Source organism: Tubulanus polymorphus, chromosome 11 (genome assembly GCF_964204645.1).
Source record: "Tubulanus polymorphus chromosome 11, tnTubPoly1.2, whole genome shotgun sequence".
In the NCBI taxonomy this organism is placed as follows: domain Eukaryota; kingdom Metazoa; phylum Nemertea; class Palaeonemertea; order Tubulaniformes; family Tubulanidae; genus Tubulanus; species Tubulanus polymorphus.
In genome coordinates this window covers 6,747,287-7,035,644 of record NC_134035.1, presented here as the reverse complement: position 1 = coordinate 7,035,644, position 288,358 = coordinate 6,747,287, and the positions used below count along the sequence as shown (strand labels likewise).

The window sequence follows — 288,358 nt, the reverse complement described above, 5'->3', positions numbered from 1 at the left end:
GCCGGTGAACGTGTATATTTCGAACACCGCGAGAAGCGTCCTTGGATAACCGCACCTATCGTATTCGTGGAGATAACGGGGGCACATACCGTCGAAACCGCATTCATCTGAGACCGACGCAGATCGAAACCCAGATGGGTGATCAACCCGAAAGTGTGCCTCATGTACCTGATTCGCAGGTGGTTACTGAAGCGTCCGTTTCCGTTCAACCTCAATCGTTTGCAGAAAATCCAATTGCAAATGCGGATGAATCGCCGATTCGTGTAGAACGTCCTCGGAGAACAACGAGACCACCAACCTATTTAAAGGACTATGTACGAAATTAGTGACTTTAATATGCATGCTATAATTACAATAACTTGCTACTACTAGTTGAGTAAGGAAAAGTTTAGTTCAAACCTGTAATTTCATAATAGCATCTTACGTTAATTTTTGATGGTAAAATCAATGCACTTATAGTGACTCAATAGCTTGATTTAGAATTAGAGTTTTAGTGTAGGATTCATACAATTTTTGTTTTTTTTTTTTTTTTTTTTTTTACCAAAAAGGAAGGATGTTGATGTGTTAGTATTATCGGTTTATATCAGTAAATAGTGCAAATAATATAGAGGGCGCTGTGTGTGGCGAGTAATAAAATGGCTGATCCTGAAATTCTGTGTGTGTTTGGTCTATCTTGATTTTCTATCAACTCGGAACGTTATCAACATACCGAATGTGTGTTAAACCATGTTTCAAACTGTTTAACCAACAGCCTAATATCCAACAAACTAAAAACAGTTTAGCTTATTGCAGCACATGGGGTGGACGTTTTTCAACCCTGCAAATGAATGCATTATATACAGGGTACTTCTAAAGTACGAAACTACGAAATTAAGAAATATGCAACGAAATTACGAAATATGAAACGAAATTACGAAATGCAAAACGAAATTAAGAAATGCTTAAGTACGAAACGAAATACTATACGAAATGCTTAACTACGAAACGAAATGGTCATTTTTTCGCGGGTCCTGCTAAAGTATAAAATGTAATACGAAACGAAAATTTTGTAATTTTTTGCGCTATAGCACCGGATTCGTGGAGCTGGCTTAAACATGCGCACCCGGTCTAGTGTGGCAGGGTTCCGTGCCGCAACTGAGTTTAGCGATGCCATCAGGGAGAATGATCTGCGCATGCTCATATACAACTGGAAGGTAGCGATTAATAAATTACGGGTTAGAGAACGAAGTGTGCCTTAAAATATATCCTGCAGTATTTAGGCTAAAAAATTGATACCTCGTTTCTCCTCTGCTGAGGAGCTTAAAAGTTGACCCGACCGGCCGCTAATCTACCCTGTACATTAATTTTTTCTGTGCTAAATGATCGATACTAGACAGGTTCAGATATGTCGGCCCGTGTCCAAGAACGGGATAATCCTATCGCGGTTACGAGCTCGGTGTCGCGTGAAGCGCTTGCCTTTCCTTTCTGCTACAGTCAACCCCGCATAAGTCGTCATCGAATTAGTCGTATCATCACATCTCTCGTATAATTATTTTGGTCCCAATTTTTTTCTTCTTTAAACCTTATAAAATAATGCTTATAACTCGTACTTTATAAGTCGTATTTTCACGTAAGTCGTATCAATTATAAATTCCAAATCTTCTGATTTCATTCAAAATACCTCGCGTAAGTCGTATTGTAAAATACGCTACAATATTGACCATAGTATGGACGTGTGTTTGAAATGTGACCATTTCGTTTCGTATTTCGGTTCGTATTTTAGCACAACTGGCAAAAATATTTCCATTTCGTAGTTTCGTAATTTCGTATCGTATTTCGTAATTTCTTAATTTGAACATTAGACACCTAATTAAAATGTACCGAAAGTGTCTTAAACCATGTTTCAAAGACTGTTTTATCCAACAGTCAGTCTAAAATCTAACAAACTAAAACAGTTTAGCTTATTGCAGCCATTACGTTAATCAGACACCTAATTAAAATGTACCGTAAGTGTCTTAAACCATGTTTCAAAGACTGTTTTATCCAACAGTCAGTCTAAAATCTAACAAACTAAATACAGTTTAGCTTATTGCAGCACATGAGGTTGACTTTTTCAACCCTGCTTGAAATGAATGCATTATATACATCATAAACATTAGACACCTAATCAAATTGTTTATGTAATAAACCATGTTTTCACTGATTTAATATTGTTTAATTCAGCAGCCCAAAATCGAAATAAACTTAAGTAGTTATTACAACATATGAGGTTATTGAAAATAAATGCATTACTTTACCATTTAATAATTTTTTGACACCTATACAAACTGTAAGCATGATGAACCAGGTTTTAAACACTAAACTAAAAGCCTAATATCAAAGTGAACACAAATACCATATGCATATTATAGCATATGCATGCAGTTGTTATTATTTCGAACACCGATAATAAATGCTTTTAAAATTACACCAATGAATACAAATTATATCTGACAAAACAGATTTAAAGACTACATAAGCCATCCAACAGCCTGATATCAAAGTTAACTCAAATAGTTCAACCTGTTATAGCATATTCATGCAGTTGTTGATTATTATCAATACAGGTAATAAATGCATTTAATATTATTATGCCCACGAAAACAAATTGTATCTGTGACAAAGCAGATTTAAAGACTGCCTAAACGACCAGCCTGATCCCAAAGCTAACTCAAACAATTAATACAGCATACAAGGGTTTGCTTATTTTATCAACACAGAAAAGAAATGCATGATAACTAATAACTGATTAAGACAAATGCGGCACTGTTTATGACAAATATGCGTTTACTTCTTATGATGAGTCCTGGATGACTTTGACGACGAAGCTCTTTCCCCTCATTTTTTGAGTTATCTTGCTCAGCAGTTGGCAAGTGACATTCTGTAAGGGCAGAAGTGCTAGGGACTTGTAGAGAAGTATTAGGTTCTACCATACTTTCATCATTTAACACATTTTCACGTTGCATATCTATCACTTGTCCACCCTGTGTCGTAAGAATAAGTGATGAGGGTACAAATGGTAGAAGCGTATCGAATGATACTGTTTTCAATTGGTAATAATTACAAAGCATAGGTACTGTGGGCGTTTTCCTTTGAAACATAAGCCTAATTGTAAAAGATAAGCATTAATCTAAGTTAATGCTGCATCTTTATGTGATAGCGATACTTTATTAATTTGGCTTAAGTATAGCTTATGCGGATTCGGTTCATCGGGGATAAAGGGATCCTCACGCACGACGGAACTTAAGACGGAAATCGCGACCCGGAGTCCTCTCTGACGTCCTTTTCTCAGAGTTGCAGCGTTGATAGCAGCGACCAGTACAGTCGATTCACCGTCCAGGATAAAGTAAATTCTGAATAAATAAAATATGCGGATTATAAATAATAATACTGTTTATTTATTCAATGACGAATTACACACATCCGTAGTACACGGAAGTGTAAAGTGAATTGACTAAAGGCCAATAAATACACACATAAAGTAAATCCTACCCCATGACAGAACACTTTCATTTATACGCTTATATTTCACAGAACACAGACTAACCAATATTCGCGCCCAAACCCACAACTTCCGGTTAAGCACAATCAAACCTCAGATCAGCTGAGATCGCAATTAATACATCTAAATGACCCTACAAAAGCAGTGCAAAGGCCGAACAATATTACAACGAATAAAGAGAAAGATCGCCACTCACCTGAATAAATAAAATATGCGGATTAGAAATAATAATACTGTTTATTTATTCAATGACTAATTACACACATCTGTAGTACACGGAAGTGTAAAGTGAATTGACCAAAGGCCAATTTAGTTAATCTAAAAGAGTAAGCCACGAGTGGCGCTACTAGCTGGCAACACGAGAACGCGAACTAAGCCCGAAACAACGATTAACTGCCTGCCACATTTATCATGAAACCTAAGAAAGATTATTCTATTATTTAATCCTATTCAAATTTTCTGTCCACTACCAAGTGGAAAAAAGACCCAGTCAAAATTGTGCATCACACTTTGACGAAGAAATTGGTTCTAGGCTATAAATTTTACGACTCAAACGAATCTTTTCCTCAACAAAGCCGCTTTTAGTTTGATGCAAAATGTCATTTGCTTTTAAAATGTGTAACTAGGCCTAATCAAAAGGATATTTCAAAAGCAAACTTTGCCGGGCCAAGAGCCATATTGAATTCAATTTTTTCCGAACCATTATGCCTCTTTCATCATAACATTATTTATCCTATTTCAAGAACTTAGGCCTACAAGTAGAGAGAGGGTTTACGTTGGGTTCAAATCGGAATTTTAAGATTTATTTCATTTAATTCCAGGTTTTCACTGTAGATTATCAAAGACATGTGGCGTTGTGGGAGTTCATAGTTGTTTGATAAACCATCATTTGTAGGTGTAAGGCTATTTGAGGGATTCGAAACCGAAATTTTGTAAATTTTGTAGCTTTATTACGTTTAATTCCAGATGTTTATCATGACACGTTTCATTTTGGGGGTTTGTCAGCGAGTTGGTATGCTGTCGGCAGAAGTAGTTTGATAATTCGTTTCATGTAAGTAAACAGCTATTTGAAGGATTCGAAACCGAAATCTGTATTGTGAATTTTTTAGTTGTATTTTGTTTGACTCTAGGTGAATAGGACATGATTCATTTTGGGAGTTTGTCCGCGAGTTTGTATACTGTCAAATGAAGTTTCTTCGTCAATTTGTCGTATGTAAGTATCAATCTATAGGTTATATATTAGGGGTTCGATACAGAAATTTGGTGAATTCCTCAGATTTATTTTAATATATTCCAGGTTGTTATCAGAAAAATATGTACTTTATTTCATAGGTTGCTCTTTGATTGAAAACTAAAAATGGATCATAGTTCTAAATTTGATGTTGATTCACATGACCAATCTAGTAAGTATGGCTCACTCGTCTTTTAGAATAAGAGACCTATTGCATTAATCCTTCAATTCAAGTTGGTATACAACCTTTTATACATATATTTACCCGGTTCCTGAACTTCGCTGAAAAAGCTGAATCACTGAAACGCTGAAACGCTGAAATAAAAACGCTGAAATTTCAGGGAATTTCCGAAAAACGCCGAAATTTCAGGGAATTCCCGAAAAACGCTGAAATCGTGCTAGGTACCAACAATACACGTTTTGAAATATTTTCCGGGCCTGTGTCCGCTGCCGAGTCCTGAACCGTGTTTTAGTCTCTACCTTCGGTTACAGAGACACGCATGGACAGTATGTGTGGAGTATACTTTTAGAGGGCCACTTGTTGGACAAATTAATTCGCTTGAAATCCGGATTTTTAATGCATACAGGCAGCATAATGAGGAAAACCCATTCACAATCCGTGCAAGCCAACTTAAACACTATGCTCAATATTCCCTGCAAGACGCAAAATATCTTATTTGAACGTTCATGTATAAAACATGGAGCAACTTTTCTTTTGTCAACACGTTGATGGGCGACGGACTATGTCACTATGGTATTCTCTGAAGGAGGTAAATTAAATTTGACAGCTAGTTATATAAATGATGCAGCTTTTGGACAAAAGGGATCTAACTAAATTTCTTTTTAATTCACTGTGGAATGGAATGGAATGGATTGACGCCAATGGCATGCAGTAGGCCCCTACGTATGGGTCATACTGATTAGCGTCAACCAATTAATCTAAATCGGGCTAACCATTCAACAACTGTGAATAATTTATTTGCTGTGGCGTGATAATAATTAGTTTTTTTGAAGAAATGACATACCAACTGTTAGAAAAATGTACCGATTCTTATTTTTAGACTACTACTGAATCTATAAAAGGAGGAGTCATAGACAAAGTTGATTTGCTTAGCTGGTGACACTTCTTGTCAAGTACATCATCTCAAGTACTGGGTGTTTTGTAAGTTTAATTTCAGTATTTATTTACTAAGTGCTGTTCTCTCGGACCTCAGTGCTTTCAAACTAGGCCCACCCCACAGGCTATATAGTCCAGGGTGTATTAGCCACTATTCTTTTATATCCGACTAAAATGCACCTTTTTCTATTTTTAGATTCAGGCTTAGAATGTGCAAATTTTTTGAGATACTGAGAAATCAGATGGCACCAGTAAACTTCAACTGCGAAATTTGCAGCAGGATAGCTGAATGACACAATTTTTAAAAATAAAATGGCTATTCGAATGCTATTTCAATTATAACTTGATTCAACCAGAGAGACATAAGTCAATTGCGGATGAACAGTACACCCACTTTTCTTCCCCGTTTCCTGGTACCAAATTTTTAGTCTTAAGCTAAGCGATATTCTAAGGTATACTAGTGGATTTCATTAGAATATGAAGCAATGGAACCAGAATTCTAGTTAAGCGAACTATTGATTCTGATATAATGTAAGAACTGATTTCCTTTGTATACTCTTGCAGAATGTGTTATGTATTATTTCAAGCTGTTAAATAATATAGTTAGACAAATGTCCAATTATTGGATCTTTCTTGTTGACTCGTTTAATTTTGTGAGTTAAGAGTTCCAGTCAATCCACAATGTGCAGTGCCTAGCCTTCATCTACACTAAAGCCATGCCTGTGTATGGGAAAAAAATATCGTTCGACTCCTATAGGCCAGACACATCAAAGCATGCAATACATTGCAGATAGTAGTCTCCGGCAAGTCGAAAGAGAAAGTAAACCAGGTTTTACCCCGTACCCTACCCGGGAACAAAGACACTTAAAGATTCCTTCCTCCTTGTAGAAATTGTAGAAATATGGCACCCAATTGTAGCAATGCTAAGTACAGTATACTATGACGGTTGAACCTTTATTAACGAATTTCAATGACACCGAAAATAGAATCAAAATAATCATTAGTTCCATGCTAGCACTTAATTTGGGTTATCAGGTTCAGCCTGATAACCCAACTGTACTTTCAACTGTACTTTCATTCAGCTACTACTTGTATGAGACTTGGCAATGATAAGTTGCAAGAAATCACCAAACATAAGAAAAAATATTGTGAATTAATATTACTGTGATTAAGAATTTATTCAAATGAAGTGATAACTTCATTGTTAGATCGTACCGGTATATGCACATAAAACTATGGCAAAAAACACATCTAACAATCCACGCAATCCGCAATCGATCAAGTCGATCATGACGACGACCTTCGGGCATGTCTCTGTAACCGAAGGTAGAGCATAAAACACGGTTCAGGACTCGTCAGCGGACACCGGCCCGGAAAACATTTCAAAACGTGTATTGTCGGTACCTAGCACGATTTCAGCGTTTTTCGGGAATTCCCTGAAATTTCGGCGGTTTTCGGAAATTCCCTGAAATTTCAGCGTTTTTATTTCAGCGTTTCAGCTTTTCAGTGTTTCAGCTTTTTCAGCGAAGTTCAGGAACCGTATATTTACCTTATCAATATAAACATGTATTTGCCATTAGCCATACAATTCAGTAAAACTTTTCCCGTCCAGATTTTGAAACATCATTTGACTCAATTTTTCCTCCTAGCAAATTGCTTTAGCTCATTCCAATGTTCGCAGTAAAAGTGAATTGTAGCATGTATGATTCCCATCCATCAATTTTGTCTTGTTTCGTATTTTTAGCGAAAATCTCGAAAAAGTCTGACGTCGAGGCAGGTGGTGGCCAGAAAAAGATATATTCTTGGGAAATATTGAAAGACGCATGGCAAACACACTTATTGTTCACTTTTTTCCTATCCTTATTTTGAAATTGAAGTATTGTAATAAACTATTGATTTATTTTTGTTGATCAACGCAACTAGTTTTGTTGTTTTCTTTCTTAATTTACATTTGAATTGGATGGTCATCTTGCGTAGGAGTCAGTTTTTCATCGAAGCAATACAGTCTAACTTGTTGACGTCTCAGATGCAGCGGGGCAGGGCGGTCATTATATTGTGGACTTATCCAAATTACACTTACACAGCCCAACGTGTTTCAGTGGGTAAACTCCGTCGTACTCGGCATTATAAGACAGTGAGGAATTGAGTTTTAGTCACCTGAGCCCTCGGCTTGATTCGACCAAAAAGACCTTAACTGACTCCACAGAATTTGATTATGAGTCAAGGATTTTCTAAATTTCTGAATGCTTTCTCTGGTTTTAAGATCAATTCAAATTCAATCTTCAAAATATTTTATTGAAAGAAATTCTACTGAAGACATATTTTGAAATGAAGAATATATCCAGGCAAATAATTACAGCAAAATCAACTGATGATCATCAAGGTGAAGTTTTCATTCATCTTCGGCTAATTTGTCTACCCCTGATGATTGAAGCATTTTGGTTACTTGCGCCAATTAGTCAGCCACAGTCGATTTTCATGCCATCTGACCTCTTTCCATCTGTAATTAAGCAATCAAATGTAAGAATTACTTAGGTAAGGAGCGAAATAATACATAGATATCTTAGGAGACTATTTGAAATCATGAGTTTGTTGTGAAAATCTATTACAACAGTCTCGTAGAGCATAGACACCAAGCCACGTGGCATTGGTATTTTAAGGGCTATTCAGTTTACTCCAAAACAATTCAATGATTAACATTAAAAAGCTTCATATCAAGGGTATGTCGCAGGACTCGTGACGCCCATGAATTATCATCCCATAATTACAATGAATCCAATTCTGCATGTACGTTAGCACGAGTGATTACTAATCCAAATATTGCATTACAAAAAAAATTACGCAAAACGTCAAGTACTTACAGCATCTGAGATAGTTGCGCTTCAGTTAGCGTGTTAAGTTACGTCTTTGGCTGTCAATGTCGAAAAAGCCTAATTTACATTTGCGCACTGTGGTTTAATATTCCTGCAAGAATCCGCAAAGGAATTGAAGGCCGTAGTGACCAGTTCATTCCACGAATAATAGCTGTTAAGAAAGTAATCAAAATAAATTGTCATGCACATTCAGTGTAAACCAGGCCATAACTAGCTGCTATTAAGGCATTCCACTGACTGGCTCTACCCATTATATTTAGGGCCTAAATCTATTCTAGGCTCATCCCCAAAAAAAGCTAGGCATTAAGTAAGTAGCCAACAATGATCATTGCTTCACCGAGTTGGCCTACTCATTTGCTACCATACTTATATTATTAAAGAAATCATTTAATACATTCCCTGGTTAACGGATTCTCACCTTAAAATACATTAACTCCGCTATCGTTGTCATCGATCCGAGTCGTCAACTGAACGCGGAAGTAAAATTCCGTGTGAAAATTCCTACAATTTCTATCCATATCACGTTGATTTGACCCCGAAATCTTCAGGAAATGTAGCCAACGTAAATTGATTTACGAATAAAATTAATCAATTGACTCATTTTAGAAATCATGGTTTCGTGAAATTCGTGAAAGTCCTAGAACTCGCGATAAATTTAAGCCGAAAATTATTTCAACCATCTACCTAGTTAGTTACCTAATCGTTGGTGGTAAGCTTTTTATAATCGGATGAGCTTATACCTTTTTCCTAAGTTTTCCTCGACTTAGTGCAACATAGTATATATAGGTATCTACACTTCCAGATAAGTTAATGACAACTTCATCTACAGTACAACCTTGAGCTCGGTGAACAGTTTTAGCTGCTGCTGGTCGAAGTGGAAACTGAATTCTCTCAACTCTAGCACTTTTGCTTCTTCCAACTTGAAACTGTCTTTTAACTGGTGCAATTGGTGTCCAGTCTTTAGATATCCTTGCGGTATATAGATGTCTAATAGAATTTCGCAATTCTTGGCCGATTCCAGGGGGAAGATGTAACCAGACAATCCCTACAGCCATATTTTGGTTTGAATTAGTTGATAAATTAATCAATTTCAAAACACCCCCATTACCATTGGTAATCGTACCATTGGTTAGACCATCATCAGTGTCCAAATTAGCTGTAATTTCATAATACAGGCCTATGGCTAATTTCAAATTATTTTCCAACTGCATTGTTCTTTTTACATCGTCTGGGATTTGGTGAAGAATATTTGATGCCGAATCGTTGGAGACATTTGCAATCACATGATCACGAGCAGTTATTGTAAACTTAGGCGACATACAATTTTCATGAACTAACATGTCGTGCTGGTCTACGTTAGCATTGGTGATGAACATGAGCAGAAGATGATTCACTAATGTTCTGTTTTTAATAGTGCTAAGTCATCATCAGTGTGGCTACTTGTGCGTAATCTATTCAAAAGCTGTACAAACACTGCATTTTCCTTTTGTCGTACTATTTCAGTCAGTTCAAAGAGGTGGAAATTATCTTTCCACAGATTAGTAGCTAGTGGCCCGTATGCATTTGGGATATCTTCAAACATGAAGCAATCCATCACAGGTTTTAACTGAAATAGATCTCCTACACATAATATAGATATACCACCGAATGGCTGTGAAAGACCAGTTATAGTGTAGACGTTTGTGTACCAATAGAAGCAGTCTATGGCCTACCATACTAATTTCATCAATTATTATCAACTTAAGATTCGCATATTTGCAACGCAACGAGTTCAGAGTTTCGGCGTTGAGAGCATGCCATTGTAGATGCCATGCCATTAGGTTCGAATCCCTGCTGAGGGGGGATGTCTTAACAAGCGAGATAAGCAGTGTATATACTGCTGTATAGTGTAGGCCTACTTCACTGCTATGCTGTTTCGTGTGCACTGTGCTGTCACTCTTAGGCTATGACTGTATTGTTAAGCCGAGGAGGATCGAGCACATACTACGTAGGCCTCATTTCAACCCAATCGATCGAATTGTAATTCACAAGAGACAATACCGACTTGCATATCAAAGAAATTAAGGAACGTATTCTACAACGACCGGCTTCGCAACCGCTTAACTTTACCTATATAAGTAATATGGATCCTCCGGGCTAAATTCCCGACGAATTAAGTGCTGCTTCTCATCTTAATTTATGATCTCATAAGTTTTCCCGATAAAGCTGTAACGAGGTCCTATTCTGCCTGTTCCACAGTAGAAGTTTCCTCCAAATATCGACTCTGAGAGCCCAAAAACCAGTAAAAAGGCGGACAAAAGATATTAACACAATCACCTATTGTTCTGTATTTTCGAGAGAGAGAGGGCAGCACCCTCCAGTTACAACATAGAAAACGACTGATGGACATATTCCATCACACCACCCCCCTTCAACTTGTTCAAACTCCTATTTGAACAGGAATATATAGTCAAAATATCTACACAAATTAAATTATAGTCCTTATTATAGTATATTAAGCTCCAAACTTCTCGGCTCTGGATACAGTAGACATCTAACATGGCGTAGTCGTTGTTTCGCATTAGGGTTGCATCTCAGTGATGATAATACATGCAGCTTTCGATCTCCACTAATGGTTTGTGGTTTGTTTTCGGGGCGCACCTAAGCGTAGTGTCTAACCAAAAATATCTATACCATCAAAAGGTAGATACGGCCAATGGACACTGCACTTGGCTTGCCCCTCTGCCACTGTTCCTCGTCCTGGGAAGCTGAAAAATACAATCAAAAGAAAACGGAAAGAAACTGTTCGCAATGGGGTGTACTACATCTGGGGGGTCACGTGTGGTAGTATTTGGACTGAATGGCTTTTTGTCACTAACATTACAAAGAATAAGCGACTCCAGGTGAACCATCGTTAGGTACCGAAGGAAACACATTCAGGCGCGATCTACCACACGGATTATTTCCCGACAGACATAGTGCATGGCCGACTTTTTGTAGTGGATCCCCACAAAATCAGAATCCGGGATATCTGGATGGTCGGCCTGTTGGAACCCGGCACGGAGGGCGAAGACGTTAACCCGGTTGATGTTGTTTACCCGATTGTGGTCACCACGCCAGCAAGGAGGGACAGGGGTCTGTAGGTGGAAAAGGGGAACAGAAGGGTGCTTGCCCTTGAGTAGCGCCAAAACTTCCGCCAACTCCTCTGTCGTCCTGCCATAATCGCCGGCATGGTTCATACCATGCGTGACCACAATCGCTCTTGCCCTAAAGGATACATGTGGGAGGTACTCCAACAAATCACCGAGTCGTTTACCAGGGTGGCAAATTGTAATCAAACCGCCGCTGGCCTTTAGCCCCGTAAACATCGAGTCTCCCAGCAACACGATTGGTAAGTCCTCAACTGCCCTTTGTTTCAAGTCTCCAAGTTTCGACCAGATGTACGAGGAGTCACCACCACATTCGGCCAGGGCGTTCACTAGTTCCTGGCTGATGTACTCAAATGCAGCTGTGGGCTCATCTTCGGCCGAAAACGTCGGGTCTTTGTCGTCTTGAGACCGGTTACTACCGCACCGGTTACTATGCGACCAGGATCCTCCACAAACGACTGTTCTACGGCAGAGTTATAAAGTCTGCCCATCTTGGCTCTCAATTCGCTGAGGGTCTTGTCCTGTCTGTGAAGGGTGGAACAGACTTCTTTCGAGACCTGCCGTTTAAGGGTCTGTGTCGCCTCGTGGAGGCTAGATAACTGGTCTAACTCGATACAGTCCATGCAAGAAACGATAAATAGTTCAAAACATGAGTTGGCTGCAACGACAAGACTAAATGGCGGAGATTCCGTTCATTCAGATACCACCCGAATCATGCAATGTGGGTGGTCCCAAGCATACCGTCAGGAGGTGCAAGGGGTCTGAAATCCTAGTCACCACCAGTTACAAATGATAATAAACTGTCTACTAAAACTAAGTAAATATATATACAGGGTTATATACAAGGGTACTAAATATATATATAGGATTTAACCCTTTGATTTAAGGTACCGGCCCATTTCTAACCAGTAGCCTTTCCTCATGTTAATCCGGGACCGAACTTCGCGACATTTCTGGCAATTTTGGATCAGTTCTATATCAAAAATGTTGTTCTGCTCAATCTTGTCCGAGGCGACTGGAGGTCCTATAAGTGTGTTTGGATCCACCAAAGGGTCTGAGGCCCTATTTTGGTTGGCTAGCGAATCATCGTTATTGACTGTACATGAGTTTACGAACCGACTAGGGCGCCTGATCCCTACTCTGGGCCTGAGTCTTCTGTGCCCCTCAGTGTTTGTAATGTTCAAAGGCCCAGGCTTGGAGCGGTTTTGAGTAGGAGGCTCGCGATGGTTTTGGGTAGGGTTTGTTACAAGAGGTTCTTGAATAACTGCCGTTGTCTCGGGGTGTGACCGTGTCCAGACACAGTCTTCATCTTCCTCCCCCTCGTCGTCATTGAGGGTTGGTTGCTCCTCGGGATCGGTCGTTTTAACCGGTTCCTGTCTAGGTTTTTTATTACCTATGGTCACGGTCTCACTAGACAGGAAGCACGGTTTCATATCATTGAAGTGCACAACCCGCTTTCTCTTCACCGCCCTCGGATCGGCGCCTGGTTCCAGGACAACCCTGTAATTCACCTCCGATAGTCTCTCGGTCACGACGTAAGGCCCTTTCCATTTCCGGTGGAACTTAGATGCCTCGTCCTTCTTCAAGAAATGGCCATCAGCCACACGCGATCCCCGACCTTGTAACCCCCGCGTTTTGCGAAACGGTCATAGTCCATTTTCTGACGCCTTTGTGCCATCACTAGTCGATCACGAACAATGTTGTGTGACTTAGTGAGGCGGTCAGAGAGGTCCATGCCATACTTAGTCCTTGGTTGGTGGTCCTCGGGCAAGCCTACGCTGATGTCGATTGGTAGTGACATTTCCTCGGCGTACATCAAGTAGAACGGCGTTTCAAGAGTGGAGTGCTGGACGCTTGAACGAAATGCCATCAAACACGCTGGTAGTTCCTCGTCCCAGTTTGTTCCACACTCATTGACGGCTGTAGTCAGCATGGCCTTCAGGGACTTATTGAAATTTTCCACCTGCCCATTGCCCATAGGATGGTAGGCAGTGGTTCTGGTCTTTTCAATAGCCAAGATCCTACACATCTCCATGAAAACTTTCGACTCGAAGTTCGTGCCTTTGACCGAATGGATGGATTCAGGGCAGCCGTAACGGGTGACCCACTCGTTCACAAGGGCACGTGCCACCACGGAGGCCTTTTCCGTGCGAATTGGCCATGCTTCGGGCCACTTAGTGAATGCATCTTGAGCCACAAGAATGTAGACATTGCCGCGGCGGGTTCTCGGTAATGGGCCCACGATGTCTATATGTACACGCTGGAAGCGTCGCCCTACCGGTGTAGACATCATTGGGGCTTTTGGTAGTTTGGACGGGGACTTGCACTCTTGGCAAGTTTTGCAGCCCCGAACAAAATCCCTGACCCTAGCTGAGAGGCCTAATACCCAGAATCTTTCCTTAAATTTTGCACTCTGTCTTTTTGGTACTGAGATGTTTCCCGGGAAATCCCTGATGTATGACTCCTATGACAAGAGAAATCCCACAATAAGTTCAGCCAAAACGAGAAACTTGAATAGAAGAGTTATATATATTTGCGCAACGTTTCGGCTAAAGACTATTAGCCATCATCAGGCGTACTGAGTACAGGAGAATATTACAAGATATTTATACAAGACCAAAACAATAGAAGCAGAGTGAGTGATTAAAATATTGAAAGGGGAATAGATTAAAGTAATGACATAACAACTAGAAAACAATGCTAAAGTAAGCAAGGCAAACTAGGGGCAATGTAGATTAAAGTAATTAATAAACAAAGACACAAGCTAAAGTGATTAAAACGGGAGGACAAGCTAAGGGGTAATCAAATAAAACAAAGAGAAGGAACATGAAAGGCGATAATCAGTGAGTGAGTGGAAACAAGCAAACTACGTATGATAAAGGCAAAACAATGGAGGGAATTAGTATAACGGGGGTACAAGAGAAGCGAGAAATTTGGAGATCAAAATGTTGTGGGGGGAAAAACCGTTATTCAAATTAACACAATTTTTCAAGTTTTCAATAATCAGGGCCGATTCCATAATGTGTCGTTTAATCTTTTCTGAACAGGGGAAAATTATGGAGGCATTTTCAAAATCAAAATTGTGGCTGGTTTCGTATACGTGATTAGCAACACCGCTTTCAGGCTTAAAATTCTTTACATCATTCTTATGTTCACGAATGCGCTTGTGTAAATCGCGTCCGGTTTCGCCGATATATATTTTGTTACAAACTTTACAAGGAATTTTATATACACCAATGTTCAGGGGTTCAATTTTGGGGGAGTTATGAGTAAGATTACGACTAAGTTTGTTGTTATAAGTAAAAATGAGTTGTTTGTTTAAGAGATGGAGGGGAGTTTTAGATTTTTCCAGAAAAGGTACAAAAGGTACAATAATAGGCTGTTTACGCGCGCGGGTCCCTTGAGAGTGACTGAAATGTGAACGACGGGCTCTCAAGAGAGCTTTATTCAAAATGTCGTCGGGGTAAGCTAATTTATTAAGAGAGGTCTTGATCTGGGTTAGTTCATCATCCAAGAAAAGGGGGTCACAAATCCTTAATGCGCGAAGGAATAAGCTTTGGGCAACACTAAGTTTAATGTTATGAGCGGTGAAGGAGAAATAATGTAGGTATGTTCCAGAGTGGGTAGGTTTCCTATAAACCGAGAATTTTAGACAAGACAAACAATTGTGTATACAAACATCAAGGAAAGGGATTTTCCCATCAACTTCCAATTCAAATGTGAAGTTCAAGGAGGGATAAAAAGAGTTAATAAATGTGAGAAATTGATCAATATCAAAGTCAAAAGGTATAAGGGCAAGAATATCATCAACGTATCGTAACCAAAGTTTAGGGAGAGTATCTGTGTAAAGGGGTAGTAATTCGGTTTCAACGTGTTCCAGGAAAAGATTTGCTAGAATGGGACTAAGCGGGTTCCCCATAGCCATGCCAAAAACCTGTTCGAAATAAGAATTGTTGAAACTAAAAAAGGAGTTCTGGGTGCAAAGTTCAATTAATTCGATAATACAATCAGTAGGAATGTCAAAATTGAAATCCAACGAAGGAAGTTTCCGTTTAAGAAAATCAAGGGTAGGCCTAAGAGGAACATTGGTAAAAAGAGAACTAGCATCAAACGAAATGAATCTATCGTTACCAGGAATAATGTCTTTAGCCGAAACGTTGCGCAAATATATATAACTCTTCTATTCAAGTTTCTCGTTTTGGCTGAACTTATTGTGGGATTTCTCTTGTTATCTTCTTACACGGATATTGTGTATCTTCTCGTCTCATGACTCCTATGGTTCCATCAGTCAGTGAAATGGGTAGTACCACTCGGTGTCTCGTTGAGGTAGCCCCCGGAAGTGGTTTAAGCGCAAGAATGCCATCTAAAAGCTCTAGACGCTCAACCAGACTATAGAGGCTCCTCGCTGTTCTACCACACCGTTGTAGCCGTTTCTTGTCCTTGACCCCATCTCCGGCCAAGAACTCCCTAATTTCTGATATTTCGGGGTCATTTACTTGCGCCTCGATTATTTTGTTCCTGGACAAGCCAGTGGAGTGCGCTGTCAAATCGCCCTGATGTTTTGCAGTCACCTGGTATATAGATGGACCAGTGTCACCAAAAGTTGGGCAGTCCCCATGTTTCCTCTGTTTCTTAGGGATGCGAGACAGGGCGTCTGCGTTCAAATGTTTGCTTCCAGCTCGATGTTCGATCACGAAATCATATTCCGACAGGCGTTCAAGCCACTGAGCCACTTGGCCCTCAGGGTTTTTGAAGGTTTGTAGCCACTTGAGTGCTGCGTGGTCTGTGCGAACTTTGAATTTCCTGCCTAGTAAATGGTGGCGGAAGTGATCAATCATGTCAACCAAGGCCAACATTTCGCGCCTGGTGGCACAATAGTTCTCCTCTCCACCTTTCAGCGTGCGGCTACTGTACTCGATCACTCTCTCAGAACCATCGTGTTGTAGTTGTGACAGCACCCCTCCGATAGCCCAGTTAGAGGCGTCACAGTCCAAAATGAACTCTCCAGCACCCTCCGAGAAATCTGGGAATGCCAGGATAGGGGAGCTGGTCAGCTTTTCTTTCAGTTCGTCAAACGCTAGTTGTTGCTTGAATGTCCAGACGAATGGTTCATTCCTCGTAAGGCGGTGTAGCGGGGCTGTCAAGTCGGCGAAATCCTTGATGAATTGCGAGTAATATGTCACAAGACCAAGGAAACTACGCAGTTCGGTAACTGACGTTGGGGTCGGCCAATCCCTGACTCTATCGCATTTGGCACCGTCGGTTTCGACACCGGCCTCGCTTACTACATGCCCCAAAAACTTGAGGCGCCGCTGGAAAAGCGAGCACTTCCTCGGTTTTAGCTTGAGACCGGCTTTCTGAAAGCAACGAAATACCTCTTGTAATCGCGTCAGATGGGTTGGTAGATCATGACTAAACACCACTACATCATCCAGGTAGATAAGGCATGTTTTCCATGCAACATCATCCAGTACCATTGCCATCAGTCTGCTGAATGACGCCGGGGCATTACAGACTCCAAACGGCATGACATTCCACTCAAATAGATGGTTTTCAGTCGTGAATGCGGTCTTATGTTTGTCTGATTCCTTTATTGGGACCTGCCAGTATCCGCTAGTTAAATCGAGGGACGAGAACCAGGTTGCGCCCGATAAAGCCTCTAGGGTACTGTCTATTCGACCTAATGGGTGAGCGTCTTTGACTGTTGCGTCATTGAGTCGGCGGTAATCGCAGCATAGACGCAGGGAACCATCGGCCTTTTTCGCTAGAACTATTGGGCTTGACCACGGGCTGGTGGATGGCCGGATCAAGTCGTGTTCTAAAAGCTCCTTGGTCGTCCCCTCAACAAAAGCTCTCCTACCGGGGGGTAGCCGACGGGGATGTTGTTTTATCGGTGGGTGGTCACCGGTGTCAATCTCGAATTCAAGCGAATCTGTTCGACCAATGTCAAAGTCTCCCATCGAGAATACTGACTTTAGCTCCCGTATGATGTCAACAAGCTGTGTTTTCATGTCAGTGGGGATTTCAAGCTGGTCGATTTTCAATTCTCTCAAGAGGTCCTTGAATTCAGTATTGTCACCACCCTGCAGCTGGATTTTTGGAGTTGACGGGTTTTGAGCATGGTCGTCGACAGTCATGATGTCAACTGACTGTAGGGGGCAGAATAGACCAATAGTCTGGCCCCTGTCGACTCTACAAGCCTCATCCGAGAAGTTAGCCAGCCGAACCGGTATCTGGTTTGCCTCCGGTACCACCAGTGTTTTCCCAGTGCAAAAATTATTCCGTCCACAGCTGCTGATCATCCCTGAGGTCGAATTATTATGAGCATAACTCCGTTTCATGTATCCATTTACCACCACCTCGGATCCAGCTGGAATGATTTGGCTCTTACTGATGAACACCCTGCAAGCGCTCGCGCGTTTGGGGCTCTGGCGGACAGGCACCTCGCTGAGGCTTCCGAAGCGGAGCACTTTGTTACGGTAATCTATGTTGCAGCCATATTTCTCGAAGAAATCACTTCCAAGCAAGCAGTCTTGTGCCAAATCCTCACTGACGATCATGGGGACATGAAATTCTTCAGTTCCAACTCTCAGACATACATCAGCTAATCCACGTAACTCCATTGGCTGACCGGTAGCCGTTGTCACGATTCCTTCGATTGGCCTCAGTGCAGCGGCTTCACCAGTCGGGCTGCTAGAGTCCCATACCGAACCTCTAATGATTGTGCAGGAGGCACCAGTGTCCAGGAGTACCACCGCTTTCGAATGGTCATTTACTACGGCATCACAGAAAAGGCCCGAGGCGTGGAACCTCACTGTTCCGATGTTTGTAACTAAGCTCGTCTGGGCTGGTTCTGTCCCTGTTGTTTGAACCTTGGTGTCGCGCAACTTGTGACAAGTGTTTTCCGTAGCCGGACTGGGAGCCTCACTGTTCTCCGAAGGGTCACGTCGATTTTCTTCTATACTTTGGGTATGTTGTGGTGGTCTAACAGTGATGGTTCTAGTAGGATGCGGACCATCAGTAGGTGTATCTCCACTAGAATCACATGCCGGGCCAGCAACCACATATCCATCTTGAGGTGTCGTTTGAATATGGTTTGATGGTCTCGATATCATTTGAATATGGTTTGATGGTCTCACGGTGGTGGGGCTAGTATGATGGTAACCATCAATAGGTGCATCTCTACTTGCATCGCACGTTAGACCATTTGCCGTATTCATCCGATTTTTCCTACGTCTTGCGGGGGGTATATACAGCGGTACAGGGGGGACTATTTCCTGATGGGGTTTCCACTGCCCCCCTGAAAACCCCGCTTCTCGTTTCCCTGGTTTCCCTTAGGTAGGTGGCAGTTACTTGAATAGTGACCACTCCCCCCGCAATTATAGCATTTAACTTGTGGGCACAAGTTTTTGGGGTGGTCTGCATCCCTGCAACGCCAACATTTGTCATCGGCGGGTGGTCGACGATTGCCATTACCAGAGACAACTGCTTCCAAATGGCCTACTCGAGTCATCAGCGTTCCCATCATCGACTTCAATTCGTCGAGTTGTTTGGTTATGGCTGAGCTAGTCGAGTCGAGCTGGGTCTGGTTAACGGATACTTTTTGTTTATGAGTCGTGCCCTCAGTCAACCGTCTCGCTGTTTCCAGAGTCCGTGCTTGAGCGACTGCTGCAGCCAACGAACTTGGCTGGGCCGCATACATTGACTGCTTCGCTGAGACGGGTAGGCTATTACCTTTAAGGAATTGGTCTTTGGCCAATTCATCCTGCAGCTCGAAGGCAATGCCAGGGTATGCGTTCCTTGCCAGCTCTGCTAACTCGTCGGAATAGCGTTCCACAGATTCAGTTGTCTTTTGGTCCCTCCCTTTCAACAACATCTTAAAGTCATCCACAGTCTTTGTTTGTTGGAAACGGGATGATAGCCGCCGACAGAAATCATCATACGACAGGCTCGAGTCGAGACGTAGGTTCGAGACAGCCTGGTATGCCTCATGGTCAAGTTGCATCATCAGGTGTGATTTACGCTGTTCGCCCCCGTTGATGCGAGAACTAATCTGGGCCAGGTCAGCGAACGCGTCAAACCTTTCGAGCCAAACGCGGAAATTGTGTCCCATGGTATAGGGTTTGGGTGCCGGAATATTGTGCATTTTCGTGGTGGGTGCATCTCTCGTCACGACCCTCTCCATCACTTCAGTCAGTCGCTGGAGGATGGAATCCTCAGATGTTTTCAAATTTTCGGCTTTTGTCTTCGTTGGACGGCCACGTTTTGGTTTTAACGAGAGGTTACCCTCCCCACTAACCAGGAGGTCATGATGTGCAGCTCCGGCCGTTGGTGACATAGGCCTAGATAATGCCAAGGGCTCACACACATCATTCTCAACATCCGACATAATTACTATTCTTTTATATAAATGACACAGAAAATACAGGACCGCAAATAAATGTAGGGGAAACAGGCACTTAAAAATACTAAATATGTACTAGGAATTACGAAGTAGGTAAAAAAATACGTTAAGTACACACAAAAAGTAACAGTAATTTACACAGACTAAACGGAGAAAAACGTGTTCACCGCTTCAACTCAATTTCAACTGGTTTTTTCACAATCAAATCCCACTACGCTGCCACCAGATGTAACGAGGTCCTATTCTGCCTGTTCCACAGTAGAAGTTTCCTCCAAATATCGACTCGGAATATACCCAAAAACCAGTAAAAAGGCGGACAAAAGATATTAACACAATCACCTATTGTTCTGTATTTTCGAGAGAGAGAGGGCAGCACCCTCCAGTTACAACATAGAAAACGACTGATGGACATATTCCATCACAAAGCAGTGCAAGCGTGTGAGGTTTTGAGACATGTGAGATACACAATTCACAAAATAAATTGAACAATACTTACGGATTCTTGGAAAACGGCGCACGTGTACGTGTACTGCTCCGACTACTCCACTTCATGTCCAGCGAGAATAGTCCCGCAAATAAATTATTAAACACCACCAATTTGTGCCGATTGAAAACCTATATATTTTTTATTAATAAATATTTATATCTCCATCAAACATTATCTGTATAATTTGTTTTTATTGCGGTATCCCATAACAACAGCATAGCGTTAACTCTTCAACCACGACGTACAACCAAAACGGGCCAAAATCGCATGTTTTTTGGAAATTTCTCAGCAATTGCCGCATAGAATTCCACGAGAAACAAATCTCAATCCTTTAAAATTCATGACTAAAATAATGTGCAAGTTATATCACCAAGCTTTCAGTCACTTCCGAGAAATTATCTACGTCTTAACCAACTAACTTACACGATTCCAACAGGACGTCGTGTTACCACGACGTCCTAATGATGTTTTAATGTTTTTAAATCATCTGTTATATTACTAGTTTTTATCTTTAATATGTAAGAATCTGTATCAAAATATAAGATTTCTATATGCTTTTCTCCAAAATGGTTGTAATACGTTATAGTAAAATTCATACATCAGTAATTTTTATATTTCTAAAACTGATGCTCCAACATAAATAGGTTTATTAAACTTCATACTTGTTCTTTTCATTTTAACAACGGCTAAACTTTCATCAAATATTCTGTTACCAATAAATTTAGGATATGTTTGTAAATGTCTAATTCTTTTACCTTTACAAACTAACTCAATATCATTTCTATTTCGAATATTTTCACAAGTCTTACCATAGAATGCATTATTCATTAGTTTGGAAAAATCTTTCTCGAAATCAGTTTTAGCTTTAGTTCTCTGTTTGGTGTTAAAATCTATATATTTCTCGAACTATTTAGATTGACTGAATGAAATATATCTATGTACTTTTTTTAGAATAGTTCCTTGATTCGAATAGAATTTCAAAATTCTATAATGTACTACATAATTATATTTATTTCCTGAGTTACCATTAACTTTTCTGTATGAATATGATTATCGGGTTTAATTCTTTTTTGATAATTTGATAATTCTTCATGTGTTACAGTTTACTGTTCAGGACAGTATGCTAGATTTCTAGATTTAAATTTTTTATGTTCAGGATATTCCAAGTCTACAACAAAAAAGTAACCACTATCTGAATCATCTGCAATATCTAGAATTATTTTCTTCCAATCAAATTTATCAACATTTTCGTGCTGTAAAATTTCAGTTATTTGAAATACTCCATAAGGTTGTGGTTCGATCATTGCCCAACCATATAGATTATTTGCATCTATATTATAATAACTTATATCCAGGATAATCATTTACATTGAAATATCTATCACCTAATACACCTGAAACACCTCCTCTTATAGATTTTTCAAACATTAATAATTGATCTATATTTGTTAATAAATCCATTTTAATATCAGTAAATTTTAAACCACAGTCCCAAGTTAAACCTGGGCTAGAATAACAATCACATGGATCAATATTAAAATATTTTAGATTTACATCCCTAAACCTTTCAAATCAGGTAATAATAATACATCTGGCTTTAAATATAAATCTACTAATTGTCCATGATTTTTTATTTTGAAATGATTCCAAATATTCAATGATCTATTATAAACGCCATCTTTAACATATTCGATTCTTGATTCATCATAGAATTGTTATTTTAATAATTCAGTTATGTTAAAATCATTATGCGATTTATAAAATGAATATGGAATCGCGCCTTTATATCTCTTTAATTGAAAATCATCATTATTTGTTTTATTATTATTATTATTATTATTATTATTATTATTATTATTATTATTATTTATTTTTCCATTTTGAATTATAATAATCGTACAAAGTAATACAAATACAAAAATTCAAGATAGAGGGAAACATGAAGAAACCTGTTAAGGTTTATATGATATTCATGCCACCCTCGTACACCCAATCACACTCTCTTTCACACTACATTCACACTGAAAATATTTAAGTTTCAGATGGCAGAGACTGGCAAGGTTATCGAAACATTAATTGAGAAGATACTGTTTGAGAGCACGTTTAAAAACTGGAGGGGATACTGATCCAATGACCTTCAGTGAGTAAGGTAAGTTATTCCAAGTTAAAGGGGCTGATACTTTTAATGAAAATTTCTTTCGATTGGTTCTAAATTGTTCTACTTTGAATGCATGACGGTTTCGAGTATGATGATGGTGAAAGTCGGAATTTAATGAAAAATAATCTGAAAACGAGTTAGGCAGTAGTGAATTCTTATATTTAAATATGAAAAAGCACAATTGAAATTTCGTCATTGCTCGAAAAGTAAGGATACCTAAGTTTTTGAAGATGGGGGCTGTATGGTCAAAGAAGGTAACCTTCGATATTACCCTGATCGCACGCTTTTGAAGTAGGATTATTGGCCTGATTCTCGATTCGTAGTTATTGCCACAGATAAAATTGCAGTATTAGAGATACGGGTAAACAAAACTATAGTATAAGGTTTTCATCGCTAAAACTGGCAATCGTCTTTTAATTCTATTCAAAACACCAATACTACGAGAGATCTTTTTACAGACAAATGATATGTGGTCAGACCACGTCAGTTTACTATCAATATATAAACCAAGAAATTTTGTGGAATGAACTTGCGATATTGGGACATTTCCAATTTTTATGGCACAAGGGGTACCTTGAAATTTCCGAAAATCATAAAATAACATTTTTCAAGGTTAAGAGACAATTTATTAACTTGAAACCACATTCGAAGTTTGATGAGTTCATTGTTTATCAGTTGGAATATCTTCTTATGATCTTTTGAATAAGCGAAGCATGTTGTGTCATCTGCAAAAAGGGTGAAGTCAAGAATTTTTGAAGCATTGACACAATCATTTATGAATAATAGATATAAAAGAGGACCGAGAATAGAACCTTGGGGAACTCCTATAGTTATACCCCTTCTTGACGAGTTAATACCATTAAAACAAACAATTTGACCACGATCAGACAGGTAACTTTCGAACCATTTGAGAGGTAAACCCCGAATACCATAGTGATCTAATTTACCGAGCAGAATTGTGTGGTTGACCGTGTCGAATACCTTCTTTAGGTCTAAGAAAATGCCTATGGCTGAATATTTTTTATCAAGGTATGATGTTAGGGTGTCTGTTACTTTGGCAAGAGCAAGTGCTGTGGAATGATTTGATCGAAAACCGAATTGATTTGAAGAAATAACGTTATGTTTATTGAGAAAGGAGGATTAATCTGTTAAAGACCAGCTTTTCTAAATCTTTATAAATACCGGAAGAATAGAGATTGGACGATAATTATTGAAATTTTCAGAATCTCCTGATTTTAAATAACGGGTAAACTTTGGCTTGTTTCATGTCAAACGGAACAATACCATCATAGAAGCTACAATTAAATATATGCGATAAAGGAGCATTTATTAGATCTATTGTGTCTTTAAGTAAAGATGTACTAATACCATCCAACCCTGCACTTTTTTTCGGATAAAAATTTCTAACTATAGATTCAATTTCACAAGGATTAGTAGGAAACATAAAGAAATTTTCGTTAGTACGATTTTTCAGGTAATATGTGTAGTTGGGACCAGGGAAATCAGGTATAGTCTCAGAAATTTGTGAGCCTATTTTAGAAAAGAAATCGTTAAACCCACACGCTATGCGATAGTCGCCTTTGAATTCCTGGTTATTTTGTTTAAGAACACTAGGTAAAATAGGAGAAGGTGATTTACGAAGTATCTGGTTAATAAGTTTCCATTTAAGTTTCATATCAGTACCTATATCGGTAAACTTTTGAGAATAATAATCAGATTCAGCTTTTCTTAGGATTTTAGTAAGAATGTTTTTATAAGAATTGTAACTATTCTTGACATCCACGGATGTAGAACGAATTGATTTCTTATAAAGTCGGTTTTTGTGCTTAATGGAGTTAAATATCGCTGGAGTAATCCACGGCTTCTCAAGGCGTTGTCTATCATTTAGTTGGGTCGGGAGAAGGGGGGAAAGCTTCATTAAACGCAAGATTAATTTTGTTTGAAAAATTATGGTAGGACTGATCAACTTCTGAGCATGAATAAATATCATTCCAATCAGTGCTTAATAGGAGTCTACGATACTTGGATATATTTTTAGCACAGTAAGAACGATTCATATTTTGTCTGTTATTTGAACAATTTAAAATCTTCTTGCACATTGTAAAAACAGGATAATGATCCGATAAATCAGTACAAATAATCCCGGAGGTATGATTGACATTTAAATCATTAGTAAAGATATTATCAATAACATTGGATGTGTTCGTGGTTGCTCTGGTAGGCTTATCAATCAATGGAAAAAAAGATGATGAAACCAGAGTATCCACGAACACCTCAGTATTTCTGTGCTCATCAAATTTGGATGAATCTATATTATAGTCACCGATAAGGTAACACCGTTTGTTTTCGCGATTGATATTTACAAGTAGTTTTTCAAACTCTTCAACAAAGGGATCGAGCCTTCCTCCTGGGGGTCTATAAATTACTCCCATAATGATATTGGAGCGTTTGCCCATATCAATCTCGATAAAAAGAGATTCGAATGTAAGAGAACTTGGTGCGATATCGTTGCGGGTTTTATATTTCAATGAGTTCTTGATATAAAGAGCTACTCCACCACCCTGGGTTTCGATCCTGGAATTGAATTCGCTTGAATAACCAGGGATATTATACATTATACTATTATCATGGTCATCATTTGTCCATGTCTCTGTGAATCCTAGAACAGAAAATTTATCGGCCGAATAGTAGAGAAAATCCGTTATTTTATCAAAATTTGAATTGAAACTCCTGGCATTATGTGAAAAAAAAAGATAAATTATCTCCACTTGAGAGTAATTCATTTTCGTCGTAATAACGACAGGTATTATTGCCTGATATATCAACCATAGAATAAATGTTCTAGTCGAGTGAACACATTAATGTCAACATTGACCCGAGTCGGGACACTCTTTCAAGAGTCTTATTCATCATCGCCATCTGATTCCACATTTGGTTTTTTCGCTAATTTTTCCGCACTGGGTGGAGAGGTCACCGATCTATTCTTTCTTTTGTTATTTGATGGTGTAGACGTAATGTCAGGTTTAAGAACAGATTCAAAGTTACTGGAAAGTGCCGACTTTCCTAAATCATTAAGATGCACCCCGCGACTATCACTGACGTTGTAATACCTATCTCGAATGTTGCCTGTAGGTTTGATGATCACATCATTATTTATATAAATCATATTTTGCTTAACACAAAACGCCTCCATATATCTATTTACGAAACCAACCGCTGCATTATACTCTTTTACGGTAGGAGATGACCCCTTTTTAGGTATAATGCTTGATACGCAAATTTTCGATTTCGGGAAATGCTCCTGAACTTTCGCTAACCCAATGGTGAAGTTCATTTTAACACTGTCAACATCGGATCTATGACGATTAATGTCGTTAGTTCCGAGATGGACCACGACACTTTCAACAGAATCGGGATGGGCAATATTTGAGCTAACTTTCGAGAGTAGTTGGTCGATGTATTCAACAGTTGCTCCTGACTGATGAATTACTTTTCCATCGGGGTATTGAAAATCCCGCATGTTTGAGTCTCCAAGAATGACAACTTTCGTGCCGGATGGTTGATCAATTGGCTGGTCAATTGGGTGGTCGATTTTAATACTGTCACTCACTGCCCGATCTACTCCACCCGCAGGTGCAGAGAGCGGCTGTGACATTTTGCCACAATCTCGCGCTTTATGGTTTAAACTACCACACCGGTAACACTCGACTGGTTTTGATCTGAGCTGGCATTCATATGCGTTATGATCACCTAGGCAAAACTGACAGCAAAAGCCCGTACCGAAAATCCTGATATTGAAACCGTTGATTCTTGTGTATGTCGGAATAACCTCAATGACGTTTTTTAACTTAAGATACCTAGTCCCAGTATATATGCTAGTACCTTTAATTCGTCCCATTTTAAATGATCCTTCAGCATATTCTCCATATTTGGAAACAAAGTTGATAATCGTTTGATCTGACATTTCTATCGGCGCGTCAACTATTTTCAACGACATGTAGTTCTCACTTGCATCAACATGGATAATGTTGTTTTAATATTTTTAATTCATCATCAACTAATGATTTTGATAAATCATCTAATGAACTACTTAAAAAATCTATGATTTAATAATGCACTCTCATTACTGAATTTAGTTTCTGATTTAAAAAATAAATCAATTAGTTTAATCCATATATAATGATTCTCATAATATAATATATCTATAACACCATTTGAATCATAATCTTTTGATAGATATAAAGGTTCTAATGTATAATGTTTAATATTATTACCTTTTGTATTTGGTAATTTAAATAAATCGGATACATTTATTAGGGTTTTCTGTTACATCACGGAAAACCCTATCGAGATTCGCGTGTTTCTTATTAGGATTTTCTGTTACATCACAGAAAACCCTATTGAGATTCGCGTGTTTCTTATTATTATTAGGGTTTTCTGTTATTTCACAGAAAACCCTATTGATATCCGCGTGATTATTAGGGTTTTCTGTTACATCACAGAAAACCCCATTGAGATTCGCGTGTTTCTTATTAGGGTTTTCTGTTACATCACAGAAAACCCTATTGAGATTCGCGTGTTTTTTATTATTATTAGGGTTTTCTGTTACATCACAGAAAACCCTATTGAGATTCGCGTGTTTCTTATTATTAGGGTTTTCTGTTACATCACAGAAAACCCTATTGAGATTCGCGTGTTTCTTCTTCTTATTATTATTAGGGTTTTCTGTTACATCACAGAAAACCCTATTGAGATTCGCGTGTTTCTTATTATTATTATTATTATTTTTTTCCACACATTTTTTGTCAAAAGTACAAAGGCTTTTTTACATTACCGCTGTTGCCGATACAATCCGTCTGATATCATTCAGCTCAGTTCGATCTACAAATACTCCGTGCGAATTTTGAAGAATCAACGTTACAAAAGCACTGTCGGGCCGTAAACATCGAAAATTGAGCCCCATTCAAAGAGCCGACATGTTTTTCTAAGTCGTCTTTCCGAAATCTACCGCACGTTTCTTGTCACATCGATTATTAATTCAAGCATAAATTAACAAATTTATTACCGAAAGATTGCACATTCTGTCGCGGTTTTTAAAAACTAATTTTAACAGTAACCCATTTTCCTCATCAAATTATATTACGACGTTCTACTTTCTGCGACGCGACACGACTGTCACAACCGACCTACACGCTCTTGCGACTGGCAGAAACTAGTCGTACACAGTCGCTGACAATCGTATCGCAACCGACTTGCGCCGAAACTTACGATGCAACGCGAGGATCGCATCGCGTCGCAAGGCCGACCTATGTCCGGCTTAAGGTTACTGCGGAGCCCCAGAAATATCTTTTTTTTCGTTCATAGGACCTTTCGCTTAAAAATTCTTTCGTCGGAAAAAAATTTATTCCGTTCCAACAAATAATATTCTGTTCGATTGAACCAATTTGAAAAAATGGTTAGACCAAAGTTGAAGAAACTTTTTTTGTCCAAACGAAAGGTTTTTTGTTCGAACAATCGTTCGATCGAACAGAATCGTTTTAATTTGAACAGAATTTTCTTGTCAGAACATCAAGTATATTGTCAAAAGTTTTTTCTCCAAACCAAAAGTATTTCGTTCAATTGTACAGAATTGTTATCATTCAAACATTCATTCGAAAAAATTGTTTTCGATCAACCAAATTTTTTTAACCGGGACAAAGCATTTCAACAATAACATAGCTTTTTATTCGAACACATTTTTTTGTCAGAATGAAGAAAAGTTTTGGTTCAAACAAAAAGCGTATTGTTTGATCAAACAGAATTGTTTTCATTCGAACACGATTTTCTTGTCGGAACATTAAGTTTTTTGGTCGAACAGCGTGTGAAGGTCACGACAATTCAAGATTTTGGTTTTATCGCCCGCGACACTTCATTTTTTGGTTTTGTCGCCCGCGACAATTCAATATTTTGGTTTTATCGCCAGCGACAATTGATTATTTTGGTTTAAACGCCCGCTTCGACAATTCATTCTTTTGGTTTTGTCGCCCACTTTATTAGCTATATATCGCGATATATCGTGTCAAGTCGACATGAATATGTCGACATATCGTGACGTTTTCACGACAAATTTCGCTTTTTTACGGAAGCGATAAAGGGCCTCGAGATGTCGCGTTCCAACTCGACAAGTCGCCATATTTTTGTCGACATACCGCGATATATCGCGTCAAGTCGACATGAATATGTCGATATATCGTGACGTTTTGACGACAACTCGAGGCCCTTTATCGCTTCCGTACTTTTTCGCCCATTTTCCACGGGACAAGCCGTCATTTGAAGACACGTTTAAATGTAAGATGAGGACGCCAGTAATATGGCGACTGTACGGAAGCGATGAAGGGCCTCGAGTTGTCGTGTTCAAACTCGACAAGTCGCCATATTTATGTCGATATATCGCGATATATCGCGTCAAGTCGACATGAATATGTCGACATATCGTGACGTTTTCACGACAAATTTCGCTTTTTTGCCCATTTTCCATAGGACAAGCCGTCATTTGAAGACATGTCTAAATGTAAGATGAGGACGCCAGTGATATGACGACTGAGTATCAAGTCGTCATGAATATGTCGACTTGTCGCGAGGAAAATGGTCGTGAGAACGAAATATGTCGTCAAAACGTCACGATATGTTGACATATTGATGTCGACTTGACGCGATATATCGCGGTATGTCGACATAAATATGGCGACTTGTCGAGTTGGAACGCGACATCTCGAGGCCCTTAATCGCTTCCGTACGACTGAGTTTCAAGTCGTCATGAATATGTCGAATTGTTGCGAGGAAAATGGTTGAGAAAACGAAATATGTCGTCAAAACGTCACAATATGTCGACATATTCATGTCGACTTGAAGTGATATATCGCGATATGCCGACATAAATATGGCGACTTTGTCGAGTTGGAACGCGACAACTCGAGGCCCCTTATCGCTTCCGTACTTCCGTATATATGGGACCCGTACAAAACCGTCGCGACCTTTTATCACGACGAAATTATGTCGAACAAATATGATACATCGCGATTTATCGACATAATTAAGTCGATATATCGTGTTAATATCACGATAAATCGTTATACGGATCACGCCTTTCACCAATCTCGACGTCTGTATCTCAACATAACCGCGTACCGTCGACATAATTATCACCCCTTTAGCTAAAATGTCGTGATACGTATGGCAATTTATTGAGACAATATCGCAAAAAGTCGACATAAAAATCACGACATTTTAAATAAGGTCTTCCTAGTTACATCGATATATTGAGATAGTTAACCTAATTTCAATAAGGGGACGCATACTTAATGATGTTTAATGTTTGATTAATATGAAAGAAGAAATGAAGTTGGCAGAAAAATTAAAATGACTTCATCATCACCAGAATCTGGTGGACATATTGAATGTTGGGGTTCAGGTAGAATACCCCAAATGCTGGGGCACAATAATAGTGTTCGGTACATGGTCAATGAACTAAATAGGTCATTCGCATCAATACTTTGTCACAATTGATTTGCGGTATATTTTGGATTACTGTGTATGTCATTTGTCAGGACATGAAACAGTAGACGACTTAGGATACTACCTAGCGTGACTCCACTACTTAGAACTTATTCCAAGATGAGGCGTTCCGTTGATTTTGGCTATTTTGGTTTTCGTTCAGAGATAACTGCTGAGCCATTTGGGCGACCTATCATTGATACTGTTTCCCAATAGCCTGTATAGTTAGTAATGGCTGATGTTGTGCCTTATCAAATGCTTTGTCGAAATCCACCGATGAACAGGATTCTAAGACAGCAGAAAACCCGTTATCGCTCAATCAAATCCTATGCAGGAGATGAAACGTCGACTACGTCTCGCGGGTTTTTCTTCCGAAGTTGAAATATTCGATTGGATATTTATTTGTCATAGATGATTTACAACGTACTATATATACATAATAAGACCTACATATTACATCGCATATATGAACATGATTTGATTCAGAAGATTACTTTTAATCAATAACTTATAACGAGTAATGTTTGAATCAAACTTTATTTGATATGAATTTCTTATTTTGTAAGAATCTGATGGAACAGGAAAATACCAGGGGGTAAGGTAAAACTTAACATATCTATTTACGGAATGTATTGATAGATTGAAAACATTTTACACTTAAAACACAATTAAAAACTTATCTTATCCTACTTCACTGGCATACATATTTACAAAATGAGTTTTACAGAATAGAAATTGATCGTTGTTTGTTAATCTAATGCAGTGTACACACTTTATTTTGAAACACAATTTAAACAATCACATATTTCGCCAGCATATGAAAAATACAAAAACATTACATATCTACTGAATGAGTTTTACAGAATAAAAATTTTAATGAACTATCTTACATTTCAATGAATCATTCATCTATTTTACATGATTTGTTGATCAATTAGTCTTAGAAGAACATAGATAATGTTAGAAAAACATATATGGTGAGCCAGGCTCCAATCTAGTGTGATCTGCAGTCAATATGGCTCCTAAAATCACTAAGCCTTCTACATGGCGTGTCAGGCCCCAAATGGTCTGCAGAAAAGCTTCAATTGAAACATGGCGTGAGAGGACCCGATCGGTTTTCCTACAAACAAATGAATAATTGTCACTAATTTTCTTAAATTTTCAAAGATTAAATCGTACTATATGGTTTGTCAATCATTTAGTCTTAGAAAAAAGCAAATACTGTTACAAAAATCACGTTGTCTTCTACATGGCGTGTCAGGCCCCAAATGTTCTGCAGCCAATATGGCGTGAGAGGACCCGATCGGTTTTCTATGGAAGCAATTAATTGTCACTAATTATATCTTTAGTTTCAATTTGTTATATATTGTTCATGATTTGACAATCACAAAGTGTTAGAAAACAAAACAAATACTGCTAGAAAAACCGCGATTTGTCTTCTATGGCGTGTCAAGCCCCGAATGTTCTGCAGCCAATATGGCGTGTCAGGCCCCAAATGGTCTGCAGAATAGCTTCAATTGAGACATGGCGTGAGAGGACCCGAACGGTTTTCCGTACAAACAAATGAATAATTGTCATAAATTGTGTTAAATGTTCAAAGATTTATCATTCTACATGGTTTGTCAATCATTTAGACTTAGAAAAAAGACAAATATTGTTTCAAAAAGCTCCTAAAATCACGCTGTCTTCTACATGGCGTGTCAGGCCCCAAATGTTCTGCAGCCAATATGGCGTGTCAGGCCCCGAACGGTCTGCAGAATAGCTTCAATTGATGAATAATTGTCACTAATTATCATAAATATTCAAAGATTTATCATTCTACATGGTTTGTCAATCATTTAGACTTAGAAAAAAGACAAATATTGTTTCAAAAAGCTCCTAAAATCACGCTGTCTCCTACATGGCGTGTCAGGCCCCAGATGTTCTGCAGCCAATATGGCGTGTCAGGCCCCGAACGGTCTGCAGAATAGCTTCAATTGATGAATAATTTTCATAAATATTCAAAGATTGATCATTATACATGGTTTGTCAATCATTTAGACTTAGAAAAAAGGCAAATATTGTTTCAAAATGCTCCTAAAATCACGCTGTCTTCTACATGGCGTGTCAGGCCCCAAAGTGTTCTGCCGCCAATATGGCGTGAGAGGACCCGATCAGTTTTCTATGGAAGCAACTAATTGCCGCTAATTATATCTTTAGTTTCAATTATTTATATATATTGTTTATAATCATTAAGTCTTATAAAACAAAACAAATACTGCTAGAAAAATCGCGATTTGTCTTCTATGCGTGTCAGGCCCCAAATGTTCAGCAGCCAATATGGCGTATCGAGCCCTAAATGGTCTGCAGAATAGCTTCAATTTTCATGGCGTGAGAGGACCCGATCGGATTTCCGTAGAAATAAATGAATAATTGTGACTGATTATCTTAAATTTCAATCAGTAGTACAACAATCATTAAGTCTTAGAAAGTTTATAAATCGTTGTTTTTATTTTGTTCATATGTAAAAATATACAAAAATCGCTTTGGTAAATGTAGCTGATGATCTTCTGATCGTCTCGCACCATAACGGAAACCTGCAAAAAACATATTCGAAGAATTTTACATAAAAATCTTAAGTAAAAAAGGGATATAATTTTCTTTCAAAGTGGTTGCACTGAACGGAATACTTCATAACGTATAAGTACCGGTACTGTGTATACGTTTAGATAATAAGTTTAGAAAAAGAAGAAATTCATTACACATTGACATACCGGTACTTGAAATTATATCATTCAGGTTTTACACGTAGTATCGGACTTAAAAACGTGGTCTGTTCGACGCGAACATATATCTTCGTTCCGCGTGAATTATATATAGTCTGCATTTTACTCGGGGCTTGTGACGCCATGTCAGATATGGCGTGACATGCCCCGGGGCTTGTGACACCATGTTCTGCTAATTCTTAAGATTGACTTCACTCCAGAAAACCCTATTGAAATTCGCGTGATTATTATTATTTTTTTCCCTTTTCCACACAGTTTTTGTTAAAAGTGTAAAGGCTTCCTTACCTTACCGCTGTCGCCGATACAATCCGTATGATATTTTAGCAAGGAGTATTTTTAACTGGAACTGCGGATTGTGTTTTTATGTTTAAATATTGTAATCAATATTTTGCCAGGTCATTTGTAGCTAAGAAAACATATTTGTAGATTTTTCCTATGTCCATTAATGGATCTAACCCTCAGTCTTTGTCACTTTTACCCGGATACCGTTTTGGCAGCTCAAGTAGGCTGTCTTGTTTATTGAGTATTTTGTCTACCTAGCGAACTGGCACTATTTTTGAATAAGTGATGTAATAGCAATACAAACAACTCTCAACTCACCTGCCCTCGCAACTAGTTTAGCTCTCATCAGGTAATTAGTGTCTTAATATGTCATTAAGATTTGGATGAACCAATCGCTAGAAGTTTTGGTCACTAATTTCTTGATGGGAGTGTCTTAATCAACTTGGTTTTTGGCAGCACAGATTTGATCACTCTATGCCTGCTATCCAACTGATTAAGACGTAAAATAAACTGGTATTAACACATAAATTCAATCGTTTGAATTTTCAGTTTTTGTAAAATTGGCAACGCGCAAAAAGTCCGTTGCTAAAATGGTGGAGAACCCGTTGCTAAAATGGTGAGAACCCTTTAACGATTTCCGAAACCTCTCGCAAATGAATCCTCGCTCGGTAGCACAAAACAACGGCAGGATAACAAGATCGACGACTTCGAGGAACGATCCTCTCTGGAATTTGGCTGTACTGAGCTCTCCGGTACGTCTGCAGCCCGTCGATATACGTGTGCACAGCACGGACAATCAGGAAGCGCACGCGTTAGTACGGGACGAACAAAGCAATATGCCGAAAGTTAGTTTAGATTATTTTGGCGTCGGGTATGGTACCAATGTACCAGCCTGGTTGGATCGTTTCGACCAATATCTCAGGCTGAACAACGTACCAGCGGAGAAACACGTCGATGTGTTTTATATCATTTAGGGCACCATGCGGCCAATATCAAGAACAGCCTCCCGGTTGCCGACCAACTAGATATCAATAAGTTAAAAGCGGCACTGAAAGAGCGCTTTCAGCCGTTGGAGGACCAGTTGCTTACGACCAATATTATACAAGCGCAAAACGAGTCGGTGAACGATTATCTTAACCGTATCGACATTCTCGCGTCACAATCGTCACTGACCCCGCAACAAATCGTTTCGCGGGCAATACAAGGGTTACAGCCACGAATTGCGGCGACTGTAGCTGGCCATTTGCCCGATGATAGCATGCCGAAACTGCGAAAAATCGCCCTGACCGTCGAAAACTCAAGCAATTTCGTGCCGTTATCTACACCTGTTGTAGCCGCTGCTGCAACTTCGACGGATGCTGCTTTGGAGAAATCGCAGGCTCTTACGACCGTCATCGCCGAGCAATTTCAACAGAATTTGAAAGACACCTCTGCTATGTAAAATGGTCCGATAAATCTCCAAGTTCGTGGCAACCTTCTGATAATCTTACCCAGTCGGCCAAGGACGAGTTCTTCCGTACCCACACGAGACAGGGTAAAACGCGAAAACGAAGGTTCTGTTTCAAGAGATCATAACTCGATTTTGCTGTTTCAACTGTGATTGGAATGTGTTTTTTTTAGGAGTTTGGCACGGGTAGAGACAACTTATATGTGCTATGAGTTGTGCGCACAACTCTCCTTTCGCGTCTCTTGCTTGAAATAGCAGGTGTCATACTCCTAGGTTGAATTTCTTTTTATTAGGTGGAACGATTTTTCGAATACTGGAATTTGTTGAAGGATTTTTCGTGATTAGTCTCTTCCCTTGGTGAGCTATGACTTATCTCGTGCGGGATGTTTCTCTCGTGTCCGCCTGGATCTGGTACAACTTACGGTGTCCGTTAGTTGCCACCCCACACCGGTCAACTTGAATCGTCGTGACAGGTTATCTTGAATTTTGTGCAATGCGTCTTCAAAGAGAATGAATCTGTGGTAGTCTAAATTTTGTTGGGTTATTGATTAATTACATTCCGTCGAGGATTACCGTCAGTTAAAATACTACATGTCAAGTTTTCGAGTATAATATGGATCTGGCGTACTATTTACCAATGTCATGAAATTTGTATTACTTTCATAGTACAGATCATGGTACATAATTATATTATAAACCATTAAAAAAAAAAAAAAAAAAAAAAAATGTATATCCGTTCTATAGTATTTTTCAATGCGCCGATGTTGCAGCTAAATGGTGGCGGTGATTTTTCTGTATCTGTGAATTTTTTTTACTATATCTATGATTTGATGAGTATTTCATATTTTTATATGATAAGGATTATTAATGTTACTACACCTGGATTTGGGTTATTTTTTCTAATATAACAATATCGATGAGTCACTGTCTATTGTTAGGTGATTATGTTGATTGTTGCTGATGTTTTGCCATGTATTTACCCTTTTAGTATTATAAGAATTATGCAATGGAATAGGAATGTAAGTTTTTAGAGATATATTGCAGGACTTATGTTGAATGAGATGACTTTATATTTTTACCTCCCTAGACTTGTGTGTTAATTTTCTGCTTTTGTGGACAAAAGCTTGAATATAGTGTGGGAGAGTTTAGCAAGGAGTATTTTTAACTGGAACTGCGGATTGTGTTTTTATGTTTAAATATTGTAATCAATATTTTGCCAGGTCATTTGTAGCTAAGAAAACATATTTGTAGATTTTTCCTATGTCCATTAATGGATCTAACCCTTAGTCTTTGTCACTTTTACCCGGATACCGTTTTGGCAGCTCAAGTAGGCTGTCTTGTTTATTGAGTATTTTGTCTACCTAGCGAACTGGAACTATTTTTGAATAAGTGATGTAATAGCAATATAAACAACTCTCAACTCACCTGCCCTCGCAACTAGTTTAGCTCTCATCAGGTAATTAGTGTCTTAATATGTCATTAAGATTTGGATGAACCAATCGCTAGAAGTTTTGGTCACTAATTTCTTGATGGGAGTGTCTTAATCAACTTGGTTTTTGGCAGCACAGATTTGATCACTCTATGCCTGCTATCCAACTGATTAAGACGTAAAATAAACTGGTATTAACACATAAATTCAATCGTTTGAATTTTCAGGTGAGTTACATCCATTTTTCATAGTTAAATCTTATATATGTTTTGGCATAAATGTGTACCTAGGCTTAGCTGAGAAATCAGACCTTTATGTAACACGTACATTTGGTACTGAGAGTCAATTTTTATAGATTAGGTATTTAATCTAAAATGACGGCTAATGATTATTTGTTTGTAGAAATAGGCCTTTGTATTAAGTATGTAGTTAAAGAAAAGTCATTGTAGGACAATCTCAGTTACGATCTGATGAAGTATGAGTAATCAAGTAGTATAATATTCGATTCTATTCTGTGTATACTGTAACTAATTATCATAACACTCTGTGCCTGCTATCCAACTGATTAAGACGTAAAATAAACTGGTATTAACACATAAATTCAATCGTTTGAATTTTCTGTTTTGTAAAATTGGCAACGCGCAAAAAGTCCGTTGCTAAAATATCCTTCAGCTCACTTCAATCTCCAGATACTGCATGGGAATTTTGATAAATCCACGTTATAAAGGCACTGTCGAGCCGTAAACATCGGAAATTTGGCTCTGTTCAATTAGTAGCCATGTTGTGTTTTCTTTCTGACATTTCTCTCTTCTTTTCGAGGAAGAGCTATCGAATAATACCTCTCTTCGCCACAAGCAATTTCAAAGTCAATTTCATGAATTTATTGCTCAGCGGGTCCGAGTCCAAGAGTTTACGAGTCCGGCGTTCGCGTGTCTGACAGGTTTACGGGCATTTGTTTGTTACCTCTTTAATATTTCTTGTTATTCCGGTTATTTCATTTAAGTATATTGCTGATCAGTTCATGTAACCAAAAGCGTCAATAAACAGATTTTGAATTTATCACGTTTAGATCAAGGTCGTTAAGTCGCGTAGGGCTACTAGAATTACGTTCGTCTCAGAGAGAAAACAAACGACAGAAAAGTATCAGGTGATTATCGATAGCCTACTACGGTACACACAGTTGACAAACAGCGTTAGGCCTGTGCCGGTTGGTTAGTTAGTTACCTAATCGTTGGTGGTAAGCTTTTTATAATCGGATGGGCTTATACCAACGTTAGGGATGACAAGGACCAAAACACGGTTGAAAAAAGTAACACTTCAAAAATATACTTTCTATCCACTTCAGTCCACAATTAATGGCTTAATTCACAAACTAACACGGGTACCTTTCGAAATAATCCAATTCTATGTATGTTTCGAGTGATTAATCAACATTATTTTGAGAAATTAATTAATTTCCTTACAAATTTCGCCATTGGCCGCCATTTCTCTGTATTGCACATGTGGCATGATAAGACAAGGGGACCTACAAGGATTTAGATAAAACTTTCAAGACGAAACGACAATTTTTATTTTTGATGGTTTTCCAACCTATATTTCAAATCTTCGTGTTTTCCATTATAAATAATGAAATAATAAATTCTGGTAAAAGAAAAATGTGAATAAGTGTTGATTTCTTAATATTTTTCAATTTCGTCGTTTCGCTTCGTTAGTTTGTGCTGTTGTCCTGGCCTCAGTCCACAGGTGCCAGTGAAGCGGAATACCGGGATTCGGGGTAGCGTGCTTTGGCAAGTGACTACAAAAATCTACTTCCGTTTCCGTTAAAATTCATAATGTCAAGTCTAAGGTCTCAACTCTCGGAATTTCCTCGACCAAGAGGGAATACAGGTAACTCTCTCTCTCTCTCTTTCTATAATCCTATACATTTAAGAAAAAAAGTTGCATATAGGCGTCGCTTCTAGGGTTCGCTCACGTCACTAGCATCTGGGAGGTAGAGAAGCTAGAAGGGGAAAATTCTCTTGTTTTCCTCCATGAGATTTAACGCGCAAAAATAAGGTCAAGTCTTCCTCTGGTGAGTGAGAATACTTAATGGAGTCCTAATTCTCAGTGATAAGTCATAATGGTAACACGGGTGACTGAATGTCCTCACAAATCACCCATGAAAAAGGCGTGTGCATGTATGAAAAACTGTGACCAAAAGAATTAATAGAAGAATCATGAATGAGTCAAATAAAATAAAAATCCCCTAGCTTTCTCTCCGACTGAGGAGGAAATACAGGACTGCGTCCAGCGCTACAAGTATTTCCAGCCTCCACAGCCGACCTGATCAGGCGTTTAGCTTCAAAAAGAATAATAGATACCAACTAAATAAAACGAAGAGCATTCACCAATATTTGGCCTCTCCCACTAGAGGGTGCCCTCAATGCTTCCCCTTTTTGAAGACTTACATGATGCCCTAAACTCTCCAACCCACAAGATTCTTCAAGAATATTTTATGGTGTCACAGAATCCCAAAAATGCACAAGAAAATCCTTTCCTCAATTGATAGTAAATCCGACACCACAAAAATAGTTTAGGGAAAAAGGCAAAGATTTAGAATTTTATGTATATGATAATATTCTCTTGAATACTATTTATTATTTCTTGGAAATATTCGAACAATGAACAATATATACACAACCTCGAGGTTATCTCTTATTTACAACATTTAAGGTAGATAAGATGGCCAACCGGCCACCAAAGGAGGAGATTAACAAGGGCATATTGCCCTTATTACAAGTGCACGACTCGCACCAGAATTCAATAGTATTAGGAATAAAGATTTCAGATATTCTAACATTACGACTCAACAATAGTTACTTAAACCCTGCGCTCGTTTTACGCTAAAGAAGATGTAACTCTAAGTGCTCTTAATAAAGATAAGAATTTTCGCTATATTTAATCATAGTTCCAGTTAAGTATTTATTTAATCATTCTTCCTATTATGTTTATGTAAGAGATGGTCACTACTCCGAAAACTCAAAAGTTGAGGGAAAAACCAAGAGAGGAAATCGGAAAGAAGAATACTTTCGGGGAATAATTCGAAGGAGAAAACCTCCTTGAACCCTGAAAGATTGTTTTCCGAAAACATCTTGGAAGAAAAACAACTTTGAGAATAAGGATCAAGAAATACTTAAAGAGAATCAGTGCTAAGTATGACTTACTAAGAAAATTAGATTAATCCCTCCCCCCATAGTTCAAAATCTTAGTAATACACACCTAAGAATGTGCACCGAGACTAATTAATAAAGCACATGTTTGCCTTTTATAGAGCCCAGATTATGACGTAACCCCATCTAATTGGTTAAAACAAAGCACCCCGAGCACACAATACAATTAAGAACCGTATAGTGGCGCCATCTCGGGCACAGAGCACAGCATAAAAATATCGATTTAAGCACGGGAACATCGACTTAGGCACATTAACTCGAAAAATACAAACCGGGAGTGACCCGAACACATAGAAAAGGTCTTTAGGTACAGTTTTTGAATTCAGATTAAATCATACAATATTTCATTAAGATAGAAATAAAAATAGTTTCTAATCCACCAGACCGAAGTCCAAAGCATTAAACATTCTTGTCTCAAGAGTTACAAATACATTATAAGGTTTTATTTTACATCATACAAACTTTTAATAGGAATTTAATATGAATTTTAGACTGAGCTGGGGAGGACTCTGCAGCTGGAAAATAAAAAGAACAGAACGAAGTGAAACGAATTTCCGCTACACCAGCACCTCCAGTAATTTTTAAAATGGCAGCTGTTGACTCTACGGAAATTTACTCCACTTTACGGCCGATTTGCACATGGATTAAGATCGTCAGGTGAGGTGTTATAGGTATCAGACAAACTACGAATCTGTTGTGTGTCGATTACAACAAAAATTTGACGGATATCTTAAGAGACAATGAAATGCCAGGCAAATTACTCGTCAGTCAAATTGGTTGACGAAGATTTCATACAAAAATGACCTTCCCATTCCTGACTGTGGTTTGTGAAAATATCCGATCGTGAAACTAAACCACAGACAGGTTACTGACTACCGGTTGGTGTGCACTGGGACTAAATATACTGGTTGGTCAGTTGGTTCGGTTGTGAAGTGTGGAAGCTAAGAAAGCCTACCAGTATTTATTTGTCTATAGGCCTATTATAGTAGCCAATACCATTTTGAATACGAAGTTGTAACCCGTATGTGACTGTATAGTGATCTCCACAGCTTAATTGACGTGAGTTCCCTACTAACGCTGTACGTGAGTTCCTAGTAGCCAATACCATTTGAATTACGAAGTTGTTACCCGTACGTGACTGTACGGTGATATCCACAGGTTAACCGTTCGTGAGTTCCCTAAAAACGCTGTACTTGAGTTTCTATAATCTGCAAACGTGCATGCGTGAAAGAATAGAGTTTGGGTTAGGTGAGGCTAGGCTATTTCTAAATCAAATTTCATCCACCCTGCAGTTGCGTTCCGTGGCACAGTGGGTAAATCACTGGACTACTACTGGATTTTTTTTTCGTTTGGTTTCGAACCCCTATATTGCAAGTCTGAGCGTCAACTTACTCACATACGGCTAACCTGTAGAAATCGCCGTACAGTCACGTACAGGTAACAACAGCGTTTTAAGTATTAAGTGAGTACGACAAGCCTACCATGCCTATGTACTACAAACACAACTTTTTCCCTCTCTTCGGCCCTCCAGTGATGTTACTATAACTGGTTCCATTATAACATGGATAGGATTAGGTCAGGACTAGCCTAAAGTCTAATTCAGTCTATGTACTAATTCACTCGATAGGCCTATTTTTAAAACAATACAGTGAAGTATTCACACGCAGAAAGGCTAATTGATTTGAGCCATGTGATTAAATTTGGCCAGGCCTTCTCTGACCTACTGACATTAATAGTTAAACCAAAACGTTCATGTGGTCACGGCTTGTATACAAAAAAATCATTGTAGGCCTGTACATTTTGCTGTTCGTAGGTTTGGTATACCGATTTCTCCATTCTTGATAAGTGTACGGTACAGCTGTACGCATTATACAATTGTTCCAATGGAAAAAGGGCCTATTGATTGGGCTTATTATTTCCTGCTTTAGAATACTGAAATAAGCCTAACGTTCATTCAAATATCCAACATCGGTGAAAGTTTGATTACAGTATACATGTACTGTCGGTTTTCATGTTGTATGAATATTTTGCAGTTCAAATGGGAATGATGCTGATTCCAATGTCAAACGCAAGAAGTTAGATGGTCAAGGACAGTCAACACCAATGAAGATATCTCTCTTCGACCGATGTTGCACCATAGAAGATCTGATTCTTTCAACTCAAGGAAAGTGATTCAACACGATCGACATAACACTGGAATAGGTTTGCAGTAACTAACGGTTCATTTCTTTTAGTCCTATGTACCTCTTAGCCAATTTGGATTTGATTGTTATTGAAACTCTGGAACTGTTAACAAAAGACAAGTAAGACAAGTTGAAAAAACACAAGTTATGCTTGATTCTCATGTTCAAATTTAATTCAAATTCATATTTATTTTATTACATCATATTTACAAAGCATATCATTGGTTCATACAGTAATAAAAATTAGGACAGAACAAATATTATTACAGAATTTCCAAAAAGGCAATGAATTTCTATAACTAAATGAACGTTATTTTTCTAATAACTCAGATCAAGAGTGACTCTCCCGTTTATTAGGAAACACACACAACTAGTGGAATAGGTTTGATTTACGCACATGTTGCAGGTATCAATTGTTTATCACTATAGAATTTGTAATCCATAAAAGTCAAAATCAACATCAGCCCGAAACTCAGACCAAATCAATTCATAATTTATTGATTGAATCTACACTACAATATGTATTTATTCAAATATTTCAATAAAAACATTAACTTCTTAAATCTATTCTAAATCATAATACGTTCTTATCTGTAAATTCACTCAATCTATCGACTCAGCAGGTGCTTAAGATGAGTTCTTAATAGGACAGATCCATTTTTAAGCATGGTGATAATACAGTATCATGATGTTTGAATGCCAAAATAAACGCCTGGTCAAATAAATTAATATTAGTTGATTGTACGTCCGCGTATTTTCGGTTTCAAAGCTGTATCATATTTGACGTTTACACAGTGGTTGCATATTAGGTCCGAATCTGTCAATGCATTTTATACTATGTATCGATATTTCAATTTACTACAATTCCCATCATTCTGAATGCCTTTGCAGAAAACCCGTCATCGCTGCTTGGCAGCTATATTTATTATCATTTTTTTCCACACTTTTTTGTCAAAAGTACATAGGCTTTTTTACATTACCGCTGTTGCCGATACAATCCGATATCATTCAGCTCACTTCGATCTACAAATACTCCGTGCGTATTTTGAAGAATCAACGTTACAAAAGCACTATCGGGCCGTAAACATCGAAAGTTTAGCCCCATTCAATGGGGCCGGTGTTGTCATATCGCGGAAAGACGGAATCGCGGAATTTTCCAAAAACGCGGAATTTCTTCATTTTTACTATAAATAGTAAACGGGTTTTCCCACGGGGATACCCACTGTCGGACTGGGCACCGGACCCAGGTTTTCAACACCGGGAATTAGTATTTGATAATTTATTATATCGCCAGTCAACAACTTAACGATACTGTTCCAAATAATGGAGAACCTAGGCAATACGTGCTTTGCGAATTCAGTGATACAGAGTATCGCTGCGTTAACTGAAGGAATACAAATCGATGGTACGTAAACGTAAGATTTGTGATGACACCATGGGTCATTCTCCAGGACTCACTTCCGAGTTAAGATTTGTCTCTGGTCTCTGGATTTAAAACATTGGAAATGAATTGATTCTAAGTAACTCATAGTTAACTCACAACTGTGGAACTGGATCGATGTCAGACGAAAATAAATAGACATTATGTATATTTCATTCTGGCTTAGGATTGTTCATGCGTGTTGTGTGTCTACATTGTTGTTATAAGCGAAATAATGTGGTTTATCTTTTAGAATTAAATGATGAAGATTATAAAATGGTTTCGTTTTTTTTAATGTTTACTTTGTGACTGCTATAACATATATGTTCCTATGCTGATTATTTGGATCAAAAGAATCTTATTGGTACCGGTACTGGACGGCCGTAAAATTATAATAATTTCAAAGGAATTTGAACCGGTACTTGTTTGGTCGTAGGATTTCATGTTTGCAACCATCAACAACTACGGTCCGACACCGCGAACGTGCTCAATATTTATCTGATAATATTCGTTTCTGAAGTTCTCAAAAAGTCGATGAACTTCGATGACCGAAGTTTGCCTAATAGAAATAGACATTAGGTGCCTGGTCTCTTTCACCTCACTTGATTCTGACTTCTTCTACAGGTGGCAGCCAGTCAACGGTATCGTAATATAATAATTCCATAATTGGCTGCAAATAATGGGATTCGAACCTAAGTCGTTGCATCGATCGGTCCGGTGCCCTGTCCGACAGTGGGTATCCCCGTGGGAAAACCCGTTTACTATTTAAAGTAAAAATGAAGAAATTCCGCGTTTTTTGAAAATTCCGCGATTACGTCTTTCCGCGATATGACAACACCGCAATGGGGCGACATGTTTTTCGAGTCGTCATCCCGAAATCAACCCGCAGGCCGATTGCGACTTCGATTGACAATTCAAGAATAAATGAACGAATTTTTTGCCGCAGACTTCACATTCAGCCGCGGTCTTCAAACAGTAATTTTAACAATAGCCCATTTTCCTCATCAAATCATATTACCGATAGACAGGAAATTTACTATTTTAGATTTTAAAAGCACTGACGAGCCGTAAAAATCGACGAATCGACGTGTGTCACTACATCGTCGTTCCGGGGATCAGCTGCGAGTTTCTCCTCATCATGAGAATCAAATCGAGTACAAATTAATTTATTACTACCAGTGATTTGGCCGCGGGCGTCAAGCAGTTAGTTTAGCAATACCTATTTTTCTTTATCAAATTAAACGTGTATTTACTAAGATAAATCATAAGTGTACCGGGGAGTCGTCGGCCTAAACGAAACACGCCGAAGAGATATAGCGGAGAAAAGCTGTTATGTCGACGAGGTATCAAAATAAAAGAATATATTACTTTATTCGGCCGCGGGCTTCAACCTCTATATAAATACCATCAATACTCTATATTTCCTACAGTAAATACCGATCATTGTCAAATGCACAAGGTATTTACTAAATACTAGTATATAACACACCTTCAGCAAGGAACATTTAACATCATGTATAAATTGTGCATCAAATTTTTCTTTAAAATACAACTTTTCAATCGTTGATTCTGGAAAAAATGACTTTGAAATCACCATCAAAGAGGCATTATATATAAAATCATAATAACCAAGTATTAACAAACAACTTTCCACACATGGTGTCTCATTTTTACTGAACGTATTTTGATATGTTTATACTTAACATTCGGAGTAAGCGTTCGCTGTGGGGGAAAGGAGATCGTTCGCTGTGTCGCTTGAAGTGTTTATCGAGTTTTACGCAGCTTTAGGCCTACCGGTACTGAGCTTTACTGTCTCAAACAAACACAGTTTAATTGTTGTGTTTATTAACAGACTCACTGGATTGAACTTCAAAACAAAATTTACGATATTAAGAGGGTTGTTATTCAATAGGCCTACGACCAATCTGTCCGGATGTTAGGCCTACGCATATACATAGGCCTACATAGGCTAGTAGCCTCTACTAGGTTAAAGCTAAGTTCACTGTAAAGGAGGTATCAGATTTATTAAAATGCACGTCATTAACAGGTTCTGACTTGCAACGATCAATCACAGTTATCAATTTTACTAGCAAAAATGAAGATTTTTAGATTCAGCGCAGCTGAATCTATTAGTTTACTAAATGGTGCCGACTGATTAAGCGGAGAAGTTGTGCAACACTAATCTGTAGCACCTGACGCTATGAATGTTATGTCAACAGGATTGTTACAGTTGTAGGGTCATAAATTCTGGTGGTATGGATATCTGGACCCAGTTCCACAGTTGTGAGTTAGAGTTAACTCTGAGTTAAAGTTAGTTCATTTTCAATGTTTTAACTCAGAGTCAAATCTTAACTCAAAACTGTGGAACTGGACCCTGGTGTATCTAATTTGGGCCCTGGGGGCTAATTTCCATACGATTTTGGGCATTTCTGAAGTGACATGTGACGTCATTTTCGCGTGGAGGCGAACCGCAGCACGCCCATCTGAATGACATTTATACATGTAGATATACGCGCTGTAAAAAGATCATCGTACCAGTAGGCCAACATCTTATCGCATGAGTCCGAAACTGCAAATATTTTCTAAGTAGATGCAATCGATCGTCCCTTAAAACTTTCATAATATTTTACGGGAAAATATAGTTTCCATGCGCTAGTAGATAAATACTGAATATTGCGAATGGATACGTTACTACGGCGCGCCGCCATTGACTTACTGTGACGCGAGTCTAGAGGTTGGTACCGGCATTTTACATTCTTTTTGTGAAAATGACAGGATTTGATGTGTAAATTATGTTTAGACTAGATGTCAATAAAGCGTTGAATCGTTTTTTTCTGTCGAGAATAAGAGTTGTCAATGCGTATTTAACTGGCAATTTCACTAATGATGTGTCTTGTCAGTTCCCGTCCGGCGGCACTAAGGCCTAAACGTACGTCAATTTTTTTGCTAGCTCGGCCGGTACTTGTAGGTGATGTTAGGATTTTACTTGCCCATATATCCAGACAGTGGTCTTGAATCCACGATTATGTATTTTTATCGTATTATTCGGTCCATGAATTACACAAGCGCTTTCCGGCCCTAGTTCAGTGAAGCTTCACCTTTCTTTGAATGCATTCGGTCGAAGCGACCACATATACGTGCTGTGCTGAGTACAGTAGTACAGCACTATAGTCATTGATGTTTATACAGGCATTGATACATACGTAGTTGTACAACCGCAGAGACGCAATTCAGATCATTAAAAAAACAATACCTTACTGCTGGAGTTACCGTTTTGGCGCTTGGGCTTAATAAATATTCCAATAAGGCCATCCCAAAACAATGGTCTGTTTGCCGTAACACGACCGACCCGACTTCAAAGCTACCGGGTGAAAACTTTTTTCTGGGATTCATTGAAATAAATTTTATTTTTTATAAAAACGGCCGACCGATCCACTGCCGAGCTACGTATGTTTGAAGTGGGCATGGTGTGAAAACATGCCTTGACATGTGGCCTAGTTTAAGTTTTCCAGAAAACTGGCAGTGTTCCAATAAGCTGCCATTCATTCTAATAGTGACTATATTAAAGCTGGTAACATAAAAGCGCGCATATATTCAAGTACTGTTCCATTTTTAACAGAGATTACGCTCTGGACGAGGTTATAATTTTAGAATAATTCTTGAAATCTACGCAACGCTATTAGACAAATTTTCTGTGCACAACGTAGATTTGTGATACTTTTTCCATGCAACAAAGGTGATAAATTTGTTTTTTTTGCCCAAAGATTTTGCAAAAAAATTTCTACCTACCTACCTGAAAAGTTGAGTCGGTGTTACGGCAAATAGACAATTATTTTTGGATAGCCTAAAATATAAGGCTACTTTATTTTCATCCTTGAGTTCATTTATTTTTCAACAAGAAATACATACCGATATAGGCTTAGGCCATACATAGATCAATTTTTTTAAACCCGGGGATATAAAAGGCCTAACTATTGAAACCCCATTATGATGCCTGCTTAAAATGCCACATCCCTGCAATATTAATAACCCTGTTATGCACCGTTAATAATTTAATAGTTAAGAATTTTTACATTCCATTTTGACCAGGTGTGCGCTTCACTACTAGGCCTACCATACACTAATATTAACCCTTCACCACTTACCATGCACTGATATTAACCCTTCGCCACTTACTATACGCCGATATTAACCCTTCCCCACTTACCACGCACTGATATTAACCCTTCACCACTTACTATACGCCGATATTAACCCCTCACCACTTACCATGCACCGATATTAACCCTTCACCACTTACCATACACCGATATTAACCCTTCACCACTTACCATACGCCGATATTAACCCTTCACCACTTACCACGCACCGATATTAACCCTTCACCACTTACCATGCACTGATATTAACCCTTCACCACTTACTATACGCCGATATTAACCCTTCCCCACTTACCATACACCGATATTAACCCTTCCCCACTTACCATACGCCGATATTAACCCCTTCACCACTTATTATACACTGAGTTTAACCCTTCACCTCTAACCATACACTAATATTAACCCTTCAACACTTACCATACACTGATATTAACCCTTCACCACTTTCCATACACTGATATTAACCCTTTATCACTAACCATACACTGATATTAACTCTTCACTACTTACCATACACGAATTCCTGTGTTGCAACTGAAGTGGTAAACACATTTGGTCCTACCTTAATGCAGTTGCTTGCATACCATAAACCAAATAATGTATGTGCTACTAATTGAAATTAATGGCTCCATTCAAATTCTACGTAACTTAGTATATTGAGTTTAAACCTTTAAAGCAATAGCAAGGTATACCACCAATGATAACCAGAAAAGTTGTTACTATTCACATGAGTTAACTTTTTTTGCCATTATTTTTTTCAGATGATGAATACACGGAAACTACAGACGAAAAAGAATCCCACGACTGTAGCACATTTACCTCCGAGGGTTGCAATAAAGAAAAATATACTACTGCTGTTGCTGCTGCTTGGTCCCCAGTTTCATGCGTTGTAACTGACAGCTTTGCAAAGGCCAAAATGATAGTATGAAACCAGAATCATAATTCGTGCAAACACTAGAAATTGAGTGTTCATTCATACATCATAGCAGGCACTGGTCCAAATAAGTTCCCTCAATCAATTTTTGGTTACTTGGTCCAGTGGAGGGTCAACCACTCTTCTTTTTATGAGAAACATGTCATAATCCCATGACAATTTGTCAGGCACATGACTATTTACTTTCAAAGCTGAATCTCACTGTGCCCACGGGCACCTTGTTTGAAAATTTCGTCTGAGCATACAGCAAGCCAGACTTTTCATTTGAGTTTTTTCATCATAAATGAAACTGGTATTTCATTAATTCCTAATGACTTTAGCCGGGCATAGGTCGGCCTTGCGACGGCTTGTGACTCACTGCGACGCCATTCACTGCGACCGCCAGCGACGATTGTGTCGCAACGACTCATCGACCTACGCTCCCTTTCGACTACTTTTTGCGATGCGACGCGACACGACTGTCACAACCGACCTACGCGCTCTTGCGACTGGCAGAAACAACTTGCGATGCAACGCGAGGATCGCATCGCATCGCAATCTTTTTTCGTTCAAAAGACCATTTCCTTGAAAATTCTTTCGTTGGAACAAAATCTATTTCGTTCGAACCAATAATATTCTGTTCGATTGAACCAATTTGAAAAAATCGTTAGAACCACGCATATTGAACAAACTTTTTTGTCCAAACGAAAAGTTTTTCGTTCGAACAATCGTTTGATCGAACAGAATCGTTTTAGTTTGAACTGAATTTTCTTGTGAGATCATTAAGTTTGTCGATCGAACAAGCATATTGTAAAAAGTTTTTTCTCTGAACCAAAAGTATTAGGTATTTCATTCAATCGAACCGAATTGTTTTCATTCAAACATTCGTTCGAAAAAAATTGTTTTCGCTCAACCAAATTTTTTTGCCGGGACAAAAAGTTTTTCATTTCAACAATAACATAGCTTTTTATTCGAACACATTTTTTGACAGAATGAAGAAAAGTTTTGGTTCAAACAAAAAGCGTATTGTTCGATCAAACAGAATTGTTTTTTTTCGAACAAGATTTTCTTGTCGGAACATTAAGTTTTTTGGTCGAACAGCGTGTTAAGGTCGTTTTGGAAATTTACTCGGTCTGGTATATTTTGGATTACTGTGTATGTCATTTGTCAGGACATTAAACAGAAGATGACTTAGGATACTACCCTGCGTGACTCCACTAGTTAGACCGACTTATTCCAAGATGAGGCGTTCCGTTGACTTCGGCCGCAAGTTTTCGTTCAGAGATAACTGCTGAGCCATTTAGGGCGACCTATCATTCATACTGTATCCTAATAGCCTGTTTAGTAATGGCTAATGTTGTGCCTTATCAAATGCTTTGTCGAAATCCACCGTTGAACAGGATTCTAAGACTGTGCAGTTATCGCTGCTTTGCAGCTATATTTTCAAAATTATTATCTCCTATTTTTGGTATTTGTTTAATTTTAACAGGATAATTGTCTATCTTATAATTATTTTTAAATTGTTTATAATTTGATACTATACAAATATTATCAGTTGCAGGATGTAAACAACTAATAATAGACCATAGAAAACATTTATCATCAAAATTATGTACATTTATAACAGCATTAGTTTTAAATGGTAATACATGTATTATCATCTTTAAAATATGATAAATTATTTTCATCTATTGGTTTTGATTTAGGTAATTTATTATATTCTTGTATTGTACATATGTAAAGTCATAAATATTATTTCATCAAACATTAAACCAGATCCTTCAAAATATTTCTCTTCTATTTTACTTTTTATATATTTTACATATACCTCTGCTCGAGGGTCGTAGTGAGTGACGGGGGTAAGGGCAGCAGGGGGGTGGAACCAACTATAAATATTGGCAAAATAAATATTGGCAAGGTCGGCTTCGCCTCCGGGGAACATTGGCAAGGTCGGCTTCGCCTCCAGGGACCGATTGCATCTTAGTATTTATTCATAATTCATTTATTTATTCATCATTTGGCCTGACCGACCCAATTATCCGAGTCCCGGGTAAAAATGAGGGTTGATGGTTTTTTATCGGCGTGGAAGGCCGCGCTACACATTTTGGTATTAGACACGGAGAGTTCCGCGGATATAGGTAAATGCCCGCGTTGAAACGTAAAAGACACGGATACACGTTACCCGGGTTACCTCATTGCGGACCGTTCAACGATATCTCTAATAAGCGAGGAGAAGGAATAGACGAAGTTTGCAGGCAACACGATAAGGAATACGGGGAACTTCAAGAAAAGTACGGTTCATGGGCGCCGTACCTGCGATACAACTCGGCGGATCAGAAATTCTTGGAAAGTGCGAACGGTGTAACGGGTTTCGGTGCGCGATTAACATCAGCTGTATTCAAAACCAAGAGAGCGCTATTCCCGGCGATGGCGGACGAAACCACGGACGGACAAACCCCGATGAAACGGGCAAGAAGAAGCGCGGGCGGTGGAGAAGACTACGGAAACGCGCAAGACATGGCGGCGCACACGACGTTAAAACCGGAAAACTATCACCAGACGTCGCTGATTAAGCGAGGGTATCTAACGTTCACGGGCTGGTCCAGCGATCCGAGTTCGGGAGGTTACGGAGATAAGGCGGAGGTTAGGGTGTCGCAAATGACTAGCTTCTGCTTCGATCTAACCGAAACTCCGGGATGGAAAGTATTCCCCAATAACCATCCGGCGTTCTTTAACTTGTACGATCAATTCAAAGTATTGGACGCGAAAATAACCCTGTTCCCGTTGTCGACCGAAGGGGCTATATCGGACGGGGGGGGGCGAACAATAGCAACGCGCCGCAAAATCCCATAGCCTGGCTACGGACGGCGGTAGATTGGGACCTGAAACGAACGGTAGCAGGCAGCAATTATCACGACGCCAACCATTTGACGCAAAAGGGCAGTTACAGGAACCACGACATGGGACTGGGATGCGTAACCCTGAACATACCGGTAGGAGTACTGCGTAGCGAAATAACGAGTACTACAGATCCGACGAAGACTATAAGAACGGTCGACATAGGGTCGAAAGATAATTGGTACGACGAACACTTCTACAGCCTGTGGAACAGTTGCGCCCTGATAACTCAGCTGTGCATTTACAACCACTCCATTCGTAAAAACCTAGCCGTAGCGGCCACCGAAATACACATACCGGCCGAGGTCGAGTATAAGATATTACACAAGAACAGAATATAAATAGAGCTATGATCGTCGTTTTCCTATTCATCGTATCCGGTTATCTATTCGGACGCAAGTGGCGCGGTTATACCATGGGAAGGACGGCAGATTTCGTAGCGATAAGAGACGAGGTGACTAATACCTGGGTTATAAAACACGGCGCTCTAGAGAATCGGGTACTTCGCGAAAGGCGCATCACCGAAATAGCTAGAAGATTATTCGACTACAGAGAAAATCGAACATGTCGACAAGAGCCAGAAACTGGTCGTTCACGACGAGCAACCGTGAATCGGTACGACTCGAAGCGCGTATCGGACGAAGCGACGTACGCATACACATCGGCCCGCGAGAACCGGGAGACGGTTTCGCCCACGGAGTAATAATAACGCAAAAAGGAGACAACGGTGTGGCCAACAAACAATCGGAATCGGCCATACGACAACTACTGACGGAGAAGGGTATCGAGTTGGCGAACGAGTACGTGAAACCGACCGAGAAATTAGGCGCGTACATACAATATATGTATAAACACGCCGAAACCATACCGCTCGAATTGCGGCAACATCTGGAAACCCAAAACGCGAAAGTCAACGAAGATTTCTTCGCCAAGAGTAGAAGAACTGTACGCGGAATACGATCACCGACCCGGATCGTCGGAATGGGCGATGCGAATCGTAAAAGAATTCGGCTATAACGTCCAAGAATTGAAAATAAGACGCGCCTACAAAAACTGGCCGTTGAGCGTAATACCGCGCGTTCGTAAAGGCGCGCAACTGCTGAAGAAAAAACGGGAACGGGAAACGGTCAAATTGAGCCCGAAAGGAGGGGTGATATTGATAAAACAAATATTGGGACTGGTAACCGAAGCGACGTGGGACGGACGCCTACTCGGTCACCACGAATTATTACTAGTGCTAGTGAACGCGGTAATAGAAGCACGAATGAGCGTGATAACTAGAGCGCCGCATATAATTTTTTACGGAGACGCCGGAGCCGGCAAATCGTTACTGGCGAGAATATTATTTCCCGACCTGATAAGCTCGCAAATGCCTAACGATAGCGAAGGGGTAGGAGCGTGCGAGATGTCGAACGGTCACAGAGTATTCAAAGTAGACGACGCGTCCGACTCGTTCTGGCACAATTCGGCGCTACTATCGATGATACTCGCCATGTACCAATCGTCGTGGGAAGCTAAAGTGCATTCGACGAAACAGAGCAACCCGCCGTGTATGACTCTGATAACTACCAACGAAAGAGATCCCATGGAAAAATTCGCCGCCACCATAGCTCTAGAAGCCGCGGAAAGAAGATTTCTAGCGGTACGGTTTAAAGGACGTATCGACATGGGATCTACGAAGTACGACATTTCGCCGGCGGTCTGCGAGGAGATACTCGTAGAACTAGTCAAAGAAATCAACGACAACGGAGCGATGGACATCATGGAACTACTCGACGACGAAGCCCATAGAGAACGCTATTTCAAACAAGAACGCCAAACTGTCCCGAGATTTTTACGCCAGCATGTACGAAGAACAAACGAACGAGCTAGCGGATAACGAGCTAGTAGGCATGTACGAAGAACAAAACGCGCTAGCCGATAACGAACTAGTTGCCTCACATAACATGATTCATTAATAAAAAACCATCGACGCTCCTTTTTAGCCCGGATTCCGATAATACGGTCGGGTCGGTCGATCTCTGTTATAAATATTAGTGTTTGTCTTAGTAGTTTTTGATATCAGCGGGGCTCCGCGCTACGCGCCGCAGATGATAAGGGGAAAAAGAAATTAATACGACTACCTCCTCTGCTCGAGGGTCGTAGTGAGTGACGGGGGTAAGGGCAGCGGGGGGTGGAACCAACTATAAATATTGAATAGATGTTTAGGGGGTCTTAGGTTTAGTGACACCTATATATGATATACTAAACCTAAGAACCATAAACCTAAGACCCCCAAATATCTCGTCCAAAGTAAACAAATAACGAATTAGAGCCAGGTCTTATGTTTATGGGTCTTAGGTTTAGTGACACCTATATATAATATACTAAACCTAAGACCCATAAACCTAAGACCACCAAATATCTCGTCTCTGATAAATGAACCAAATTTAAATAGGCCATCGATGGATCATTTTAACTAATATCTATATATTAGAACCATTTTGAATAGTCTAAAGTACACAAATAATGATTTAGAGTCGGGTCTTAGGTTTATGGGTCTTAGGTTTAGTGACACGTAGCACGTGTGATTGTTGACCATTCCATAATAACCGTAGCTTCTAAAATGACACAGTTGATGTTGCATAATTACCTTTGACCTTAACGGTTCACTGCAATGACATATTGTGTGTTGTTGGTGTCATTGATTGTTATACTCCTAATGTCGGTACTGTAGTTGAAAAAGTTGATTACTAATACAAAGGTACAACTTATAAAAAAGTTATGGATGTTGTCATTTCCTTGAATGGTTAAAATTGTATCATATTTGGAGAAATCATCATGGCTTATATTACAAGATTCCTTATATTATTGCAAAAGAGAAGGACACTGAATATGATAGTTATTGCAGAGTGTACAGGCTTAAAAAAAGGACAAAATTGGGGCATTGCAATTGTTGGCTTGGTTGACTTTTACCCCCTTGTGTCAAATAAAATGTTTGGAAACAATGATGTTGTGATGTTAAAACATGCAATTGTCAGATTTTAGGTAACTTATTGTTTCCCGAGGTTTTGAATTGTTACCAGAGGCAGAAACTCAATTATTGCTTGTATGAAGTAGTTCTATGTATCAACGTTCTTTCAATGGTCGAAGACAATATAGGGGTCGTCGCTGGTAAAAATCTTGCCGTAGTATCTCTACTGCCACGGATATAGTCCCATAATGTTAAATCCTAATAGAACTGATAATCCGATAAATGTGTCTGTAACGCGTCATTTGCCCATAGCATGTCGTGCCAAGGTTCCAAAAATTTTGATGAATTATGGAAAGTTTTAAGGCACATGAACACCTACCTGTCAGTGAATTGTCTATATCGGTTTTACCCGGCAATGAAGTGTTATCCCCATCATTATCCTGACAGGTGCTCGCGCACTGATACATCCGCAAGTAGTTCATAGAAACTGCGGAGTTCCCGGTTTACACTAACTGAGAGAGGATCGGTAGATTATTGTCTCTGCTCGATTCGTCGCCAGCCCGGATTTTATTTCTTGACAACAATACGAGTGAGGAATTTTCTTGATGGAAATTACCAGAAATGCGAAGATGCTGTACTCTCGCGGAATACCCAATCAGATGATTTAATGTACTTCTTTAGCTATTTGTATTATGTATTCGACGCTCAGTAGTGTGATTGTATTGTGCTCGAAGCGTATTAAATCCTGCAATTGTTATTTGTTACGCGAACTTACAACATTTTTCACGATTATGACCAGCACTGTATTTAAACCGTGAATTCTTGGCTAGGCGTCAGTCTGGTTCTATATACCCCTTGTACGGCATAGTTAGTGTAAGTATTAATATCAATTTAGATTTGCTGAATTACAAACTAAAGTTTGGCCTTTTTAACGTTCTTGTCTAATTTTGTATTTTTGTACCTTTGAAGCCAACCACACTCACTCTCTCGATAAGTCGTTCAAGCAATACGGTATTCTGATTGTAAATAAATGAGCGTATTGGAACTGTGCATCGTTGTGGTCGTTTGTCGAATGAGGATTTAGAACCAGGCTGAACAATAACTTTTCTAAAGCCAATATAAATTCAGTTTTTGAATGAAAGGGAAAACTTCAGTTTTGATGTATAAATAATAATAAATTTATTTCCACAATAAAATTACAACATGTCATAAAGAGATATACAAAAATGAAATGTTTTAATATACTGTGGAGGAGATTAGATGAAGCCAATGAAGGCTTATAAAATCTCTAATCCCCTAGCATACACCGATTCACTCAACTCATACACACATGCAGTCATACACCTTCACCCAACATGCACCCAATCACACTATCTTTCATTCACTCTTACAATCTGGTAATAGATGACAGATACAGACAGATTAATTACAAATTCATTAGATACAATTTAATTTTTCTTTTGAAAGTATCTATACACGACAGTTGTTTTAAACTTTTTGGCAAATTATTCCAGACAACAGGACCAGAAATTTTTACTGTGAATTGTGTTTTGTTAGTCCGAAATCTGGCAACACGAAAAGAATTCATATTTCTGGTTGAATACGAGTGTATATCAACATTCTTTTTGAAATACCGATTAAAGGAATTTTTACTGTGAATTGTGTTTTGTTAGTCCGAAATCTGGCAACACGAAAAGAATTCATATTTCTGGTTGAATACGAGTGTATATCAACATTCTTTTTGAAATACCGATTAAAGGAATTTGGCAATTTTGAATTATTGAATTTGAACATAAATAGACTTAATTGAAATTTTGTAATATGTCTAAATTTTAGGATATTCAATTTCTTGAAGATAGGGTCAGTGTGTTCTAGGAAATGAGACTTATTAACTATTCTTACTGCTCTTTTTTGTAGTAAAATTAGTGGATTAAGCTTGTTTGCATAATTACTTCCCCAGATTAAATTACAATATTGTAAATGAGGATAAACAAAACTATAATAAAGGGTAATAAGGATATTTGATGGGAAATGCTTTTTTAATCTGGTTAAAATTCCAATGGAGCGTGACACTTTACTGCAGACATATTTGATATGGACATCCCAATTTAATTTGTCATCTATAAAAAGACCAAGAAAATTCGTACTATGTACACGTTTGATTAATTCTCCATTTAACCATATGGAAGAATTAAAGTGATATACACGACCAAAAATCATAAAGTGGCATTTCGCAATATTTATTGAAAGTTTGTTTACTTGATACCAGATGCCAAGTTTCGCCAGTTCAGAATTTACTATGGAAACCAATTCTTTGATATTAGAGTTACTATAAAAACAATTCGTGTCATCGGCAAAGAGGATAAAATGGAGTAATTTGGACGCATTAACGCAATCGTTAACGTATAATAAAAAGAGCAAAGGGCCTAGAATAGAACCCTGGGGTACACCAATTGATACATTTAATGGAGACGATAAGGTATTGTTGAAACTTAAAACTTGACTCCTGTCAGTCAGGTAGCTTTTAAACCAATCATGAGGAACACCTCGGATTCCGTAATAATCAAGCTTCATTAACAAAATGTCATGGTTAACGGTGTCGAATGCCTTAGACAGGTCCAAGAATAATCCAATAGTAATATTCTTATTTTCCAAGGCTTCAGAAAGATTATCAACAACCTTGGTTAATGCCAAATCTGTTGAATGTTTTGAACGAAAGCCAAACTGGTCGGGGATTACAATATCCTGTTTGTTACAAAAGGAAACCAATCTGTTGTAAACTAGTTTTTCCAGAATTTTTGAGAAGCTAGGAAGCAAAGATATGGGTCGATAATTATTTAAAGAATTAGGGGCTCCGGATTTAAACAAAGGACAAACTTTCGCAATTTTGAGTTCATTGGGAACTATTCCAGTCTGAAGACTACGGTTAAAGATATGGGATAAAGGGAACTTAATGATGTCAATAACCTGTTTTATAACAAAAATACTCAAACCATCGACAACGGCAATCTTCTTTAAGGGGAAACCCGAGACCACATCACTTATTTCATGAGGTGAAGTCGGAAACAGAAATAGACTTTCATTGACACGTTTATTCATATATTGATGAAAGGATTGCCCTGTATCAGGGATTTGAGAAGCAAGCCTTTCACCAATATTTGCAAAAAAATTGTTAAACTCGTTGGCGATGTTTATATTACCAGAAATAACACGTTGATCAGAAGTAAAAGAATTAGGCATTTTAGAATAAATGTTTCTACCTAAAACTGTGTTCAACAGTTTCCACTTTTCTTTCATATCATTTCCAGCAGCGAGAAATTTTTCAGAATAATAATTAGATTCGGCTTTTGTTAATAAGCTTTGAAATGAGATTTTTGTACGAGTTGTATTTTGATTTTATTTTTTCTGAACGTGTTCTAATAAATTTCCTATAAAGGTTGTTTTTTGTTTTAATTGCTGCGATAATACCAGGAGTTATCCATGGTTTATGGAATGAGGGATTAATATGATTAACTGGTACCAGAGGAAAAACTTGATTAAAAACTAAAGAAACTTTTTCAATGAAAGTAGTGTATGCAACTGAGGGATTATCAGATGAATACACTTCACTCCAGTTAATATTCATTAGTAATCTGTTGAAATTAGAAATATTGCGCTGCGAGAAAATTCTAGTTTTAAAAGGTTGTCTGTCAGACAGAGGCTGATCACCACTGCAGATAGTAAATATTGGGTAATGATCCGAAAGGTCGGTCATAAAAATCCCAGATTTGTGAACATGTCGCAAATCGTTACAAAAAATATTGTCAAGTCACAAGTTGGCTTGTCAATCAAAGGTGAAAAAGAATGAGAAAATAAAGATTCGAGAAATATTTCAGTATCTTTGTGCGTATCATATTTCATGAGATCTATATTAAAGTCCCCCACCAGGTAGCAAAGTTTGTTCTCGCGAGTAATTTCTGCCGTTAAAACTTCAAATTCATCTTGAAAAGTTGGTAATTTTCCTCCTGGAGGTCTATATATTACTCCAACAATAATATTGGATTTTTTATCTAAAACAATTTCGATGAATAAAGATTCGAAAGTATGATTCCTAGTTGATAAGTCTGTCCGTACTTTGAAATTGAAATTTTCCTTTAGGAAGAGAGCTACGCCGCCACCAAGTTGACCATTGGCGCGGGATCTAAAAATACTCGTGTAACCGTTAATTCTATACAAATTAGAGTTAGAATTATTTGAATTAGTCCAAGTCTCGGTCAAACCAATGACCGAAAATTGATCATTACAACAATTCAAAAAATCAGTTAAACTGTCAAAATTTTTGTTGACACTTCTGATGTTATGAGAAATGATGGATAGACTTCCCCGTTCAAGAGGAGAACCCTCGTCAACATTAAAGTACAAACAACTGTTGTTTGTACAAGGTATATCAGTTACTGAGCTTTTCATACAAATAACAAGTCATAGTGTTGGACTAATATTCAACGTATTGTTTTTTCCTGGTTTTTTCTATTGAAGGTGGTGTTCCGGATAGTGATCTCTCCTTTCGTTTTGCCGAGGTCGGTATGCAGAAAGCATCACTAGTGACGCCATCTATTGCCTCGCAAAAGTATTTAAGCAATGCAAGCTTGCCGGTTTCACTGAGGTGATACAATAAAAGTGGTCCAAAGCTTTACCAGACGGTTTAAGTTTCAATATAGTGTCATTATCAATAAACATGATATTCTGTTCCGCGCATAGTTTCCCGATATGGTTGTTAACTGCTATTGCAAGGCTGTTGTACTCTTTTACGTTGTTGGAGTTACCTTTTCTTGGAATGATACTAGAGAAGTGAATCTGGGCTTCATTGAAATGTTCCGTTGTTTTGGCCATGGCTAAGGACAGATTCACCACAACAGTGTCACTGTCATTTTTGTTGTTACTTATATCGTTTGTACGGTGGAGAATAACGTCAGTAATCGACGATCGATCTGATGAAATCTTTTCACCGCTAGCACCAGGCTGGCAAATAACCGTGCCATTCGGAAACTCGACGTCACGGAGGTTAGAATCACCGATTACCAATACATTATTTGTAATAGTATTGGACTGCGGTTCGCTTGACGTTTTCTCGCAATAGTCACGCGCTTCGTTGGATATCGTGTCGCTCAGAGTCACGGTACAATCACGAGCTTTATGCTCTGCGGCGCCACATTTGAAACACTTAAATCGTGACGGACAGTCAGCTGAGCGATGATCGCCAAGGCAATGTTGACACCCTATACCCTCATAGTACACTCTTACGCGGAATCCATCGATTGATGTGAAGTTTGGAATAACTTTATTAACTTGTTTCAATTTCAAATATCTGGTCCCAGTATATATTTGAGTGTCCCTTATCACGCCTTTTTTACCGATCCTTCAACATAATCACCATAATTTTTAATAAAGTTGACAATGGTCAGATCCGACATCTCATACGGAGCATCGACTATTTTCACAGACAAAAAGGTTAAATCTACATCATCCGGAGTGATTTTATTCCCTCGAAAGATTAATCCGGATTGTTTCAGAAGATCTTTAGGCTACTCGTTTCATCTACTGCAGTAATTATGCAAAATTTTGACGTTATTTGAATCGCTGCTATTTTACTCACGTCACCGTCGGCACTGTCCTTTATAGCGTTAATTACATCTTGATGAAGAATTTTTCCGTTTACCTCATTCAGAGGAAACTTGATAGAACACTTCCAATCCAATGAACCCATTACTCGTTATAAATCCACAGTGAAAAACACTTGATAAATAATTTTTGTCAGGACATATACGAATGCGTGATCGCACTAGTCCGCCATCTTGAATCTTTCTGTAAGAATGTAAGCTTCATTGAAATTATTCAACTTGTTTTTACTTTTACAACAGTGGACAATTTCTGACAATACGAGGGGTTGTTTTAAAAGTAATTCATTCGCATGTTTGACTCACAGTGAAAGTTAAGAAGGGATGCAATTTTTTGCTTGTAATTATTGTCTATCATCAGTTTCTGTAATTTTAACACACAGGAGCCAGTTGCCAAAAATTGGTCAGAGTGCTTAGTAGCCAAAATGACAATTGAAAGTTCGTTGTTACTATGGTTTTTATCCATTGTCATCTTTTACCAACTTATGAGTAACTGGCCCCTGAAGGTTTCGTATCGCATATAACGTGATGGGAATAGATACAAATCCTTATTCTTATAATTATGAAATATTATACTTGGGAGAACAACTTATCCCAAATGGAGTTCCAAGCATTATGATGAGTCTCGAAAATCAGATTCCGTCTTTAGCTAAATCCTGGTACGTTGGTGTCAATTGCAAAAATGTTTAAGCCTGAAAATCAACAGTATCTTCTCCAATTGTATAATTTTGGAGAAAAGCAGTCACCAATTGTGATGGAAAAAATTGTTGAATGCTTCTCCATAATGTACAGTGAAATAATAGTCCAGGAGCTGGCCCACATTTAATCAACAGTTTTAGTCAAGAAAGTTTGAGGTGTGGAATGTCAAGGTTGGCCCATATCTACTTAGGAAAGGAACGTCTTAAGTTTCAAAGCCATGCCTGCGGGGGGTATGTGGGCCCCTTAAATTCCCCAAAAATTGTTTTAATCAACAGTTTTTGTCCAGCATTAATCTCAACATAAATCAGTACGGCATGGGCCAACTAAAATAAAATCATAACTTAAGATGAAATTTTCTGTGCCTAGGGTCCCTTAAGACCCCCTTTTTCGGGGGCCTAGGCAACTTTTAATCAACAGTTTTTGTCCAGGGCCCGGTTCCATAGTCGAGACTTAAAATAAGTCTAGTCTTAAGTCATTTTTTGTCTTAAATCCTCTAAGACCGACTTTGCTAAGTTGGTCTTAATTTTGCGTTCCAAAGAGTGGTCTTAGTGTTGGTCTTAGTTAAGACAGTCTTAAGCCCTTTTTTAAGGACTTAAGACTGAATCCAAAATGGCGGAGATTTTAAATGACAGTATCGCGCGGAAGAGATCTTTCAATTATACGACGGATGAAACTAATCTTTTAGTTAAATTAGTTAATGACAATAACGCAATTTTATCGGGTGCATTTAGCAATACTATAACCGCTAAACGAAAACGCGAAATTTGGGAAGAAATCTGCTCGAAAGTGAACGCGATCGGCGTAGCGCGAAGAACGGTCGATGAAATCAAGAAAAAGTGGAAGAATATCAAAGGGGAGGCGAAAAAGAAATTCGTTAAACAAAACAATTTGATTTCCAAGACCGGTGGAGGACCTCCACCCTCTGAGTTGGACCACGCAACCAGAACGTGATCGAATTGTGGTGTGACAATCCAACGTGGTGCGGGATCGACGGCGTGGAAACGTTCATTCTACAAAGTAAGTTTATTGTTTCTATCTTTTTGGATTTAAATCATTCACGATTCACCATTTGTTTAAGAATGGTGAGGGTGTGGGGTGTTTGTTAGTTGTCTAGAGCTCATAGTTTGTTTGTTTAATCAGAATCAGTCTAGCCTGCCCTAACTCATTTTCGTCTGTGTGTAAACAAAGGTGACCCTGACCTAGTACGTCATCTGATCACGCACCTGCTAACTGGCGCGCACCTGCTAACTGGCAACATTTGAATCGAATCCCAAACTAATTGACTTTATAGGAAGATTCCTACCTTGACAGCTATTGGAAGACTTATCCACATATATATCTAACTATATTCCAATCTAGCATTGCATGACTGAACTGTATCCCCGGCTAAATCCATAGCAATCGAGTATTAAACATGATTTAATAAACTCATCGTCGTAAACCGTAGTGTCAGGCGACAGCTCTTTCCCATGAAGTATATTCCCATTCTAAGCTAAATTGACGCATAGTTCGAATCCCGTAAATTCATATTGTTTCTAATTTTAGACGATGGAGCGGAGCAAATCCGAAATATTGAAGCTCCCAATGCAATACCTCTGCCCACAATTACGACAAATAATCTAGGTAAAGCTTACATATAGTTCTTTTACAGTGCTTAAATGATTCCAGTGTATTTTTTGTTTGAAAAATAGACAAGTAGTACTAGTACGCTACATAAAACAAATTGTTTCGAGTTATTTTTAGCTCTATTGGTATTCTCGTATGAAATTATTCAATCTTTCATGAATAAATAGTATATTCTTACCGTTAAAGGAGATGACCAAGCAAATAAAAATGTAACGCTGATTGAAACAGCTATGGGAGATGGCCCGCATGTCATGATTGAAGGAGGTAAGTATTGGAAACGTTACATACCGGTATACTGTATTCCATCTGTAACCCGACTGGGTACCTTGATATTATATACGTGTTTTTCAGGAGTAGGCCTACAGGCAGCAGAAACAGAGCAAGCTAGTTCATCTAAGGCTGATGGTAGATATTTTTTAAATGAATGAAATTTTGAAGAACTAGAATAGAACGCTTAGTTTAATATTCTATTTGATTATAGGCAACAAGAAAAAGAGAACGGCGACACAGGCAGATCTCATCGAGCTTCAGATGGAGTATGTGAAAAGAAAGATGATGAAGACTGACCTCGAAATAGAAAAAATTAAAATTGAATTAAATCTACTGAAAAAACAAGAAATTTAAATTTAATCAAATGCCAATTAACATATTGTTATTGTTATGATTAATTTTATGTTTAACTCTTTGAATTTATATTACCATACGATACATGTTATAAATATTCTCAAAAAATATATATTTGAGGTTAAATATTTACAAAAAATATTCTTGAACAATGTGATTTCTTGTTTCTTGCCCGCGATTTCCAAGAACTTCACGAACAGCCTCTTGTTCTGGCAAATCGACTTCAAAGTTTTCATCAAAATCTAAAGGTTCATTCAAGTTGATCGCTATATTATGCAAAACCACGCACGCCGAAAATATCTTACAAACTTTTTCTGGCTCCATACGAATTTCGCCATGAAGACAGTGGAACACTCCAAATGTTCTTTCAATGAGGCTACGAGTCATCTTATGAGCCCTATTATAACTTTCTTCGGACCTGTCTCCGGGCTGATGAAATGGGGTCATCAAGTACGGTTTTAATGGATAGCCGCTATCTCCCAAAACCAGTCCATTTCTCAATCCTCCGATTGCAGGATTTCCCTCAAAATACCTATTATACGTAGGATATTTAGTCAAATCACCTCACAATTCTACATTACAATTCTTGAAAATGTGAAACTTACCTCCCGATTTGTGAAGTTCGCAGGATATGGCTATCGTGAGTGGCTCCTGGCCAGCGCGCTACTACATTAGTAAAACGACCTAGAAAATATCAATTTTCTATGAATCAATATTTCTTTGATCAACTTTGGATTGACGAAAATATGAATATGCCAATAATTTGGTGAGGGTTTACCTTTGTTGTCACAAACAGCTTGAATATTCAATGAATGATACCGCTTGCGGTTTACGTAGTCATTTTCGTGATGATGTGGTCTTTGTATTCGGATGTGTGTACAGTTGATGCACCCAATAACTGATGGAAAATGGGCTATGTCATAGAATCCTTGCATTATCTCGCGCTTTGTATTTTCGTCGGTTGGCCATCTTACAAATCTTGGTATTTGGTCAACGATTGCATTTGTTACTCGAGTTATTATGCGTGAAACGGAACTCTTCGCTATACCAAAAGTATCCCCAATTACTTGCAGAAAATGCCCTGTGGCATAAAACCGAAGCGCGATTAAAATCTGCCAAACTACTGAGATTGGTTTCCCTCTTTCGTTATCCTGCATAGGCGTCAACGCGTCTCCGAATGTTCTCACAAGAAAATCGATGCCCTCTGGCCTGAATCGAAACCGTTCTTTCAACTCATCAGCGGTAAAAACCTCTAATGGGTTACCTAACCGACGAAATTCTCTTTCTTTTCGAGCTGGCAAAATTATACCCAAAAGTAAATGCGCCATTTTGTATTTTTCCTTAGATGTTAAGACCGGTCTTAAATATTTAAGTCCACTAATGGACAGACTTAAAAATATCAGACTTAAGACTGTGGCTTAAGCTTAAGTCTTCTCTCTGGAACAGAAAACCTTCGGTCTTAAGAAAATAAGACCAGATTTAAGATTTAAGACCACTTTTTGGACTTAAGTCTCGACTATGGAACCGGCCCCAGGTCTGATTCTACCTCAGAATCATAGTATTTTATGTGCTGATTCAGAAAATGTAACTTAAGACGAGATTTTCCCTGCCTAGCCCCACTTAAGACACCTTTAAAACCCCCTAATGCCCCCTTTTGTCAAAAAACTGGCTTTAATCAACAGTTTTTGTCCAGCATTAATTTCAACACAAATGAGTAGGACATGGGCCAACTGAAATAAAATCATAACTTAAGACGAAATTTTCTGTGCCTAGGGTCTGTAACCGGCTGGTTGTTGTATCAGCAGGCTGGGGAACTAGCATTTACACCCGCGGTACAGGATTCCATCCATCAGGCATTTAAACCTTATATGTACAATCTTAATTGCATCCCGGAATGAGAATGATTATCATAACTTTACATAGTCTTTATATACAGAATCATGAGTATAATGTGAGAACTAGGTGTCAGATCAGGACTCACAAACTAACACCTAGTGACATATTTGAGAGACATTAATTAATTATTGATGAGCACTGACTAGAGCTAATTACTATGAAAACATATTGAGTAATGTCACATGTTGATTACGATTTAAGCACATTTTGATACTATATTCAGTTATTAAATTATTAGTATAATAATAATAATTATAATAATAATAATAATTTTAATTATAATCATTATTATTATTATTATTAAGCATTTCATGTAGTAAGAGATATGAAATATTATGAACCATTCGATATGAAATTGTTGATACATATGATTATAAACTATGTGACTTATATCAGGGTGACAATTGCGCACCAACTGATGCCCTCTCTAAAAATGGTTTGCCTCAGGAAACAAATTGGTATAACAGAAGCGAAAACTGTGACACCGAATTCATTCCAAAATGATATATGGTAACACATGATCAAAGAGAAAGGTGAGTGAAGAGACAGATTTAGACTAAGATCCAAGGTTTGGAATATCTGTTAGCAATATAGAGTTGCTGGCTTGATGCTGTTCGAATATCAACACCTGAAAAAGATCAATTCAATTTACATGTCGTTTAGTCTCCTCTTAGTCTCAATTCTTCTATGTGTCTCAATCTAATATCATTTTATTAGTGAAAGTTTCCTTATGAAAATATCTAGCTACATACCTCATTTTCACCCTTTTTCAATAATGGACCGGGTAAATATAAGGTCCTCTGTGGACCGATATCCCAGTAACGTCCCAAATTAAATCCATTTATGAACACAACACCTTTTTTCCATCCCTAGAATAAGCAAGAGAACCATTAGGTACTGGAACCACAATCAGTGCTTATAAGCTTTAAATATTAATATAATATTAAATGCATTATAATTCCAAGAAAAAATACAGTAAAACCTCCCTTAATGAACACCTCCCTTAGTGAACACTTCTTGCCCGGAACCAAATGTTCCCTACTCATTTTCAATTAAACAGAACCTCCATTTAGTGAACACCTCCCTATAACAAACAGTGAACGCTTTTTCTGGTACCAAATGAGCATTTTTCCTCTCTATTGTGAACAGTGGTCCCATCCCAGAATGTCTAGACAGTCAAAATTGCTAGTATACTCATTGTTATCAGCATCTAGTTGTTCGTCACATACCGTATGTACATAACTCATGGTCATTCAATGGCTAGTTGTGTTTAATAGTCCCCAGGCAGTACTGATTAGGTTAATTGGAGACTACAATTGTGAATGGACAGCTGTTATTGTTTTGGATTAATGCTTAATATTAGGGAGTAGTTATTCAAACTGCTGGTAGGTGGCGTGACACAACGAGACTACAGGTACTGAACTCTGCGGACGTACTTTCGGCGCGCTCCTTGAATTGTTTAAACGACCGTCAAGGTAAATTTTCACATTTCACTTAGAAACATTATCCAAGGAAACTATTTTTTCTACCTTAGATCTATTATATTCCGTTGCCGTTTTTGTGCGTTTAGCCCGTATTAGCTGAGAATTTAGTATTAATTATTCGGCCACGACAGACACTAAAAACTAGCTTATATCAAACGAATTAACATTGCATAGTCGACAAAGACTAATCGCACCGGTTGATGACAAACGAACTAACGTGCGTAGGGCCTAGATTAGTTTAATTCTTTGCGTCCAGTTAATCCCGTTTCTATATATTGAAACTTAACCGATTTGTTTTTCTTTTTCAACCACAAAATCTGTGTGATATTCGGTGAGATCTGGAGAAAATGGCGGGAAGACAAAGTGTTTCACCCCCTAACAAGAAGCAGAAGACTGCAGCATCAAATCGTCCGAATCGCCAGAATCATAAGTCGACTGAGGAAACGGCATCACGTGTGGAAGCAGACAATGGAATATCGTCAAAACTTGATGCGATTCTTTCCCAGCTTTCGAAATTAAAGCTTCTAGACGACTTGCAGAGGGACATGACCGAAGTTAAACAATCGCTTGAATTTTGCCACCAGGACGTATTACAACTAAAGAGTGAAAACGAACAACTTAGAAGCAAAGTTCGCGATTTAGAGAAAGTTGTCGCTGATCAGGATGCAATTATCAAATCGGACCATGAACTACTCCTAGATCAGCAATGGCGTAGCATGCGCGATAATTTGATCTTTTACGGCGTCGAGGAATCCGAAAATGAGAATACCGAGGACTTAATTAAAGGCCTTTACGAGAAAGACCTTAAGTTACCGAAGACGACCGTGGACTCATTCAAATTCGCGCGAACACATCGCCTTGGACGAAGGAAAAACGAACAGAAAAAACCACGCCCAATTGTTGCAAAATTCAAATTCTTCAAAGATCGTGAACTGGTACGTTCAGTTGCGAAAAATCTCGCGGGCTCGTCTTTAGGACTGAATGAACAGGTGCCTGAGGAATGGACGGCGAGACGACGCGAAAAGCTACCCGAGCTGAGAGCCGCGAAAGCGAACGGAAAACAAGCTTTCTTTGTACGGGACAAACTCGTTATCCGCGAAAACCGTGACCGCGTACCGATGGACAGCCACTAGGAACCAGCGGAGGGACTTTGCGTACAATTCGTAGACCGGACTGTCCTTGTATCTCGAAGTTGTTGTTATGTTATAGAATTTGTAAATAGTGTAAATTTATGTGACAGTTATCCAAATGTAAATAGAAATATCGTTGGCTGGCATGTAAATTCTCATACGGTAGATACATACCCTGATGTAAATAGTAACAATCATGTACCTGATGTAACTCCTAACAATTTCATTTCTGATGTAAATAAGCGAAATGTTAACACTTCTGATTTAAATAAGCAAAATGTAACTAGTACAGCAAACATAAGTGAAATTCCTTGTATCAAATCATCATTAAAGTTTTCTACGCTGAATGTATGTGGCCTTATAGCTAAACTCGATATCCCAGAATTCTGTGAATTGATTAGCAATAATGACATCACATGTCTAACTGAAACTCACTTAGATGATTTAGACGGTAATTTAGGTTGTAGCTTGCCCGCCTCCCATATGGCGCACTTTAAAAATAGGAAAAAGTTTTCAAAAAAAAGGATCAGGTGGCGTCGGTATCATATATAGGAAGTTCATGAAAAATAAAATAAAACCAATTTCGACTGACTCTGCGTTTGTATCTTGGTATTTATTAGATAAAGATTTATTTAATCGCGACAAACATGTACTTTTAGGTGTAATTTATATTCCTCCAGAAAATAGTCGTTATTATTCAGAAATAGCTATCAGAGAAATTGAAATAGAGTTATTGCAATTGAAAGTTGAGTATGATTTCAATGTGTTAATTTCTGGTGACTTTAATGCTTACACCGCTTGTATGCCAGACTTTTTGGAACCTGATAATCAGATAATTCAAGATGATAACTTAGACCCTATTGTTGACTCATTGATTAATTTAGGCGTTCCCACAACTAGAAATAATCAGGACAAAAGAAAGAATAATACAGGCTATCAACTAATAGATTTGTGTAAGAACCATTCACTAATTATCCTCAATGGCAGATGTGGCAATGATCAGACAGGTAATTATACTTTTAGGAACACTTGTGTCATCGATTATTTTGTGTGTGATTTAGAACTGTTTGGTTATGTTGAGGACTTTGAAATAATGCCTTTTGACCCATTATTATCTGATGGACATAATCCTATTAATCTGTGCGTGTATACGAATTCTAGGTACACCATTGCTAGCGATAATGAAAGGGGTAATGAACACGCGAACTTTAACACTTCAGTTAGGTGTGACAGTACTAGATCAAATCAATTTTTCCTGAATGTAGAATCAAGATTACGAGATAATGATTTAGATAAGTTACTGTTGGACGGGTTGCAAGATCTAGGAAATCAATCGCCAGATGACATTAATGGACTTACCGATAGATTTGTATCTTCTTTATTATCAAGTGCTGATGAGTGTAATTTGATGTACCATAGAAAAAGTAGGAAAAGTAATAACTGCAAAAAACCGGTCCGCAAAAGATGGTTTGGCAGGGACTGTAGAGATGCACAGAAGAAATATAATTATATGAAAAAAAGATATAGGGGTTGCCCTACCCATTCCAATTTTGAATCCCTTAAGAACTCGTCTAAAAACTATAAAAAGGTCATCCGAGGAAATAAGAAGACACAAAAGGATGAATTTATTAAGGAATTGAGAGAATGCGAAATTAATAACCCAAAAAAGTATTGGTCGATGCTAAACTCTGCGAGCGGAACAAAAAATAATGAGGCTAATATAGATATTGATATTTTTCTTGAACATTTTATGAGATTAAATGATTTGAATAATGTTAACAATGAAAACGATGATGATGATGAGCCCCCAGACGTGGGTGACCATCCTGTCTATGACAATTATATTTTGAACAGTGATATAACCAGTGATGAGGTAATTAAGGCTATGTCTTTACTCAAAAACAATAAGGCCCCAGGCATTGATGGAATCACGAATGAGCTGTTGGGAGTTAGTCAGTATCCGTTTTTAGTTGATATATTACAAAAATTATTCAATTTAGTTCTTAAAACAGGATATGTTCTAGAGATGTGGTCTATAGGCGTCATCAAACCCATTTTCAAAAAGAATGGCGATCCCTCTAATCCTGATAATTATAGAGGTATTACCTTAGTTAGCTGTCTTGGTAAATTATTTACAAGTACCCTAAATCAAAGATTGTCAACATTCCTAGATACGAATCACATTATAAGTGAAGCCCAGGCTGGCTTTAGATCGAAATATTCCACCATTGATCATATTTACACGCTTAAAACAATCGTAGAGCTGTATCTTTGTCAGGGAAGAAGACTTTTTTGCGCCTTTGTTGATTTTAAGAAAGCTTTCGACTCGATTTGTAGGGTAACGTTATGGCGAAAATTAATTGCTAACAGTGTTAATGGAAACTTTTTCAATGTGGTCAAAAATATGTATAATTCCATAAAATCATGTGTTAAATTAAATGGTTGCACGTCACAATACTTTGCAGCTGATAGAGGCTTAAGACAAGGCGAAAATCTCTCACCTATCCTCTTTTCGTTATTCTTAAACGACATTGAAGAATTTTTCATTGATCTTGGAAAACCGACTTTGTCATTTATAGAAAAACTAAATTTGAATCGTGATCAGGATATTGATACTTTACTGAATCTATTCATAATACTATACGCAGATGATACAGTTATTCTTGCTGAGGATGCGAAATCTCTTCAGCTACACTTAGATACCTTATTTGAATATTGCGCGGCTAATGGTCTCACTGTTAACTCAGAGAAAAATAAAGTACTAGTATTTGCGCGAAGTAAATCCCGGATAAAAACGATTTCGAAATTTATGTTTGGTGATCAAGAGTTAGAGGTAGTTGAAGATTATGTTTATCTCGGAGTAAAATTCAATTGGAATGGTAACTTTGCTAAGGCAAAAAAGTATCTTTACGATAAAGCTATGAGAGCTATGTTTTCGATCGTTCATAAAGGCAGACATTTGAAATTGCCCATAGATGTTATGTTTAAATTATTTGATACGTGTGTTGCTCCAATAGCCATGTATGGGTGTGAGATCTGGGGATACGAATCTTGATTTATTAGAAAATACTCATTGCTTCTTCTGTAAAATCTTAATGAAAGTGACGAAATATTCTCGCAACTTACAAGTTTTATCAGAGCTAGGACGTTACCCTTTGAATATAGATGTTAGACGCAGGATTATTTAACTTTTGGGTTAAAACAGTATCTGGAAAGCAAACCAAACTTAATTCAATACTCTATAAAATATCTTTCAATTTATTTTTAAGGGATAAATTTAAGAGCCCTTGGTTATCATATATAAAGAAAACGTTTGATGACTGTGGTTTGTCCTGCATTTGGACGCAGCAATTCATGACTAACAGTAAATCTTTTTCAAAACGAATAAAACAGATACTCCGTGACCAGCACCTTCAAGAAACTGTATCTGCCATAAATACTAATCCGATATACACTAACTTTAGGCAATATAAAAATGATATTAGGTTAGAGAAGTATATAATAGAACTTGGTGATGACTTAGGAACTAGTTTATTTGAATTTAGGGTGGGGTCCTATATTTTACCTGTGAACAAATTTTCAAGCCTTCATTTAGACAGAGCCGAGAGAATATGCCCCACTTGTAATACTTTAGGTGACGAATCCCATTTTCTGTTTGACTGTACCTTACTTAACGAACAACGCAAAAACTTTTTGAATTTGAATACCTTAAATACCCTTGATATTCTGAAAAACCCAACGGTCAACTTAGCTAAATTCATTTAGACCGGCTTAGATGTATATAGATCCCTCCAATAGTATATATAGTATTGTAAATAGTTGATGTATATAATAGTATATATAGTATTGTAAATAGTTGATGTATATATATATATATTTCGTTACGTTTTCATTCTCTAAATTTTAATCACTTCAGTGTTGTTTTGTAAATATTTGTATATACATGTGTAATAGTTTTCTTCCATATACCATGGAAATGGTTGGAGTGTAAATAACTCGTAATCGTAATCGTAATCGTAGTCCGAGACTTCCTCTATTTAGTGAACACCTCTCTATAGTGTACAATTTCTTCGGAACCCCGAGTGTTGACTATAGAGAGGTTATACAGTACCCTCAAGTCGATTAAAAGTTTATCAAATATATTTACTGACCCTTCAAGATATTTGTGAAGATTGACTGAGGAATAGTAACTTAGCTTCAAACATGCTTAAAAGTCCATGGTTCAAAAAATGCCTTAAACATCTGTGCTGCTGCATCATTATTGCAAAAGTATTATGGGAATGATAAGACGGGTTGCTGAAAACTACTCGAGCTGTAAACCGCAATAGCCATCATGATGAATGGTCAAATCATAGCATAAGCGACGACCAGTCTGCATTATCAAAACGGTACCCATCCAAAGACAAGATCACCAGATAATGAAATCTACTATTTCAGACAAGTAATGGTTCATTGTTCCTTATTTAGGTATGGATTTTGAATAGGTAACAACCCTCTGGGCAGGTCGTGAGAGGTTGCCTGTCGGTTTGTTTGGAGGTAATCGATACTGGAGGATGTGAATACTAAAACTATTATGCCGAATCGATTTATGGTGTTTAAGTGATAATAGACACGAAAACTAGGGGTCCAGGGACACCATGCCCACTTGGGAAGTGGTTTCAAATGCTCAAAAATCTAACAATTTTAATAAATAACGCCCCCTAGTGACCATATACAAAACAAATGACCTAGAAACCTACCACAATCATAGTACATGTCAGCAGCTATGATTTTGTAATTGATTGTGATAACAAAATATGCCTTGTTACCAATTTGATATGGAAATACTATGCTATTCTACTATTCAATGCCCCCTGGTGACCATATGGAAAACCCAATAAAAAAACCTTAAAACTCACCACAATCGTAGTAAATGTCATGAACTACAACTTTGCAATGGATCATGGTAACAAAATATGCCTAGGTACCAATCTAATAAGGAAATACTAAGTTATTCTACTATTCAACGCCCCCTGGTGACCATATACAATAACTTATGTCCTTAAAACCCAACAGAATCATGGAAGATGTCATAAGCTACAACTTTGCAATTTATTGTGGTAACAAAACATGCATAGGTACAAATATAATATAGAAATACTAAGTTATTGTATTATTCAACGCCCCCTGGTGGCCACATACAAAAACCAATGACCTTGAAACTCACCAAAATCATAGAACACGTTATGGGCTACAACTTATCAATTGAATATAGTAACACAATATGCTTAGGTATCAATTTAATGTGGAAAAACTTTTTCCCACCTACGAATGAGTACGTCATAATTGGCTGATCAAAAATACCTGTCTCAGGTATAAAACATCCCTTTCCAAAGAATACCCATCACAAATTGCAATGAGAAATGGCAAACCAGTAGGAAGCTACAGGACCTAGAATTCTGGCCAAAATTGACATTTTTGGGCACTAAAAACGTCATCTTGAGTCAGATCGACCCAATTTTTCTTATGCTGATGGGCCCTTGGAAGATTCAAACATAAACTAAAGATCAAGGTAATTGATCAAAGCGTCTTCAAAATTTCCCTCGAAAACGTCGAAAATGTGTAAAAAGTGCTGATTTTGGCGAACAACAATGGCTGCCAGTCGGCCATCTTGAATCTGACAGGGCCAGTTTTTGGGCTGAAGATGTGTCTAGGATACATGTATAAACCAAATATCAAGACATTACCATGAAGCGTCTTCAAAACTTCCCAAAATAACTGGATTCCGTCTATCGACGGACAACGGACGAAAAGTGAACGCAATAGCCCGCTGGGACTAAAGTCCCAAGTAGGCAAAAAAAACATCAAAAAAGTTGAACCAGTAACGAAAGTTGAACCGGTAGTGAGAAATTTGAATCGGGAACAGGTAACGGTTCCTTGTTCCTTATTGGGAGGTGAATTCTGAATAGGAAAAACCCTCTGGGGAGGTCGTGAGAGGTCGTCTGTTGGTGTTTTTGGAGTTAATCAATACCGGATTATGCGTCGATACTAAAACCATAACGCCAAATCGATTTATGGAGTTTTAGTGATAATAGAGGCGAAAAAATATTAAAAAGTTGAACCGGTAACGAGAGTTGAACCAGTAATGACAAAATCTGAATAAGGAACAAGTAATGGTTCCTTGTCCTTATTCGGAGATGAATTCTTAATAAGTAATGGAACAAGGAATAAGGAACAAGTAACAAACTTCAATGGGGTGTTTTTGAAAGGTACATTCCCTTGTAGTTGCCGTGCCAATCCGTAGTAACTTTGTTACGTAACCGTCTCCTCATCATACCGTAGTGCCAGTGTGAGGTAGAAGTCATCGTGACCGTTCCCGTACAGAGGCAGGATTATAGCGAACAATACCACACCGAACCATGAGTTCGATTTCACTATGTTGGTCCACCAGCATGGTGTTTTTTAATGCAAATTAGTCTTGTTTAAAATTTATCTGCATATGATACAAACGTTTTTTTCGTCAAGTTAACCCCGGGCGTATGCATAATTGATTTTTAAGTTCAAATATTTTCAAACAAAACTTTTTCTATCAACAGATTATCCTTTGTCTAAAGGCTCGCTTTTGTCGACAAGCAACGCAACGCCTACCGACGCAACTGGGTTTATCGCCGATTAGCGGCAACTAGCGGCCTACGAGAGGCCGTCAGTTGCTCCTCAATCGGTTCGACATAAGCCGGCTTGCGACGGCAACGCGACGCCTACTGACGCCTACCGACTCGTCGCAAGCCGTATCCGGCTAGTTGCCCATGTTCTACTGCGGCCTACGGTAGGCGGGCAGTTGCTTTCGATCGCAGCCGACATAAGCTCATCTGCGACGCGACGGAACTGAGCGCAGGGGTTCCAGCCAATGAGTGACCGTATATACATAGTACAAATTATCACCGCTAGTTAGCGTCCTTGGTAATTAGTCATTAACTTTAAAATTCAAGTAGTTCAAAACGTAAACCAAACCTTCAGCACGGCAGAAGGCTGGACCGAAAATCTAGAAACGAAATTGGTAGAATTATGGTGTGAGCGGCCATCTTTATACAATGTCGCTGTCACTAAGATTAACAGCTTCGTTGATTTTGGTGAGCTACATGTGTAAGTAGACGAGGGCGCTATCATCCCAGCTCCGCAGTGAATATTGCATTCTACGCCGGGCATCAACATGGAATTTTCAGCACAGTGTTCGATGCTTATTAATCATTCTCATTTTTCTCCGAATTTTAGTTAGAGTAAATCGGATGAAAACTATTTATTTTATTTAGTTCATAACTTTTGAACCGGGTATCAGAAAACTGTATAAGTCACGTGATACAAGCAGAAAACTGTATTAGTCACGTGATATAAGATGAACCGGTTTTTCGAAACACATCTTAGCTGCTTAAGCGCATGAGAGGAGCTGGTTATATGTCCTTACCCAGGCCTAATATCATAGTCAAATATACCTTGTCAATCTAAATTTCATCAAAAAATGTTCTATGAAATTGGCGAAAATTATGCAAAAAATGAGAAATAAATGGTTTTGAAAAATAGAAAATGTCCCCAGAATGAATATTTTTCCCTATATATAGATAGATATACCTAATGGCTATGAAAAAATATGGTCCATTAGGTCTTGGAAAAGATTTGATAGAAAGGGGGGGGGTCAAAAATCCAATATATCAAAATTCATGATTTTGACCTGGCCCCTTCCTCTACCGCGAACCCTGGCTCGATTCGCTAATCGTTTTCACTAGAATCATTGTCTCCAACCTACATATTGCCGTAAGATCTGTGATGGAATATGTCCATCAGTCGTTTTCTATGTTGTAACTGGAGGGTGCTGCCCTCTCTCAAAAAAAAATACAGAACAATAGGTGATTGTGTTAATATCTTTTGTCCGCCTTTTTACTGGTTTTTGGGCTCTCAGAGTCGATATTTGGAGGAAACTTCTACTGTGGAACAGGCAGAATAGGACCTCGTTACATCTGGTGGCAGCGTAGTGGGATTTGATTGTGAAAAAACCAGTTGAAATTGAGTTGAAGCGGTGAACACGTTTTTCTCCGTTTAGTCTGTGTAAATTACTGTTACTTTTTGTATGTACTTAACGTATTTTTTTACCTACTTCGTAATTCCTAGTACATATTTAGTATTTTTAAGTGCCTGTTTCCCCTACATTTATTTGCGGTCCTGTATTTTCTGTGTCATTTATATAAAAGAATAGTAATTATGTCGGATGTTGAGAAGGATGTGTGTGAGCCCTTGGCCTTATCTAGGCCGATGTCACCAACGGCCGGAGCTGCACATCATGACCTCCTGGTTAGTGGGGAGGGTAACCTCTCGTTAAAACCAAAACGTGGCCGTCCAACGAAGACAAAAGCCGAAAATTTGAAAACATCTGAGGATTCCATCCTCCAGCGACTGACTGAAGTGATGGAGAGGGTCGTGACGAGAGATGCACCCACCCCGAAAATGCACAATATTCCGGCACCCAAGCCCTATACCATGGGACACAATTTCCGCGTTTGGCTCGAAAGGTTTGACGCATTCGCTGACCTGGCCCAGATTAGTTCTCGCATCAACGGGGGCGAACAGCGTAAATCACACCTGATGATGCGACTTGACCATGAGGCATACCAGGCTGTCTCGAACCTACGTCTCGACTCGAGCCTGTCGTATGATGATTTCTGTCGGCGGCTATCATCCCGTTTCCAACAAACAAAGACTGTGGATGACTTTAAGATGTTGTTGAAAGGGAGGGACCAAAAGACAACTGAATCTGTGGAACGCTATGCCGACGAGTTAGCAGAGCTGGCAAGGAACGCATACCCTGGCATTGCCTTCGAGCTGCAGGATGAATTGGCCAAAGACCAATTCCTTAAAGGTAATAGCCTACCCGTCTCAGCGAAGCAGTCAATGTATGCGGCCCAGCCAAGTTCGTTGGCTGCAGCAGTCGCTCAAGCACGGACTCTGGAAACAGCGAGACGGTTGACTGAGGGCACGACTCATAAACAAAAAGTATCCGTTAACCAGACCCAGCTCAACTCGACTAGCTCAGCCATAACCAAACAACTCGATGAATTGAAGTCGATGATGGGAACGCTGATGACTCGAGTAAGTTTTGGAAGCAGTTGTCTCTGGTAATGGCAATCGTCGACCACCCGCCGATGACAAATGTTGGCGTTGCAGGGATGCAGACCACCCCAAAAACTTGTGCCCACAAGTTAAATGCTATAATTGCGGGGGGAGTGGTCACTATTCAAGTAACTGCCACCTACCTAAGGGAAACCAGGGAAACGAGAAGCGGGGTTTTCAGGGGGGCAGTGGAAACCCCATCAGGAAATAGTCCCCCCTGTACCGCTGTATATACCCCCCGCAAGACGTAGGAAAAATCGGATGAATACGGCAAATGGTCTAACGTGCGATGCAAGTAGAGATGCACCTATTGATGGTTACCATCATACTAGCCCCACCACCGTGAGACCATCAAACCATATTCAAATGATATCGAGACCATCAAACCATATTCAAACGACACCTCAAGATGGATATGTGGTTGCTGGCCCGGCATGTGATTCTAGTGGAGATACACCTACTGATGGTCCGCATCCTACTAGAACCATCACTGTTAGACCACCACAACATACCCAAAGTATAGAAGAAAATCGACGTGACCCTTCGGAGAACAGTGAGGCTCCCAGTCCGGCTACGGAAAACACTTGTCACAAGTTGCGCGACACCAAGGTTCAAACAACAGGGACAGAACCAGCCCAGACGAGTTTAGTTACAAACATCGGAACAGTGAGGCTCCACGCCTCGGGCCTTTTCTGTGATGCCGTAGTAAATGACCATTCGAAAGCGGTGGTACTCCTGGACACTGGTGCCTCCTGCACAATCATTAGAGGTTTGGTATGGGACTCTAGCAGCCCGACTGGTGAAGCCGCTGCACTGAGGCCAATCGAAGGAATCGTGACAACGGCTACCGGTCAGCCAATGGAGTTACGTGGATTAGCTGATGTATGTCTGAGAGTTGGAACTGAAGAATTTCATGTCCCCATGATCGTCAGTGAGGATTTGGCACAAGACTGCTTGCTTGGAAGTGATTTCTTCGAGAAATATGGCTGCAACATAGATTACCGTAACAAAGTGCTCCGCTTCGGAAGCCTCAGCGAGGTGCCTGTCCGCCAGAGCCCCAAACGCGCGAGCGCTTGCAGGGTGTTCATCAGTAAGAGCCAAATCATTCCAGCTGGATCCGAGGTGGTGGTAAATGGATACATGAAACGGAGTTATGCTCATAATAATTCGACCTCAGGGATGATCAGCAGCTGTGGACGGAATAATTTTTGCACTGGGAAAACACTGGTGGTACCGGAGGCAAACCAGATACCGGTTCGGCTGGCTAACTTCTCGGATGAGGCTTGTAGAGTCGACAGGGGCCAGACTATTGGTCTATTCTGCCCCCTACAGTCAGTTGACATCATGACTGTCGACGACCATGCTCAAAACCCGTCAACTCCAAAAATCCATCTGCAGGGTGGTGACAATACTGAATTCAAGGACCTCTTGAGAGAATTGAAAATCGACCAGCTTGAAATCCCCACTGACATGAAAACACAGCTTGTTGACATCATACGGGAGCTAAAGTCAGTATTCTCGATGGGAGACTTTGACATTGGTCGAACAGATTCGCTTGAATTCGAGATTGACACCGGTGACCACCCACCGATAAAACAACATCCCCGTCGGCTACCCCCCGGTAGGAGAGCTTTTGTTGAGGGTACGACCAAGGAGCTTTTAAAACACAACTTGATCCGGCCATCCACCAGCCCGTGGTCAAGCCCAATAGTTCTAGCGAAAAAGGCCGATGGTTCCCTGCGTCTATGCTGCGATTACCGCCGACTCAATGACGCAACAGTCAAAGACGCTCACCCATTAGGTCGAATAGACAGTACCCTAGAGGCTTTATCGGGCGCAACCTGGTTCTCGTCCCTCGATTTAACTAGCGGATACTGGCAGGTCCCAATAAAGGAATCAGACAAACATAAGACCGCATTCACGACTGAAAACCATCTATTTGAGTGGAATGTCATGCCGTTTGGAGTCTGTAATGCCCCGGCGTCATTCAGCAGACTGATGGCAATGGTAGTGGATGATGTTGCATGGAAAACATGCCTTATCTACCTGGATGATGTAGTGGTGTTTAGTCATGATCTACCAACCCATCTGACGCGATTACAAGAGGTATTTCGTTGCTTTCAGAAAGCCGGTCTCAAGCTAAAACCGAGGAAGTGCTCGCTTTTCCAGCGGTGCCTCAAGTTTTTGGGGCATGTAGTAAGCGAGGCCGGTGTCGAAACCGACGGTGCCAAATGCGATAGAGTCAGGGATTGGCCGACCCCAACGTCAGTTACCGAACTGCGTAGTTTCCTTGGTCTTGTGACATATTACTCGCAATTCATCAAGGATTTCGCCGACTTGACAGCCCCGCTACACCGCCTTACGAGGAAAAATGAACCATTTGTCTGGACATTCAAGCAACAACTAGCGTTTGACGGACTGAAAGAAAAGCTGACCAGCTCCCCTATCCTGGCATTCCCAGATTTCTCGGAGGGTGCTGGAGAGTTCATTTTGGACTGTGACGCCTCTAACTGGGCTATCGGAGGGGTGCTGTCACAACTACAACACGATGGTTCTGAGAGAGTGATCGAGTACAGTAGCCGCACGCTGAAAGGTGGAGAGGAGAACTATTGTGCCACCAGGCGCGAAATGTTGGCCTTGGTTGACATGATTGATCACTTCCGCCACCATTTACTAGGCAGGAAATTCAAAGTTCGCACAGACCACGCAGCACTCAACTGGCTACAAACCTTCAAAAACCCTGAGGGCCAAGTGGCTCGGTGGCTTGAACGCCTGTCGGAATATGATTTCGTGATCGAACATCGAGCTGGAAGCAAACATTTGAACGCAGACGCCCTGTCTCGCATCCCTAAGAGACAGAGGAAACATGGGGACTGCCCAACTTGTGGTGACACTGGTCCATCTATATACCAGGTGACTGCAAAACATCAGGGCGATTTGACAGCGCACTCCACTGGCTTGTCCAGGAACAAAATAATCGAGGCGCAAGTAAATGACCCCGAAATATCAGAAATTAGGGAGTTCTTGGCCGGAGATGGGGTCAAGGACAAGAAACGGCTACAACGGTGTGGTAGAACAGCGAGGAGCCTCTATAGTCTGGTTGAGCGTCTAGAGCTTTTAGATGGCATTCTTGCGCTTAAACCACTTCCGGGGGCTACCTCAACGAGACACTGAGTGGTACTACCCATTTCACTGACTGATGGAACCATAGGAGTCATACATCAGGGATTTGCCGGGAAACATCTCGGTACCAAAAAGACAGAGTGCAAAATTAGGGAAAGATTCTGGGTATTAGGCCTCTCAGCTAGGGTCAGGGATTTTGTTCGGGGCTGCAAAACTTGCCAAGAGTGCAAGTCCCCGTCCAAACTACCAAAAGCCCCAATGATGTCTACACCGGTAGGGCGACGCTTCCAGCGTGTACATATAGACATCGTGGGCCCATTACCGAGAACCCGCCGCGGCAATGTCTACATTCTAGTGGCTCAAGATGCATTCACTAAGTGGCCCGAAGCATGGCCAATTCGCACGGAAAAGGCCTCCGTGGTGGCACGTGCCCTTGTGAACGAGTGGGTCACCCGTTACGGCTGCCCTGAATCCATCCACTCGGACAAAGGCACGAACTTCGAGTCGAAAGTTTTCATGGAGATGTGTAGGATCTTGGCTATTGAAAAGACCAGAACCACTGCCTACCATCCTATGGGCAATGGGCAGGTGGAAAATTTCAATAAGTCCCTGAAGGCCATGCTGACTACAGCCGTCAATGAGTGTGGAACAAACTGGGACGAGGAACTACCAGCGTGTTTGATGGCATTTCGTTCAAGCGTCCAGCACTCCACTCTTGAAACGCCGTTCTACTTGATGTACGCCGAGGAAATGTCACTACCAATCGACATCAGCGTAGGCTTGCCCGAGGACCACCAACCAAGGACTAAGTATGGCATGGACCTCTCTGACCGCCTCACTACGTCACACAACATTGTTCGTGATCGACTAGCGATGGCACAAAGGCGTCAGAAAATGGACTATGCTATGTTATTCAAGAACCTCTTGTAACAAACCCTACCCAAAACCATCGCGAGCCTCCTACTCAAAACCGCTCCAAGCCTGGGCCTTTGAACATTACAAACACTGAGGGGCACAGAAGACTCAGGCCCAGAGTAGGGATCAGGCGCCCTAGTCGGTTCGTAAACTCATGTACAGTCAATAACGATGATTCGCTAGCCAACCAAAATAGGGCCTCAGACCCTTTGGTGGATCCAAACACACTTATAGGACCTCCAGTCGCCTCGGACAAGATTGAGCAGAACAACATTTTTGATATAGAACTGATCCAAAATTGCCAGAAATGTCGCGAAGTTCGGTCCCGGATTAACATGAGGAAAGGCTACTGGTTAGAAATGGGCCGGTACCTTAAATCAAAGGGTTAAATCCTATATATATATTTAGTACCCTTGTATATAACCCTGTATATATATTTACTTAGTTTTAGTAGACAGTTTATTATCATTTGTAACTGGTGGTGACTAGGATTTCAGACCCCTTGCACCTCCTGATGGTATGCTTGGGACCACCCACCTTGCATGATTCGGGTGGTATCTGAATGAACGGAATCTCCGCAATTTAGTCTTGTCGTTGCAGCCAACTCATGTTTTGAACTATTTATCGTTTCTAGCATGGACTGTATCGAGTTAGACCAGTTATCTAGCCTCCACGAGGCGACACAGACCCTTAAACGGCAGGTCTCGAAAGAAGTCTGTTCCACCCTTCACAGACAGGACAAGACCCTCAGCGAATTGAGAGCCAAGATGGGCAGACTTTATAACTCTGCCGTAGAACAGTCGTTTGTGGAGGATCCTGGTCGCATAGTAACCGGTGCGGTAGTAACCGGTCTCAAGACGACAAAGACCCGACGTTTTCGGCCGAAGATGAGCACAGCTGCATTTGAGTACATCAGCCAGGAACTAGTGAACGCCCTGGCCGAATGTGGTGGTGACTCCTCGTACATCTGGTCCAAACTTGGAGACTTGAAACAGAGGGCAGTTGAGGACTTACCAATCGTGTTGCTGGGAGACTCGATGTTTACGGGGCTAAAGGCCAGCGGCGGTTTGATTCCAATTTGCCACCCTGGTGAACGACTCGGTGATTTGTTGGAGTACCTCCCACATGTATCCTTTAGGGCAAGAGCGATTGTGGTCACGCATGGTATGAACCATGCCGGTGATTATGGCAGGACGACAGAGGAGTTGGCGGAAGTTTTGGCGCTACTCAAGGGCAAGCACCCTTCTGTTCCCCTTTTCCACCTACAGACCCCTGTCCCTCCTTGCTGGCGTGGTGACCACAATCGGGTAAACAACATCAACCGGGTTAACGTCTTCGCCCTCCGTGCCGGGTTCCAACAGGCCGACCATCCAGATATCCCTGATTCTGATTTTGTGGGGATCCACTACAAAAAGTCGGCCATGCACTATGTCTGTCGGGAAATAATCCGTGTGGTAGATCGCGTCTGAATGTGTTTCCTTCGGTACCTAACGATGGTTCACCTGGAGTCGCTTATTCTTTGTAATGTTAGTGACAAAAAGCCATTCAGTCCAAATACTACCACACGTGACCCCCCAGATGTAGCACACCCCATTGCGAACAGTTTCTTTCCGTTTTCTTTTGATTGTATTTTTCAGCTTCCCAGGACGAGGAACAGTGGCAGAGGGGCAAGCCAAGTGCAGTGTCCATTGGCCATATCTACCTTTTGATGGTATAGATATTTTTGGTTAGACACTACGCTTAGGTGCGCCCCGAAAACAAACCACAAACCATTAGTGGAGATCGAAAGCTGCATGTATTATCACTGAGATGCAACCCTAATGCGAAACAACGACTACGCCATGTTAGATGTCTACTGTATCCAGAGCCGAGAAGTTTGGAGCTTAATATACTATAATAAGGACTATAATTTAATTTGTGTAGATATTTTGACTATATATTCCTGTTCAAATAGGAGTTTGAACAAGTTGAAGGGGGGTGGTGTGATGGAATATGTCCATCAGTCGTTTTCTATGTTGTAACTGAAGGGTGCTGCCCTCTCTCTCAAAACAATACAGAACAATAGGTGATTGTGTTAATATCTTTTGTCCGCCTTTTTACTGGTTTTTGGGCTCTCAGAGTCGATATTTGGAGGAAACTTCTACTGTGGAACAGGCAGAATAGGACCTCGTTACAGATCCCTGGCTTCATCACCGGAGTACCATTGACGAGACCCCATTGTACAGTATTGCACTACTACAGCGAACGCTATGTACTATGTACTATTGTACTACTGTCTATAGAGCATGTATTGATATATTGAGAGGTCAAGCACAGTGCGACGTGAGTATTGTGAGTGTTATTGTAGGAGCGACTGTATGATTCATAACGCTAGTATACCGCGCTGTCAGACAAATCTAGTGAACATACGCTGATACGTTTGCCACATATTGAATTTTTAAACACAGTGGGGCAACTGGTGCGCCTGCGTTCCGTTAGGGAAAAACTCACGGCGCTACGGGTGCGCCCGAGACACTAATAGGGTTTTAACAAACTCAGGAAAGCGCAACCAATTTCAGATTGGCTGAGCAAGCGACAAAGTTATCTCATGTCAAATAACCGAGAAAAGTGGGAAATGAAGAGAAGTCGAACCACTAAAATTATCCAACCCGACCACACAGAGTCTGCAAGACACATTACTTAGCAACTGGACATGCAAGGACAACCGATCATTCGACTCATTTAAGCACATTTATAGCGTTACAGCTATGAGTGTGCTTAATAATGCAATATCAGTGGCGGATCTAGGGGCCATTTCAAACTACCTTCCAAATTCAAATGGGCAGTAATAGGCACTTATTATCAATAAACGTGAAAAGATATTCAACCCAAAAAATTTGAAAATTGAGGTCCTGAGATGTAATTTGAGATTTCAAGAAAAGATTTTGTAAAATTTTTGAAAAAATCTTCACAGTATCATATCATCATCTTGATTTTCTTTTACAATTTCTGTTACATATAATGTGAAATCATTGTTAATTGAAGTACACTAATAAACATCAATACATATATCAGTATTAGTAAATAAATAAGTAAGTAAATAAATAAATGATTTATTAATAAAGATAAAGGATTTATTTCACATAATATATAACAGAAATAAAGAGGAGGGAACAGTAAAAAGCTAAGGCCTGTAAGAAACTGGCCCCCTCAAGATTGGCCGATAAAAAGTGCTCTCTTCTTTGTTCTTTTTACTTTACATGCTGCCCCTTTACCCATCTTGGGCATCTAGGATTGACCGGTAAAAAGTGCCCATTTTCTTGAGATCTTCTGGAATTTGTGCCCTCTTAAAAAAGAATTTGTCACTGTATCAGCCATCATAAAGTGTCCCTTTATTTGTTCTTTTTACTTTATGTGCCTTTTTAATTGGATATGGTGCCCCTTTTTATCTCTCTTTACCAATCTTCTCAAAAGAAAGATTTTTTTTTTTTCACCAGAATCTACTTCTTTGATTTAAGAAGGAAATTTTAGAAATTCATATTGCCTTACAGAGGGCATGGAAGGTAAGCTACGGCTGAATATATATCAGATTATATCCATAATTATCCATTATTATTTATATACATATTTTGGTGATTTTGATTTGAAAGGAGAACCAGACCTGAGTATCAACGAATGTGTCTCGGGGATCATTAGTAACAGTAAACCATGCTCTAAAAATTGCTGGTGTCAATAGAGTTGAGCTTGATGGTTTCCACGCCTTCGATTTCGACAAACTAAAACAGTAAAAATTAATGATAAACAAGAGGCCCATGGGCATTGGTAGAATATATTGTGGTAAGGTATTAAGTGGTAATAATGCTTTACATCTGCAGGAAAATGTTCTATGACGATTTTGATTTGGAGGACCACACAACGATTTAGCCTAGGCTATTTGTACCGTTAAACCTCATTAATGCGATTCAGTTTAAGAGACGAAACTAAAGTCTATCCCAGTGGATATGATCGCGGCATTTCACTCTCAAAGAGCAAGTATCAACAACAAAATTGATATTGACAGCTGAACGTGGTCAAACTCACCATGAGCATCACAGGCTCGCTGACCCTAACTGCTTGTTACTATGGATACAAGCAAGAAAGAATAAAGAGCAAAACATTTCCAATTTTACCCCAAGAAAATGAAGAAATAAGTTTTAAGTAAATAAGTCTAATAAAATCAGTTTTGAAGTCGTTGCATTCAAGGGTGAATATTTTCAAAGGATACAGAAGTCAATATTGTATTACAGAGTGTCTGAACTAATTTCTAAGGTGAAACATGATATTTAGACGGATTTTTAAGCAAAATAATGGCACATGACTCATGAGACGATAAATCAATCCACATTTGAAAAATATTTCCACAGACTCTGAAGTGTTGTTAGGTCAGTGATAATTATCTTAGATATTGTAGATTTTAAATGTCACTGTACAAAAATGTTAATCTTATAGATAAAGAGATATTTATATGCAGATCAAATCTATGTTAAACACATGATTATCCTTAAGATGACACTAAAAATTCAAGAATGGATGTTAAGTTAAAATGAGATGATATTGGTTTGTTTTAATATGGACTCGTATGAAGGAGTATGGCTTTATCCCTTCATGAATGACCATGCAGTTGATGGGATATTATGCACTCTTGAATTCAGTAGTCGCCTGACCTCAGTTGTCAGCATCACGCATCACGCATCATAACTGCATCACGCCTTATTTTACTGAGCCACCGAGGCCGCTCGATTCAATTCGAAAACAAGAGATCCACGGATCTTAATACCTCGGGCGCAGAATGTTATCTTTGTAATGTATAGGCGCCATCTGATTGATGCATCTTCTTGCATAATAACACTTCATGGATGTGTAAAATCTGCTGATTTCGGTGAACAACATCATCGAAATCTAATCAGCAATCATCACGGCAATACGGTATATCGACAAATTCAAGTTCTTGAATTAATCGTTTGATGGCGCTAGTTAGAACCGGAAATTGGAACTTAAATCCGCCATGCTCCAGTTCATTTGCAATGAAAATCTCTTGCTTCAAGTTTTCAATCAGCGATATTAATTAGACTTACTATATATCGTCACGCGTAATCCTTTAAATAAGATAACCTACCGTTACGTTGGATATGATAAAACCTCACTGCAAAGGCTACAAATCACTATAAGTGTCCTAAAATTATCAAAAAACATTTTGCGACGGCTGAAGATGTAAAGGCTGGTTGCCAGGTATCACATGGTGGCAGCACTTGACGGCCCAATTTCGATTGCTGGTTCGAGTCCTGGTACTTTTCATATTTTTATTATGAATCTACGAGTGTAGTCCTTCCAAAATCAATTCTATTTCATAATATTATTTCATATTTATCAGTGTAGCCTGCAAAAAATTCACCTTAGAGTCTTGAACTCAACAACAAAGTGATGACACCCGGCACCAGTCATTACTTCCGTTAGCTGCTTCGAGCGTCATCGCTAAATTTGTGATTTTTGGTTGTTTTTTGACATTTCTAGTGATCTTTAGCGTTCAAAGTGAGGTTTTATCGAATTCAACACATGGTCAGGATATCATACTTAAAGGATTATACGTGCCGTTGTGTAGTAAGTAAAATATCGCTAACTAAAAACTTGAAGCGAGACGAGGTTTGGGCCTATTCGATTGTGCGCGCATAATCTTTCGTGAAGTAGCGTATCGATTGAATCTTCGGTTATATGCATAATGAAATAGATATGGGCAGACGGAATCGATACTACGGCTATCAAATTAAAAATAAACATATAAGACTCTCCCATGACTGGGAAATGAGAAACTAGAACCGAGCAGATTAATAGATGAGAAGATTAAAAGACCGGTTTGTCTGCGTCAATCGAATATGCCCTTACATTGATTGACAGCGGGAGCTCAGCCAACCGCAGGGAGCAGTTATTTTACATCAATGTAACGTTGTGCATCGGCCTTCTAGCCGTTTTACGAAACAAAATCCTCCTTGAAATTTCTTTAAAAATCGCCACAAATTCGTCGATTTCCCTTAAATGTACGCGATATTCAAAATTCCATTTCCAACAGATTTTAGCCGCATGATGAAGCTACATTTTGGACATAAACATAGTAGATTGCATGACTTCAAAGTTATAACCTCATTTGTCAGCAAAAATTCTATTTTTGGACCCATTACAACATCTCGCGCTTCGCCCGAGATAAAAATCTATGATAAAGTTTATTTTGTTCAAAATAATAATTGCCGATGGGCCAAGAGGTTGACCACAGCCTAATGAAATGCAGAGATGAGATGAATTGACGAAGTTCAAAAAATGTCAGTAAACGATATAGGGATGCAATTTGAAATAAACGTATAAATTCGATCCGGGTTAGAGGAATGAACCGGGCCGTAGCAACAACATCGGCTTATCACAGAACCAACGACAGAGCTTCTATACCGCACCAGCCTCTTTACTGATAAATTAGCAATAATCTAAGACTGATTCCATCGCGACGTCGCATTTAAAGACACCCGCAGCCACACCCGAATGAAATCAGAGCGTCATGGCGAAATGCAAGCAAAACACTCATTTTCCCCTCTCGATGCGGGATCGCTTCGGACAAGCCATATCGTTTCGAATGATGATGATTTTTATATCCTACACAATACAAGTTTGGCGAGGAAAATGTGTTACTAAGCAGTCTATCGACGGGACTCCGAAGCAGGTGCGCGTAGCTCCGATTGGTTGCTGCGATACAACCCTGTTAATGAGGAATCTCCGTCAAAATGTCATTAATGTAGGTACACTGATATGGGTAGACACCAACTGTTGCTACGCAATAAGTTATTAGCGCACATAACAAAGTGAATCGTGCTGCTGAGTGCGTAAGCGGCTGCTACCGCCTCATGAGTGCGCAGGAGTAAGAGGGAATATGGGGGTTCAGATCAAAGGTCGAAGGGTCTAGCTCATAAAAAATAAAAATAAATTCTCGCACGCTCAAATTTATTTTTTATTTTTTACTCACTCGCCCCTTCAACCTATAATCTGAACCCCCATATTCCCTATTACTCTAATAATTCCATAAATTAAAAGTCAGAGTAAAGTGTTAGCATAATAATCTAGATAAATAAGATCAAATATAGATTTCGAATAATAAAAAATCAATCTTTAAACATAATAAATTCCCCATGGGCAAAGTGTGGTTTACCTTGAAAGCTAGAGATTGTTTGGGGTAAGGCCATTGCTTGAAAAATCTTTTTAATTCGTGACTTCATAGTTCTACAAGTTTAAATATTCTATTCTATCTTTCTTAAAGGATTATTTTGTAGTCAAAGGACCAAAGATATTCATTTGTTTACGGTCCACATCAAAAATTTCGTAGGGTACAGGTAGGCGCGGCATGGAAACTATTTTATATTTCCAAAGAAATATTTTTCATAATATGAAAAAATATTCAAATGAAATTCATATGATGTCACATATCATAGGGTGGCTGAATCTATGGCCGCGGAAGCTAAAATACCGGTGCAGTAAAATCGGCGTATTAGATCGTTTTAAATCCTGGAATTTACCACTACAATATTCAGACCTCGACCTATACCTATAGTTTGCTGCTTAGTTTTTTCAGGTCACAAGAAATAACAATTTATTACAAATTCTATCAAACAGAAAACACAGCGCTAATCTTCTGCTGATTAAATGTCAAATGCGCCAGCAAGCAGCGTTACAGTATCACTATAGTAGTGTATACTGAACGCACGTGTTTGTGTGTGCAACAGTCTAATCTAATGATTTCCGCGTGCACGTGGAGGCCTTGTGTTAGTGAATGTTCGCTTACACTTCAATGTCAATCAAATCAATCACCGGGTATTAAAATGAAACAATACCTATGGCGGATAATAATTACATTATCAACAGCAATGAGTATTTGAAATTCGCACATATACGGCATCTAGTCCAATGAAACATTCGCCATTCTACTATGGCTTTCCCATAATTATTTTAGTAGCGTCGGAATTCCCCGTAAATCCCCAAAACAGCCAATCACATTCGCTCGTAGAGATAACGCCTCCAAATCGAGGTCATTGCAATTTTATACGCGAGAGCTAAGAATTTTCCCGCCAAAAGCAGTTTTTCGTAGAATTTTAACTCAGTTGACCATGTCATCGACGGAGGTTCGCCATGTCTTCAATCGCATCGATTATACGTCGTTTAAGCCGAGAACCAATGAAACAAATGTTCTCATAAAAAAACGTACCGCGATTTTACATGAATTGGCTCAATGCCAACTTCATATCGCTGCCAAAGGTAAACCAAAAAGTGTGAGTAAAGTGCGTGGTAACTAATTTATATTTAAAACATGAATATTTATATTTATATGCTTTTATATGATTCTTGATTTTTAAACATAAAAAGTGTGAGTAAAGTGTGATTGAAATAATTTATATTTTTAAGATTGAGTATATATATTTGAATGAGTTAGATTTATTTTAAAAAATGTTTATTTATAAAAATGAAGAAAGAAGAAGAACCCAAATTCAAAATCGAAATCAATGAAACCAATAACTAATTTTCACTGTTAAACATTAAAAATTATATTTCAGCAACAAATTAAGTGTATGCAAGACAATATAAAATCGATAATATTACTATAATTAATCAAATATTATCAAATGAAAAATATTTAATTACTGAACTAATTGATACTTTTGATAATGGAATCAAAAATCCTAAAATATTCAATACAGTTTTAAATTATAAAGGGACTTTAGATGAAAACATAATAAATATCCTTCAAACTCCTTTCAATGAAAGAGATAGTGATTTAATACTTTCTAAAGATTACAATGATTTGATTAACTTAAGAATTGAAAAAAGACAATTATATTATTTAAATTTTGATAATAAACAAATTATGTATAATGAAAATTCATCAAATATTGGAATTCAATGTAATTTAGATGATGAATTTAAAAAATTCAATCCTAATGAAAAAAGTGTATTGTTATTGCGGGGGTAAATATTTAAAATCACATAAATCAAAACATTATCAAACAATTAAACATATCAATTATCGAAAGAATAATAATTCTATATTGAAAAAAGATCAAGCTGTATGTTTCAAATATATAATAGTTATAACATTGAGAAATTAGTTAATGAATAACTGCTTAATTGTTATTTGATTTAATCATATAAAAGTTTAATATTTCAAAAATGGTTATAAAATATTAAATCAAAAACTAGTAAATATTTTTCAATTTTTTAATTTTTTTTCTTAAATAAATGGATGGTTTTATTCCAACTGGAAATAGTGGTTTGAAACATTATTTAGTTGCCAGAGGTTTAATATAAGCCGCGCTTTACTTTTACTATGAAAATATCAGTAAAGATTTGATGAATGAAAATATGAAATTAAGCAAGAAATTAAAGAAATTAAATGGAATAATAAAAATAGAAAGAATAAAAAAGTTGATTTAGTAAATTATTTAGAGGATTAAGACAGCATCTTTTAATTTAATTTATCTAATACACTTGAACTATAAAAATGAGTGAAAGTAAGGAATGAGAAATATTACATCTTATATACAAAAATCAAGAGCGCATTAAATTGATTATTATGGTTTCAGGTTTAGTTTCATTCTCAGTTAACTCATTAAAACAGTTATTAGAATTCTTTGATAACTGTAAAATTAGGTATACAGAATTAAAAGAAAACATAAATTATATTTCAGATAGAATTAATAATATTAAATGCTGTAAAATCTGTAATAAAAGGTATCAAAATGAAAAATCATTAAGGAATCACAGGTATATTCATGAACTTAATGATAAATTATATAATTCAAATTAGGTTTGAAAATAAAAAAGAATAATCTTTTTATAAAAATATTATATAATTTATAATGGGAAGAATGGTAAGAGTGGATGAATTGGAAGAATGGTACGAATGGTACGGGTGGATGAATTGGAAGAGTGGACGAATGGACGAGTGTAATAATATATATATTTTACATTTAAACATACGAATTGGAAGAATAGTACGAGTATAGATATAATATATATATATATTTTATTAAAACAATATCTAAATATAGTATAAAATCAAACTCTTACTGTTTTTTAGATAAAAAACATATATAATTTATATATGTTACCCTCCTACACACGTCCATTCTTCCAATTCGTCCACTCATAGACAATTCAAAATTCTATCATATTCCTATTTTTTAACAAATATTTTAAATTTTCAGCTAATATATTTTATATTTCCAACACTGGAAAAGTTTAAATCATATTCAATCATATATTAACTTTTATCATTATTAAAAGAGTATTACAATGAATCCGTTAGATTGTTAAAGTGTTTAAGTATTAAATTGAGTAGATTGTATATTCATAAACTAAATGATAAATTAAGAATAAGACTGTCAAATTGGCTGAAAATATAAAATATATTGGCTGAAATATAAGTTAATTAAAAAAGGGGTTGAGGTATTAATGGTATTAAATACGTATTAATGGCATTAAATACAAATTATGCTTTATTTCTGAAACTGAAGTCTCAGTATTAATTCAGAACTTTTTAAAATTTATTCATATATGATATTGTCATTCTTTACGCGGCACTAGAATAATACAAGAGTGATATTAGTTAGTTAGTTCATTCAATTAGAAAAACAATCAAATGATACAAGAGTGATACTAACAGTTAAAGTTATTTAACTTCTTTTTAAATGGATTTGATTTCTAGTCATTCTATTGTTTAAAAAGATTCAATAAGAAATCAATTAGAAAAATATTAAAATGAAATAGAAACTACAAGCAGTTAAAGTTATTTCATTTTAATATTTAGGGTTTTCTGTTACATCACAGAAAACCCTATTGATATCCGCGTGATTATTATTATTATTATTTTCTTCCACACTATTTTTACCAAAAGAACATAGGCTTTGTTACCTTACCGCTGTTTCATATACAATCCATATAATATCGTTCAGCTCACTGAGATCTACAAATAGCCCGCGTGTTTTTTCACGAATCATTGTTACAAAAGCGCTGTCGGTCTGTAAACATCGAAAATTTAGCCCCATTCAATGGGGCGACATGTTTTTCGAGTCGTCATCCCGAAATCAACCCGCAGGCCGACTGTCACTTCGATTATCAATTCAAGTATAAATGAACTATTTTATTGCCATTCAGTCGCGGTCTTCAAACAGTGATTTTAACAATAGCCCATTTTCCTCATCAAATCATATTACCGATACACTGGAAATTTACTACTTTAGATTTTAAAAGCACTGTCGAGCTGTAAACATCGACGAATCGACGTGTGTTACTACATCGACGTTCCGGGGATGAGCTGCGAGTTTCTCCTCATCATGAGAATCAAATCGAGTACAAATTAATTTATTACTACCAGTGATTTGGCTGCGGGTTTCAAGGAGTTAGTTTAACATTACCTATTTTTCTTTACCGAATTAACCGTGTATTTACTAAGATAAATCTTTAGTGTACCGGGGAATGGTAGGCCTAAATTAAACAGGCCGAAGAGAAATAAGATAAAATCCCACTATTTACAGATTAAAAGAATTTAAAAACAAGAATTTATTTATTAAATCTAAAATATTTAAAAGACACGACGTTTCGATTTCACCCTAGAGATCATCGTCAGGTGTGAGAAATAGACTTAAAACAGGGGTATATATACAGAGGAGGACAGGTTAATTGAGTAAATTGGTGAGTGAGTAAATAATTAGTGTTTGGCAAGGCATGAAGTAATATACTTAGAAAGAAGGGAATTATGCGGAGAAAAGCCATTATTTAAATTGGTACTAATATCTGAGTGACGAGTAATTAGGGCAGACTCAACTATGTGGCGTTTAGTGTAATTGCTGGAAGTATAAATAATTTCGGCTTTATCAAAATTAAAACGATGACCAGTGTTCCAAACGTGATTGGCTACGCCACTAGCCGGTTTTTGATTTATTATATCCTTTTTGTGTTCCGAAATTCGAGTTTTTAAATCACGACCAGTTTCTCCAAAGTAAACTTTATCACAGCCAAAACAAGGAATTTTGTAAACTTCGCAGTCCAAAGGTTTAGATTGATTGTTTTAACCAAAGTCTTACTAATTTTGTTTTCATACGTGAAAATGATTTGTTTATCCAATAAAGGGAGAGAGTGACGAAACCTTTCCAAAACAGGTACATACGGAACTACAATGAACTCTGAAATGTGTTTTTTATTTTCTGGAGGTTTAGAATTGAAGAAAGTACGTTTAGCCTTAGAAATAGCAATTTTCAAAATGTGATCAGGGAAAGCCAATTTTCTAAGAGAGTTGGATATATGGTCAAATTCAGCCGAAAGGAAGGTTTCATCGCAGATCTGCAGTGCACGGAGAAAGAGGCCTTGAGCGAGACCGATTTTGATTGATTTGGCAGTAAACGAAAAGAAGTGAAGGTATGCCTCGGCGTTGATAGGTTTACGGTAGACTGAGAAAATCAAATGAGAAAATTTATTGTGAATTAGAACATCTAAAAACGGAATTTGGTCATTTTGTTCCTATTCAAAAGTGAATTTCAAAGATGGATATTGGGAGTTGATGAAGTCGATGAAAGAGGTAAGATCAAAATTATCAGAAACTAAGCTCAGAATGTCATCAACATATCTAATCCAAAAGTTAGGTTTAGAGCCAGCGTACTTAGGGAGAATTTCGGATTCAAAGTGTTCAAGGAAAAGATTAGCCAAAATCGGGGATAATGGGTTACCCATAACGAAACCGAAAATTTGTTCATAGAATTTGTCTTGGAATTGGAAATATAAATTGGTAGTACAGAGTTCCAAAAGTTCAAGTAAACATTCTACAGGAATTGGGAGATGAAGATTGGAGTCCGGGAGTTTTCTTCTTAAGAAATTGAGAGTTGGTTCCAATGGTATATTAGTGAACAAGGAAACAGCGTCGAAAGATATAAATTTTTGTCCATTAGGTTTGAGATTTTTGAGTTTGTCTAAAAGATCCATATTGTGACGAATGTGAGAATCAGAAAAAGTACCCAAAGCCGGGGAGAGTACTTTAGCCAGATATTTGGAGAGCCGATATGATGGAGAATTGATATTAGAAATGATCGGTCTTAACGGTGAATTGGGTTTATGAATTTTTGGAAGACCATAAGCATAAGGAAGATTTGGAAGTCGAGAGTTAAATTTGGAGATGAAGTCCGAATGGTCAGGAAATTTCTTGGAGATGTTTTTTAAACCTAAATTAAAAGCTGATTGCATCTTTTTCAAAGGGTTGTTTTTGATGGATTTGTAGAAATTGGAATCACCGAGAATAGCAATCATTTTAGAATTGTAATTGATCAAATCTTGAATAACAATTTTGCCGCCTTTATCAGCCTTGGAGATGCGGATGGTTTTGATGGATTTCAGTTCCTGGAGAGCAATCGAAAATCTCCGAGGAAAGAACTGATTAGATTGACCTTGAAGGGTATTCCAAATGGTGTCCAAATTCATGAATATAAAATTGTATTGAAAACTAGCCGGAGGAGATCTTTCCATACGTTCAACGAAATCCAAAATGTGTTGTTTTCTATGCGGGAGAGAGAAATTTGATCCTAAACCGAGAACTTGAATTTGTGTTTTGGTTAATTTAGCCGAAGATAGATTGACAACATTATCAGTAGCGCAAAATTTGGTCCAAGGGCTGTTGTCGATTCATTTATATAGAATGGAAGAGAAATGCGAATTTTTCTTTAGACGATGTACCGCGCAAAGATTCTTGATGCCCGAATGAAGAGAGTGCCAAAGGAAACCATCAGGTATATGGTGTCTGAGAAAACGTTCTGCTTGACGCATTTTATAGAAATTGGAGTTGGTAGTGTCTTTTGCTTCCAAAATGCAATGTCTTAGATGAGATGCTGCTTCATTGGAAAATGGTTGATCTGATTTGAATTTATTCAACCAATTCAGAGATTTAGGAATAACCTGTTCTTGGAGATATTTTTGAAGAAATATGACGTTTTCTTTGGATTCGTGAGCTTTATAAGCAGCAGATTCGTATTTTCGAAAAGCAAAGGCCGAAGAGATATGGCGGAGAAAAGCTGTTATGTCGACGAGGTATCAAAATAAAAGAATATATTACTTTATTCGGCCGCGGGCTTCAACCATTTATCAATACTCTATATTTCCTACAGTACATACCGATCATTGTCAAATGCACAAGGTATTTACTAAATACAAGTATATAACACACTCCTATCCGTATGCTGGACTCACACTTGACATTCGGAGTAAGCGTTCGCTGTGGGGGAAAGGAGATCGTTCGCTGTGTCGCTTGAAGTGTTTATCGAGTTTTACGCGACCTTAAGGCTTTAGTATGGTGGCTGATAAGATAAAAAAACACGAATATGCAAATGAGGGCGACATTACGACAAAACAACAAAACTAAAATAAGGCGAGAAAACAATGATTTTGATTTTGTCGCCCGCGAAAATTCATTATTTTGGTTTTGTCACACGCGACAATTCAATATTTTGGTTTTATCGCCCGCGACAATTCATTATTTTGGTTTTATCGCTTGCGACAATTCATTATTTTGGTTTTGTCGCCCGCAAAAATTCAATATTTTGGTTTTATCGCCCACGACAATTCACTACTTTGGTTTTATCGCCAGCGACAATTCATTATTTTGGTTTTGTCGCCCGCGAAAATTCATTATTTTGGTTTTATATTTGGTTTTTGTCGCCCGTGACAATTTTTTTTTTGGTTTTGTCGCCCGCGACAATTCAATATTTTAGTTTTATCGCCTGCGACAATTCAATATTTTGGTTTTATCGCCCGCGATAATTCATTATTTTGGTTTTGTCGCCCGAGACAATTCATTATTTTGGTTTTATCGCCGGCGACAATTCATTATTACGGTTTTATCGCCCGCGACAATTCATTATTTTGGTTTTGTCGCCCGCGACAATTCATTATTTTGGTTTTATCGCCCGCGACAATTCATTATTTTGGTTTTGTCGCCCCGACAATTCTTTTTTTGGTTTGGTCGCCCGCGACAATTCATTAGTTTGGTTTTGTCGCCCGCGATAATTCATTATTTTGGTATCGCCCGCGACAATTCATTATTTTGGTTTTGTCGCGCGAGACAATTCATCATTTTGGTTTTATCGCCCGCAACTATTCATTATTTTGGTTTTTTCGCCCGCGACAATTCATTATTTTGGTTTTATCGCCAGCGACAATTAAATATTTTGGATTTATCGCCCGAGATAATTCATTATTTTGTTTTTATTGCCTGCGACAATTCATTATTTTGATTTTGTCGCACGAGACAAATCATTATTTTGGTTTTGTCGCCCGAAGAAAATTTTGAAGACGCTTTGATCAATTACCTTGATTTTTCGTTTATATTTGAATCTACCAAAGGCCCATCAGCAAAAGAAAATTGAGTCGATCTGACTCAAGATGGCCGTCCTATGACCTTTTTAGTGCCCAAAAATGTCAATTTTGGCCAGAATTCTAGGTCCTGTAGCTTCCTACTGGTTTGCCATTTCTCATTGCAATTGCTGATGGATATTCTTTAGAGAGGGATGTTTTATACCTGGGACAGGTATTTTTGATCAGCCAATTATGACGCAATTGGCGGCCATCTTGGTGTCATCAGTACTCATTCGTAGGTGGGAAAAAGTTTTTCCACAATTAATTGATACCTAAGCATATTGTGTTACTATATTCAATTGGAAAGTTGTAGCCCATAACGTGTTCCATGATTTTGGTGAGTTTAAAGGTCATTGGTTTTTGTATGTGGCCATCAGGGGGCGTTGACTAATACAATAACTTAGTATCGCTATATTATATTTGTACCAAGGCATATTTTGTTACCATGATCAATGGAAAAGTTGTAGTTCATGACATCGTCTATGATTGTGGTGAGTTTTAAGGACATTAGTTATTCCATATAGTCACCAGGGGGCGTTGAATAGTAGAAAAGCTTAGTTTTTCCTTATTAGATTGGTACCTAGGCATAGTTTGTTACCATGATCCATTGCTAAGTTGTAGTTCATGACATCGTCTATGATTGTGGTGAGTTTTTAAGGACATTAGTTATTCCATATAGTCACCAGGGGGCGCTGAATAGTAGAATGGCTTAGTATTTCCTTATTAGATTGGTACCTAGGCATATTTTGTTACTATGATCGATTGCAAAGTTGTATTTCATGACATGTACCACGATTGTGGTGAGTTTTAAGGTCATTGGGTTTTGCATATGGTCACCAGGGGGCGTTGAATAGTAGAATAACTTAGTATTTCCATATTAAATTGGTAACGAGGCATATTTTGTTATCACAATCAATTACAAAATCATAGCTGCTCACATGTTCTATGATTGTGGTGGGTTTCAAGGTCATTGGTTTTTATATATGGTCACTAGAGGGCGTTATGAATTGAAATTGTTAGATTGTTGAGCATTTGAAACCACTGCCCAAGTGAGCATGGTGTCCCTGGACCCCTAGTTTGGTTTTGTCGCCCGCGACAATTCATTATTTTGGTTTTGTCGCACGCAACAATTCAATAGTTTGTTTTTGTCGTCTGCGACAATTCATTATTTTGGTTTTATCGCCCGCAACAATTCAATATTTTGGTTTTATCACCCGCGACAATTCATAATTTTGGTTTTGTCGCCCGTGGTTTTGCCCGGAACATTAAGTTTTTGGTCGAACAGTGTGTTAAGGTTGTTTTGGAAATTTACTCGGTCTGGTATATTTTGGATTACTGTGTATGTCATTTGTCAGGACATTAAACAGAAGAAGACTTCGGTTACAAGTCGGTTTTTTTTTGGTTTTGTCGCCCGCGACAATTCATTATTTTGGTTTTATCGCCCGCGACAATTCATAAGTTTGGTTTTGTCGCCCGCGACAATTCAAGATTTTGGTTTTATCGCCCGTGACAATTCATTGTTTTGGTTTTGTCGCCTGCGACAATTCAATATTTTGGTTTTATCACCAGCGACAATTCATTATTTTGGTTTTATCGCCCGCGACAATTCATTAGTTTGGTTTTGTCGCCCGGGACAATTCAATACTTTGGTTTTATCGCCAGCGACAATTGATTATTTTGGTTTTATCGCCCGCGACAATTGATTATTTTGGTTTAATCGCCCGCGACAATTAATTTTTTTGGTTTTGTCGCCCACTTTATTAGCTTTTGAATAATTAGGCCAATTAATAACGTAATAAAGACTTATGCTTTCGCCTATTTTGAAGTCGATTAATCTAATATAGTACGGAAGCGATAAAGGGCCTCGAGTTGTCGCATTCCAACTCAACAAGTCGCTATATTGATGTCGACATATCGCGATAAATCGCATCAAGTCGACATGAATATGTCGACATATCGTGACGTTTTCATGACAAATTTCGCTTTTTCGCCCATTTTCCATGGGACAAGCCGTCATTTGAAGACACGTCGAAATGTAAGATGAGGACGCCAGTTATATGGCGACTGAGTTTCAAGTCGTCATGAATATGCCGAATTGTTGCGAGGAAAATGGTTGAGAAAACGAAATTTGTCGTCAAAACGTCACAATATGTCGACATATTCATGTCGACTTGAAGCGATATATTGCGATATGTCGACATAAATATGGCGACTTTGTTGAGTTGGAACGCGACAACTTGGACCCTTTATCGCTTCCGTACTTCCGTATATATGGGACCCGTACAAAACTGTCGCGACCTTTTATCGCGGCGAAATTATGTCGAACAAACGTGATATATCGCGATTTATCGACATAATTAAGTCGATATATCGTGTTAATATCACGATAAATCGTTATACGGATCACGCCTTTCACCAATGTCGACGTCTGTATCTCAACATAACCGCATACCGTCGACATAATTATCACTCCTTTAGCTAAAATGTCGTGATACGTATGGCAATTTATTGAGACAATATCGCAAAAAGTCGACATAAAAATCACATTTTAAATAAGGTCTTCCTAGTTACATCGATATATTGAGATAGTTTACCTAATTTCAATAAGGGGACGCATTCTTAATGATGTTTAATGTTAGATGAATATGAAAGAAGAAATGAAGTTGGCAGAAAAATTAAAATGACTTTATCACCACCAGAATCTGGTGGACATATTGAATGTTGGGGTTCAAGTAGAATGACCCCAAATGCTGGGGCACAATAATAGTGTTCGGTACATGGTCGCATCAATACTTTGTCACAATTGATTTGCGGTATATTCTGGATTACTGTCTACGTCATTTGTCAGGACATTAAACAGTAGACGACTTAGGATACTACCTAGCGTGACTCCACTAGTTAGACCGACTTATTCCAAGATGAGGCGTTCCGTTGATTTTGGCTATAAGTTTTCGTTCAGAGATAACTGCTGAGCCATTTGGGCGACCTATCATTGATACTGTTTCCAAATAGCCTGTTTAGTTAGTAATGGCTGATGTTGTGCCTTATCAAATGCTTTGTCAAAATCCACTGATGAACAGGATTCTAAGACAACAGAAAACCCGTTATCGCTGCTTTGCAGCTATATTTTTCTAATTGATTAATAATATATAAGAAAAAATAAAATATGAAAAAACGTTACCAGATAATAAAGAAACACTTGAAAAGTTAGAAAGACAATATAATGAATTAGTAAGAAAAACATATTATTGTATATATTGTACATTGATTATTACAACAAGTAATTCAAATCTCCATAATAGAACAATAAAACATAAAGAAAACATAAGAAAATACCAAGAACTTAATGAAGATCTATTGCCAAGATATGATAGAAAAAATTGCCCACAATGTATTTATAAATACTTAAGACAAGAAGATTCTGTGATTTTTTGTAATAAATGTGGATGGCAAAAAAATTTATGGGGTGATGAAAAAACTAGAGATATTCTTATAGAACCAAAATTAAAATATCTAGATGAAATTTTTAAGATATTTTCTATGGAAGATCATACACCAGAATATAAGCAATGGCTTGAAAAAAATGAAAATGATAGAAAATAAAAATGGTGAAATAACTAAGAAAGATATAATAAAAACAATTATTCCATCAACATGTTACACAAAAGAAAAGAAAATGTATTTATATTCATTATTTAACGATTATTATAAAAAACCTAAATTAACAAGGAAGATATGGAAAATATAAAAGATTCACAAACATATTAAAATATTATGTGGATAATTAAATAACATAATCAATTAATTATGAATTCTTTTTAAATAAGATTGTAAATTTTATGAATTAAAACAAAAAGAAACAAGGAGAGCGAGATGAAATGTGGAATAATATAGAATTTTATTTAAATGAGAAAAATGAAATGGAAGAACCTATAGAAATTATAGAAAAAGAATTTGATGAAAATAAAGAAACCAATAGTGATTTTGAGTATGATGATATTGATTTTCTGTTTTTAATAACCATTAGGTAATGTTTTTATTCCATCACCCAAAATATGTCTTTTATCGTCGAATGGATTTTCACGTCTCGTGATCTTCTGATCTTTAACAATTCATTTTATGTTTCATTACAATTGAGTTTTATAAATACTTTATATAATCTTGAAATTCTATGTGTTTATCAACGACATGCTTTGTTATTCCTTTTAATTTTTTAGCTTCATGGTCTTTTGTTCTATAACTATAAATTTTACTTCATATCCCAACTAATTCAATCATTTCATCACCCCCTAATTCATCTTTAAATTTACCAGGAATTTTCTGACTATCATTGCTAAATAATTCATGATCTTTTCGATAATTGTTAAAATCAAAATGATGTTTTAATGTTTTTAAGTCTTTAGTTATGTCATTTGTCTTGTTTTTTAGTATGTAACTGTCAGTATTGACGCAAAATAATGGAAATCCAGTGAAATGTTCCATCTTCAGTTGATAAATTATAAACATAATCTGATGGGTTATATATTATATATATGAATTACATAATAGATTCAATCCTGATATACCAACTTTTCCTTTCTGTGCAAATGTTATTATTGGAGAACTCGTAAATTTCTTGCGCCATCTGCAGCATAGAATCCAATGAAGAACCATTTTCTAAGAATATATTCTGCATTTAATACATGATCTGGAACTATCTTTTCTTTTGTTGAAGTATATGTCATCACTAAAATAGTATATAAGGTTTTGATTCTGACAATTAAAAGCAATGTTGGGATGTAATAGATTTATGGCAGAGAATAGAAACGAAGAAATATGAACATTGTCAACGTTTAGTTTCGTCTTCTTGGTTGTCGCTGGTTTACTCAGCAGTCCGAGAAAAATGCTGCGTGAAAATATACCAACAATATTTATTGCCTCTAACATAATTATACACACCTGCTGAACCATCTCCCATAAAAAATCCTTCAATCAAATATTCTTTTTCTTCTAATGTTTCTGGTTTTCTATTATAAATTTTATCAATTATTTTATCAAATGACATATGATTCATTCTTGGGTAAAATCCTTTATGTAATAATTCATCTCCAATTCTTATATCAGTTGGTTTTATTTCATCACCATGTTGTTTAATTAAACTGTGATCTTCTGCAACATCTACAAACTCTAATTTAGTTCTGACTATATAAATCTTCTTATAATTTGTTTTATGTCTAATAATATTCTTTAACTTTTTCCATCCATTTTTGTCAAAATATCCATTAATTTGTATTAATTCTTTTTCACCATATGAAATATAACGTTCATTTTGTTAGAAATTATTTCTGAAATTCTTCTAATTAATATTTGATTATTGTATTTTAATAATATTGGAGTATGATCTGTTACAGAATCAAAATATAATATTTCAATGTTTTTCCCCAAAAAGTGGTTGTAAAACATTATAATAAAAATCATACATTAATGATTTTGATATTTCTGAAACAGTTGATCCAATGAATATAGGTTTATTAAATTCAATTGACGTTCTTTTCATTGACTATTATTCGTTAATTCAAAAAAATGATTTTTCAAAATCTGTTTTAGATATTGTTCTCTGTTGAGTATTGAAATCTATATATTTTTCTTACCACTTCGATTGATTAAATTCAATATATCTATGTACTTTCTTTAATTTCAATCCTTGTTTTAGATAAAATTTTAACATTCTATAATGAACGATATAATTGAGTTTATTATTTTGTGTTAATATTAATTTTTCGAAAAACAATATCTTTCGGATTATTTTTTTTCTGGTATTCACTTAGATAACTATCATCTACAGCTAAATGTTCTGGGCAATAGGGTAAGTTTCTTGTTTCAAACTTTATATTTTCAGGATATTCTAAATCAACTACAAAGCAATAACCAATAGGTGCATCATCTTCTAAACTCATAATTGCGCTTTCCCAATTAGTTTTATCATCATTTTCAACTTCTGTTAATTGAAAATTTTTATATGGTTGAGGTTGTATCATTGCCCAACCATATAAATTATTGGCGTCAATATATAATAATTTATATTCATCATTTGCTTTAAAATACCTATCGCCCATAACACCACTAATTCCACCTCTAATTGATTTTTCAAATAATAATACCATGTCTGGTTCTTTTAATAAATCTAGTTCTACATTTGTATATTTCAAACCACATTGCCAAGTTAAACCAGGACTTGAATAACAATAACAAGGATCAACATTTAAATGATTTAAATTAACTTCTCTAAATTTTCAAATATAGCCAATATCATAACATCTGATTTTAAGTATAAATCTACTAATTCACCATGATTTTTTATCTTAAATATTCCAAATATTTAATGTTCTATTAAACACTTCATCTTTCACATACTCATTTTTTAATTGATCATAAAATTGTTCTTTTAATAATTCTGTTACATTAAAATCATCGAGTGTTTTGAATAAATTGCCCATGGGCAAAGTGTGGTTTACCTTGAAAGCTAGAGGTTGTTTGGAGTAAGGGCATTGCTTGAAAAATCATTTTAATTCGTGACTTCAAAGTTCCACAAGTTTACATTGTACTTTATCTTTCTTAAAGAATTATTTTGTAGTCAAATAAGACCAAAGATATACACTTGGTTACGGTCCACGTCCAAAAGTTTGTAGGGTACAGGTAGGCGTGGCAGGGAAATTATTTTATATTTTCCAAAAAATATGTTTCACAATATGAAAACAAGAGCCCCAAGGGGCACAATGGCCAGCCTGTCAGATTTGCTTTTTATAAATGATGTAATCTGTGGGTTATATTTATCAATATACACTCCCTGCTCAATATCATTTACATAGTAAAATCGTGTGTTAACACAGACAGCAGGAACGAATGTAATATAGAAATACTAAGTTATTGTATTGTTCAACGCCCCCTGGTGGCCATTAAAAAAAACAATGAGCTTGAAACTCACCTCGATCATAGAACATGTCATGAGCTACAACTTTCCAATTGATTATAGTAGCAAAATATGCTTAAGTATCAATTATGATGTGGAAAAACTTTTTTTCCACCTACGAATGAGTACTGATGACCCCAAGATGGCTGCCAAGTGCGTCATAATTGCCTGGTCAAAAATACCCTCTCGGATATAAAAGATCCCTTTCCAAAGAATACCCATTACAAATTGCAATGAAACATGGCACACCATTAGAAAGCTACAGTACTCAGAATTCAGGCCAAAATTGACATTTTTGGGAACAAAAAAGGTCACAGTACGGCCATCTTGAGTCCGATCGACTCAATTTTTCTCATGCTGATGGGCCCTTGGGGGATACAAATATATACGAATGATCAAGGTTATTGATAAAAGTGTCTTCAAAATTTCCCTCGAAAACTTCAAAAATGTGTAAAAAGTGCTGATTTTGGCGAACAACAATGGCTGCCAGTCGGCCATCTTGAATCTGACAGGGCCAGTTTTTGGCCTGAAGATGTGTCTAGTGTAGATACACGTATAAAACAAATATCAAGACATTACCTTGAAGCGTCTTCAAAACTTTGGAACTCTCACGAACTATCTAGATGGTTATCTCTCGACCTCAATAGCTTCAAGACCCATCTCAAAACAACTTTGTTCCATGCAGCATACCATTAACTCTCGGAAAGCGAATTGTATTTAACATTTTTTGGCAGAATAAAATTTGATTGAATTTGCAATTCGGGCACATGGCTAATTAGCATATCAAGGTCACACACCCGATTTGGTAAAACCTTTTTTCGCGAACCTTGCGCAATTGTCAAGGATGAATTTTCTGTAGAGCAAATAAAAATTCCTCCCAAACACCAAATCAACTAAAGATTTCATAGAAATCGATCTTGAAATACAATTTTAAATCTTAAAATAAAACCCGGAAGTAAAACAGTAGACGATACCGCGGATTCACGTGAACACCTGATTTCTGTAAACGAAATGTTGGTTGTGACAAAATTGTTCAGACGGTTTTAGGTGGTAATAAGTACGGAAACGTAACGACCATGGTCGACTTATTCGATGAAATCAGGCCTATGTGATATCCAAATTTTGACTTTTTTATTCTCCAGACCTCCCTGATATAGAAATAAAAAATTTTGGTGGTACGAAAGTGCAATCACAGCGCCGACGGGAACAGAGCCGTGTCAGAGATCGGCGGAGTGAAAATTGAGGTGGACGAACACGAAGAAGTAGGCTATTGCGCTACTTGAATCACGAAAACTCCTGGCGCGGCCCTGATGCTTTTCGTTGATTAAGTAATACAAATATCATGCAATGGGTTTTCACAATCTACCGCTGGTATTTACCGGATTTCAATATCACTCCAAAATTCAAAGAAACCTCGAAATATCGAACCGGAACACTTCCGGTAGATATCCGTGGCTGCCCAACCGGGAAACTTATTTTTTTCAATAGATATTGATAGGATCCATCATCTTCACCCGTCAAGGGATTCGAACCCACTAAGCTAAAGCCATGCCAGAATCGGGTCGGGCCAATCACAGCGCTTGTTACAAACCACATTAGGCTTCTGTGGAATTTCCCAGTAAATGGGCCAATCAGCGAACACGTAGCGAACGCGGAAGTATTGTCGCGTGTTGATACATGACGTCATGCGCAAAAGCGCCAGTAATGAAATCGCGATAATTCACGTGAACAGCTGCTGATATTTTCAGATAAACCAATCACAGGGAAGACACAACTTCCTGATTGGCTGATAAAAATTGAAATTTTCCCGATTTAACTTTCGTGAAAAATGCAGAAAACATTTTTATGAGACCCTATTTCAAAATTCTGCTCACTACGATTCCGAGAATGGATTACGCTTAAATACGTGATTTGTTCGAATATGCCCTCACTTGGCAAGCAAAAGAGCCTTTTGTGTGGAAACCATGTCATTTAAATTCGCTCCATTTGTATAGTAATTCGCTCCATTTGTATAGTAATAGGCTCAGCCTACGGCTGGCCTAAAAATATTCAAATAAGGCCATCCCAAAATAATTGTCTGTTTGCCGTAACACCGACTCAACTTTTCAGGATGGAAAACTGCCAGTTTCCTGGAAAAATTAAATTAGGCAACATTGACTAGGCAAGTTTTCACACAATGCACCCTTGAATTCAAACATATATAATACGTAGCTCATATGTAGGCAGTGGGTCGGTCGGCCGTTTTTATCTAAAATAAAATTTATTTCAATGAATCCCAGAAAAAAGTTTTCACTCGGTTACGACTTTTCGGTCGGGTTACGGCAAACAGACCATTATTTTGGGATGGCCTAAAATTCATATGATGTCACATATCAGAGGGTGGCTGAATATTGGGTCATGGAAACCTCTTCCAGTGTTGACCGCGGAAGCTAAAATACCGGTACAGAAGAAATCGGCTATTAGATCGTTATAAATCCTGGAATTTACCACTACAATATTCAGACCTCGACCTATACTTTTAGTTCGCTGCTTAATATTTTCAGTTACACATTTATTACAAATTCTATCAAACAGAAAACACAGCGCTCATCTTCTGCTACGATTATTCAGCCTATTTTCATGTCAAACGCGCACGCGTTACAGCATCACCTTGAGTAGTGTACTGTACGAGCTTGTGTGTGTGTGTGTGTCGTGTAGCACTCTGCGCGCACAGGTGGAGGCCTCATGTAAGTGATTGTTCGCTTACACTTCAATGTCAATCAAAACAATCACCGGGTATTAAGATGAAACAATACCTATGGCGGATGTGTGAAATAATTACATCCTCACCAGCAATGAGCATTTAAAATTCGCACGTATACGGCACCTAGACCCATGAAGCGTACACCATTCTATGGCTTTCCCATAATTATTTTAGTAGCGCCGGAATTCCCCGATAATCCCAAAAACAGCCAATCCCATTCGCTCGTAGAGACGACGCCCGCCAATCGAGCATTGCAATTTTATACGCGAGAGCTAAGAATTTTCCCACCAAGAACAGTTTTTCGTAGAATTTTAACTCAGTTGACCATGTACATCGACGGAGGTTCGCCATGTCTTCAATCGCATCGATTATACGTTGTTTAAGCCGAGAACCAATGAAACAAATGCTCACATAAAAAAACGTACCGCGATCTTACATGAATTGGCTCAATGCCAACCTCATATCGCTTACAAAGGTAAACCAATAATGAATAAGGAATTGCACCTTTATATCTCAATAATCTATTTATTTGGATAATAATGTCGAGTTATTACAAAATCATTATCAACTAAACTTTTTCCTAAATTATCTAATGAACTTGCTAAAAATTTCAAACAACCAAATTGAAATGAAATGTAATTTTCAGATGTCTTAGCTAATAGTTTAAAATCATATTTTCTTACATTTAAATCATTTTTAGCATTATATTCTTCTATTTCTTGATTATTTGCACCTAATTTTCCTGATAATTGTTTTATAAATAAGTGGGTACGAAATTTACTTTTTTAGCTCGTGAATTACAATCTTCATGAGCAGCTCCACGATATTTTGAATTTAAATGATCATGATCTTTAACTTTTTTATCAAATGAATAAAAACGTTTTTCACAATAACAACAATGAGTTGCATAATTAAAATCAATTTCATCTTCTTTTGTCATAACTATTCTCTTATTTTTGTTTAATAATTTTGCAAAATCACTTTCTAATTCAATTATTTTATTACAAAATTCATTTACTACATCTTCACCTCTAAACGAAATATATTGACTTTTATATAATTCAGGATAATTTGGTTTTATATAAATTCCATAAGCAGCAGCTCTTTGATGAACTTTTTTAATTGTGTTTATAATTGGTGGGCCTTGAATTATGTCTTCATTTAATTCATTTCCTTTGTCCATTGATTATAAAAATTGCTTTTCGTTATATATTTCTTTTCTATCTTCATCAGTTAATTCTTTATTCAACGATTCAAAATCCCCACTAATTACGAATGGCACTATGTTTTTAAATTCATGATTAGTAAATTTCAATTTATGATCTTTTTTTGTTGGCATTTTTAATTTACAAAAATCTTATTATCACATAATTCTTTATGTTTTAATAATGCATTCTCGGTCATAAATTTAGATAAAAATTTTCTACATAGATAAATTTTACGATGGTGATCACTTTCCGTTCTAAAGAATAAATCTATTTGTTTAAATTTGCTATTCTATAAACATGTTCTTCTGTTGGATGTAAGCAACTTATAATTGACCATAGAAAACATTTATTATCTTCATTTTGAACATTTATTACTGCTTATGTTGTAAATGGTAATTTAATATAAGATGATGCTTTAATATCCTTTTCTGTTGTAAAGTTTGAATCATTTGTAAACATTTTATTACTTTTTGATGCTTTATTCTTTTTTGTATTATAAATATTTAAATCTAAAAAATATAATTTCATTCAATGATAAGCCAGAACCCTCAAAATATCTTTCTTCAATATGCATTCAAATTCATTAAATACTTTTTCTAATTTCTCTTTTGTGTGTTTTTTAAATTATTTCTTCAGAATATGTTTGAATATTATAATCCATTTTTTCTTCTGACTTAATAAAACTTACTTTTCCAGAGATACTAATCTTTGGATATTCAACATGTGTTACAAGGTCCATTATTTTTTCCATTATTTCAATATATTTGCCATAATCTCTTCTATTGTTGCGCCTATAAAAAAATCCAAATATAATAGCTGCAGGACCAATTTTACTACGTCATGTTTCAAAAATTTCAATTTATATCTTCTATTTCTATTAAATCGATATAATTTCTAACATTTTCCATATAAGGTTTATTTGAAATAGATTTAGTTTTGAAGCTGATTTTTTTACTTGTTGAGGTTAATCATCAAAATATTCTGTTCCTAAAATATTTTTATTAAAATTTTGTTGGTGTTTTTGTCATTCGAGATGTTAAAATTCCTTTTTACTATAAATTCATTACAAACTTCACAATTCATTTCATCTATTTTCATATTTAATCGTTCTTTTCTTTCATTGGAATTTTCTGGAGTTTCAAAATCTATAACATTTTTTTTATGATTTGCAGATTTTTCATGATGAGATTTATTTGATTTATTCGACGTATTTTTTACAATATGGTCAATAATATTGATTTTTATTAACATCATTGTTTTCTGTCTGGTACTCACTATCTCCCATTTATTATGGGAAAAAATTACTTGTGGTGGTTAGTGAGGAAAAAAAATTACTTGTGGTGATGAGTAGTGTGTCTCGTACTCTGGCCTGAAACCCACATTTCCTAATTACTGCTGTTGAGTTTAAACTAGGGGTCCAGGGACACCATGCCCACTTGGGAAGTGGTTCCAAATGCTCAACAATCTAACAATTTCAATATTCAACGCCCCCTGGTGACCATATACAAAAACCAATGACCTTGAAACTCACCACAATCATAGAACATGTCAGCAGCTTCGATTTTGTAATTGATTGTGATAACAAAATATGCCTCGTTACCATTTTAATAACCATTCACGACGGCTAGCAAAGGACTGGGAATGAGCATGCAGGCATGCACGGCGCCATTTGCAATTATTTCGAGGATGTTTTTGCTGTTTTTGGTCAATTTTCATGGATAATTTCTTAGTTCGAACAGTCCGGGGTTTGAATTCACGCTCCAAGGAAAGTATTATTGTGTTTCATCAAATATTTATAGTCGACGATGATGATTGAATTTACTGTAATCGGTAAAATCAGTGGCGTGTGCTGCATTAGGCACTTGAACAAAAATTTTAAATCATTGCTAGATCTTTTAAAACATGATAGATGGATTGAACTAAGAAAAAAAATCACATGCTTTTTAAATTACCTTTCTATCTTATCTAGAAGTGGAGATATTTATATTTAAGTGTTGAAAGATTAGCCGATTTATGTATTTGAATTAACTAAGACAATAGTTCGAAAAACAGAGATTTTTTTAGATGTTTTCCTTGTTAAAACAGCCATATTTTCTCTCTTAGTCATGGTATCAGCCTGAAATTTTCACCATGGATGGATAATATGTCCTTATATGATAAATCAAAGTTTTCAGAATCGTGCGACCTTTATGAAGGTCATAGTGACCTTGAGCTTTGACAAATCGCACTGGTATCAGAACAGCACAGTATATTATTCTAATTTCTAGAATGGTTAAAGCATGTTATTGCTTACTGATGGTTAAGGAAATATCATTGTGTTATTGCTAACTACAGATATTGGGGTAAAATCGTAAAAGAAACAGTTTCAATTTTTTTTAGGCGGCCATATTGGATATCATTAAGTCGGCCATATTGGATTTCCGATTCAACTCCAGTTAACCAAACACAGCCATGTGAGGTATCAAACTTCATGTTTTTTGAAGGAGAATTTATTTTAAGGCATTTTAAACAGATAAACATATGTTATACCTTACTGAATTAACACCAAGTCACCAAAATACAAGTCCGTAAGGATCTCCGAAACCAAGAGTTTGTAGTCAACGGATGCCTCCTCCTCTTCATTATCTGACCAATAGGCAATAGTGTATTCGGGTACATCAATTTTGTTTTTTTTACGCGATTTCACATTTAAGATTTTCCCATGATAGACACACTCATGGTAATCATCCTCAGTCCATGAATGATCGATATATTTATCTTTCAGTATAGATGGATCATTGATAAATGAACGAATTTGTTCATCAGTACCATCGACAAGTTCCTTAGAAACTAGGACTGCCTCGAATTGTCTCGTAACACGGTTACGTTCACGTGTGTCTTTTTTCTGTTGCTTTGCCTTAATTCGCTTTTCTTTTTCGATAGTAATTTTATCCGATTGATGTTTCCGGAGATTTTATTACGTCCACGAGTGATGGCAAATCCGACTATTTGCTCCTGGATATTTGCCGGTTTAGTGTTAAGCCACTGAAGAGTATTGTTCTGTTTACTTTTTACAATCCCATCGACAAACCCACTCTGAGCATTGGGCGCATGGCGGCAGAGTGAGTCTACAGTCCCCATAATTCTTTCTGGGAACATATCATGCACTGGTGCAGAGCTTGTCTGCAATAACATACTTGCAGTAGGAGATGATAAATCCCCAACTAAGTATCTGCGCAACTGATTCTCCAAAACATATATATATCCGGATGTAAGCGACTTACAAACATCAAAGAATTCATCAGCCTGAGGCGGGATGACCTGAAGACATTGGAAAATTTCATCTACTGGTAATTCCTCACCAAAGATATCACTTTCGGCTGATAACAAATCTAAAGGTTGCTCATTTAATGATTTCAAATTTTCGACGCAGCGTTTCAGATACGGCACCATCTCCAGGTTACTGAGTTTGTTTCGATTAGCATACAATTTTCGCATCCACGGCCCAGTTACGACCTTTCCTAACAGTCCCAGCACCTGTAGATGAATAATTATGTGATCGTTCATTAAATCCTCAATCAGTGTAGTTTTCAATGTTGTATTGTTGTTACAGGCATACTTCAGGTAATGAAGTAATTTTTTGTGCAAGTAAAAGTAGACTCCACATAAGTGGAATAAGACGTGGAACCGGTTACCCACGTAGCGGACGATCATACCAAACGCAATATTTTCACGTTTCATAAAAAGTTTGAAATCAGCCGGGTCTCCTTTACCGTCTTTAAACCTCATTTTGTTTAATGCAATAATAACATTCACAACCTTGCAACTACTACCGAATAGTTTTCCAATGACGTTATAACTTGTGTCAACATTCTTGAGAACTGTGATAGTTTTATGCGATAAGCCATCCAAGGGATGAAGATTACAATTCAGTTCTAGCAATTTCATCTCTAATTTTTCTTCGAGCTGAGTCACAACACAGTGGTTCACATTAACCCTATCGGATATTGAGTTTTTAATATGACTTTTGAATGAGTCATAAACATCAACAAATTCACAGTCGTGAAATAATGCATATGTCTCCGCAACTTCCTGAAGAGACTGATATGACTGACATAATCCATTTGAGTGCCACCTGTTAATGAAGCAATCTGTAAAACATATCCAACCTGTCCATCATCTTCGCGTGAAACACAAATATGAACTTCATTAATACGGTCACCTTTCAGAGATGTGGCATCCCATGCCAAAGTTATGTTGTCATTATCTTTTAAAATTTCACCAACTTGTAGTTCAGATATGATGCCCAATTCATATGCAAATTGAGCAACAGTTGTTGGATGTGCCTTGTCGTTCAATTCAAGGCCAGTGAGTTCCTTGACGATTGGTTGCAATAGCCGACTAGTTGCCTCAACTGAAACTTGAGCCGCCTTCACACGACAACTAGTTAGACCGGCCTAAATGGGTCCGTACCTGGTCAAATTTTGGTGGGCGTTCACACGGCGTTTTGACACGCGGTGATAAAATCGCTTGTCATCGGGCCCACAAGATGTCGCCATCTGCTAAATAATTAATTGCGCCTGGATGAAGTCTTGCTTCCAGATTCCAAGTAGAGCAAGACATTCTTCATTTGACCAATTCGATCCTATGTCACGTTTATACATTTTTGCGAATTTGATTTTATTCTATCACGCTGAAACTCTAAGTGTCATTTAAACACGGTTCAAAGCAAGGTAGTAAAACGGATGATGATCGCGATATACGAATACGAATTACGCTCCAAACATTTCCATTGAAAAGGGAGGAAAAAGAGTACTTAAAAATAATTACATAAACGGTAATAAAAGCATTTAAAACTTAATAAATTGGACTCACACTCTGCCGCAGCGGTAACGACATCTACCGCAGAGATTCAGAATTACGATTTAGACCGGACCTGGTACCAGTTTCTGTCCACACACGCATATTTAGACCGGTCCAAAATTTGGTCCGGGCCTGGTTCGCTCTTTTTGACCGTGCCAAATGGCGTGGCAAACAATGATATCCCGCTTTGCGATATGATACACTATAAGTTTTTTTGTCCTTTTTCACATTAATTGAATAATTATTGGCACTCCTATCCATTTTGGCATCTTCAAATTGCATGGTTAAGTCACAAAACTCTGTTTGCAATGAAGCAAGCTGTGTCTTTAGCGCTGCATTATGCCGCTCTATTTCGACTATATTTTTTTCTAACTCAGAAATATGTTTTTTTGCTTCACACTTGTTTTTAGCAATTCGATTTTTTAATTTCTTTATCTCCGCATAAAGACTTTCACCTTCCAGTTTATTTCGCAAAGATTTAATCGTCATTTCCTGTATGCGCATCTTTGAATCTAATACACGAATTTTCGATCTCAATTTCTTCTCTATTTCAGTCTTACGATTCACAGCTTGAACTAATTGAGCTTTGGTGGCAGTAAATGATGTAATCGACTTTAATTCTGATAATGTTCTCCGGTAATTTCGGTTTGATTTACATATCTTTTTAACAGCTCCTCGGCGATGACAACAATGACAACAACTCGAACAATCAGCTCTTAACTTTTTCGGTGATGGTGAGTACACATCATGGTTTAACAATCGCTTAGATGGTGTCGACGTAGACAATGGCGTGGAAATAAGTCCTGATGATTGGAAAAAATCTGCGGCTAGGCCTTCTGATAACTGAGACCCAGAGAGATTTTCTTTCAATGATGACCGTTGAGATGTTTCAGATCTGGTTGCACTTAAATCCAAAGACTGGAATGGACACGGACAGTCTTCATCCAGAAACTTTGAAATAGAGTTCCAATTTCTGTCGATTTGTTTCTCTAAACTTTCAAGGTCCAGAACATTTCGCCGTATAAGTTTACACAGAGCATCAAAATTACAATGGCTGAAATCCTGTGACAAATTCCTAACTTTTTCACCAGTTGATTTGAATTGCGTTGCTGTCTTATTCAGGCTATGAAGATAGAACACTAGTCCAAGACGAACAGACGTGTGGCTGAGTCGACCAGTACCAGGATCATATTCATTCTTATACGACTCTATCAGATCACGTAGTCGCTGTGCCATGATAATGAATTCTATAAAGAAAAACAAAATTGTATAAGCAGATGATATAAATAAGAAAATTCAAATAAAAATGACATTCCTCATTCTTTGTATTTTTTCCAATATTCAGATTCATGATTCAATGGGGAGATACTTGTAAAAATGTCTCATGTAGTCAAAAGAGGCCAAAGAATGAGATATTAAAATGACAGTGGACATGCTTGTGTCACAACAAAATTAACACAATGTTAAATATAAGTTCAAATCCCTACTATTTAGACAGAAGAAAGCATGTAAACATTGACATGTGTTTAGCCACGTGCTTATGTTTTTGTAGAGAACCAATCAGGGCATCGCTTTGTGATCACGTGAACTAATTATGCGTGAGCAGCCGGTTAGTAAACAATATTTCAAGCGAAAAAATGTTTACTAACATGAAAATACACAAATGAGACATCAATTAGGCCAATAGATAACTACCCCTTAGTCATATACCAATAAAGAATAAGAATGAATGCTTAAATCATTTTTCTTATCGAGAAATTTGATCGTCAAAATTGACGAAATTTACGTGAAGAGCCGCCATATTGGCTTCCTCTCTTGAGACATCCATGATGGCGGCCTCCATAAAACCTGATTGAGTTCAAAGATGCACCCCAAAACGATGTTTTTTAACTAAAAACAAATCAAATTTTGCGTCTGGACTATTCTCAAAAGCGTCTTGGCACTCCTTTTATATGAAATAAAGACTTGACTCACCTTTTTACCGAAATTGTTGCCGATTTGTCAATTTTCGTCATATCCAAAAAATTCAAGAACCGTGTGCAAAGTTATAATTACGCGCATGCGCATACAAAATCTCGTGGTTTACGTTAAAAACTCGATTTCAGTGTGATTTGGAATTGTAAGTCTCCAGAGACTGTAAAAAAATCAGCGATATTGTTGGGAATGATTTTTATTACCGCAAGTCGCTCGATTGTTGCGACTTGTGCAAGTGCCTAGCTGAATCAATAAATCAAATTCATCCAAACTTTATTTGATGCATGGCAAAGAACAACATGTCCATGCCAGCTTTTTTAAGTAGGCCTAGATTACACCATGAACTTTTTTTAAATCACAATCTGTCCAGTCATGAAAAAGACGCTTGTTTGCATACTATACTAATGATTCCATAACATTGAACTGAATGATCAGCCGGTATTGAACAGTATTTGCCAATTCTTTCTACATATGAATTAATCACTTACAAATGAAAATGGAATTTTCCATTATTAATTTAGGGAGTGAGTACATACATTTCCTTGAGTAGTGATTTATGTATATGAAAAATGAAATGTAAGCTTTCCGCCGGAACAAATTACTGAAAAAGAGGTCAAGAGTCCTGTCATGGTAGGTGTGACCAGATGATTGATATTAGGGATATTGATTTATTGGTTTATTGATTGGAATTGTGTGCAATATTAAAATGTTTTATAGATTTGTCTCATTCCAAATCAATGTTTTGAAGTATACATCGGGGGTTACCGTGGTCGAAATTAGAAAGAAGATTGGACCAAACCTGAAACAGCATAAATCGACGAAGTAAATCTGTAAATATTTTAAAATAAAATTCCCATTAACATGTACACAAGTGAGTTATTACATTTGGTTGGTAATTTTGAAACTACATTTCGTTTTGCCATTATATGGATCTCCTTTCAGGCAATGGGTTTTTAGGAAATTGTGAAGTTTGTATAAAACATCATGTCCAGAGAAAGAAGTGGTCAAATTTTGACCATTATGAATGTGTATTTATACTTCTTGCAAACATATCACTTCGCGATTGTTTAACCCGCTATCATCTACCAGATAACTTACGAGAAAAATGCGATAGAATAACTTTTTGGACCATTAAATCAGTCATCTGGCGACGCTATGTTGTGGGGAATAATTGAAACATTATTTTGAGTCATTTTCAGCTGTTTCTAATGTTATGCGTGAATGAGGTGATAATTTGAAGTTACTATGAAAATGAGATGAGTTGGCACAGTTTTTCGTACTACTAATTTCGATTCACTTTGACACTAGCATTGGCATGACGTCATAGACGTCAACCAATGCTGAAAATAGAGAATTATTGTTATAGGTTTTATTCAAGTACTTGGGGAAGGCATTAACAATTCATTTCTCACCTCGAAATATAGTTAGACTTGAATTCTAATGGGAATATTTTCCAGTTCAAGATTTCTTTTCCATCGATAAGAACATCCTTCATTAGACCTGAAAATGTATATTCTATGTACCATACCAGTAAAATCGATCATACTCGGGTGTCCTAGAAACTATGATCAAGTTGAGAATCATGGTAATACAATCAGCCATATGAAAATCATCACTTTATATATGGTATTAACACTAGGTTGCACACTTTGAAAATCCTGTGTTTTCTGTAGTTTGGTAACTTTCATACAAATACAGTGTGAAGTAGGACAGGATGTTCTGATTCGTTTTGGTCCAGTTGCAATCACCGAAATCAAGGGTCTATTTCCTATTCTCAGTTTATGGTATGCCATTGAATTATCATTTTGGTATAAATGTTTTCATTATTTTATGATTAAAATGGAAATTTTGGTTCTAATTTAAATTATTAGTAAAATTTGTATTAATACTAAAGATACGTACCTGCTATTACATAATGCCAAACCTACCAAGGATTAAATATACCTAAAGCAATTTTTTTCAGACCTGCTTTTGCGTCTACCAGCACACCCACGTTCAGCTTGGCGCCACCCATCAATTCCTTGCTCTAAACCAAACACCAACCGAGAACCCAGAGGCTGTAAGGAGGGCCTGTTATGTCACACAGGTAAGTATCTTCGGTAATATAAACTTTTCTAATCATCATTATTTTCGAGGTTTATCCGCTTTTACTGATATCATGTGGCACAGAGTCTAGGGATCTTGAGTTTTTCAGATTATTGCCTAGTACTTTGAGCCTAGCTATACAGTTGTGAGAAATCAGTTGTTCAGAAATGGTGATGGTGTTAGTTTTTCTAGTTCTTGGAAGATAGATTTTATGTGAGAAGAGGTAGACCAACTTAGTTAATAGTTTATTATGGTTGCGCTGGTACTGTCCAGGGCCTGTTCCCATATGCAGTTTTCAAAGGAATTCACAATACATTCAACCTCATATAATTGCCGTCAGTTAATTTGTATATCTACGTAATTCGAACAAGAGCCCCAAGGTCACTAAGGCCAGCCCGTCAGCTTTTAATAAAATGGCAAATGATGCATACTGTGGGTTATACTTGTCAAAATAAGCTCCCAACTCGGAGTCAATACCTGTAATTTATACAGTACAATCGTGTTTTCATAAGTAGCTGACAGGAACAAATACCTCAAATCAATCTTTTCCCTTTGTCTTATTTATTTGAATGCAGAAAAGAATTGAATTGGGTTTTCTGAGATTTGCTCAATTTAACACAATTGAATTGGATTTGATGTTAAATTAGTTCAATTAAGTAAAAATGAATTGGATTTGATAATTGGAATAAAATTTGATTGAATCTATAGTTTGAGCACAATTAGCATATCAAGGTAATCCATGCAATTTGATAAAAAGCTATTTTTCCCGGACTTTGCATAATTGACAATGATATTTTCTGTAGTGCAAATATAAATATTCCCCCCAAAAACAAAATAAAATAAAAATTTCATAGATATTGATCTTGAAATACAATTTTAAATCTTAAAATAAAACCCGGAAGTAAAACAGAAGACGATACTGCGCGTATACATGGACACCTGCTGATTTCTGCAGCTAAGCCAATCATGGACGAGTCATTGCTTTCTGATTGGCTTTTTAAAACTTATATATTTTTGTGTTCAGATTTTCGCAAATAAGCTCATATAAATTTCAACGAGGCCTTTTTTCAAACATCAGCTCACTGCAATTAGGAGAATGGTTAATGCTTTAATGAATGATTTCTATGAATATATGCTAGGTTGCACAGTCAAAGGCCCTTAGCTCTGGAAACCATGTCATTTAAATTCATTCCATTTTTTTAAAAATAAAAATGAAAGGTCCCGATTTTTACTTCGACATTCCCTTTAATTTCAATGGTCCCATAGGTGGTTATCAAAGGAAATTGTGATGATGACTTGCACTGCCACAAGGGGTTACTTGGTACGAATCTTTTGTCATATTTTTCTCAGTACTCATTCAAGATTTCACGTTATTCTCTACACTTGTTCAGGGCATGGTTCCACAGGTTTCTATCTAAAGACTATTTGGTTTTATGTCTGTAGCTGCCATCAGGGGACACCCACCAGTAAAAGAAGCGGTCACATTGAACACTGTTAACATTCCAGTTGATTTCATGAAACTTTGCATACTTGTTTCATGGTCCCATAGGTTGCTTTTGAAGGAAATTGTGATACTAAGTTTTGTGCTGCCATAAGGCCTTCAACTTGTGTTGACAGTATTGCTGGATTTACCAAGTAATTCATGGAATCACTCTATCGGATGTACATTTGCTCATACTATGTGCATATATTCTATTTATGTTATTCCCTTAAACTAGGGGTCCAGGGACACCACGCCCACTTGGGAAGTGGTTTCAAATCCTCAACAATCTACCACTTTCGATATTCAACACCCCCTTGGTGACCATATACAAACACCAATGACCTTGAAACTCACCACAAATATAGAATATGTCAGCGGCTATGATTTTTTAATTGATTGTGATAGCAAAATATGCCTCGTTACCAATTGAATATGGAAATACTAAATTATTCTATTATGCAATGCCCCCTGGTGACCATATGCAAAACCCAATGACCTTGCAACTCACCAAAATCATAGACCACGTCATGAACTACAACTTTGCAATTGATGGTAACAAAAATATACCTAGGTACCAATCTAATAAGGAAATACTAAGTTACTGTACTGTAAAATACTAAGTTATTGTACTATTCAACGCCCCCTGGAGACCACATAGAATAACTAATGTCCTTAAAACTCACCACATTCATGAGCTACTGTGGTTAATTCTGAGGGTATTTCAGTGGGCCGTTATGTAAGATAGTTAATCCATGCCAGATGCTGGCCATAGTAACTGACCCCTGGGTGGCCAAGAACAGAGACTGTAATCTATTTTTAGTTTGTGTTAGTGTAGTACAGAAATAAATATCATCAGTTAGCATCAAGAAATCAATGTGTTCAGACTTGTTACTCTCTCAGGCTCTCGGTCTTGTCTCAGCCTTTAGCCGTCCCTGGTCAACAGTTATTGCGACCCACAACGCTGGTTATAAGTTACTACAATTAACTTCAGCTACAACTTAGCAATTGATTGTGGTAGCAAAATATGCATAGGTATGAACATAATATAGAAATACTAAGTTATTGTATTATTCATCGCCCCCTGATGGCCATGAACAAAAACCTATGACCATGAAATTCACCAAAATTATAGAACACGTTATGGGCTACAACTTTCTAATTGGTTGTGGTAACAAATTATGCTTAGGTATTTATATAATGTGGAAAAACTTTTTCCCACCTACGAATGAGTACTGATGACACCAACATGGCCTCCAATTGCGCCATAATTGTCTGATCAAAAATACCTGTCTTAGACATAAAACTTCCCTTTCCAAAGAATACCCATCAAAAATTACAATGAGAAATGGGAAACCAGTAGGAAGCTACAGGACTCAGAGTTCGGGCCAAAATTGACATTTTTGGGCACTAAGTAGGTCATACGACGACCATCTTGAGTCCGATCGACCCAATTTTTCTTATGCTGATGGGCCCTTGGGGGATCCAAATACATACGAAAGAACAAGGTAATTGACCGAAGCGTCTTCAAAATTTATCTAAAAAGTTCAAAAATGTGTAGAAAGTGCTGATTTTGGCGAACAACAATGGCTGCCAGTTGGCCATCTTGATTCTGACAGGGCCAGCTTTTGGGCTGAAGATGTGTCTAGGGTAGATACATGTGTAACCCAAATATCAAGATATTACATTGAAGCGTCTTCAAAACTTCCCAAAATAACTGGATTCCGTCTACGGACGGACAGACAGACGAATGAACGACTGACAAAAAGTGAACGCAATAGCCCGCTGGGACGAAAGTCCCAAGTGGGCTAAAAATTCTGTATCTAATTCGTACACCATACACCGTATTTTACACTTCTTATTCCGTAGACAAATGTGGTCCCGGTGCCCCATTTCTATGTACATTTAGTCTTTTGAGTGTAACCTGTATCACCTATCGGGAAACATTCATAGAGAAAATATACAGATGTAATGTTATGCAGTAAATGTGGTCAGTGGAAAATATGAGAAACTCTTGAAAACACTGTATTATAATACACGTCACAATTTGCTCCAATGGTTTCAATAGATGTATAAACAAAATTCAAGCCTTTTCTTAACTTTCAAAATAACTTGATTTTGTCTACAGACAAGACAAACAACAGACGTTAAGTGAACGCAATATCCCGTTGGACTTAATTTCCATGTGGGCTAAATCTACCTTGGCCAAAGATCACACACTGAGTACCTTCATATTTTATGTGATTTGATAATATAGGAATTCACTCATAGGCTTGGATTTTCAGTAAAATGTATTGGGGCATTAGATTTTAATAGTGTTTTCTCAAAAACTTATGTGTAAGTGTTCTGGATGAGTATCATGTACTTTTGTATCCTTGCTAACCAGGTTTAACAACACACTGAATAGTAAGGGTTTCCCCACTCGGCCATGATGGGAAAGCAACCCTCCCCCACAACAAACTTGACCTTTTGTTGACCTCTCAGCACAGGGATCACTAACATCCTTACGTCTGAAAGCTAAATATCAGCCTGTATGAAAACAAGAGGCCCACGGGCCTTATACCTTCAGGATGCAGAAGAAGAATGATCCAGTATTCAAAGTTTTACAGCAAGATTTACATTGTAACGATGTAACAAGCTTTAAAATAGTTAAGATGGTATAGGCTATGTGGCGATAATGTCATTTTCTGTTGATATATCCTTACATGAAAAGAAAAGCCCATTTTAGCTGCCCCAAAGATCACACTACATGAAAAAAAAGCATTAAGAATAGGTGTAAGCATCATGCTGAAAAGAAATCCAAGATGGATGGCAACCCTGGCGGCCATACTTGAACTTAATTTTCAATATGGGGTATACATTTCAGCTACCAAAATTCTTACACTTAGTACCATGAAAATGGGTCAATAATTGCAGGCTGTTTCGTGCCAGAAATTCAAGATGGCTGACCTGGCGGCCATATTTGAAAGCTGATGACCTCCTTATACAAAAGGCATGGACAGCTTACCTACCCTGATCCTCATACCAAATTTTGTAGTAAGTCTTCCAGAAATCCACACATCGGGCGATTCTGCCTGCTCGATAATTAAGTACCGCTGCCCATGAATGAGATAAGGAATTTTCCTTAAATTTTTGCCACTCATGGTCTCTTGGACTCAAATGGATTACTTCGTTTTGTACCTTTTCGCAGGATTCAGATATTAGATGGATAGTACAGCCTTAGACCTGGCACTTCAAGCAGAAGGTCTGTCTTTTCCTGCGTTGGTTTCAATCAACCGAAATTATAATTCCGACATGGACAACAAATGGCGGACCGATACACGGTGCCACAGAAAAAACACCGGTGCGCTTAAATATATGGACTCGGTTATAAACCACAAGTCCCTCAGAACGAACGAAAGTTCAACTATCACCTGCAATTGTGCAAAGGCGATAGGAATTTCCCAAATAGAGTAAATTTCAGTGAAAATTAGTTCACAGAAAAAGGCTTGCTGATACTTCATTGAGATCGATCAAGTGAATTGGCTTCTGGGATTGATGCATGCATATCTCATGTAATGTCGTAATGACGTCAGCAGTTAGGTAGAATTGCACTGATATAAATCCAATCTGAATATTCCTTCACGCACTATAATTTTGTGAATCCAAGAATACAGGCCATGTGCATATCAAACGGTAAATTGGTGGTGGCGACACTGTACGATGTGTTGGTGGCAGCGAACCAGGTCCACAACAATTAATGACCAGTATATTTAATCCTTGGCAGTTTTGGCATTATGGCATACAGGTAAACTATATATGATGGTAATACAAATTGAGGTATTGAGAAAATCGGAAGTTCCAGACAATGTGGGATATTGAAAAATTCTAGTTCTGAATTTTCTCATTTTTATTACATTTAATTATATTTAGCCATCGGAGTGAGGTTTTATCGTATCCAACGTATTGTAAGGATATATATCGTGTAAAATGTATAAATCAGGACCAATTTTCAAGTGGCTCGCCAAACAGCAAAAGTGCAAAGTTAGAATGTTACGCAAAAATGTTATCAGATATTTAGATGTAATCAAAATCAATGAATCAGGCGTGTGGCGAACAGGGAAGAAAATTTCCACATCTTGAACCTACATCTATGCCAGATATCTTTATGCAAAGTTACTTCATGCACAGAATTTCAAAATCATATACATTATCATATACGTAATTCAACACATTTTACAAAATAAATCGTTATTCGTATGCCTTGAGTATCAAATGCATTATTTTTACTGCCATGTTGCTATTAACCTGTCCGCCCAAGAAATTTTAGGCAATGCTATGGACCAATGAAGAGTTTGCGGCCAGGTATTGTGTTGGTGTGAGCTTCAGCAGGCAGCAATCAAATACTGATGAGCGAGAATGCAGGAAATGCAATAATCTATTTAACCAGGCTTTGAGTTATTTTAGACTTATTAGATTAAATTAGGCCCATCTTAATAAACTACAACTCCGATACGAGCCCTATTCAGTCCTATTCAGAGCTGGTAAAATTTGGCAGTTTTTATAACTCCAGAGGGTGAGAAGAGTCCTGAGAGTTAGAGTAGAGAGGGTTAGGTTTAGGGGTAGGTAATGCGTAAGCCTATAATAGGTAGAATCTCTCAGATATCTGATGGCTGTAGAGGTTAGTGTTCTACGCAGTTACTTGTGTTTTTGTATTTTAATCTTATGACTGCTCGTCTCAACTTATTCATTATTCTGTTGGAAAATATGCCTAAATTTAAAGGTCTGTTATTACTCAGTGTTGTAATGTAACTGATTTGCTCCTTGGACCCTGATCATTGGAGTCTGTTAGTACGTATGATAAAAAGTTTTATGCCTCGAAACAGTTAAGGAACAGGAGGCCCTTGGTATTGGTAGATTATACTGTGGTAAGGTATTAAGTGGTTAATGTATTACATCTGCAGGCAAATGTTATGTGATGATGTTGATTGTGAGGAGATTGCAAAATCCTGTGATGCATTCGTAGATTAACCAGCCGGCGTTGGTGTAACTGAGGCCAGCTGATGATTGTTTGGCTTTACATCGTTTGGTTTCCCAAGACTAACCATATTGAATTGTTCATTTAACCTCACGACGGGACAGCCTTTGAAGTGTTGCCCACACACTGTACGCAGCCAGCATTACTCAACCAACTTGTCACTCAGAACTGATAGTGTATTCAATGGCATCAGGTTTATCTAACTGACGCTGAGCTACTCAGGCCGCTCAGTTCAATTCCAAAAAGCTACAGGAGCGGCACATTACCGAGATTGCAATTTACGACAAACAACGTGTAAATTTAATCACTGTTGTGGTGTTCATCGCATGGTAAAGATAATATAAGTTATTTTTCCGTACAGGGCTGCTACTGCCTCGTAAGTGTGCATGAGGTGGCAGGGCATCTTAAAATGAAGATGTATCTTAGAATATGGCCGAACCGACGGAATTTTACAATTAACTGTCAATCAACTGATTGATGATACAACATGGCTCTAGGCGTACTTAACAATGATATTTTCCTCCAATAAACAACTCTGGTAAAATTGAATAAAGCTGTAGCCAGGCATGTATATAATAATACATTGGAATTGATTGATACTGAAAAAACAGATCTGAAAACTATTAAAGATCACTTAAGTAAGTACTGTGAGCCAAAGAAGAATGTCACTTATTTAAGACATGTGTTTTTCACCAGAAGTCAGGAGAGGGGTGAAAATATTGATACATATGTAACCGATCTAAGGAGTAAAGTAAAACACGGTGAGTTTGGAATGCTTACAGATAGTCTCATACGAGATCGTATAGTGTGTGGCATTCAAAGTGAAGCAATACGAGCTCAATTACGATGTTCGGTACAAACAGCAACAGAATAGGCAACAGAAATTTAAATCGTCAATCACAGTTCCATCTGCATCCTGCAGAGACTGTAACAGTAAACACGATTATGGTAAATGCCAGGCCTATGGAAAGACATGTTTTAACTTTAAAGGACGAAATCACTTTTCTAAGTGTTGTCGCTCAAAATCGAGAGGAAAAATGAAACCTAGTAAAACGGTTGACACTGTCGACATTGAGGATGATTAATTCATAGGCTGTCTGTCCATCGGTAGTCTAAGTCGGTCAGATGACTGGATTGAGAATGTGTGCATCAACAGTAAACCGGTAACTGTCAAATTAGATACAGGGGCGCAGGCCAATGTGCTTCCGCGAAAAACTTTTGATCAGATGAAATCAGCAACAACTGTCATCACAAATACAGCTACTAAACTAGTGACCTACAACAATTCGAAAATGTCACCACTTGGTGTTGCCAAGTTACCATCTCAGTATAAGAACTGTAAAAAGGAACTCGATTTCTACATAGTTAGTGACAATGTAAGCCCTGTTGGCAGTAAAGCCACACTTCTGCCATTGTAGACAGCAAACAGCGAATATTGACGAAGTAGAATGCAGCATCAGCCAGGAACAGACATCAACAAGAAACAACCAAACTTTTAATGTACATCTAGCACTATGTATTGCTACCTAAATAGTGAAGTGAGGTGACATAGTATACAGGGTTTATATAGCCAGGTTCAAGTTACACATACAAGTTTCTATTGTTAAAATAGTGCCGGATTACTGGACAGGCACTGAAAGCCTAAAGGGCAGCAGGTACAAACTTATTGTAAAATCAGATCACGGTGATCAGGACCGTGAATGACACTGACCATGGTCAACGAGGCAGGTGCCTTTAACATCCTCCCCAGCAGCGGAGCAGGGAAAATAACGTACATAGTCGGTAGACAAATTAAAATGTCATATGTTAAAAACGAAATATCACTATCATCATCGTGTTCCAGCAGAACACATATTTTAGTAGCAGGTCTTCGATATGTTCCCATCTTGGTTTTCACTTCCACGGATCTTATTCTGCCATCAGAAAAGTTTTCGGAAAAGTTTTGATTACACGAGCCAACGTCCACAAACTACGAGGAGTGTTGTCATCGACTACCAGTAAATCTCTTCCAGAAATGGACGGAAATCACTTGGGCCTGCCGCCATCTCGTTCGTCTTATCAGGTCATCGTCGGTGAAGACACCTGGAGGTAGATTAACGCTGCTTCTACCTAACAAGAAGTGGTTCGGAGTTAGCGCTTCAGGTTCGTTTACATCGGAGTTGACATAGGTAAGCCGTCGGCTGTTCAACAGAGACTCAATTTCGGTGAAAACAGTTCTAAGCACTTCATCTCCGACAAATTTGGTTACCAAGGACAGTCTTGAGTGCTCGTTTTACAGACTGCACCATTCTTTCCCATATGCCACCCATGTGGCTGGCGGCAGGTGGGTTGAAACGCCACTGGACATCACGTTGAGTTAACTCATCGGTGATCTGCTCTTGGTTCCATTCGGTTAAGGAATCTCAAAGCTCTCACTCACCTTCCCTGAAGTTCGTACCATTGTCCGAGTAGATGATAATCGGATTTCCTCTTCTTGCAATAAAACGTCTGAGCGCTAACAGGAAACTGTCAGTATCAAGGGTATCAGCAACTTCTAGGTGGACAGCCCTGGTGGTCAAACAAGTTATTAAGACACCGTAACGCTTCTCAATCTTACGGAACTTTCTGACACTGAAAGGTCCGAAGTAGTCGATACCAGTACAACAGAAGGGATGACTTCTTTCAAATCTTGTGGCCGGGAAGATCAGCCATCAACAGCAGATTTGGCTTTATTCGTCTTTTCTTGCACAGCTTGCAGTCATAAATCAGCTTCTGGATTCTTGATCTGGCCTTGGGTATCCAAAACAGCTGTCGTATCTCATTAAGCGTATGCTCAACACCGGTGTGAAATAGTTTGTAGTGCTGATTCAAAAGGACCAACCTAGTGACATCTTGTTGAGTCGGCAGAATTATCGGATGTTTAACATCAAAATTCACCGGAGCATTGGTTAAGCGCCCTCTTGCACGGAGTAGACCATCATCATCGAGCATCGGCGTTAAATGGAGGACACAGCCTTTTCTCAATGGCTTCTTTTCTTGCAGGGCTTCAACCTCTGACGGATAAACTCTGGCTTGGACATCTCGTAGAACTAATAATTCTGCTTTCTTTAACTCGGGCGTGGACCAAGTTCGGCGGGAATCTTCTTGACGATTCGGTTCAGACTCTGGATATAGCGGCTGGCCCAAGCAACAATACGCAGATAACGAATCCACGACGTGAATCTAGCTGCATCGGGTAAGACTTGGATCACCACAGCTTCGATATTATAAGCTACTCTTTTTACCTCTGGGTCGTCTTCTTGCAGACGCATCTCCGTCTTGGTGTGGCCAATCTTTTGGATCCAACAAAAGTTCTGGACCGCTCAGCCATCTTTTATCAGCAGCCAGTTCAGAGGCAGACGCACCTCGAGAGCAGACATCAGCAGGGTTCAGTACACCTGGAACATGGGACCATTGGTCAGGAGTTGATTCATCACAAATCTCAGCAACTCTATTAGCAAAGAACGAATGGAAACGTTGACTTTCGTTGGTAATGTAACCCAGAACGATCAGGCTGTTACACAAACCCTCTGGCGACATAGCCTTTGAAAGTGTTGTTGTATGCTTCAATTCTGTCAGGATGTCGACGCAGGTTTTGCTCTGTAGATACCAAGCACTTCATAGCCATCAATCTATTGTTTGGCAGTGACGTATCATCTTTCTTCCAGAGTAAAGCTGTCTCGTAGCGGTCTTGACCATCAATCTTTTTTGTCCTAGACTTCAGGATACTCAATGCACGGGTGTCTTCTTTGAATTCAGCTATCGGCTTGTCGTATTTCGTCCCAAAGGCTTCGGTAGACCACCATTCTTGGATTATCTCGTCAAATTCATCTTCGTCGGACATCGACTTCAGGGACATGGACTTCAGATACTGGACATTTCGATTAGCTTCTTGTAGGACCCGTTATAGCCCAACCAAAATCAGTCTTAATGGCAATAGGCTGACCAGGGCTACCAATTCGGACGTCATGTTGTATCACAGCTTCGGTCACATTGGCCCAAGTAAAACCTCTACTTGGCCATGATCGACATCAGGAATGGAAATATCATCTAGGTGGAGCCATCTTGGCTTGTTCTTGCCTCGAACCTGCGGCATGGAAATGTTCAGACGCGGGATCGACCATACTTTGTCTACTTGAATCTTCTTATCAGCTGCACCATCTGCCAGCGGAGTCAGGCAGAGCTTCAGCTTCAGCGTAGATTTCGGATTACCACTTGATTCAGCATTATAAAGACGTAGGAGTTTTCTTTCACCAGTAAATTTAAGCCTTTCTGTGAGGTTGTCAGTACATTACGACGTCTGCAAACTAGGGTCGAGGAGGGCGAATGTATCACAGGAAACATCATTACCATGAATTCTTATGGGAACGATCTGTAGCAAGGTTACATGAAAGCTGATCCGGAAAAGATTCGAGCAGTCGTAAAGATGCCGGCTCCAACCGATTCATCAGCATTTTTGCGGTTTCAGGGTATGGTACAATACCTGGGCAAATTCATCCAGAATCTGTCTGGAATCACTGAACCGTTACGTCGCGTAAAGAGGTACCATGACATTGGGACCCTTTGCAGCAAGCGAGCTTGCAGCACGTTAGGAAACTAGTCTCAGAGGCACTGGTTCTGAAACTGTTTGATAATTCGAAAGCAGTCACACTGTCGGTGGATGCAAGTTCAACGGGACTAGGAGCTGTTTTATTACAAGAAGGGAAACCTGTCGCATACGCGTCGCCCAGTTTAAATGATACACAACGTTGGTTATGCAAATAGAACGGGAACTCCTAGCGGTCGTCGTTGGAACACAGAAATTCCACGACTATATTTATGGTCGCAAGATTACAATCGAGACGGATCATAAGCCATTAGTGTCGATCTGCGCGAAGTCGTTAGATAAGGTTACACCGCGATTACAAGGAATGTGCATGGCATCGTGTAAATATCAATTCAACATTGTTTACAAACCAGGTAAACTAATGTATGTGGCAGATGCGCAGATGCGCTCAGTCGTTCATGTTTAGATGAAACGGCAGACTGTCAAGAACTGGAAGTCTGTAGGGTCGAGAAATATCTTCCAGTTATGCCAGAGCGATTGAATCAGTTTCGCGAGGAAACGAAATCGGATCCCGTATTGCAGCAACTTTGCACTGCGGTCATGATCGGTTGGCCGACAGATAAGCGAGATATCAATCCAGAACTTGGAAAATACATGATGTTTCGTGATGAAATTACTGTTATTGACGGCATTGCGTATTGTGGACAGCGTATCATAGTTCCTGCCAAAATGCGTCCGGATATGCTCGAAAACGTACACAAGTCGCATTTCGCTTCGTGAAATGTAAACGCAGAGCGAGAGATATATTATATTGACCGGAAATGAAACAAGACATCGAACACATGGTATCACGCTGCAAAATATGTCTTGAAACGAGAAACGCGAATCGCAAGGAACCATTAATTCTTCACGAAATGCCTGATCGTCCATGGGCTGAGGTGGCATGTGATTTATTTCACTTCAGACATCGGGATTATCTGATCTGCGTTGACTTCTACTCAAAGTATCCAGAAGTTGCGTTACTGCCAGATGAACAGAGTAAATCAACGAAACGCGTTGAAGTCAATCTACGCTCGTCATGGAATACCCGACATAACCTATAGTGATAATGGACATAGCAGTCCTAGCTATAATGATACTAACAGTCCAACATTCCACAATCAAATGGACAAGCTGAGCGTTTTGTACAAACAGTTAAAAACATGTTAACGAAAGCTGAGGAGTCTAGTGGAGACATCTACCTTGCTCTTATAGCATATAGAGATACACCTCTAGAGGGTGTGGGTAAAAGCCCATCAGAGTTATTGATAGGTAGACGTTTGAAAACCAGACTGCCAGTTGCCAAGGTCATATCAAAACCATCAAATTCAAATTCTAATAGGGATCACTTGCGTCTTCAGTCAAGGCAAGAGTTGTACAAGAAATATTATGACAGAGCTGCCAAATAACTGCCTACACTGAGGCCAGGTGAAATAGTGAGGTACAAAAAGTCTGCAAAAGACACTTGGCAACCGGCGCGTGTAACAGCAGTTGCTGATAATTATGAAAGATCATATTTTATTGATGTTAATCGTAAACAATTGCGTCGTAATCGTAGACACTTACTAAAAACTGGAGAGGAAACTCTGCCTATACCGCCGGTATTAGTTCAGGGACTACCAGAAATTGAACCTCCTCAATCTCCACCCTTCTACCCAGAATCTCCTGTAGTTAGTCTCCCTGACCCCCCTGAAACTTCTCAGGTTGTTAGTGATTCTAATGTTTCCACAAGGTCCAGTCGATTTGTAAAGAAACCAAGTTACTTGGGTGATTATGTTACTTAATAACTGACAGTTTATTTACATTGCAATAATATACATTGATGACTAACATTAACTACCATATCAATTTGCATTATTCGATGTTGATATACTCATTTGTGCCTGTTAGAAATTTGTGCATGTTAGATTAGAACAGAAATGGTTTTCTGTCCTTTTGGGTTATTGTTTTAAAATGTTTAACACAAAAAAACTCAAACTTGAGTTACTTGTTGTAGTAATTGGTCTTAGGTTAGATAAGAGGTATAACTTTTACTGGTTCATACAAGTTAGCATTCGGTATATTCTTAATACTTAAGAAGGAGGATGTAATGTATTTGTTTGTACTGGCAGGTGCTACCATCTAGAGTTAAAATAAACTACATATCATGGCCACGTATTGACTTGTTGTACTTTTACAACACTAACTTACACCATTTCAACAGGACGTCGTGTTACCACAACGTCCTAACCAGAAAGAAACTTTCCATGATGGGTTTCGGTATTGACTGAGAACTTGAAAAGTGAATGGAAGTAACTGCGTTGATGCGGTGCATCTTTAATCCATACTATCAAGGTAAAACGTCAGAAAATATACTTACCATGGCCACCGGATATAGTCTGCTCTTGGCACAATCGCCAAGAACCCATGGCATAGGCCAATGACCATGCAGTCCATTGGGTACATGCTTCACATCCATGATTCAACATGAGTGTCTTGAAGCTGTTCACAGACTGAACCTTCTTAAGGCCAACTGCTAGCTGTACCCTGAGGGCCTATAGCTAGTCTTACGATTGACCAAGTGGAACAGGAAAACAATATTCACCAGCGGAAGAATGACAGTTACGCAAGTTTAATTATGGACATTTTGGACTTGACAATTTTGATCTCGTGAGGCAATGACATAAAACAACTAAAACTTGAAAATTAAGTACTCGGGACAAACAAAATCAGAAGATGCTACATAAGTTTTTCAAATTTCAGGGCAGTACATATTAAACCAGGACGGCCGGTTACTGTTGAAATCAAGTTCAGCAACCGAGTGAATGTGGCTTTCAATAGATTCATTCATGTTAGTTTTTAATAGTAAAGCAATTTAGGCCCAAGCTTAAAGATTTTTAAAATGTGACACCATGTGTTCGCATGACCATTCGACAATTAAGATGTGGGTCTGTTGATGCACGTCTGTGTGCACGCGGTAAAACACTAATCTTCTCCGTGGGTAGCGTTATCTATTACTATACGAATCTATTACTACACGTAATTGATACATAGATGGTAAAGGGCTAACCCAGCTAGCACACAACGTTCATACAACATTCAGAAACGGTGTGATAACGTTTACCGAAGGTTTTCTAAACGTTGTCATCCAAGAGCCTGCAGCAAATTATTAGTTAAGTTAGATATCATCAATATAGCCTGTTTTAAGCAATCCCAACGTGGATTTTGACGTTTTAATACCATTGGAAAGCAAGATTCAAAATTTCGGGAGTAAAGCAAAATATAGGATTCGAAACCTATGGATATCGTGACATATCAAAACAGGAAGTGTTCGCCATTGTTCAGCAATGAGCTTGTGTTTGAGGGATTTAAAAATCGTTTATTTACTAAGGTACGTTATTCAATCCATAAATTTTGATACTATCAATACATGGAAAAATACCGATAGAATGTTTTTGAAACAATCTTTTATGTAGAAACCCATGTTAGAGACCTTTTCGTCGGATTTTATATCAATGAAATGACTTAACTGTTGTTCTCCAATAACAAGCATAACAATCACTGTATGTATGGACTTATGATCGAAATGAACTTCAAGGCTTACCGTAACACAACTATGAAATAAAAGTTTCTTTATTATTTCCTTTTTATTGTAGGAATCACAAAGGCTGCCAGCTACAATGTAACGACGACGACTGGTGGTGGTGCACTGGAGGACTAACTAACGAGTGAATAATTTCGATATTATATATGTATATACGTAGTTACAAAATAAAAGTTAGGTAAAGTTATTCAAATATTAACGTAAGTTGAAAGGGATTTATTCGAGCTCATGAAAGAGGACAACATGGTTATAATGTAACGTCAAACAAACGTTATTGGAACGTTTTTATCAAGCTCAATGGTTGCAGAGGTTGTTAAGTAACGTTCAGTTAATATTAACGTTAAATTGTTAGTGAAAAACTTTTAGAAAACGTTCTTTGAACGTTATTTTGTTAGCTGGGAAGGCCTTATTGCTGACAATGCAATCGACTCGCGTTGTGCACTAAGTATCAAAATTATCGAAATCATCAGTGTGGCAATCTAAATACAAGATAGCTGGGCTCCAACGATTGGTAATGTAAGGGCATAAAAAAGACGGGTTCAATTGCTGACACTTAATGCCATCTTTAATTACTTAGATTAGTTCTAAGCGTTGATCAAAACACGGATCTTGGGCGTGTGGTGTTATCAATACAGAAAATAGTAGATGCCCACTACCTGCCGTGGTGCGCAGATTATATTTCGGTGTTTACATGATGTTTTTTTCAAACAAAATAAACTCTATTCATCAAAATGCCTCGTTTGTTTTGTGGAATATGTAGTTAAACTTTGACTTTGTCAACAATATTTCATGCGACTGTGATTGAAGCTCCCGTACTCAGTAAATTCGAGTGATATAATCAGGGCGGGAATCTCAGCTGGCCAATAAATTTATGCTGGTTTTTACGTAAAGAGTAGTGACCGTCTGAAACTGCAAAGAATGATCCGGCCTTATCCGAATTCCAAGTCTTCACTTCGTAGTTTCCGGAGCACTCCCGAGTCTCTTGGCATTAGCGCTGAATATCGCGCGCGCTCTATGATCAATATCTCCATGTACAAGCGTGTTCCGTGTTACACACACACCGACTGCATTGAGCGTCGCCGTAGTTACCTGCTACAGCGGCTTGAACTAAGGAGTGACGTTGATTATTTCATAACCAAATTTGAGCACTTATAAACATCAGAATCAAATAATAACCCGGACAACCGAACTTAAATTCCAGCGGCAGGCGTTTTTAGGAGCGGCTTTTTTTAGGAGCGGAGAAATTTCAGCTTGTGAAAACAGCCTTATAGCGAGCAAAAAATAATGCTTATTAAAAGCTTGAAGCCATATATTTTCATTGTAAATGAAACAAAATGCAATGTTAGAATTCAAAACATACATACCTTTTCTCGGGTGACAAGTCTCTCCAGAATTTTGAGAATTTGAAAAATAATTAAATCTTCCAAGATTTTCAACCAGCACCAACAGCTCATTTTCACTTTTCAACTAACAATACAAAGAACATACGGATCATTGGAACACACAATAAAAACTATAGCTGCAAAGCAGTGAAAAGGATGAACATAGCTGCAAAGCAGCGATAACGGGTTATCTGCACAGCCTTGTTCGTATTCTTGTTTGTGTCTGGACACTGTCAACTATGATTGCATGTATGTTGACTCAGCCGCACCATGCTATTGAAAATGAATGAAATTTAGAATCCTGTTCAAAGGTCAAAACCGTTTGATAAAAGGAAGGTCTACAAACAGTCATATAGGCCTACTTTAAACCATGGATGACTGGATTAGATAGTTATTTGACTCTGGAAAATGGACTGTTAGGCCTGGGGCTTTATAGATTTCGAAAAAGCATTTGATATGGTACTGCAGTGATCAGTGATTACTAAACAAGGTATTAGGATACAGTATCAATGATGGGGTGCTTAGATGGCTCGGCAATTTTCTGCGAACGAAAATGTAAAGAATCGGGGTCCTAACGCTAGCTGAGTAGGTCAGACCCTTCAGAAAACTACCAGTGGCCTATAATACATCTAAATAACTCCGTAACTGAAAAATAATGATACACACCATTTATTCTGTAAAAAGCAAAAAAGGAGAACAAAGGACATTGTGACACGTAAAGTGCGGATTGGGACAAAACACTATATCACCGATTTGGACAATGCAGTCAAATTGGTCTCTGGACTTTATGCCCGATCGTTACAAAAACAGGTCGCCCAAATCAAGGGAACTGTCTCATTTTGGAAATAAAAAGGTCTAACTAGTGGAGTCATGCAAGGTAGTATCCTAAGTCGTCTTCCCTTCACTGTCCAGATAAATGATATACAGAATAATTCAAAATGTACCTGAATGAATGAATCATGCATCCTTTTACATACCTCGATTGTGTTAAATGTCACAACAGAGTTTTTGAGTTTATTATCAATGATAGCCACAGAGATTCCGTTTACCATAACCTGAAAACGAAAGATTTCAAAAGATTTCTAAACCATCAATCGCGATATTTCTTGTTCTACTGGTAACCAATAAGTGTCAGTTTAAGTTTAAACATTTGAATCTTTACATACCAAAACTTAACTAGAGGACCAAAGGTCCTGTGCTCTCGGGGTACAACTTTTTATAATATCAATGAAAATATTACATTGTTCATTCTACTACTTTTTAATTATGCAAATCTGTTCGCTTAAACAACTCCCTATGCACTAATGTGAGACTTAATGCCTCAGACAGTGGGAGGAAGGAACAAATATGTCAGATCGATTCGTTTTACCTTAAACATTAGTGAAATATGGCCGGTTATAGATCAGAAAGTTCAACAGACCAATGTGTATCACTTTCAAAGACTTTTTAATAATAAATGGACCTCTAACAACTTAATAAAAATCTATTATAAAGTTTATTTTGTTCAAAATAATAATTGCCGATGGGCCAAGAGGTTGACACAGCCTTATGAAATGCAGAGATGAGATGAATTGACGAAGTTCAAAAAATGTCAGTAAACGATATAGGGATGCAATTTGAAATAAACGTTTAAATTCGATCCGGGTTAGAGGAATGATCTGGGCCTTAACAACAACATCGGCTTATCACAGAACCAACGACAGAGCTGCTATACCGCACCAGCCTCTTTACTGATAAATTAGCAATAATCTAAGACTGATTCCATCGCGACATCGCATTTAAAGACACCCGCAGCCACACCCGAATGAAATCAGAGCGTCACGATGAAATGCAAGCAAAACACTCATTTTCCCCTCACGATGCGGGATCGCTTCGGACAAGCCATATCGTTTCGAATATTGACGATTTTAATATCCTAAAAAATACAAGTTTGGCGAGGAAAATGTGTTACTAAGCAGTCTATCGACGGGACTCCGTAGCAGGTGCGCGTAGCTCTGATTGGTTGCTGGGATACAACCCTGTTAATGAGGAATCTCCCTCAAAATGTCATTAATGTAGGTACACTGATATGGGTAGACACCTACTGTTGCTACGCAATATGGCTGCAGTAAATTTCCAAAATCTTTTTATGTTATTGTGATCAACTTTTTTCACTATTCAACCCGATATAATGTGAAATGATCTTGAATACAAAGTTGCCGGATCTATTTTAGCTGCGTATTTAACCCCATTTATCGGATCTGTTAATGCAATGACTGTAAAAATGGTGTGCTTTGGTTCGCGGTGCACATACACCACACGATGCCGACAGGCTTGTAATAGCTCTCTCATTCCTCGAGAGCAAAAAATCAAGATAATTTGGAACCAATGAAATTCATCTGGTTTTCTTTGATTTGCTCAGAATTTATGAAAGCTAACCATTGCATCAATGCCAGGATAAAACAATTCAATTTTGTCCCTATGTCAGTGTTAAATCTCCAAGTTCACAACCAACATTCGCCAACTCTCCCAATACGAATTATCTTAAGTTACAATAACTTACAACGGCGCGATCACGAACATAGTCAGTGAAGGTAAGTTCCTTGCCATGAGGGATAATGGCTTTATACAAAATAAAACCATAACCCTGTCCACCATTTTTATTGATAGGTAGAAACTCCATTGGTAGAACAGTCTTAGATTTGATCACCGGCTACAAAATATACATATAAACATTCTAATACTCGATGATCAACAAGTCATTCTAATACTCTGTTCATAGAGCTTACCACATCGATTTTGATCATTTCGCTGAGTAAAATGTAACTGTTGAATCGCAGTTTTCCGTAAGCAAACGGTTTAGGAATGTCTTTAGGTAGAGAAATTGCTGAAACAGAAGGACAACCAATAGATATGTATGGGTCGATTACATGGATACAGTAGGCTGCACTTACCTTGGGACTCACGGGACTAACAGCAAGCGAATTCCAAGAATCACAACTACTAGAAAATTCATGATTGAATATAGTGAATATATTCAAAAACTAGTTAATACGATTTCACTGCTTTCATTCATCAGGTGTAATATATAGATTTTGTCGTCATATGTCAAGCCAACTAGAATGTGGCGAAGCAACATATGTATCCCCAGGGTATGCAGTTTAAACCCACTAAATTTCATGAAAATCAATGTAGAATCATAGGCTGGATTGCACTAAAAATAAAGGTCCAATGCCTGAATGGCTCTATGGCTCACCATCAAATCATTGAGTGTATATTGTCAAAAATATTACACGCACTATAAATCAATTAGGATTGCAATCGAATGTAGAATAGATTACCGAATTAAAACCATCAACTGACGATATGCTGAACTCTTCAAACATCAATATTTTATTCTAAATACAAGAGCCCCATGGCCAGCCTGTCAGCTTTTCAAAAAATGGCAAATGATGATGCATTCTGTGGGTTAAATTTGGCAAAATACACTCCCAGCACCAGGGCCGTCGGAACAGGGGCGGCAGGGGCGGTCAAAGCCGCCCCACTTTTTTGCTCAAAATTTTTTCAAAAGCACGCAGTACCGCGTAGCAGCTCGTCGTTCTCTGAACTAGGGGGTTGGCTCACAGCATCTCATGCTTCTGTGATAAGACCGTGAAATGGCCCCAAAACGTATCTCCGGCGATTGAATTTTCAAAATATTTCTAGGGGAGGGCCCCCAGACCCCCCTTCAGAAATAAGCCTCACCACTTGACTGTGGTTTAGTTTCACGATCGGATATTTTCACAAATCACAGGTTGGTATAAACCCATCCGATTATAAAAAGCTTACCACCAACGATTAGGTAACTAACTAAGTCAATACCTAATAATTTACACAATACAATCGTAGAATACAAAAGTAGCACAGACAGCGACTGGATCTGGCAGGAACAAATACCTCAGATTAATCTTTTCCCTTGGTCTTATTGATTTTAATGCGGAATAGAATTGAATTTTCTTAAATTTGCTCAATAAAACAAAATTGAATTTGATGTTTTTATTTGTTCAATAAAGTAAAATTGAATTGAATTTGATATTTTTTGTGGAATAAAATTTGATTGAATTTGTAGTTTGAGCACATGGGCTAATTAGCATATCAAGGTCATCTATCCGATTTAAGAAAAAGCTATTTTTCCCGGACTTAACACAATGGTCAATGATATTTTCTGTAGTGCTAATAAAAATATTCCTCCCAAAAACCAAATCAACTAAAGCTTTCACAGAAATCGATCTTGAAATACAATTTCAGATCTTAAAATGAAACCCGGAAGTAAAACGGTAGACAATATCGCGGGTTCACGTGAACACCTGCTGATTTCTGCGGCTAAGCCAATTATAGAGGAGTCTGCTTTCTGATCGGCTTTTCAAAACCAATATTTTTGCGATCACATATTCGCGAAAAAGCTCATATAAATTTTAACGAGACCCTCTTTCAAAATTCAGCTACGTAGAGTTTGGAGAATGGATAATGCTTTAATGAATAATTTGTATGAATATATGCTCAGTTGCACAGTAAAAGAGCCTTTGCTCTGGAAACCATGTCATTTAAATTCGCTCCATTTGTATAGTAATAGGCTCAGCCTACAGCTGTCCTAATCATCACTTCCTTAATTCTTAGCCCTTTATTACATGATTGATACATACAAGATATTATTATTATATCCTTGAATTAAATTAAAATTACAATTTTTGGAACTAAAATTTGTATTTCCGAGTAGTACTTACCCTTTCCTATGGTTTTTGCCAATATTTTCTAAATTTGGATTTATCGCCAATGGTTTTTCTATACGACCCGGCCCTGCGGTATTGCATTTAGCCACCGGCGAAATCCGCCATCTTTTTACGTCATAGCAGACCAAAAAAAAACAGCTATGCGGGGCAGGTGGGTGGGATTCCCACCATAGGAAAGGGTAAGTACGTCTCGGAAATACAAATTTTAGTTCCAAAAATTGTAATATTTCCGTCGAGTACTGTACCCTTTCCTATGGTTTTTGCTAGACTAGCCTAGCACAAGGATGGTGGGAAAGGTAGATAGAAAAACCACCGCTCAAACGCAAGGTAAGAGGGAAAAAGAGAGCACTTACCCAAGCACGGAATGGAGCACTGTAGCACAGGGAAGACCGGTTGGCCACAGTGAGGTCGTCCAGCTCAGGGGCCCCCCCCCAGAATTTTGCGAAATTAATACTTGCAGATATGAGCACAAACTATGTACAAGGATACACCCCCTGTGATCCTGATAATGCAACATAAATATTCTACACTAAAGGGTCCGATCGGAAAGAACGGACACCTTGAGCCATGACAACAGGACCAAGTGAAGCTAATGAGCCTAACTGGCCTGAAACATCCCGTAAATAAAATGACGTGAATGTCGACGGTGAATTCCAAAAGGCGGCCCGACAGACTTCCTCCAACGGAGCACCCGAAAAGGCTGCGCAGGAAGTAGCCATAGACCTCACTTGATTAGAAAGGACTCCCTCCGAGGAAAGATTCTCCTTCAAGAAAATGTCCTTGATCATTGAAGAGACCCATCGGGCTACTGTGTCCCGCGAAATATCCCCCTTTAGGTGATCCAGCAGCGGAATAAATAACCGCTCCCGTGAACCCCTCCGTGAAGCAGAGCGATCTAAATAGAAACACAACGCCCGCGCAGGACATAAAGTCCTGTCCGGGATGCCCGGTTCCACTCGATGTTTTAGGGCTTCAATTCGACATTGACGCCCAACCGAGCCTGGTCGTTGGTTCTTTGCCAAAAATTCCAAAGCAGGCCACAGCGAAACAAATTCATTCGCTGGCCCAAAGACAATATGACCTTGTCGGACTGAAAGCGCATGAATCTCAGAGCGACGGGCCGAGCAAGCCAAGAACAGCAAAAATACAGTCTTTTTTGACAAATTTGCAAATGACGCTGCCGAAAGAGGTTCAAATGGAGCCTCCATTAACTTCTTCAAAATTACAGACAGATCCCATGGTGGAACTGTCCTTGTTACCCGAGGCCGGGAAATAGAAAACCCAGCAACCAGCTGGGATATCCGATGATCCCCTGCTACATTTGGCCATCCAGAAGCACGCAATGTATGAGAAATCGCGGAGCGGTAACCTTTAATAGTTATGACCTGTAAACCTTTTACTATAAATAGGTGCAGTAAAAAATCTGCCAATTGAGCTACAGAGGGTGAGCATGGATCAATTTCCCCTGCAGCACACCAATCCGCAAAATGACTCCATTTGGCATCGTAAATGGTACTTGTTGATGGCCGCTTAGATCCTGCGATAAAGGAGGCAGCCTGTTCTGAAAAGCCTGAAGCTGACAAGGATCGCTGGACAATGGCCAGGCGAGCAGATTTAACCACTGGCTGTTAGGATGATGCCGAAAGATCCCCTGAGACAGAAGCGATGGGAAATTCGGAAGAATCCTGGGGTTGTCGCACAGTAGGTGGAGAAGTGGTAGGAACCATTTCTGAGCCGGCCAACATGGTGCTACCAGAACTATGTTGCAATTGACTGATCTCTCTATTTGATCCAGTAAGCGCGGCAGGACTGGTGTGGGCGGGAACGCATACGCATGCATCCCCGACCAGTCCAGAGAGAAGGCATCGACCCCCCACGCTTCCGCGTCTGGAAACGGGGACACAAACAGAGGACACCTCCGATTGAACCGGGTGGCAAACAGATCCAGCAGCGGATTGCCAAAAATGCCCCGAACCCGATCGGCTACTTCTTGGTGGAGAACCCATTCTGTCGCAATAGCCTGACCTCGACGAGACAGAGCATCGGCCATCACGTTCCTTTTCCCTGCTAAATGTGCCACAGTCAGGGACACGCCCTTTGTCTGGCACCAAAGAAGAATTTTGGCCGACAGACCTGTGAGGGTTTCTGAGTGAGTGCCCCCTTGGTTCTGAAGGTAAGCCCTCACTGTTGAATTGTCTGTGGCTAACCAAACGTGGTGGCCCTCCACTCTCCTGTGAAAGAACTTCAGGGCCTTCCACACGGCCAGCATTTCTAGGAAATTTATGTGGTTGGTGGCCTCGTAGCGAGACCATTTCCCGGCTTTGACTCGGTTCTCCAGATGTGCCCCCCATCCTTGGTGACTGGCATCCGTGAATACACAAACTGGAGCCTCTAACGAGGCTAGTGACACCCCGAGCCGAAGATTCGTAGTGGCCGCCCACCACTGAAGATCCGGACTTAGATCGGTTGGAGGTACGGGAATCAAGGCCTCCCAGTTGCCCTTCGACTGAGACCAGAAGACCTTCCAATATTGTTGCAAGCGCCTGCTTCTGAGGCGGCCTAAGGGCACCACCAGACCCATGGAGCTGATGGAGCCTAGAAGCCGTGACCAGTAACGAGCTGTTCTCGGGGTTGTGGACACTCGCGCTACAGCTTCTTGAAGTTTGGCCACTCGAACCATAGACGGAAAGACTTTGCCGATTCGGAGATCGAAGTCCATGCCGAGATAAGTGAACTGTTGGGCCGGCGTCAACTGAGATTTTTCCCTGTTTACGCGGAACCCTAGCTGATGGACTAAGTCCAAGACTGAGGTCATTGCCTCCCGACATTCCTGAGCCGAATTCGCGACTATTAACCAGTCGTCGAGGTAAACGAACAGTCGAACACCCCTTGACTGAAGTACCTTCAGAACTGACTTGACCAACTTGGTGAAAACCCACGGGGCCGTACTGAGGCCAAATGGAAGAGACCTGAATTGGAACTGGCGGCCTTTCCACTTTATCCTGAGAAATCGCCGAGATTTTGGGTGAATTGGAACCTGAAAGTAAGCATCTTTCAGGTCCAATGAAGCCGCCCATTGACCCGGACGGAGCCCTTGAATCACGTCCTTGGGCTTGGTCATCCGGAACCTTGGAATGTCTAGGTGCCGATTGAGGGATGACAGATCTATCACTGTCCGTTGACCCCCTGTGGCCTTTGGTACCATGAATATTCGAGAAAACCAGCCGGGAGAAGTTTCGTTACAAACTAGTTCTATCGCTCCCTTCTCTGCCAGTTCCTTGAGAGCCGGAGAGATTAAGGCCTCCTGACCTGGTTTTGGCCGCATGTCGGGAGGTGACCTCATCAGGCGCGGTCGCCTTAGGAAACGGAGACGGTAGCCACGAGAGACGACCCGGGAGGGCCAACCGTCTCCAAAGAGGTCGGACCAGTGGGTTGCTGCCTGCTGCAGACAACATCCCACTGGTCCCAAGAATTCATTTCGAGTTTTTCCGAAAGGAAGAGCCCCTTTTTGGAGCCTTCCCCTTGCCTCGATACGAACCGGAACTGTTACGACCGGACGAGGCTTGACACGATTGTTGAAGTTGCGCGCTAGTTCTCCAACCGGCATCCGAAGCCGCCTGAGAAAGCGCTGAAGTTTGAGATGGTCCTGTTTGCGTCCGTGCCGAACCTTGCGCCGCCGGCGTCGGACCAGAACGCTTTTTCCACGGAGTTCGGGGGTTGGACTTGGCCTGAACCTCCCGAATCTTCCTCAGCTCTGCGGAAACCGGAGCGCACCAACCGGAGAAAAGACGTGAAGACGTCCCCAATGGGGCTCCCAGCAAAGCATTGGACACCATATCCGGTAGACGAGTTTTGGCACTGGAGTCCATCATTGACTGACGGGAGGCTAACACCAGATTAGCCTGACCCCGAACCGACAACGGAATTACATGCGAAACAGACCGAGCCAAAGATTGGATAATCCGGTCCATTCCCTCCAGTTTTAGGGCAACTGACTCTGGGTCGGAGCCCGCATGAACGGCGGCGTGAGTCTCGCGAAGCTCACCCGTCAACACCTTAAGTGCCATATCTTGAAACGAACCAACCCTGGTAAGATTGTCCAGGATTGACGTCATGGCCACCAAACCGGACTTAGGCAAACGAATACCCGACTGTGCTGTAACAGTATCCGGGCTGATCAAAGTATAATCAGCATCCAGGCAGTTATGACTGTGATCCACAGCACCTGGAGTTGCGTAATACGCCGAGCGAAATGCGCCTATAGGTGGATCGGTTGAACTAAAATATTTCCCAGATTTCATACCCCATTCTGGAGGGGGAAATGAAAATGTTCCAGGCCGACATTCACCCCATAATTGCGTATCCAATCGAGCCCATTCTCTCGAAACCGCTGACGATTCCCGTAAAACGTTAAGCTAAATGGCATGTCCCCCGCTGGTTCGGATAAAACTGAACGGGACGGAGATACATTGCGAGCCAGGGAAGCCCCCATCGTCTGGGGCAACCCACAATTGCTTGCGACAGGAACGACCCCAGAAGGAATTGCCGCCTCTGGGACCGGATCCTCATTGAAATCAGACCCTACCGCAGCATCCAGGAATTCAGAGTCAGAATTCCGAAAAACTGAGTGGGCTGGCGAACTTCTAAACGGACAATCAGGAATAGGCTTACCTGTTGTAGAAGTTGCAGCGACTTGTTGCGACGAAGATAACAAGTTTAAAATTTTCTCCTCAAATACATGGAAATCCTTCTGAGTCAGGTATTTTCCAGTATCCCGACGATCATGCCGACTTCGGTGACGGTCCCTCGAACGGGATCGCGACCTACTAGAAGAATCGCTTTCATCGCTAACCGACTTCGACGAACGATGAGAAGACCGACGGCGAAACTTCCGACAATAACGATCGTAGTCCCTCTAGCGATCAAACCTTGATCTGCGAGAAGGAGATCTTGCTCGTTTATTACGCTCACAGCGTCTAAATCTAGTGGGAGAGCCAGCTCTATCCCCAGAGCGACGATCAGAATCAGACGATGAACGTACCGGATGTTTTGAACCGGACGACGTCTGGACCGGACGACGTCTGGACCGGACCGGACCGAACCGGACCGGTACCGACCGAACCGGTGCGGGCCGTTCGCGAATACCGTGGCGCGTGCTCGGTTCCGAACATGTAGTTTGAACCGGCCGAACCGGTGAACGACCAGAGACCGGTGAATGACCGGAGACCGGTGCCGGTTAACCAGCGTTCCTCCCCGGTGAACGGAGTTGGGAAGCCGATCGTACCTGAACGACCGGCGACCGCTCCGCTTTACGATAAGAAACAGGATTAGAAACGTCGGTTGGCACATCGGCCGAAACCGACGAATCCCTGCTAACTCGACGACGATCTCTTAGTTTAAGAGCCTTATCGGCCCGAAGCCAAAGGTCCTCGGACCACACGACGCAAATATTGCAAGGATTGCTCCTTGCACATATTTGACCGGATTTGCGCCTGCACGACGCACATGAATCGTGGTTGTCCCAGGCGCCAAACAAATGCCCGCATCCCTCCCCGCCACGATGCTGACCCTTAGGAGGGGGTGGCATAATTATCCTGTTACAAATCAAAACAATTCAATTCAATCAAATTATATTTGTAAATAAAATTCTTACGGAAAAAAAGAAATCAGGGATAACCCCCAAACCGAACGGACTCACCGTTATGAGAGTGAAAACTCCCTAATATCCTAATTCCCAGATTTTTACGGCGAAAAAATCCAACGCGTTCTACTGCGAGAACGCCAAGAAAAAAGATGACGGATTTCGCCGGTGGCTAAATGCAATACCGCAGGGCCGGGTCGTATAGAAAAACCATTGGCGATAAATCCAAATTTAGAAAATATTGGCAAAAACCATAGGAAAGGGTACAGTACTCGACGGAAATATACACGCGTGACCCTCCTAGTCTCATCTGTGTTTGTTTTTTTAACAGCACGCGTGTGATAACCGTACTGTACATTCTCTAATGATCGCTTCACACGGATTTCCGTAGTACAATAGCAATCTGTGTGTAGACTAGTTCCCACCTCTAAATCAGTGTTGAAAAAACTGACTGCTGATTAGATAGATGAATAGATGAGAGCATTCCACTGCCCGCGATTGTCTACAGACAATTTAGTCCATTATTAATTTATCACTTCTCACAATTCTTCGTACTAGAATTGAATAGAGTAGAGCAGTAACACGGTTCACAAAAAAGCCGATGGCCGCGGTTAAACCATACGGGTTAGCAGGTCTTTAAGGCATTGACAAGACAAATCTAAGCCAAAACTTCATTGGTATCGTCATACTTGCTTGTTCGGAAGTGAACATACGATACCTAGTCAAATGAAATGCTCACCATTTTGTTTTGGGTTCCACATTGGGCTTTCCCAATGGGCTTTCCCAATTACATCAGAAGCGCCGAATTTCCCAGAATTCCCGTATATCCCACAAACAGCCAATCACATTCATTGTAGCTCAAGTAACAAGGTCAATTCAGATAAATAGAAGCGAAAAAATTTAGGGGGTTTAATAAGTGAGGGCCTGTAGGTCGAAAAGAACATCGAGATAAATCGCACATAAAACGGCAACACTTCCAGGAAGGATTGAACTTTTATATATTTCAATTCCAAGTATGCAAATTGTCATATGTAAAAACGTGCGATTACTTAGTGCTAAAAAGCAGGGATTTTGCGTGTTTTTCAAGAATAAACCCCCTTAAAATAACTCAATCACTATGGAATTTTTGTTGGCTCGAGAACTCATTAAGCCAAACCATGACACCAAAAATAAACACTATTGGTTCAATAGCCAATGTTTGTGCCTTGTTGACACATCGTTACTGTATTCATTTTCCATGAAAACTGCTTCACGTGATTCCGGCTGGCACCACGGGTAATTTTCCTGAGGAAAATCCCTCACTCGCAGTGCTTTAAAAAAAGAATCACGGGCTAGTGACAAACCCGCCCTACAGAGACAATAATCTACCAATCCTCTCCCAGTTAGTGTAAACTATGAACTGCGCAGTTTATATGAATTACTTTCGAATCTATCAGTGCACGAGCACCTGTAAGGATAGTAATGGGGATAAGATTTTATTGCAAGGTAAAACCAATATAGAAAATTCAACGACAGGTCAGCCCTTCATGCGCCTCAAAAATTTCCATAGTTCATCACAATGTTTGGATCCTAAATACAACAGGGATAGTCGTAGCTAATCATTGGTTACAGGCAAATGACATGTAACAGCCAATTTTTTATCGGATTATCAGTTCTATCAGATACAGCGTTATGGGACTATATCCATGGCAGTAGAGATACTACTGGTTTTGTTCGGTGAACGGCAGGATTTTTACTAGCTACAAAATGACCATAAAATCCTTTTTCTAACTATAAATGAGGAGTGATGACACTAAGATGGCTGCCAAGTGCGTCACGCTTAACTGATCAAAGAATCTGTTTAGGATATTTACCAACACTTCTCAAAGTATTATCATCACAAATTTCAATGAAAAACGGTAAACCATTTGGGAGCTACACGTCTCGGAATTCAGGGCAAAATGACCTGTTTGGGCAAAAGGCCACAGGAAAAGTGATTATTACTTGAGATGGTAAATGCTCTATGAAGAAAGCATTATATCAGGTCAATTTTCCATTTGCATGGAAAACATCTTCAACATTGAGTAATAAATCCATAGATGAGGGTTTTCTATAAAATTAAATAGTTTTGGACAATTGTAATATTGTACTACGGATTATTCTATTTTTGGAATATATTTGCTACTATTCAACGATGAAGTTTTCAAATATGGTCGTTCTTTTGTGGTTTTACAATTGACTATCTACCGAAAGTTCAATTCCAGGGCAATGGGAAAGATATGATGGATAGTCATAATAAAACTTCTTTCAGTTTTAAGTTGGAACAAGCAGAATCTACATTTTCATCTCTGTCCCTTAATCAATACATACTTCACAGATAACTCCAGTTCAATGCTGCCTCATAGTATACATGATTTTGGTGAAGTTAATTGCAGTTAAAATATATTTAACCCAGAGAGAGAGAGAGAGGCTCAAGTGGTACTGACCATACATTTACTCTTTCAAAAGTATCTTAACAAGGATTACCAAGATAAGGTATTGATAAGTGATTCCTTATTAAACTAACATACCTGCAAATGGCTGATATTGTTGAATCAATTCACGGGTTTTGAAGAATTTTTCTGTTGTATTTCCAAATTCGTTCAATAAAGCATCGTAATCTATTGATTTAATAACAGCAAGAGAAAGACATGTTATATTTAATTGGCTAGTTTTCTAGATGAAGATCTCACAAAAAAATATCATGATTTTCATCAATCCAGGCTGTATCTATAGAGCCGGCAACCTAGATTTTATCTTTTGCTGAACACTTGTCCAAGTTAATCAGTATCTTAAAAAATTTTCCAGAAGTGCCGAATATTCAAACCAGAAGACATTTTTAAAATCAGTATTGAGGTCTTGAAATCTGTATTAGGGTTACGTTGAACAAAAACATTTTTTTCCGACTTGTGACATTACTTGTCCCCCATCTTAGTACAGATGGCGCACCAGTACAGTGTCATATTGAGAGTTTGAGTTAACAAAGGCGATTCTTAGAGATTATAGAAAGAATGATGCAATTTGACATGAAAATGATTTTTTCTGTAACTCATCAAATTTTTCTGTATTCTCAGGTGAATAAAAATCCGTAAAAATTTTTCTGAATATAGAACGCTGTATTTTCACAAAAGGTAGGGTCAATTCTCCAGAAAAAAAGACAGATTTGTACAGTAGGTAGGTAGCTATTATCGTAAGGAGCATGTTCGCAACCATTGTAATGCTTTTGATTGATTAGTGACCTCAATTAACGCGTAAGTGCGCAACATTTAACAACTAATTGTCAATTCGTCAATAATAGTGGTAATTTAGTGGAAGCGGCCTTCCTTCTTACTAGTGAAGCTTGTTAGAGACAGACATGGCCGAATCACTTAAAATAAATTGCCCAAGGGGAAAGTCTGGTTTACCTTGAAAACATGGCATTGCTTATGAAAATCCTTTTTAATTCGTGACGTCAAATCAAGGCCAAAAATAAACATATTTCAAAATTTTGTAGGGTACAGACAGGTAGACAGGAAAACTATTTTCTATTTGGAAAAAATTTTTTTTGAAAAATATTTGAGTAAAATTCACATGGTATCACCAATCAGAGGGTAGCTAAATATTGAGTCATGACAACCTTTTACAATGTATGGCCGCAGAAGCTACATAACATACCAGTGCCGTAAAAAATCGGCGTATGTAAGTAGATCGTTTTAAATCCTGGATTTTACCACTAAAATATTCAGACCACCACCTATACCTAGAGTTTGCTGCAAAGTATATTAGTTAGCAGGTCACAAGAAATTACAATTTATTACCAATTCTATCAAACAGAAAACTAAGCACTCTGCTATAATAGTTTAAATGAAAGCTTATTTTCATGTATATTGGCAAGCGCCAGCAAGCAGCGTTTGCCAGCAAGCCTCGTACTAATGAACCACTGGAGGAAAAATAAAAAGTTTGTTATATCCGATAGTTCGTTAGATCCGTTTCACATCTTTTATGAATGAAAAGGGAATACCCCCTGGTGTGATGAAACAAACCAACTGGTTTCATTGGAGTAGGCCTATTATTTAAGTATAAATACTGTCCAGCTAGTAAATCACTAATTGACAACTGTAAACTAAGAAATAAAATATATTAAACCAAATTCAGATATGCTCTCTGTTACTTTGAGTGCCAAATACATTTGGACACATGAGTCCCTCCCTGGGGATGTGATGGAACGAGATCAAGGGAATGAATGTAACAACGCTATGCCGGTTAAAACGTACGAAAAATTTTAAAACTTTGGAGCATTTTGAGCTGTGTCCACGATGCTCTGCTGCCAAGGATGAGATTCAAAATACTTATGAAGTTTATAGCTTTGGATCCATTTCTTAAGTTCTTAAATAAATTTGACTTAAGGTTTAAAATGCTGGAAAAATCTAATCTCAACTAATTTCAACTCTGTCTAACTAAACTCACGAAAGGGGTCATGGATTTTTGAAGGGCACAGAACTTGAAAATGGAGAAAAGAATCTGGACCCCATAGAACAAATACAGCACAGATCCATGAATATAATACATAATTTATATTCGATATCAGATTTTCAATTGAATCTATATTCAGTTTTTTCCATTGTTGAAGCACAGCTGTTTAATGTATCTAACCAAAATTGATTCTGTAATATGGATTTTCTATGACTGAATAGAGGCCAGATTTTGTCTACTTACCGTAACTAGTAATCGTAAACTGGTCAGGTGAGTTTGCACCATTCATAAAACCGAAATTAGTTCCTCCGTGAAACATGTATAAATTCACTGACGTGATTCTTTTATCCAAAATGTAAACCAAATTCTTCATGTATTCTTGAAAGAAAGAACAACAATATAAACAATATAGCTGCAAAGCAGCGATAATGGGTTTTCTGCACAGTCATTTTCGTACTATTCTTGATCTTGTCTGGATACTGTGTCGACCATGATTGTGTGTATCATGTTGACCCAGCCCCACCGTGCTATTGAATTGAAAATGAAGGGAATTCAAACCCTGTTCACCGGTCAACCCGTGTTATAAATGGAAGGTCTACAATTAGTCAATTTGGTCTACTTTAAAACCATGGACGACTGGACCAGATGGTTATTTGACTCTGGAAACGCGACTGTTAGGCCTTAATTAGGCTTTATGGATTTCGAAAAAGCATTTGTTAAGGTACAACATAAGTCATTACTAAACAAGCTATATGGAAACGGTATCAATGATGGGTTGCTGAAATGGCTCGGCAGATTTCTCTGAACGGAAAAACAGGTGGCCGATATCAACAGAACTGTCTAATCTGGAAAAAAGTAGGTCTATCTGGTGGAGTCACACAAGGTAGTATCATAAATCGTCTTCTCTTAACTGTCCTGATAAGTGCGTAATCGAAATGTACAGGACCTAGGAAATTTCCAAAATGACCTAAACAATCTGTGTTCCGTATGTGGTCAGAAACATGGAAGATGAGCTTCAACGTGAAAAAGGCATAATATGGATATTGGATACGAAGAAAACCAAAGTTCAAATATCATACCTTTTTGTTCAAGTGAGAAGATACTATATGTCGATTGAAGATAGCTCTGAATATTACATTGCAACAAAAAGACTACTTAGTTCAACAACAATTTTTTTCTTTGGATTGAAAAACTTTTTGATCGAACAATGTCCTTGTTCGAACGGATTACTCGGATTACTTTATGTTTCAACAAAAGAAAACTTTGTTCCAAATGAAAACAATTCTCGTCAATAGAACAATTTACTTTTTGTTCAAACGAAAAACTTTACGTTCTGACAAAAAAATTTGTTCACATAAATAGCTATGTTATTGTTCAAACGAAAAACTGTTCCAACAAAAAAAAATAGTTGAGCGAAAACGATTTTGATCGAACGATTTCTTCAAAAAGTTTTGTTGGAATGAAATCAATCTGAAAAAGGCTTAATATGAATATTGGATAAAAAGAAAACCCAGGTTCATATTAAAACTTTTAGTTCGAGTGAGAAGATTATTATGCTTGAATGAAGAGGACTCATTAGAACGAAATGGCTATTTAGTTCCACGACAATCTTTCTTTGGAATGAAATTGTTCGAACGAAAAACTTAATGTCCTGACAAGAAAATTTTGTTCGAATGAAAACAATTCTGTTGGATCGAACAATATTCTTTTTTTCGAACGGAAAACTTTTCCTTGCGACAAAAACATTTGTTGGAACCAAAACTACGTTATTTTTCGAACGAAAAACAATTTGCTCGAACAATATTCTTTTCGCTTTATAACGAAAAGACTATTTACTTCTACGAAAATTTTTTTCTTTCAAATGAAATTACTTCGATCAAATATACTTGTTCGAACAAAAAACTTCTTGTTACGACAAGAAAATTTTGTTCGAATGAAAACAGTTCTGTTCGATCGAACAATATACTTTCTACGGGAGCGATAAAGGGCCTCAGTTGTCTCGTTCCAACTTGACAAGTCGCCATATTTTTGTTGACATATCGCGATACATCGCGTCAAATATCGTGACGTTTTCGCAACAAATTTCAATTTTTTGTCCATTTTTTACAGGACAAGCCATCATTTGAAGACACGTCGAAATGCTAGATGAGGACGCCAGTAAAATGACGACTAAGATGACTGACTAAGCGACATAAGGCGGCAAGTCGTCATGACTATGTTGACTTGATACAAGGACATATTCATGTTGTCCAGGGACACCATGCCCACTTGGGAGGTGGTTTCAAATGCTCAACAATCTAACAATTTCAATATTCAACGCCCCCTGGTGACCATATACAAAAACCAATAACCTTGAAACTCACCATAATCATAGAACATGTCAGCAGCTACGATTTTGTAATTTGTTGATAACAAAATATGCCTCGTTACCAATTCAATATGGAAATACTTAGTTATTCTACTATTCAACGCTCACGGGTGACCATATGCAAAACCCAATGACCTTGAAACTCACCACAATCATAGAACATATCATGAACTAAAACTTTGCAATTGATCATGTTATAAGGAAATACTAAGTTATTCAATGCCCCCTGGTGACCATATAGAATAACTAATGGCCTTAAAACTCGCCACAATCATAGACGATGAGCTACAACTTTGCAATTGATTGCGGTAACAAAATATGCATAGGTATGAATATAATATAGTAAGACTAAGTTATTGTATTATTCAATGCCCCCTGGTGGCCATATACAAAAACCAATGACTTTGAAACTCACCAAAATCATAGAACACATTATGAGCTACCACTTACCAATTGATTGTGGTAACAAAATATGCTTAGGTATCAAAATAATGTGGCAAAACTGTTTCCAACCTATAAATGAGTACTGATGGCACCAAGATGGCCACCAAATGCGTCATAATTGGCTGATCAATAATAGACCTGTCTCAGGTATAAAACATCCCTTTCCAAAAAATACCCATCACAAATTGCAAAAAGGTCACAGGACGGCTATCTTGAGTCCGATCGACCCAATTTTTCTTATGCTGATGGGCCCTTCAAATGGGGCATTCAAATATATACGAAAGATCAAGGTAATTGATCAAAGCGTCTTCAAAATTTCCCTCAAAAAGTTCAAAACGTGTAAAAAATGCAGATTTTGGTGAACAACAATGGCTGCCACTCGGCCATCTTGACAAGGCCAATTTTTGGGCTGAAGATGTGTCTAGGGTACATGTGTAACCCAACTATCAAGACATTAGATTGAAGCGTCTTCAAACTTCCCAAAATAACTGGATTCCGTCTATGGACAGACGGATGGTCGGACGAACGGACGGACAATGGATGAAAAGTGAACGCAATAGCCTGCTGGGACTAAAGTTCCAAGTGGGCTAAAAAGCTATGTTATTGTTCGAACGAAAAACTCTTTGTACCGTCAAAAAATTTGATCAGCGAAAAACAATTCTGTTTGAACGAAAAACCTTTCATTCTGACAAAAATTTTGTTCGAATAAGGCTATGTTATTGTTCGAACAAAAAATTGTTTGTGCCGACAAAAAAATTTGAGCGAAAACAATTTTTTTGAACGAATGTTCGAATGAAAATAATTTCAGTTTCGATTGAATGAAGATTACTCTATATAACAAAAAGACTATTTAGTTCCACGAAAAATTGTTTTCGTTGGAATGAAAAACACTTTGGTCGAACTAGTTCAAACGAAAAACTAATTGTCATGACAAGAAAATTTTGTTTGAATGAAAGAATTCTGTTCTATCGAACAATATACTTTCTGTTCGATCGATCTGATTCCTAATTAATCGATCTGATAAATTTGATTCCTCCTTTACAGGTAACATAGCTTAACCTGATAGAGGCTACTAGCCTATGTTGGCCTACGTGTCCTTGCATCCGGACAAAAGGGCCTTAGGCCTATTGCACTTCAACCCTCCTAAACATCATATTCCTACTCTTTTTAACAGGGGATAGTCTCCGGGGTATTCAATTCATAAAATCAATTTTATTTTCGGATTATGAAGAAACAAATCTTTTGTACTACGCGTCGCAGCAATGTTGCCGGATTTTTTATTGCAAATTTTGTTTGAAGTTCAATCCGTGAGTCAGTAAATAATCACAACAATTATACTGTGTTTGTTTAGAACAGTAAAGCTCAGTAGGCCTAAAGGTCGCGTACACAACTCAATAAACACATCAAGTGTAATGTTCAAGAAAACCGACGACAGATTCAGCGAACAAACACAATGGAGTCCATTATTATAGCTCTACCTTTATTCTTCTATCATAGGTGGCGACACGAGCCTATACAAGATATAAGTAGTGAATATTACATCTCCCCTAAACCAAAAAAAAACAAACATACAAGAATACAAAAAAAAATCAATCAAATTTAATAGAAATTAAGAATAAGAACACCGTATTTGTATGTACCCGATAACAGCCAATTATTGTCCCGGGATGTTAACAACAAACTCGTTATAACGTTTCTGAATTGTCCTTTCACGTTTAGGACGGCTAGAGATAGGAGGAACATGAGGTTGAACTGCAACATTGTCAGGAGCAGAAATATGATGTGGTTCAGCAATGTGTGGCTCAGTAATGACATCATCATCAGGCTCATACCCGGAAGGATCTTTACGAGTACTAACAGGACGGAAATGGCTAACATTCCTCACCTTGATTTCATTGCCACGCTGAGCATCTACCATAGAACCCTTTTTATCAATTACATTAAAAGGATCCTTCTGGAACCTTGGAGTACACTTTCCAAGATTAACTACATCTTTCATTAACACTTTATCACCTATATCTATAGGACTATTCCTAATGTTCCTTCTATCCTCAGCGTACATTTTCATTTTGTCTTTAGAAACTTTATCTTTTTTACAAACATAACTAGCAGTAGGGTCAACATGAGACAATTCAGGAAGCTTGACCTTCAATGCTTGTCCATTTAAAATTGTGCCAGGAGGAATACTGGTTGATGAGTGAGGGGTAGCCCGGTAATTTTGTAAAAATGTAAACAATTCCTGTTTCCAGGGCTTTCCCTCAACTGTTGCAGCTTTACAATCTTTACCAATAGTCTTCATAAAACGTTCTGCCATGCCATTGGCCTCTGGGTGATATGGCGTAATACGTTGGCGTTTAAAACCAAGATGATCTGCAAACTGCTTAAAATCATGACTCTGAAAAGGAGTACCATTATCAGTTTTAAGTTTGACCGGTGTTCCTTGTGATGCAAATACTTTATCTAAGACTGGTATAACCGTAGAAGCTGACAGAGATCTTATAATCTCAACTTCTGGAAATCTAGAGTATTCATCCATCAAAACTAGCAAATATTCTCCGGAGGGAAGAGGTCCATAAAAATCACAAGCCAAACTTGACCACTTCCTTTTGGGAAGCTTAGACATAAACTATTGGCTCACGTACTTTAGAGGCTTCATAAGAGGCTGCACAGGCCACACAGCCATCTACTACTCTTTTAACCATTGAATCTAAACCTGGAAACCAAACCTTTTCCCTTAGGAGGGCTTTTGTTTTGGTTAGGCCCTGATGACCCTCATGGGCAATGGCCACAACCGTACTTTGTAATTTACCGGGGATAACTAATTTAGTACCTCGTAAGATTAACCCATTATTGCTAATACTAAGCTCTCTGGCTACACGGCTGTATGACTGTAATGAAGTCATATCAATATCAGGGTTTTTGCTATATTTGGTTTCCATTAAATACCATTTATCAGTAACAAGTATTTCTTTAACGGCACTTAAAGTTTTATCACTTAAAGTGGCTTCGACGACCTGGTCAAATGTCATAGCTTTAGGCATATTCCCGCACTCTATAAAGTTTACATACTGTTCTGCCACAAGGGTTTCACGTTTACTCATGTCTGAGTCAAATGCATGTCTAGATAAATAATCACTAGGGTTGTCTTTACCCTTTCTGTATATGACCTGAGGTTGATAAGGTAACAACCGTAGAGTCCATCTCTCTAATCTTAACGGTGGATTAGCATTGGGGTTACCAAACAGAGTGACTAATGGCTTATGGTCTGTAATTAAACGGGGGCACCATATATGAAAATGTGAAAGTACTCACATGCCCACATTACAGCAAGAGCTTCACGTTCCAACTGGCTTTTGTATCATTGCTCAACTGGAGTGAGCGCGCGGCCACCATATGCCACAATTTCGGCATTACAATTTCGGGATTGTCCTTACAGAGAAGTTTACGAATTGGAGCAGTAAGCGTACTGTAGTTCTTTATGAACCTACTACAATAATTAGTCATACCCAATAAACTTTGAACCTCGGTTACATTAGTTGGAGCACTCATTTTCACAATGGCTTCTACCTTGGCTGGATCGGGCTCGATCCCAGCCCCAGAAAATACCATGCCATAGAAAATCATCTTTTGCTTTTTGAACTCACACTTTGGCATATTCACGGTGAGGCCATTATCTTATAGTCTTCTAAGACCATGTCTAGGTTTTTATCATCGTCCTGTTCAGCTTTTTCACCCTTACCAAAAACAAATATATCGTCCGATATGTTGAATGCACCATCTACACCCTTTATAACTTGTTCAATAACATTTTGGAACACTTCACTGGCACTAGAAATGCCAAAATTTAATCTTTTATAACGCCACAAACCATCATGAGTAGAAATTGTGGTAATCTCCCTGGATTCATCATCCAGAACAAGTTGGTGATAACCTGATTTCAGATCATTCTTACTAAATACATGGGCACCATTTAACTTAGCCACAATATCATCCATAGTAGGCATCGGGTGCCTTTCTCTAACAATGGCACGATTGGCTTGGCGCATGTCCACACAAATTCGAACAGCACCAGGGTGTTTAGGTTTGGGTACAACCACAATTGGAGATACCCATGGAGTAGGGCCTTCAGTTACCCTCTCAATTATGTCGTTTTTTTTCAACTCTGATAGCTCCTTTGAGACCTGAGCCCTCACATGAAATGGTATCCGCCTATGACGCTGATCCACAGGGGGTACAGATTTATCGATGTGAAGGTGTACTTTGAAGTCCTTCAACTTACCAATACCCGTAAATACACCAGGGTATTTCTGCATATCCTCAGAAGACACTGTTTGGACTGCATGATTAGCTACCTTAAGAAGCCCTAACTGACAACTGGCGTCTACACCTAACAAATTACCATATTTCCCTTTTGTGATGTAAAAAGTATCAATAATTGAAAATTCACCACATTTCACTCTAGAAACAAATTTGCCCACAGTGCTGATACATGTGCCTCCATAGGCATTCAGTTTGTCACTACATCCATCAAGCTTCATATCAAAATTGGATAAATATGTTTCTTCGTTGAGTATATTGCAGGTAGCAGCACTGTCAGCAGTCATGAAAATAGAACATTTGTCAAACTCAATCAGAAACTTGGGTGGTTTTTTCGTTACACTTCTACTATTAACATGATTTACAGCAAAAACATAGTCATCATCACTGGACGCATTTTGTACCTCGTGTACTTGACGCTGTTTTCTTTGTTTACAAAATTTAGCAAAATGATTTTTGCTGTTACAATTATGACATACTTTCCCAAAAGTAGGACACTTTTCATATCCACCAAAATTTGGATATGATTTACCACAGTTAAAACACTTTTTAGTTTCAACTCAATTCCCATTTCTCGGGGTTGTCTATGGCCCTGGCGTTGGCCAGCTGTTGACGATGACGGTGGTCACCACTTAAGCTTATTTTGATGTGACACTTTGTTAACCTGCTGTCCTGGGACTAAGTCCTTTTCCATCTCCGAGTTTTGCTCTTGCGCTAATTCGTTATTACGACCCATATCAAGAATGTTCTTGAGTATTAATCTGTCCGTTTTTAATCCATATTTTCGCAATTTGGAGTCACTAGTTGTTTGAATAATATGCGATCGCAACTCTCCTTCAACATCAGCGAATCCACAGCTTCCAGCGGCTTGACGTAACCTGGTGTGATAAGAATCAATTTTTTCACCATCATTCTGCCTCAATCTGCGAAACACTGCACGTTCATATTCGATATTGACCCTAGGCTTAAAATAATCAAAGTGGTCTTTGCTTCGACGTATGTTTTACCACGATCAGGAAGGTTTGTAAAAATATCAAAAGTTTTAGCCTCGACGGCGTGCAATTACAAAGCACGTTGACGATTGTCGACATCGACGTTTACGGCAACTAAATAGTTCTCAAATCTACATAACCATTTATCCCATTTAGGACCATGGGCAGTTTCACTTTCACCTACCTCGGCATCAAAAGATGTCACCAAGTCAACACTCGGTACGGCCATGTTTCCAGTGTTGTTTACCTTAACATATGAAATCACTAGGTAAAACCAGCGTATGTATTAACATATATACAGTTACTATACACTTGTATTTCACAGTACGATGCGCTCTATCTTCAACAGCATCGAGTGTCGCAGGCATTGCAACATACTGACGAGCCAATGTGGCAACACACGTGTGTAACTCAATAAAATCGGATTTTACGTATTACGAGTAAATGAGACCGTCAGCACGAATCTCCCCGATCAGCAGCAATATATTCCCACACTGTTTACAAAGACACGGGGCGCGACCATCCTCGTCGCCAAATGTAATGTTCAAGAAAACCGACGACCGATTCAGCGAAAAAACACATTGGAGTCCATTATTATAGCTCTACCTTTATTCTTCTATCATAGGTGGCGACACGAGCCGATACAAGATATAAGTAGTGAATATTACATCAAGCGACCTCGAAACAATCTCCTAAGTCACTAACTTTGAATATCAAGTGTGAGCCTAGCTAATGGAAGAGAGTGTGTGATATATAGGTATTATTTAGTAAATAGTGGATTTGGTAAAGATTGGTACTGTAGGAAAAAAAAAATTTATAAATAGTTGAAGCCCGTGGCTGAATCACTGGTAGTAATAAATTCATTCGATACCTCGTTTGCTATCATATGTACTCATATCATAGCACCACAAAGTGGAAAGGTAACCTTAACTGCAGTTAGACCAAGAAATCATGTCCAACATTCCCTACTTAGTGGATTCTCACCTTAAATTGTATTGTCATCGATTTGAGTCATGAACGCGGAAGTAAAATTCCATAGGAAAATCCCTACCATTCCTGTCCATATAACGTTGATTTGAGCCAGAAATCTTCAGGAAATGTAGCCAACGTAAATTGATTTACTAATAGAATTAATCAATTGACTCATTTTAGGGATCATAGTTCATTTAAGTCCTAAAACTCGCCATAAATTTGCGATAAATTTAAGCTGAAAATGATTTCAACCATCCACCATGTTGGCTGCATATTGTCCGCAGTAAATGACGGATCCGAACTAATTTTAGGTCAGAATTCGCAATTTACGGTTGAGTTTGATGCTCGAGGTCGTCTTTGTAGGCTTTTCGGGATGTACTTTTATCAATGGATGACAATGCTTTGCGTTATGCTTGTCGCTATTTAGACCCGGTTATTACACGATATTAATTCATAATAAATTACTATACGCAAATTCGAAATGGTCAGGCACTGAGTTATATTTCTGACAGAAATGAAAATTACGTTTATAAGCTGTTAGTGGTCGAATCTGAGAGGAGTTACATTTTATGAAAAAATTTTGGCTGGAAAGTGGAAAATTTATAATAATAATAACAAGAGCCCCAAGGGGCACAATGGCCAGCCTGTCAGATTTGCTTTTTATAAATGATGTAATCTGTGGGTTATATTTATCAATATACACTCCCTGCTCAATATCATTTACATAGTAAAATCGTGTGTTAACACAGACAGCAGGAACGAATGTAATATAGAAATACTAAGTTATTGTATTGTTCAACGCCCCCTGGTGGCCATAAAAAAAACCAATGAGCTTGAAACTCACCTCGATCATAGAACATGTCATGAGCTACAACTTTCCAATTGATTATAATAGCAAAATATGCTTAAGTATCAATTATGATGTGGAAAAACTTTTTTTCCACCTACGAATGAGTACTGATGACCCCAAGATGGCTGCCAAGTGCGTCATAATTGCCTGGTCAAAAATACCCTCTCGGATATAAAAGATCCCTTTCCAAAGAATACCCATTACGAATTGCAATGAAACATGGCGCACCATTAGAAAGCTACAGTACTCAGAATTCAGGCCAAAATTGACATTTTTGGGAACAAAAAAGGTCACAGTACGGCCATCTTGAGTCCGATCGACTCAATTTTCGTCATGCCGATGGGCCCTCGGGGGATACAAATATATACGAATGATCAAGGTTATTGATAAAAGTGTCTTCAAAATTTCCCTCGAAAACTTCAAAAATGTGTAAAAAGTGCTGATTTTGGCAAACAACAATGGCTGCCAGTCGGCCATCTTGAATCTGACAGGGCCAGTTTTTGGCCTGAAGATGTGTCTAGGGTAGATACACGTATAAAACAAATATCAAGATATTACCTTGAAGCGTCTTCAAAACTTTGGAACTCTCACGAACTATCTAGATGGTTATCTCTCGACCTCAATAGCTTCAAGACCCATCTCAAAACAACTTTGTTCCATGCAGCATACCATTAACTCTCGGAAAGCGAATTGTATTTAACATTTTTTGGCAGAATAAAATTTGATTGAATTTGCAATTCGGGCACATGGCTAATTAGCATATCAAGGTCATACACCCGATTTGGTAAAACCTTTTTCTCGCGAACCTTGCGCAATTGTCAAGGATGAATTTTCTGTAGAGCAAATAAAAATTCCGCTACCGCGGATTCACGTGAACACCTGATTTCTGTAAACGAAATGTTGGTTGTGACAAAATTGTTCAGACGGTTTTAGGTGGTAATAAGTACGGAAACGTAACGACCATGGTCGACTTATTCGATGAAATCAGGCCTATGTGATATCCAAATTTTGACTTTTTTATTCTCCAGACCTCCCTGATATAGAAATAAAAAATTTTGGTGGTACGAAAGTGCAATCACAGCGCCGACGGGGACAGAGCCGTGTCAGAGATCGGCGGAGTGAAAATTGAGGTGGACGAACACGAAGAAGTAGGCTATTGCGCTACTTGAATCACGAAAACTCCTGGCGCGGCCCCGACGCTTTTCGTTGATTAAGTAATACAAATATCATGCAATGGGTTTTCACAATCTACCGCTGGTATTTACAGGATTTCAATATCACTCCAAAATTCAAAGAAACCTCGAAATATCGAACCGGAACACTTCCAGTAGATATCCGCGGCTGCCCAACCGGGAAACTTATTTGTTTCAATAGATATTGATAGGATCCATCATCTTCACCCGTCAAGGGATTCGAACCCACTAAGCTAAAGCCATGCCAGAATCGGGTCGGGCCAATCACAGCGCTTGCAACAAACCACATTAGGCTTCTGTGGAATTTCCCAGTAAATGGGCCAATCAGCGAACACGTAGCGAACGCGGAAGTATTGTCGCGTGTTGATACATGATGTCATGCGCAAAAGCGCCAGTAATGAAATCGCGATAATTCACGTGAACAGCTGCTGATATTTTCAGATAAACCAATCACAGGGAAGACACAACTTCCTGATTGGCTGATAAAAATTGAAATTTTCCCGATTTAACTTTCGTGAAAAATGCAGAAAACATTTTTATGAGACCCTATTTCAAAATTTTGCTCGCTACGATTCCGAGAATGGATTAAGCTTAAATACGTGATTTGTTCGAATATGCCCTCACTTGGCAAGCAAAAGAGCCTTTTGTGTGGAAACCATGTCATTTAAATTCGCTCCATTTGTATAGTAATAGGCTCAGCCTACGGCTGGCCTAATAATCAACAGAATTACAAGAGGGTTTCTGCGAAAGCAGCAGAAACCCTAATAAAGATAATAATAATCACGCGAATATCAATAGGGTTTTCTGTGAAGAAACAGAAAACCCTAAACTTAGCTAAGTTGCTTAGTTAACAACTTAGCTAAGCATAGATTTGATTGGTTAGATCTAAATACTGGTGGCCACTGAGCGGGGAACTTGTCTACCAAAGAAATCTCGGGCAGTGTATTAGACCAATTTTGTGTTTGCGGTCAGGGTTTGGTTTACACGAGCTTTAGAGGGAGACAACCACAACCTGGCAAGTGAGGATGCAGAAGACCCTGAAGCAATGGAGTGGCTGCAGTACAGGTGTCCCTAATTGATGTTCAAACTTTGCTGAACAGATTAATCACTGAATCGCTGAATCTTAATATAATTTTAATCAACATTGATTTCTCTTTCAATATTTTGAATTAGCTTCCAAATTCAAATTATAGTATTGTTAATGTTAATCTCGCTCTAAATGCACTACTATCGTCAAACAGCAATTGGGATGATATATCATTCATTCTATAAAACTATGACAAAATGAGTAAATTAAACAAGGGGTACTATGGGCAGCCTGCTGAATTTTCATAAATGGCAAATGATGCATTCTGTGGGTTATATTTGTCAAAACGTATGTCCCAGAGAGTCAATGTCAATACCAATAATCTAAACAGTACAATGAGGTACCCACAAGACCAGCTATCCCGCCAGATGGCGTATAGAGCAGTAGGTTGTTCGTTTTGAAAATTAGATCATTTTCATTTAACTTTGAACTGGATTTTTAGACTCCTGAATCTATATCTATACTATCGCAGGACTTGGATCGCAGATTGGGATAGTTTTCATAAATAATTGATTCACTTAAGAGAAAAGTTCATTCAAATTTAATTGAAATGAGGAAGGAAATCAAACGCAGATGACCAACTATCTACTAGCTAACTTGGTGGAAACTTGCCTGCCATACATGGAATCCTCAATTGCCACTGTAGCACGCAGTATACTGCCGTTGAATCAATACATGTAGCACATGTACTCGCTGAGTCAAATTCATCAATGTGTAAACATTTTATTAATCCACTGACATACATGCACCAGGGAAGTGTAATGTCATTACACTTGCCTGCATACACTAACAAAATGCCGTACTTAGTGTTACTGTGAGGTAGCAGAGAACCCCAGAAAATTTCAAATATTCTATAATTATCAAAATACTTACCTTCTGTTGCGACCTTGTGATGCAGTTTACTCCAATGATCGAACCAACCGGACCAAAATTCAGCCACAAATATCGGCATGTTCGGCTGATAATCAGATATCATTGAAAACATTGTTGACCCTTCTGTTGGACTTGCAAAATTAATAGCTGCAAACACTGAAAAATTATTAATAGAAAAATTTGATCAAAATGAAATGACATTAATGGATCTCTTCGTCAGGAATTACTATTAATTCAGTAGTTCCTTCACTATTTAATTTTTATTTTAAATTATCGAAGCTTAATTTGCATGTCTATTCGCACGTTATTCAATAATTGCCAAATTGTTGGCTGTTCAAAGTTTTTCAGGGTAACATGCATTTGTCTTCAGTGGTATATATCAATTTGTAATGTCAGTGACAGATATAGTGAAAGAGACGACATAAAGTCTGTTGATGTGTGCTGCAATTCTGACAAGAGCAGCAATCTCTGTTTCAGCTGTTCGTTGATAATTTTGGCAGGAATCCTGTGAGCTTGCATCAGCTGATCATGCCTGATGCTGCAGTGCCCAGGTAACCGCTTCCCACCCGATCATGACCCATATTCATGTTAATCGTCAAGAATAGAATGAATATATTCATAGTCAGTAAGTACAAAAAAGCCAACGTGTTCAGACTACGCTCTCAGGCTAACAGCAGGATCTTAGTTAGCGAGCTGTCCAGTTTTCGTTCCTGGTTTCAAAAATTTCAAAGTGTTATTTATATTTTCATTTTTTAGTGTTTGAAAAGAAAGAAATTGCAGTCAATGAGTGACAGCGAGAGCGACCCTCATTTTGATAATCAGCTGAGAGCGTTTTTGACATATGAACAGAGCCAAGATGTCTCCTACTACAGGTACATTTTTATCATAAAATAATGGCGTACTTGTCCAAAAAATCTTTTTAGTAATTCATTTATGATAAATCAGATGTGAAATAAAATTGGCTGAATATTACTGACTGAATACCAGCCTTTAAATTGCCAGCACGGCAAACATTTATTTATCTAACTAGTGGCCGTCGCTTTGCCGGAGAAAACATTTTGATGGATTACTCATCACCCAGCAATATCGAGTTCAGTTCGATGTGACCTATATCCAAATTCTGAAACAATATAGGTCTATCTTCAAAACATCTGTATACCAGACGTGCGTGATATCGTAGTAGTGTAGAATTTAGCACAAAGGTCCGTCAGTACTGGTTTTCATTAGCGTGGGTTGCAACGTGATTGCCACCCCCACATGTATTATGGGAAATACGATTGGTAGATGCTTGCTTGTAAACAATAACATTCCCACATGGTAATAGCTTATGTCAAAAATATTCATTGGTTTTTCAATACCGACTTGAGATCCATCTGACTTGAGGAAAAGCTATTTTTCCCGGACTTTGCACAATTGTCAATGATATTTTCTGTAGAGCAAATAAAAATATTCCAGGATATATAATTTCAGGATAATTGGCTTAAGCAGCCACAATTCAAATGCTGGTTATCAAAGACTTCAGATAAACATTCTGCCAAATGTTCATTATGCGATAGAATATTTTCTGTTGCCGATGGAGGAAAATCGAGTATACAAGTCATAAAGCTGGTGCCAAGCACAAAAAATTGGAAGAGGAATTTAAATCGTCAACGCAGAATAGTCTTACGGTGACACCGTTTATTCTGAGTCGGTCAACTGCAATTCAAGCTTCAACACCGAAACCGCCATCATCTGTGATTACAGTTGTTAGAACTGAAGTATCAAAAGCGGAAATCCTTATACCATTAGATGCTGTGGATAATCACTACTCTTACAGTTCAATGAACAGAAAAGGGAATATATTTGGATGAGCCTTTCCTGATAGCGCTATATCATCTGGATACAAAATGCATGAAGACAAGTGTCGTTAAGTTAACTTTGGATTAGCTCCACATTTCCATAAAATGCTGCAGCGTTCGGTTACTAACTGTGATGATTATGTCTTATTGTTCGACAAGCGCTAAATAAAATTTCTCAGCGAAAACAAATGGGTATATGGATTCGTTTTTGGTCGGCAGATAACGTATTAACCAGCTACTACGGTTCACAGTTCATGGGCCATGGTGGTGATGCCGGTTTATTGAGTGAATTTCAAACGGCCGTTACGGATTTGAATCTTAGAAACCTGTTACAGATATCGATGGATGGACCAAACGTTAATCTTAAGTTCGAGCGAGACATTGCAGCCCAGTTGAAAACGGATAACAACAACACGCTTCTCAATATCGGTACTTGTGGTTTACACATCGTTTATGGCGCTGTGGGAACTGGATTCTCGGTCGCTGATTTCAAAGTGCAGGATTTGTTATCATCCATGTTTTATTTATTCAAAGACTCACCTGCGAGACAGGGAAGATTTGATAAAATTTACTTCATGTGAATTATTTCCACTTAGATTCGTAAAACACCGTTGGCTAGAAAATAAGCCTGTTGCGCAGAGAGCCATTCTGTTATGGCCCCAGATGCTTCAGTACGTGGACGCATTTATGAAAAAGAAAATACCGAAACCAACATGCAAATCGTGGGAATCGGTTTTAAATGTGAGTAAAGATGCGACAACAGTTCCAATGTTACATTTCTTCTTATCTGTAAGCTCCGATATTCATCCGTTTCTGGAAACATAACAGACAGATAAACCGATGGTACCGTTTTTAGCAGACGATTTATCTTCAATAATACGTGGACTTACGTTACAGTTTATGTTACCTAGTGTAATGCAAGATGCTACGACGCCGTCTCGGAAAATGAAGGTTGATATTCAAAAAACCGACTTCTTCCAAAAATGGTAGTGGCATTTTAATTATAATTGTAATACTTAATAATTATCTGTAAATTATCATTCATTGATGTATAATTTATTTCATTTATATTTCAGATACAAGTTGGTGCAGCAACAAAGGAGGCGATAAGGAACAGTAAAATGAACAAATCGCAGAAGCTGCACTTCTACAACGAAGCTGCACTTCTACAACGAGTGTCAATAAGTCCTCATAAGATTTGCTCACAAGTTAATAGAGAAGGCTCCTTCAAAGTTCACCCTTGTTCAAAATTGTAGTTGTCTCAACCCAAACTAATGGTAAAAGATCAAGTGAAGTGTATAGATAGAATGTCTAGATTAGCTAAGGTATGGATTTGTTTTTAGAATTATTTTGTTTTTCAGATTTTCAATCATCTGGCTCTCTCCTCTCTCTTATCCCTGGGATATTATTCTCCTAATGAGTGCTTTAAATTAATGTTCTCTGTATTAATAGTAAAAATGTTTTAATTTCTTTAGTCACTCGCTGATGCTAAGATGAGCCTAACGGACGTGGATATAGTCACTAGACAGTACACCGACTTTCTAGACCAATGTGTTGCCGGCAGACCATCTATATACAAGGAATATAACAAGAAAGAGTCACGGCTAGATAAATTCTATAACGAACAATGTCATGGGAAACCAGAATACGACAAACTTTGGAAAGTTATCCATACAGTTTTAGTGCTTTTGCATGGGCAAGCATCAGTGGAACGTGGATTCTCCGTAAATAAAGAGGTGCCCAGTAAACACGCGACCTGAAATCAATGTTGATTCAATGTTCATGTTGAGATATCAACGTTGATTCCATGACACCAGCTCTATTTCAATGTTTATTCCATATTTTATTATGATATTTGAGATAACGATGATGAATCAATGTCCCAATTTGCAACCGTTGCCACTTTGATCAAAATTCAACCTAGATTAAACATTGCTTTTTAAATGTCGATTCAATGTAATTCAAAATTTGTTTATTTTCTACATATAAATAGTTTATGTTGTTTATTTTCGTGTCTACTTTACCGTGCGAGTATTTTGTGTGTATAATATTTGCTAGAAAATAGCATGCTGGTAGTTTTTTTGAAAAGCTTAAGCAGGATTCGAACCCATCTAGAACATGCCGTCTTCGAGGTGAAACTGAGAGATCTGAATTATACCACACCTTGCAATAAGCTGATCATCCAATATGGCGTCTAACAGCGACGTTTCTTGCTCATCAAGGACAGTAAGTTAATCCACCGCCATCCCGGCGTTCAAGAATTAATATTAATACACAGTTTTTATAAATGATTGGGAGATTAACGTTCGAGCCTATTTTGAGTTTCCTCAACTCTAGGGCCTATGCCGTTCAGCAGTGCATGCCATCCCATGCGGATTTATTTATATTTGCCACGCCAAAATTAAAAAGGCGGCGCTAGTAATGCGGTTTCCGGTGTTTAGTAACCCCACATGAATTTTTTTATTTCATCGTAAGATTTAGGCCTATCAAGGTTTAAGTAAATCAAAATTTTTGATAATTTTTTCAATATCAATTAAAATCTATTTTATTGAATTTGAATTATAAACGCGAATCAAAAATTATAGGCCTACTGAAAATTATAGGCCTAATAATTGACAATTGTCACGCTGTGTACCCGCACGTGACCGTAGGCCTACTATTCAATTCAGTTTGTTATGAGTAGGCTATATGATTCATTCTGGGCATGCTTTGACTTAAAAAATTACTAGAAGCCTGAAGTCCAAAGCTGCGCCAACACTAACCGTCCTGGATTCGCCGGTACAATGACGGATTCATTTGTCACAGACATTTACTGGTTGTCCCGGTTACCCCTTCATAAACATCCCGGCGATATTTTTGTTTACCTATTCTGGGTTTTAAAACTTTGTGGTTTCGTAATGTTCTACCGGTATTTCATCATCGTCCCATGCAGAGCGACTCCTTATCTGCCCATGTCACTCAGTCCCAGATTTCTTTCAGGTTTATGGGTAATTTTCACTATATCTGCACAATTTAAAATCCTTGTTGTAATTCTTTTTATGCATTAAATGTTTTTGAATATGAAAACACTCGTGCAGTTGAGTAATTTCCAACAATCAATAATTTGTACCATGCTCTCGTCTATGCGTATCATTGCAACATAGTTAGGGTTGTTGAAGTGTTTGAATCGCGGCCCGTGCAGCGTCCCCAGTTTTCATAAAATCTTGTTATTTTCAAACACGCCATTTTACCGAAAAGACGGGTTTTGAAAACCTTGCAATTAAAGAAGGGTTTGAACCCGCGTTCGAACCGAGCTCTGCGATTTTATTGTGTGTAGATGGTGGAACCCGCGTTCAAACACGGCTTTGCATGTGAAGCGTGTGAACTGTATGTGGGATGCCGTTATCAAAATAAACAATGTCTATTATTATACACTCTAATGGAGGTGTAAGATATCTCGTGTGTAGACGCTACAGCATTCAAACACGGATTATAAGCAGAACCCCGGTCCGAGGAAACCCGCATTCAAACACAGGTTTACGCGCTAGTAGGCTATAGACAAGGCTTATGTTTCAGACTAATTTTGCACTGATAACTGTAGAATTAGGGGGTATGGAAGTGAATTAACACCAACCTTCCCCGATTTAAGTCTACAGCCACACTGAAGTACACCATTCTGCAAAATTGACAGTCTGGAAGTCAATATGTCCTTGATTAGACGCAATTATCAGTGTCTTAGATATGATAATCAATCATACAATAAAGCTCGAAAGATATAATCCCTCTCGTTGGGATTAGATCTTTCAGTCCTTATTATAGGATTATCAATCATATCAAATCAATGTAAAGAATTTACTTTCTTGTTCTTAATTTTCTTACAGTAATCCTGATTCAATGGCCTCAGGACGCCAAAGACGCTGGCGATTTGTTGACAGACAGCTTGAGAACTTATTATCTCATAGTGAGGGGGAGTTACAGTTATCATCAATTGATTCTGATACTGAGGAATACTCTGATCATGAAATAGAGTTTAATGAACCTGATTTGTTAGATCAGAATGTCGTGTTATCTGGTAATGATGAAACTGAACCTCTTTCTAGTGATGGTGTGGATGATAATGATGATGATGATGTTTTTGATCCTGATACCAGCTTGCATCAAGATTTAGCTGCATGGGCAGTTGAGAGCAAATGTTCGCAGTATTCGCTTAATAGATTGTTAGAGATTTTGCGAAATCATGGTTTTGATGAGCTTCCTAAAGATTGCCGAACTTTGATCAAACGGCCTAAGTGCATCGAAACCACAGAATTAAGTGGGGGCCACTACAAATATTTTGGTATCAAGACTGGTGTGATACAATGTCTAGCGGCAAATCCACAATTTATTCAAGAGAATAACTCTATCGATTTGGTGATTAATGTCGATGGACTACCATTGTTTAAGTCTAGCCGGAAACAATGCTGGCCGATCCTTGCGTACTTCTCGGATTTTGTTCCATTTATCATAGCTTTATGGATCGGAATTTCTAAACCAAATGATGTAAATAGCTATCTAAACGACTTTCTCATTGAATATCAGCAGTTACAGGAATCTGGCATCATCCACTCTGAAAAACATTTAACCGTTGTAATTAAGGCATTCATATGTGATGCTCCTGCCAGATCTTTCGTTAAATGTACAGTAGGGCATACAGCTTACTTTTCTTGTGAAAGATGTAAGACCAAAGGCACTTATACCCGAGGCAGAATTGTTTTCAATAGTTTACGGATCAAAGATTTAAGAACTGATGAGAAGTTTAGAGAGTGTGCGTATAACAAACATCAAAAGGCAAGGTCCCCATTGATAGATATAGGGTTCAATTGCATATCAGCCTTTCCTCTAGACTACATGCATTTATTGTGTTTGGGTGTTACCAAGAGGATGTTATTGTTCTTGACTGGTAAGCAAAAAAATGGACCAAGATACTGTAGACTCTCTCAAGCTCAAATTCAGCTTATCTCAGAAAGACTTGAGTCTTTTAGTGGTAAAATGCCTTCTGACTTTGCCCGTCAGCCTAGAGGGCTCCAAGAATTAGAACGATGGAAAGCAACCGAATATAGAATGTTTCTTTTGTATACAGGCCAGATTGTATTGCGTGATGTGATCCCATCTGCAACTTATGAACACTTTTTAACGCTATCCATTGCTTCATGGATCTTGTTAAACCCAGATAACCAAAGAAGAAACAGACTTCTGCCCTTTGCTAAAGACCTTCTTTCTTATTTTGTCCAAAAAAGTCAGCATATTTATGGAGACACATTCTGTACATACAATGTCCATTCTCTGATGCATGTGTGCGATGATTCTATTAAGTTTGGATGCTCCCTAAATAAATTATCATCATTTCCCTTCGAGAACTTTTTGCAAATGCTCAAGAAAACTATTAGGAATAGTAGGTCTCCCTTGGTTCAATTATGTAAGAGATCTAAAGAGGCTGAACAGAACAATACAACTTTGTTTTCGAAAAAAATCTGTGGATTTAGGATAGCTAATGATGATAAAGACAGTGCGTTTCGTCTAAACCCCAGTGAATATGCTTTTGTTAAAGAATGGAATCCAAATGGCTACGTTTGTGATATAGTGAAATGTCAACATATGGACAACTTTTATGATGAACCTTATGAATCTTGCATTGTGGACATCTTTTTTGTGCAGCGTATTGAACGAATATGTCATAGAAGATTGGTTGATAAAGAGCAACTCAATAGCAAAGCTGTTTGTTTGCCTTTCAATGATGGATATGTCATCTTTCCTCTGCTGCATGGGGGTTAAACATTCTACTTTCTTTGTGGTTAGTGCATATTTGGTTTTATAAGCTCCAATGTGGTCTGGTTGTTGGTTAGGACCACATGTCATTGTTACTACAGTCAACCCTCGATATAATGTCCAAATTGGTGCAGAATGATTTTGGTGGTATACAATAGTTTATCATGGGTGTTTTGGCCAGTAATACATAGGCAGGTACATAGAGAAAAAACCTGGCGGTAGGCAGGGTGGCTATATTAAGAAGGGCGGCATATCGGGGGTTTAGCCTACTGTATGTTACACCTATCAACATTGAGGTTCATGTTGAATTTAAGATTTGATCATAGAAGTGCTAAGGAAACTTCATGTAGAAATAACCAAATTAACTTGGTTAATAAAAGAAAGATCTAAGAAGACAAACCTACGATAAATTGAGTTTTAACAAATAATTCATCAGATGTCTGAGAAATTAGATGTTAATTCTCAAAATTGTGGGTTTATCTTCTTAGAGCTTCATGTTGTTTGATAAGTAGCCTAACAATAACTTTAATTGCTGTTAAGTTTTAAGAATGTAACACCACAAATTGCTTATAGATTGAACCCTGAATGTACACATTAAGTTCTTAACCTTTCCATTTCAGTGGGTTAAGGCTGTGTGGGTTGAGGGGATAAAAGAGGTATCCGGTGTCATCCCAGACTCATGGATTGTAGATGGCTCGGTAATGTGGCCCCCTGGAGTCAATGCTGAAAAGGCTATGGATCAAAAACAGACTCCGAATAGTAAATGGAGAAAATTCAAGTTAGTGAAAATCAAAGTCAAATCAGGTAAACATAATTTTGAGTCACTATTACTTCCTACTGTCTGGTCATTAACTTAATCCTTTCCTTAAATTGGCTTGTTACAATAAAAATGATGGCCTATATTAGTTGACATATTATGTAAATGGCAGGCATCTTTGTTTATACACCCCTTGACCCCTACATGGAAACTACTTTCAGTGGTAAAAGTAGTATTCAACTGAGCTTAATGTGGATAGACCACTATGCTACACATGTGTCAAGAAAATAGGACAAATATCATCCAATATGCTGACCCCTCTGCCAAAATATAATTGACATTATTAGTACTGATAGCTCTTCATATTTTTGCAGATGACAAATCAGTCTGTGATATGGATGAGGACACATCTGAATCTGAATTGGATGTGCGGAAACGAAAAAAAAAGGAAGATCCAGATTTTATCTCTTCATTTGAAGTAACAGAGAACAAAGCCAGTGAGTTGGTCTTGTCATGAATTAGTAATTTCCATTGGTTATGGTGTGTCTAACCCCTTGTCAAAATTGTATTCCAAATTGAAAATCTAGCCAATTTTTGCCATAATTTTGGCTTTCTATTGACTCTGTATGGTCAGTAATGTTATCAGGTTTTGCCCTATTAGTCTTATGATTGGACAACTACCGTAGTAGGTTAACTCTGAATTAAACGTTGCAGCTGAAATTTATTTGAAAACATAAGAAAGTCTTAATCATTATATAATCGTATTTCATTATGTGTCCATATTTATCCTAAAAGGTTTATATCCTCAGACGAAACTGTTACATTTGAGTTAATTAATCTTTAACGGGTTACACTCGAACGAGCTGCTATTTTATTCATGTGCAAAGTGCAACACAGTTCTTTTTCATAATTTTTCCATTGATGATTTATTTCGACTCTACTGTCAAATTCATTTTACAAGCTTGGGTGATCACCCTATATTTATTTTTAATAATGGCATACTGAAATGAAACCAAAACTCTGCAGATAGGGAATTTGGAATTCGCACTTTGAGATAAAAAAGGGATAGAAAGGATAACCTTTGGAAATTTAACTGTATTTTAAAGTTCATACTTCTTGGCTTTTTCTTAGTCATACATGATATCTATCGATGGTCTGTTGAAACTGAGAAAGACGAAACTCACTTCGCACTTTGGAGCTGGATGGCTTTGTTTGGCACAGCTGGAGTTCTTGGTGAGTTAAAACTAAAGTATTTTTTCTCAATTTAGATCCGAAGCAGCCTTTAGAAGAGGGTTCAGATACAGATACTGAGTTAGAGGATGATGATAACGGTGGGTAAATTGACTTAATTAGAAACTTATTTTGTTGATATATATTTAATCCCAAAGCGAAAGTTAGAAAGCAAGCTTTTAGTTATTTTGCTCTAATTTAATGGAATTCACTGCATCTTAGAAAAATTTAATATGTCACAATGTTTTATTCCAGAATGAAAATAGAAATGTATCGGTCTGTAAGGGGTAATCCTCAATAATCTGAGGATCCTGGTTTGTTGCGTAGAATGTCAAGAACTTTTTGTTTTTTTTTTTTTTTTTTTAGATCCAATTGTACTTCCACCAGCACCAAAAATTCCGAAATTAATTAGAGTATCACATAGATTATTTTCATCTAAAAAGAAGACAGATTTGTCGCCACAGTCAGAAAGATCATCGTTCCAAAGTAATACACGTTTACAGTTTATATGAAAATCTTGCAATGTAAATTTAATAAATCCTGTTAAAAACATACCAAAAAACTAAATTTTAAGGCTTAGACATGTCCTCAGAGATTCATGCAGTATAATTTGCATCACATGCCCCATTAACGCTACCATATAGTGGTAAAGTTTGAGTTTTTATATTGTGTATACATTTGAATTGTGTGTTAAGGCTTTAGTCTGTCACATTCTTCTTTTATAAATTGTCATTTAATCAAAGAAACAGAACTTAAAGTTACCTATGCTTCATTATTAGTTGGTCAGGTGAATGATAAATAGTATGTCAACTAATTTGAATTTATCTCCTCTCAATTTATTTTTAGTTCCTAATCCGGCTCAATTAAAGGAACCACATTACGCATTTATGTCGAAACTCAAAAAGGCTGATTCGAAGCTGCAATCACCATCATCAGAAACATTTAAGATACCACTTCAATCATCTGTGACACGTTCCCCATCGCCATCTGGGACCCGTTCCCCATCACCATCTACCAAGCCAAGATGTTTGCCATCTACTTCAAGTTCAAGTCCAGTGCTTGACGATAGATTTCCTCTGTCAGATGCAAGTAAGTAGTTTGTTTACTTAGTAAGTAGTTTAGTTTTTAGTCTCAATTTTGATAATCAAAAAGCTGTGTTGTAATTATTAAATTAAACGAGACTTACCTGTAAGTCGAAGTTTGATTGAGATTCTATCTCATCATCAATCTAGGTCAATAACAGGATTTATTAAATTTACATTGCAAGATTTTCATATAAACTGTAAACGTGTATTACTTTGGAACGATGATCTTTCTGACTGTGGCGACAAATCTGTCTTCTTTTTAGATGAAAATGATCTATGTGATACTCTAATTAATTTCGGAATTTTTGGTGCTGGTGGAAGTACAATTGGATCTAAAAAAAAAAAAAAAACAAATAGTTTTGGTTAATCAAGTAGAACCTATCCTCTTCTATCGTTCCCTTTCTAATTATGGACTTTGAACTCAAAAAATGTACTTTGTTTCCTATTTCCAACGAAGTTATACTGGATGCTGAATATTTATTTTAGATAGGAAATGAAAAGCATAAAAACTTAGGCGTAGTGAAAGTTAATCAAAATATGAAATTTTTAATGTAAAAATAATAATAGAAACATGTTGTCTAGATCCCTTATTGAATTCTACCTGAAAACGCAACTAATAAGATATAATTTTGTCCATTGTGTGTCTGATGTACTACGCATCCTTACATTTTTCATTGAATTTTTGTAGAGTTCCAGAGAAAGGTTCTGCATAGCCTGACGGATATTAGAGGGCTTGTTGAGAGAGTGTTAAATCGGGCTAATCATCCATCGCTACCAACGATAAATACCATGGATACATTAGAATCTTTACAAGATCTAGAAGAAAAATTAGACGATGACAATTTCCGTCAACAGTTGGTAGGTTTCATCTGTTACTCACGTTTCATAAATTAAATTACTGGTAAATCAATTAACTTTCAATTGATACTGCTTATTAGATAATATATAAAAAACATGAACATCTTTTTTTAATTTACTTAAACATGATCTTAAAATTTATTTTCAGACGCAACAAATAAAGGCCTATGGTGGTACAAACTTTGGAGATTTCATACGTCGAGTTATGCAAAAGTAAGTGTTGAAAACTATAACTACTTTAAAAAGGATTGACTAAATAGATTTAATCATCACTCTTTAATAGCAGGGACACTAGAAGTGTCCCTGCTCTTACACACCCTAGCGGTCACACAAGCATGTTTGGCCCCAGCCTTATTTGGCTTGAGCCAGAATTGGCCCGAGACAAGCGTTCACACGAGTGAAAAACAGGCTGGAATCTAAAAGGCACGAGCCAAATTTGGCCCGATTAAAAACGTCGGACCAGGCCCGAGCCTACTTTTGGAACGGTTCTGTGTGAATGCTAATTGGTGCCAGGCCATTGTCTTATCAGTGATAAACATCTCAACGCAAGATTATTCTATTGTCCTGACAGCAATGAATGTGTAATTTGGATAATTGCTCTGAATTTCGGAACCAACTGCAGATTTACGGGTGAACGCTCTTAGATATTTGTCAAATTTGGCTCGCGCCTGGTCGGTGCCAGTTTGGCTCGAGCCAAATAGTTTCCGTGTGACCGCGGCTTAGGTGTTAATTTCACTGAAAAATTTCTGCAAGACATTCAAAGTGGTAGTGTACATCGAATTTATTACTATATTTATTCAAACATATAATAATCTTATTTATGAAGAAAATTCACATATGTTGATATTTGTAATCTCTAAATTTTTTTATTAGCCAAGAAATTCTTCTCCCCAGTATTCTCACTATAGATAGACCCTGGATTGGTAGGGCCTATATGTCTTTATGTTTGTAAAATTCTATTTTAAGGCTCATGTCAAACAAGCTTATGGCCGAGTTTTCCCTTCAAGGATCAAAGGGAAAGCTGGTCTTTGAAAATTTGCAGATATATATAGTAGTGAGAGGTATGTAATAGTTATACTCTTGCTCAACTGGTAAAGTACTTAAACAGCGCCCCAAGCAATTACCATTGCGGTCATTAATTGATTGATAGGCACATAAAGCGCAGCGATTATTCTATAGATCTGCGCTATATAAGAAAATGAATTATTATTATCATTATTATTATTATTATTACATTGATTCTGAAATAATTTCTCTCGACTTGACTATGTTGGACTCTGAAAATAGGCATATTTATTTGAGATGTGAGCCGGATGAAACTAAATTGTGACCATTTTTAGTAACCCCTTTGATTCTGAAAGCGATGAATGTAAGTCTCCAGATGTTTACTACTACTGGAACAATGTCATGTTAAAAAACGTTCAGCAGTCATCTTTATTCCTCATACGCAATCTAGTTTAATTTAAGCAGTTCATTTTTGAAAGCGACAATGATATTCAGTTACGTATTAAAAGCATATTTTCAATGCCATAATTCCTGAGGAGTCTCTTTTTTTACTATTTCAGATGCTGCTCTTCAGGAATATGGTGCGACGGAATTTGAAATCCGGGATGCAATTGCCACGTACTTAAGATATGCTCCTGACCGCCGTGGAGGGGGTGGTAGAAAGTAATATTTTTTGTAAATACATGTAGTATCCTTAAGGCTGAAGTTACATAGGATGACACTCTACACGGTATACTGGACACGATGCCACCTATACGCGTGTAAGTTGGAACAAACTTCTTTTTATGCAATACCTGTTTACATGGAATTAGAAGTTTAAGGCACCATGTAGTTATACGAAATACTCGTGTAAAGCGAAACAGTTAATCCCTTTATTTTTTGGCTTATATGGCAAAGATTCCATATATTTGACCATTATACGTAATATTAGTATAAATAATACGTATATTAGTAAATAATTTACGTATAAATGACCAACGAAATATTCTGACAAATTCCGTTCTATATATTCTGGCAATTTCAGTTTCTGGCAAATTCTAACTGTGTATCTTCTGACTTATTCCAGTGAAGGAATTTTCTGACTAATTCCAGTTTGTGCGATCTGTCATTTTCAGATTCTGGCAAATTCCAATTGTACATTTTCTGACATTATCCGAAATCAGATATTCTGACTGAATCAGGTAGTGCTATTTCTGTTTCTGGATAATTCTGTTCTGGCATATTCAGCGTCCCCCTGATATTAACGACATTCGCATTAATGGGAATAAAAACTTAAAGTTTTGATAAATCAAAATGTTTATCTATAATTTGTTTCAAAACATGTCTCGCAATATTTTGAAAATGATAAACAATTTCTAATTTTGTTTGGCATTTAGAATAGATGATAGAAAAAAACATAATATTCTGTATACATAGAGCCTATGTATACTACTCCTAAGCGTACCGTATAAGCAAGTCTAGAGTGTCCAGTGTAGAGTGTCTTCCTATGTAATTGCAGCCTAAGTCGGGGAGATTTTGTTCATCTATATGGTTCTGCCTTCCTGCTAATCTTGGAAATCTTGTATAATTTCATTTGTTGTTGGTAATTTTTAGAATATTATGTTATTTCATAGAACTATTAGCTAAAGGGAAAGCCAACTCTCTCAGTGGTGCGCTACTAATCTTATATTTTGACAGCGCCCTCACTGGTAGCGATAAAACAATAGAATTAGACCTGTGTGAAAGACAAATTCTTCTTCTCATATGTGTTAGTTCTAATACCAATATAAATGGTGAACGACACTATAGTAACGGCTTCTATTGAGGAAATTTCATGGAATATTACCCCCAAATCTTTTGTTCTCTCGCTAACGGTGAGGGCGCTTTTCAAAATACAAGATTAGTAGCGCCACTATTAAGGAAATGAATGAACGACATCATTGAGTCATTGAGTCGGCCTTCCCTTCAGCTTACCGGTAAATTTATATGGTTATTTTCATTTCTTAGGTTGGTTTCTCATGAATAAGAGATTCATTTGATATTGCCTAATTCTTTCTATTTAAAGCAGGCCTGAGACTTGCAGTGTCCTGATATTTTGGGGCACGAACTGGTACTGTTCAAACGACTAGTTCACACATTAAGCTCACGAACAGTTCACGACGGTTTCACGCGCAGTATACTCAATTGTCTTATATTGTATATGTTCTTCATTTGAGATTTCGGAGTTTTAAGGTGGCTTGTTTGGTGGCAAATTTACACATTTAAGAGAGAGTTTCATATTGAGATAAAGAATTTTCTTTGAAAAGAATTTTTTATGTTTTGTGAAAGTTTTAAAAATTTCTTATCTAGTGCACTCAGTGATCTACTCTTGGACCTATTCATTGAATACTCCTAGCCTGTGGACACACCACTGACTCTAACTGTGCATTTTCTTGATATATGTATAAAGCAGTTTCTTTACATTTCAGAGATTGTGAATATGCCCTAATGGTATTTGAAGCATTTATATCTCTTGTAAAAAAGAGAGATTTAAGATTTCAAAATATTTTAAACATTTGATCTCGCCAATCATTTCTAGATTAAGCTGAAATCCAGATTCGGCTGGTTCGATTTTGCTAAAAAAAGCACTGAAAGCCACTGAATTGTTGGCCCATAGTTCTGTGATCAGTCAATATTGTAATCAGACAGTATGTCTTTTATATGATTTTATTTTTACAGGTTTTCAACAATAAATTTTAATTTTAGTTCATATGAATCTTAATACTTTGTATTGATGTCGGAGTAACGTTTGTTTAATGTTGGTGTATGAATGTTGAATCTACATCATGAGGAGATGGTTACCATGTCGACATTGAATCGATGTGCGAATTGATGAATGTTGTAGTAATGTTGGTTGTCACAACTTACTTATACACCCAAAAATCAACTTTAATTCAATATCAGGATTTAACATTTCATTAACATTGTAATAACATTGACATGTTTACTGGGTGAGTAGATAAGATGATCGTTTGAAATGATGAGATATGGGGGTTTGTAATATATTAATCCCAAGAACTGAGTAGGTGCCTAGGAACAACCAAAGATTATTTGCTTTATTGATAAAAAATTTATTAAAACAGCTATATCATATCAGACTTATGAAGAAAAATACAATATGATGCTCAGATACTAACATGATCTTTGATTTTTTTAGGTCACTCGGACAAATCTAAGTGAAAAGACACTTGTATCGGAGTGGATAGTCAATGATCACCTACGCGCTGTTGGTGGTATCGAAAATTGTGTAGTTTCTAAAGAACTTGTCGCGAGCTGTAGTTCAGCGAGAAATATGTACAACATATATTTAGAAGAGAAGAGAAAGAAAGATGCGAGCGAAAGAGGCAACAAATGAAAGAGACTTGAAAGTGATATAAGTGAATTAGTTACCAAGAAACGACGTCTTGAATATGATATAAGCAACTTAAAAATAAGGCCGATAAACATGCTACTGATGCGGAAGCGAAAAATGCAATGTCGTTATTGATGCAATCTAATGCCTTCCGAAGGCATGCAGTTCAAAAAGAGAGCGAACTATCTACTGTTGAAGGAGAACTTAAGGATTTAAAAACTCAGTTATGACTTTCATTAGTGTAGTATGGGATTCGTTATGTTATATAGGTGATTTTGGGTATGAATGATATGAATGCTGTAGAATTCCATTGGACAAATAGGCGACGCCGCTGAACAAGGCCGCTAGCGCTGCACCATTGACGTGCGCCAAATCGGCAGAGACGGGCGCCATTGTGAGATTAAAAACATTTAAACATGTAAAAACCAAAACGGCACACACAACAACTGATCTAAATTTGTGAAAAACGTGGATTTTGTTTTTGAATTTTCGACTTTTTTTCCTTATATATGACCACGAAAACCTCCTTGAATTTCGAAAATTACTCCTTAAAAAATCCTTGAATTCCGGATACCAGGAATTGTAGGAACCTTGATTCAGCAGGCGTTCATGTGGACCTGCAGTATTGTCTACTGTTTTATATCCGGGTTTTATTCTAAGATTTTGAGATGTATTTCAATCGATTTCTGTGAAATTGATTTGGTTTTTGGGAGAAATTTATTCTTTACAATTTGCGCAAATTTCGGGAAAAATGGCTTTTTCTCATATCAGATGGATGACCTTGACATGCTAATTAGCCATATTCTGCAAAATGATCTAGAATCCAGTTAAAATTGATTATTGAACAACGAAAAAAATCAAATCCAATTCAATTTTATTTTATTGAACAAAATTACATCAAATAAAATTCGATTTCATTCTGCAATCGAACAATGAGATGAAGGGAAAATATAAATCCGAGGTTCCTTTCTGCCATCTGTGCTACTTATAAAACCTGGTTTTGCTGTGTAAATTGTATTGAGCGGGAAGTTTATTTTGAAAAATGTAACCTACAGATTGCATCATTTATAATTTATGCAAATGTGACGGCTGGTCCTTTGGGCTGTTGTAGTTTCTCCTCAACACCGCCCCGATCTTTGGCTCCATTCCAAATTTGGTTAAATTGAATTAACTCGATCTCCAACCACAAAAAGTTAGAGTGGCAGGGTCCCTACAGGTCCTTGATTCCTAAACTGTTCTCTAAACTGTTTTTCTAGGACCTTGAATATCCTTTAATTTGAGCAAAATGCCAAAAAGTCCTTGAAAGCTCCTTGAATTTTGAGAAATTTGCAATTAGAAAATCTTTAGGTTTTAAGCCTTGTTATTATTATATACACACAGATTCCACCAAATTAAATGGTTTACTGAGATAAACAGTACCGATTGAGGAGTCTACAGTTATTGGGATATGAAAGTGATGCATACACTCCTCGAATTTTGAAATTTTCGCCTTGAAGAGTCCTTGAATTCTGGGATGACTGATCTGTAGGGACCCTGAGTGGTCAAAGGCATGGGCTTTGATCTGGTTGATTCCTCTGTCCTAGTTTTGCACTTGGTAGTACAATGTGGCTGTTACTAATTTTTAGGGTTTGGTCATGTCAGAAAGTAAAATTAGACGACTGAAATACTCCCGTCACTACATGAAAGCTAGACGTTTGTCACTTAGGACCGTAGTGCAGCCTGATGAACGTCATGGTAGAGAGACGAGTGAATCAGTATCCGATATTGAAAATGATTCTGACCCATGACCATTAGTACTCCAACACAATGTCCTAGAGGAACAATACCAGCCAAATGATAGCAACTTAACAACTAGTACAGTTAATGAAATTAGTAATTATGAACTGCATTTGACTGGCAGTTCCCTAGCTGATGGTGAAATAGATTTTGATGAAAATCATGGCGTCATTTTTGGAAAGTTCCTCTCGGGTCTCTAGCATTGAAAGTGAAAATGAAATGGATATTGTTGATAATTTATGTTCATGGGCAGTGGAATTCAATATCAGACAAAATTCACTTGAGGCATTGATGAATGTTTAACGAAATTCTCATCCAAACCTTCCTTGTGGAGTGGCGTGGCCTAAAGGTTAAGGCGTTGGCTTCTCAATCGAGATGTCCAGTGTTCGAACCCCGGCTATGCTGTAGTGTCCTTAGGCAAGGCATTAATTCACACTTGCTACTGGCTGACGACGCCTGATCGTGATTTGCTGATCGGTGTTGTATCTCCCCAGGGAGAGTAAGACTGCTATGGAATGGTAACAGAAGCTGGGTAATAATAATCAGGTTTGACAGCGCAGCTGAACTTTGTACACAGGGACATGGAAAGAGGCGCTATACAAATTCGTGTTTATTATTATTATTATTAGATCAGCAAGAACCTTGATGAAAACAATCCGTTCTATCATGCTAAGACAGATTTCTGGTATGCATTATCATTTCTTTGGTTTTGAAGATCAACTGAAAGAAACTTTAAATAGATTGCCGCTGCATCATGTAAATTTGATTGAAACAATTGAAATTGGTGTGAATGTTGATGGTTTGCCGTTGTTTAAGAGCTCTCAGCTGTCGCTTAGGCCCGTACTTTGTGCAATTTTAAACTTCGGGCAGTACATAGTTTTTCCAGCTGTGTTAACATGCGGGAATTCGAAACCTTTTAATCTTGATTTTTTATCGGAGTTCGTTGCAGAATTTGAGCAGGTTATCCTGGAAGGAATTGTATTGCATGACAGGGCATTAAAAGGTCAATGCAAGTTTGTTGTATGTGATGCACCTGCAAAAGCATTTATTAAATGCATAATAGGGCATACTGGTTATAATGGATGCGATAAGTGTACGTAACGTGGTGTGTGGGATGGTAGGATGACTTCCCCTGGACCTGATAATTTGACACTGAGAACTAATGAAACATTTAGAAACCAGACTCAAGAAGATCATCATCGTGGTGACACTTCGCTTTTAGAACTAAATATTGATATGGTGGATGCATTTCCGATGGATAATATGCATCTTGTTTGTCTGGGGGAATGAAGCGTCGCTATTACTGTGGAGAGATGGAAAGCGTCAAGTTAAAATGTCCATGCAACAATGTGCTGTGATAGGCGCACGTTTGATAGAACTCCGCCATTATTACGACTCAGATTTTCCAGCGTAGGTTACGGTCACTCATGCAGCTGTAATTCTGGAAAGCGACAGACGATCGCCAATTTTTGTTGTATACAGGGCCACTTGTTTTAAAAGGCATCCTTAAACAGGATTCATATGAACACTTTTTGTGTCTGACAGTTGCAACACGAATTTTAATATCTCCAACTCTGTCACTTGAACATAATGATTATGCAAGTCAACTGCTTGTTTACTTTGTGAAGCAAACTGCCGTGCTGTATGGACCAGAGATATATCTATATAATTTGCATGGGCTTGTTCATTTATGCCATGACGTCAGAAATCTTGGTAACCCTGACAGTTATAGCGCTTTTGGATTTGAAAATTACATGCAACAATTGAAACTAGGGGTCCAGGGACACCATGCCCACTTGGGAAGTGGTTTCCAATGCTCAACAATCTAACAATTTCAATATTCAACGCCGTCTGGTGACCATATACAAAAACCAATGACCTTGAAACTCACTACAATCATAGAACATGTCAGCAGCTACGATTTTGTAATCGATTGTGATAAGAAAATATGCCTCGTTACCTATTTAATATGGAAATACGAAGTAATTCTACTATTCAATGTCCCCAGGGGACCATATGCAAAACCCAATGACCTTGAAACTCACAACAATAATAGAACATGTCATAAAATACAACTGTGCAATTGATCATGGTAACAAAATATGCCTAGGTACCAATCTAATAAGGAAATACTAAGTTATTCTACTATCCAATGCCCCCTGGTGACCAGATAGAATAGCTAATGCCCTTAAAACTCACCACAATCATAGACGATGTCACGAGCTACAACTTTGCAATTGATTGTGGTAACAAAATATGTTTAGGTATCAATATAATGTGGAAAAACTTTTTTCCACCTATGAATGAGTACTGATGATACCAAGATGGCCGCCAATTGCGTCATAAATGGTCGATCAAAAATACCTGGCTCAGGTATAAAACATCCCTTTCCAAAGAATACCCTGCACAAATTGCAATGAGAAATGGCAAACCAGTAGTAAGCTACAGGACAGAATTTGGGCAAAAATTGACATTTTTGGGCACTAAAAAGGTCATAGGACGGCCATCTTGAGTCCGATCGACCCAATTTTTTGTATGGTGATGGGCCCTTGGGGGATTCAAATATATACGAAAGATCAAGGTAATTGATTTGAGTGTCTTAAAAATTTCCCTCAAAAAGTTCAAAAAGTGTAAAAAGTGCTGATTTAGACGAACAACAATGGCTGCCAGTCGGCCATCTTGATTCTCACAGGGCCAGTTTTTGGGCTGAAGATGTGTCTAGTGTAGATACATGTATAAACCAAATATCAAGACATTACCTTGAAGCATCTTCAAAACTTCCCAAAATAACTGGATTCCGTCTACGAATGGACGAACGGACGACGGACGAAAAGTGAACGCAATAGCCCGCTGGGACTAAAGTCCCAAGTGGGCAAAAAAATGATAAGATCAGCTAATTTTCCTCTAAGTCAAATAATCAAACGGCTCAGTGAAGGTGAGGACATTCCAATTAATAGAGCCACTGCAAAGTCAAAGATTATGGCAGGTGATTGTTTTATACATGATGGTGTATGCATGGCTGTTATTATCAATCGTGTTGCTGATATGAAGTTGCATTGCCGGCTGTATGAACAGCCAACCTTTCTGTTTGATAGTCCATGTGACTCCCGTTTAGCCTTGACATATAAAGTTGATTGTCGTCGCACCATTATGCAAAACGTTCCAGTTGACCTTCTAACTATGAGAGCTTTGAGGCTTCCTTTGTGTACATACCAGAATTATGCTGCATTTATTGCAGTGCTACTTCAGTCCCAACTACTTGATGCCATAAATTTCAGGTGAGATGACAATGTTTAAGATTTATTACAAAGCCAACGTTGCACACTGCATCAGAATCCGAGTATTGCCAGTTCTTGCTGTATACAGGCCCAGTCGTATTGAGGAACATACTTTGTGAAGATATAATGAATCACTTACTTTCTGTGCTTATCAGTTGCCCTGCTCATTTTAGTTTCACGAACACTTTCTCAGGAGCATATTGATTTATGCGGAATCATTACTGACTTACTTTGTCCAACAGGCTTCCCAAGAATTCAAGAATGATAGCTCAATTGGGACTTAAGTCCTAGCGGGCTACTGCGAGACTCACTTTTTGTCTGCTGTCCATAGATGGAATCCAATTATTTAGGGAAGTTTAAAGCCCTCCATTGTAACTATAATTTGTAAAACGTAGTTCGTAATGTTACTTCAAGGCTCCATAAAAAAATCTTTCAGTGCAGTCGTAGCTTTCACTGTCATCCATTTTTGGTCGATGACACAGTGGGGATAGCGTATCGCTTGTGGATAGAAGAGAATGGAGAGAATGATGTGAGTTTTGTATTCCCGCTGTTTTATGTAATGATTAGCTGCAAGTGTTTTAAAACGTTGCGATGAATACCCAGGGTCCCTAGAACCATTTTCAGATTGAAAATTTTCAATACCGGTTTACACTTTATTTTACATGTTAAATTTTATATCCCATATCTTTCATGAATCAGCAACTGTGTGCGTACTGGCCTTATACAGATCCAACAAGGAAAGCAATGAAAATGGTCGAACCTGACAAAAAACATGGGGAAAATTTGAAATAAAGGTGTTGTCCTATACTGGTATGTAACAGTTTACTTAAGACTTTCATCAGTCTATAATTTAGATAACCCTTAGGAACTGTTCCAGCTAATTTGACCAGTGTCTAATTTAATCGAGGTAACTAATCTCTTATTCATCAGCACTTATCACGTTGCTTACAACTGTCTTTTGCTTCACAAGTTATCACTTGGTACAGGTATTTACGTGGCAACTTTTTGAATTCATATAATGCTGGTTGGTTTTGTTCGATTGGTGAACATAACATGAATTTCTGCTCCAAGGATGGAGAGAATTAAATATTTTCACTATGATGAATGTACAACTATAAAAAGATATTCTCATAATTATTTGGATAATTTTGAGAAAGCTGAAATTCAGCTTCAATGAAGTGAACTAACATCAAATTTAGATGATAGTGAAATAGATGAATCGATTGTGCACAAGATGAAGCGTAAAAGAAAGCTTCCGCCAAGGTTCATAGCCACCTCTGATGAAGATAATGACTGTGATCCAGAAATAGATTCATCTGCCTTGCCTTCAGTACTTCTGGTGAGTGAACTAAGTTTTCCCCGTGCTTTGTTGTTAAATCGAAGGAGTTATGATATGATTGAAGTGATTAGCTTTGGGAGATTTGTTCTGAGATGATCTTGAAATTAGCTGAGATTGCCATGTATAAATTGCTATTGATTTTATTTTTTTGGCTTTATTTTTTCAAACCTGATGATTAAGAAAATTAGCGCAATGAATCATAAGAAAAAGTAGAGGCTTGATAGTTTGTTAACATACAAAACACAGCTTATACTTGTGCTGAAGTATTTTCTTTTTTGAAATTATGTCAGAGAAGCCAGTTTTACCGAAACCACCGCCTCAACTGGTCAGAACGAAAAGGATCTGCACTCAACAGGTGAATATATATCTTATTCTTACATCATATTGTTTCTTGACAATTATTGATAATAAACCTACTCAATGTTGGTTTCAAGCACTTGTATGTATATGTGTGTCTTGTTTAGTTATTGTACATATTTTTATTTCACAGATTCGCTGATAATACCACCATCATTGCAAAAGAAATCATCTATATCCAATAGTGCATGACCTGCTATTATTTTTGTATTCATTCTGATGATTCCTAATACAAATTTGACAAAAAAATTCTTTTTTTTTAGGTTTCCAGTCACAACAGCCTTCCAGTTCATATTCCATGGATCAATCAAGGAAGGCATTGATATTGCAGCCCATTGAAAAAACTTCCCATCCGTCTGTAGTGTAAGCTAAATATATTGTACCAGGGCATGGCGCCCTCTGGTGGAGTTTGATAGAAAATACTGTTTTATAATATGGCGATTATAGAGTTGGTCGTCCATATGTCGTAGCTAAAGGAATCCATAACACAACTTGGTGTCAGAAGTGGGATGCATTTCTGTCAGCCAAAAAGATAAATAGTCTCGCTCAGCTGAAAGACCAGCAACGTCAGCAGAGACAGACTCGTGACGTGGACCTTCCTTAAAACGATACAGCTAAGTACATGACTACACTACACGTGTATAAGGATATACAGCGAATGATGGCCTCGTTTCAGATCGCGCCACCAGAACCATTTGATTTTTCTAAGCCTACAGAATGGCCGAAATGGCTCCAGAGATTTGATAGGTTCAGTATAGCATCAGGCCTGTCAACAAAGGATGTGGCTACCCAGGTAAATACACTGATTTACAGCATGGGTGAAAAGGCTGATGAAATCTTACCTAGCTTCGACCTTACTGAACAACATTTATCTGACTTACCAACAGTCAAAGCGAAGTTTGAAGGACATTTTATTGTCCGTCGAAACATCATATATGAAAGAACCAAATTCAATCGTAGGATTCAGTTGTCGGGTGAGCCAGTCGATTCTTTCATCACAGCACTATACGGTCTCGCTGAACACTGTAATTATGGTGCTCTGCGGGAGGAGATGATACAGGACCGCATCGTTGTTGGACTACAGGATGAGAAACTCTCCGAACGACTACAGATGAACAATGAGCTCACCTTACTAAAGGCTGTAAACATCGCGCGAGTGAGTGAGTCAGTAAAGATACAGCAACAAGCCATCAGAAATGGTGGTTCTGCATCTAACAGTGATGTGGAAGAGATTGAAGCTCGTCATAAGCGATTTCAAAACCCTAACAAATCAGGGAAGGCCCGGTTCAGACCAAACAGTGCGTCACAGCCCGAGAAATCAAAAATGTGTTATTCGAACGATTCATTATGTTCCTGGTGTGGTCGCAAACCGAACCACGACTGTATGCGTTGCCCGGCAAAGGATGCAACACGCCGACAAAGTTCAAAGAAAGGACATTTTGCTGCTGTGTGCCTATCGGGGAAGCTGAAACCCGGTAGGAGTTAACACTCGGTAGAGGAAGATGTTGATTCCTTCCTAGGTGAAATCATTGGTAGTTCCAGCAGTCCTTGGTCGGTCAAACTAAATCTGAAAAGCCAGGATATCCAGTTTAAGATCGATACGGGTGCGGACATAACGGCTATCTCTGAGAAAACTTATTATAAAATGACGCGTCGCCCTGATTTTGCCTTTTTCCAAGATATCCTGAGCAGCAAGGCGTGCCCCGAGTTTAATGGTTACAACACCAGATTGTGTCGAGAGCAAGGCCAATGAAACCAAAAACAAGAGTGGTGTACCTTCCGCTTGTAGACAGCCCGCCAGCAGAACCTGCGACAATGATGACAGCATTGCTTGTGGCAAAAGATGTATCACATAATGCCGGCCAAGAGTTTGTTGTATTTACAGCTGACCAGCAACTGTATCGCATTGCCGTACATATCACCTGGGAGAATCCAGCCATGTTCAGGAACTATTATTTGAGATTAGGTGGAATGCATCTGTTAATGAGTTACTGTGGCTGCATTGGTCGGTGGCCATCTTGGATTTCTGGAATTGCCCAAGGGTGACGACCCTACACCCACTTGGACTTCATCACAGACATCCTATAAATGAATAATCAACATAGAAAAAAACTGTAACAGAGAAATCCATCTAAACTGCCACGGCTGCTGGACTAGTTCTATGGTACAATCTACGAGTAAGATAGGTAGGTACAGAAACACATTAACAAGTAGAGTAGTGATAGATGGTGCTGTGGCTTGAATGCCCTGATGCCGATCATCTTCACCCGTCAAGGGATTCGAACCCACTTAGCTAAAGCCGTTTCCTGAACCCCTTGACCTCACGAGTCGTTGGGAGTCGAGCCGACCAGAATCAGGTCAGGCCAATCACAGCGATTGTAACAAACGACATAAGGCTTCTATGGAATTTCCCAGTAAATAGACCAATCAGCAAACACGTAGCAAACTTTGAAGTATTGTCGAGTGTCTGATATATGACGTCATGCGCAAAAGCGCCAGTAATGAAATTGCGTGTCGTGAAGCCAGAGGGGTGGTGGAAGTGAGTTCAGGAGCGATAGCGGACCCCTGGCAAGCGAGGATGGATGCCGATATGCCATCTGAACTAATAGTGCATCATTATAATTAGGAATAAGAGGCCCATGGGCCTTGAAGCATTGGTAGATTATACTGTGGCATTAAGTGGTTATAATGTTTTACATCTGCCGGCAAATCTTCTATGACAATGTTGATTGGGAGGACCACAGACAGACTTAAAGGTCTATTTGTCTAGTACGATTTTATTCCTGAAAATGAATTTATTTTCTGCCGAACGATTTAGCCTAGGCTATTTGTACTGTTAAACCTCATTAATGTGATTCTGTTAAAAAGACAAAACTAATTTATTCTGATGTTTACCATCATTTCCCAGTCAAGATATTTATATCAATCAAGATTTGGATACAAAAACCCATTTTACGCATGAACTGTTAGGCCCCACTGAATAATGAAAAAAAAGACAGAACGATTTTTCTGAATGCAATTGCAAGACCCTCTGATCTTAGAGCTCCAAGCTCTGATGCATGTACGCATGCAAAACGTCGCAGAGAGCGATGCCAGCATTGGTGTCACTGAGGCCGGCTGATGATTGTTTGTTAGTCTTTTTGTTTGTTTGGCTTTACATACGTCGTTTGGATCTTGGTTTCCCGAGACTATTCCTATTGGATTGTTCATTTAACCTCACGACGGTACGGCCTTTGAAGTGTTGCCCGCACACTGTTCGCAGCCAGCAGGACTCGAACCCACTTGTCACTCAGCATTGATAGTGGATTCAATAGCATCATGCCTTATTTCACTGAGCTACCGAGGCCGCTCGATTCAATTCCAAAAAACTACAGCAGCGGCAAATAACCATCGCAATATTGTAATTTACGACAAACAACGCGTAAATTCAATCACTGTTGTTTAACGCATGGAAAAGATAATAAAAGGTATTTTTTCCCGGCGCGCATTACAAAGCGAATCTCTGCCGAGTGCGTAAGAGGGTACTACCGCCTTATGAGTGCGCAGCAGGCGGGAAGGGCGTCCTAAAAAGAAAACTAATATTAGAATATAGCCGAATCGAATTTTACAATGTCAGTCAACTGATTGATAATACAACATGGTTGTTCTCGGCGTACTTAACAATGATATTTTCCTCCAATAAACAACTCTGGTAAAATTGAATAAAATGATCTATCTTTATTGGTGATATCGTATCATGGTGGTAGCATACCGTTTACCGTTTGATGTTTCGTGTCATCATGAAATAGTTTTAACACGTTGACTGCCACTCAAAAAATTTTTTTTTTCTCAACATTGCCAATTTCACCAATCAACGAAAAGTAGGCGGAAACCACATATATTGATTTTTATTGCATTTAATGCATGTATTACACCTATTGTATGGTGAAAACAGAGTTGAATCGAGTCTCGTAGTTGGCAGTGGGGGTAAACGTTTTATACCAGTTGCCAGCTACGAGACTCGTAGTTGGCAACCGGTATAAAAAGTTTACCCCCACTGCCAACGACGAGTCTCGTAGCTGGCAGTGGAAATAAATATCTCTCCCCCATTGCCAGCTACGATACATATTCCAAACCGTTTTTCATCTCTATACCAGCTACTACTGTCCCCTTTGGACCGGAAACGCTGCACGTGGCTAAGCACATGGTGAAAATGGCGCGTTTGTCTGTCGCTGCCGATGTCGCTGGTCTTGTAATGTTGTCCGATAATGTAGACAATGTATCTGATGAAATGGATATAAGCCAGTCAGGTAATTCAGAAATAGACGATAGCATGAATGATAGTGACTATAATGTAAATAATCAAAGTTCTGAATTGGATTCTGCCTCTGAAGGGGATCCCAATTTGTCGTCAGAAGATCCCTCATCATCGTCCGAGAATGATGAACTCTCATCACCACGTGGTAGGCCAGTATTTCGAGGCCGTGGAGCTAGAGCTAGGGGCAGTACTAGAGGTCGGGGTATTTAACCCTCAGTGCATCCACCAACAGCAATCGCTGTAGGTACCGTAGTCCGTGGAGCTCGGACTAGGGGCAGTAATAGGCCTAGAGGCCGCGGTGTTCAGACCAGAGGTGGGGTCGAGGTCAACCTCCAACAGCACCCTGTAGACAAAATGCACAGCCAGTCGTTCAAAATGTGCAGCAACCTGCTGCTGCAGCACAGCCAGTCGTTCAAAATGTGCAGCAACCTGCTGCTGCACCACCTGCTGCTGTTCATGTTTGGTCTGCTGTTCCTGCAAATCCGCCGGACTTTCCTTTCAATGAAGTCGTTGGTTTGCGTACTGCTGTCCGCAATCCTGAAAAGCCAGGAAGTTATTTTGATCTATTGGTGACTCCAGAACTAATAGATCTCATGGTTGAAGAAACTAATAATAGATATGCGCAGGAGGAAATCAACAGAAATCGCCCACTACGTAGAGAGTCACGTCTCCATGCATGGAGAGATTCAGATGCTGCTGAAATGAAATGGTTTCTTGGACTCCTCTTTCATATGGGCCCTAACGGAATGCCGACAATTGAACATTACTGGAATCAGTCTATACTGTATAAAACTGTTTGGTCGTGTCACGAGCAGAAATAGATTCCAATTATTGTTACGTTTCTGGCACTTTGCAAACAACAACCAAGTTCAACCTGACGATCGACTTTACAAGATCCGACCTTTATTGGAAAACTTCAATAATAGGATGGATCGGGTTTATTATCCAGGGCAATCGTTATCACTTGATGATTGATGAGTCAATGGTTCTCTGGCGGGGCCGCCTTGTGTTCAGGCAATATATAAAAAACAAAAAACATAAATATGGTGTAAAATTCTATGAGCTTTGCGAGTCTCGTGGCATGGTTCTAAGAATTCACATATATTCTGGAAAAGCAGTTCCTGATACCAAAACCTAGGCCAGTCAGGAGCCATTGTTCTCCATCTCATGGAAAGGTTCCTTGATAAAGGGCATATTGTCTATACAGACAACTTTTACAATTCTGTGTCATTGGTCAAATATATGACTGGAAAACGGACATATAGTTGTGGGACACTGCGTACCGATCGTAAGGAAAACCCCTTAGAGGTAACAACTAAAAAGCTCAAAAAAGGTGAGCACACATGGAAAAGGTCGGACTCGGTTGTTGTTTGTAAATGGAAGGATAAACGAGATGTTTTGACAATCAGTAATATGCACCGGGTAGAAATGCTGGACGTTCCAAACCGAAATGGAAAGATTACCAAGAAACCTAATATCATTAGGGATTATAATCTTGGCATGTCCGGTATTGACCGAGCCGATCAAATGATGTCATATCACTCTGCATTGCGCAAAACACTGCGTTGGTATAAAAAGATTGGTTTGCACATACTAGAAATGAGCATTGTCAATGCACATATGATGTACAATGATGCAAATGACTCAATTCAGATATTAGCTTTCCGTGAAGCCATCGTCAAACATTTGCTTAGCGATATCCCCGCCTTGGCACCAGTTGCATTAGTTCCCCCTCCCCTAAACCCAGATGTTCCAGCAGCATTTCACTATCTTGCATGTGTTCCCCCATCAGATAGAAAGCAATACCCCACAAAGCCATGTCGCATTTGCAGAAGAGATGGTAACCGCAAAGAAACACGTTACGTTTGTGATGTCTGTCCTGGAAAACCAGCATTATGTGTAACCCCTTGTTTCAGGAGATACCATGTACAAAACTAAAGATATGCCATGACAACAATGCTATAATTTCTATCGTTCTATGTTTATTATCGATTCATAGTGAGGTGAATCATTTCTTTTCAATTAGGAAAGGTATTTGATAAGCGTTTGATGCCTCATAAACTTTGATGTGAAAATAATCACGTAATATAATTTGATTTTTTAGATGTTCATAAATAAATAAAGAATTGATAAAAAAAGTTAGTTATTGATTTTTTAAAAATTACTTGTTTATCTGAGTTGCCAGACTTCGATTTATGTTGTTATCCACATTGCCAAACAGAAAAAATTCATTCACTCCGGGCTTACTACGAGATATCTCGTAGTGGCAAGGAGCGGTACACCTGCTACTACGAGATATCTCGTAGATGGCAGTCAACGTGTTAACTTTAGTAAAGGCGTTCCCGCACGATCACATACGGGTTTCAGTCACGAGTAGGCTGCCGTTCCACTGCTCTAGAAATACGTATTCTGACGCTGAGAATTCATCTACCAAATAATGAACGAGAAAAATGCGATCGAATAACTTTTTGGACCATTAAATCAGAAATCTGGCGACGCTATGTTGTGGGGAATAATTGAAACATTTTTTTTTGTCATTTTCAGCTGTTTCTAATGTTTTACGTGAACGGAGTAACAATTTGAAGTTACTATGAAAATGAGAAGAGTCGGCGCTATTTTTTGTACTACTATTTTCGATCCATTTTACTCGCATTGGCATGACATCATAGACGTCAACCAATGCTAAAAATGGCACCGACGCCTATATCTCTATCCGTAAAAGAAAAAGCTTGTGCCGATACGCCCTCAGGTTTGAATCCCTGCCCGGGGTAGGATGAAATGATGGTTCAGGAACGCTTGTAATAAATACCCCGATACACCGCCATACTCTCTATACCGCCAAAATCATGAATCCCCAATGTTGGCGGTCTATCGAGATATGACTGTATATCCAAAAACCAATTGGAACTAACACATGGTATTTTCGAAGTGTTTGCCGTGAACCAACCATTGTAGCCTATGGCTTGTTTTACATGATGTTAATGATATTCGATTATTTTGTTTGGCAACCCCAAATAGAATTTTTACTTAATCATTTGCAAAAATTAAACTCCACAGAGGAGCAAATTAATGATGCAATTAAGGAGTTTTTGAAAGCAGCCCCTTTCTACCCTGGTGGATCAAAGTCCAAACCAAAGGTACATGTATATTAAATTGTTTACTGTTGAAACAATGTAGGAGGCAGTTTTCCAGTTTCTGTTTTGAACGGAATTATGTATGAAGAAAATACATCAATAATGGCTTATTTCACCATGATAAAGCCTGGGTACATAAATAAGTTAAGCAAACTCAGATAGCTGTCCTCCCTTTTGTGATGATGATGACGACTGTCACGGGAAACCTGGCACAACTGTGGAAATATCCCGATTTACAAAAGCAAACAACAGAATTAGAATCGAAAAGTTTATTACGTTAGGTAAGAGTATAATTAAAGATATAATTACGACACCCCAGCTGTTACATGATATCTGTGCCGAGACCGCCTGCCTGGAGAGAGAGCGAGTCTCACTCGCCATCGCCTTATATACCGGGCTGACAATAGATGGGCTGACAATAGATATAGATCAACTGTGCATTCCTTTCATGACAACGACGATGACGATGATGATTGTCAAACAAAAATGCATTAGTGATTTTTTTTCCACTTTATGCCCTCCTTAGACATACATGTATATCTTTTTGTTAAAGATATACATGATTATGTGAGTTGACAATTGACTGTCATTTTATATATCGTAGAATTGTTTATATCGTACATTTCATTTGGTCCAAATATCTTTCTATGATGTACGCTACTCTTATGCTCTTGGTTTGTCTGCGTCAATCGAATATGCCCTTATATTGATTGACAGCGGGAGCTCAGCCTAACGCAGGGAGCAGTTATTTTACTTCAATGTAACGTTGTAGGTCGGCCTTCTAGCCGTTTTATGAAACAAAATGCTCCTTGAAATTTCTTGAAAAATCGCCACAAATTCGTCGATTTCTCTTAAATGTACGCGATATTCAAAATTCCATTTCCAACATTTCGATTTTTGGACCCATTACAACATCTCGGGCTTTGCCCGAGATAAAAACAACCACGTTTAAAGAGGGATTCGACGAGCAGTGGAATATTGCCGAGAAAATCATGGAACAAGTTTCTCATATCTCCGAAGAGCTGTTACTAACAGGGATGAAAACTGCCCATATAGAAAAAGTCAGAAAATATTTTCAAAAAAAAAGAATTTTTTTGGGGAACAAAAATCAGTAACTTTTAGCCAAAAAACTTACTTCCTTTTGGTCAAAATGTTAATAGTTTGGGCCTGAATTGGACCGCTTTTTGAATGAGATGCCATATTGGTTTCTCCGACTCCACAGTAGCGATAACAACTGCCGAAAACCGTCTTAAGGAGCACTCCTAACTACGGAGCGCTCCGATGTGACGCCCGCGATTTAGATGATTATGTAACAACTGGAATTTTCAGTGCACTCGGGAACTAGCTCGTCAAAATAAATCCAAAGTCATCAATTCCATCTTGATAAAATCTTTTATTCAAATGCTTGGTCGGCTTCTGACCGACCGCAACAACAACTGCTCAGTACAAACTGCCAACTAAAAGTGTGTGTTGTGTCCCTCATTCTGTTTCAACTGACTCTTATATCTATATATATATATTCCATCTATATATATACTATTTGCATAGTAACAAAAACTTAGGTATGAAAAACAAAGGTGACAGACAGTGAGTAGACAATTTGAGCAACAACATGCCATAAACAAAGACAGAAAGAACATATGACTAATTACTTTACAAACACGACTAACAAATACATTTCTAAACAAAACAACAAGTTGCTATAATTAAAGCGATTGAGGTGATTTACACTGTTCTCAGGAATAAAGAAAATGTCAGAAACGGTCGGAAATCCGTCTATGGTCAGAAGATTTTCATCCCTGTACTAATCGAAGTCGGTCTTGCAGGGATGAAATCTGCGTACCAAGAGTGGGAACAGACAAACTGGAGGCAGGAAGAACAGCCAGTCGAGTTTAAAGCTGAACTCTCAATCAAATCAAGAGCGATTGAAATTGTTGAAGTTCAAGAAATTTCAATACAGCTTAACCTCCGGATCTATAACCGATGAGGCAAAACCGACCACTTCTGAATGCAACAAACAGCTCAACTGCGGAAGTTGAAGCTCGTTTTCGACGTAATCTTTTCCGAATGGTCAGCCTTTTGGCACGCTATGGTAGTGGATATATTAAACGGACCCTATGCTGATATCACCAAATCTAACTACATCATGGGTCAGCTGTCAGGTAATGCGGTGGAAGCAGTCCAAGGGATATATGCATCAGATGGGAACCTCGGGTCGCTAGCTAAATAGCTTGCTAGCTATCATAGCGCCCATGAACGAATTCAGATTAGCGAGTTTTATAATTAAGTCAACGCCGATATCCGATCGTTACAAAATCTTGGAGTAGACTCAGCTGAATGCTCAGCGTTCATTACTCCGATCACCGAATGTAAACTCCCTGCGTCGTTTAGAGAGAAATTGGATCTAACACTGTTCATGTAGGGCTTTACCGAGCAGCTAAATAATATCGGCGAAAGAATGGAATCGCTAAATATCTCGTCTGATATGGAATCTGTAACCAGTGTCCAATGCCATGAACTTGTGACCACAGGCATAGTAGCACGTTGCATGATTATTACGTGCTTAAGTACGCAGAGTGTCCATGCGGCCGCATCATCGACAACACAAAATTTGCAAACAAGAGGCCCGTGGGCCTTGAAGCATTGGTAGATTATACTGAGGTATTAAGTGGTTATAATGTTTTACATCTGCCGGCAAATCTTCTATGACAATGTTGATATGGGGGACCACAGACTTAAAGGTCTATTTGTCTAGTTCGATTTTATTCCTGAAAATGAATTTATTTTCTGCCGAACGATTTAGCCTAGGCTATTTGTACTGTTAAACCTCATTAATGCGATTCTGTTAAAAAGACGAAACTAGTTTATTCTGATGTTTTCCATCTTGTCCCAGCCAAGATATTTATATCAATAAAGATTTGGATACAAAAACCCATTTTTACGCATGAACTGTTAGGCCCCACTGAATAATGAAAAAAAAAACAGAACGATTTTTCTGAATGCAATTGCAAGACCCTCTGATCCTAGAGCTCCAAGCTCTGATGCATGTACGCTTGCAAAACGTCGCAGAGAGCGATGCCGGCGTTGGTGTCACTGAGGCCGGCTGATGATTGTTTGTTTGTCTTTTTGTTTGATTGGCTTTACGTACGTCGTTTGGATCTTGGTTTCCCAAGACTATTCCCATTGGATTGTTCATTTAACCTCACGACGGTACAGCCTTCGAAGTGTTGCCCGCACACTGTTCGCAGCCAGCAGGACTCGAACCCACTTGTCACTCAGCATTGATCGTGGATTCAACAGCATCACGCCTTATCTCACTGAGCTACGGAGGCCGCTCGATTCAATTCCAAAAAACTACAGCAGCGGCAAATAACCATCGCAATATTGTAATTTACGACAAACAACGCGTAAATTCAATCACTGTTGTTTAACGCATGGAAAAGATAATAAAAGGTATTTTTTCCTGGCGCGCATTACAAAGCGAATCTCTGCCGAGTGCGTAAGAGGGTGCTACCGCCTTATGAGTGCGCAGCAGGCGGGTAGGGCGTCCTAAAGTGAAAACTTATATTAGAATATAGCCGAATCGAATTTTACAATGTCAGTCAACTGATTGATGATACAACTTAGTTGTTCTCGGCGTACTTAACAATGATATTTTCCTCCAATAAACAACTCTGGTAAAATTGAATAAAATGATCTATCTTTATTGGTGATATCGTATCATGGTGGTAGCCTACCGTTTACTGTTTGATGTTTCGTGTCATCATGAAATGGTTTTAACTTTAGTAAAGGCGTTCCCGCACGATCACATACGGGTTTCAGTCACGAGTAGGCTGCCGTTCCACTGCTCTAGAAATACGTATTCTGACGCTGAGAATTAATCCCAAATAATCCCATGGATACTGATAATTGGAGTAACAGTGATATCCAAACACTGTGATATTTATAAACCGGAGGTACATCATTCAGAAGAGGCTGTTCCCCATTCTTTACTGCCAATGTCAATGTGGACATATCGCTACGCGATTGTTTAACCCACTCTCATCTACCAGATAACATTGAAATTTTTTTAGTCATTTTCAGCTGTTTCTAATGTTTTACGTGAACGGAGTGACAATTTGAAGTTACTATGAAAATGAGAAGAGTTGGCGCTATTTTTTCGTACTACTATTTTCGATCCATTTTACTAGCATAGGCATGACGTCATAGACGTCAACCAATGCTAAAAATTATGGTCAGTGAAGATGGGTATCTTCTTAAGGTATCTTCACAAGAAAGTACGGTCATTTAAGATGGACCTAGACAGGATGATCTAGTCCCGTTAAAATATCTTAATGAGTATTACATGTAGCAGAGATGGGCCTAGACATGATGATCTAGATCCCGTTAAGATATCTTCACCAGCGGCGACCAGGGCGATGAGCTGGCCCGGCGAATAGGGGCTACTCAGAAGATGTAACAGGTGCCAGACATCAACAATAGACTATGAACTTCAATTGCCAGAATTTGTTATTAACATAAAATATTTAAGAAGATATATGTTTGGTCATGAGTGTATACACTGTTTATCCGTGTATATGTGTATAAGGTGTATAAGGAGGTAATACGATTCTTTGTACTAAGATGAAAGTTATAATATAGATTTTAATTCGTGAAAATGTTTATTTCATACAGACCTAGCTCATATAATACAGATGTGCGTCTCTGTATATCCTAAAGGCTGTAACCAGATACTAAGTAATAAAGGTAGTTCAGTTCATCTTATAGTAACCTACGGTGTTAGACGTGGTTTTGGATTTGACCTGTCTCACAGAGGACTCTGGTGTACCCCAGGGCTCGAATTTCATCGCGGACACCGCGGACAAGTCTGCCGAATCGGTTATGATGTCCGCAGTAAGCAAAATGGGTTTATTTTTTCTGGCCACTTTTCGCCATATATATATGAATATGTCCGACAAGTCGTCAGCATTTGAGTCTGGGCCAATTATCAATACGATCGGTACTGCACGGAATGAACGAGTCAGACTTTACCGCAGCGCCGATCTCGGCTTTATGCTATGTAAACAAGTCACGCACCATACCAGGGAGTGTAGTACTACCATGTCGAAGCGCATTGTATAGTTTTCTACTTAAACAAAGCCACGAGCCGGTGCCCAGTACAGTTTTCTACTTAGTATATATTTTAAGGTCAAAAGAAATATTGGTTGACAAAGTTATATTACAAATTCCACGAAATGAAAATAGACAATACTAAATACCTTTGCGTATCTTCTATCACCGCTATATGTTAAATGATTATTCTTGATAAATAAATGCAATTATTCACAAAATAAACTTCTTTTATTCAAACACGTGTGAAACATCAGATTTGCTGCGCATAAGCGAGTGTATGAACTCGCAGTATATGAATGCACATCTCGCGGTGATTCATTCACTGCGTTGTATATATACATATACTCTGTGTATGTGTGTGGTCCCGCCGTGTATATATTCTATTGATAGCGCACAACCGCACGCACTTATGCAATCATAAATGTTGTATTATGCCTTATGTGTTGTAAATGTTCCTAATTACTCGTTAAAAAAAAATTTGTGCAACATAGGCTTCAGATATTGTACATCTGGACATAAGTCACATAAGTATTATTTCCTAGAATAAATGGCTGAGAAAAAATAAGTGGAGTGGTTATTCTGCCGAAACAAAGTTTTTGTTATCCTTTGTTTTATGAATAAATAACAGTTTCATGACATTTGGCTTAATTTGTCTTTCTCTGGTCAATAAAACTTTTGGCCTTGCATATTAAGAAATGTACTAGGGTAGCCTATTTTGAACTCATTTCCCAAGGACATAAGTGTCCAAATTTGAAATTCGAGCCCTGGTACCCTGGCCCCTATCTTTCTAGACGGGTTCAACAACCTGCACAACGCGCCCTAGTGTTCAAATCCAGAAAGCGTCTCTTTAACTTTTTAGCCCTTGGACCGTAGTATGTATATACCAAGTTTCGTCAAGATCGGATAGTGATTGTAGGACTAATAGTGATTTAAAGATTTTACAAGCTGACCTGTAGAGCGTCCCCTAGAGGTCAAACTGGGAAAGGCCTTTAGGGCCTACAGATTTTTAGCCCTTGGACCATAGTATCTACACACCAAATTTCGTCAAAATCGGATAATGATTGCAAGACAAGTAGTGATTAAAAGATTTTACAAGCGCCACCTGTACAGTGACCCCTAAAGGCCAAATTGGGAAAAGCCTCTCATAACTTTTTAACACTTGGCCCATATCAGATTTTTACCAAGTTTGGTCAATCAAGATCTTAAACAACTGAAGCACAACTGAAGCACTAGTAGCAAATTTTCACTGTCTTTTTGAGGTTATTAAGATGGAAAATTCGATTTACTAAGCTGCGCATAGAAGAACCTTGAAATAAATAGGCTTTTTAACCTTGCGGTTACTATAATATTGTTCCATGCTATGTTGCTGGAAGTCAGAAAAGTTTTTGCCTATTTCTCTATCTGCAACTGGTACTTAACACGTTCGCTGCCGCTGACGAGATAAATCGTCATGGTGGGTGCACCGCAGTTTGCCATGACGAGTTATATCGTCATCGATTCAACATCATTTCATAGCGTTATGAATGACCTGGCAGAGGCGAGAAAACAGCTAACAATAGTCTGGCAGTACGGAGAGACTGCTGATATTATTTATGGGGGTAATTTAAGTCTGGTGCACACTTGAAATTTTTTCAAAAGAATCTTCAGAAAGCAATGAATTTTAGCTTCTATTCCGGCCAATACTTAGAGAGAATATAACGGCTAAAATCATTCTATATCATTTTTACAATAAAACCTTTATTGTTTTAGATTTCTATTTGATTTTTCACACTTTTCACTGGCAATGGGGACAAGAAAAAATTGGGAATCTCTTCACCATTGCCAGTGACGAGCTATCTCGTCATGTGGTTTTTTATACTAAAATTGATCAGTGTATTGATTTATCAATGTACAAATAGTGCTGGCAGCATATAAATTGTATAATGTCAAAAATTAGCGTTGGCAATGGCGACCGGACCTTAAACCACTAGGTGGCAGCGAACGTGTTAAAATCATTTTAAAAGCCCTGTTTGAAACCAAAAAATATTCACCTAACTTAATCTTATGGTACGCCAAAGAGCTTCCGTTGAAATGAATGTTTCCTACCTTTTGGAAGGCGACCATATTGTAATCCATCTTTGTTGTCTGATGTGAAGAGAAATTCGACGATTCCATTCTTTAAATATATCTGAAAGTTACGGAAATTAACAAGGTCGAAAAGAAAATAATCAGCAAAGACACAGAAAATGAAATAATTTGAATTTGTACCTGTTTAAGAGTGTCCAAATATCGAAAATCTTCGTTGAAGATTCCAAATTCATTCTCAATCTGGTAACCGATGATCGGACCACCATCTCTGTACTGAGTGAAAAAAATCAAACTCATTGAATGAATCAGGTCAAATGAGGATTTGAGGTAAGCCGAAACGGTGAGGATTTTACCTGCATTTCATGTAATTCTTCTAATAAATGGACTAAGTAATTATTTACTGCTTTCATATATGGCGTATACATGGATCTTATTTTCATTTCAGGGTCACTGAGTAACCAACTGAAAACGAGCCAGAAAACGAATGAATAAACTTAAGAAAAAAGTGTAGGGGCCTTAGAAATATTTTGATGGCTACCAACCTTGGTAAACCACCATATTCCCATTCTGAGCAGATATAGGGTCCAGGTCGTAAGATTACGTATAAACCAACTTCTTGCGCAAGTTTTAGGAATTTTCTAAAGATAGCATAGACATCAAAATTTTAAAAATATATCTAATTCGAAAAAAATCACAATCAATCATCAGTAAACATTGACTTAAGTAACCTTATATTGAGCCAACCCTTGAAGTTGAATTCTCCGCGCACTTCTTCATGAAGATTCCAAGCTACGTATCTGTAAAATAAAAGAATGGCCATTCAAAGCATTCAGGATCGAGGTTTATTTTCAACTTACTGAATGTTAATCGGGGTATTATTAGCAGGATCCATGTATCTTTTTTCCAAAGGGAGAGAATTTGAAACCTATGAACCCAAGAGCCCAGTAATACCAGCACTCTATGCGAGTGCGATACCTATCAATTGAGCACTCTTTATAAGCAGTGGGATGAACTAGATATCTTTTGGCGACGCCATCTTGAGTGCAGATCAAATTATAAACAACAATGATCAAACCAAAACCTAACTTATGCTGATACCGAAAACGAAGTTATAATTTGATACCACGACAGGGTTTTTGAATGATGCTGTCTGTCTAAACACCATTAACTGTTAAGCCTAAATTTACTTTTTTAGCACCTACATGAACATACCATTATCACATTCATTTTGATAGCTTTCACATACAATGTACATGCTGTTAGAGTTTAGATTTAATTCAAAATTCAATTTTGTGTTTTATAAACAATACCAGAAAACTGTTAAGGGCTCAGAGAAGCGTAACAAACTAGGGGTCTAGCTAGGGACACCATGTCAGCTTAGAATACCGTTTCAAACGCTCAACAATCGAACAATTTTATATTTTACCATACACAACCAATGACCTTGAAACTTACCACAATCATAGAAATACATAGTTATTCTACTATTCAACACCCCCTGGTGACTATATACAAATCCAAAGACCTTGAAATTTACCACAACTATGGGCGAACTCTTTATCAGATCGGAGAATCCGTTTGCCTCCAATCGTACTCTATTATTGGTCTGTAATGATTTGGGGTATCCTCAGTTTGGTAGCACAAAAGATGGCCCGAAGATTCCTGTGAACCCAGAAAATAACTACACACAAGATCTGTGTTAAAGACAATACCTCTTTATTCCATGACGGACACAACAAGAAAAAAGAACAATAGAACAAAAGATCCTGGGTAAACTCTTATACACAAAATCCCCTGAAAGTTCATTGTTCATTTGCGCAATTCCATTTCACAGTCATATATACACATATGTACAAGTAGCAGTGGGGACGATTTGTGTCAGCACTAAAATCCAAACCACTTAAGTTAGAAAATTATTCTGGTGCCCCAGCGTAGTCCAGCAGATGGATTTGATGGTCCATTGGTCGAGTCGGTCATCCTGGTTGGTAATTGATGCACACCTGTCGAGCAATTGACCTGAAAAATTAAAGGACAGCCAGCAGAAAATGAAACGAAAACAAAAGAGCTGAGCTCTAGTTGATTCCCTACAGGGTCGTATGGGATGTGGTTAGATTATGCAAGATATCGCGCAATAAGGAAAACTACTTGAAGTGCCAAATTGAGTTGAGGCTACTTATAACATGCTCATCACCTGACGGATAATGTCGGCCTCCACAATTCTAAGCCCTACCAATGTATAGTGGACCCCATGGTACATACGGTCTGTTAGGTCGGGATGCTCCAGGTGGATGAACCCCGCCCGCTCTGCTGCTACGTTTACCTGGTGTGAACATCGAACTGCATCAGGGTTTTCGTGAATACACGGGCGTATTGGGACCTCCAGGTGGAGAAGTTTGCACCCGGGATAACGTTTGGATAAGAGTCCATACGCCTCAACCATGGCCTTTTCCGCTTCCGCGAAACCTTGTTTGTGGTTAGTACCATGGTTAACCACTACTGCTTGGCAGGGGACCACACATCCTTTTAACATTACCAGCAGCTGTTCTAAAGTCTCACCAGAGTTAGCGATCGGGAAAAGTTGGGGCGAAACTTTGGTTCGCGAGAACAAAGAGTCTGAAACGAGTAGGATTCGGGGGCTACATTTGGATCTCAACTTTCCTTGTACTCCACGCCAATGTTCCTCAATGTCTCGAACTTTCACTCCAGCAGCCTCGTCCATGGCTCGGATTTCTTCAACCGCTGCAGTCATGCGGTCTTCAGCAGCAGACTTCTTCCTGGCTCTCAAGAGAAAACAGCTCAATCGCAGATATTGCAGTGCCAGTAACCTCTGGGCCAGGTGGCACAAAGAAGGCATTGCATTGATCCACGAGTTCCACTGTTTTCAGACGTGACACATTCTTTCCATAGAGGATGAAGTCAACCAGATATTTTGCCATCTGGGTGACCAAATCTCTCCTGTCATGTACCCCCCACGATGGGCAAAACGGTCATATGTATCCCCTGTCGTCTCTGGGCCAAGTCCAACTTCTCCCTTACTGTCTCATTGGCTGACTCTAATTGAGATACGAGTTTATTGGCAAGCTCAGCAGAAGACAATCTCGGTGCTGGTGCACCAATCATCACATCCAACGGGATGCTCATCTCTTCACCAAAAGTCAGGAAGAATGGAGTCTCAGCGGGTGACTCCTGTATAGCAGAGCGGTAAGCCATTAAACAAGCCGGCAAGTGTTCATCCCAGTCAGAGCCTTTCTCATCAACAGCAGCAGACAGCATGGACTTTTGATGTAAAATAGCAATTTCCAGGTCAGACCGTTGAGCCTTAGCAATTGCATCCCGTGAAATGGAGATTTGTTGCATCACATTTCTCGATGATTGGATCTCGACTCTTCTTCACATCAGTGGGGCCACATGTTGGACAGATACCATGCTTGCGTTTAGGTTGCCGAGACAGACCATCCGCATTTCCATTAAGTTTTCCTTGTCTGTGTTGGATTTTGAAGTCATATTCTGCCAGTCGTTTATTCCATCGAGCGATTTGACCTTCCTGTTCCTTGAAATTACGTAACCATTTTAACGCCACATGGTCTGTTCTCAAGAGAACTTTCTTGCCAAGCAGATAGTGCCAAGTGTTGAATCATGTCAACTAGTGCCAGCATTTCCCTGCGAGTAGCGCAGTAATTCTCCCCACCTTTCAAAGAACGAAACGCATAAGCGATTACCTGCTCAATACCATCCTTATCCGCTTGAGAGAGAACACCACCTATCGCAAAATCACTCGCGTCCGTGTCAAGGATGAAAGAACTTGCCGTCTCCCTGAAATCCGGAAAACTGAGGACGGGCGGATTCATCAGACTTTGTTTCAAACTGTCGAAGGCCATCTGATGCTCAGTGGTCCAGTTATAAGTGACACCTTTCTTCATAAGTTGGTACAGTGGCACCACGATATTAGAATACCCTTTGATGAATTTTGAGTAGTATGAAACTAATCCGATGAAGCTGCGGAGCTCAGTTAAATTACAAGGTTTCGGCCAATCGCTGACACGACCACATTTCTGCGGATCTGTCTGGAGTCCATTTTCGCAGACGACATGGCCCAGGAATGCAACTTGTCATTGAAATAAATGGCACTTACGTGGCTTCAACTTCAAGTTTGCAGCAAGGAAACAGGCAAACACTTCTTTCAGACGTCCCAGGTGACTTTCCAGGTCGGGACTGAAAACAATAATGTCATCGGGATACAGTAAACGTGTTTTTCAAGCAACCTTGTCTAGAACCAGCGACATGAGCCACGAAAATGTGGCAGTAGCATTCGTAAGCCCAAATGGCATTATGTTCCAATCGAATATTCCTCGCTCCGTCACAAAGGCAGATTTTGGCTTGTCCTCTTCACGTACAGGCACCTGCCAGTACCCACTCGCCATGTCCAGTGATGAGAACCACGCAGCACCAGAGAGGGACTCAAGCGTGGCATCAACCCTTGGGAGTGGGTGGGCATCCTTGGTCGTGACATCATTTAGCTGCCTATAATCAACACATAGCCGAAGGCTACCATCCGCTTTCCTAGCCATCATGATGGGGCTTGACCAGGCTCCACTCGATTTCCGAATGAGGCCATGTTCTAAGAGCTGGTTTGTAGAGGTTTCTACAAACAACTGTCAGTGTGGCGGTACCCTACGTGGTGGTTGTTTAATCGATCGACTTGAACAGGTGTCAATGGTGTGCTCCATCATAGAAGTCTGACCGATATCAAAGTCATCTGTCGAGAATATGTTGAGGTTTTGCGAGACCGTCTCGATAAGTTCTGCCCTGGTCTTGTCGGGAATATCTAGTTCATTTACCTTTAAGGCCTCACATACATACATTAATTTTTCAGAGTCAAAACTGTTGGAACTCATTGAGTGTGTTGAACTCTCAGTGTCGCTAACCTGATTACCCTCATGTATAGAGAACTGATGGAACAGTCCAATCTGTTCGCCTCGATGGATGAGGACTGGTTCGTCACTGAAATTGGCAACTCTAACTTCGATGTGGTGTGATTGTGTGACCAAAATCTGTTAACCTCGCCGTTGACACTGCTGCACCCCTTGCATGGCTAACCATTCCTGGGGAGTCAGAGAAATATTGCTTTTTTCGCTTCACATAACCAGGGAGAAAGAGCTCTGTGCTAGCGGGGATACAGACATTTTTCCGAGCAAAAATCCTGCAACAACTACTTCTCCTCAAAGATTGTCTAAGACGAACACTCGTAGATCCAAGATGTAGCTCTCTCGTCGCATAGTAAATCTTGCACCCGTATTTACTGAAGAAGCCACTGCCGAGCAAACAATCCTGGGTTAATTTGTCTGCTATTATCATTGGCAGTTCAAAGAGCATGTCTCCTAGTTTTACTTGGACAGTGTGTCAGATACCAACACACAATAAATATTCGATAATTATAATAATAGGCCTACTAAGGGTAAACCGCAAATAATTTCACGTATTTGTTTTTGTATAATTAGTGCCTTACCGATCCTTACTACTTCAAGTGGAATACAGTATGGACATGTACAAAATACTCAAAAACCAGTGAAAAAACTGAGCGCACGATGCACAGACTAAGTTACACAAAATGTGGGTTCACTTCAACTTGTTCTAACTCAATCAAAATCGCTAAAAATCCCATTACGCTGCCACCAATGTAATGATTTGGGGTATCCTCAGTTTGGTAGGACAAGAGGGCCCGAAGATTCCTGTGAACCCACGAAATAACTACACAAAAGATCTGTGTTACAAGACAATACCTCTTTATTCCACGATGGACACAACAAGAAGGAAGAACAATAGAACTAAAGATCCTGGGTGGCACACCAGTACGGTGCGCCTACAATAATAACAATAGGATGGCTCCGGCCGTCACAGGTCACGCGACCTTTTGGAGAGTCTTAAACCTCCCTTCTGTCGAGGTGGTGTAACTCCGATTTTTGTGAAGCCAACATGGCGACCGAACATGTGATAGTGCGGTAAGAATCCTATTATTTTCTATCTATCCTCTCTATTTTCTTGTTGGAAGACATATTTGTATGTTGTTATCCAGGTTTGCATTCTATTGATCATAGACATCCGAGGCACAATAATGTATGCACCTCATCCGTCCATCGGCGACGTTTTTTCAACTTAGTCTGTAATTAAACAAATTCAATGCAATTTCATTCATTAAATAAAAAATCACGAGTCGTTGTATTCCATTTACAGATCACGTAACCTCCTAAGGGAAGGTCTAAGTTGCTTCTTTATAACATGGCAATTGGAAAAAAATAGGTTTATGTATCTAAAGGCCGAAGGTTTAAGTTTTTTTAAATAGTAGCTTCAAAAAATTAAATTAATTTTGTAGGATTAATTTATATTTACAGAGCACCTTTTGGCCAGGACAACCTTGGTTCAACAAAGCCTTAACGATTGACAGGAATGGTCAGACGATAACACTTGTCATCGAAAATGATGTCTATAATAGAATAATTCATCAAAGAGGTAAGGCATAAGCTGTGGCGGCATACTGAACCTCATTAGAATGAATGCAGAATCAATTCAGTGTCATATCTTTACTTGTGTTTAGTGTAACTTTTCATAATTAGTCGACTTAACTGTGCCACAATGAATATGGTAATTTATGTTAATTCATGACTTGCCTTTTTCAACTGATGATTTAAATATTTACATGACTTTTTAATTCATGGAGTTTTGTAATAAACTCTAAGCTTCATTATCTCGTAATACTTCCACTCAGTAGATGTTGAATTCTTGTTTATGTAATATTTTTAGATACATTTTTAGATACATGTATTCTGAAAAATCTGCTACAAAATTATGATACATTTTGTGCACAGGGTGGCACTGGTTAGCATATTTATAACAAGAAAATTAATTTTAGAAAATTATTTGACGCCTGCGAAAAAAATGTAGAATTTCTGGGCTAAGCTAATGTGGAATTGCAAATTTGAAATCGAAGTTTTAAGAAATTTGGGGAATGATGAGATTTGGCGATTGGGTAGATGATACAGGTCTTCGACTCTAGTAGTGGTTTAAATTTTCTTATTGAAAATTCTCAATAATTGATCGCAAACTTGCGACCGACTTCATTTACTTATGCCTCTAAGCTTGTCTGCAACTTCATTGCCTCCATGGTTGAAGAAAGAGCTCTTCTGATGTCTGCTTCATCATGACTTCGAGCATATCGTGTGGCCTAGCCAGCCGGCCCGGTCCCCTGGCCACGGGTTTGGCTGTCACTAGATATCCTAGAGTCTTGAGTCTGGGTGGGTTGAAGTAGACATTGTCATTTAAAATAACATGCTTATGTTGTTCTGTATGAATTACCCGTGTGTCATGTATGTTGTATTAATTTATTTTAAAATTTGTATTTATTGAATTTGGGAATTTTATCCCGGAATTTCAATGTAATAAGGATCAATAAAGAATTGAATTGTCACCTAATACACATGCCATCAGAGGACGCGGAGCTGTATATGACAGCTATGCTATTATAAATTGCTAATCTCACGAAACCTGCATACTCCTAATATCAAACATATTTTCTACTAATATCAAACATATTTTCTAAAACGTTTGAATATTGAAATTATATGTTTACGCATTTTCATATTGACCGCTTTTGTAGCCGCTGAATTAATTCACGCTGGCCCTACACACATCGTAGATAGCTTCGTCATTCCACCGGCATGCCCACGTCAGGGTCTGACTTTTATATCATACTTCCAAATCGTGTATACATCCGCGATTTAACCGAATAATCCGATTTACTTATCATTTCTATTTATGCCTGCCGCTTCTGATATAATCATACATCCTTTACTATTACAATACCTCTTCTAATGATATTCAATGCAATATAACATTTCGACGTTCAAATATAGGTCATTATATAATCACAGGAAGCCATTCTACATCTATGTCAATAATATTTTGCCAGATAGCTTGTTTGTGTACACATAGACCTGTGACGTTTTGCACATCGATTTACGGCTGTCGTTTGTAAAATGACGCTGAATGGTTAACATTGTTTAGGTTTCATAATGGTAACGTTTTATAAGGCGTCAGAAAAATCACTCTACATTGGCTATAGGCCCCTTTTCACTTTTTGAACGGTTTTGTAAGTTGTACGTGTCAAATTCCAGTTTTAAATTTATTCGCTTGATTAAATTATAGGAGAAACGCAAGATACCGATGCAGCATTTCACATTGAAAATAAAGTAGTATCAACTTTTGAAAATAAAGAAGCATCAACTTCAGGTATGTATATATGCATCATAATCGAATGTTTTCTATCTAACTGCATAATTAACATATATTTCAGGAGGCATCGTGGCCAAATTTTATATTTTAGTAGATTCATTTGGCAGTAGGCAATAAGGAAGTCAAGAAGCATTGACATTGCAACACCGCAGAAAATCAACAAAACATTATAAGGGTTTCTGCTGCCTCGGCAGAAACCCTATTGGATTCCTGCTGATTATTATTTTAACATATTTTCCACTGAGTTTTGTCACATAAAAATCATCTTCTATTAGATTCGACTACTAACATCTTTGAAACGAAATGTTAAACTCTGATAATAATATAACTGTCTCTTTCTGCGCGTAGTTTCTATGGGTGTACTGTGCTTCCTATTTTAAACTTGAAGTTATTTAAAGATCACACCGGTGGAAATAGCAATCATCAATCATTGCGCGCATACTGGCGCGAATCTGAAAGTTTGTGACTTCATTTCATAAATAAATAAAGAAGGAAGGCTCCGAGAATATCCAAATCACAGGTTACTGTGAATAACTGGGGTGCGACCATTCACAACTTAAAAATGTACTTCCTTGTTTGTGAAGTAAGTTTATTCATACTGTTATTAAAAGCAGTTACTTTTTAACAACCTATAATAGTATATTTTTGTTCGTGGATATCAAACTTCGAAAAATCAACAGTAACACTATAAGGCCTTCCCTCCTGCATAGTTTACCCTATAGGCCAAATTTGTGCTTTGGGCCAAATTCGGTTTTCTTATCTAGTCGACTTTTTATCAGAACTATAACCGAATATGCGCTTAAACTGTCACTAGGGAATGGTAAAAAAACCGTAGCTTCATTCTTCTCGATGTTATTCCCCCAAAACCTGACGCATTAGTACTTTGCCTAGTTGGCACTTTTTAAAAAAAACGGAATGTAGCGAACTGATTTCGGGTGAAATCTTTCCTTGCATCCCTGAACGACATTCTATCCAGAAAGGCAGAAACCTGTTATCGCTGCTTGCAGCTATTTTTTTTTTTTTTAATTTGCAAAGGATTTGGTTGCAAATTATCATTTAAAAACATGTGATGGTTTATTCTTCCAAAGTTATTAGACTAGGTATTTTTCAGGGTCTATTGAAAATCTAACTGATTCCAAAACTCAGAGTGTAATAGTGGATGAGGCTGGTACTGCAAGTGGAAAATGGACAAAACAGTCAACCCTTAAGTTGTTTGATTTATATCGTAAAAATATTGATAAAGTAAATGGAGGGAAGATGCATAAGTCCATGTTGTGGATGAAGATTGCATAAGAAATGCAGAATGATGATTTTGTTTTTAATGCTGCTATTAATACAGGGTATAAAAATGTAAAAGATGCAATAAATAAATCAGGTTCAGGCTATGTCAAAGATTATGTGTATGAAAATGATTTGGATGACGCTGTCGGTGTAAAATCGGCAAACATAAATCCAATTACTTTCAGTAGTAGATAGTAATCCTCTTCATGATTCATCTACTGATGATGACAGTGAATTATCACCTATTGTTAAAAAACGAAAGCATCATGAAATCTCTCCATCAGATAAATGTAGAAAGTCAAAAAAATCATCAGCTTCAACAGTAATTGAATATTTGGGGGCCATGGCAGAAAGGGCCGACACACCACGTAAAATAGACAAGGACATGACCATGCAAATGCATAATGAAACTAAGGGTCGAGGGACACCATGCCCACTTGGGAAGTGGTTTCAAATGCTCAACATTCTAACAATTTCAATATTCAACACCCCCTGGTGACCATATACAAAAACCAATGACCTTGAAACTCACCACGATCATAGAACATGTCAGCAGCTACGATTTTGTAATTGATTGTGATAACAAAATATGCCTCGTTACCAATTTAATATGAAAATACTAAGTAATTCTACTATTCAATGCCCCCTAGTGATCATATGCAAAACCCAATGACCTTGAAACTCACCACAATAGTAGAACATGTCATAAACTACAACTGTGCAATTGATCATGGTAACAAAATATGCCTAGGTACATACCTAATAAGGAAATACTAAGCTTTTCTACTATTCAACGCCCCCTGGTGACCATATAGAATAATTAACTAAAAACTGACCACAATCATAGAACCACAATCATAGACAATGTCATGAGCTACAACTTAGCAATTGATTGTGGTAACAAAATATGCTTAGGTATCAATATAATGTGGAAAAACTTTTTCCCACCTACGAATGAGCACTGATGATACCAAGATGGCCGCCAATTGCGTCATAATTGGCCGATCAAAAATACCTGGCTCAGGTATAAAACATCCCTTTCCAAAGAATACCCTTCACAAATTGCAATGAGAAATGGCAAACCAGTAGGAAGCTACAGGATTCAGAATTTGGGCCAAAATTGACATTTTTGGCCATCTCGATTCTGAGCCAGTTTTTTGGGCTGAAGATGTGTCTAGGGTAGATACATGTATAAACCAAATATCAAGATATTACCTTGAAGCGTCTTCAAAACTTCCCAAAATAACTGGATTCCATCTACAGACTGACGGGTGAACGCAATAGCCCGCTGGGACTCAAGTCCCAAGCGGGCTAAAAAGGCTTTTTAACCTTGCTATAACTCAATATTGTGCCATGCTATGTTACTGGAAGTCAGAAAGGTTTTTGCCTATTTCTATGTCTGCAACCTGGTGACCATATGCAAAACCCAATGACCCTGTAGCTCACCACAATCCTGAACTTGTCATGAGCTACAATTTTGCAATTGATTATGGTAACAAATTATGTCTAGGTACCAATATGACAATGAAATACTAAGTTATTCTACTATTCAATGCCCCCTGGTGACCATATAGAATAACTAATGACCTTGAACCTCACCAAAATCATCGACCATGTCATGAGCTACAACTTTCCAATTGATTGTGGTAACAAAATATGCTTAGGTATGAAGATGTGGTAAATTTTTTTCCACCCACGAATGAGTACTGATGACACCAAAATGGCCGCCGATTGCGTCATAATTGGTTGATCAAAAATAGCTGTCTGGAAATAAAGATCCCTTTCTATAGAATAAATATCACAAACTTCAATGAAAGATGGCAAACCAGTAGGAAGCTAGAGGACTCAGAATTCGGGCCAAAATTGATATTTTCGATCACAAAAAAAGGTCACAGGACACCTTGAGTCCGACAGACCCAATTTTTCTTATGCTGATTGGCCCTTGGGCAGTGCTTCATCTAGCCAAAAATAGAAGGGCAGTCCGCCCCACCCCCGAAAATAGCCGCCCTTGTGCCCTTCAGAAGTGTCCCATGCTCGCCCTCATCACTTGTCGTAGGTCCGCCATCCTGCCCTAGTCAGTCACGAGTAATGAGTCAGGGCTTCCAAAATAAGCCGACGCATCCGACTGTTAGTAAGTTTCCTGCGACGGCTATGAAATATCTCGTATGATATCAACAATAGTAGCTCATGTGATCAGTGGTTATATTCAAATGTACTGCAGTCAGTGTGCATCGTGTGAAAACATGCCTCAGACGCGTGGCCTAGTTTAAGTTTCCAGGAAATTGGCTGACTTCCAAACTACTGCCAATCATTCTAGCGACTGCCGTTGTAAAGCTGGTAGTGTATATTCGATGGATTGTTTCGTTTTGAACACATCGTGATGCTCTAGATCTTTTTATCTAGACTATTAGACAAATTTTATATATACAAGGTGAAAAACTTCGTCCGGTGAACCCACAGAGAGACTCTCACAGACAATTAGTTTGAGTAGCCTAATAGCAATAATGTGTTCTTAAGCTGGCTGCTTACCAATTATCAACAGTTACTTGCCAATCACTAACACTATCAATTTAAATCAATTAATTTGATATTTCTAAGATTAAAAATATGCAATTTCATGTAGGCCTATACACTATTGCTGGCTCTTTTTCGCTGTATTTGCTACTTGAGCTACTTTTTCTGCAATTTTTTGTCTGCAACTGGTTTTCCAAATCATTTTGAAAGCCCTATCTAGATTAACTTTTGTTCATTGACAGACATAGGTGTAAGGATGTACTGTGGTCAAGTGTGTCACTCATGGCAAAATCAGAGTTAAACATAGTTTCTAGTCCTCAATCGTAGTAGGGGGTACCTCGATTCTATGCAATAGGGAACATTGCAGTTTGCCCCTAAACGTGAGCGCGTTATTATGTGCCCTTGCTCCGATGGAATCACGCACAAAAATGCCCTTATTTGAAATCAGCACCCTGCCCTTTTTTAATGCTAGATGAAGCACTGCTTGGGGGATTCAAATATATACGAAAGATCAAAGTTATTGATTAAAGCTTCTTCAAAATTTCCCTCGAAAACTTCAAAATGTGTAAAAAGTGCTGATTTTGGCGAACAACAATGGCTGCCAGTCGGCCTTCTTGAATCTGAGAGGAGGGTTTGTTTTTGGGTTGAAGATGTGTCTAGGGTAGATACATGTGTAACGCAAACATAAAGACTTTACATTGCAGGGGCAGATTTAGGGGGAGCACTGGGGCATGTGCTCCACCCTAAAAATGTCAGTAAACTAGGGGTCTAGGGACACCATGCCCACTTGGGAAGTGGTTTCAAATGCTCAACAATCTAACAATTTCAATATTCAACGCCCCCTGATGACCATATACAAAAACCAATGACCTGGAAACTCACCACAACCATAGAACATGTCAGCAGCTATGATTTTGTAATTGATTGGTATAACAAAATATGCCTCGTTACCAATTTAAAATGGAAATACTAAGTTATTCTACTATTCAACGCCCCCTGGTGACCATATTCAAATCCCAATGACCTTGAAACTCACCACAATCATAGAACATGTCACGAACTATAACTTTGTAATTGATCATGGTAACAAAATATGCCTAGGTACCAATATAATAAGGAAATACTAAGTTATTCAATGCCCTGGTGACCATATAGAATAACTAATGGCCTTAAAACTTGCCACAATCATAGATGATGTCATGAGCTACAACTTTGCAATTGATTGTGGTTACAAAATATGCATTGATACGAATATAATATAGAAATACTAAGATATTGTATTATTCAACGCCCCCAGGTGGCCATATACAAAACCAATGACCTTGAAACTCACCACAATCATAGAACACGTTATGGGCTACAAGTTTCTAATTGATTGTGGTAACAAAATACGCTTAGGTATCAATATTATATGGAAAAACTTTTTCCCACCTACCAATGAGTTCTGATGACACCAAGATGGCCGCCAATTGCGTCATAATTGGCTGATCAAAAATACCTGTCTCAGGTATAAAACATCCCTTTTCAAAGAATACCCATCACAAATTGCAATGAGAAATGGTAAACCAGTAGGGAGCTACAGGGCCAAAATTGACATTTTTGAGCACTAAAAAAGGTCATAGGACGGTCATCTTGAGTCCGATCGACCCAATTTTTGTTATGCTGATGGGCCCTGGGGGGATTCACATAGATTGATCAAAGCGTCTTCAAAATTTCCCTCAAAAAGTTCAAAAATGTGTAAAAAGTGTTGATTTTGGCAAACAACAATGGCTGCCAGTCGGCCATCTTGATTCTGACAGGGCCAGTTTTTGGGCTGAAGATGTGTCTAGGGTAGATACAGGTGTAACCCAAATATCAAGACATTACATTGAAGCGTCTTCAAAACTTCCCAAAATAACTGGATTCTGTCTACGCATGGACGGACGGACGGACTAAAGTCCCAGGAGGGCTAAAAATCTTGTACATATATTGAAAGAAAAATATATCATTATTATTATTATTGTACTGCTTTACTTACGTGTCCAATGTGTTCATGCCACAGGCTTTCAGTTTTATCAGGCGATCACGCCAGTATTCCGGAGGAACCCGGAAGTAATGTATTGAACCGCCAAATATTCGAAACGGTTTCTTATTCAAAAGGAAACTTTCAGCTCCTACTCGTAAAACACTTGTCTCTGAATTAGTAAACATCGGGAGACCATTTTTGAAAGATACCAAATTCTCACGACTTCGACGATTATGACGAATTCTAGACATCGTGATAATTATAATAATTGTTGTCATAAGAAGTAAAATGAATAACACGGCATAACGAGGTAACGTTTTCATCGTTCTCATTTTAGGCATAAACATGACAACCAGTTCTCAACTCAACTGTCACTGTCGATTCTCAGAAATGAGCCAATATTCGCAAGGAAGGGCCACACCACAGTTACGCCCAACGACAGGTTTGCGTGACGCAGTCCGTCAAGTGTATTTTGAAGAATAGCCTACACCAGACGATCTACCGGCTCCCTTTGGGGACAACGGATAAGTAATAGATACGAGACTAATGTCTATTTCAACCTGACTTAAAAGCATACCGAGTGGCCTAGCTCAATCAGTTTTGGTAGTACATAGGCCTGCCTGATAAAAGTCTTCTTAGGCTTAACAAAAATGATACCTTGTTTATCCGCAGCAGCAGGGTCATTCTTGTAAAATATGATAAAATTTGTAAACAGTTCATTTCTATAGCGGCTGGGTCTGTTATGGTAAAATTGATCACAATTTTCAAATAAAGGTCCAATGGCCCTGTGGCTCACCATTAAATCATTGAGTGCATATATTGTAAAAACTATTATTCTAAATATGAATTAATTTGGATTAGAGATGTATGAGGCTGACAATATATGCGCCTGCGGATGTGTGAGTGCTGTGTAGGCTATACCATAATTGCCTATATATAGACTCGCTCAGGTGATTACTAACACACATACTGTAACCTATATTCGCACACACGCGGCTGACTGCTAACGCGCGTACATATACAAAAGTACTAGCAACGCAGTATATGTATTAGATTGACCGCAATTTCACAAGTCAGAATCCACCCATCGACAAAATGTCAAAAAATACAAACATATACAGACTTTTTTTTCTAGAAATCAAAACAAATACCCTAACCGGCTATGATTTTTTTCTTAAATATACAAATAAATACCGCTACCGACTTGGAAGACCCCTGCCATTGGTATCATCGTACTTGCTAGTTCAGATAATGAATTAAATAGCCTACTCGCTTATATTCGTGACAACGAACAAATTATAAGCAAACGTACGATACCTAGTCGAATGAAATGCTCGTAATTTTGTTTTGGGTTTCACATTAGGCTTTCCCAATGGGCTTTACCAATTACATCAGAAACGCCGAAATTCCCGGAATTTCCCGTATATCCCACAAACAGCCAATCACATTCATTGTAGTTCAGGTTACAAGGTCAACTCAAATAAATAGAAGCGAGGAAATTTAGGGGGTTTATAAAGTGAGGGCCTGTAGGTCGAGAAGTACATTGAGATCAGTCGAACTTAAAATGGCGACACTTTCAGGAAGGATTGAACTTTTATAAATTTCAATTCCAAGCATGCAAATTGTCATATGTAAAAACGTGCCATTACTTAGTGCTAAAAAGCGGGGCTTTTGCGTGTTTTTCAAGAATAAGTCCCCTAAACATAACTCGATCACTATGAAATTTTTGTGGGCTCGAGAACTCATTAAGCCAAACCATGACACAAAAAATCAACACTATTGTTTGTGCCTTGTTGACACACCGGTACTCTATTCATTTTCAATGAAAACTGCTTCATCAGACCATTTACATAGGCAAACCTACGGTTTGTCAAAAAGTAATAGGCCTATAGGCCCCGCTCTCTGTGGTAAACATAACACATCAGCATGCAGTCTGGTACTTGTAGTTGGCCTATAGGATAGATTAGTCTGAATACCAGTCATTGTTACGGTTCCCTACAACGTCTGTTGCTAAAATATCATATAGAGGTTAAATCCTGTAAATTGCAATGCAACAACTGATTTTGGTGTCAAATCATACCTTTGTACTAAAATAAATTAATCAGTTACCTCGTTGACTTTGAAAACGTTTTTTCTAATAATATTTTTGATTATTTAAATCGCGAACCGGAGAATTTATTGATTTGATTTGAATTGAATTGATTGCCACAATCGGGATTTCCAATACGGACTAAATTAATAAAATGTGAAAATTCAATGTCTCTAAAATTTCTCTAAATGTTAATTTTTGTTGATAAAACGCATAGGCCTAAATTTTGATCAATTTTAACCTTAAGAATTTGAAACAAGAATAAAACCCGCATTGGCATCAATGTCAGTCCAAAAGCCGCCATATTTGTTATGTTGCTTCACTTCAACTATTTTTTGAGGCGACTAGTCAAAAGTTTTGAGCTACTACGATCGTCAAAAGCTACTTAAGATTACAAATTTATGCACAAAGAATAGTTAACTTCCGCCTGATTACAGAACAGTCAGTTTGAGGTAAGTTGATGGTGTTTTGAGGGGTGAAATAGACGCTCAAACCTCGTCCCTCAAAATGAGGGACGAAAATTAACCTTATAGGCCTATGAGCACTTTCGCCCTAGACATTGTTTACAGAATGATGGCTAGGTACTAGACTAAGGGTAGATAGGCGGCCGGCCGGGTCAACTTTCAAGCTCAGCAGAGCGGAGAAACAACAAGGTATTAATCTTTTTTAGCCTTAGGACCAGAATGCATTGGCAGCTGACCTAAAATATTGTTTGTAATCTCGTTTGTTAATCCACTTTAAACTGTATTGAAGGATATCCGAAGAGTCTGCATTAAAAGGGGTTTATGAGAGAAAAGAGACTCCATGATTTGAAGGTTAACAATTACAATATGTCTCCATGCCTACCAACTGAAGTTTAGTATGTAGGCGTGGAAACATATTGTTAAACTTCCAAATCATGGAGTCTCTTTTCTCCCTTTCAACAATGCAGACATTTTCGGATATCCTTCAACAATAAAGTGAATTATTAAAAACCTATGAATTAGGTCGACTGCCAATGGTCCTAGTAAGACTTTTTATCAGGTAGGCCTATGTAGCTAATGTCTATTTATTAATTGATGAGACCTGTTTTTCTGGGATATTTTGCTTACTTTTTGGGGTACATACCTCATTTATGTCTTAACAGAATGCCAAAAATCGCGGACAACAACTGAATATCCGATATATTTCCAGTTCTGTACCAATTAGATGGATTGGCAAAAAGACTCCTTAAGTCCAATTGAATGAGAGAGAAAATCCCCCATTTTGTCAAATTTCTTGAATTTTTACATTGTCACCATGCCTACGAAATGAAGTTATTTTTCTCGTGGGGTCTCAACAACTAAATCAGGGTGGCGTAGGCATGGTACCTAACAATGTTCAAATCCAAGAAATTTGACAAAATGGAGGATTTTCTCTCTCATTCAACTGGACTTAAGGAGTCTTTTTGCCAATCCATCTAATTGGTACAGAACTGGAAATATATCGGATATTCAGTTGTTGTCCGCGGTTTTTGGCATTCTGTTAAGACATAAATGAGGTATGTACCCCAAAAAGTAAGCAAAATATCCCAGAAAAACAGGTCTCATCAATTAATAAATAGACATTAGTCAGTTACCTGTCTGTGGTTTAGTTTCACGATCGGATATTTTCACAAACCACATTTTGGTAAGCCCATCCGATTGGATTAGATAAAAAGCTTACCGCCAACGATTGGTAACTTACTAACTAACTAGGCCTATGTACCGTCCAGATCAATACTGACTGAGCTAGGCTACCTGATGTGCTCTTAAGTCAAATTGTGATGGAGCACAGGCAATGTCTCTTGTATTACGGGTGTAGTAAGAGTCAAGCGTCGACGTACTACACCTACTACTACACTTCTCCGTGTCTCGCGTCAAAATTTCAAAACTTCTTCGCAAAATTAGTGACGTCGGTGGTTCTAAGTACCGACCAAAACAGTCCAATACTGACCAAAACCGTCTGATACCGACCAAAAGCCGTCCAATAGGCCTACCGATCAAAAGTAAAATTAGTACCGACCAAAATTGTGACAACCAACAAAGAATATGATATACCGACCAAAAATAAGACAATACATTTAAAAAGTAAAATGATCAAATAGTTTTTTGCATCGCCGGATGACGAAGAATCAAAACAAGTTCAAATTGAGTAGGCCTACAACTTGGTTAGCCTTAAAGTAATTTGAAATCGTTCACTAATTGAAAACTAATTTTTATGATCATTGCATTTTGGAAGGAATCCGCACTCACTCCGTAATTGGCGTATCAAATGGAAGGAATCACTCACTCCGTAATTGGCGTATCGGAGGGAATCACTCACTCCTCCAGGCAACTCATGACGTTTATACAACTTTTATAACGTTTTGATAGGTTCGATTATGGTTATGTTGCTAGAATAACGTAATTGGAAAATTTGATGGTGGTTTTACCCAAAACGTTCGTTTACAGTTCAAGTAGGCTACAACGTTGATTTAACGCTGCTGGTAACCCGAAAACGTTACTGACAGTGGATAGAATAATATAATCTGATGGGATTTATATATTCTTTGGAAAAATTATACAGAAACAAGGTTGTATAACAAAAAGAAAGCTTTTTTCTGCAAAACGAATTTTTTCCCACGTGTGGGGTTCGAACTACATCGCGGTGCATCGAAAATGTTCGGAAAGCGCAAGCGCAAGCGCCATTTCACTGAGCGTTTTGAACGCAGACGTGGGATAGCAGTAATTGGGAATATGTTGTTTCAGGCCAAAGGTCGAAGGGTCGAGCTCGTAAAGAATGAAAATAAATCAGAGCGTGCGAGAATTTATTTTTCATTTTTTACGAGCTCGCCCCTTCGACCATTTTCTACTCACTCGCCCCTTTAACCTTTGACCTGAAACAACATATTCCCAAGTACTTGTTTTAAAAGTGAGAGTGAAATGTTAACATAATAATCTAGAAAATAAGACCAAATATAGATTTCGAATGATAAAAAATCAATTTTAACATAGAAAGTGTAAGTAAAGTGTGAGTGAAATAATTCATATTTAAAACAGCGAATATTTATATTTATATGAGTTAAATTCTTATCTTTAAGCATAAAAAGTGTGAGTAAAGTGTGAGTGAAATAATTCATATTTTAACATTGAATATCTATATTTGAATGACTTTTAATAAAAATTTTGTTATAAAAATGAAGAAAGAAGAAGAACCCAACTTCAAAATCGAAATCAATGAAACCAATAAATTATTTTCACAGTTTAACATTAGAAATTATATTTCAGCAACAAATTTAGTGTCCGCAAGACATAATAAAATTGATAACATTACTGATAATTAATCAAATATTATCAAATGAAACATATTGAATTACTGAACTAGTAGATACTTTTGATAATGGAATCAAAAGTCATAAAATATTTAATACAGTTTTAAATTTTAAAGGAACTTTAGATGAAAACATAATAAATATTATTAAAATTCCTTTCAATGAAAGAAAAAGTGATATAATACTTTCAAAAGATTACAATGATTTGATTAACTTAAAAATTGAAAAACGACAATTATATTATTTCAATTTTGATAATAAACAAATTATCTATAATGAAAATTCTTCAAATATTGGTATTCAATGTGAATCAGTTAATAATAATTCTTATAATGATATTGCAGTTCAATGTAATTTAGATGATGAATTTAGAAAATTCAATCCTAATGAAAAAGTGTATTGTTATTGTGGAGGTAAATATTTAAAATCACATAAATCAACACATTATCAAACAGTTAAACATATCGAATATGAAACGAATTGAAAAAAGATTAAGCTGTATGTTTCAAATATCATAACTCAAAAATAATAATTCAACTCTAAATATTAATATTCAAAATAAGATATTTTAAATTACTTTTAATTTTTTTTCTTAAATAAATGGATAGTGTCATTCCAACTGGGAAAAATGATTTAAAACATTATCTTATAGCAGGAGGTTTAATATTGGCTGCGCTTTTCTTTTACTATGAAAATATTTAATTGAGTAAAAAGTTAAAGAAGTTAAATGGAAACAATCATCGAAATAAAAAAGTTATTGAATCAGATTAGTGAATTAATTAAATAAATAAATGAGTAAAAATATATTAAATTTATTACATCTAATATATAAAAATCAACGAAATATTAAATCTATTATTGTGCTTACAGGTTTATTTTCTTTTTCAATTTATAGTATAAAACAGTTGTTAGAATTCTATGATTCTTGTAAAATTAGATACGTGGAATTAAAAGAAAACATTGAGTATATTTCAGATAGAATTAATAATATTAAATGCTGTGAAATATGCAATAAAAAATATAAAAATAAAAAGAGTTTGAGAAATCATAGATATATTTATGAGCTTAACAATAAACTGTATAATTCAAATTAAGTTATTCATATATGATATTTTAATTCTTTACATTTGACTAGGATAATACAAGATGATATACTAACTTATTCAATGTAAGTTTTTCTAGTATTATTCTAGTCAAATGTAAAGTAAACAAGAATTGAATTTTAAAAAAACAATAAAAAAACAATGGTTTCTTTATCTAATACTAAGCTAATTGGTTTATTGTTTTTGTAGTTGAATTCTAGTCAAATGTAAAGTAATTTAATATTAATAAGAAATATTAGAAAAACATTAGAAAAACAATAAGTTACTTTAACAACACTAACTTATTCAATTGTATTGTTTTTCTAATTGAATCTATTCAAAATATTATTTTTAACCCAGTGAGCAAATAGAAACAATAACTAGAATTATATCATAATCTAGTGCTGCGTAAAGAATATAATATTTATCTGATAGATTCATAGAGTTACTATGAAAATAAAATATATATTTGAATATAATTTGTACCTTTACAGTGTTGAAATATAAGTTATATTAGTTAAAAATATATAATATGATAAATCTGTGAAGACATAGGGGTTATTTGAATATAAGGCCCCCCTGTGTCTAGAATCCAAGAAAGTAAGACAGGTACGAGACGTACGAGTAAGAATCCAAGAATTCTTACTTTCTTACTTTCTTGCTCGTACCTACATAGTACATACATATATAAATTAGTTTAGATCATATAAAAATGAATAAATTATTAATTTAAGTATATAAATAGTTGTAATATAATCTATTTTTAATTTTTATTAAGTGAAAACATATAATTATGTCACATAATATATCAAAGTAAGACAGGTACGAGACGTACGAGTAAGAAACCAAGATTCTTGCCAAGAAAGTAAGGAAGTAAGAATTCTTGGATTCTTACTCGTACCTCTAGTACATAGATATATAAATTAGTTTTCATAAAAATTATAAATATAAATTATTAATCTTAGTATAGAAATAGTTATAATATAATCTATTTTTATTTTATTAATTGAAAACATATAATTATCTCACATAATATATTGGTTGGAAATTGTGTAAAATAATAGTTAATAAAAAAGGGGGTTTTAGGTATTGAGGTATCTAATATGTATTAATTTATATAACCTTTATTATTTTCAAACTTATTCATATATTAGTTGAAAAATAAAAATATATTAGTTGAAAATGTAAAATGTATTTTATAAATAATAATTCATTTTCGTTAATACTTAAATACGTATTAGATACATATTAGATACCTTAATACCTAACCATATGGAAACATTCTTACGGGATCCTATCATCCAACGATAGGAAAAACAACTTTCCAGAACGGGGAGAAACGCGCACTGGAGGTGGCAATTACATCGCCAATCCCGAGAAACATAACTCTGGATTCCAAACGTTATGGTTTACTCCTTGTACGGGTCTACTATAACGGACAGCCCAAAAATTGCGCTTTATGCGGACAATTTAACCATACCTGGGTTGAGTGCAATGTTACATGTACCCACCCAACCCACACACCAGATCGATGCCGTCAACTCCACTTTCGGCAGGCTTTTTCTTTACAATCAATGAAAAAAAGAAACCCAACACCAGTGGAGGCAACGGAGGAGAAGGATGAAGCGACGACAAAAGTGGACGTTGTCACTGAGGAGTCGAGGAAGAGGCCACCCTCCCCAACTGAACTGGTACAAACTCCGAAAAAAATCACAAAAAGCAAAGCCGCCCTCGGAAGGAGAAAGCTCACCAATACTCGACGTACAGAAGCCAACAAAAAACGAACACGAAGAATGTGAAACCAAGCACTGCACCATCAGCACCAGTCCGAATGCAGAAAAAGAATCAAACAAAGAATGGAACTAAACCAAAGACCAAAAAAACTACTTAAGGTGAAGTATTCATAACGTTTTACTAATGTAGGCAAATGAGACATAAAATGGCGGATGTGTTAGAATGCATTAGATTACTATCACTAAATGGCTTAGTTTACTCGAATGCTCGAATTTTTGGCATTTTTGAAAGACTTAAAAACTATGATATCATTTTACTTCAAGAAACTCACATATCGAATGACTATGAAGTTCAAAAAATATTTAAGCCCTTGGGGAAAGATTTTGAAATTATATCTAATAATAAACGAAAGAAAATGTGGGGTAACCATTGGTATTCGAAAATCTTTAGACTATACAATTTTAGATAAGACTATAGATAGACAAGGGAGATTGATATCCTTGAAAATATCCCTGTTCAGCCAAATTTACAATATCGTTAACATATTATATGCCCCAAATAAGGAACGTGATAAGAAAATTTTCATAAGCAATATCAGTAATTATCTTAATATAAACCCTAATGAGCATACAATAATAGCTGGAGACTTTAATTGTATAGAAAGTCCCATAGATCGTGATTCAACATCCGTCAATTCATCAATACGTAGTGGTTCGGAACAATTAGCTAATTTATGTCAACAAAACAGATCAGCGGACGCTTACAGACTTAAAAACCCAGACACACCAGCTTTCTCTCGAGTAGCAAAACGCAATAACAATGCCATTAAAACAAGAATAGATCGATTCTATGTATCAGACACTTTACAGCCAGACATAGAACAGGTAAAACATATCAACTCTTTTCATTCCGATCACAAGATCGTCGAATTGACAATAAACACTTCCCAAGTCAAACGAGGCAAGGGATACTGGCATCTCAACGAAGACATGTACTTAAGAACCCTAATTACATCACTATGATAAAAGACTTTTGGAATCAATGACAAAATCACAAACAGTTTTATGAATCCATTATTGAATCGTGGGAAGAGGGCAAAATTCAAATAAAACAAAGATCTATAAAATTTGCATTAGAACTCCGGAGAATTAAAAACAATCTTAAGCAATCATTAGAATCTGAATTATTAATTCTCGAAAAACCCTCTGATTTAGGAGTAAACACTAACCAAAATCAAATTGAATATCTTACTAAGCGTATCTGTGACTTCGACATTGAAAAAGCAAGAAGTGCAATGATAAGATCTAAAATTGAGTGGAGAGAATTTGGAGAGAAAACAAGTACCTTCTTTGCAAATTATGAAAAACAGCGCACTAAAAAGAATCACATCAGGACTCTCAAAAATAATCTGGGTGAAATTAAAACTGGTCAAAAAGACATTGAAAAAATTCAACTAAAATTCTATAACGACTTACATAGAAAATAAGAAACGGATTTAGAAACCCAAAATCTATTCCTGACTAATCTACCTAAAATTTCTAATCAAAAGAAACTCCAACATGACTGCGAAATAGATATCGATGAATTAACAAATTCAGTCAAATCTTGCCAAAATAATAAATCCCCTGGTATAGACGGACTACCTATTGAATTTTATAGAATATTTTGGCATACTCTCCAAAATGACTTTCTACAATTAGTACATGCGTGTATACAAGAAAATAGACTTTCTAAATCAATGCAAACTGGTATTATTTCATTAATTCATAAGAAAAATGACAAAACAGACTTGAAAAATTGGAGACCAATCTCATTACTATGTACAGATTACAAAATATTCACAAAAGTTCTCGCTAACAGATTAATTAACTGTCTAACAGACATAATACACCCAGACCAGACATGTGGCGTAAAGGGACGTCGAATTCAAGACAATGGTCATATAATAAGAGACTTAATTGATTACGTTAATAATGATAATTTAGTAGCATTTCTAGTGACCATCGATCAAATGAAAGCTTTTGATCGTGTTGACTTGCAATATATGTTTGAAACTTCGATACATCAAAACTTGCTATTCAAATCCAAAATCCAGAATTAAAAGTAACGGCTTCTTAACTAAACCCTTCACCTTAGAAAGAGGCGTAAGACAGGGATGTCCCATGAGCGCAATACTCTACATAATAGCAGCGGAACCATTAGCAATTAAAATACGCGAAAACAAAAATATCAAAGGAGTAAAACTACCAGATGACACAGAAATTAAAATCAAACAATATGCAGATGACACTACATTATGTCTAACCGACGTAGAATCATTGAATCAAGTCTTTACAAATTCAACTCTGTTTGAAAGAGCATCGGGTGCAAAAATTAATAAAGATAAAACTGAGTGTATGTGGATAGGATCTTGGAAAGCTAGAAACGATAAAACTTTAGACTCAAATTGGAAGAAATCAATGAAAATTTATGGAATTCATTTCGGCAATGAAAATACTGATGATTTAAACTGGAATCCGAAAATAAATAAAATTCAAAATATCATAAATCTTTGGCGCCAAACTAAATTATCTTTACATATACTCTCTATACTACCTCTATTGTGGTACACTTCCGAAATTTTTCCAAAAATCACCAACTTCCTATGGGACAATGGGAAACGCCTTGTCGGTAAAGACATAAGACACAAAAAATCGAACATGGAGGCCTCGACAGGATACGCCCATAATACCTCCGCCCAAAATACCTCCGTCCTAAATCCCACACCCAGAATCCCTCCACCCAGAATACCCTCATATGTGTGCAAAATACCTCCACCAAGAATTAAAAGAAATACTATAATTCTATTATTGAGATGTATAAAGTACCACCAATATTGACTATTATACATGTATGGGATCATATATAATGTATTACGGTATATATAAGCCTATACTGAATAATAATTGAATAACAATTAATGCCAATGTTCACTTCCAATTAGTTATGGCTGGGAAATTTACAAATCGACCCAATTTGAACAAACAACGAGATTTCTCTGGAAAAAATTCAATATTTCGAATATAGAATATTAATTAGTCCTATAATCTAAGAAAACAATGTACTACATTTCGGTATACACACCAGTTCAGTTCATTTCCATTTAACTGCAACAATGATCTTCGAACAATATACTGAAATTAACATTATACTTTGTTTCGCTCAACTAACTACTTTTAAACTACAGAACTTTGGTTTATTTGAATATGGCCTGTAAATTCAAACTTTGATGGTGACAAATTATAAAAGATTATATTACTAATGGGTTCCTAATTTTTGTCCTTCAGGCATAAACCCATTAGATCTAGGGCCTGGAGGTATTTTGGAAACATATGAGGGTATTCTGGGCGGAGGGATTCTGGGTGCGGGATATTTGGGTGGAGGTATTTTGGGCGGAGGTATTATGACGCGGATTCTGCCTTGACATACACAGCATCAAATACAGACAACAAACACAGGCATTTAAGACGATCATTAACCACGCTTTAAAACCTACACACTGGAAACCACTAATCAACTACAACCTGCAAAAATATCTAGGCCCAGGCTGGAATATTTCAAACATCACTCACAATGAAATACCAAATATTATGAATGACTATTACAGACATTTTATTAAAATCATGGACAGTTTTTCAACAAAATCTAGTTCCAACTGAGACCATTACCGAAATTCTGCAAAAACCTATTTTTGGCAACCCAAAAATTAAGCTCAACAAGAAACCAGTTTCACTTTGGAAAATTAAAACTGATCCAAATTGTAAAATTTGTGGACGCGGGGCTACAAATGACCATGTAGTATATTCATGCACTGAAGCACGGCAATTACATTCACGTATACAACCAATCTTTCAACGCATACTTAACACACCTATAAATATCACTCAGGATATCGTCAACACAGGAATTACTAAAACAATAGAAAGAGATTTCTTCAAACGCACACTTAAAACTATCTTTTATTTCTCGCACAATCCATTTTGTACAAAAATCTCTGGCCAAGGCTCTGGCCGCATTAACACTATAATATATTTCAAAAACTCACTTAAAGATCGCCTACACCAAGAAATCATGCTTCAACAAAACCTTCATATTTGGAGTCTTAACAATATACTTATACATCCGGACACAAGCGGACTGAATTCAGTAAACAGATTCACAATCGACACCATTAGCGTAGTCTATTAATTAAACCATGGACGTACGTCCATGATTAAACCCAAGGCCATACACCTACATACCCGACTTTGACACCTGAGCTATGTTCTATGTTTAGATCGAACCGGGATGACGGTCTATCAATATGCATAGAACTGTCTGACCACTTTTTGTTTTATATCACCACATACGCATTAATTTACTGTTTCTGATGTTTTGACTGTAAACTCAGTCTCATTGCCGCGATAGCTGGAAAGCTGCCTCCTTTTTGGCTTCAGGATAGCTCAGTCTATTTGCGCGCAATGATGACTGAAAAGTTGCCTCTTGACGTCGGCCTCATTAAAAACTGCCAAAAACATAATTGTGACTGTAAATAAAACCCGATCAAGACTGTATATACGTTAGTGTACAAATATGTATTCAATATTCACGTGCCTGTGCCGCTTTCTTACTGACGGTCTATCAATGCGCATAGTACTCTCCCTTCGATTGCGACGCACCGGCAGACCTAACCATGCACTGTATATTAGAAACACAAAACTGCTCTCCGTGTAAAAACTTTTAGGCAAACTCAGCACCACATGTGAAGTACCGATCGCGGACCCCTTGACGGAGAAACCCATCCTCATCGGAGCTGCACCGTCGATGTCATACAACTACACTTCTGATACCCAAGGACCATATTCTCATCTGGAAAATTTGCGTTTTGAAATGTGCTTCCTTTCTATCTAGTCAACACGCGGGACAATCAACTTAGAGGACTTTCTATATCAACATCTACCAGAAAAAAACTAAATTATCGGACTATTTACACGCAGAAAACGACCAAAAAAATATAAAAATGGACAAATGATCTTCAACCTTGTAATATAACTATTCCAAAATTTCGATGTATTAAATTAGGCAGCCAGGAAAATTTCACCCCAATCAGCCGCTTGCCGGTTCAGACTGGTTGGAAGATTGTTTGAATGAACCGGAACCGAATTTCCCAATCATGTACTTCGATTTAAACGAAAAAAAAAACAAAAAACATGTAAACTCGACCGCCGATCACACAACTATTTCTGTACTTCGATTTCCGATTTCAAAATCAAATCCCCTGTTTCGCTCCCGGCAGGTGTGGTGGGTCTTTAAGGGACACTCAATCAGAAAATCAAACAAAATCTACCAACCAACTAAATAACAGGGACAATCCCTATTTAAGATTTAAAAAAACGTTAGGGTTGAAATTGAAGCTTATTGGAGCGAAATCCAATAAGTTAGCCGAAACGCGCGCATCGTGAAGAAAATCCGGTAACGGTACGCGAGTTCTACGTATGTGAAAGTTTCAGTCGTGTGCATATAAATCGTAAAATATCGTTCGTCGCGAATCGCAAATATCGTTTTAAGTTTGGTCGTGCTGTACCATCTTGTTTTAAGAATATCGGCCGAAATTTTAAAATTGTTCACATGCATGCCATCCGTATTACGGACGTCATCTGTCTCAAATCGCGAAATCGTTTCAGTCTGAATGCCTGTGTTCGTTCAGGCGCGGCGGTGCGGTAAACCTGAATAAAGGTGAGCGGTTCAGTTGCGGTGTTTGTTCGAATTTTGCCGACAGTTTGTCCGCTCCGCTTGACACGATTATTGATTCTTATTTACTGTAATTTGTTTAGTTATTTGCATGATTATTATTTTTTCTTCGCTTGTGTTCTTGTTATTTGTACGAATAATCTTGTATAGTGGCAGTTGCCATCCTTGCTTTATATTCATTTGGTTATGTTTTGTATTTTTGGCTTAGCCGTGTGTAACACGATTTATTCGCGTACGTTGTTTCTGTGTTGTGAAATTTGATATCCGATTATTTTCGTGGTAACTGGGGCCCGGGATTTGTGTCCTACCAACGTTTCTGGTGAATTTTGGGGCGTGAGCGTGTTTTGTTTGCATGTTTGTTTCTTATATGAGTCCCTGTGAACCGAGAGAACGTGTTTCCGTTGAGCAAGCGTCAATTGAATGCAATTTGTCAATGTTTTGTTTTGTCAAGATGATTTTGTGAGAATGATTGTTTTGTCTAATGATCCGTTAACATCCTCTCAGCAAGCTCCTACCGCTCTTGGGCTACCACTTGGGGGAGGGGTATATGGAGGGGGTAATTCCAACAAGAATTTCAGGTGGATCGAGGGGCTTATTTTGAAGAACCCAAAACAAAAACAGTGGCACCAATCAATCAATTACAAAGAAAAAATAATTTATCGTACATTTCATATTTAATTTATTTTAATAATCAAATCTCTATAGGAAATCGTTCTGCATAGTAGATTAGTTCTCCCATGAACACTAAATAGTGCATCTCTATAGGTCAGAAAGGATCAAGAATACTTGAGATCATTGCATAAAATAGTGACATGAAATAAATGGAACAAGTTAAGGGATCGGGGTCCAGTTCCACAGTTCCCAGCTAAGATTTAACTCTGAGTTAAGTCATTGAAAATGAACTAACTTTAACTCAGAGTTAACTCTAAAACACAACTGTGGAACTGGGTCCAGTTCTACAGTTGCGAATTAGATTTAACTCTAAAATGAGTTAATTTTCAATGAGTTAACTCTGACAACTGTAGAACTGGGTTCTGGAGATTGGTTCATCATTTAAGATCAAGAGTACTTGACCACGACAGAAAAATGGTGAAATAACAAATCATATTTCGTGCTATTTGTTGAATACGCATTGCACAGGAGAATATGCATGACTTTAGACAAGAAATCCTTGAGCCGATTTTGGACCTAAAACATACCAGTAGGTAAAAATTTGATTATGTGCATGTAAATGCATATTCTTCTGTCAAAATAGTATTATCAAAGTGAAGACAAAGTGTGATACCATGTACGTACCAAGTGCAAATATGCCGACCATGTATATTAACAATAAAAATATTTCAAGTTATTTTCTTAGATAGAATAAAATTACAGGTACAATGTGTAGTTTTATAAATACAATTCATTTCACCAAAAAGATACAGTCACCCTCCCCGATATACCGCCCACATCGGTGCAGATCGATTTTGGCGGTACAGAGAGTATGCCGGTGTTTTACTAGGTATTTGTGTAGAGATGCTCCACACGACCTTGAAAATCATTGATGATGTCATCAGACCCATGACGCCATGACACCTCGGACCCACGTCTAGGAAATAGGTCTAACCTGGTGAAACTGGCCAGCCGCTATCTTTTTCAGACAAAAGCTTCGTATTATGACGTGGTCACGGAAGCGTGGAAGGCTGAATGTTAACAGGAGTCCAGTAAGGTCGTTTCTGGAAGGAAAACCATCGCTTCAGTTCAGGCTCCAGTTCAAAAGCCTCAACCTCCAGGTTCGGTTTCTCCGGGATGGGAGGAGGCTTTTGCAAAGTTGTCGGCTGAAATGGAAAAGCTTTCCAAAACTGTGAAACAGGTTGCGGAAAGACATGTCTATCGGAATGGGGTTCCCACTCCGCGCCTAGCTGGACGAAATCAGTTTAGGGGATCGTATGGATCTGGTCCGACGGTTCTCCGCTCATCAGTCGTTCAGAGGAAACTGTCACAATTGTGGTGGTTATGGTCATATGCGGAGGGCATGTTCGAGCCTCGTTTTACCACCAGGAAAGAACCAAACGTTTCGAGAAGAGTCGGGAAACGGGCAGGCAGTGGTCCCACAGGGCAGGCGTCCGATGCAGAAAGTAGAGTTCTCGTGTCGGATTGTAGGATCCGCTAACATAGTGGAGGTTCAGTGCAATAACGCTACTTGTAGAGCTTTGAATGATAGTGCCTCTCAGGTTACTACCCGGTCGCACGACTTTGTATATACTTATCTTCCTGAGAAACATATATACCCTTTAACTGATCTAATTGAAGTCACCACGGTGGATGGCTCGTCTTTGTCGTATACGGGTTACGTGGTGGTTTCGGTGCCATGTAACACTTTGAATCTTGATATTCCGGCTCTTGTATATTATCGTCGACTGAATTTCATCGTAAGGTTCTTTTACTTTTGGGCACCAACTTTTTGGACCGGATCACAGATTTTTCTTCTCTGCCACCCGAGAGGAGCAAACCCCACGATCTTCGAATTCGGGAGCTTCGGGATGTTGTTGAGACCACCAAATCCGTCTTTATTCCCAGCGGAGTAGAAACCACCATCAGTGGGCTCGTAAAATAGAAAAATGTCGACTATGAGTCCCTTCTTATGACATCTTCTTTCGGCAATGAATTGCCGTCAGGCTTAATGGTTATTCCCTCCGCCCAGGAGTCTGGAGGAGCGTCAGTAAGACGAATATCTGTGCGTGTTAAAAACCCTACGTTGAAGGCCGTAATGTTCCGGTCGGTGCTGTCCTTTGTTAGTCTGTGTAGTTTGAATCGCGATATTGATGTAAAACGTGAATGTGTAAATAGAGAATTAAATGATGATAATGTTTTTAATCCTAGTATATCTGTAAACAATTTTCAGTGCAGCTAGCGTCCTTCGTCTGAGGCAGGGAATCCTGTTTCGTCGAGTGCTGCTCCCGCTTCGATCTCAAAGGATCAGTTCCTCGCTTTGTTTAAATTGGAATCGGTTGTGGACGAAGCCAGGGAGAGGCTTAAGAATCTCTTGTGGGCATGGCATTCTATTTTCTCAATTAGTGATTTTGACGTAGAAGTAATAGGGAATATGGGGGTTCATACCAAAGGTCGAACGGTCGAGCTCATAAAAAATGAAAAAATAAATTCTCGCTCGAATTTATTTTTTCATTTTTTACTCACTCGCCCCTTCAACCTTTGATATGAACCCCCATATTCCCTATTACTCTTAAAATATTCATATATATGAATAACATATAAATGAATAACTTCTAAAATCAATTTAGTAAAAAAATTTGAAATGGAACCAGAACAATCACAAACAAGTACACAGTGAGAACAACAAATCATATCTAGATAGAATAAAAGATACTTCAAATGTCAAATCAGTAGATTATAAATTTAAGAAGTTAACAGAATTAACAATTCATAAGAAATATCTAATTACAAATATTGATACAGTTACTATAGATATGATAGTAAATTAGTTATCCAATTAGAATATGAAGGATTAAAGGGAAATACATATAAATTCAGAACATATTTACCAGATAGATTTCATAGATTATCAAGTGAAGATTTAGAAGAATTATGTTCAGGTGATTTCTATTTCATATACAAAGGTAAGAATGAAAAGAACACCATGAAATAGATTTCGAATAAGAAAATATGTAAAATAAATGGTAGAATTAAAAGAATACAGAATATTTGTTGATTCAAGAAGACTTACTAATTATAAATCACATAACTTATCAGTACAATTAGATAGAGAATTTAAGAATTGTGTACATTTAAAATTAGTTAATATAAGTTTATGTAACTCATTTTACAATATATCGAATAAAACTGTTGAACATAGAGCCTTTTTTATTTTTAATAAAAATAAAAATGAATGGGCCTATATATATATTCAAAACCAGGGTTATATAATCTAGATACATTGGTACAAGAAATTAATAGAAAAGCCTGGCACAAGTCAGGTAATAATTCCGGGTTTAATATTAGATTTTTAAAAAGTGAGAGTTCTAACAAAATAAAGATAAGGTTGGCTGATATTGAAAAACATAAATTTATGGTTAAAAAACCTATAGCTAAACTGTTAGGAATTCCTCCAGATAAATCTTTTACAAATATTGAAGCTACACCAAACTTAATACCTTTTACACACTTTTATATTTATTGCAATTTAATCGATCCAACAAAAACATTCGAAGCAACTAAAGATACAACTTGTAATTCTGGTTTATTAAACATTTTACCATTGAAGAATGTTAAAGAATTTGGAACGCAAATAAATTATAATTTAGCTGAGTGTGATTTCAAACCATGCATTCCTAAATTTAATAATTTTAGATTAGAAATTAGAAATCATAATGGATACTTAATTGATTTGAATAATTTCCCTGTAACTTATGAATTAGTTATAAGATGTAAAGAATGATTTTTTCACTATATAAATGAATATAACAGTAGGACCGAGTATATGTTTTGGGTTTGATTTTAAACATGGTAAAGAAATGAGAATTAAACTAAATGATGTAATTTCTGATATAAAAAGTAAATCATTTAACAATGCATCAATGATTAATAAAGAAAATTATAATATAGAAAAAGTAATCGATTTAATTAAAACACATTTAGAATATTATGAATTGAATGAAGATGGAATTATCGATGATATTAAAGATATATTATCTAAAATATATGATAATCATAAAAGTAGTAATGAAATAAATGTTGGAATAATTATAACTAAGATAACTAAATATTTTGAAGATAGTGAGTTTTTTGATAAATAAATGAGTGATAATAAGTGGATAATAACTGAATTATATAATGGAGCATTATTATCAGTTGGAACTGTTGGTTATTCAATGGTATTAAAAAAAGTATTTAAAATGGAAAGTGTTAATGTTGATAGATTTGATATAAATGATATTTTAAAATTAACGTTAGCAGTTACTTTATCTAATTTAACTATTGATTATTTGGAAAAACAAAAATATATTCCTCCTATATAAATGCGTAATTATTTTACTAAATAAATGGCTTCTGCAATTATAACTATAATAGGGTCAGCAATAGTTAACGCTTTAGCATTTACTGGTGGTGGTTATTTATTTAAGCATATTGATAAAAATGGATCGTTATCAGAACAAAAAAGACATAACTGAGCGTTTGAAAAATATAATAAAGCAGCAGAAGAATATAGAGAAAAGAGACACAATTATATGGATTATATTAACAAGGAATTATATGATCAGAAGATTTCACATAGAGATTTTCAATCAGTTGATGATGCAATGAGTTTATATAACGCAGTAACAAATGAAGAAAAATTACATCTATACAAATCTAAATTATCAGATTATTATACCCCAAGTAAAGAACAACAGAAATATGAAATAATTTGGATTTTAGGTGGAACAGTTATTGTTATATTTGTAGCATATAAATTTACTAATTAGTAATTTTTTTTTTGCTAAATAAATGGATGATTAAGTTGATAATATTGATATTATTCCTCATGATATAAATAAAACTAAATTAAAAACATGTTTAGAAAAACAAATATTAGAATTTGAAAATGACTTAAAGATAAAAAAGAAAAAATATTTAAAAAGTAAAATTATATATTATTTTATTATTAGTGGTTCAGTTACAATTAGTTCTGTAATAACATTTCTAGCAATATTCAGTCCATTAACACCTTTAGCTATATCAATTGGCGTGCTAGGATTATCATCAAGTGTTTTAACTGGTATAAGTTCAAAATTAAATATAAAAAGTAATGAAGAAAAAATTAAAACTAATATAAAAGAAATTAATGAATTAAAAAATACACTAGATTATATAATAAGTTTAAATGGTAATATAACAGTGGAAGAACAAGATAAATTATTAAAAGAATTAATAAATTATTAATTTTTTAATTAAATAAATGGGGTTTCCAAAAGCTTTCCAATATAATAAATCAATTAAATATAATATGCCTGCAGTACATTTTAACAAAAATATTACATATAAAATTTAGTTTTAAATTCATTAACTAATTTAGAGATTTATGTTACTGAAACACAGTTTTTTATTTCTAAAATGGAAAATATATTTAATACATATGAAGTTACTTTTACTCGAGATGAATATCATATATATAAAGTAAAATCTAATATGAAATATTGGCAGAATCAATTAAATGTTGCTGTTTATTGTGCAACAATTGGTTGTGGTATAAGTTGGAATGATCATTTAAATAACTTAGATAAAAATTTGAATTATTCTGATTCAAAATTAGTTCACACAATATTTAGATTTCACACATATTTTCAAATCAGAATAATATTAAATGGATTAGAATGTCCTTTACCCGGATCTAAATATTTTAAAGAATTGGACAATAATAGTTATCTATTTAAGTTTTATGAAATATGTAATGAATTTAATATAAACATTAATTCCGATTTTAGAGCGCATGGTAAATTGCAAGGTATTGGTGAACAGTATGAAATAAAAAGAATTGATTATATGCATAGAATTGGAGCTTATCATAATTATAAAATTGATAATAATAATGGTTGGATTAATTTTATTTTAGAAAATAGTGAAGGTTTTACAAAATCAGGCATACGAAGAATACAATCAATTAGAACTTATTTGATATGTATTCTAGGCGCTCAAGTTGAAACAAGATCACCAATAGTTGGAAATGATAATACTTCATTTGATACACAAAAACAATTCAAAGTTTTATTTGAAGATTCCATTCATAATGATAAAAATAGATCGATTCCAGAAAACATAGTTAGGTACCAAAATTATTTAGATAAATCACATATTAGATTAAATTATTGTATAGGCCTAATCTATTAATTATTTCTAATGATTTAGTATTGAAAATGGGAAATATAATTGGTTATAATAATTTAATTAAGACTACAACAATAAATAATTCATTTGGATTGAATGATATGAATAAAAAGATTATTACTGCTCCAAAATTAATGGAAGATGAAAACATTAAAAAACATATTCAATCAACAGAAACTAAAACTAAGAATATTAAATTGGATAATGATTCTAAAATAAAAGATTATAATACATCAGAAAATAGTGCCGTACGGCACCCACACGGTGATATAAAAACTGATAATATTCAACATGACATATCTAAAACTGATAATGATAATAAATCCCATGAAAATGCTAAATTAGCTATAACTTGTATAGGAATTGTAATAGGAGGAATAATATATTTTGAATTTTAATTTTTTATTATATAAATGGAAGAAGATATTCCAATGGATACTTTTGGTGACGCCCCCGGTATAAGTGATGAACCACAACCTGATTTTAATGAAACTAATATTGATAATGATGATCCATGATCATATAATTCTAATTTAGCAGATAGTGGTTCTAAAGCCCCATCAACGGATGAATTTGATAGAAGAACTAAATCGAGAATAAATCCTGAAAATGAAAATCCAGATTTAGTTAAACAAAATTTAGAATATAATGAATATATTTATAAATTCAAACCTGTATTTGAAAGGTCTGGGTATAATATAAATGATAGAGGCGCCTGACTTTTAGTAACAGAATTAAAATCTTTAGATGGTGAATATTATTATCATTTGAAAGATGATTATTATATTAATATCACTTATAAAAATCAAAACAAAATATTAGCGGAATCAACTTTGAGTAATTTAGAATCATCTAGAAGTTTTTTCTCCGGAGAAACTAATTGCACTACACCCTAATCTTAAATTTACTTCAGAAATAGGACCGTCTACACTTCCATTTCTAGATACGTATATTTCGCTCCCAACAACGGATGATGGTACCTTCACTTCTCATGTATTTAGAAAATCAACTTACACTAGCTTGATTCTAAACTTTTCAGCTATGTGTCCTCAAAAATGGAAATTTGTTTTAATCCAATGTCTGCTCCATAGAGCATATACCATAAGCAGTAGTTGGTTTGTTTTCTCACAAGAAATTGATTTCCTAAAAAACGTTTTCCACAAAAATGGCTACCCACAAGATTTGTTTAATTCGTGTCTTAGAAGATTTTTGAATAGCAAATGTAGTGATGATACTACCGCTAGTATGGTCAGGGAAGATAAGGTCGAAACACTTTTTTTTCGTTCCTTACATAGGCCTCCCTTCGATTATATTTGGCAGAAAACTCAAGAGTCTATTCAAACAATATTACAACGTGGATATTCGTATTGTCTTTACTTCTTTCAAAATTAGGAACTACTTTTCACTCAAGTCCCATACTCCTTCACCCTTGTTGGCCAATGTTATTTATAAATTCAAATGTTTGCGTGATGCAAATAACACATACATTGGTAAAACAATGCGACATTTGTAGAAACAACTTCCTACACATGGTGTCTCATTTTTACTGAACGTATTTTGATATATTTATAATCCATTTGTACTTTGTAAACTAGGCCACTTCACGCCTGCATGATATTCTCTGTAATTAGTAACAGTATACTATACATAGTTTGTATCTTTTCATGTCATTTCTTGAAAAGGACTCGAAGAGATAAGTCGAAATCGATCGAAACGTTTGAACATGTAAATAAACTCATTATCATCATGAAGATTGTGATAGTTGCGTTCTTATTATTATTTAACTATCTGGATACTCTTCCGAAATTATATTTCACTATTATCTATATAATAATCTGGATTATTTTTATGGAATTTTTTATAATTTAGTTTATTACAAGTTTTGCAATAATAACCTTTATCATCTTTAGTCTTTTTATCTTTATAATATTCTGATAATGATTTATCTAATTCACATTTTGAACATTTCTTATGGTGAATATTTATAGTTTGTGATTGTTCTGGCTTCATTTATAATACATATTTTTATTAAAATTGATTTCCATATTTGGAGTTATGATATTTTGATTGAAGATGGTGTGATTTATTGCTTCGAGTATAATATTTTCCACAATATTACATAAAACGCTTTCATTAGGATTATATTTTGGCGTGACAATTTCATTATCTGAGTTACATTGAGTTCCAACATCTTTAAATGATTTTTCATTATCTAATTCACATTGAATACCAATATTTGATGAATTTTCATTATAGATAATTGGTTTATCATCAAAATTTGAAAAATATAATTGTCTTTTTTCAATTCTTAAGTTAATCAAATTATTGTAACCTCTAGAAAGTATTAAATCATCATTTTTTTCATTGAAAGGAGTTTCAAGAATATTTATAATTTTTTCATCTAAAGTTCCTTTATGATTTAAAACTGTATTAAATATGTTAGGGTTTTTGATTCCATTATCTATCAGTTCAATAATTAAATATGCTTCATTTGATAATACTTGATTGATTATAGAAATATTATCAATTTTATATTGTCTTCCATACACTAAATTTGTTGCTGAGATATAATTTTCAATATAAATGTTAATATATTTTTAATGTTAAATAATGAAAATAAGTTATCATTATCCATATTTCTAATATGACTTTTAGATTTTAAATGTTCTTTATAATATCTTTTATCACTGAATGATTGATTACATGTATCAAATTTGTATGTTTCTTTTTCATTCTTTAATTCATCTAATTTAGTTTCTAATATATCATCTTTATATTCTCACTTAAATTTATTTTCTAAATGTGTTTTAATTTTATTGTGTCTTGCTTTTTGGGATTTATCTATATTGATTTTACATGTTGGACAGTAGTACTTCTTATTTGCTTCCATTTTAATACTAAATTTTTTATTAAAATTGATTTTAGAAGTTATTCATTTATATGTTCTTCATATATATGAATATTTTAAGAGTAATAGGGAATATGGGGGTTCATATCAAAGGTTGAAGGGGCGAGTGAGTAAAAAATGAAAAAATAAATTCGAGCGTGCGAGAATTTATTCTTTGATTTTTTATGAGAATTCCGCCTGGTATGGTGGATGAGGTTGGGGACCATCTCCGTATGATGCTCGAGATTGGGGTTATAAAACCGTCATCCAGCGCGTTCGCGTCACTGGTAGTTTTAGTCTTAGTCAGAAAGAAGACCGGTGAGTTGCGATTTTGTATCTACTACCGGGAGTTAAATAAACGTACTATCCCAGATCGCTATTGTTTGCCTCGCAATGACGAGCAACTTAACGCCCTCTATGGTTCCCGATATTTTTCTTGCCTGGATCTAAAATCCGGCTATTGGCAAGTTCAAATGGACAAGGAGAGTAAGCAGTACACTGCTTTCAACGTAGGCACAGGTTTAGGATTTTATGAGTGTGAGGTAATGCCTTTTGACTTACCGGAGCTCCGTCTACATTCCAACGCTTAATGGAGCGTAGCCTCTGTGATCTTTCGTTGAAAGAGTGTCTCGTTTATATCGATGACATCATCGTATTTTCGAACTCGATTGAACAACTTCTAGTGCGGTTGGACAATGTTTTCCAGAAGCTGAAAAATGCTGGCCTGAAACTTAAACCGTCGAATTGTTCGTTCTTCCAGGAGAAAGTTCTTTACGTTGCCCACGTAGTTTCTGAGGCGGGTATCGAGCCTGATCCTGAAAATACTAAAACCCCTACATCCGTAAGTGAAGTTCGGGGTTTCATAGGATTCGCTTCAGCATAGCATAAGAGAGGCACTTGCAGACATGCTTGATTCGACGATTCGGAGTACTCCGAATGTTACTCTGGAGCACAGCGGAAACAAGCGGTATCCGTGTTATCAGAGTAACAAATATGATGGACAAGGCGGCATTATTTCGATCGTTCATCCCATTATTGTTGGAAGAATGTACGGAGGAAGCCTTCTACACAGAAGTTAATAGCTACACATTTAGCATGTGCTGTTTGCTTATTACCATGTAAGTAATGTTAGTCTACGAGCTAATTCTTGCGTACTTATCTCTTCTAACATGCCAATGATCGTCTTTAAGACACTACTACTATACCTCCTCCCAGCCTCATCAACAGAGGCTCATTCCATTCAGTAAGATTAGGCAGTAAGTTCTGTCACTTTGCTGTGGTTAAGTTTTGCGATCGGATTTTTTCACTAAAGCTCTATCACTAAGACCTTAAATTGTTACGTGTGCAATAATATATGTTTTGTTTCTTTTTTTAGAACAACAGAAGATAGGGAATAATGTAGAAACTACGTCGAGAATGTAATTCCACGATACCGCAGATGATTTTAGCAGATTCTTCCGAATATCTAAAGCTACATATGAAGTGATTATGCGGAATATAGGACCATATTTAAGACAAAGGCCTAATGAGGACTGTGGTGGAAGAAAACCAATTACGATCAAAAAACAGTTACTTATAACTATATGGTATATTTCCCATCAGGAAACAATACATAGAATGGCTGATCGCTTTGGTGTTACTGATTCTACCATTCTTAAATCAAGTAATCGTGTGTCTAATGTTGTTATGACGCATTTGAAGAAAAAGTTCATACAATTACCTTTCGATGATTTGCGAAGAACAAAATAAAAGATGAATTTCTCATAAGTTCTCAATTTCCGAATATACTTGGGGCTTTAGATGGAACACACTTCAGCATTATAGCTCCACATGAGCATGCACAAGTGTATGTTAATCGAAAGAAATATCATTCCATTGTTTTGCAAGGTGGTACGACAACCACACTCAAACGTGGTGAACGGATGATAAGATAATAAATCGAGAATTTATTAATTGAAACAATCCTAAATATAAGAACACAAACCTTGTTTTGCAAGGTGTTTGTACTGCTAACTTATCATTTATTCATGTCCTTGCTGGCTGGCCTGGAAGTGTGAATGATGCCCGAATTTTTAGAAACTCAGATGTGTTTGACATTGCACCCAACTACTGTGGTGAGAACAATTATCTAGTTGGAGACGGTGCTTATCCATTAAGAAAGAGTCTTATGAAACCTTTTCGTGACAATGGACACCTAACTCGTAGACAGCGTCGTTTTAATCATAGACTTTCTTCGGCAAGGGTTCCCATCGAAAGAGCATTTGGTTTATTGAAGGGTAGATTTCGAAGACTTAAAATCATAGACACCAAGTCAAATAAAACTGCAGTTGATGCAATAATAGTCTGTTGCATATTCCATAATATCTGTATCAATGACGATATAAATGACTTCTTGTCATGTGCTCATTGAGTACATCTTATACCTGGGAGACGTTCAATTTTCTCTTCTTTGGTGGTGGGGGTCTCATCTCGCTCAGTCCTCGACTCGCTGATTTCTGAGGCAAAAGTTTCTTCGTCTATGGTTGAACCTGCAACATAATGAGGCTGAGGCTTGACGTTTGAACACAAATTCCATTTCATTTTCGAATGGGTGTGTCGGGCATACGTGACTTTTTGAATTGTGGTCACTTACTTTTTTCAAACCTCACACAAGGGTCTTCCATCTGTTTTCTATTTGTGCGCAAGTAAATTTATAACCTTTGGCCAACATCAATTGTGCTATTTTTTCCCACAGGGCCATTTTTTCTTGATTTTTGGCTCCCATTCTCGATATATGTCAATCAGAAGAAGTGACTCTGTTCTTTTCCATGTAGCAATGTCATCTGAAATGGAATAAGAAATTTGTTAAAATCATGTAAAGATCAAGATGTCGGATATGGAAGGGTCAGGGAGAGAAGCAAAGCCTAGATAGACCTACATACCACAACCAACACTGTTGTAATCATAAGAACATATAGGCTTATTGTCAATTGGAACCTGGCCATTTTCGGATTCATTACTGCTCATGCCAGACCGTGCCGGTCTTTCAGATTCTTGTTGGAACTGTAATTCTATTTCCGGCTTTGTTCCTTGTTGAGAAGGCACTGCAAATGTAGCTGCTTTGGCTTGTAATCTTGATTGAAGTTGAGCGCGTGAGGCAACTGCTTAATGAAAGAAAAAAAGAAGAATTATAATGAAATGTAATACATTAAATGTCATATTTGTTTGACAGCAAAATAGAAGAGATAAGCCAGGCCAAGCCTTGAAAGGTAGATTGTGATTAAGACGACATGACAATTTTCAAAGACTATACGTGGATACGTGTCACAACCACTCTGCACGTATTTAGCTTTGTCTTATATAAGGACTCACCATAACATTTATGTTTTTTTATCAGCTCTACGGAAACAAACATTTTTTCACATGTCGAACACTTATGAAAAGTCAACTTGGGCACCGAATCCTTTTTATCCGCGATTTTCCGAGTAACGAATCAAGCATCCTGTTGGTGTGTTCACTAAATGGAATCCTGAATGGCATCCAAGTGATTTTCTGACCGATTTTTCAAGGGCAATTAATGCTGTTAAATTAATGCTGTTGAATCCATCTTTCCTGGTAAGCAAACTTCCTTATTTTATCAAGGTTACCTAATGATGCTTTCAGCTTATAATATGGGTAATCATTTATGTTCTTATTTGCTCACAGGTTCAGAGGTTCGCCTTTGTTCTTTCCACAGAGAAAAAGTTAATTGGTGAACAATTCATTGATGAATAATAACTATTTGTATTTATGCACGTTCCAAGTGGTATACCGGTATTGGTAAAATTCAGTGGCAATTATGAACTTAAAATGAATTAGGAATATACCTGATTTATAAGAATTTGTGTGATCTATCTTATAGATTATCGAGATGAGTTCAAGACAATTTTTACTGGCTATATATATGAGTCTAGGATCTTCTAATTTTTTGAAGAATGCTTTCTCTGGTTTTGAGATCAATTCGAATCCACTCTTGAATACATTAGTCAGAAATTAGTCAAATAGATCTTTATTTTATTGAAAGAATATCTACTGAACACAGATTTTGAAATGAATTATGTGTCGATTTATCCAGACGAAATAATTACAACAAAATCAACTGACGATCAACAACTAAGGTGAAGTTTTCATTTATCTTCGGATAATTTGTCAACCCTTGATGATAGAAGCGTTTTGGCTACACCTTTTGAAACCTCGACGCTTTATATACACGCGCCAATTAATCAGCCACAGTCGATTTTCATGCCATCTGACCTCTTTCCACCTGTAATTAGGCAATCCAATGTAAGAATTACTCAGTTATGTAATATAATAGAGAAGTGAAAGAAAGTATAATAGATACCTTAGGAGACCAATTTAAATCGTGCGTTTGTCGTGAAAAATATATGACTACTGTCTCGCAGAGCATAGACACTGACCGTTAAACCATGTGGAATCGGTATTTTAAGGGCTATTCGGTTTACTCCAAAACACGTGTCTGATAAACTTTAAAAAGCTTCATATCAAGGGCATGTTGTAGCACTTTTGATGCCCATGAACTATCATCCTATAATAACAATGAATCCAATTCTGCATACCCAGCTAGCACACAACCTTAATTCAACGTTGGAAAAACGTTGAGAAATTTGTCACATTGTTTCTACGTTGAAATGATGTTGACGTCGACTTATATATTTTCTTAACATATCAACGTAAGATATCAACATAAAATCAACCATTTTTGCTTTACGATTTATGAAATTATCTGACAAACCGTATTATATAAAAGTTTCCATTCTTAAACTTTTTCACTTGGACTACCACACCAGGGAGTCTACGTAGATCTATTTTGTGGCGGTCTTGCTCAGGAATTTTCACCGTTACAAAATCCCCAACTTTGAATATTAGTTGTTCTTTGTATCCCCTTTTCAACATCCTTTTTGCGCCTTTTAAGGAGGCAAGGTTAGCAGCCATCCTAATTTTTTGGTGAGCTTCCTTAGTTGCTAGCTCATTAGCAACCTTAACTCTCTTTATTGGCAGCTCACTAAAATCAAATCCCTAGAATGGAAGTGGTGCATTGGTTAGCCAGCTTAAAATAAGGCCAAATGTAGTAAGTAGAGTTTAGGTTATAGCAAAGTGACAAGTTTTGTGCATTGTTAAAAAGGCTTACTTGCGAAGTGGTTGAGGCATTTGGTTCCATCTGAAAAAAGTTGAGTGATATACAGATATGAAAATTGGTAAACACTGCACTTGCAATAAATGTCGATTTTCTGACACTTGAAAAATTGTTAATTTTTTAAATATACATCTCTTAGAAATGCCACAAAGTTTACATTAATGAAATACTGTAAGTATCTCTTTATAAAATGCAAGTTGGCAGTTATCTTTTCTCAGGACAAGATTTCAATGAGCCTTATTCTGCAGGAGATGAGATAGACATATTTGTATTTAAAATTAAATCGAATATATACACAAGATAATCAATCAAGCATGTACACACCGTAATATCTTCATCACTCTGAATTGTTATGTCCTATGAAAAAGAATATGGATTACTGATACTTGGTAAGTATTATAAAAAAAACATGCATAAAGATAATATCTACAGCCTGGCTCTGTTTACAAGATGTTGATTAATTTTGAAAGGTATTTTGACTTTGTGATACTACTGTATTTGAAACTTAATTTCTTACTACACCCTACAGGGCCATAGGAACGAATTGTGGCCCATAATGACGGCGTAGCAGGCACAAAGCACTAAATGGTCATAAAATTTTGAAAAATTATATCATTTAGGTACATTCTGAGTACTTCCTGGTTGAAATTAGGAATGATATAAGCTCACAGTTTCACCATTTCTGCCACTAGGTACTATGGAGACCTACCCTAGGCATGTAGGAAGTCATAGGCAAGAGTCAGAAAATGGGGGGGGGGGCATGGCTCCCCGGTTCCTACAGCCCTGCCCTAAAATAGATTTTAGTGAGTATTAGTACATACTTCTGCATTGCCCTCCTCTTCGTCATTATGTTCATTTGACTGAAATCAAATACAATTTCTTATAAGGACTGAATAATGATATAAATACCATTTGCTGAAGTAACTACAAATTTTACCTGAAGTGCAATATTTGGGGGTTTTTGCCCATACACACATTCATAGGGGGTACATTTTATTCGTGTGGAATACGTAGTGTTGATCATATCTAAAGAAGCAAAAAACATTGAGCATATAGGGGAAGCATATTATGAATTAATCAAGATATCGTGTTCAATTTTACTTACACATAATTCGTGGTAAATAATGATGCCATGGAAATTCTCCTTTTCCAGTGAAAGACGCTTTGAATGAGGCAATTTTATCAGCCACGATACGATGACCCCGTTCTACTAAGCCCTGGCTCTGGGGATGACGAGGTCTACCATGGACAATTTTACAGCTGGAGGGCCATTCAGACAGAAGATCACCCAGTTCCCGGTCAGAAAATTCACCTCCATTATCACATTGAAGAATTTTGGGTAGCCCAGTAAAACTGAATAGGATCCTGAGAGCATCTTTCACATCAGTCGCAAATTTTCCCTTCAAGGGCCACAGAAAATGAAATTTGGAGGCATGGTCAATAGCATGCAATATGAAGCGATAACCTTCTGTTTCTTGACGTTGCATATCAATCAAGTCAACCTGAAATGAATATACATGTATGAATTAACGATAATAGTACTCAGACCTTAAATAAAAGTTATGTCTTACCTGAATTCTTTCGAATACATTTTGGCTAATGATCGGAATGACTGGGGCTCTGCCAGTTTGCGATGATTTCAGTGTGCACACTTTGCATTTTTTCAAGGTATTCCTTACATGAATTCGAATGACACCGAAGTAGTTTTCTTGAACCTGAAAGTTGATCTTTTGAATAAGTGATTAAAGATATGATTAACTAAAACCTCAGGGAATAATTTTACCTTTTTAAATGTAGCATTCTCTCCACCATGCCCAATAGCCTCGTGACAGGATAATATGATTTGATCAAAATCTTCCAAAGGGATAACTCTGAGTTTCCTTGAAACCTGAAACAACCCATTTGGAGCTAATGAATAACTTCTGTACATACTGCAATAAAATGATATTTTCCATGTAAGATACGTACATCACTTTTGCATGGTGCAACTACATTCTTATCACCGTTTTCCTCCTCTTTTAAAGTAAAACCTTTGGTTTTGACCTGCAAAATAAGACGAAGCATCACTTCATAAATCAGTTCTATTATGAGAAAATTGTAGTGATACAAGTCGTCAAGCATTCACAACGAGAACATTTACCTGATGTCGGAATTTGGCTAAGCTTTGGCTGTTGGGAAAATAATTCTTAACATCTGGATGCATTGGGTTTTCAAGAAACTGTTCGACAACATCCAGATATTCTTTATCCATAACCGAGCTTTTTTTGACTAAAAAATGAAACACCTCTATTCACATTCATACATAGGCCTAATGCCTTATGAAACCAATCATTTTAATTTGTGGCCTAGCAGTAAGGAAAAAGATTCATTCCCACCAGGAAATCATTTCTGATTTTATAAAACAAAGGTATTTTATAAAACAAAGGTGAGAATGTATCTGAATAACCCATGCTATCTTAGCTTACCTCTTTTTTTCACATCAGATCTTTTCACATCATCTGTAATTCTGTTATAAAATGAATGAAAATTTATTGTAGCGAATAAATTGGCCAGCTTTTAGTCTCAAGTATCTTACGTAATAAAATGAACAATTTTGTATCCTAAAACAAACTGAACCATAAGCCATTCTTAGGTTTAACCACCAGCATTTGTGGGCATTGAATAATATTTTGTACCAATTGTGCTCTTTTTTTAATCAATAAAGTTTTCTTGGTTAAACTAGTTAAACTGACAACTTCGAAAAATATTTGACAGCCAAAATTTCAATATTCAACACCCCCTGATGAACAAATACAGCAATAGATGAATGACACTGACTTTTAAATGCCATAGTGCCAATCAATTGAGCATATATACCATAATATTCCATGGTTAACATATAGCAGAAGCCATCGCCTTCTAACTCAACATAACCATACCATATCATGGGCTACCAATGTGCAATTGATTGGGTTAACAAAATATGCATACGTACCAATATAAAGGGAAAATATTAAATTTAATATCAAACTATCCGTGGTGGGGAGAGAACAAAAGACCACAATTCCGAGCAAGGAGATGTATCCTACGATAATGCAGTCAATTATTAAACATTAAGACTATCAAGACCTGTTGAAATTTTTCCTGAAAAACCTTTTAGAATATAATAAGTTTCATAGATAGACTTACTTAGATGATGCTTTCTTAGCAGAGTCATGTGCTTTCTCTGAATGATCTATAGGATTTGTATCTGAAAATCTATCATTAACATGGGATGAAATTCTAGTTTTCTAATGAGCATGTCTCAGTGGAAACGTCATTTCTCAAAACATACTTATCATCATCTGGCATGTGATCACATGACACAGAAGCTTTAGTGCGACTGTTTGAGGCCTATCAAATATAAAATGTAGAGGGTTGACAAAACTATAAACTACATTCAAATATGGATGCACACAAGTGAGTTCAATATGGATGCACACAAGCGAGTGTAAGAGGAAAAAAATCAAGGGCTATAATCTTTAAAAACTAGGTGCGCAATCAGAGTACGTCTGGAACCAGTCCAGTCATTCAACCAAATGCAGCAATGAACATCGATGAAACTCCATGAACTAGAGGACTGGTAGTGAAAAGGGAAAATGTCATCCTCTGAAGGTTGATGAATGAATAATGGCCGACTCCAGGAATAAAAGGTCTAAAAGGGGTAAACTAGTGTCCGAGATGAGTGCGAAATCTTTCCCAGGTGACTACATTATCTAAATGAAGTCACTTGACCAATCAGGACGACTGTCTGCCAGGTACTCAATCAAGTCAGGGTCCTTGACAAGATACGAGATCAGTCATCCAAACACCGGCTCCTACTTCTCTGGTCCTCGGAGGTGTAGTGTCATTCCAAATGCCTCCAGCACATCACTACTGCAACCAGCCTCTTTGACTTGCCCTCACTTACTATGGTCTCACACATAAAATAAGCAAATCAAAAGAGACTTAGTCTTGAAAGATAAACAATATGAATAATGAGAGAAATCCCACAATAGATTCAGCCAAAAATGTTAAGTTCTTGAGTAAAATTCTATATACATCGGTATAATCTATGGCTAATAGTATTTAGCATATATGTTGCTCAAAATATATACCACTTTGCTATAGAACTTTTCATTTTGGGCTGATTCTATTCTGGGATTTCTCTCGTTAGGCATTGGCTTCCTCCTCTCCTGACAGTGAAAACGAGAAGAATTATAAACTTAACATATATCGATTATTATTTCATAGTTAACTTGTTCATTTTACAATTTTACAAATAAAATATGCGAATAAAAAAGAATACAATTCATAAATGAGTAGAGAACTATACATTCATCTTAGTTTAATAATCCTATGTACATATTGCACATGACTGGATACAAGTAGGCCTAGCCTACTGAAATTTAGCATGATACACTACATCCTCGCACTAATAAAGTAGAGTAAAATGGGCCGCCAAGTTCCACAAAAAGTTTTAACTCTTAAATCGATTTAATTTCTTCATTAATTCAGTTTATCTTTTTTTGATCGATTTTGGCTTTAATCCTTTTTGTGAAACTGGGCCCCAGATGGATGGAATAATTAGAAATATACGTACCCGGTAATAACATTCTAATCCTTAGCCATCACATACAATTTCATAGCGATACAATAATCTAAAGGTGTGAAAATGATCAGACTCCATTGCAAGATTCAAGATTCAAACAAGTCACACTGATCTCCACATGAAACCGACCATTTTCCGACACCCAAAATACAACATCTAAACCTACAACTCATAAACACATACAGGGGCGGCTGGGCGACGTGTAAAATGTTTCACATACCTGAGGATCGGGTTGGTGTGAATTATCTGCTGTAGTCCTTGTCTGAAAAATAATATTTAGACTCATTACAAATATATATTGCATCCTAAATTCCAAGTTATGACACATTTTTAGAAAAATCAACGTGTAAAATGTTTCACATACCTCAAGATCGGGTTGGTGTGAATTATGTGCCGTAGTCCTTGTCTGAAAAATAATATTAAGACTCATTACAAATATATACTGCATCCTAAATTCCAAGTTATGACAAATTTTTAGAAAAATCAACGTGTAAAATGTTTCACATACCTGAGGATCGGGTTGGTGTGAATTATGTGCCGTAGTCCTTGTCTGAAAAATAATATTTAGACTCATTACAAATATATACTGCATCCTAAATTCCAAGTAATGACACATTTTAAGAAAAATCAACGTGTAAAATGTTTCACATACCTGAGGATCGGGTTGGTGTGAATTATCTGCCGTTGTCCTTGTCTGAAAAATAATATTTAGACTCATTGAAAATATATATTACATCCTAAATCCTAATTACCGTTGTATCCTGCATTACTGGCGAGTTTAACCCTTAACCTTCTGGCAGCAAGATCATTTGCATGTTGATGAAATTAAACTTCCGATTTTTGAAAGAGGGGGTACACTGGGTGGGGTCATTTTTGGGGGCCCAGCGCGAAAAGTGAAATCACTTCCGGGTTCGGATTCACGAGTATAGGCAGTTGCCATGTCTTAAGAGGCTCAACGCGCTGCGAGGCGCTTGTGACATAAAAACAATCTTTTAATGCGAGATAGGCCGGGCTATTGACTACAGTTGCCTACGGCAGATCCCCAGTGTGTCGACTCAGTAGCCTGCAGCAAGTTAAGGGTTAACTACATAAAGTTGAATATTATATGACAAAATAAGAAAGAACACATACTGGTACTTTTATATAAAATAGCATGTAAGCATTCTGGGATAGGACCCAATCCTTATTGGCTCTCAATACCTAAAATAAAGATTAAGTTACGTTATATTGTGCAAATGAACGGAACTAACTTCTCTGTCCTCATTTGATATTATGACAAAAATATACAGGATGTATGCTTGTTTTTCATATAGAGCTCCTGTGGTTCCAAAGGGTTTGTCCGCAGCGATTATTTTATGATAATAAAACTTTTGAGTCACTTTTGCCTGTAATTGCACATTTTGCATTGGTTTTTGTTATATAATGTGACAGAATGGGCATGAACCAGATTAAAGAATTAGGTGCTGCGTCAGAATGGTGATTCGCCTTAGTTATCTGACTCATGTTCAAGACATAGCTGCCAGGTGTCTGATGAATAATCAATAAATGATAAAATATTCCTGGTTGCAAATGATCAATGGATTTACAGTACCTTACTGTCATTTGTTTCAAACCATTTACCATCAATATCGCAAACAAAAGATATATAATGTCCTCCTTCCAAAGAAGAGCCTTGATGAACCACAACACTGCAAAGTTTAAAATTCTGAAAAATATGTGACAGTGTTATTTATGTGCAGTATTCCTAAAAAACTAGAATATCTTCAGTAAATGAGCATACCTCGTTGTGGAAGCTAAGAACTTCATCAAATCTCACAAAATCATTTCTTTTTTCCAATGTCTTACTGAATCTTAAAAGGACAAGACAGTCTATTAGTTATAACTCCACCAATCAATTCTAGAGATACTGTTCATACCGTATGCCATGCGTAAAATATCATTCTACAGGGTGCCTCAAAAAATGTGTTTTCAGTTACACAAAAGCAGTTTAAGCAAATTGACAGATTAAGTATTTACCTGTTAATTTGAATAGCTAAACATTCAGGAGCCTTCAAAGGTTTAGTAGATTTCCTTGCAACCTTTAATTTGCAACTTCAATGAAAAACGATGGAAATGAAATCATAGCTAAAAGATAATACCTATAAATATGGAATCAGTACTTATGATCACTACATGAAATAAACATAACAAACTCACTGGGAACACTCATAGTCATCCAGTTCCTCACTACAAAAATATGAATTAAGTAACGAGACAAGGGTTGTGACTCCTTTTCCTTTATCCTTCTGAAATACAAAGAAAATCTCAAATGTCATATAGGAACTATTTATAGGAAACATATAGAAATATTCAGCGGTTTAAGGGACCAAAAACACAGCTACACACCCCAAGTGATAGACTGAGGTTTGTGAATCCATCAGTTAGTGTTGATTCAGTAGAACAGGATCTACAGATGACTGAAAGAGAAAGTCATAAAATATTCAAACAGGGCTTACTGATGTGAAAATTAAGTGTAGTAAAAATGAATGAATCATTGCTTGAAAAGCTTTGCTACTTAAAATACCTTTTGTTTGAAGAGAACCATGGAAAACTTAACAATCTGTTTAAAATCAGAACTGAAAAAATAAACACACATTATATTCATCATCTATCTAGCCTCAATTTTTTGATAAGTATAAACATAATTGCATTCGTTCATTCGCTCGTTGCTTCATTCATTTTGTTTACCTTGAATTTTCATCTTCAATTTTACTCATCCAACGAATGAAGAACTCATGGGCATCACACTGACGTCTTGAGTAGAGCCCTATATCTAAGATAAAATGGGGTGAAAATCAGTTTGGTTCAGTAAAGGAAAGTTGAAGAAAGAAGTGAGAAAGAAGCAAAACCACATTTTTTTCCAGTTCACCACGGTTGTGTATGAACACCAAACCATCCAGCTCTTCATTATAGAACAGATAGGCAAGGGTCTCATTCCTCGAGACATCACCTACATATTTTGATCATAGTAGTGTATAACATACATGAATAGCATAAAAGTCATGAAGCGAAGCAACATATATAAAACAGAAAACAGATGAAATAGGAGTGAAATATTCAATTTGCACTGGTCATTGTGGTCACCTCAAAGTCTTCAGATACAGAAGCAAGTGGCAATGAGGCTCTAATGTCTATTTATTAATTGATGAGACCTGTTTTTCTGGGATATTTTGCTTACTTTTTGGGGTACATACCTCATTTATGTCTTAACAGAATGCCAAAAATCGCGGACAACAACTGAATATCCGATATATTTCCAGTTCTGTACCAATTAGATGGATTGGCAAAAAGACTCCTTAAGTCCAATTGAATGAGAGAGAAAATCCTCCATTTTGTGAAATTTCTTGAATTTTCACATTGTCACCATGCCTACGAAATGAAGTTATTTTTCTTGTGGGGTCTCAACAACTAAATCAGGGTGGCGTAGGCATGGTAACAATGTTCAAATCCAAGAAATTTGACAAAATGGAGGATTTTCTCTCTCATTCAATTGGACTTAAGGAGTCTTTTTGCCAATCCATCTAATTGGTACAGAACTGGAAATATATCGGATATTCAGTTGTTGTCCGCGATTTTTGGCATTCTGATAAGACATAAATGAGGTATGTACCCCAAAAAGTAAGCAAAATATCCCAGAAAAACAGGTCTCATCAATTAATAAATAGACATTAGTCATTTAAGACCCTACTCAAAATTAGGGGATACCTATGGAATTTCCAAGAAAATAACGCCTATGTGACTGTCATTGGTTTGGCAAGAAATCATACTATAATTAAATATCATATCAAAAGTGTTTGATACAGGCTATTCCTAGTATAAGCCCATCTGATCACTTTTCCTGAGATAGGCACATAAAATGTTTTCCTAAATCGCTGCAATAAGGTGAAAAAAGACTTTTGGTGCAACCACACAACTAGGACACCACGCCTACTGGCGAAATGCTTGACAATCTGAAAATAATCAAATACCACATTATTCCGTTATTCGCCTGGTGATCATACTCAGAAACGAATTATGTACCTTGAAACTCACCCAGCACGAATTTCAGCACATTATAATGGCAAACCATAATCACTACCATTAGGAAGCTACAGGTCTCAGAATTCAGGGCACAAGTGACCTTTTTTTGTCAAAATATCAAGGAACTTCATTGAAGCATATTCAAGATTTCCCAGCCAGCCATCTGGAATTTGATCAGGCCAGTTTTTGGCTCCAGATGCATCTAAAGTAGCTATTAACCTAATATCAAAACAAACCATTGAAGCATCAATTACAGTTCAATTTTCCACAAATTACTGGGGCCTGTCTACAAACAATGAATGAAAAGTGAACAAATTAGGCCCGCTAGGATTTAAGTCCCAAGTGGGTTAAAAAGCATTTGCATTGTAATGAGACATAATCATGTGGATTACTTAATACTTAATACCCTGAGATGAAGCCTATATGTGTAGAGTATTTACATAGACAATGTGAAGCAAAGAAAATTGATGAAAAACAAATAGGAAGATTATATAATATACCAACCATTTTGCCATTATTCTGTCAGGAAAAGGAAATTGAAATATAAACATTAGGTCAAAAACACTTTAATTATCAAATTACACAACTAATCTAGTTTATGAATTAGAGATATTTTATTTCAAAGGACTAAAAATTGCAGTATAATGAGAAATTTTGATCAAAGTAAATACTTACTAGGCAAAAGACATTTCATGGCACTAGGATTCACTACATGACTAATATTTGCTGATGTACTTCGCAGAACTAGACACAGATCCTCCAGTGTCTGGGTGAAATTATCCTGCTTTACCTCTAAATCAAAGATGTTATGTGTCAATTCTATGAACAATAGGAATGCTTGGCTGTGAGACGATTAGACAAATTAACTATCATCCCACCCTTAAGGCTGGCTTGAGGCTGATTAGCGGGATATGAGATCCTCCCAGTTGCTTCCCTGCTTTTGTCCGGTTCCGATTACTGGCAACTGCACTGGATCACATGGTCATGAGCATTTTGAGGATAGATTTAAATTATTTTGAATTGCGAAATATATTTCCAGTTGAAAAGCAATTTCGTTAAGACTTTTATCTTTCTGATTCTGTTTTGAATACAATGTGTAAGCGACATCATATAAAGATGGCCGCTCACTACGTAATTCTACCAATTTCGTTTCTAGATCTTTAGTCCAGTCAACTGCAATGCTGGACGTTTGGTTTGCGTTTGAAACTACTTGAAATTACCGGTAAATATTTGTGACATGATACAAATGACACTAATGTAGCAATCAAAATTTGTACTATGATCATTCGGTCTCTAATTGGCTGGTATTCCTGCGCTCAGTTCCATCGCGTCAAGTCAGGAGAGGGAGGTTGTCATACACATAGGATAACATATATACCGGTACCCATCCTTTATATGGGCTAAGCATAAAGTCAAATTATGGCTCCTCACCGAAATTTGATGATGATGATTAGGCCTATATATCCAATCATAGAACTCATCATGAGCTACAATTTTGCAAAGTGGTGACAATTTTGCAATTGTGGTAAAAATATGCCTAGGTAACTTGACTAAAATTGAACCGATATGCATTAGGCTATTCCTCAGGCATTGATATTCACAGGGCTCTGCCCCAAATGACATCCAAGTCAAGTCACGGGGCCGTATATTTTGGTGCAGCTGAAAAGTAGCGATACTTAAAATAATATATATAGATGATGATAAATATTTCAGTTAGATATATCATAATAGCATAGGCTATATGGTATCTATAGTTAGTCTGAATACCGGTGGTCGTTTCACGAACGCCAGTTAACTTCGAATTCGAAGGTGATAATCAAAAATTCTTCGAATTAGGCATAGATCATTTGATGATTAAATCTGTTTCACTAACGCAAATTAGCGAAAAATTAACCAATTCAAATTATCTCAGATAATTCTGAATTAGTTGCCCATAATGCATTAGTCCTATAACATGAACAAGGTTTCATTCATAAATATCGTAGGATTTTTTGGTTGTACAATGAAATTGTATAATTGATCGTTCCGTATTTTCTTTGCAATTCTTTCTCCAATGAGATTTTCAATAGGCCCTAAATCTAAAAATGTGTAGGTGATATATGATAAATATCTTAATTTGCATTTTTGAAATGGGCATCGAAAATTAACCTAAAAATTTTTATTCGAATTGGGCAACTAACCCAAATTAGAGGCTTAATCCCTGTATGTAAAACCGGGCCCAGGGAGTTAGGGTTAGTTTAAGGGTCCGTTTTACACTTAGAGAGATGAAAGGGTTAGGGTAAGGTTGAGATACGATACGTTGAATGCTATATGAATTGAAAACTTACAGCCAGTTTGCAAGAACGTATTTTATATTTATATTTAGAGGATATATACACTGGTCCGGGTTCGAATCCCGCTCTATTTTCTCTAAATCTGTTCAAATTTTCTTGAATTTTCAAAGTTTTGCATTTGCGCAGCATCAATTAGGCAATCAAAACAAGTCATTGGAAAAATGACATAGTCTAATAATAAGAAAGGCAGCCAATATTTTGCCAATGCGGTATTATTCCTCTTAACACTATTTTGCCAATGGCGCGTTCTGAATGACTAATTGCGGCTGCATAGGAAAGTTTGGAGAACAGAGTTAGCCTAGACAAAATAAGAGCATAGACTAGAGTGGGATTCGAACCCGGACCACCAGATTACTGGCCTAACGTCTTTCCACTAGACTAGACCACTTGGCTCACTGACAACTACCCGTAATTTTTCACTACAGCCTCACCTTTACCAAAACTCTATGGGTAATAACGGACACTTAAGTGGCTAAACCTCACCCTAACCGGCGCGATTTTATTGTTACATTTCATAGCCATTGTGCATTGGCAAAATAGCATATCGCTGTGGCTACTCGTACGGACCCGTACGGATTACCCTGGAGGCTATTCATACGGAACTAGGATCTGTTTCACCAAGAATCTTAGTGTCTGATGTACCACAGGATTGGTTACACTAGGATCGTAGAGCGACGGAGATCACTGGTGGAGACAACCACTGCCAGTGGGTGAAGGATCTGTACGCTAATAACTGTCGCTGATTGGCCGATAAACGCCCGCCATTCAAGGAAAGTGTGGAGAATATAGTTAGAGAACAATAGAGTGGATCAAGCGAGACTCGAACCTGGGCCAGTAAATAACTAGCACAGCATCATACCACTAGACCACTGAGCTCACTGACAGTCAGCCGAATGTTTTGACTAGCCTGACCGTATGAATAATTCCACAGTAATCCGTACGAGTGCGTACGAATAGCCTACGGAATTATTCATACGGGCGCGTACGAATAGCCTACGGAATTATTCGTACGTGTCTGTACGAATAGCCACTTGGTTTACTAAAATAATGCTGCATTATTGGCAAAATATCCACTTCCATTCTTTAAAGCCTTCAAAATGGGCTTTATATATACTTACGACATCTATTGAAAAGCTCCATTGAATTCTGGCTTTCTGCGGACTTTTTAGAGAACAGTTTGAAATGTTCTGCTACACACTTAACCGATTGAATAACGCTGTTCATATAACAAGACTGCCCATAATTAGCAAGACCACGAGTGTATTTTGAAGGCCTCTTAGAATATGCCCAAGCAGTAGAACCTAAGAACATCATATTGTATGTTGAAAACTGAAAAAAACTGTTAAATCGCTGAGTCGAAACTTGTCGAAAAAGTTATTCCAACTTGGCGCAAGTATCCGTGGCGCCTCCTACTATTGCCAACGTTTCAGTATAGGATGTTGTTTGCATTTTGATTCATACTCTGGCATGCACTTCCGCCGATAATTCTTACTTGGCACGATATTCCCACTTGGCGCATAACACGTAGAGGCAAAAGGTAGAAAGTTTCTAATGTCCGATCGACAGTACCGGTAGCGCCGCTACTTAACAATAATAAGAACTAATGTTATTGACGATGTTTTGTTAAGTGGAAAGACGCCGAGTACCAGTATATATCCGATAGGTACGAATCCCCAATTTCTTCGGGATGATTTGATTTTAAAATAGCGATCGTTTTAATAGATTTGGTGTACCTTAATAAACTTACCCACCGTCAACACACCTGCCGGATGTGAAACAGGGGACGTCCTATTCCAATTACGCTAAAGATTTTGTGTGAATTTTATGGTACTGTAACGGCGGTATGAATTAAATTCAGCTTAGACTGAGAGTAAAGTATTTTAAGGCAAACTCTAATGGGCTAACTGCACATCGTCGAAAGACTTCTCATCCATCGATACTTGATAAAAATGAAATAAAACATCTAGTTCCAATTATCTCATGTAAGCATAACATTTATTTTGAAAATCTCAACCATACATCAAAACATTAAAGCCTTCTATATCAAATGCAAACTTTTGCTAACATAAACAATAGACAAATGGCCATATCTCTATCATATTAATTATATCACGAATGCTAAATATTGCGATATTAATTGAAATCGTTCAACCAACAAATGAATTTAGTTAACATAATATCATCACAAACCATTCATATCCTTGGCAAAGGACTTATAGGCTTTTAGAATATCCAAACAGGAAAACTTTAGTCTCATTTCTATGCGAGTAGAAATACATTATCATTATAACATCCATATCTTTGCATTATATATAACATCCATATCTGTGCATTATATATATGTTTATAATGTCATATCTCTTAATAATAATCAATCAAATAATTAAATTAATAATACTAATTTATTTATAAATGAATAATTGATAACTCTGCTATAATTGAGTTACACATGAGGTAAAAAAATTATGACATAAAAACTTCTGTCAGAGTAATAGAAGTAACTGTCTTATACATGAAATGACACATTTTATACAATGAACTGAGCTCTGAATCTGATGAAAATATTCAATCTGAGATCTTACGAATGATGTTATTTTAGCCCTCTACTTCTGAAAACTGAATAGCGCGCTGTGAACTTCAACTACAAAACAAATTTGTTGAACAGCAGTGTATCGAAAAACTGTACGTACAGTGTACCGCGAACTGAACGCGGCGTCTTCTCACTTAAAAAATTATCGACTTGACAGATTAGTTCGATTTTCGACCGCGGCGGCGCTATACGACATTGGACAAAAGAAACTTTCTACCTTTTGCCACGTAGAGACTGGGAACCAGTCTACGGATTCCCAGCACTTAATGCGCAACCGTTAAACGGAGACTTTACGGTCGGTATAATCTCACTTTGTGTTTGTTTGTTTGTTTGTTGTTTTGTTTGTTTGTTTGGCTCTACTCGGTACTCCGCTGCTACGTGGTATTTATTGATCTGCGCATGTATGAAAAGCGCGCGTAGTAGTTAAAATAGCCATTCAACTACTGACTGCCACGGTTTGTCGCGGGCGCTGTGAAAAGCAGTGAATTTTATAGTCGGGCACTGAAATTGGGAAAGGGGAAGTGATACTTAGAAATTGTTCAATCTACGAAAATAAATTGTTTAACAAACTTTGTACACTACAGTGTATGAAATAAGTGAACTCGCACACGTGCCTATTGAGTCAGTGGGGAAAACCCACCACCAATACCATGTATTCATGATGAATCATCATGCAGTTGTGTGATGGAGATCTACTACGAAAGAGAATTGCGGCCACATGAAAATTTTTATTCCATATTTCGACTTATTATGCCTTACATGCCTATCTACATGTACAAGAATGTATTATGACTGCACAGTTCGATATTATGAATAAGCTTAAATAAAGCATCGATGTTTTAGCAAAAATAATATACATGTAAACGTTTAATCGAGCAGTTAAGTTGGAGACTAATGTCTATTTCAACCTAGGTCAGTGGACCTAAAATATCGTTTTTTAATCCAATTTAAACTGCATTGAAGGATATCCAAAAACTCTGCATTGAGAGGGGTTCCTAGCTAGGAGAAAAGAGACTCCATGATTTGAAATTTTAACGTCTCCATGCCTACCAACTGAAGTTTGGTAGGCATGGAGACATATTGTTAAAATTTCAAATCATGGAGTCACTTCTCTTCATTTAACCCCTTTCAATGAAGACTTTTTGGATATCCTTCAATACAGTTTCAAATGGATTAAAAAATGATGATTTAGGTCGACTGCCTAAACGACGTTATCGTGCTCGATAAGGCAGTATCGTATTTCGGCATTAGCTTGAAGAGAGATCGGCGAAACTGATTTCGTTGTGCCTTAGTGTGAATTTTACGACGACATGTGTTAAAAAGTCGCAATTTCGAGTTTAAAAATATTTTAAAAATTGTTCGCATGTGGCCACTAATGCTCTTCAGAGATCGTGTCAATGTACAGATTTTGATAAAAACTTCTTGCAATCAAAAGGGACATCTTAGGCTTTTGATTACTTCGAGCGCGGATTCTCTGGAATTCTGCCAAAAACTTCATGCCGAAGATAGTTATGCGTTTCCATTCATAGTTTTAAAAAAATTCGACCTAATTATCCTGTACTAAGCCAGTTTTCTCCCATCATTTGAATTCAATCCAATAGAGTTTCACTCTGGTTCACTTGTTCTGCTTAATCTCTAGAGTACCAATGTTTAATGTTGATGCTGGATTAAACATACACCCATGTAAATTAAGGAAAGTCCACATTAAGAACTTCGTTTCATGTTGAACTATATGGCTTCAAATATTTATTTTCGAAAAGTGTTACAATGGCTGTGAAATTTGTGTATGCGCAGTTAAAAAACATGAACTTGAGGGTTTACTCTGACAGTGCTTGTAGTGTCGTTCTACGCATCCTCCCTCTGCAGGGACTCGAACCTGATGGCATCGCTACACTCAGCCACGGCACGAACCTCTGCATCAGTAGACCGGGTGCGCAGGTACATGCGCAGCTTTCCGAAAGAAAACTGGCGGCACCAATCAGATTGCTCGTTGTATAATCGTTGAGGCAAATTTCAAGGAAGAACTATAAATGGGAAAACCCGGTCTAAAATAAAACGGGATTTCTGATTGGCTCAAAATCACATCATCTGAACTGCGCATGTATCTGCGCGCACGGTCGATTAACGCAGGGTTTCGTGCCGTGGCTATCTCGATGCCATCAGGTTGGTTCGAATCCCTGCCGGGGGAGGATGCGTTCTACGACACACCATCATTAGTAGCCCGACTTCTGATTCATGTGCAATAAATGTCTATGTAAAAATTTCAGATGAGTAATACCACTGCCAAATATAAAGATTTCCTAAAGGAACCAATGGGAAACAAGCCTGTTACAGCAGTGCCGGGTATCGGGCCAGTTGCTGGTGAGCGATTAAGAAATCAAGAGATAGAATATGTACGTATCTGTATAAGCGTTTTCAAAATTTGAATTAGCTGTTATTCCTATAAAAAAAAAAACTCTATACGTTCGACTGTCGTAGTGAGGATCTACTAGGTGTCGCTACCAGACAATCTTTCCATTCTCTGAATTTTAATCACTTCAGTGTTGTTTTGTAAATATTTGTATATACAATGTACATGTGTAATAGTTTTCCTCCATTTTCTGTTTTCTTGTTTTTAAGTTTTGTAAATTATAAATTTTATTGTACAAATTCTAATAACCTCTATGTACCAATGTTTGGTTAGAGCGAAATGAACCATTCTATATTCTATTCTATTCTAGTCTATTCTATTCTAGTCTATTCTATTCTAGTCTATTCTGCATGTATTCTTTCCTATTCTATTCTAGTCTAGTCTAGTCTAGTCTAGTCTATTCTAGTCTACATGTATTCTATTCTGACAAATGAAATTTTCTATATGTGGGGCATTTCAAATCACTTCCCAAGTAGACGTGGTGTCGTTGGATTCCTAGTTTTAAAGGTTGCCTAATCCAAGAAAATAAGATTAGAACTAACCATTTTGAATGTTTATTCGGATTAAATCATCTACATTTTCGAAATGATTTTATTCGCAATATGTTTTTTATCTCTTTCAGGCCTCTCAAATGGTCGGTCAGTATCTAAGGGTACGAAATGATACCGAATTTACTGGGTGGGTAAAAGACACTTGCGGAACAGGAACAGGTCCCGCGAACGCCTGCACAGATGGTATAAAAGGCTACTCCGAAAACTTCATGTAAGAGATCAACTTTATCAGCTGCATATAAATAAAAGGATAATGTTCTCATTGTAACTACTTGGTTCGAATCCCTGCCTCCGATTGATTGTGCCAAGATGATTTGAATCTTTTATCATTTTATTTGTATGTTTTAAAACTGATATATTTGTGCGAATAAAAAGATCATTAAAAAGTTTGCATTTGCAAAAGTTAGTTAGCTTTTGAATCGTGGTCATGTCAATGAAAAACTACACGGATGTCTGATAATTTTGTCGTTTATGAAAAAGATTTGTTTTCTATCTAGCATGTATTTATGCAATTACGAATAGAATTCAAACTCGAAAGCAGGGAAGAAAGAACACAATAAGTGCGTGGTCTTGGTTTGTTTCGTATCCCGGCACCGGTCATAATGTAAATCCATTTGTCACCTACACTGACACTTATTTATGTTCGTCTGAAGGTCAAAATGAACCACCAGCGAAATAGAGGATTTTGAAGTCAAGAAGTTTGAAATCTCCATGAAAATGCATATGTACCTCCTGGATCCAGTTTCACGAAAAAGTTTAACTCAATTTTTTAGTGTAATCGCCATTGGTTACTTCGTGTTTTCAATGAGGACAATAATTCAAACTTAACTAATTTAAGCTTAAACTTTTTCATGAAACCGGACCCAGGGCTTCATTTTTTCGAAACGTCCTAGTAAAAAACCTATGCCTGATCTGATCTGACCAATGTGATGTTGGACACTGCTCCCCTTTTCTCAGCGTTCAAGAAAAAAGTTAATTGCTGCTGAATACCATGGTTTCTGCTGAAACATGACGTTGGATCGACGTCTACAAGTTTTGTTATATGCCTTTATCGTCTGTTCTGGAGTTGAGCCAACCCAAGTTAGGAAGGCCGGCTCAACTCCAGAACAGGTAAAAGTAGATCTGCGGGTTGGTTCCAACATTTTCACTGAGAAAAGTATTAACACGCGCAGATCGATAGAAAGAGGCATGTGAAGTAATTTTCAGAAGTCGACAATCGGCAATCAGAAACCTGATAGTCGACCATTTCTCGGGTCAGCAATCGACAATCGGCAATCAGAAACCCGATTGTCGACCATTTCTCGGGTCGGCAATCGACAATCGGCAATCAGAAACCCGATTGTCGACCATTTCTCGGGTCGGCAATCGACAATCGGCAATCAGAAACCCGATTGTCGACCATTTCTCGGGTCGGCAATCGGCAATCAGAAACCTGATAGTGGATAGTCGGTGATATATTCTGGTCATTCTCGTCAACATTTCAGAAAAAAGTAAAACTTTTGCAGAGTTATATATTCTATGTTCAGAAAATATATCAGAAAATAATTCAGAAAACTATCAATTGAACAACCCATTCAACTGAGATATAATAAGGAGTTTAAATTGGTGTTGAAACCGAGTTATTGCGTTGCTCATCAAGTTGTGAATCCGGTTGTGTTAGGGCCTAGCAAATCCTGTAAGCTTTCAGAATGGTGATTGCGAGGGCGATATAGATGCTGTGATTGTGAGGGTGATATAGATGCTGCGATTGTGATGGCGATATAGATGCTGCGATTGTGAGGGTGAAATAGATGCAATTGTGATTGTGAGGGTGATATATATGTTGTGATTGTGAGGGCGATATAGATGTTGTGATTGTGAGGGCGATATAGATGCTGTGATTGTGAGGGCGATATAGATGCTGTGATTGTGAGGGCGATATAGATGCTGTGATTGTGAGGGCGATATAGATGTTGTGATTGTGAGGGTGATATAGATGCTGTGATTGTGATGGCGATATAGATGCTGCGATTGTGAAGGTGAAATAGATGCTGTGGGTGATTGGTTTCTGATTGCCGATTGCCGACCCGAGAAATGGTCGACAATCAGGTTTCTGGCGGCAATTTGAAACCGAACCTATCCCCTCATTTGAGAAAACCCTGCACGATGGAACTATTTTGACCTATTCTGGAGTTGAACCGGAAGAGGGCTATTAATACGTCAACCAAAAATGATAATTTCAAAAACTTATCACGTTCACGTTTTCTTTTTTAGTTCCTGTGACAGCAATAGGTAATGTACTTAGGCCTATATATGGATATCCACCAAAAACGTACCGGTACGGTTCAAGTCCAGTATAGCGTGGAATAGTTCCCCGCTCAAAGATAGAGTAATTCGGCTGCGTACTTTTCAAGACAATCCGACGAACCGACATACCGACGAACCGACATACCGACATACCGACAAACCGACATACCGACAAACCGACATTATTCGCAGTCCCTCGATCCAGCCGCGGGTAATCCACGAAAAAACCCTGTCCCTCGATCCTAGCCACTTTATATGAGGGTAATCCACGCAAACACCCAGACCCTCAATCCCAGCCACTTTGTATAAGGGTAATCCACGCAAACACACAGCCCCTCGATCCTAGCCACTTTATATGAGGGTAATCCACGCAAACACCCAGGAAGAAAGACACTAAATATTTGGATGGATATATGAAAGCTGTGGGTACTGGAGTGTGTAATGGGTAGAGTAGTGTGATCTGTGTGCATTTGTGGCCAGCAGACAGATCACATTGTTCATTGGGGTTTGGTCCAGGACTCGCGAAATTTTCAACAACACGGAAGTAACGTGTAATAAATGATGACTTGAATTGTATGACTACCTACCACCCCTCATTATTGTTGGAAAACTAAACGTTCCGCACTGACTAGAAATTAATGATAACATTTTAGAAATGGCCAGAATTTTAACTTAGGTTCTATTTCATTTTTATTTTACAATTGCGCTTGGTATAATTTTTTTTAAACGGCCGTTATGGCTTCATGTTTCGTCTGCAATTCACTGCAAATAGTTACGCGACTACGCACATTTCAGTGTTTTTGGCAGCTGTACACTCAATCGGCACCGTTCGTGACTAGCTTCACTGCGGAATTATCATTAATTAACATCGCTATATCACATCATCAACTTATATTGTGCCTTAAAACCCTAACAGCCGAAATAATTGAAATGCACACACGATTTCTATCATTGAAAATTGAGAGTGGCCGTGTTTGTGTTCTGCTGCTTCGCGTAAATACCGCACGGTGGCGCAACCGCGCGGAGTGGGGCCGATACGTCCAGCCCCTCAATCCCAGCCACATCATATAAGGGTAATCCACGCAACCACGCAGCCCCTCGATCCTAGCCACTTTATATGAGGGTAATCGGCGGGTAATCCACGCATATACCCAGCCCCTCGATCCCAGCCATTTTATATAAGGGTAATCCATGCACCACACAGCCCCTCGATCCCAGCCAATTTATACAAGGATAATCCAGGTACATACCCAGCTCCTCGATCCCAGCCACTTTATATACGGGTAATCCACGCAAGCACGCAGCCCCTCGCTTCCAGCCGCTTTATATAAGTGCACGGATTTGTCGGTTCGTCGGTTTGTCGGTAAGTTCGCACGTCCCTATGGCGTAATGTCGTAAGATTCAATCAGTCCAATATTGGCGCATTAATTCCAAATACCAGTCCAATGTGATAAGTCTCTGTAACGAGGTCCTATTCTGCCTGTTCCACAGTAGAAGTTTCCTCCAAATATCGACTCTGAGAGCCCAAAAACCAGTAAAAAGGCGGACAAAAGATATTAACACAATCACCTATTGTTCTGTATTTTCGAGAGAGAGAGGGCAGCACCCTCCAGTTACAACATAGAAAACGACTGATGGACATATTCCATCACACCACCCCCCTTCAACTTGTTCAAACTCCTATTTTAACAGGAATATATAGTCAAAATATCTACGCAAATTTAAACAATTATAGTCTTTATTTTACAATATTAAGCTCCAAACTTCTCGGCTCTGGATAACAGCAGACATCTAACACGGCGTAGTCGTTGTTTCGCATCCGGGCTGCATCTCAGTGATCATGATACATGCAGCTTTTGATCTCCACTAATGGTTTGTGGTTTGTTTTCGGGGCACACCTAAGTGTAGTGTCTAACCAAAAATATCTATACCATCAAAAGGTAGATACGGCCAATGGACACTGCACTTGGCTTGCCCCTCTGCCACTGTTCCTCGTCCTGGGAAGCTGAAAAATACAATCAAAAGAAAACGGAAAGAAACTGTTCGCAATAGGGTGTGCTACATCTGGGGGGTCACGTGTGGTAGTATTTGGACTGAATGGCTTTTTGTCACTAACATTACAAAGAATAAGCGACTCCAGGTGAACAATCGTTAGGTACCGAAGGAAACACATTCAGACGCGATCTACCATACGGATTATTTCCCGACAGACATAGTGCATGGCCGACTTTTTGTAGTGGATCCCCACAAAATCAGAATCCGGGATATCTGGATGATCGGCCTGTTGGAACCCGGCACGGAGGGCGAAGACGTTAACCCGGTTGATGTTGTTTACCCGATTGTGGTCACCACGCCAGCAAGGAGGGACAGGGGTCTGTAGGTGGAAAAGGGGAACAGAAGGGTGCTTGCCCTTGAGTAGGCCAAAACTTCCGCAAACTCCTGTGTCGTCCTGCCATAATCGCCGACATGGTTCATACTGATCCGCAGCTGAATTGTACTTTCAAAAAGATCAAACGATTTATATTCGTAGGTTTCTTGGCATGTCCTGGGAGAACACACGCATTGTTTCGTTATGTACGATAATACATTATCCGCCTTAATGGTTGTTTGTCTGAAACATTTATACTTGTATCAGACGAGCATTCTAAATCATTTGAAGGTAATCACGGCGCTGTAGTCATGAGAAGAATTCGTGGAAATGAGCAATTATGAAATAAACTTATGAAACACTCGCTGACCCTTAGTCCGATAAATCGATAATAAAGAGTAAAATTAAATTATTATTATATTAATTATTTTAATTAATAAGAGTTTGTGTGTTTAATTTTGAATGTACTAATGATGATAAAGAATATAAATAAGAAAGATGATATTTCGGCTTACATTGTATATTACTATTTAGACAAAATTAAATACCGTTCATTATGGGAATTGTGTCCATTAGATAAGTTAAAATAAATGAGTTCGAGGGTTGGAAAAATAGTATGTAATCTCTTCGGTGCGGTTGAGGAGAGCAGACCGGCAGGTATCATGATGTCGAGGGTCGGGTTAAAGTTAGCAGCAAATGAAAACTCTTAGAATCAGGACTCCAGCTCTGCGTCGTGGTGCTGCGTTGGTTGCTCGTTCCCTTTTACGGCTGGCCGCAAGCAGGGTTCTGGATTTTTCTTGGGTGTGGACGCAGCCGTATAAAAGGGGCCGCACCTCGAGAGAGAGCGGACTATTTTAGAGAGCATTTTCAGGGGAAGCATTAGAAGACTATAGAACAGATAACTTTCGGCTATCCGGTTGAATTGTATCTTCTTGTGTGTGGGATTTATAACAAAATTCAAAATTAAATGGTAGGGAATTTTATAAATTGTTGAGACTAAAGTAAAGATTAAATTGTTAGAATAAAAGTTGAGTATTATCATATTTAAATCCGGAGTTCCTCTTATTCCTTGGTTTTCGGGTTTCTGTGTTCGTGGTCGACTTTCTCGCCAGGGACCGGAGTTTGTAATAGAGGAAAAAGACAATAGAGAAAGGGACCGCGGAACAATACCATGCGTGACCACAATCGCTCTTGCCCTAAAGGATACATGTGGGAGGTACTCCAACAAATCACCGAGTCGTTCACCAGGGTGGCAAATCGGAATCAAACCGCCGCTGGCCTTTAGCCCCGTAAACATTGAGTATCCCAGCAACACGATTGGTAAGTCCTCAACGGCCCTCTGTTTCAAGTCTTCAAATTTCGGCCAGATGTGTGACGAGTCGCCACCACATTCGGCCAAGGCATTCACTAGTTCCTGGCTGATGTACTCAAATGCAGCTCTGCTCATCTTTGGCCGATAACGTCGGGTCTTTGTCGTCTTGAGACCGGTTACTACCGCATCGGTTACTATGCGACCAGGATCCTCCACAAACGACTGTTCTACGGCAGAGTTATAAAGTCTGCCCATCTTGGCTCTCAATTTACTGAGGGTCTTGTCCTGTCTGTGAAGGGTGGAACAGACTTCTTTCGAGACCTGTCGTTTAAGGGTCTGTGTCGCCTCGTGGAGGCTAGATAACTGGTCTAACTCGATACAGTCCATGCTAGAAACGATAAATAGTTCAAAACATGAGTTGGCTGTAACGACAAGACTAAATGGCGGAGATTTTATTCATTCAGATACCACCCGTATAATGTAAGGTGGGTGGTCCCAAGCATACCATCAGGAGGTACAAGGGGTCTGAAATCCTAGTTACCACCAGTTACAAATGATAATAAACTGTCTACTAAAACTAAGTAAATATATATATATAGGGTTTTATATACAAGGGTATCTATATATATAGGATTTAACCCTTTGATTTAAGGTACCGGCCCATTTCTAACCAGTAGCCTTTCCTCATGTTAATCCGGGACCGAACTTCACGACATTTCTGGCAATTTTGGATCAGTTCTATATCAAAAATGCTGTTCTGCTCAATCTTGTCCAAGGCGACTGGAGGTCCTATAGCTGTGTTTGTATCCACCAAAGGGTCTGAGGCCCTATTTTGGTTGGCTAGCGAATCATCGTTGTTGACTGTACATGAGTTTACGAACCGACTAGGGCGCCTGATCCCTACTCTGGGCCTGAGTGTTCTGTGCCCCTCAGTGTCTGTAATGTTCAAATGCCCAGGCTTGGAGCGGTTTTGAGTAGGAGGCTCGCGATGGTTTTGGGTAGGGTTTGTTACAAGAGGTTCTTGAATAACCGCCGTTGTCTCGGGGTGTGACCGTGTCCAGACACAGTCTTCATCTCCCTCCCCCCTCGACGTCATTGAGGGTTGGTTGCTCCTCAGGATCGGTCGTTTTAACTGGTTCCTGTCTAGGTTTTTTTATGACCTATGGTCACGGTCTCACTAGACAGGAAGCAAGGTTTCATATCATTGAAGTGCACAACCCGCTCTCTCTTCACTGCCCTCGGATCGGCGCCTTGTTCCAGGACAACCCTGTAATTCACCTCCGATAGTCTCTCGGTCACGACGTAAGGCCCTTTCCATTTCCGGTGGAACTTAGATGCCTCGTCCTTTTTCAAGAAATGGCTCACCAGCCACACGCGATCCCCGACCATGTAACCCCCGCGTTTTGCGAAACGGTCATAGTCGATTTTCTGACGCCTTTGTGCCATCACTAGTCGATCACGAACAGTGTTGTGTGACTTAGTGAGGCGGTCAGAGAGGTCCATGCCATACTTAGTTCTTGGTTGGTGGTCCTCGGGCAAGCCTACACTGATGTCGATTGGTGGGAGTGACATTTCCTCGGCGTACATCAAGTAGAACGGCGTTTCAAGAGTGGAGTGCTGGAAGCTTGAACAAAATGCCATCAAACACGCAGGTAGTTGTTCGTCCCAGTTTGTTCCACACTCATTGACGGCTGTAGTCAGCATGGCTTTCAGGGACTTATTGAAATTTTCCACCTGCTCATTGCCCATAGGATGGTAGGCAGTGGTTCTGGTCTTTTCAATAGCCAAGATCCTACACATCTCCATGAAAACTTTCGACTCGAAGTTCGCGCCTTTGTCCGAGTGGATGGATTCAGGGCAGCCATAACGGGTGACCAACTCGTTCACAAGGGCACGTGCCACCACGGAGGCCTTTTCCGTGCGAATTGGCCATGCTTCGGGCCACTTAGTGAATGCATCTTGAGCGACTAGAATGTAGACGTTGCCACGGCGGGATCTCGGTAGTGGGCCCACAATGTCTACATGTACACGCTGGAAGCGTCGCCCTACTGGTGTAGACATCATTGGGGCTTTTGGAAGTTTGGACGGGGACTTGCACTCTTGGCAAGTTTTGCAGCCCCGGACAAAATCCCTGACCCTAGCTGAGAGGCCTAATACCCAGAATCTTTCCCTAATTTTGCACTCTGTCTTTTTGGTACCGAGATGTTTCCCCGCAAATCCCTGATGTATGACTCCTATGGTTCCATCAGTCAGTGAAATGGGTAGTACCACTCGGTGTCTCGTTGAGGTAGCCCCCGGAAGTGGTTTAAAGCGCAAGAATGCCATCTAAAAGCTCTAGACGCTCAACCAGACTATAGAGGCTCCTCGCTGTTCTACCACACCGTTGTAGGCGTTTCTTGTCCTTGACCCCATCTCCGGCCAAGAACTCCCTAATTTCTGATATTTCGGGGTCATTTACTTGCGCCTCGATTATTTTGTCCCTGGACAAGCCAGTGGAGTGCGCTGTCAAATCGCCCCGATGTTTTGCAGTCACCTGGTGTATAGATGGACCAGTGTCACCACAAGTTGGGCAGTCCCCATGTTTCCTCTGTCTCTTAGGGATGCGATACAGGGCGTCTGCGTTCAAATGTTTGCTTCCAGCTCGATGTTCGATCACGAAATCATATTCCGACAGGCGTTCAAGCCACCGAGCCACTTGACCCTCAGGGTTTTTGAAGGTTTGTAGCCACTTGAGTGCTGCATGGTCTGTGCGAACTTTGAATTTCCTGCCTAGTAAATGGTGGCGGAAGTGATCAATCATGTCAACCAAGGCCAACATTTCGCGCCTGGTGGCACAGTAGTTCTCCTCTCCACCTTTCAGCGTGCGGCTACTGTACTCGATCACTCTCTGAAAACCATCGCGTTGTAGCTGTGACAGCACCCCTCCGATAGCCCAGTTAGAGGCGTCACAGTCCAAAATGAACTCTCCAGCGCCTTCCGAGAAATCTGGGAATGCCAGGATAGGGGAGCTGGTCAGCTTTTCTGTCAGTCCGTCAAACGCTAGTTGTTGCTTGGATGTCCAGACGAAAGGTTCATTTTTTCCTCGTAAGGCGGTGTAGCGGGGCTGTCAAGTCGGCGAAATCCTTGATGAATTGCGAGTAATATGTCACAAGGCCAAGGAAACTACGCAGTTCGGTAACTGACGTTGGGGTCGGCCAATCTCTGACTCAATCGCAATTGGCGCCGTCGGTTTCGACACCGGCCTCGCTTACTACATGCCCCAAAAACTTGAGGCGCCGCTGGAAAAGCGAGCATTTTCTCGGTTTAAGCTTGAGACCGGCTTTCTGAAAGCAACGAAATACCTCTTGTAATCGCGTCAGATGGGTTGGTAGATCATGACTAAACACCACTACATCATCCAGGTAGATAAGGCATGTTTTCCATGCAACATCATCCAGTACCATCGCCATCAGTCTGCTGAATGACGCCGGGGCATTACAGACTCCAAACGGCATGACATTCCACTCAGATAGATGGTTTTCAGTCGTGAATGCGGTCTTATGTTTGTCTGATTCCTTTATCGGTTCCTGCCAGTATCCGCTGGTCAAATTGAGGGACGAGAACCAGGTTGCGCCCGATAAAGCCTCTAGGGTACTGTCTATTCTACCTAACGGGTGAGCGTCTTTGACTGTTGCGTCATTGAGTCGGCGGTAATCGCAGCATAGACGCAGGGAACCATCGGCCTTTTTCGCTAAAACTATTGGGCTTGACCACGCGCTGGTGGATGGCCGCATCAAGTCGTGTTCTAAAAGCTCCTTGGTCGTGCCCTCAACAAAAGCTCTCCTACCAGGGGTAGCCGACGGGGATGTTGTTTTATCGGTGGGTAGTCACCGGTGTCAATCTCGAATTCAAGCGAATCTGTTCGACCGATGTCAAAGTCTCCCATCGAGAATACTGACTTTTGCTCCCGTATGATGTCAACAAGCTGTGTTTTCATGTCAGTGGGGATTTCAAGCTGGTCGATTTTCAATTCTCTCAAGAGGTCCATGAATTCAGTATTGTCACCACCCTGCAGCTGGATTTTTGGAGTTGACGGGTTTTGAGCATGGTCGTCGACAGTCATGATGTCAACTGACTGTAGGGGGCAGAATAGACCAATAGTCTCGCCCCTGTCGACTCATCCGAGAAGTTAGCTAGCCGAACCGGTATCTGGTTTGCCTCCGGTACCACCAGTGTTTTCCCAGTGCAGAAATTATTCCGTCCACAGCTGCTGATCATCCCTGAGGTCGAATTATTATGAGCATAACTCCGTTTCATGTATCCATTTACCACCACCTCGGATCCAGCTGGAATGATTTGGCTCTTACTGATGAACACCCTGCAAGCACTCGCACGTTTGGGGCTCTGGCGGACAGGCACCTCGCTGAGGCTTCCGAAGCGGAGCACTTTGTTACGGTAATCTATGTTGCAGCCATATTTCTCGAAGAAATCACTTCCGAGTAAGCAGTCTTGTGCCAGATCCTCGCCGACGATCATGGGGACATGAAATTCTTCAGTTCCAACTCTCAGACATACCTCAGCTAACCCACGTAACTCCATTGGCTGACCGGTAGCCGTTGTCACAATTCCTTCGATTGGCCTCAGTGCAGCGGCTTCTTCACCAGTCGGGCTACTAGAGTCCCATACCGAACCTCTAATGATTGTGCAGGAGGCACCAGTGTCCAGGAGTACCACCGCTTTCGAATGGTCATTTACTACGGCATCACAGAAAAGGTCCGAGGCGTGGAGCCTCACTGTTCCGATGTTTGTAACTAAGCTTGTCTGGGCTGGTTCTGTTCCTGTTGGTTGAACTTTGGTGTCGCGCAACTTGTGACACGTGTTTTCGGTAGCCGGACTGGGAGCCTCACTGTTCTCCGAAGGGTCACGTCGATTTTCTTCTATACTTTGGGTATGTGGTGGTGGTCTAACAGTGATGGTTCTAGTAGGATGCGGACCATCAGTAGGTGTATCTCCACTAGAATCACATGCCGGGCCAGCAACCACATATCCATCTTGAGGCGTCGTTTGCATATGGTTTGATGGTCTCGGTATCATTTGAATATGGTTTGATGGTCTCACGGTGGTGGAGCTAGTATGATGGGAACCATCAATAGGTGCATCTCTACTTGCATCACACGTTAGGCCATTTGCCATATTCATCCGATTTTTCCTACGTCTTGCGGGGGGGGTATATACAGCGGTACAGGGGGACTATTTCCTGATGGGGTTTCCATTGCCCCCCTAAAAACCCCGCTTCTCGTTTCCCTGGTTTCCCTTAGGTAGGTGGCAGTTACTTGAATAATGACCACTCCCCCCGCAATTATAGCATTTAACTTGTGGGCATAAGTTTTTGGGGTGGTCTGCATCCCTGCAACGCTAACATTTGTCATCAGCAAGCGGTCGACGATTACCATTAGGCCTACCAGAAACAACTGCTTCCAAATGGCCTACTCGAGCCATCAGCGTTCCCATCATCGATTTCAATTCGTCGAGTTGTTAGGCTATGGCTGAGCTATTCGAGTCGAGCTGGGTCTGGTTAACGGATACTTTTTGTTTATGAGTCGTGCCCTCAGTCAACCGTCTCGCTGTTTCCAGAGTCCGTGCTTGAGCGACTGCTGCAGCCAACGAACTTGGCTGGGCCGCATACATTGACTGCTTCGCTAAGACGGGTAGGCTATTACCTTTAAGAAATTGGTCTTTGGCCAATTCATCCTGTAGCTCGAAGGCAATGCCAGGGTACGCGTTCCTTGCCAGTTCTACTAACTCATCAGCATAGCGTTCCACAGATTCTGTGGTCTTTTGGTCCCTCCCTTTCAACAACATCTTAAAGTCATCCACGGTCTTTGTTTGTTGGAAACGGGATGATAGCCGCCGACAGGCTCGAGTCGAGACGTAGGTTCGAGACGGCCTGGTATGCCTCATGGTCAAGTCGCATAATCAGGTGTGATTTACGCTGTTCGCGCCCGTTGATGCGAGAACTAATCTGAGCCAGGTCAGCGAACGCGTCAAACCTTTCGAGTCAAACGCGGAAATTGTGTCCCATGGTATAGGGCTTGGGCGCCGGAATATTGTGCATTTTCGGGGTGGATGCATCTCTCGTCACGACCCTCTCCATCACTTCAGTCAGGCGCTGAAGGATGGAATCCTCAGATGTTTTTAAATTTTCAGCTTTCATCTTCGTTGGACGGCCACGTTTTAGTTTTGACGAGGGGTTACCCTCCCCACTAACCAGGAGGTCATGATGTGCAGCTCCGGCCGTTGGTGACATAGGCCTAGATAAGGCCAAGGGCTCACACACATCATTCTCAACATCCGACATAATTGATATTCTATTGTAGAAATGACACAGAAAATACAGAACCGCAAATAAAATTAGGGAAACAGGCACTAAAACAATACTAAATATGAACTAGGAATTAACGAAGTAGGTAAAAAGTACGCAAAGTAACCGTAATTTACACAGACTAAACGGAGAAAAACGTGTTCACCGCTTCAACTCAATTTCAACTGGTTTTTTACAATCAAATCCCACTACGCTGCCACCAGATGTAACGAGGTCCTATTCTGCCTGTTCCACAGTAGAAGTTTCCTCCAAATATCGACTCTGAGAGCCCAAAAACCAGTAAAAAGGCGGACAAAAGATATTAACACAATCACCTATTGTTCTGTATTTTCGAGAGAGAGGGCAGCACCCTCTAGTTACAACATAGAAAACGACTGATGGACATATTCCATCACATCTCTGCTGGAAATATTCAATGCTATAATGGACTTGAGCCACCGGTACAGCAGTTCTACTAATTACTGCTGTATCCATCAACAGAACCAGTATTGCAGACACTTTTCAGCAGTTGAGATATCATCAATTAATATGTTTACAGGAAATCTCAAATAATCATCTTAATCAGTTTTTCAGAACCGGGTATGTTTAATTTAGTCGTCTTAGAAAAATTGATGTTGATTTCAAAAAAAGGGGATTTGAACATGTCCACACAGCTGAAGTGCCGGCTATGCAATTTTCTACTATATTTAAGTAATTAGAATATGTGGCTTTCAGGCCAGAGGACGAGAGGACGAGACACCACTCATCACCACAAGTAATTTTTTTTTCCTACTCATCACCACAAGTAATTTTTTTCCCTAATAAATGGGAGAGAGTGAGTTCCAACTAGAAAACAATAATGTCAATAAAAATCAATATTATTGTCAATATTGTAAAAAATACATCGATAAACCTTACATGGAAAATGTTAGAAATTATATTGATTCATTAGAAATAAAAGATACAATTGAAATTTTAGAAATATTACGTAGTAAAATTGTGACACACATAAACAGTGAGTGCGCGTAACAACAGCTGCGTGTGGATAGATCGATACAGTGAGTCTCTACTGAGAACGGTTATTAATGTGTGTGCTATTACTGTAGTACAGTGATTGCGTGTCAACTGTACCCGGATAAATAGATGCTGTGAGGCTTGGGTGAGAACGGTTAATAGCGTGCTTGTTATATAGGGGGAAGTAATCCCCACTCATCACCACAAGTAATTTGTTTTCCTTATAAATGGGAGATAGAAAAGCATTCTTAGCAACAATAAATAACAGAATAAAACCAGCAAAAAAACAATTTGAAATAAAAAAGTTAGTTGATGTTACAAAAGAAATTGAACATAAAATATTGAAATTAGAAAAGATAAAAACTAAATATGGAGAGAAAGTATCAGCTAATTTAAGCTACTGTAATGTTAGTACATCGCGAGAATTTAAAGTGTTTTTACCCGATAAATGGGTTTCATTGAGTATGGAGGAATTGAAAGATTTAGTAGGATTTAAAATAATATATCATGGGAAAAATGAAGACGGTCATCATGATTTAGAAATTGTTGATTAAATTTTTTAAAAAATAAATTAATAAAAATAATGAATATCTAGAATCCGAAATGACTTATCTGGACAATTTAATTGCTCCACATAGATGGTGCCATAAACAGCACCCACACAGTGATAGACAAAAGTAGTGAGATATTCAATTTTTTTTTTTTTCATACTCATCACCACAAGTAATTTTTTTTCCTAATAAATGGAACCAGAACAACCACAAACTATCAATATTACAAATAACACTGGTGTTATAAACATATACTACAAGAAGTGTTCTAAATGTGAATTAGATAAATCATTTACAGAATTTAGTAAGCGTAAGATTAGCAAAGATGGTTTTAAAAATTGCTGTAAAACTTGTTTTAAACTATATACCAAACAATATCGAGAAGATAATAGAGAATCTTATAATGATTATATGACAAAATATATGAGAGAAAAATATAAAACAGATCTTAATTTTAGATTAAAACAATGTTTAAGGTCTAGATCAACACAATTATTCAACAAAGAAACGCATTCAGAAACATTAACTAATTTGTTGGGTTGTTCAGATGAATTTCTCAAATCATGGATTATATTTCAATTCGATGATAAAATGAATATAGATAATTATGGTGAATACTTTCATATTGATCATGTGTTGCCGATTTCTAAATTTGATATGAATGATGAATATGATAAGAAGCTAATCTGGAACTGGAGAAATTTAAGACCTTTAGAAAAGAAAGAAAATATAATTAAATCTAACAAACTAGATATGAAATTATATTTAGATCAACTGGAAAAAACAAAAAAATTTATTGAATTATGGAACAATAATCCAAATAATGAACGATACGTTGAGGAATTTGATATCAAGGATCCGAAATGACTTATCTGGATAATTTAATTGCCCCACAGTGAGATATTTAATTATTTTTTTGTTTTTTTTTCTAAAATATTAATCCATTTTTTTTATTATAAATTTTGGAATTTCAGAAGTACTTTCATTTTTGATAGCAGTTGTTTCAGAATTACTAATATCATGAATTTTATTTGATTTCTTATACCAATTACACCCAATCAAAATGAATACAATTACAAATCCAACTGTAAAATATAAATATTTATCAAATATTCTACTATCAGAAGGAGTAGAAATAACAATATTTTCACCATTTTTATTAACATTTTTATTACTTATTTTTTCTTTTACAGCTTTTTTATATTCTTGTGATTTAATTCCTAATTGTCGAGACCATTCAATTTGTTTCTGAGTTCTCGGTTTTTTCTTCACAGGTAATTCCTTCACTTCTTTCACCTCGCTCATTTATTATAGAAATATTTTTACTTTCAATATTTGAAAATGTTATAACTCCAGTTGATAATAATGTCATAAATCCACCTAATTGAAATGATAAATATCCAATCCATTTATTTAATTCAGTCATAACTAAATAATCATTTTTTAAATCGGAATATAATCTATTTTCATCTTCAATTGGTAGTATATAATTACATAATTTACTATAACCTTTTACTACATTTTCTGATATCGCGTCATTAATTCTAGCTGTTCTCGCGGATTCATAAATCTTAAATAATCTAATAATTTCATCTGATTTCATTGTATCTAATTCATTATAAGTTAAATTTTTACCGACAAAATTTTTACATTTTCCAGATGCTATTAATATTTCTAATTGATGTTTACAATAAAGATAATATTCATAACTATTATTTGTTGTAACATTATTTAAAGCACCATCATCTGGAGTTAATTTTGTTTCTGTTATTCCTAAATCATCTAAAGTTTTTTCAATTGGAACATCACCATTTTTAGATTTTATTTTCTTTTCACCTCCCATTTATATAACAAACAAATTAGTTGTGTTGTTGCAACTAGAATTTAACTAGAATGTAACTAGAATTCAACTAGATTAACAAGCTAGTTGAAATATTGTTGTTTTTGTTTATTTCTAGTTACATTCTAGTTGATTTTTGTTTCAACTACTAACAACTAGAATTCAACTAGAATTCAACTAGAATTAAACTAGATTAACAAGCTAGTTGAAATATTGTTAAATCTAGTTGATTTTTGTTTCAACTACTAACAACTAGAATTCAACTAGAATGTAACTAGAATTCAATTAGATTAACAAGCTAGTTGAATTTAAATAAATTCATATTTAAATGGGTGTTGTAATCTAAATAGTAATTTTGATCTTTTAATATTTTTCAACTTATCCATATATTCATTATGTAAATCATGTGGAATAATATCATTTTCCTCAAGTGCATTTTTCATCGATTTTCTATCTTTATTGTAGAATAAAACTAGAAATCTAATGTTTTCTCTAAAGTTTTTAACAATTGAATTATATTTTTGATTTAAAACCCAAGTTGTTATCCCAAAATGTCTACCAGAAAAAGCTAAATAACATAACTCACTTTCTCTAACTTTTGAATCATGTAGATTAGCACAATCATCTATGATAAATAATGTATTTGATCCTTTATAAATATCAATTGCTATTTTTATACAATTATCTAAATTTTCTTTTACTGTTTTAGGATCTAATATAATAAATTTATTATTTCTAGTAATATTTCTATCATAAGTTTGATTAAATTCATATGTTGGACAAAATAATACTATATTATCAAAATAGTTTTTGTAAATAGTTTCTAATAAATTTAATATAAAATAAGTTTTTCCACAATTTGTTACACCAGAAATTAACATATTATGAGGCTCAAATATAAATAATTCCTTATTCATTTATATATTTTTAATTTTACTTGATAATATCCATTCATTGAATTTATCTGGCCATCCAACCCATTTTACTAAAGAATATTTTTTTATTTTAACAGTTTTTGTTTTTAGTACTTTTTCAATTTTATATTCTTGTTCTAGATTTTCAGTAGTTAAACTTAATTCTTCTTCGTAAAAGTAACCATCAACTTCTTCACCATCTAAATCTTCTAATTTATAGACATATGGTTTTGTTGTTATTACCTTTTTTATTTTATATATTTCTCTAGTAAAATTTCGATCGTATCCTTTGTCAAATATCTTTTTATACTTAGAAATTCTAACATTTTGACCAACTTTAAATTTAGGTTCACCAAAATCATCTACAAGAAATGCTCCATATAAATTATTCCAAACAATTTCAGCATTTTCAGGTTTTCTAGCATCAATAGGTTTCATTCCAATAGAAGAATGATAAGAAGTATTATATCCTTCTATCAATTTTGGTAAAACATCAATCCATTTAAAAGTATTATTTGCTGTAAAATATTTCCACATTCTTGTTCTTAATGTTCTATTAAATCGTTCAACAACTGCTGCTTTTTTATCCGATTTTGTTGAAAAATATTTAATATTATGAAAATCTAAAAGTCCATGAACAAGTGAATTATCAAATTCTTTTCCATCATCAAATTGTATTTTTTCTGGTTTTAGTTTATCATCCGAAAGAAATTTTCTTAAAACATTTGATGTTTGTACAGCATCTTTTCTATAAAGTGGGAAGCTCCATACATAACGACTAAAAATATCAATTATATTCAATAACCACCAATAATCATCATTATCTTTCTTAACATTTTTTATATCAATTAAATCTCCTTGCCACTGTTGATCTACATAACTTACCATAGTTTTACGAGTTTTATATTTTCTAACAATTTTTTTATGTGTTGTATATGTTGGTTGTTCTAACATAAATTCATTTATATCTTTATATTTAACTAAATTTTGTGGGATTATCTTATCTAATTTATCTTGTTTTACTTGACGCCATATATGTTTGGTAGAAGAATAAGCAACCGAACTCTCAGGGTTGTAATATAAATTTCTTAAATATTGTTCTTTAGTATTAGGAGATTTTTTACCACCCATTTATATACGCTTAATTTTAACTTTATATTTCTAATATTGAATACTATCTAATTGTGAATTTACAATATTTAATTGCGCGTCAGATATAATATAAATGTGCATTTTAAAATTTTTGATTCCTTTATTCTTTTTCATGAATAATTGTATTCCATCTTTTGTGTTTTGTAGTTTTTTTCCAGAACCATGTAATGAATTATCCTCTGTTGTTCTAAAATCTAACCATAATGCATATTTATTACCGGTATAATAATCAATTTGATTAATGTTACAATTTTCAAATGATTTTATTTTTTCATTCATAAAATGTTTTTTAATTTCTACCCATTGATCTATCATTCTCATTCCTTGACAAAATATTTTATTTGCTATACCTTCGATAGTTATTTCTACTTTTGTTATTTCAGGATTATAATAATTATCAACATTTATTGCGCCATTAGTATACGTTCCAATAGTAAAAAATATTAATATACCTTTATTAGATCTTCTAGGAAAGTTAATATTCTCATTAATTATTTCATCATTTGCATTAATAGTTACAGTTTTAAATTTATCAATATAATCATATAATAATGAAAATCCTTGATTGTATTGAGTTTGAATTGTTCTAGCAATATTTTCATCAGTTACTGTATTATATTCTAAACATATATTCGATAATTTATAACTCATATCTTTATTAACGCTAGATAATACAATTTCATTTACAGGAGCAAATGTTATCTCAAATATAATATCTTCTTGAATTGCGTATTTATATAAAGGTGCATTATTATTTATCAATTCAAAGTCTAATGGAATTTTATATTTGCTTCCATATATACTTTTTATCAATTTATCTACATCATTTGTTAATATTGCGCTATTAGCTTCTGATCTTAATTTATTTTGGTTTTCTGATTGAATACCCTGAAATATCATATTATTTCTGTTTTCTTTAGTTAACCATAAATCTTTATAATGCATAAATAAATTATAATCATCTAATGAGAAAACTGTTTCTGGACCAATCTTTATTGTTAACTTTTTAATCAAATATCTTCCAACATTATCAACAACATAATTATTATTATTACCGATTACTTTTATATCAGCTGATAAATAAATACTGTTTGGAACATAAAAAGTATTTTGTGTTAATCTAGGAATTCTAACATATAAAGTTTCATCGGGATTAATATTTGAAGGGTTATGAGTAATTATATGATGTAATCTTTCTGCTTTAATAGCATTAGATATTCTATGATTCTTCGAAGGACTTATATAACTCCCACTCATTTATTTAACAAAAAAATTAATTATTTATTTTTTATCATATTCACTAACCCAAAAATAATAGCACTTACAACTGTGATTAAAAATAAAATAATATGTTCAGCAGCAAAGTTAATAATGTTTCCTGCAGATTTCAATATAAAACCAACAATTGATGCAATAACTCCTGGTAATGCTGCAGCAGATTTCTTTGATAGTTCCCATAAATATTTTGCTAATTTCTTTAAACCATCTTTAACTTTATCTTGTATAGAATTATTACCTGGAGGTTTATCCGGTTTATTTGGAGGAGGAGTAGATTTCAAAGCATTTGATATAGCTAAACCAATTGTTGTAAATAACATAGTTACAGCTGTTAGAATTGAAAGAATTGTTATTCCTTCTAATTTAAATAATAATCTTATTCTATCTTTTAATGATATTTCAGAATTTGGTTTAATCAACAAATCTTTAAAAATAACTTTTAATCTATTAATATTATAATCATATGATTTTAATAATAATTTAATTTCTTCTTTTTGTAATTCTATGTTATATTCTAAATCATCTTTTTCTTTTTCTAAACGTAATTCTTTTTGCCTATATTCTATTTCATCAATTACTTGATGATCTAAATCAGACTTTAATTGTTCTATTTCTTTATTTTTATCAGTTAATTCTTTTTCTAAAGTTCTAATTTTAAAATCTCTTATACTTTTATCATGCGCAATTTTATCAGATGCAAGTCTTATACTAATAATTTCTCTAATTGCTTTATCAGAAAATATATCTAAATCTTCTAATTCTTGATCTGTTGCATCAAGTAATCCATTCGGTAAAAGTTTTTCAATTGGAACTTTATTTGATCTAAGTTTACTAGTTTTGGAAGTTATATTCTGTTCAGAAGTTGTTTCTGTTTCTGATTTCTTTTTGATTATTTCAAATAATTCATTAATTCTTTGTTTAAATACATCTATATTATCATCTATTTCTTTTTGTGTAACATCAGTTATTTCATTACTATTACTTATTATTTTAATTCTATCTGGTTTTAATTTTTCTAAAGTTGATTCTGATAATATTTTATTTTTATTATTTTTATAAGTGATATCAATATAATAATCACCTTTCAAACGATAATAACATTTACCATTATCTAAAAATTTTAATTGATCTGCTAAAAGTCCAACGTCTTCATCATTTATGTTAAAATTAGATTTTTCAATTAAATCTTCTAATTTAGGTATTTTGTTTAAATTATCTAAATCTTGTTTTACTAAATCTGGGTCTAAATTTTCAGGATTTAATTGTGATTAAGCATTTTTAATATAATCAGGCATATTTAAATTATTGTTATATTCTGGTTCATTACCATCATTAAAACTTGTTTCATCTAAATCAGGTGGTTGTTCATCAGTTATACCAGGTTCATCCAAAGGATCCATTCCAATATCTTCTACACCTTCTACATCCATTTATATAATAAAAAAAATTAAAATTTAAAATATAATATTCCTCCGATTACAATTCCTATACAAGTTATAGCTAATTTAGTATTTTCATGGGATTTATTATCATCATTTAGTTTAATTATATCATGTTGAATATCACCGTGTGGGTGCCATATGACACCATTATCAGTTCTATTATTTTCTGATGTATTATAATCTTTTATTTTAGAATCATTATTTAATTTAATATTCTTAGTTTTAGTTTCAGTTGATTGAATGTGTTTTTTATTTTTTTCACCTTCCATTAATTTTGGAGCAGTAATAATCTTTTTATTTATATCATTTAACCCAAATGAATTATTTATTGTTGCAGTTTTAATTAGATTATTATAACCAATTATGTTTCCCATCTTTAATACTAAATCATTAGAAATAATTAATAGATTAGGGCCTATACAATAATTAAGTCTTACATGAGATTTATCTAAATAATTTTGATATCTTATAATGTTTTCTGGAATCGATCTATTTTTATCATTATGTATGGAATCTTCAAATAAAACTTTAAACTGTTTTTGTGTATCGAATGATGTATTCAAATTTCCAATTATCGGTGATCTTGTTTCAACTTGTGATCCTAGAATACAAATCAAATAAGTTCTAATAGATTGATTTATTCTTTCTATACCTGATTTAGTAAAACCTTCACTATTTTCTAAAATAAAATAAACCCAACCATTATTGTTTTCTTGTTTTAAATTATCATAAAATTTTGGTAATTTATTGAAATTTAATGTTTCTAAATCCTTTGTTTCTATTTTACCATAACCTAATTTTTTATTACAGATATTATAAAAACTATTAGATGGTATGGGAAGTGCACAATATTCTGCAATCTTTTTAGGGCAAGGAAGTGATCTTATTGTTCCAATTTTTGTTCTAAAATCAGAATTATTTATATCTATATTAAATTCATTACAAATTTTATAAAACTTTGATAAATTGATATTATTATCTAATTCTTTGAAATACCTAGATCCTGGTAAAGCACACTCTAATTCATTTAATATTATTCTGATTTGAAAGTATGTATGAAATCTAAATAAACTTTGAATTAATTTATATTTAGAATTATTCAAATGATCATTCCAACTAATTCCACATCCTGTTGTTGCACAATAAACAGCAAAATTTAATTGGTTCTGCCAATACTTCATATTAGATTTTAATAACCATTGTTTTTCATCTTTCAATTTTTTAAAATTAATTAAATATACATGAAATATATTTTCCATCTTTGCATTAAAATTATTAGTTTCAGTAACATAAATTTCTAAATTAGTTAATGAATCTAAAACTTCATTTCTATATGTAATATCTTTATTAAAATCTATTGCTGGAATATTATATTTAATTGATTTATTATATTGGAAAGCTTTTGGAAAACTATCTGCCATTTATATAATTAAAAAATTAATAATTTATTAATTCTTTTAATAATTTATCTTGTTCTTCAACTGTTATATGACCATTTAAACTTATTATATAATCTAGTGTATTCTTTAATTTATTAATTTCTTTTATATTAGTTTTGATTTTTTCTTTATTACTTTTTATATTTAATTTTGAACTTATACCAGTTAAAACACTTGAACTTAATCCTAATACACCAATTGATATAGCTAAAGGTGTTAATGGACTGAATATTGCTAGAAATGTTATTACAGAACTAATTGTAACCGAACCACTTATATAATATATAATTTTACTTTTTAAATATTTTTTCTTTTTTATCTTTAAGTCACTTTCAAATTCTAATATTTGTTTTTCTAAATATGTTTTTAATTTAGTTTTATTTATATCATGAGGAATAATATCAATACTATCAACTTTATCTTCCATTTATTTAGAATAAAAATTACTAATTAGTAAACTTATAAGCAACAAATATAACAATAACAGTTCCACCTAAAATCCATATTATTTCATATTTCTGTTGTTCTTTACTTGGGGTATAATAATCTGATAATTTGGGTTTGTATAGATGTAATTTTTCTTTATTTGTTACTGCGTTATATAAACTCATTGCATCATCAACTGATTGAAAATCTCTATGTGAAATCTTCTGATCATATAATTCTTTATTGATGTAATCCATATAGTTTTGTCTTTTTTCTCTATATTCTTCTGCTGCTTTATTGTATTTCTCTAACGCTAAATTATGTCTTCTTTGTTCTCCTAATGAACTATTTTTATCAATATGTTTAAATAAATAACCACCACCTGTAAATGCTAAAGCGTTAACGATTGCCGATCCTATAATAGTTATAATTGCAGAAGCCATTTATTTAACAAAAAAATTATGCATTTATATGGGAGGAATATATTTTTGTTTTTCCAAATAATCAATAGTTAAATTAGATAAAGTAACTGCTAACGTTAACTTTAAAATATCATTTATATCAAATCTATCAACATTAACACTTCCCATTTTGAATACTTTTTTTAATACCATTGAATAACCAACCGTTCCAACTGATAGTAATGCACCATTATATAATCCAGTTATTATCCACTTATTATCACTCATTTATTTATCAAAAAAATTACTATCTTCAAAATATTTAGTTAACTTATTTATGATTATTTCAACATTTATTTTATTACTAGTTTCATTTGTATATATTTCAATTATTATTTTTTTAATATCATCGATTATAAAATCTTCATCTAATTCATAAAATCTTAAAGATTCTCTAATTAAATTAGTAATCTTTTCTACATTTAAAGTTTCTTTATCAATTGTTGTTTCATACTCAAATGTTGTTTCATTAGAAAATACAACATTTTTGATATGTGTTATTACATCATTAATGTTAAATTTCATTTCTTTCTCACGTTTAAAATCAAACCCAAAACATATACTCGGTCCAACAGTTATATTCATTTATATAGTGAAAAAATTACTCTTTACATCTTATAACTAATTCATAAATTACAGGAAAGTTGTTCAAATCAATTAAGTATCCATTATGATTTCTTATTTCTAATTTAAAATTATTAAATTTAGGAATACAAGGTTTGAAATCACATTCAGTTAAATTATAATTTATTTGCGTTCCAAATTGTTTAACATTTTTTAGCGGTAAAATGTTTAATATACTAGAATTACATGTTGTATCTTTAGTTGCTTCGAATGTTTTTGTAGGATCGATTAAATTGCAATAAATATAAAAGTGTGTAAAAGGTATTATATTTGAGTTACCGTGTTTGTTTCCACCAAATTGATTTGGAGTAATTCCTAATAGTTTAGCTATAGGTTTTTTTACCGTGTAAGTATGTCTTCTTGTCATCAATGGATCAGATTTATCAAGTTTAATAAGTTCATCATCAAGCTTTATTTTAATTTTATTAAAGCTCTCACTTTTTATGAATTTAATATTAAATTTGGAATTACCATTACCTAATCTAATCCGAGCTTTTCTATTAATTTCTTGCGCTAATGTTTCTAAATCATATAATCCTGGTGTAAGCATAAGTTGAATCCATTTTTTTCAAGTTTATCAAAAATAAGAAGGCTTCTATGTTCATCAGTTTTATCTGATATATTATAAAAAGAATTACATAAACTTATATTTACTAATTTTAAATCTACACAATTCTTAAATTCTCTATCTAATTTAACTAATAAATTATGAGATTTATAATTTGTAAGTCTTCTTGAATCAACAAATATTCTGTATTCTTTTAATTCTACCATTATTTATAACATAAAAAAATTACACTCATCACCACAAGTAATTTTTTTCCCTAATAAATGGATGAGAAGATAGCATGTGAAATTTGTGGTGAACTTCTAAGAAAAAGTAATAAGGCTCGACATATGAAAAAACATGATGAAAATTATAAACCCCCTAAAATAAACTGTCCAAAATGTAATCAATTATTCTCAAGAAATTATGTTAAAAAACATTCAGAGAAGTGTAGAATTAATGGGGCAACAGCTAATGTTGATAATAATTCTGCTGAAGTTGAACCTGAAGTTATTTGGAAAAGACCTTTCTTATTTTATAACAAGAATAATGTAAAGAATAATTTCTGTGAGCCTTGTCAAGTAAAATATAGCCCTGACAATATAGAAGATTGGGAGAATCATCAATTTAGTAAAGCACACATAGATAAAATTTCTAATAAATTTGAAACTGAATTCAATGAAAGAAAAAATAATTTATTAGAAAAAATAAAATATGAGAAAACGTTACCAGATAATGAAGAAACAGTTGAAAAGTTAGAAAAACAATATAATGAATTAACAAGAAAAACATATTATTGTAAATATTGTAAATTGATTATTACAACAAGTAATTCAAATCTACATAATAGAACAATAAAACACAAAGAAAACGTAAGAAAATACCAAGAGCTTAATGAAGATCTATTACCAATAAATTATAAACAAAAATGTCCACAATGTAGTTATGCGACCTTAAGACAAGAAGGTACTGTGTTATTTTGTGTTGATTGTGGATGGCAAAAGAATTTATGGGATGAAGAAAAAACTAGAAATTTTCTTATAGATCCAAAATTAAATTATCTTGATGAAATTTTTAAAATATTTTCTATAGAAGATCATACACCAGAATATATGCAATGGCTTGAAAAAATGAAAATAATAGAAAATAAAAATGGTGAAATAACTCAAAAAGATATTATAAAAACAATTATTCCACCAACATTTAACACAAAACAAAAGAAAATGTATTTATATTTATTATTTAACGATTATTATGAAAAACCTAAATTAACAGAAGAAGATATGGAAAATATAAAAAAAATATTTAAACAAATATTAATGTATCATTTAGAAAATAGAATAACAGATTCAATAAATTATGAATTTTTTTTAAATAAGATTGTAAATTATTTAAACCTAGATATTATAATTCCATTTGATGAATTAACAAACAAAAAGAAACAAAGAGAGCGAGATGAAATGTGGAACAAGATAGAACTTTATTTAAATGAGAAAAATGGAATGGAAGAAGAACCTGAAAATGAAGAAGCTAATAACGATTTCGAGTTTGATGATATTGATTTTATGTTTTAATGGCCATAAGGTAATGTTTTTATACCATCATCTAAAATATGCCTTTTATCATCAAATGGATTTAAACTAGTTTTTTCAACTTCATTAATGTACATCTCATGATCTTCTGATCTTAAACAATTCATTTTGTGTTTCATTACAATTGATTTATATAAACACTTTATATAATCTTGAAATTCTATATGTTTATCAACCACATGTTTTGTTATTCCTTTTAACTTTTTAGCTTCATGATCTTTTGTTCTGTAACTATACATTTTACTTCTTATCCCAACAAATTCAATCATTTCATCACCCCCTAATTCATCTTTAAACTTACCAGGAATCTTTTTATTATCATTACTAAACAATTCATGATCTTTAGGGTAATTGCTAAAGTCGAAATAATGTTTCAATGTTTTTAAGTCTTTTGTTATGTTATCAGTTTTTATCTTTAATATGTACGCGTCAGTATCAAAATATAAGATTTCTATGTGTTTTTCTCCAAAATGAGGTTGTAATACATTGTAATAGAATTCATACATCAATAGCTTTGATACTTCTAAAACAGTCGAACCAATGAAAATGGGTTTATTAAATTTCATTGACGTTCTTTTTAATTTTACCGCGGTCAAATAATCCTCAAATCTTTTATTTCCTAGATGTCTAGGACTTGATTGTAAATGCCTTAATCTTTTATAATCATTTACTAACTCAATATCATTTCTATTTCTTATGTTTTCACAAGTTTTTCCATAAAAACTATTGTTCATCAATTTAAAAAAATCTTTTTCGAAATCAGTTTTTGATATTGTTCTCTGTTGAGTATTGAAATCTATATATTTTTCTAACCACTTCGATTGATTAAATTCAATATATCTATGTACTTTCTTTAATTTCATTCCTTGTTTTAGATAAAATTTTAACATTCTATAATGAACAATATAATTATATTTATTATTTTGAGTAAGTATTAATTTTTCTGTAAAAACATGATCTTTCGGTTTTATTTTCTTCTGGTATTCACTTAAATAACTATCATCTACAGTTAAATGTTCTGGGCAATAAGGTAAGTTTCTTGTTTTAAACATTATATTTTCAGGATATTCTAAATCAACTACAAAGAAATAACCAATTGGTGCTTCATCTTTTAAACTCGCAATTGCGCTTTCCCAATCAGTTTTATCATCATTTTCAACTTCTGTTAATATAAAATTTTTATATGGTTGAGGTTGCATCATTGCCCAACCATATAAATTATTGGCGTCAATATATAATAATTTATATTCATCATTTGCTTTAAAATACCTATCTCCCATAACACCACTAATTCCACCTCTAATTGATTTTTCAAATAATAAAACCATATCTGGTTCTTTTAATAAATCTAATTCTACATTTGTATATTTTAAACCACATTGCCAGGTTAAACCAGGACTAGAGTAGCAATAACAAGGATCAACATTAAAATGATTCAAATTAACTTCTCTAAACTTTTCAAATATGTCAGCCAATATCATAACATCTGATTTTAAATATAAATCAACTAATTCGCCATGATTTTTCATCTTAAAATGGTTCCAAATATTTAATGTTCTATCAAAAACTTTGTCTTTCACATACTCCTCTTTTAATTTATCATAAAATTGATCTTTTAATAATTCTGTTACATTAAAATCATCATGTGTTTTATAAAATGAATAAGGAATTGCGCCTTTATATCTCAATAATTTAAAATCTTGGTCATTTGGATAATAATATCGAGTTATAATAAAATCATTATCAACTAATGATTTTGATAAATTATCTAATGAACTTGCTAGAAATCTATAAGAATCTAAAAATCTAATGCAACCAAATTGAAATGAAATATAATTTTCAGATGTTTTAGCTAATAGTTTAAAATCATATTTTCTTACATTTTCTTCATTCATAGCATTATATTCTTCTATTTCTTGATTAATTGCGCCCAACTTTCCCGATAATTGTTTTATAAATAGATGGGTATCATAGCCTGATAAATTATGAAATAATATTGGTACGAAATTTACTTTTTTAGCTTGTAAATTACAATCTTCATGAGCAGCTCCACGATATTTTGAATTTAAATGATCATGATCTCTAACTCTTTTATCAAATGAATAAAAACGTTTTTCACAATAACAACAATGAGTTGCATAATTAAAATCAATTTCATCTTCTTTTGTCATAACTATTCTTTTATTTTTGTTTAATAATTTTGCAAAATCACTTTCTAATTCAATAATTTTATCACAAAAATCATTAACTACATTTTCACCTCTAAAAGAAATATATTGACTTTCATATAATTCGGGATAATTTGATTTTATATAAATTCCATAAGCAGCAGCTCTTTGATGAACTTTTTTAATTGTATTTATAATTGGTGGGTCTTGTATTATGTCTTCATTTAAATCATTTCCTTTATCCATTGATTTTAATAATTGCTTTTTGTTATATATTTCTTTTCTATCTTGATCAGTTAATTCTTTATTCAACGATTCAAAATCCCCATAAATTACAAATGGAACAATATTTTTAAATTTATGATTAGTAAATTTCAATTTATAATCTTTTTCTGTTGGCATTATTAATTTACAAAAATCTTTATTATCACATAATTCTTTATGTTTTAATAATGTATTCTCAGTCATAAATTTAGATAAACATTTTCTACATAGATAAATTTTACGATGATGATCACTTTCTGTTCTAAAGAATAAATCAATTTGTTTTAACCACATATAATGTTCATTTTCATCTTTTTTGTAATATAACAAATCTATAGCATTTTCATCATCATAATATTCTGTTAAATATAAAGCTTCCAATGTATAATCTTTAATATTTTCACCTTTTGTCTTTGGTAATTGCATTAATTCGAATACATTTATTTTTAAATTATTAATTTTTTCTATTTTGGGTATCATTTTTATAGTTACTGGATATTGATCAATTGTATATAATGTTTCATATTTCCGGTAATCTGTTATTCTATAAACATGTTCTTCTGTTGGATGTAAGCAACTAATAATTGACCATAGAAAACATTTATTATCTTCATTTTGAATATTTATTACTGCTTTTGTTATAAATGGTAATTTGATATAACTTGATGCTTTCATATCTTTTTCTGTTATAAAGTTTGAATCATTTTTAAACATTTTATTACTTTTTGATGTTTTATTTCTTTTTGTATTATAAACATTTAAATCTAAATATATAATTTCATTCAATGTTAAGCCAGAACCCTCAAAATATCTTTCTTCAATATGACGTTTAAATTCATTTAATATTTTTTCTAACTTCTCTTTTATTTGTGTTTTTGAAATTATTTCTTCAGAGTGTGTTTGAATATTATAATCCATTTTTTCTTCTGACTTTATAAAACTTACTTTCCCAGAGATACTAATTTTTGGATATTCAACATCTGTTATAAAATCTAGTATTTTTTCTATTATTTCATTAAATTTACTATAATCTTCTATTGTTGTACCTTTAAAGAATCTAAATATAATAGCTGCAGGGCCAATTTTACTATGTAATGTTTCTAAGATTTCAATTGTATCTTTTATTTCTAGTGAATCAATATAATTTCTAACATTTTCCATGTAAGGTTTATTTGAAATGGATTTAGTTTTTGAAGTTGATTCTTTTACTTGTTGAGGTTTATTATCAAAATATTCTAATCCAAAACATTTTTATTTAAATTTTTATAATGTTTTTGTGATTCGAGATGTCTATTATTTTTCCTTTTTACTATAAATTCATTACAAACTTCACATTTTATTTCATTCACATTCATATTTTCTAATCGTTCTTTTCTTTCATTGGAATTTTCTGGAGTTTCAAAATCTATTACATTTTTTATATGATTTGCAGTTTTTTCATGTCGTGTTTTATTAGATGTATCGATGTATTTTTTACAATATTGACAATAATATTGATTCTTATTGACATTATTGTTTTCTAGTTGGTGTTCATTCTCCCCCATTTATTAGGAAAAAAAATTACTTGTGGTGATGAGTGTTAGGAAAAAAATTACTTGTGGTGATGAGTGGTGTCTCGTCCTCTCGTCCTCTGGCCTGAAAGCCACATATTCTAATTACTTATTTACATTTTTACAACCTACTGTTTTTTCCCTTAAACCTAGCCTAACCATAAACCTAGCCTACTCCATTCCTAACCTAACTATGACCCTTTTTATTCTGTAAACATAACCTTACGCTCTGGGCTCTATTAAAAACTATTTAAAAAGCCGCCATTTTTATCGACGATGAAGATTGGGATCATCCAATAGCCGCGGGTTTCATTAATGCGTATGCGCGGGTCTCTTGTGAAAAATAAATTCGCGACTTCGTGGGGGGGATGTTCCGGAAGAAGTATTACGTCACTTTTAAAAGGGAAAAACGACAGCATTTGGTAAAATTGACTACCGCGTGTGGGGCGGGTGATTTTAGATTCTATCTTGATTGAGTCGTCGAATATTTCTACAATGAACCGCGTTGGTCAAATGATTGGAACGCTCTACCTGCAGATACTGTGTCAGCGGAGAGTATCGAAGCCTTTAAGACTCTTCTCTCCCACACCGCTTAGCTTAAAAACTCTTGTTATTATTATTATTATTATCATTATTATCATATTAATACTAAATTTATAAGTAATGTCTGTATATATTTATTTGCGCACACCTATACACTGTGTTTCATCAACCAGTTGATGTTGACAGATATCGGAAGAAGAAGAAGATTTTAAAATCGCCTAAGCAACGAGATCGAATTTAGGAAAACGAACGCGCCGCCGCCGCGGCATCGGGTTCAAGCGCGCCGGTTCGAATCTCATGGAGAAATACGCGCGTACTCGCAGCAGCGCGGACCCGGACTCTCGCAGAGAAAAGTGGAAACATCGCGGTCAGTTAAGAAATTGGTCACCGCCCCCTCTCAAAAAATAAGGGAAGCTGGTACTGCTAGCCACGTGCGCCGCTTATTTCGGTGCCATATCCAGAAAAAAAAAACAAATTTAGACAGAATCTTTGGTTCTGTAAGGAAAGCATGATCTCCTGGGTATAATAAAAAATAAGAAAAAATCTTTAAAAAAAGAAAATTCTTTCAACCGACTTATTTTATTATAGGGCCTAACATTTTTCTTCTGCCGAATTTTTGGAAATTTTTCTCACAGAAATAAATATTATTTGTGCACTGTAGAAGCAATAGTTTGGGGTTTTATGTGTATGGAAAAAGATAGTGTGTGTGTGCAGCGAGCACAATAGCGCACACTAGATGTGCTGGTGCGCACACTGGCAAATGGCTCGGGTTACAAGGAGGTAGTATGATGAAAGGAAAGAACAGCATTTAGTTACTACATTTAATATGTAAGGACTTTTAAGTGATGGTTACTGTAGTACAGGAGGGAGTAGAATGGAAGTAGCCAGGATTGATAATACCAAATAGGGTAGGAAAGAAGAGGGTGAGGTAAGGGTATAGGAATGTAAAGAATGTACCAAATAGTATATAAGTCTAAGGTTTTTGAAGTTAAGAGAGTTGGGGAGATAAAGAGATTAAGTAATGTAACACTAAGAAGGAGAAAATTAAGAAGTAGTGTGGTCGTAAAGAAGACTTGTTTCAACTCTCAAGAAAGAAAGATAGCTGAGGACAAATAGACAAGCTGGTCAACATCATTTAGTGAAAGGAGCCACACAACTATTAGAAGAACTCTGTACCACAACATTTCCTTTAATTTCCATCGGATAATTCGTACTTCATATTTCGTAGCGGTATCCACGGTCCCTTTTCATAAAAACAATTGAAAATGCAACGCGTAGTTCGTATCCCATTTTCAGGCTGCTGGCAGTGATTGGCAAGCTTATCAATTACATGCCAGGCATTGGCACCGAGCCATCCTCCCACGGCAGGGAATCGGATCTGAATTTCAGGGAAGAACTATAAATGGGAAAACCCGGGCTAAAATAAAACGGGATATCTGATTGACTGATAATGATATCATCTAAGCTGCGCGTGTAGTAACGGACTCGGTCTAGTGTGGCAGGGTTTCGTACCGCGCGGCAATAGGCGTTTTTACGATACGAGCATCAGATTTTTGCGATCGATCGGAGAAACGCATTTACGAGCACCGATTTTTGCGACCGATTTCACGATCGGCGTTTTTACGAACACGATTTCCGATCGATTTTTGCGATCGACCAACTCGCTCGGCGAGCAATTTGATTTCCAAGATGGCGGCTACGGGTAGTTCAAAAGATACACAATTTTTCTCAACGTCGCCAGATTTATGTCATTTGA

At 37.2% G+C, this 288,358-nt stretch overlaps 6 protein-coding genes across 7 annotated transcripts; 2 read left to right on the top strand and 4 right to left on the bottom strand.

Annotated features, from left to right (window-relative positions):
* The first annotated feature begins 61,075 nt into the window (after nt 1–61,075).
* Nucleotides 61,076–61,417, top strand: LOC141912968 (nuclear apoptosis-inducing factor 1-like). Its single transcript, XM_074804407.1, has one exon. It carries the CDS (start codon nt 61,076–61,078, stop codon nt 61,415–61,417), a length of 342 nt encoding a protein of 113 aa, XP_074660508.1.
* Nucleotides 61,418–64,960: 3,543 nt separating this feature from the next.
* On the bottom strand, nt 64,961–211,833 carry LOC141912967 (beta-galactosidase-1-like protein 2). The gene is made up of 17 exons (XM_074804406.1): nt 211,692–211,833; nt 211,047–211,203; nt 197,677–197,745; nt 197,491–197,586; nt 197,302–197,410; nt 197,129–197,221; nt 196,967–197,048; nt 159,662–159,817; nt 146,809–146,943; nt 144,645–144,734; nt 134,475–134,572; nt 134,249–134,398; nt 132,684–132,761; nt 131,689–131,791; nt 84,043–84,157; nt 65,365–65,481; nt 64,961–65,240 (listed from the first exon to the last, which is right to left on the bottom strand). Exons 1-15 carry the CDS (start codon nt 211,831–211,833, stop codon nt 84,111–84,113), a joined length of 1,605 nt encoding a protein of 534 aa, XP_074660507.1. The 3' UTR covers nt 64,961–65,240; nt 65,365–65,481; nt 84,043–84,110.
* A 28,906-nt stretch (nt 211,834–240,739) lies between these two features.
* Nucleotides 240,740–242,190, bottom strand: LOC141912966 (KRAB-A domain-containing protein 2-like). The gene is made up of 7 exons (XM_074804405.1): nt 242,080–242,190; nt 241,908–241,982; nt 241,723–241,827; nt 241,511–241,654; nt 241,045–241,441; nt 240,877–240,965; nt 240,740–240,799 (listed from the first exon to the last, which is right to left on the bottom strand). The coding sequence occupies exons 1-7, from the start codon at nt 242,188–242,190 to the stop codon at nt 240,740–240,742; spliced, it is 981 nt and encodes a 326-aa protein (XP_074660506.1).
* Nucleotides 242,191–244,295: 2,105 nt separating this feature from the next.
* LOC141913183 (uncharacterized) lies at nt 244,296–246,817 on the bottom strand. Of its 2 annotated transcripts, none has more exons than XM_074804653.1 (8): nt 246,745–246,817; nt 246,565–246,626; nt 246,329–246,398; nt 246,169–246,253; nt 245,680–245,748; nt 245,201–245,242; nt 244,913–244,954; nt 244,296–244,810 (listed from the first exon to the last, which is right to left on the bottom strand). In XM_074804653.1, exons 3-8 carry the CDS (start codon nt 246,352–246,354, stop codon nt 244,718–244,720), a joined length of 357 nt encoding a protein of 118 aa, XP_074660754.1. In that variant the 5' UTR covers nt 246,355–246,398; nt 246,565–246,626; nt 246,745–246,817; the 3' UTR covers nt 244,296–244,717. The 2 variants fall into 2 exon arrangements, with proteins under 2 accessions (XP_074660754.1, XP_074660753.1); XM_074804652.1 differs by having other exon boundaries at nt 246,565–246,639; nt 246,745–246,799.
* Nucleotides 246,818–249,013: 2,196 nt separating this feature from the next.
* Nucleotides 249,014–252,333, bottom strand: LOC141913388 (uncharacterized). Its single transcript, XM_074804893.1, has 3 exons — nt 252,059–252,333; nt 249,283–249,399; nt 249,014–249,126 (listed from the first exon to the last, which is right to left on the bottom strand). The coding sequence occupies exons 1-3, from the start codon at nt 252,252–252,254 to the stop codon at nt 249,122–249,124; spliced, it is 318 nt and encodes a 105-aa protein (XP_074660994.1). The 5' UTR covers nt 252,255–252,333; the 3' UTR covers nt 249,014–249,121.
* A 1,369-nt stretch (nt 252,334–253,702) lies between these two features.
* On the top strand, nt 253,703–256,884 carry LOC141913051 (barrier-to-autointegration factor-like protein). Its single transcript, XM_074804490.1, has 3 exons — nt 253,703–253,825; nt 255,798–255,923; nt 256,563–256,884. The coding sequence occupies exons 2-3, from the start codon at nt 255,798–255,800 to the stop codon at nt 256,704–256,706; spliced, it is 270 nt and encodes an 89-aa protein (XP_074660591.1). The 5' UTR covers nt 253,703–253,825; the 3' UTR covers nt 256,707–256,884.
* The last annotated feature ends 31,474 nt before the right edge of the window (nt 256,885–288,358 follow it).

Bases quoted from the DNA above. Each gene is read 5' to 3' on its own strand.
- LOC141912967 (XM_074804406.1), bottom strand. From the start codon at position 211,833: ATGGTGAGCCACAGGGCCATTGGACCTTTATTTGAAAATTGTGATCAA. The intron at 197,587-197,676 runs GTTACTTAAGTC...TGCTATCTTTAG, and splicing joins AAGGGTTGGCTCAATATAAG to AAAATTCCTAAAACTTGCGC. The intron at 144,735-146,808 runs GTAAGTAGACAA...TTAAATCAATAG, and splicing joins GTTTACGATTACTAGTTACG to ATTACGATGCTTTATTGAAC.
- LOC141912968 (XM_074804407.1), top strand. From the start codon at position 61,076: ATGGCGGAGATTTTAAATGACAGTATCGCGCGGAAGAGATCTTTCAAT.
- LOC141912966 (XM_074804405.1), bottom strand. From the start codon at position 242,190: ATGGATAAAGAATATCTGGATGTTGTCGAACAGTTTCTTGAAAACCCA. The intron at 241,828-241,907 runs GTACGTATCTTA...GGGTTGTTTCAG, and splicing joins TTGCACCATGCAAAAGTGAT to GTTTCAAGGAAACTCAGAGT. The intron at 241,442-241,510 runs GTAAGACATAAC...TATTCATTTCAG, and splicing joins ATGTATTCGAAAGAATTCAG to GTTGACTTGATTGATATGCA.
- LOC141913183 (XM_074804653.1), bottom strand. From the start codon at position 246,354: ATGAAGTTCTTAGCTTCCACAACGAG. The intron at 245,749-246,168 runs GTAAATGGTTTG...TCTTTATTTTAG, and splicing joins TTTTGTTTGCGATATTGATG to GTATTGAGAGCCAATAAGGA. The intron at 244,955-245,200 runs GTATGTGAAACA...ATTATTTTTCAG, and splicing joins CACACCAACCCGATCCTCAG to ACAAGGACTACGGCACATAA.
- LOC141913051 (XM_074804490.1), top strand. From the start codon at position 255,798: ATGAGTAATACCACTGCCAAATATAAAGATTTCCTAAAGGAACCAATG. The intron at 255,924-256,562 runs GTACGTATCTGT...TATCTCTTTCAG, and splicing joins GAAATCAAGAGATAGAATAT to GCCTCTCAAATGGTCGGTCA.
- LOC141913388 (XM_074804893.1), bottom strand. From the start codon at position 252,254: ATGATGTTCTTAGGTTCTACTGCTTGGGCATATTCTAAGAGGCCTTCA. The intron at 249,400-252,058 runs GTAAGTATATAT...TCTTTGATTTAG, and splicing joins GGAGCTTTTCAATAGATGTC to AGGTAAAGCAGGATAATTTC.